The sequence below is a fragment of the Delphinapterus leucas genome, chromosome 10 (assembly GCF_059928025.1).
Source record: "Delphinapterus leucas isolate spDelLeu-1000000601 "Yukka" chromosome 10, BTC_Dleu_Yukka2, whole genome shotgun sequence".
NCBI lineage: Eukaryota > Metazoa > Chordata > Mammalia > Artiodactyla > Monodontidae > Delphinapterus > Delphinapterus leucas.
Genome location: NC_143138.1, coordinates 64773280 through 65051391, shown reverse-complemented (window position 1 = coordinate 65051391; position 278112 = coordinate 64773280). Strand labels below are relative to the sequence as shown.

The 278112-nt window shown below is 41.9% G+C and overlaps 3 protein-coding genes, 1 long non-coding RNA gene and 1 other non-coding gene across 30 annotated transcripts; 3 read left to right on the top strand and 2 right to left on the bottom strand.

Moving 5' to 3' along the window:
- Nucleotides 1-1016: 1016 nt before the first annotated feature.
- DHX30 (DExH-box helicase 30) lies at nt 1017-31986 on the bottom strand. Of its 20 annotated transcripts, none has more exons than XM_089919203.1 (25): nt 31488-31986; nt 29909-29981; nt 29519-29700; nt 28736-28842; nt 27616-27670; nt 22700-22795; nt 21560-21588; nt 15526-15656; nt 14781-14891; nt 8953-9254; nt 8365-8485; nt 7470-7619; nt 5336-5488; nt 4193-5029; nt 3872-3947; nt 3682-3786; nt 3122-3420; nt 2841-3047; nt 2676-2757; nt 2412-2605; nt 2131-2290; nt 1861-2018; nt 1665-1768; nt 1449-1588; nt 1017-1343 (listed from the first exon to the last, which is right to left on the bottom strand). In XM_089919203.1, exons 4-25 carry the CDS (start codon nt 28758-28760, stop codon nt 1090-1092), a joined length of 3789 nt encoding a protein of 1262 aa, XP_089775329.1. In that variant the 5' UTR covers nt 28761-28842; nt 29519-29700; nt 29909-29981; nt 31488-31986; the 3' UTR covers nt 1017-1089. The 20 variants fall into 20 exon arrangements, with proteins under 20 accessions (XP_089775329.1, XP_089775330.1, XP_089775328.1 ...); XM_089919204.1 differs by having other exon boundaries at nt 29519-29613; XM_089919202.1 differs by lacking the exon at nt 29909-29981.
- A 28985-nt stretch (nt 31987-60971) lies between these two features.
- SMARCC1 (SWI/SNF related BAF chromatin remodeling complex subunit C1) lies at nt 60972-242226 on the top strand. 7 transcript variants are annotated; one of them, XM_022573288.2, is made up of 28 exons: nt 61169-61378; nt 69407-69526; nt 89939-90024; nt 98457-98538; nt 99664-99756; nt 102638-102707; nt 110137-110206; nt 113494-113569; nt 128710-128835; nt 130789-130910; nt 133814-133938; nt 137864-137923; nt 145986-146023; nt 148790-148911; nt 152332-152403; nt 154701-154814; nt 155386-155539; nt 156570-156683; nt 162752-162811; nt 172954-173212; nt 174421-174582; nt 197732-197787; nt 198498-198612; nt 199293-199447; nt 212328-212462; nt 222934-223195; nt 237071-237247; nt 239799-242226. In XM_022573288.2, the coding sequence occupies exons 1-28, from the start codon at nt 61184-61186 to the stop codon at nt 239894-239896; spliced, it is 3318 nt and encodes a 1105-aa protein (XP_022428996.1). In that variant the 5' UTR covers nt 61169-61183; the 3' UTR covers nt 239897-242226. The 7 variants fall into 7 exon arrangements, with proteins under 7 accessions (XP_089775345.1, XP_089775347.1, XP_089775346.1 ...); XM_089919219.1 differs by lacking the exon at nt 89939-90024 and having other exon boundaries at nt 60972-61378; XM_089919221.1 differs by lacking the exons at nt 89939-90024; nt 239799-242226 and adding an exon at nt 239227-239772 and having other exon boundaries at nt 60972-61378.
- LOC115803159 (U6 spliceosomal RNA) lies at nt 76392-76495 on the bottom strand. The gene has a single exon (XR_016394785.1). It is a non-coding gene; the product is annotated as a U6 spliceosomal RNA (small nuclear RNA).
- LOC149748268 (uncharacterized) lies at nt 174590-185742 on the top strand. Its single transcript, XR_016394720.1, has 2 exons — nt 174590-180751; nt 181058-185742. It is a non-coding gene; the product is annotated as an uncharacterized LOC149748268 (long non-coding RNA).
- Nucleotides 242227-248297: 6071 nt separating the features above from the next.
- Nucleotides 248298-263028, top strand: CSPG5 (chondroitin sulfate proteoglycan 5). Its single transcript, XM_022573290.2, has 5 exons — nt 248298-248602; nt 249293-250403; nt 253203-253391; nt 255250-255325; nt 261472-263028. The coding sequence occupies exons 1-5, from the start codon at nt 248506-248508 to the stop codon at nt 261631-261633; spliced, it is 1635 nt and encodes a 544-aa protein (XP_022428998.2). The 5' UTR covers nt 248298-248505; the 3' UTR covers nt 261634-263028.
- The last annotated feature ends 15084 nt before the right edge of the window (nt 263029-278112 follow it).

Genomic DNA, 278112 nt, shown 5'->3' with positions numbered 1-278112 from the left:
AAGCACATACCAAGAAATTGCAGGGGTCTTGTGGAAAAAGCACTCCCAGGGCCAGAGACTGTCCACACAGTGCTTCAACGGCGCCAGGGACATCAGGGCATCCGTGTTTTGTCTGCAAGAAAGGGTGAGATGAAACTGGGAGAACGCAGTGGGAGGTGGGGTGCCAGATGCAGCGGGGTGACAGTGCTGGGCCTAAAGGTACCTGCACCTGTGTTGATGCTGGGGTGGACAACAAGCTCTCGGTCCTTTTACTCTGTTGGCCAAAGGTAGGGGTGGGAGAGGTGACCCCGGTGGAGAGCACTCTAGGGGGCGCTGGAGTGGTCAGTGTTCTGAAAGGTGGTTTGGTCACAGCTCCCTTGAAGGGTCCCACAAGCCAGAGAAGCTGAGAAGGCCGCCCTGACAGGTGGGGCCAGAGGCCCTGTGTGCTGTGTTCTATCCTGCAGCTGTTGGGGCTGGAACGTTTCTGTACCTCCCCGTTTGCTTATGGCTCAGCCGTTAACCATGTTGATCTGTGATTGTTGTTATGATTTCCAGAAAAAATAAAGCTCGTATGTCCCACCACGCAGGCCCTGTCTTCTGTATACGTCCTGGTTGTCTACGTCTTCAGCATCCGAGGCCCCCACAGCCCCCAGCTTGTTCCCCTCGCATTGAGGGACTGGGGTGCAGCGTGCAGTCTTGACCTCAGCCCCTCGTCTGTGAATCTGTGGCTGTGACCAAAGGTTAAGGCTGCTTGTGGAACTTCTCCCTCCCCCGTCTGCCTGGGTTAGCAAGTGACAGCCAGCCAGAGAGGATCCAGGCTGCGGGCCCTGCCGCACGCGCAAGGACACTGCCTCCCACCGCGGCTGTGACAAAGACGACTAGACTGGGCCAAGCAGCACAAGCCAAGAACCCACATGAGTGGTTCCAGCTCCTGAGGGCTGGGTTCTAAGCCCCTTGCTCTCCTAAGACTTTGGGGCCCTCCCTTCTGAGCCTTCACTCTTCCTCTTGGTTTGGGGAGCCCCAGCGGATAGCGATGCTCACAAGGGATAAATAGAACTTTATTTTAAATAAACATTTGCACTCTGTACATGGCCCCAGCGGAGACGGGGCTTAGTCGTCAGCTGTCTTGCGCACGTCAAAGCTGCCACAGGGCCCGCGCAGCAGCTCCGCCAGCAGCGCAAGCAGCTGCCCGTGCTCCTCCTGCACGCAGGGCGGCAGTGCAGCCAACTCGCTGCGCAGGCTCCGCTCCACCATGCGGCCCAGGGCCCGGCGCAGCTCCCGCAGCAGCCGCACGGTGCGTGAGTCGCCCTCCAGCCGCAGCAGGTCACTGTCACTAAGGGAGATGGTGGCCCGGCGCCCATCATCTAGAGGAAGGGAGAGACGCGGGGAGCCCGGGTGAGTGAGGCCGGACCCCCGAGGAGGCAGAGCAGCCGGAGAAGCGGTGGGGCGGGAGGTGTGCAGGTACCCACCACGGATGTGGACGTCCCCGTCGGTCAGTAGCAGCACAGCTAGTGGGTGCACCTGGGAGGAGTCCCGGACAAAGACGCTGCCGTTGGACTTAACAGCCATGAAATACGTCAGCCATCGGCTCCGTAGCCGTGTGGCCTCCCTAGGGAACAAAGAGCTGGGTGAGGCCCCTTGCTGAACCTCCCGAGCTGCCCTGCCCCAGCCTGACAGTCCCCCACCTGTTAATGGTCGACTTGTGCAGCAAGATGTTGCCAGATTTGGTCCTATACGTGACACTGTTGGGCTTGAACTTGCCCTGCCGGGTCACCTTGCCCTGCCTCACCTGCAAGGATGAAGAAGAAGGTGGGTGGGTTGAGCAAGGAGCTGGGATGGAAGGAGAGGTCATGGCCTGGAGCCCCCTCCCCAGGGCAGCACCTGGATGAGGTTGGGGTAGAGACCCGCCATCAGCACACCCTTCACCAGCTCCTCCTCCTCACTGTACTCGTTGCACTGGGCAGAGGCCAGGGTGCAGTCCGAGGGCTTCCCCACCAGGAAAGCCTCATAAATGTTCTCTGAGAACTGCTTGATGAGTCCTAGGGAGGCAAAGTCAGGGTGAACCTAGGGCCCCTGGTTCACAGCTCACTGCACCGGCCCAGTGTGAGTGGGAAGGGTGGAGGGGCTCAGGGCAGCTCGGGACCCGCTGACCGTGGATGAAGCGCAGGCTGGGCGCATAGAGCAGGTTTTCCTCCAGGTAGTTCTCACGAGAGCTGCGGTCCTGCCAGCGCAGCACCTCCTCCCAGCCAGACACAGCCCGCACGAACGCCAGGTGGTCACTGCCACTGTCGTGGCTCAACAGTGCCTTCACCTGGGAGGGGAGGAGGGTGCCAGGGTCACAGGGCAGGGACCAGAGGAAGCCACCTCGGGACCGAAGGGAGCGGAGGGCCGGAAGGGAGAACAGAGGGCCACGCAAAGGCATTGGGTCTGACCTTGTCCACCTCCGCCCGGTTCTGCAGGCTGCTGCTGAAGGGGTCCCGGGTGAGGCAGGAAACGACCACTAGCAGCGGGTGCAGGCAACGGAAGATGGCAGCCAACACTATGGCCTTGGCCAGCCGTGGGTCAGTGGAGATGTGGGCCAGGCGCTGCCCCAGAGTGGTCAGGTACTCCCGCTGGTCCAGCACCCCTGCAAGCTCAGCCGTCAGTCCCGCCCCTGACAGCCATTCCACAGCCCGGCCCAGCCTTCCACCACTCACCGATCTCCTGGAGCAAGATCACGGCCTCGTCCACCGCCTTGATGTTTGGACTGTCCACGGCCTTGGAGAGGAACTCCACTGCCTACAGCACGAACGAGGCAGAGCCTGTTAGCCCTCACCCCACCTGCACGTTCCCAGGGCCCACCCCGCCCACCTCTGCCGCACCGTCTTCTCTGGCATGTGGATCTTGGCTTGCAGCACCAGGTTCTCAAGGGGCGTGCGCAGAATCTCCGGCACCTGGAAAGGGGCCATCTTCTCCAGCCGGCTCCGCGGGAACAGGTGGTAGGCAAAGCCTGACTGGCAGCGGCCCGCCCGGCCCCGGCGCTGGATCACGTTGGCTCGTGACACCCACACGGTCTCCAGGCAGGACACCTGGGGGAGGGGGCAGGTGAGCAGCCACAAAGACCACACGCCTTCCTCCATGCTCCCCTGCGCCTGGCCTTCACCTCACTCAGCTCCTCAACTGCCCCCCACAGCAGGGACAAGGAGATCCCACAGGTGTGGCCTTCTCCAGACACACAGGCCCAGGGTAGATCTGGGCTGGGGCAGGGCCAGGAGATGGGTGCCACCTTGGTCTTCAGGTCGTAGCGTTCCTCCTTGTGCAGACCGCTGTCCACCACGTGCACAATGTCATTGATTGTGATGGAGGTCTCAGCAATGTTGGTGGCCAAGACAATCTTGCGCACGCCAACAGGAGGCTGCTGGAATATGGCCTTCTGGTCCATCATGGGGATGTTGGAGTGCACTGGCGGGCAGCAAGAACACACTGGTCACGGGCACTGCTCCAGCCAAAACCTCCCCATATGAGGGCAGGCAGGGATTTTGACCCTATTTTGATGAAACTAAAGTCCAGATCAGTAATATGCCCAGTAGAGATCACAAAGCCAGCAAAAAAGTAGTGCAGCCTATTAAGAAACCCAAGGCCCTGAGCCCCAGGTGAGTCACTCCCCAGGACAGAGGGCAAGCCTGGTGTTAGGGGCCACCATCCTTGCACACATGCTCTCACCTGGCAGGATGAGGTACTTGCTCTCATGCATGCCCAGGGCCTCCTGGAGGCGTTGCTGCACTCCTTTGATCTCCTGCCACCCAGGCAGGAAGCAGAGGATCCCACCTGTAAAGGGCCCTGCAGGCATGAGCTAGTGGCTCCCGGCAGATGGAGAGCAGGGTGGGCACGGGGCAGAGAAGAAAGCACCCACCTGGTTCCCCGCGGGCATCAATGTGCAGAACCAGATCAGTCACGAGGTCCAAATCGAGAGCGCATTCATCCTCAGACTGGGGTGGGGGAAGAGAGGCCAGTCACAGCCCCAGGGCCAGCGGTCGTGCACAGGACACGGCCACCGCGACTCGGTGAGGTCAAGGCACGTGACACATCACCTCCAACCCTCACCACACCCTTGTCAAGAAGGCCTGATCATTCCCATTTCTAGCAAGGAAACCAAGGCTTGGGAAGGAGGAGGGGAATCCATGGAGAAAAGGCCAGGAGCCGTGGGCAGGACGGGGCGGGCGTATCCCCTCACCTCGTGGTGCCGATGCCGGTGTGGGTACTGGTGCTTGCCCAGCTTGGCCAGGATATCCTCCAGGTAGTGCTCCTTGACAGGGTACATGAAGCCGGGCACCTTGATGACAGGGCAGCCACCAAAGTAGCGGGAGAAGCGCTCGTTATCACCTGTGGCACTCATGAGCACCAGCCGCAGGGCCGGGTTGAGCCGCTGCAGGCCCTTGAGCAGAATCAGCAGGAAGTCCGTGTTCACGTCCCGCTCGTGCACCTCGTCCACGATGACATGGCTCACGCCCTCCAGGCTGGGGTTGCTCTGCAGCTTCCGTAGCAGGATGCCCACTGTACAGAAGAGCAGAGCCCCGCCTCGGGCTGGAGGCTTGCTTTCCAACCGCACCTGGAAGCCCACATTCCGGCGCAGGGAGGGGCCCAGTTCGTGGCTGACCCGCTGTGCCACGGACACAGCTGAGATGCGGCGCGGCTGAGTGATGATCACGTTGCAGCGAGCACCTCGGCCCTCGGTCACGTAGCGCTCCAGCAGCAGCTGGGGGATGCGCGTGGTCTTCCCACAGCCCGTGTCCCCGGCGATGACCACCACCGGGTGCTGCTCGATGGCACTGAGGATGGTGTCCCGATGAGGGTCCACAGGGAGCTGGGGGGCCTCCTGCCAGACCGGCCCTCGCCGCCGCCACAGCTCCAGCAGGCTCTGGCTCAGACGCAGCTCCTCTGTTTCTGACAGGGGCACGTAGGGCTTGCCTGTGATAGGGTCACCCAGCGGCCCCGAGTCCTTGCCCAAGGGCAAGATGTCATCACTCTGCAGCCGGAGCTCTGGGGAGATCCATGAACTGTCCATGGGGTACTGGAGGACGGGAGAGGCAAACAAAATGGTGAAGAGAAATAGCTTCTTCTCATTTACCCACAGCCAGCCAGCCCCTCCACACAATTCACCTTGGCCAGAGGCTATGGCCCACCCGCCGGGCAGGACTCAGTCCTCAACTGCCCTGGGACCCTCGTGGGCAAGACAGGACTGCTCAGGGCAAAGGTGTGCCCAGGCTCCATCCCCAGTGGGGAAAGCGGGGAGTCACTACCACCTGCTGCAGGTGAAAGCTTTTGGTCTGGGTAGATGAAGGCGGGCAGGTGAAGAGGAATGTGGGGATTCTCTTACGTGGTTCAGGAAGGTCTCTATTTTGCGGAGGATGGGTTCAGGCACCTGGATGGTACACGGCCGGCGCTGGGTCTCACCCAGCTCGCGCAAGGAGGCCAGGTTATACATGGCGTGGGTGAGTGGCTCGTTGTTCCGGTCCACCAGGCCCAGGCTCTGCAGAGGGAACACGGAAGGCTGGTCTATGCCTGTCTCCCCATAACTGGCCCAGACCTGCTCAGGAGCTTTAGAGAAGTCGTGCAGAGCAACCTCTTTCCTAAGACATTTTTGGGTTTGGGCCAATATGGTGCAGGAGGGAGAAATTAGGAACCAGGAAAATGTTAGGTCTCCACCAAAAAAAAAAAAATGTTAAAAATGATTCAAGCAAAACCAGACCTGGCGTGTCTGAGTGTTACAGCCCCCACCCGCCCAGACAGGCGCCACAGAGAATCCTCTCCCCGAGCAGCCGGAGTCCCCACAGCAGCCCAGGCTCACCTCCGTGAATCCCCACCTGAGACAGGCGGGCCAGGCCCTGAGCCACCCCGGAACCCAGTCGCAGACTCCTGTGCCTTCGCTGCCCGCCCACCCCTGCCACATTTCACGTCCAGCTGCCACACCTCCACCTGTCTCTGCATGACACCCAGTCCACCATACAAACGTACATGGAATTTCCCGGAAATACGTACTTACGCAACTTGATAAAATAAACCACTGGAAGGGAAACTCTCTGTTTTATTTCCCTATATGCCCAAAGCCACCCCACCACAAATAAGACAAAGCATTCCAACACACAGGGCAAATGTGGAAAACCAGTCATTTTCCCCTAGTCTGTCATGTCCGGATTTCCGCACACCCTCCAAAACCCAGAGCAAACACTCCCTCCTTTAAGAAGTCTACCTGCACAGGGACCAATCCCCTTCCCCAGCCTCCTCGTGCCAGAACAGAAGAGGTGCCAACAGGGCCACCTTGCTGCAGGGGAGGCCTCTGTCCTTTCCCAGGACTGTGAGAATTTACCTACAGCCTCTCTGACCGTGGGCAGTCAGCTGCTCTCAGAACACTGCTGCCACCTAGAAGCTTGCTCCTTCCTGAGACAGGCCTCTAACATGCTGAGGGTCTTCTTCTCATCACTTTTTTGTCTGTTTGTTTGTTTTTGTTTTTTGTCAATGCATTTATTTTTCAGTTTCAATCTGTAATGGTTGCTTAATAAAATCAGTCAACGAAAAGTGATTTTTGGGGGGACAAATGTGGATATTAGCAGACTGAACAATGACGACAGGTGCAATCTTATTCCAACGTTAGTTTTCACAAATTTGAATTAAATACTCCCAGGACAGTGGAAATACCCTCCTAAAACAAGAGTTCTCAAGTTCATCACTGTTTTTGTCTATCAAATTAAAATTCAGACTTCCTCGAAGTTCTCCCAGTTAGCCCTAGTTCTGTCCTCTTGAGCCACAGGTAATGACACATCCATTCCCTCTCACCACTTACCTGAGCCCATCCCTCTTCTGTTCTCCAGGATCTTGGTACCCCTCACTATCAGCTCTATCTAAAATTCAGTTCCCAGAGCCAAATGTACACCAAAGGTATATCCGAACATTCAGAGTAAAACAGGGCCTCCTTCCTCTCTTATTCTGCAAACCAGACCCCCATGGGTTCAGGTAACTCCCACAACTGGGCTACCAGCTGACCTCCAAAGCCGCTTCAAAATGATTGCTAGCTGTAAGCCCCACTGCCTTCACCTGGATGTTGATCCCTTCAATATTCATCCTAGATGAACGTCGCATGGTTTGTTTTGGCCACAAAGCCCAAGTTATCAAGATCTTTCTAGATACCAAGTCTGTCCCTCAACAAAGACATCATTTCTCCAGCTCCATACCATTCAGAATGATGAGCATGTCTCCTGGCTTCACCCAGGTTCCAGCCAACAGTGCTGAAACGGCTGAGCTCACGGGCAAAGCACCTCCACAGGGACTGTGGAGAAGCCCTGGAAACAGCACCCCACAGCCTGACAAGCAAGGCTGTGACACCAGATACTTATGTGCCCAGGCCAAAAGCCTGGCAGTGGTAGATTTCATTTCCTGGAAAAGTGGACCATTTGCCAAGGGTAGCAGGGAGCTCCAAGACATCTCATGCATCACACCAGGGACCTTGCACTCACCTTCAGTTTCTTACAAGCCAGGGCTGCCGCCTTATTCTCTGCCTCTGCTTTGCGACGCCCTTTGGCGACAAAGGTCATGGGACAGGGCCAGAGTAGGGTGAGGGTGGACAGCTTGGTCTTGGTGCCCACAGTATGGAACTGCATGAGGTTCTACACAAAGGGCAAGAGAGATGGTTACAAAAAGGTAGGGAATGAAAACATCCAGGAGTTCGCAGAATATCAAGGGACACAGAGATGGATTTAACCCCCATCTGAGCAGGTACCAAGCATCAGCCACAAAAGAAGTGCCACTGGACAGGCAGAAGCTAGCCCTGTGGGGCTGCAGCTCCCAGATCCTGGCCTTGCTTCTCCTGTGGTACCATGATTTCACAGCAGGAAATGGCATCTGGGCAATGCCACTACCTGCCCTCCTAGCCCACTGTCCTCTCAGCACTTTCAAAGCAAACAGGTATGATGGTAGCTGCAGGTTGAAGCTGTCAACACAAGCTAAAAACCAAGCACATCCTGGGGGATCAAAAAGGCCTTGCACCTGGAGAGAAGCTCTGCTTAACCAAAGCCCCTCAGCCTGACAACAAAGATGAAAACTCAGCAAGTCAGCCACCCCCTCCCCAAAGCCTCCTTTCCTGCCTGCAACCCTTGAACAGATATACGTCTTCCACTCCTACAGTCCCCAGCCCCCTCCCTGTGCTTCAGTGTTCTGACTTCCAATCTGTCCCTGCTGCTTCAACCTTCCAAGGACCCGGAGTTCCCCCAGCTGGCCCAGGCTGGGCTTGGAGAACGGGCATCTTTGGCCCTCCCGTACACCTGTAGTCTCCCTCCCACCTGGTCTGGAGGAAAACCAGACTTGACCAAGCCAGCTCCCCAGTCACACACACTTATAGGAGACCCAGCTCACCTTGGCTGTGGAGGACGATGTCGCTATCTGAATCACCTTGGCCAGAAGGTTCTTGGGAAGCGGAAACTGGGTCAGAGCCCTAATAGCACTGTCGTCATCTGTCATTTCAAAGGAACCCCCCCTGGGAGGACCGAAAGTTTAGGTGAAAAAGCACTCTCTTCCTGGGCCAATTTCACCTGCTCTGAGACCCAGGGGCTAGGATACTGCATAGTTGCAGGAGGCTGGGGCATTTCCACTTGGCCTGTGATCCTCTCACAGACACAAAGCACACCTGGCGCTCCCTCAGTTCCCCCAAACAGATAGGAGGGTAGGGGCAGTGGGCAGGCAGAGTAGTTACTGGGCCTCTGAAGGACCCAAGTGTGAGCCGGAGAGAGAGTCCGTGCTGCTGTTTCACAAAAGCCCAGCCATACAGTACATGGCCACAAATGGCTTTCCCCAAGAACAGGTAGATATACCAATGAATAACAGAGACGCGGACTGAGATGTGGGGCAGGGGCCCTCCCATCTCAGAGGAGTCCCCTGGGAACACGCCCCACCCCATGTCAAGGTGCAGCCAGCTTCCCCTGCATTCCCTGCCCCTGGCTGTACCTCGAATCCCTGAGTGGGGTGTGGGAGTCCTGCTGGGCCATAGACAGAAATTCAGTGACATCAATGGTCCCCTCTTCTAGCTCTTCCTCCTCATCCTCCTCTTCCTCCCGGCCCAAGGAGCGGGATAGGCCCCCAGGTCCCCCTGGCCGGATGCTCTCAGGATTCAGCTGCCGCCAGGAAGTAGGTGGCATGGTGGGTTCTGGGCGCCACCAGCTGTCAGCCGGAGAGCCAAAGCGATCGGCTAGCACGCGGTATTTGGCTGCATCAAACAGCTCATTCCGGGGACCCAGCAGACCCCAGCCCTGGGGAAAAAAGGGGTGTTGTGAGGGCCCATACCACCCTCACACCTCAGGCTGCTCAGAACCTGCCCAGTTACACCATAAGTCCCTCATGTGTGAGAGCCATGCTTTTTCACCTGTCTACTCACCTCAGGCCCTAGTCCAGAACTGGGCACAGAGAGAGCACTTAACATGTCTAGCTTCAACAGAGGAAAATGACAAGGTAAATTCTTATAGCTATTAAGACAAAAGACCAAAGAAACAAAGCAAAACAAAGAAAAACCCACAGGGCAACAAGAAGCAGATGCATTCACAAAGTGATCTAGAAAGCTTCAGTGAGTGTAGCAATTAGGAAATATGTTGTCTACACCATAAAACAGCTATACCTCTGACACAAGAATCCTATGCTGGGAACATACTCTAGAAATAACACCAAACGTTTTTAAAGCCAGTTATACAAAAATATTATTTTAAAATATATTACAGTTTCATTCTTTTCTAGAGAAAATCAAATAAGACATTTGCCGAGTCTCTAGCATGTACAAAGCAACATGCTTGCCACCCTGGGCACCATCAGGAGGGATGAGACCTGATCTCTGCCCTCAAGAAGCTCAAAATCTAAGAGGCAGAAGAAAAATGCAGAAAAACAGAGTCTAAAGAACAAAAAAATAAGAAGCTAGAAGAACAGGAGTAGCACGTGAATAGAGCACAAGGTCAAGAAATTCAAGTTGGGAGTGGTAAAGACAACACGGGTAAGCCAGGCGCATCAAGAGGGTTTCAGACATCACAGCCATGTGACAGTAGACGGCAGGTGCCAGAATCCAGGCACTGCTCCACAGCGTGGCTTCAGCCACACCTGACTCGTGACAAGCTGAGGAGTGACCACTCGCTTCTTAAAACTCTCCCCTCAGGGACTTCCCTGGTGGCTCAGTGGTTAAGAACCTGCCTGCCAATGCAGGGGACACGGGTTCGATCCCTGGTCTGGGAAGATCCTACATGCCGTGGAGCAAATAAGCCCACGAGCCACAACTACTGAGCCGGCGCTCTAGAGCCCAAGAGCCACAACTACTGAGCCCATGTGCTACAACTACTGAAGCCCGCACACCTAGAGCCCGTGCTCCACAACAAGAGAAGCCACCATAAGGAGAAGCCCATGCACTGCAACAAGGAGTAGCCCCCGCTCATCACAACTAGAGAAAGCCCGTGCGCAGCAACGAAGACCCAACACAGCCAAAAATAAATAAAATTAAATCTTTAAAAAACAACAACAACAACTCTCTCCTCAGATTTCTGAAAGAACCAACTGTAATTTAAAATGTAATCAGGTAGCTAGTGGGAAGCAGCCACATAGCACAGGGAGATCAGCTCGGTGCTTTGTGACCACCTAGAGGGGTGGGATAGGGAGGGTGGGAGGGAGACGCAAGAGGGAGGAGACATGGGGATATATGTATATGTATAGCTGATTCACTTTGTTATACAGCAGAAACTAACACAACATTGTAAAGCAATTATACTCCAATAAAGATGTTAAAAAAAAAAAAAAGTAATCAGGAAGGGACTTCCCTGGAGGTCCAGTGGTTAAGACTTCACCTTCCAATGCAGGCGGTGTGGGTTTGATCCCTGGTAGGGGAGCTAAGATCCCACATGCCTCGCAGCCAAAAAACCAAAACATAAAGCGAAGCAATATTGTAACAAATTCAATAAAGACTTTAAAAAAGGTCCACATCAAAAAAATCTAAAAAAAAAAAATAAAATGTAATCAGGACTATTCACAACAGCAACAATAACCATAGCCTACCTAAGATGAACTTAAAGAAATAGATTTACATATTTTTTAAAAGTATAAAACTTGGTAAAAGGACACAAAATATGGGAGTTCCTGATATGAAACTTTTTTGAGTAAAGAGACAAAAGCCTCCTAAGTTAACCCATGTAACATAACTCCAACCAAAGTCTGGATAGACTTTTTGGGCACTTAACAAATTGTCAAATCTGTGTGGAAGAACACTGCATAACAGTAGGATTCTGTGACAAAGAGTGTGAAAAGGGCACGCCACACACATCCACATGCATGAAAGCACAGCCACTCAGGGCAGGGCAGTACGGGTGCCTGGCCCAAGGCTCAGCCTCCATGCTTCTGCGTCACGTCACCGCCTGCTTACAAGGACGATCTGATTACACAGAAAACACATACAGCACCCTCCCCCTTGGCCTTCCCCAGAACGCCAGCATGCTTTACCTCCCTGCCTCCCACTCACACCCCCCCACACACAAGGCCATGAGGTGTTCCTGATGATGAACACCCACCCAACCCGCTTCCCTTCCAGGGCTCCCCGTGCTGGCTCATGCTTCCCCACCAACCCACTCTTCCTCCCTCCTCCATCTGACCAGTCACTGTCTTTTCCAGCTCGTTAATAACCCCAGAAGAAAGCTCCTGCACTGCTGCTACTGGCATTCTCACCTATCCTGTGCCCCCATCTCTGGTCTTGCCTGACCCCACTGCTTTTGGGGACTATTCCTAAAGGCAAACTCAGCTCTGTCATTCCACCAATTACCACCAGTCAGCAGACCTAGTATCCACAGGATCAATCAAGACTCCTACCTGAGACACCTAAGGGCTTGGTGTTCTGGCTCCTGCCCACTTGTTCGCACCATCGCCAAGCACTCAGACCCACGTTCACAATCCGCTAGTTGCTCGCGTGCACCCTGGTTCCATGTCTCTGTGCCCTCTATCTGGAGTGCCCTCTCCATCCCTGTCCCTGGAAAACTTCTACTCACTCTTTAAGAATAGCCTGCTTTATTCAGGAGGCTGAGGTGCACCTCTCCCCTCATGTGGGTGCTTCCTCTCTGGGCTGTGGCTGCCCCAAGAGCACCCTCAGTCACCTTTGTGCTGCCAGCACCTCACAACAAGCCTAAGGGCAATGCTTAAGAAACACATCTAGTTTGGGAGGAAAAAAGCTGAACAAATTTGAGTACAAATATTAAGGAATGAATGGGCTACACTCTCCAGAATATATAAAGAACTCCCATAATTCAACAATAAAACGATGTGACTAAAAAGTGGGCAAAGGACTTAAAAAGACATTTCTACAAAGAAGATACATAAATGGCCAATAAGCGCAAGAAAAGATGCTCAACGTCACTAATCATTAGGGAAATGCAAATCAGAATCACAATGAGATACCAACTCATACCGATTAGGATGACTACTATAAAATAAATAAATAAAATGAAAGAAAGTAACAAGTGTTAGTGAGGCTGTGGAGAAATTAGAACACTTGTGCACTGTTGGTGGGAATGTATAATAGTACACTATGGAAACAGTGTGGCAGTTCCTCAAAAAATTAAGAATAGAATTACCATAGGATCTAGCAATTCCAATCCTGGGGATTAAAAGCAGGGTCTTGAAGAGGTATTTGTTCACTGCAGCCTTATTTCACAATGGCCAAAAAGTGGACCCAAGAGTCCATCAATGGATGAATGGATAAACAAAATGTGATATATACATACAATTGAATATTACTGGCCTTTACAAAGAGAGAAACTCTGACACTTGCTACAACATGAATGAACCTTGAGGACATTATGCTAAGTGACATAAACCAGTCACAAAAGGACACTGTGTGATTTCACTTATGTGACGAGTAGTCAAATTCGCAGAAATAGAAAGTAGAATGGTGGCTGCCAGGGGCTGGGGGGAAGGCAGGATGGGGAGTTGTTTACTGGGTATAGAGATTCAGTTTTCCAGGATGAAGAAGTTCTAGAGACTGGGTGCTCAACAACGTGGCTGCACTTAATACTACTGAACTGTACACTTAAAAGTGGCTAAGCTGCTAAATTTTATATTTTGTGTATTTTACCACAATTAAACAAACATACAAACAAAAAAGGCCATGAGCATAGATAGAGAACAGAGAACGGGCTGGGGAGGAATGTGATCGCAACTTGCTGCACATGGTCTCGGTTTAAAGTGCCTTCTACATCCAGGCAGAAAAGCATCCTCACCCTCGGCACTATAGACATTTTGGACCAGGTAATTCTTTGTTGTGAGGGGCTGGCCTGTGCATTGTGGGACGTTTAGCAGCATCCCTGGCGTCATACCAGGTAGCACTCTTCTCCTTGTGGCTGCCAAAAATGTCTCTAGACGTTACCAAATGTCCCCTGGGGGGCAAAATCCCCCCGAAATTGAGAACCCCTGAGGTAGAGGTGCTCTAAGGGAGACGGAGATTTCCAAGACATTAAACACAGAAAGGCTGGTTGAATTTCTGAGAAAGAAGATTTCCCCAGGCAGAAGGAGTACAGAAAAAGATGTTTATAGAGAGTGGGAGAGGAAGAGGAGCCTGGAGTGACCCAGAGACAAGGAAAGCAGGTATAACCCAGGGGCTGAAGAAAAGATGCCCCGCAGTGCCAAAGCCACAGACCATTCAAGCAGAGCAAGGACTGAGGGGAGGCTGGTGAGCCTGGCAAAGCTGCCCCAGTCAGCCAACAATCACCAGGCGCTATGAGGATGTGAAGGGAACCAGCAACCATGGCATGGGCTATGATGCTGGAGTGGAAAGAATGCAAACCACAAGCACAGAGAGCTGTGTGCAGGGAAGCAGGGCCTGGGGAAGGGATTACAACGCTGAAGAATTTTTTTGGCTGTGCCGCGCCGCTTGCGGGATCCTAGTTCCCCCAACCAAGGATCGAACCTGTGCCCTCGGCAGTGAAAGTGTGGCATCCTAACCACTGGACTGCCAGGGAATTCCCAAACACTGAAGAATTTTTGACTCTTACAGAAAAGAATCAGATGAGGAAAGATCTGAAAATTAAATAAAAGCGTGGGAGACAAGATGGAGGAGACAGAGAGGACAGAGAAAAGAGAAGGGTCGTGTGGGAGCCCAGGACAGGAAAAGGGACCTTGCCTCCTCAGACCCAGGAGGAGCAGTGACAATGAAGGTCTGCAGACCATGAGCGGGAGAGAAGCTGAAGGAATACAGCTTTGTCCTTGTCAAGAGCAAAGACCTAGGAATGTGAGGAAGATTCAAGGTTGGCACAGCCATGAAGGGAGCCAATTAGGGATGGAAAGAAAGGCTGGGAGCAACAATGAAGGTCTAGGAAATGCTGTGCAATCAAAAACTGAAAGCAACCCACGTCCAACCACTGGGAAGTGAGAGAAGTGACTATTATTCTTCCATTGTAAGTAAGAGAAGACTATGTGACTACAAGGAAAAACCTAAATACATGAAATAACAGGGAAAGAAAAACAGAAACCGAAATAGAAGTCTCACCATGGTGCTATACAGAGGGAGTGTTCTCCATAAAGGGGTTCTTCTCTGTGGTTTTTGAAACCACAGAAAGTAGATAACTACAGTGGCAAGAAAACAATATTAATCTATTCCGTCACTGGCTGAAGCAAAAAAGGAACCACAAGGTGGGAAGGGCTTAGGACAGGTGAGTGGTTGAACACCCTGCCAACCTAAACCTAGGTTCAGCTGACACCAGGAAAACCGTCACTTCAAGCAGTTCTCAGGAGGGAGGTCTGCATGGTCTTCACTAGGGGAGGGTCACCTTGAACAGCTGGCAGGCCGCGGCCGCAGCCTGCCTCTCAGCGTCGATCTTCTTGCTGCCATAGCCTTCTACCTCCACACTCTTGGGCCACTTTATGTGGAGGGTGACTTTCTGAGGAAGAGAAGAGAGAATCAGGACCCTTGCCTCTCTAGACTACAAAGTTATAACAAACCACATGGGGAATCAACAGCAAAGCTGTAGACCTCACAGCAGCAGGCCTGAGTGCAAGACAGAACCCCAATCCCATCATTAACTCCTTGGAAGGCTCAGACTCCCCCGCCCTCAAGCCACTGTCCCACCTCAAGCTGTTTTGCTTCTTCAAAGTGCCATGTTCTAGCCAGAGGGCAAGGTGGGACCCATCTTTATCCTTAAAAATTTTCATTCATAATGGTTTGCCTACATGCTTCCTGTGGGTCCCAGGACCTACAAGACTCTGGGAGCAGGAATTATCATCAGCTCTAACCCTCTACAGTTCCAGTTAGTTGGAAGGGACCAAATCCAGGGCCCAGTAAGGAGGCCTATCTTACACAAGATGAGAACGTCTCACTTTACTTGCCCATGTTCCCCTTCCCTAAACCAGGCTCTTCTCCAGACTTAGCTTTGCTCTGAGATTCTCTGCTGACCATTCTCAATTCAGAAAACCCACTCTATGGCCTCCCTGACAAGAAATCTGAGAGAGAAAAGAGCAGCCAGTCTCCTTCCAGAGAATCAGACCAACATGTCTCCTTGCCACCAGCAGAGTTACCTTTTTCTTTGGTCCATTTGTGTGCACGTAGACCAATTTGTCTTTTGCATGTGAGATGCCAAGGGCTCTTCCAATCACACTGTTGAGAAGATTTTTGGGCTGTGGAAACTCTTTTAATAGGTCCCTAGAAGCTAAGAGAATAAGAACAAAAGCATTATAGTTGTGCTTTTTCTTCTAAAAACTCCATGGGGTGTGTATCAGGACAACCCTGGACTGGATACTGAGGATGTTGGCTCATGATCCCAAACCACCCAGGAGCATCTTAAAAAGGAGGGAGAATGACTTCAGGGTTTACAGAGGACAGTGGGGCTAGAGCCAATGCACGATCATCTCCTGAAAGAGAAGGGCCAACGCCCCCCACACCACAGAGGGGAACCAGCCAGGATCCTCTTCCCCACCCAAGCTCCCAACTTAACACATCAGCTACAGAAGCCTAACATGGCAACAACCCCCCCAATCTGATGTCTGAAAGAACGCACTAAACAAAAAACAAAATCGACCACACACACACAGTGGAGATCACGACAATGCAAGGCCCCTCCTAAAATAACAGACACAAAACAGGGAGGGTTGGCCGCGGAGTCTGAATACCAGGCCCCAGTTCTCAACTCTACCTCAACACCGTGCAAAAGGCCACCCCAGAGCCAGATTATGTGTAGGGACACTGATTAGAGACCTCCTTAGCTTAGACATGGGTATGAGCTATTCCTCCCGGGAGTTCACTGCAGTGAACCAAGTGGAGGCAGGATGCATCAAACACCGTGAGAGATTTATTGCACTTTGGATCAATCCCAGAGCACAAATGGGTGAGATGTCCACCTAGAAGCAGCTTGTGCCAAACACTGGACTTAGACCATGAAGAAGCCTGCTGAGAGTGGCTGAAAACTAAAGGAAGAGCCCCAAAGCACCAGAGTGGACCTTCAAGAGATGCAGAGTCAGAGACCAGCAGAAGGGATGGGAAGCCTTTTCATTCTCCACCCACAGTCTCTAGCATTATAATTCAGCTCCAAAAAGTAATTTTGTAGGGGGTACATATATGCACCTGTGCACCTGCATGCATCAATCATAAGTCACCTGGGGAGCTTCTTCGCAGCACTGCCCACCCTGATCCCCACAGGGCACCTGAGAATGGCAGTGATGTTAGGCAAGTCTGTATTTTGAAAAAGCTCCTCCAGGAGTTCTGCTGTAACTCTGCTGCCTGGGTTGAGGCTATTTCCTTGGAGCAGACTCCTGTGTCATCTGGCCAAGAGGGAGGATTCTGCCTGGCCCTGTCTCCCTCTAAATGTTAACTTGTAAAGCAACTGAGAATCGAGTAGTCGAGAAACAGTATGTAAGTAGACTCAAAGGGGTTCCATCCCACAGGAGGACCCAACTTTAAGTAGCCCACTAGACACACATATAACAGCAGACGTGCCCTGGTACCCCCTCCAGCTCTATAGGGCAGAGGCTGGCTCTCTCTGTCCATCCTTGATGGGCATGGATGCTCTTACCAGTTTCATTTCCTGCACCATTCAGGAAGCACCGCGCTGGGGTCCACTAGAGCAATCACTCTGTCTCTATTCGAGATTCTGAAGTCTCAGATGTATTTTGAGCTCTTTGCCTTTCTCACAACAGCGAGGATGTGCTTAACCTTGACGCTCTAACCCTTGACCACGGGCCTGGCAGGAACTGGACGTTTACCTGTTTTCCCCAACTCCCTTGTGGTACGCACCTATCACCTATTGTTGCCAGGTGCTAGCGCTCCAGTCCCAGAACCTCCGCGCTTGGGGACCATTTGGGCCTGAGCCGTGTGAGCTTTACAACAGCAGGGCTCCGGCCCGCCACTGAATGGCGGTCTCAGCCATACAAGAAAGGGCCCGACCCCAGCCCGCGCCCCTAGCTCTGTCATCCCCCGAAGTCAAGGGCGTCGCAGCCTGGCTGCCCCTGCCCTCACCGTTCACCATGCTTCCGTCGCCTTCCCCAGGCCCGTCGGGGGCCGCCCCCGCCTCAGCCTCAGCGGCCGCCTTCGTGCGGTCTGGGCGGATGCAGCCGGTCGAGAGGCCGCGCGGGCGTCCCTGTCGCCCGGGGGTGTAGGGAGCCAGCGGCCGCAGGCGCGGAGAGACGCCGGCGGCCAGCACCATGAGGCTCCTGGCGGCCGCCATCTCGCTCCCGCCCGCCCCCGCGACTCCGGAGCCCGGCAGGGACAGGGCAGAAGGACAGGAGCGAGCGGCCCGGGCGCCGCGCGCCCCCTGCCGGACGGGCGGACCCGGGACCGAGCCGACATGGCTACCGCCCCACGCAGCCCAGGGCCTCCAGCGCTGCACGCTCCAGTCAACCGGTGGGCCGACCAGACCAAGGCTGGAACCCTGCCGAAATCACTCCCCCAGTAAATCCAACCCACAGACTCGTCATCTGAAGCTGAGGCAGGAAGAGAGAGTGGGGCTTCTTGGGAAACAGTACAGGCCTCAGCTTAATGTCCATCCAAGGAAATGAACTTGAAGTTCCCTCTAGGTCCTACCCATTGCGGGTAAATACCTCCCACATGCCCTTGCAAATTGGCCTGCACTCCCGGCCAGCAGAGCGTAAGATCATTGCTAAGCTGGGGCACAGCCACCTCATTTAATGGCTTACAAAGTAAACCTGGTGAAGAATCTGGAGCCAGGACAGGGAAGACCTCTTGAACATAAGCAAACCAGGTTTACTCTCCAGAGCTGGAGTCAAAGATGTAAAGTACCCAACTTGGACACTATGCCCAAGAATTGAGCTGTTCCAGCAGTGAAAGTCTGAAGCTGCTGTTCTGTGCTTGTTTGAAAGCCAGATGGGATTCTGCTTCCAAACTACTACACCTGGGTTCTGGCCAGGCTCATTCCTCTTCCTCTTCCTCTTCTGGCACTGAGGAGCAGGGTTTGGGGTCAGGTGGGAATCAGACTGGATCTGCATGTTGGGGCAGCGGCGGTGACAGCAAGGGCCTCAAGGTCTCAATCTCTTGGAAGGAGGCCTTGGTCAGAGGTTGGCAGTGCACTTGGGGTGCAGCTGGCAGTGGGAGGCTGTTTGTTGTTTGTTTTATAATTCTAGATGTGATTCCGATGATCCCCTGAAGAGCTTGTTAAAACAGTACTGGGAGCCACCCTCCCAGAGTTTCTTAGTCATTAGGTCTGGAATAGGACCCAAGATCTGCATGTTTAACAAGTTTCCAGATAATACTGAGGTTGCTGGTCTGGGATCACACTCAGAACTGCTGGCCTATGGCAAGAACATGGGATTTGAGTCCTAACACTTGGGCTTAGCCCCAAGTCTACCACGTGTCAGCTGTGAACCTTGGGCCATTTTATCACTGGGGGAAATTAGGACAAACCTGCTCTACTCATTTGGTATGACTGTGGTTAATATAAAATGGGAATGTTTGGAAGGGGGCTTTGCAGAGTGCTCTGATAGACACGCCTCTGCCCTCTGAGATCTGAGACAACAGGGGACAGGTCCCTTAGAAGCAGAGCCAGAGCAAAATGGGGCAGCTTCAACTCCTGCTCCTCCATTCCCTCCTCAGTGGGTTTTTAACCAGGAAAGGGCAAAAAAGGGAAGGTGGCCCTGGCAGCAATGGTCTGACGTCACAAAGGGACATCACCATCCATGTCAAACACCCCTACCCAGATCATCCATATAGGGATGGCAAGACCCTTGGGGCAGAACATGATTTACAAAGGCTTTGAATTTGGCCAAGTGGCACTTTAATTTGCCAAAACCTAAGGCATCCACCCAGCTTCAGGAGTACTTTTCAAGGATTGTTAGCAGCCCAAGTTCCCTCAAAAGAATCCAGAAGCTTAGCAAGCCTGGGAGTGGCAGCAGTAGCTGAGGCCAAATTTTGAAAATTATGGTGTCTGAAAGCTGAAGGAGGCAACAGCCTAAGCCTCATCTGCAGAGCAGGGCCTGGGTCTATCTTGGTGTTTCAGGAAGCCCTCAGAATAGCACTCTGCTCTGACAGCCACTTAGGCTAAGGTTGAAATGCTATGATTTCATGGATTTGCTTCCAAAGGGGCCAAAGGGGAAAGATACACACAAAGTAAGATTGTCCATGAGCTGTTCACTGTTCAAGCCAGGTGATAGGTACATAGGGATTTACTATACTATTTTCTCTATTTTAGAAAACATATTTCAAACAGATATTTGAGATTTTATGTAGAAAAAAAGGTCAGGTGATGCCAACCAACTAGTTGGTTCTCTGAACGCTCTTTTCCTATTTCATTTACTTCATCTGGGTTCTAACAGCTGGTGTCACCTTGAGCATATATTTCACCTCCACAGACCTCATTGCCTTCTGTAAAATGAGGGCAACTCTTACACCAGCTCTTGGAACCATTCTGGTTCTGTGATCTCCCCATTGGTCTAGAGCAGGGGTGGCCAAAATGTAGCCTGAAGACCAAACCCACCCACCGCCTGTTTTTAAAAACAAAGTTTTATTGGAACATAGCCATACTCACTTGTTTCTGTATTATCTATTACTGCTTTCATGCTATAATGGCAGAGTTAAGTAGCTGCAAGGGAAACCATATGGCCTGCAAAGGCTGGAATGTGTACTCTCTGATCCTTAAAGAAAGTTTGCTGACTCCTGCTTTAGAGGACCTTGAAGAAAGTTAAAGAGGCTCAGGCATGCCCCTGGTTCCTTTCCACCAACATTAAGCTTTCTCTTCCACTCTCCATTCTTTGGGGAGAGAAAGTTGACTCCTCTGCCTGTGAAAAAGGAGGGAACTTCTGAAAAAAGGAAGGGTTTACTGGCTCAGAGATCTCGCCATCACTTCTGGATCAAGCACAATGTCTGGTACTCAAAGTGCTAAACAATGACATCTAGAAGCATGGAATTAAGGTTAAAGGATCTGCTGAATACACAGGAGGATGTTGTAGGATTCTAAACTTTGGAGGCCCCACGAAAAAGCAACAGGAGGAAGCCCAAGACAGTATGGACTTTGGGCAGACCAGAGAACTTGTGGAGGGAAAGTGAGAGCGACCACTGACAGCTGAAAAAACCAGACATCTCAGCCAAAATTCTGTCAACTTAATCACAGTTAGATATTTTATGGATGGTCAAAATGGCAAGAAATGGTCCACCTGGCTGGCAACAAGAAAGGTAAAGGGAACAAAAAAAAAGAAGAAAAAGAAAGGTAAGGGGACCTACAGGGGCTGGGTGGCCACCCTGACCACCCGACACATTCTCACGTCTCTCCCATCCATGTATGTATAGCCCCAAGGTCCCTTGAGGTAAACCACCACACCAAGAGGTGACACGTCTATATCAGGGAATGGATAGGACCAGTCCTGTGGTCCCCAGAATCCTGCCAGAAGGCGTGTTACTCCATGTTGCTTTCTAGTTGCTCTACATCTCAGATCTGCATGGGTGGGGAAGATTCGCAGGGGACGGTTGGGGGCAAGTTTCTTAATTTATTCACCCTTTACTTTGGAATGTGGCCTTGGTAAGAGGTTGGCCATAGAGGGAAGGGTAGATTGGGAAAGGAGGTGATATTTTTTTCCAATTCCAAATCTGACTCTGATGGGCACTGTAACCTATTTAAGTGGCCACTATTTTCTGAGCATTGTTTTCCTATTTGAACACCAGAGAGATTGTTTCTGCCCTGCACTTCCTTCTTCCGGACAGAGGTACCAGCAAAGCCTGCAGGGAATCAGAAAGCATGGCAGAAAGGTCCAAGAGTCACGTGGACTAAGAGATTGTTGCTTCTGTGATAAAGGAACAGAGGCAAGAAGGCTTTATAGCTTAAAAAAGACAGAGAAGGCAAAGATACATACACCCAGATACCTTCTGGAGGTGGAGCTGCGAGGAGACAGTCAGGCTGGGGGGGAGGGGGAGGGGGGTGTCTGTCTTCCTCTGGGGAAGACAGTGCAGGTCTGTTGGGCTGCCTCACAGGGAGCAGCTGCCCCTCCCAAGAGCAGCAGCCTTCTCCTCTGCATGTGCTCAAGGAGGCACTGCCTAGCCATGCTGCCTGGTTAATCCCAACTAACCGTCTTTAAGCTTAGCCAAAGCACATCTGACACTCTCAGAGCCACTCACCTGCCATGTTGGAAATGTTAACGTTCAGCCTTTTCGAGTTACAGGGCATTTTAAGAAAGAAAGAAAAAAGGGCAATCAACTCTTGTTTTGGCAACGGTAGGGGGTGGCATTTCTTTAATACCTAAGTCAAACGGTCACAGGGGCCAGAAGTACTTATTTCTATACTGCTGTCTACAGTCAGGGCCACTGCGGCAGGAGGGCAGTGCATGTAGAAACCACATGGGAACACGGCAGTGTGTGCTGCAGAAACTGAGGTGCTGTGTGTTCCCCGCACCCTTCCTGAGCTCTTGACCTTCAAAGCACTTTACAGACAGAGCCTAAAGTGGACATGCTGTCTCCAAATAAGGCAAAGACTCTATGAACTATAATAGTGTTCTTCCACTAAAAAACTGAGGGAGGCGTGTGAACAGGTGGCCCATGGAGTTGGGAAGAGCAGCTGTCAGGACAAGAGGCCATCAGGAGCACTGGTCTTAGCAGACCTGGAAAAGATCTAAGTCTGAGGGAAGAGAAGAGACACTCACGGGCAGAGATGCTTCCCTGGGTCCTATTACTGGCCCCATCCCTGGGTACCAGTGGGATCTGAGGTCAGCTGTCACCTGTCAAGGAGCTCTGACATTCTCCCCAATCAAAAGGACAGCCTACCTTGCCAATTGGACTGAGAGACAGATTCTAATGTCAGTAAAGTGCTTTGAGGTGCTGGGGGAGATAGGGAAGTGATTTGTCGGGCATCCCCAAAGCCTCCAAGATGGAGGGCACTAGGCCGAGTCAGGCTCTCTGTTCTGGCCCTGCTACAAGCGCCCTGAACTTTCTGAGGCACCTGAGCCAGAGACTGCCTAGAAGGTCCAAGCCCTCTGATTCTCCACACTGGTGCCAGACACCCAGACTGAGCCTAGGCTTTATTCCTGGTCACACCAGGAGGCCCGATGAGACTGTAGGGTCTAAGCCAAGCGGCCAGCATCATGAAATCACCCAGACCTTTCCAAATGATGTCTCCCTGAGGGCTCCAAGAGCTCTGCTAACCCCACTACTCCTCACCCACTTTCCAGAGGCCTATAGCCCTGGCACCCGGGGTCCTGCTGCCACCCGCCTCCCCACAGTCCCTGGACCAACCTGGTGCTGGAGGCATGGCTCCTCCCTTACCTCGAGAAATGGTCCCTCCAGGGGCAGGGTTGACACACATGGGTGGAAGACGGGGTGGGGGAAGTTTGCACTGACGCTGCCTGTGCTGGGCCCGATCTGGGGAAAGAGAAAGGGCATCAGGGTGACATGTTCTCACCCCTCACAGTTACAGACCCCTGGATTGACTCACCCCAGAGCACCCGTGAGGAGCTCTGGGCAGCAGAGCTGCTGGACCGTATCTGGAGCCAGTCACAGGTTCTGAGAAACAGTGCCACCAATGCCACACAGAAAGAAGGCATTGTCTTATTCAGACATGATACGTGACAGCCTCGTACAGATCCCTTCTTGGCTCTCAAAAAAGCCCTCAAACTCTCCCTGTTTTTTTAGCCACCCTCCATGAGTGTAACGCCCATCCCATGTGCTTCTCTACAGTCTCATGGTACCATGCACATCACTGGGGTTCTTCCACTTATCTGTCCTCCACTTACGTAAGCTACCCCTGTATCTGCTATGGGTCCCCCATATAAGTCACCAGATCTCAAGTTATTCTCTCCCTCTAAGAATTGGTGAAAGAGGGACTAATTAACTGCTGGTGTCCTCCCCAAGAGCCAATATCAGATCCACCCTTACCAGCCTTCTCCTTCTTTCTAAAAGTTAATGATTTACTATTCCAAATATTTCCATTCATTTGGAGACTAAATACTACCCATCAGTGGGTACATAAAGTATATTTTTAAGGAGTTCCAAAATTTTGATATACATGAACTAAAATTAAGACACTCACTGAGTGTTCCATGGGAAGGTGGAAATGTATGGCTAAGAAAGGTTTAAGATCTTTAAAAGCACCGAAATGGTGAAAACATCAGATAATCACTGGTCTGGGGGAAAAGATGCAAGAGCTCTCTGCTCTCTCTGCCCCACACGTTTTGGTATAATAAATGGGGCAGGAGAGGAGCAGGGAGAGACAGTCATACACACTCTACACACTTGAGCAACAGCCTGTAGTGCTAAAATGATGTCCCTTTCTATAATGCAAATTAGCTCATGTACAATTGGTAAATGGGGGAACGATATCAGTAAACATAAGAACACTTGGTTCAAATCTGATTTTTCTAAGGCAAGGGAACTAAAAAGCAGGAGTGGAATGAAAATGTTCTGCAGGAAAAGAAAAAGCCCCTTCAGCTGTATTTTTTAAAAATTAAAATCAAGTGCCTGTAGGGAATCGAGGTGGTAGATACATGGGTGGTCACTATACAACTTCTTCAACATTTCAGTATCTCTGAAATTTTTTCATAATAAAATGTTAGGGGAAAGCAGGTACTTGCACTCAGGTCCCTTCCTCCACATTCCCAGCGGCACACACTCGTTAATGGCTGCCCCACTGGCTCAGAGCTCCACCTCCACCTGCGCTGTCTCAGCAGCTGCCAGCTCCATTCTAATTAGAAGGCTCAATGTACATTTTAGCATCCCACTGAGCTGCCTGCTTTGGTGGTCCAAACCTCCTTCCCAGGTACCAATGACTTTTTTGTCATCTTCTGGTCATAAAGTTGCAGGTGTACAGCCTCAACTCTATTTTTCCCATAAGCCGTCTTAAAACATTGCAGGTGTGTGATTTTGCAGAAAATGTGTATACTGTTACAGAAGAAATGTTGTTACTTCTGGAAGAAAGTGCCTAAGATCAAGGTTATCTTGGAACTAATTCTAGCTCTGCCTTGAAGCTAAGGTTGTAAATGACCAACTCAACTTCTCCTTTCCTGTTTGAGGAAGGTCTTCATTCATATCCAAGGATGCTGGCTTGAAAAAAAAGAGAATAAATGATTTGATGATTATTTTATCTCATTAAGCATTTTCAGTAACTGGGGGAAGGTTGTTACAATTCCACAACAACATCACTGAGCCCGCTTCTGACCACTGGAGCTGGAGGAAAATTGCACATTCTTGTGGTTGATACAGTATTTTTCAAAGTTTTGTGCTGACTGTAAAAGACTCAGCTCGCTCTTTGTGGCCTGATTCTGATGACATTACAGCTGAGAGACAAGAAACCTGTGTTAAGATGCTGGCGAAGGCAATAACAGGTTACTTACCAGGCACACAAGTGTTCTAGTTGGGAGGCGTTGGCAACTCTGTTTAACTACATAATAGGAAAGATGGTAGCCCCAAGACCCAGTGGATCACCGTGCACAATGCTGCAGGGAATTGCTAGGGCCATTACCTTCAGAATCATCAAATGGCCCATTCCATTAAGATCGTAAAGCCCTGAGTGCCAGAAAGCATCTCTGAAACACAACTATCTCCACCCTAGTGGCTTGTACACAGCAGGTGCTCAATTTTGTAGCCACACAGCATACTGCATGTTGAGGCCAGGCTGTCACTCTCCAGAAAAACATGGGCTACAGGGCTGTACCCCAAATAGATCAACCTACTATCATTTATTAAAGGCCTGCCAACCCATGGCTAAGGGCTGGGGACAGACTACAGCCAAGTGCTTTTCCTATATCATCTCTAAACTTCACTATACCCCTGAAGATAGGGGCTGGGAAACAGGTAAGTTTACACCTTGTTAGTGTTAGTGGGGAACAGATTTGAACCCTAGCCTGTCTGAATCAAGCTTTATACCATGTTAAATTTTCTCTCAAGATTCACAATGCCCTAGGGAGCTCATAATTTCACCATGAGGAACAAAGAAATACATAAAAACTCCATAAGAGATAAAGAAGTCCTATACAACAATAAAGTGTCACAAGGCCACCCATGACCAATTGCCAAGGTCATGATGCAAACCACAAAAGAGACCAGCATTCATAAGACAGGAGAAGGCATTCAGCCTTACAGCCATGAAAAGACAGGTTTGCCTGAAGGAAAATATTCAAATCAGCAACTCTTTCTGATTAATGGTTTTCCCAGAGACCTTCAAGCATAAAACGGTTCTTGGTAGAAACACAAAACATTTACCTGTGTGGAAAACAAGGTCCCAAATCAGACTCTGTCCGATTATTATGTCCTGAAGCTACTTAATACCATGGATTTGTGAATTTACCAGGTGTCAGGCTCTGTTCTAAACTCTTTACACATAGTAACTCATCTGATCCTTGGAACAACCCTATGCCCACTTAAATAGTAAGGAAGGAGGCACAGCGAGGCTCGGTCACCACCCAAGCCTCCTTGGCCAGCGAGAGGCAGAAGTGAGATGTGAACCAGCCATCTGGGTCTGCATCTTTGGCTCAGGGAGGTACTGCTGCCTCCCACTAAGCTGAGTGCTGGCAGTGTCACCCCTGAAGGAAAACGTCTTGAAGAAATCAATTTCCAGCCTAGAAAGCAAAATCACAAATGCTAGAAAGGAATTTTGCCCCCAAAATTCTCTCATCTGATACCATTTCCCTGTCACAGGGAGGAGGAGGACTGTGATTTTATTGGGCTCTCCATCTCTTTATGAAATCAATACTGTTAATTCAGATGCTCCCACCAGGAGAGAACCTGTCTTCATCCTTTTACAACTGGGTGGACAACAAAGCCCACTGATGAGGAGATAAACACAAAGCAATTAAATGTACTTAATTTTCAGCTCAAAAAAAAAATGTGCTATCCACACTAAACTCAAGTTCAATGTTTCCCTTTCCAGACACAGTTAACCAACACAACGAGGATGACAGATTAATTTTTTCATGCAATATGTAAACAGATCGAGTGGCTGAAGACAAACAAGGAGACAGGAAGAGGCTGCTCTGAGACCTGGAACATCCAGCCTCCTTCTGGCGCCATTCAGTGGGTTACATAGGGCACCATCTGGCCAAGGTTTTCCAGGCCTCTACGAACATAAGTTGGAGAGGAGACACAACTGGGAGGGTCTTTTTCATCAGCAGTTATGGATGGCCTGTTATGGTTCTCATTTATTTGTAAAATGTGCCCAGCTTAGGAGGCTCACAGTCAGCTTCAATACAGGTGACAGAGGCCCTTTACTCTTTATTCCCTTAAAGAAGAAAAGTCCTGCTCCTATCTAAGATATACAACGCCCTTGGGATCTGGCCCCTTCAAGTCTTCACCACCTATATCTCTTCCTGTAAGCAGCCCTTGAATGCTACCCTCTTGCCCTGCCATGTCTCAATTCTGCTACTGCTTATGCAATCCTCTCACCTCAGCTGCTGGAGGGTACTGATTTCAAGACTTGCCACAATTTCTCTAACCACTAATATAAAACAATGACTCAATCCATTTCCACCAGCTTTTATTGAGGTCTGTCGTGTGCAAAATGCTATGCCAGGTACCATGGATAATAAAAGAGCACAACAGGCCCCGGCTGTGGGGAGCTTCTAATCTAGAGATGCAATGAGTAATTCAGATAGACTAAGCACGAGAAAGTACAGATGTGGTGCTGAGGAAATCAGAGAGAAGAGAAATTGTCTTTGGTTGACAGAATCAAGAATGGCTCATGGGGCTTCCCTGGTGGTGCAGTGGTTGAGAGTCCGCCTGCCAATGCAGGGGACACGGGTTCGTGCCCCGGTCCGGGAAGATCCCACATGCCGCGGAGCGGCTGGGCCCGTGAGCCATGGCCACTGAGCCTGCGCGTCCAGAACCCGTGCTCCGCAACGGGAGAGGCCACAACAGTGAGAGGCCCGCGTACCGCAAAAAAAAAAAAAAGAATGGCTCATGGAGGAAATGGTGTAAAACACTGGCCCAGAAAAATAGTAGGATTTCAATAAGCAGCGAATATGCAGGAGAGGGTATTCAGGGAGAGGGGTGGCAAATGTACACAAAGGCCTAGACAAGGGGTGGCAAGGATTATAAACACCATGCAAGAGGAAGGCTGAGAAAGGACTTTGGAAAGTCACCCAAAGAGGGGGGTCCAAGGACTACACACTGGTGAGGGACTTTCACAGCCTTCATAGCTGCCTGTCACAGGGAGGAAGGGCCTGAGGCCACAAGCACAATTACATTCTTACCTTTTCTGAATGAGTCCAGGCTGAACATTTCTGGCCAGGAGGGAAAGCTGGAATCCTAAGAAGAAGGAGGGCCAAGAGGCAATGGTTAATACTCATGGTCCAGGAACCCACAGAGAAGATTTCAATAACACAGACAGCACTGTCCAGAAGACAAGAAAAATGAAGCTCTTCACTAATGAGCCCCAACTGCTCCCAGTCTTAAGGATGGAAGGGCCATCTCCACTACAAAGTAATTACATGTCTTTGTTTCTAATTGAGAGCTTTCTTCTTTTCTCTGTCTAAACTCCCTGATCCCTGCTAAACAGAAAGGGATGCATTTCATCGTGAGAGACATATATTTCCACCTCATCACAATACTTGCAGTTATCCTGGGACGTGTAGGAAGAAATGAAATCCTACATGGACCCCTTTATTCATGTGGCGTCAGGAAATGGGACTGATGATTGCCTTATGGACAAACTGGTGTACTGGGCTTTCATAAAACCTAGTCAAGCCCCTAGGAATGGGACTTGACTGACAGTATCAAAGAGTAACTGTAGAGTGATTCAAAATAAAAAGCTTTTCATGGCGGAGTCTCTATGAAATAACAAATATTAAGTTAAGGTTCAACTGCTGGCCAAAAATTTTGCTGCATTTTGCTCATTAGTACATTTAACTGAGGAATATACCTCGAGACTTAAACACACACACACACACGCACACACACACACAAATAAATAACACCTCTGGTTTAACAATTTTGTTTTAAAAAACACTCCAACTCACACTTACAGATTTTTTTTGTTCGTTTGTTTGTTTTGTTTTGTTTTGGCTGCCCCATGCAGCATGCAGGATCTTAGTTACCCGACCAAGGATTGAACCCATGCTCGCTGCCGTGGAAGCACGGAGTCTTAACCACTGGACCACCAGGGAAGTCCCTACAGATATTTCTAATACTGTAGTACTCTTGGGTTGGTGCAGTAATCCTATGTGGCATTAGTTTAAAAACATCTACACAACATTTTAGCAAATCATGATGATGTCCAACATTACTAGGAATCTAACGGGGCCTACACTCCTGTTCCTGACTGCTATTCCCTCTCCTTCTCAAATCATGGGGAGGTGGGGGTGGAGGGCTGACCTGGGGACGAATCTTTCAGGTCCATAGCAGGTCTGCCCTGATGGCCTCCTCTCCCCCAGGGATGCCGGAAATTTCAGCCGATAGGATATGGTAGCTCAGAGAGAAAACTTCAATACAATATCAACAATAATACAATTTACTTTAATAAGTTACATTCTGTAGACTCCTTCTATCCAAATTAAAAGAAAAGGAGTGTAACTTGAGATTCTAATTTTAAAGAAACTCTGAATATTATAAAATCTAAAACATCTAAGCGATTATTATTTAAGAAACAATACTTTCTTGCTAAGAAGTTTTAAGTTCATTTGCTCGTAAACAGACTCTTGGTTTTGCTTTTTTAAAAAGCCCCTGATCCTTTCCACGCCAACCAAAGCTCATATAACACTATCTTTTCATGTATCAGTCTTAAAAAATATACTATGAGATTCAACATAGGATCTTTTAGAGATATTTTACAGAGCTCTAGAAAATTTCATAGAGATCTAAAAGAAAACCGCCTTCCTGGTTATACAGTATTATGTTAGAAACCTTTATGGTTTAGAGTTTCTCTAAAATAATCTAGAGATAAGTTAAATAATATTATGTCAAGATTTCTTGCATAATGAAACCTAACTCCAGACAGAATCACTATGAGATGATTCAAGGACAGAGAGAGGGTATAACTTAAAATGATGCCCTTCTTCCAAGACAGTCACAAATGGATTCAATACATGCCTTTTGCTTTACAGTGTGGCTGGGCATGAGACCCACCACTACTTTGTGTAAATGGATAGATCAACTTACCTTACAAGAGCAGTGACAGTCTCAGATTTTGTGGGCTTTTGAACTGGAGCTGAATTCTCTCTTTGCTATTCCTCATCACGAGGCTGGGCCTCCTCCTGGGAAGTACAATGCTGGGTCACTAAAGTGATGGCCCCCGCAGGGAAAGAAAGTTGCTCCGGACCACTGAAATTCATCTACTAACTCTGACAACAAGGACAAGTTATGTTAGTGACATGAAACACACACAGTACACTTTGGCCTCACTTCAGGACCTGCCATGACCCACTCTATACCCATCAAATTGTGAGCTGCCCTACATCCGCACCTGTAAGATACCAAGAAAGATATGTCATGGTAAAGAGCGATGTGTAGTCCCAAAAGCATTTTCTCCAAGCCCAGAGCAAAACTTACTTCAGTTTTGAGTTCTACTCCCATCTGACTATAAGATGAATCGATCTAAGGTAGATAAAGAAGCTCTTCCAGACTGGGAAAATAACAAAATTGAATGCTAAGTACCATTTTTGTAGTTTACAAAGTACTTCCACAGACTTTATCTCACTTAACCTATGCAACTACCCAGTGAGGTAGGAAATATCCTTCCCAGAGAAGGAAATTGAGGCAGATTTTCCCAGAGAAGTTTACACAACTTGCCCAAGATGCTATAACTGCCTCAGGGCAGAATGCAAACCTGCAGTTAAGGTACTGAGCTCCAAAGTTTTCCATGCTCATACCATACCACTTACTTCCATGATATCATGCTGTTTCCATGATATCATGCTGTTGCCTATTCATTCTTTGAAAGAATATTTTATACTGACATCTTCAAAGGTTGAAAGAGGAAAGAACTTTGATAAACTCTGGACCACGATTCCATAAATTAAAACACTTTGAGAGTAAGTATCTTTTGGGTAAAGGGACAACCTACATAGGAAGAAAATGCAGCAAAGGATGTACTTCCTGCACCTAAAACAGCTACATAAATAAAGACCACTATATAAATCCCAAATACTACACCAGGAAAAAAAATTCTCCCTCCTGGAAACTCCAAGACTCCAAGATTTAAGTGTAAATTATAAAATGTAGTCAAGACCCACAATGACGGCGGGATTACCGCCTTTAAAGAAACTGCAAGGGAAACCATCAAAGTCTCATTTCGCTCTGGCCAGTAAGTTGCAACCAAAAACAGGTTGAGAATCTGCAAGTGGCCATCTGCAGTCCACTTGCTACAGCGTATGACAAGCCCCTGTGGATGGGGGCTGCAAAGTGGACAACCTCTGCCTTGCAAAATCACAATTAAGGTGACCAGTGTTGCTACACGAGGACTAATTAGACAGCATGCTAACGCCATACTCCTGGCTCAGGGGCTCTGAGGACCCCTGGGACTCCAGTTCACTGCAAACAAAGGACCCAACATGCATTAGGTCTTCCCCTGCGAAATGGGGCAAGTCACCACCAGCAAACAAAGAACACCTCACCCCTTGGCCTCCCCCAGTGACAAGGTCGGTGCAAAAGGGGGCAAACCAGGGGGGCCAGAATGCATCAGGCCTCTTTGTGGACGAACAGTCCAGGCGGCACGGGGGCAGACAAAGGTCCCAGGGCACTCCGGGGGCTTCCTCCAGGCCCTGCCTCGGGAAACAGAGCATCCCCTGAGGCGGAGGCGTCGTTGCGCCAATGAAGCGGCCTCTCCCGCGGCCCCCGCGGTGCCCCTGGCTACGAGGCCCGCCCTGGCGGACTGGTCTGGCCCCCGCCCCCGCCCCCGCCCCGGCTCCATGGCAACAGCAGGCCGAGGCCTGGTTGCTCACGGCTCGGCCCGGCCGGCTTCCCGGGCAGGCCTTGGATGCCCGGCCTGCTCCTCCGGCCCGCCCGCTTCTCCGCCCCACTCTCCGCCAAGCCGGCGGTCGGACCCGGACCCCTCCTCGCGCTGACCACCCACGGCCGCGGGAAGCTCCTCAATGGGGCACGAAAAGGGAGAATCAAAAGCCCAATTCACCTGTTGTTACAGATGTGAAACAAGCCTCGGTGCACCGCGCATGAGCCGCGGGCCCCCCCCAACCACGGCCGGACTACAACTCCCACCAGCGGCGGCGCGTCCCCTTCCGGGTCCCGTGGCGGAAGTCCCGCCGGCCGGCGGCGCTCCCCGCCCTGCGCCCCCAGCGCCGCCTCCCGCGCTGGACCCCCCGTCTCTGCGGCTCTCGATGTGGTCCCTCGCCTGGGGCCCGCAGTGGCAGCCAAGGGCTCACGCCGCCGAGCAGCCAACCGGCGGTGAGACCCCGGCGCGGAGCCCAATGGGGGACGGCCGCGGCGGGCGAGGCGGGACTTCCGGCAGGGTCACGAAGGGGGCGGGCGCGCGGGGGCCCCTGGGGGCTGCTGAGGGAGCGAGTCTGAGTGTTTGGGCTCTCGCAGAGAGTTAGCATCTGGAGTGTGAGAGCGGCAGGGCGTTCGGGTCCTCTGCGCGCCTGGCCCGCTCCTCCCGCTGCGAGTGAGCAGGCCGGATCAGGGCTGAGCCAGGAACGAAATCCAGCTCGCGCTCCGGGCTTCCACCCGCCTTCCTCGCCGCGGCTCGTTGCCACGCCTCTTCTCTTCTCCATCTCTGATTTTGTTTCTTTAGGGAGATGAGAATTTCTGCCTCACGAGATTGTTACGAGGATGAAATCTACGTGATGGCGCGTTGTAAACGGTACAACGCTAGGGAAAGGACAAGGTGGCACTTGCAGCTCGGAGTGCTGTTGGGTGGGTCTGAAGGTCCCGCCCCCTCCCCCTCCGCCCTCACGTCTCAGAAGTGAGAAAGGGCCTTATCCACGTTATATGCAGCAGTCCTCCAGGTGAGGCTCCTGTGTGCGTTCAGTGGAATCCAATTTCAAAAGGAGAGATCTCGGTGGGGGATACCTCGGAAGCTGGGTCAGGATTTTACAGCTGGAAAGACCTAGAATATGCTTTTAAGATGTGGCCATATCCCTTCATTTTTGTCCAAACAATTAAATTCAACAAGTATTTGTTATTTACTTTCTCTCTGCGTTGGACAGGAGGGTGAGGGAGGGGAGCATGGACCATCATTCATTTAAATTATTCTCTATTTTGAGCAGGGCGTGGTGCTATGACGTGTGGGGATGATCCTTGCACGGTTATTGATATATAGCAGTTGATAGGCAGGTGTGGAGGATGCAGAGACCCTGCCCCCAAGGGTCTTAAGGCCTAGTAGAGAAGATGAAAACCTGCATAAAGCAAAAAGAAAGTTATAAATGCTGGGGAGGAAGTATAAAGTATTCCAGGGGCAGAGAGTACCATGTGAGCAAGGGCATCCAGGTGGAACAAAGGGCAAATCCTAGAACTATTCAATAGTTCAGTGTGAAGAGAGGGCTGGGTATGTGAATGTTCTTTAGAGGAGATAGAGCAGAAAAAGCAGAGTCAGGAATGCTACGCTAGGATTTTGACTTTATTTCTAATCAATTATTTTTTGTAACATTTTTATGGTTCTAAGGAGAGTAAAATACTGTATTTTAGGGACGTTATTCTGGAAGTGTGAGGGTAGAGTTGGCTGGGAAAATATTAGCTAGGATACTAATTAGATGAGTGTAATGAGGGGTTGAACTGTGCTCAGCGGTGAAAAAGACAAGAAAGATAAGGAGAGGGTGATTGTAGAGCTCCAGGCTGGTCCCTGGCCACAGGTGTGTGGAGACCTGACTTTGTACCAGAGTAACTGGAGGGATTATGCACTGTTAATATGATTAAGTTGGAGATAATAGATTCAGCTTCATTCAGATTGTGTTTGAAGTGCTGTTGTGAATGTTAAGTGATAAAGACGTGTCTCCGCTCCAAAGGAAATTCTAATCTGCAAGAGAGAATGAGAAAAGCATACAAATAAGTCTTAAATCAAAAGCTAGAGGCAGCACTGCAAGAGGCACAAGTAGAACATTCTAAACTTTTTCCTTCTTGCACATTTTATGTTTTTAGTTTTGTCCCTGAAGTTCTTTTCCTATTCTTGAACCTTGGACTCTTAATGAATGGCTGTATCTGGTGAGGCTGATAGAATGATCCATTTTATATCAAAGTGAGTGCCAGTTAGTGTCTATCTTTTCCCTTCCCTCCCATATATTTTATCTCTTATTTCCTAGGCATTACTGCCTTATTTTTCTCATCCCTGTCCAGTCCCTAGACTTCATTCTTTGCTAACATCTCTGTCTAGAAACTTCTCCACTTCTGATGTTTCCTACTCATTCTTCAAGGCTCTACTTTGAGCTTCTATTAGTTTATTCTTCTGTGTGTGGTAGCCTTATTGAGAATAGTGCTGCTGTGAACATTGGTGTACAAGTATTTGAATACCTGTTTGTTTTCAATTCTTTTGGTGTATACGGAGGAATAGAATTGCAACTTCGCTTTTTTTTCTTTTTGGCCGCACCTCTCAGGCTTGCAGGATCTCAGTTTCCTGACCGTGGACTGAACCCGGGCCATGGCAGTGAAAGCGCCAAATCCTAACCACTAGCCCACCAGGGAACTCCCAACTTTGCGGTTTTGTTTTTTTTTTTTGGCCACTCTGCGTGGCGTGTGGGATCATAGTTCCCCAAACAGGGATAGAACACGCTCCTGCACTGGAAGCGTGGAGTCTTAACCACCGAACCGCCAGGGAAGTCCCCCAACTTTGCTTATTTTTAAAAGACAATTAAAACCATGAAACACTCTTAGCATTCTTTCTTCAAGTATTGGTAAGATTTGTTTTCTGTCTCCATCTGGGTCTCTGCTCAGATGTTATCTCTGAGACAGCTTCCCAGACCGCCTTGTGGATTTATGTGTGTATTCTTACTTACCAACTGTTTTTCCCTAGAATACAGATCCTTGAGAGAAAGAACTTAATCCTTTGTTCACCACTGTATCCTAAGCACATTGCACAGTGCCTGGTCCTATTCAGAAATAAGTACTGAATAAGTGTTGTTGAATGAGTGAGCACTTTCACCTGGGAGGCTGGTTCCAGTTTAGGGAAACAAGCACTCCTATTGGGGGGACAGAAATTGGTAGTACTTTTTTAAAGGGTGGTTTGGCAGTATCAGATTTAAGATGTGCATTCCCTTTGACCCATTTCAGTTCTAAGAGTGTATCTAACCATCATCATGAATGTGTGAGAAAATCATTGGTGCCTTATACTTAATGTTAAAAAAAACCCTACACATCTCTTATTAGGAGACTAATTGAATGAAATAGAATATATCTGGGACTTCCCTGGCAGTCCAGTGGTTAAGACTCCACACTTCCAATGCAGGGGGCGCAGGTTCAGTCCCTGGTTGGGGAACTAAGATCCCACATGCTGTGCGGCACGGCCCAAAAAAAAAAAATTTCTGTATTAGTCTGCTTGGGCTGTCAGAGCAAAGTACCAAAGACTGGGTGACTTAAACAACAGAAATTTGTTTTCTCATAGTTCTGGAGGCTATGGGTCCAAGATCAATGTGCCATCAGAGTTGGTTTCTGGTGAGACCTCTACTCACAACCTGTAGACAGTGTCCTCACATGGCTTTTCTTCTGTGGTTGCTTGCAGAGAGAGAGGTCTCCGGTGTTGCTTCCTCATATAAGGACACCAGTCCTATCATATTAGGGCCCCAATCAGAGGACCTCATTTAACCTCAGTTACCTCCCTAAAGGCCCCATCTCCAAACACAGTCACATTGAAGGTTAGGTATTCAACATATAAATTTCAACATATGGATATAATTCAGTCCATAATAACATTAATTAAATGAAAGAGGAAGCAGCAGTTTAAAAGGATGAGTTAGATCTAGTGTACAGACATGGAAAATATACAGGAAATGTCGAGTAAAAAAAGCAACTGCTATAACCAGTACGTTTATGATTCCAAGTACTTTTTTTTTTGGCTGCGTTGGGTCTTTGTTGCTGTGCTTGGGCTTTCTCTAGTTGCGGTGAGTGAGGGCTGCTCTTCGATGCAGTGCTCGGGCTTCTCATCCCAGTGGCTTCTCTTGTAGCGGAGCATGGGCTCTAGGCGCACAGGCTCTAGAGCGTAGGCTCAGTAGTTGTGACGCATGGACTTAGTTGCTCCGCGGCATGTGGGATCTTCCCAGACCAGGGCTCGAACCCGTGTCTCCTGCATTGGCAGGTGGATTCTTTTTTTTTTTTTGTGGTACGTGGACCTCTCACTGTTGTGGCCTCTTCCGTTGCTGAGCACAGGCTCTGGACGCGCAGGCTCAGTGGCCATGGCTCATGGGCCCAGCTGCTCCGCGGCATGTGGGACCTTCCCGGACCGGGGCACGAACCCGTGTCCCCTGCATTGGCAGGCGGACTCTCAACCACTGCGCCACCAGGGAAGCCCGGCAGGTGGACTCTTAACGCTGCGCCACCAGGGAAGTCCTCAAGTGCATTTTTAATTTTTATCTTTTTATCAATTTTTATTGGAGTATAGTTGATTTACAATGCTGTGTCAGTTTCTGCTGTGCAGCACAGTGAATCAGCTATACACATACACATATCTACTCTTTTTTAGATTCTTTTCCCATTATAGGTCATTACAGAGTGTTGAGTTCCCTGTGCTGTACAGTAGGTTCTTATTAGTTATCTATTTTATATTATATAGTAGTTTGTATATGTCAATATACCAATTCATCCCTCCCCGCCACTTTCCCCCTTGGCAACCGTAAGTCTGCTCTCTACATCTGTGACTCTGTTTCCGTTTTGCAAATAAGTTGATTTGTACCATTTCTTTAGATTCCACCAAGTGGCATTTTTTTAAAAAAAAAAACATGTTTATACATATGCTTATGTAAGCACAGGACATTTCTGAAAGGATATATCAGAATTCTTAACTGTACAGCTAGGTCAGAGTCTCTCAGTTTTCAGTTAATACTCTTCTATGTGGTTTACTTTTGGGGAGCCAAAAGTATGCATTCCTTTCATGATAATAAAAAGTAGAAATGAAGTATTTGGAATATGTAGGGCTTCTGAGAAAGAAATATGGTTATAATGGTAGCTGTTAACACACCTATGCTGGCAGCTGTGCATACCTTTTCAAATATATTCAACTCAGATGTACATTTCTTTTTAAAATTTATTTTCTATTAGGAATAATTTCAAACATACACAAGTAAAGAGATAGTGTGTGTTAGGTGAGGCAATCTGCCATGGACCCTGAGCACCCCTGCAAGTTCTTGTTGGGTAAATCAAGAGTGCAAGGCCCTGACTGCTGTTTACCTGGGCTATTTCTCAGGATTGTGTTTTCAGCAAGCAACCCTGAGGGAAGAAGTATTATCTCCCCCATAACAAAGGACAGACTTAGCTTCCACTACTAAAAAAACTGAATCTACCAAGCTCAGTGTTCCTCTGTGGTAATGAAATCCATTATGTGAGCATACAAAGGTGGTCAGCCCTTTGTGTCGCACCCAGGAAATTTGGGGCAGGAGAACTGTTGCAAACAAATATGAATGTCTGGCAACTGCTTTTGCTGTGATTAACATCCTTTGTGTCTGACCGGGGGCTTGTGTCTTCTGCCATCATCAATGGAATAGTAATAGGGTAGCTACCAATTTAGCTTGCATAGGTTAAAATTCCAGACCTGCACCTGCATAGTTCCTGTCAATACAATGAACACCCATAGTCCCCATCTTTCCCACCTAGTTTTAACAATTATCAACTCAAAGCCAAAACTGCCTCATCTATAAATCCCCATCAGCCAATGTCCATCACCCCAGATTCTTTTAATCAGATTATACCATTTCATCTGTAAAAATTCCGGGGTGCATTTCTATAAGATTCCTTTTATTCAGCACAGTCACAAAACAAATATCATACTTTTAAAAAGCTGGTAAATCCTTAATATAATTTTTATAATTCTTAACTATAGATAAATCCTTTTGGGTAAATTTGAATCTTATCCCTGTCCTTTGCACCAATATTTTAAGTTTGGTATCATCGCAACATCAAAACATGAATATAGTTTATTTATCTGTTGACTTCCCGTGGGTTAATTTTTTGGACCTCAAAGTGCAAAGATAGGGGAATTTGGGTAATGAAGTATCACGTGTTTAGGTATGCAGTAAACACAGTTATAAAATCAATTACTTCTGACAGAAGCTCTAGTTAATGTCATTGGCCAAATTGTACAAGTCAGTTATCCCCAACCTTATAAAATATTTATTGGTAAAACTGGAAAGAGAATGTGTAGCTCCCAGGCTGCTTTTTAGCCATCACTGTTAACCATGGTACTGCCAAAGGACCAACATATAGGCTTTTTTAGAAAAGTGAATGAAACTGATTTCTGGTCAAGATAGTACACACTTTGATGCCACTCCCTTTGCTCAAAACACATGGTAGAATTAACAAGAAAAGATTGAAATTACATATCCATATTCAAAAACAAGATAAACTCTTTTGTTGACCAGGAACAAGGAGCTGTAATCTTGCTGAGCTATGGATCCAGAAACAGAGGCAGTCTGGAGTTTTTAACTTAAAAGGTAACAGATTGAAGGGGTGGGTAGAACCATGGAATGTGGCTAACTGGGGCCTGGATTGCTGCTTGCAATTAGGAATTTAGGTAGGGCTCCCTAAACTCAATAGAGATTGACAAAACTACATCCCATCTGTGCATGAAGACATAGTTTATATGAAGTTGAATACTTAGGAAGCAGACACAACATTGAATCCAGACCTAAGTCCAGCTACCCTTTCACTTAGTGCCTGGAACTCCTGTCTCCCAAATTTCATGGTGCGAACAGAGTCTCAAATTACTAATGTAAGACTTGTTTCTGGTTGGCGTTCCTGGAGAATTGGGTAGAGGGTACCACAAAACCATGAGGGAAGGAAAGATAACATGTATGGGGAAACTTTTTCCATTCATGAAAAGCTTAGAAGTTAAGCTTCCAAAACATACAAGAAAACCTAGCCAAAAGAAAGAAAACCAACAAAATCAGCATCAAGAGATGAATTCGCTGTAATTGAAATGAAAATAATGGAGCGAACTGATAATAACTTTAAAATAAATATGTTTAGGGACTTCCATGGCAGTCCAGTGGCTATGACTCTGCACTTCCAATGCAGGGGGTGCGGGTTCGATCACTGATCGGGGAACTAAGAACCCACATGCCTCGTGGTGTGGCCAAAAAATAAAAAAAACCCTAAAACAAATATGTTTAGAACACTCAAAGACATAAAGGAAGGATACCTTTTCTAGAAGAATAAGAAATTGTGAAATAAAAGTGGTCAGAAATGAAATGGTAATGGTAGATATTTAAAGAACCAGTTAGAAATCCTAGAAAATAAAAATGCAGTTACTGAATAAGCACATCATGAGCAAATGAACCAACGCTTAGGGCAATAATGCCCACCCCTGATTCAGAAGGAGGACTAAGGTCCTATTCAGGAGGAAGATAAGAAGGTGAATAACTTAGGATTTTGTTAGAAATTTTTATTTAGAGTATAAAAGGAATGTAAATATAACTACTAAAGAAATAGAAATATAGTTCTCCAAGCCACTCAAAGGGAAATAAAACTAATAATTGCACAGAAGGCAGGATATTAAGAGAAGCAAAGAAAAAGCATGGTAAACCGAAAAAATACATATATATGAGATGATAACAGTACATCAAAACATAGCAATGATCACAATGAATGTAAAAGATTTAAACTTTGCTCCTTTTTGCCCTCACACCGGGGAAATCAGTGACCAGCTAGTCAGAGGTTTTTTGGTGCCAGACCTCTGTCTTTTGGGTCTTTTGAGTGGGACATGTAATTCTTCTATTCAGCACTAGAGGTCAGCAGCGTTCACTACTGTATTTCTTTCCCCTAGGACTCTCTATAGTACTTCGGTCAGATTCTCACGAAGCAGGAATGCGTTTCTTTTACACCTGACTTATCTTTCATCTAAGACTCATTCCCAAATTAAAAAAAAAAAAAAAAAAGTATGGTCCTTAGAATTTCAGCTGCTCAAAATAGTTGCCAAGGATGTATCTAACGGCCTGGTAGATCTAGGGAGCCAGATTTTTTACAGATCGTACTTCATTGATGGGCATTGGTTAGATGTTCTGTGAGTATGGCTGCTATAGCTACAGAATGAGGCTTCGAGCAGGATATACGTAGCTAGAGAGCCTTTTTTGGATCTTAGGACAAATAGATTTATACAAGATATTGTCTTTACTGTTGTTGAAGACTGTTATGAATCTTTCTGGCTAACAGTTAACCTTGAAAAATCATATGGTTTGTTCACTCTCTTGGTGGTGTACTACCAGATAGGTTTCTTTTTCTGACTTTTGCCTTTATATTTGCTCAAAAGTTTATGGGCGGGCTTCCCTGGCGGGCTTCCCAGCCTGCCGATGCAGGGGACGTGGGTTCGTGCCCCGGTCCGGGAGGATCCCACATGCCGCGGAGCGGCTGGGACCGTGAGCCATGGCCGCTGAGCCTGCGCGTCCGGAGCCTGTGCTCCGCGGCGGGAGAAGCCGCAGCAGTGAGAGGCTCGCGTACCGCCAAAAAAAAAAAAAAAGTTTATGGGGCTTTGTCTTAACCCTTCCTAGGAGAAGCAGAGAACCAGGAGGGATTCATATGTGGGAACACCCTTCTGCTGTGATCAGTTGTCCAATTTTGCCATTTTCATCTTACCTAGGTTAATTAGTGGTAGTGGCTGTTAGTCAAGAGTCACTGACTGCAAATAATACTTGGTTACTTAGGCTGAGTTTGAAACCAGTAGTTATGTTTAACTTGTGTTTAAGTAGGCAATGGCTCATTTTAACTTCATTTAGCTGATGTCACGTGGGAACAGAATAATTTCCTTATGCTACTAAGACCTTAGTATATTACTATGGCCCATTGTAGATGTCTAATAACTTTATGGAATGAGCATGAATTGGCTAATGGAGTCTTTTCTTTCCAGAGTGACTGCCAAGGGAAAGAACTTTTAAAGTTGAGCTGTGAAATTCATCCTTGTTAAATGGCTTTTGCAGAACTGAACTATGCCATTGTTAAAGCTTTAAAAGACATAGTGAATGTTCAGAATTTCTACCTTGGGTGTGAAGGTACATATTTGTATGCAGAAAAGCAAAAGGAAATTGAATTTTAAAAGTAAAATTTAATGCTTAAACCCCTGAGCAGTTGAAAGTATTATTAGAACTGGTAAAATGAATCTCTGGTGCAGTAAGTCAGAGAATCTCTGGGAAGCAGTAATGATTGGAGAAGGTGTGGAGAGGAGCTTCTGGCTGTCTCCAGTTCATAAGCTGGGTGGTGGTTACACAGGGCGCCCTCTTTGGCATAATCTGGCAAGCTCTACACTTATAATTTATATGCATTTCTGTAAGTACATCACCCTCCAGTAAATTTTTTTTAAACTGATATTTACTGAATTCTACTTTAATCCAGACTGCATCCTAAAGTTCCTCAGGTGAAGGAAACTTTTCCAGGTCCCTGGTCTTTAGCCTGTCTTGTCAAGACTTTGGTTCCTTCGGGTTCCAGGAGGCCTACTGAGCAGTGAGTCTTCCCCAGTTTCTTCCAGCTATTTGGTTGGCCAAAAAGTTCATTTGATGTTTTCCATAAGATGGCTCTAGTGGCGCTTAGTTGTCTTTAACTTCATTTGAAACAGTTTTGTTAGACTGTATTGTGACAACTGTCATATCAGCATGCATTTAGAAAAAAACTTATCAAAATTGGTGAATTTTTGTGTAGCCATTTTAATATTGAAGATGGAAGAAAAAAGCAACATTTTTGGCATATTATGCTTTATTATTTCAAGAAAGGTAAAAGTGCAACTGGAACACAAAAAGATTTATACAGTGTATGGAGAAGGTGCTATGACTGATCAAACGTGTCAAAACTAGTTTGTGAAGTTTTGTGCTGGAGATTTCTCACTGCATGATGCTCCACGGTCAGGTAGACCAGTTGAAGTTGATAACAATCAAATCGGGACATTAATTGAGAACAATCAACGTTATACACACAGGAGATAGCCGACATATTCAAAATATCCAAATCAAGCATTGAAAATCATTTGCACCAGCCTGGTTATGTGAATTGCTTTGATGTTTGGGTTCCGCATAAGTTAAGCAAAGAAAACCTTCTTGACCATATTTCCGCACGTGATACTCTACTTAAGTGTAACGAAAACATTCCATTTTTAAAACAAATTGTGAAGGGCGATGAAAAGTGGATACTGTACGGTAATGTGGAATGGAAGAGATTGTGGGGCAAGTGAAATGAACCACCCCCAACCACACCAAAAGCCGGTCTTCATCCAAAGAAGATGATGTTGTGTATATGGTGGGATTGGAAGGCAGTCCTCTATTATGAGCTCCTTCTGGAAAACCAAATGATTAATTCCAACAAGTACTGCTCCCAATTAGACCAAATGAAAGCAGCACTTGACGAAAAGCATCTAGAATTAGTCAACAGAAAACGCATAATCTTCCATCAGGATAATGCAAGACTGCATGTTTCTATGATGATCAGGCAAAAACTGTTACAGCTTGGCTGGGAAATTCTGATTCATCCGCCGTATTCACCAGACCTTGTACCTTTGGATTTCCATTTACTTCGGTCTTTACAAAATTCTCTTAATGGAAAAAATTTCAATTCCCTGGAAGACTGTAAAAGACACCTGGAACGGTTCTTTGCTCAAAAAGATAAAAAGTTTGGGGAAGATGGAATTATGAAGTTGCCTGGAAAATGGCAGAAGGTAGTGGAACAAAAAGGTGAATACGTTATTCAATAAAGTTCTTGGTGAAAATGAAAAAATGTGTCTTTTATTTTTACTTAGAAACCTAAGTCACGTTTTGGCCAACCCAATAAGACTCACCAGGGATCCAGAGGTAACGTCACCACTATCCTTCTGAATGTATTGTAGTGTATGTTTCAATGCCACTGTCCTCTCTACTTTTATTAGAGAATGACTGGAAATGACCTTGGAGCCATAACTCTGGTCAGCACATATTAACAAATTATTAAACCTGGTTTAATCTTTATCCCTACTGTTATATAAAAAAAATTGTCATAAGGCTTCGACTGTAGTGTGAACTATATCTAAGTATGTTTTTTAAATTGTTGAAATAATTTCACTAACAGAAAAGTATAAAGAAGAGTGCAGGGCTTCCCTGGCGGTGCAGTGGTTAAGAATCCACCTGCCAATGCAGGGGACACGGGTTTGAGCCCTGGTCCGGGAAGATCCCACATGCTGCAGAACAACTAAGCCCGATTGCCACAACTACTGAGCCTGCACTCTAGAGCCCATGAGCCACAACTACTGAGCCTGCGTGTGTAGAGCCTGTGCTCCACAACAAGAGAAGCCACCGCAATGAGAAATCCATGAACCGCAATGAAGAGTAGCCCCTGCTTGCCGCAACTAGAGGAAGCCTGTGTCCAGCCACGAAGACCCAACGCAGCCAAAAATAAATAATAAATAAATAATATTTTTTAAAAAAGAGTGCAAAGAATTCACGTATATCATTTACCAATTTCCCCTCTTGTTGATACTTTATCACATTTACTTTGTATTTTCTTTCTCTTCTAAAAGTTGGCAGACGTGATGCCCAATTACCCCTAAATCTTTAGTATGTATTTCCTAAAAATAAGGAAGATCTCCTCCACATAACCATCAAAATGAAGAATTTTGATTTCACATTGATGTAATACTATCATCTAATCCACAAACGTTATTCAAATTCTGCCAGTTGTCTCAATAATGTACAGGATCATGTGTTACGTATGTTTGCCATGTCTCTTTAGTCTCCTTCAATCTGGAACAGTTCCTAAGTCTTTCCTTATCTGTCACAACCTGAATAGGTTTTAAAAGCACAGGTCAGTGACTGTAGACTGCTTCTCAGCTTGGATTTGTCTGATGTTTCCATGCGATCAGATTTAAGTCAAGCATTTTGGCAGGAATGTCACAGAAGTGAACTATCCTCATCGTGTGGCATGCCATGCTGATTTATCCCATAACTGGCGTTGTTGCCCTTTTAAAAAAATATTTATTTATTTATTTTTGGCTGCATTGGGTCTTTGTTGCTGTGCACGGGCTTTCTCTAGTTGTAGTGAGGGGGGGCTACTCTTCATTGCAGTGCACGGGCTTCTCATTGCGGTGGCTTCTCTTCTTGTGGAGCATGGGCTCTAGGCACGTGGGCTTCGTAGTTGTGGCTCTCAGGCTCTAGAGCACAGGCTCAGTAGTTGTGGTGCACGGACTCCGTAGTTGTGGTGCACGGGCTTAGTTGCTCCACAGCATGTAGGATCTTTCCGGACCAGGGCTCAAACCTGTGTCCCCTGCATTAGCAGTCGGATTCTTAACCACTGTACCACCAGGGAAGCCCCAAGGCGTTGTTGCCTTTGATCACTTGGTTAAGGTGGTGTCTGCATGTCTCCTTCACTATGAAGTTATTACTATTTCTTTTGTAATTAGTAGGTATCTAATGGGAAGGTGCTTTGAAACCAGGTGGATATCTCAGTTCTCTAAAAAACTCCTCTGCTATTTTTAGCATCTATTGATGATTCTTGTCTGAATCAATTGTTACTACGGTGGTTGTCAAATGGTGATTTTTCTGATCCCATCACTCTCTCCACATTTATAGTTGACATAGAGAAGCGCTTTCTCTTCTCTCCACTTTCCCATTAATTCATTTATTTATATCATTATGCGTCCATGGATTCCTATTTTGTTCGATGGGTTATGATCCATTACCATGATTATTTATTTGATGCTGTTTGTCCCAGATTTGCCCAGTGGTACCCCCTCTAGACAGGGTTCTCTGTCCTTTTGACATGTTCCCATCATTCTTTGAGTATTTCCTTACTTTGTAACATAACAAGATGTACCATTCTCATCTTGTACTTTCCATGCCCCAGCCCTGGAACCAGCCATTTCTCCAAGGAGCTCTGCTTCCTTTTAGTGGGGTTTGGTGTTTAGAAACCAAGATCTGGACACTATGTGTATTCACTGCTAATGAGCTATCACTATATACTCACACACAAATATAAATGCACACACAACTATATATTTCTATTTTTTTTAATCTATTGAAAGCCATGTGTTCACATCAATACCTTCAATTCCTGTCAAACACCACAAGGTTTCCCTTTTTATATTTGTAACTTCCTTCTCTAACAGTGAGAAACCTGGCTTATATTACCCTCAAAATATTTACTTACTTGCTCGATTCCCCTGTAAGTAACCAATCTTTGGGCATGCTGACTACCTCCTTGAACTTGACTGTGCTAGCTACCTCCTCACTTGGCCATGATGCTGCTGGCTGACTGCAATAAATATTGGGAAAAGAGTCATCTAAGGTTTATTGATTTTTTTAACAAGGTCAGTAATCGGTAAACTGTTGAAGATACTCTTGAGAGTTTATATCATAAAAATGTAGTTATAGTTAATCGTAGATAATTTGTCTCATGAATATGAATAATTTCTTAGCTAAATAGAATTCTAGGTAAATATAAACAAAAAATATATACTAGATTTGAGGAGAAATTTGGTGAGTGATAAAAACTTACATTTGAATAAAAATAATACAGTTCACATTTCTGAGCTCTTACTATGGGTCTGTCACTAAGTACTGTAGGTTTGTTATGTCATTTATCTCCTCAGTAATTCTAGTTGTATCCATTATCAGTGTCTCTGTTTTACAAATGGGGAAACTGAGGCTCAGAGCAGGGTTAAGTAATTTGCTGAAGGCTGCTGATATTTTTAGTTGTGGAGCCTTTGAATTGAGTCAGTCCATCCCCAGAATTTGTACTGTTAACCAATAGACAGTTTGCTATTGGACCTGGTTGGTTTTGTGTGGTTGTTTGTTTGAAATTTAAAATAGAGCTGACTTAGACCATTTCATGAATCTTAAAATCCTGGGAGAGAAGTATATGTTTCTTCTACTTCCTTTGTAGCTGTCTCTTTTTTTTTTCCTTTTTTGAAAATATGGTGTTTATATGTACAGAGTTTAAAATCCTTACATAAAATAAGAAAGATACTGAAATGAAGAATAAGAGATTATGCATGAGTACAAATATTTTTTTCTTAGATATCATAGTATATTATACTCTAGTTACCTAAAGTTGTATGAATCAGTTCAAGTTCACTAATATGTATACCCAAATGGAATAAAGGAAAACAGCTGCAGTGGAATGAAAATTGGTCTATCAATTGTACATCTTTGGTTTTCCTGTTTTTTTTAACCTTCCCTTCTACTCTTTGGTTAGGCCAGAAGCCTGCATAACATAGAGATACTGTTGGCAATCAGAGACAGTATTAACTAATTTAACAATGATTTATTATGTATAGGTTAAGTGCCAGGTATTGTGTTTTACATTTTGAGGATATGGGACATGTACACCATCCTCAAGGAATGTTCAGTTAGCAGGGGAGGACTGGTATGTTTGTTCATCCATCCCATCATTCCTTCAGCTTTTCATTTATTCAACAGATGCTTATTGAGCCAGGCAACATGCTAGGTGCTAGAGTACAACGGTGACCAAGACAGAAAAGCCCCTGTCCTCAAGGAACTTGTATTCCTTGAGAAAGAGACAAGATAATGACAGGCAAATATGTATATGTATATATACACTGTATACTTGAATATAAATATGCATATGTATATATGTAAACTGAAAGTCATGATATGTGTCATAAAAGAAGCAGATACAGGTCAGAGAGAGCACCAGCTGCAGGCAGGGAGTGGGGAAAACATAATCTCCTTTGAATTGAGTGGTTAGGGAGAGTGGGTCAGTAGGAGCTTTTTCACCAAAGATGGTGTAAGCAGGGAAGACATTCATTAACTCACCTAAAAGAAGTCTGGACATAGGTGGTAGCAGGGTTGGATCATTTAATTAACTATGAGGATGTTGGAACCTTGGTTGGCTTCTCTGCAATTCCCATGGTTTTCTACATGGCTGCTACAACTCCAGACATCTGAAACTAACTCAACCACATGGAGGTCTTCTCCCTGCTGCTCCTTTTTATCAGGGAGAATTATTTTCCCCAGAAATCCCAGCATACTTCCCCAACTTCTCACTCACCAGAACTTGGCCACATAACCACCCCTTACCCAATCCCAAGGGATGACCATGACAGTCTTAAAACAACGAAGGTTCATCCGCTGGGACTGGGGAATAGGAAGAACTTCTGGAGCTGTGCTCACAAAATGCGTGTCAACAGAGTCATCAGGCAAGAAGCAGAGAATGGCTGTTGGGAGACAAATGTCTGACAAGGAAACCTCTCTAAACTGGTAACACTTGAACTGAGACCTAAAGGAGACGGAATTAGCATGCAATGCAATGGTGCACTGGGGAGAAACATCCCAGGCAGAGAGAAAAAAAATGTGCAAAGGTTCTAAAGCACTAAAGAGCTTTATGTGTTAGAGGAAATAAAATAACATAATCTCTCTCTCTCTCTCTCTCTGTCCCTCTCTCTCTCTCACACACACACACACACACGCAGTTAAGTATTAAAGATGTATTGATAGAAGCTTCAATAAAGTTTTGTTTTAATTAACTTTTTTATTGAAAAAGTAAGATATGCAGATGTTTAAAATATTTGAATAGCATAAAGGTGTAAGGTACAAATTGTTTCTTTCCTGCCCATGACCTACCCTTCCATCCAGTTTTCTAATACCCACTCCACACGTCACAATTAATTGTTTCCAGGGATTTTAAAATTGAGATTGATAGACACTTAATGGGGCCATGAATAGGCTTCTGAAGTCCATGAAACCCCAGTGAAATTCTATGTGAAATTATGGATATGCACACACACAGACATTTTGAGGGGAAGAAGATTCATAGTTTTCATCAGATTAACTAATCATATTTTATTTTCACTAAACCACCATAATTGCCCTTCTCAAGGTCACCAGTGCCCTCCATTGTTGCTAAATCCAATGGCCATTTCTCAGTTCTCATTTTATTTGACTGCTCTTAGTATGTAATACATATCATAACTTTCTTTTTTGTTTGTTTGTTTGTTTTACGGTACGCGGGCCTCTCACTGTTGTGGCTTCTCCCCTTGCGGAGCACAGGCTCCGGAGGCGCAGGCTCAGCGGCCATGGCTCATGGGCCCAGCCGCTCCGCGGCATGTGGGATCCTCCCGAACGGGGGCCCACGCATCGGCAGGCGGACTCTCAACCACGGTGCCACCAGGGAGGCCCCTCTTTTTTTTTTTAAATTAATTTATTTATTTTTGGCTGCATTGGGTCTTCGTTGTTGGGTCTTTGTTGCTGTGTGCAGGCTTTCTCCAGTTGCGGCGAGCGGGGGCTACTCTTCGTTGCAGTGCGCGGGCTTCTCATTGCAGTGGCTTCTCTTGCTGTGGAGCATGGGCTCTAGACACACAGGCTTCAGTAGTTGTGGCATGCAGCCTTCTGTAGTTGTGGCTTGTGGGCTCTAGAGCTCAGGCTCAGTAGTTGTGGTGCACGGGCTTAGTTGCTCCGCGGCATGTGGGATCTTCCCAGACCAGGTCTCGAACCCATGTTTCCTGTATTGGCAGGCAGATTCTCAACCACTGCACCACCAGGGAAGTCCCCTCATAACTTTCTTTTCCTTGAAATTTTCTTATCTCTGCTTCCACAACACCATATTAATCTATCTTCCTGATTTTTCCCTGGCCACTCCTCTTTTTTTTTTTAAAAAAAGTTTTAATTAACTTTTTTTCATCTTTATGACCATGAAATATTGGAAAGCCCTATGGACTTAATTTCTTTTCTATCTGCATTCAGTCATAGAATCTCATGGCTATAAATATCTTCTCATCAAGCAACAAGTATCCTTTGCTATCCAAAAATGAGTGTCCTTTGATAGCCAAATCGCTTAAATTTCGAATTTGAACAGTGAAATTTCAGATAGTGAGGGGTGCCATTATTATCCAACATCATTTTGATTTCTGGGTCTTGAAAAATAAGTGGGAATCTCTTCAGTTCCTGTGTTTGGCTTTCAAGAGTTGGGATGGTGAGGACACCCAGATACATTCATGATTACCACATTTTTATATCAAGCCCGGACCTCTCTTTAACTCTAGACTCATCTATCTAACTAACTGACATTTACACTTGGATGCTTAATAGACATCTCAGGCTTACATGGCCAATGTCAAGCTCCCGCTATTCTCCCCTCACCAGCGACTTCACCAATCTTCCCTCTTCCAACTTCTCAAGGCAAAAATGCTGGTGTCATAAGTAGCTCACCCTTTTACAACCCACGGCCAACTTGTTAGGAACTCTGTCAGCAACACCTACCATTTCCTGAATTTGATAATTTCTCAACCAATCTTCCCAACCTACCACTATCTTGGTCCAATCAACTCTCCAAAAAGGTACTCCTGCTGGGGCCCCCTGAAGTCTGTTCTCAGTTCAGCAGTCAATCAGCCCATGATACTCCAACACTCTGGTGGCTTACCACCCTACACAGAATGAACAGCCTAGTCCCTACCACGACCTACCAGTTCTCGTAAACTGGGTCCTATCACTTCCGTGTCCTCATCTCCTTCCACTGCCCCTCTCATGCATGCTGCTCCAGCACATTGGCCTCTACTCTGTTTCTTGAACATTTTGGATGTGTTCTCCTCTCACTGCCTGTGCACGGGCTTCAGTAGTTGTGGCTCACGGGCTCTAGAGCACAGGCTCAGTAGTTGTGGCACACGGGCTTAGTTGCTCCGCGTCATGTGGGATCTTCCTGGGCCAGGGATGGAACCTGTGTCCCTGGCATTGGCAGGCGGATTCTTTTTTTTGTGTGTGTGGTACGCGGGCCTCTCACTGTTGTGGCCTCTCCCGTTGTGGAGCACAGGCTCCGGACGTGCAGGCCCAGCGGCCATGGCCCACGGGCCCAGCCGCTCCGCGGCACGTGGGGTCCCCGGACTGGGGCACGAACCCGCGTCCCCTGCATCGGCAGGCGGACCCTCAACCACTGTGCCACCAGGGAAGCCCCCTCCATAGATTTTAGATATTCTTCTGTTATTAATTTATTACAGGAGAAGAAAGTCCGACTTACTATGGCTAATCCATAAAGCAGACAGTTGAAACTACAGTTGAGAGTGATGAGCAGCTTTGAACTCAGTATCTTCAACACTTGTCATCAGTGCACGTTATTTCCTCTTCGTCCATCTATGTCGAGCAGAGCACTTTTCAAAAAGCCATGTAGGGGGATGTCCCTGGAGGTCCAGTGGTTAGGACTCCATGTGTCTATTGCAGGGCACGTGGGTTTGATCCCTGGTTAGGGAACTAAGATCCTGCAAGCTGTACAGTGCGGCCAGAAAAAAAAAAAAAAAAGCCATGTAGGAATGGCAACCTCAGGATACTTGTAAGGGTCACTTCCTGCACTTATTGGAGGAATGAACTTCATAAGTGTGCAGTAGGATATATCATGAATGTCATGCCTCTTTAGTGCATTGCCAAAAGTCCTGGTTGTTGGCAGGAAGGTTGGAGGGTGATCATTTCCATGTGGATTACAGTTCCTAAACATTTTGTGTATAGAAGATAATGTCATGGAATCACCTCAGAAGAAATGGAGTGACCTATGGTTTCACTATGATGTGTTTAGGTATGGCTTTTTTTTTTTCCTTGTTGGGGTACTTGGTCTCCTTGATTCTGAGGATTATTGTTGGAAATAAAGCAAAAATTATCAGGCATTATTTCTTCATATATTACTTCTGCTACATTCTCTTTCTTCTCTCCTTCTGGAAATCTAATTAAATACATGTTGGACCTTTACAGCCTCTATGTGCCTTACCCTGTACTCTTTATCTTTTCTTTTCTTCTTATTTCTCCATGCTTCTTTCTAGATATTTCTTTTGATTTTCCAGTTTACCCAGCTGTGTCTAATTTGCTATTAAAACTACCCATCAACTTATCAATTTCAATTACCCGTAATGTGTTTTTCTTTTTCTTTGTATTTTATTTATTTATTTTTTAAACATCTTTATTGGAGTATAATTGCTTTACAAGGTTGTGTTAGTTTCTGCTTTATAACAAAGTGAATCAGTCATACATATACATATGTCCCCATATCTCTTCCCTCTTGCGTCTCCCTCCCACCGTCCCTATCCCACCCCTCTAGGTGGACACAAAGCACCAAACTGATCTCCCTGTGCTATGCAGTTGCTTGCCACTAGCTACCTATTTTACATTTGGTAGTGTATATATGTCCATGCTACTCTCTCACTTTGTCCCAGCTTACCCTTCCCCCTCCCCGTGTCTTCAAGTCCATTCTCTACGTCTGTGTCTTTATTCCTGTTCTGCCCCTAGGTTCTTCAGAACCATTTTTTCTTTTTCTTAGATTCTGTATATATGTGTTAGCATACGGTATTTGTTTTTTGCTTTCTGACTTACTTCACTCTGTATGACAGTCTCTAGGTCCATCCACCTCACTACAAATAACTCAATTTCATTTCTTTTTATGGCTGAGTAATATTCCATTGTATATATGTGCCACATCTTCTTTGTCCACTCATCTGTCGATGGACACTTAGGTTGCTTCCATGTCCTGGCTATTGTAAATAGAGCTGTGATGAACATTGTGGTACATGTGTTTTTCAGTTTTAGAATTTCTATGTGCTTCTTTTCAAATCTGTTATGCTCTTTTTTGCTTAATAGTTTCTAGTTCTTCCCTGAAATTTTATTTTATTTTTATTTATTTTTTTTGCCATGCCACATGGCATGCAGGATCTTAGTTCCCCAACCAGGGATGTAACCTGTGCCCCCTGCAGTGGAAGCATGGAGTCTTAACCACTGGACCGCCAGGGAAGTCCCTCTTTCCTGAAATTTTTTTTTTTTTTTTTTTTTTTTGCGGTACGCGGGCCTCTCACTGCCGTGGCCTCTCCCGTCGTGGAGCACAGGCTCCAGACGCGCAGGCTCAGGGGCCATGGCTCACGGGCCCAGCCGCTCTGCGGCATGCGGGGTCCTCCCAGACCGGGTCACGAACCCGCGTCCCCTGCATCGGCAGGCGGACTCTCAACCACTGCGCCACCAGGGAAGCCCATTTCCTGAAATTTTAAACCTTGTCTCTCATGTCTTTAAATGAGTTAGATAGTTAATTTTAGGCTATATTTGATATCACATTATCTACAGCCCCTGAAGGTCTGTTAAAAAACACCTCATGGGCTTCCCTGATGGCGCAGTGGTTAAGAATACTCCTGCCAATGCAGGGGACACAGGTTCAAGCCCTGGTCTGGGAAGATCCCACATGCTGTGGCGCAACTAAGCCCGTGTGCCACAACTACTGAGCCTGTGCTCTAGAGCCCATGAGCCACAACTACCGAGCCCATGTGCCACAACTACTGAAGCCAGCACGCCTAGAGCCCGTGCTCCGCAACAAGGGAAGCCACCTCAATGAGAAGCCCGCGCACCGTAATGAAGAGTAGCCCCTGCTCGCCGCAACCAGAGAAAAGCCTGCACGCAGCAATGAAGACCCAACGCAGCCAAAAATTAAAAAATGAATGACATAAAATAAATAAATTTATTTAAAAAAAGAAAAGAAAAAAATCCCTCAGGCTCTGACACCTCATGCCAGGCTGCTGTCTCCGCGGAGAGGCTTTCCTCACCTGTCTCAGGCTCTGATCAAACATGCCAGGCAGCTCTCCCATGTGAAATCCCTTCTCACTCCACCTAGGCTCTGATACCTCATGCCACGTTGCTCCTCTGTGTCCTGAGCACTCTCCTTACCACATTTGGGACCTGACAGCCTGTGCTGGGTTGCCGCCACATGGATGCCCTCCTAACTATTCTTGGATTGCGACATCTCAGAAGGGACAGCCCCTCAATCACCGTGTGGATGCCCTTCTCACCAGGCTCAGACTGTGACACCCCAATCTGGGCTGCCATAGCCTCCTTCCCTGTGCAAACAGATGCTCACCTAATAGCCTTTGGAATAAATTGTTCAGGATAGGAAGGGAAGAGGAGGGAGAGAAAGAGAAATATTTAGTTTTAAAAAATCCAATCTGAAATTTTTGCATTTTAAGTGAAGCCTTTTTTTTTTTTTTTAAGTGAAGCCTTTTGGTTCTAAGAATTTTAATGCAATTACTGATAAATTTTGGGCGGGAGCTACCATTCCATTTTCTATTTTTCATTTGTCCCTATACTCAATTCCACTATTTTATTGCCTATTATTTTCTAACTCTACTATTATGGATGACATACAAGTCTCTACTCTTCTACTGGTTCAATAGAAATTAAACGTGCATCATTAATTTTCAAATATTAATGTTAATCAGTATCTTTACCTTCCTTCTTAGAATACTACCATTTCTCCACTCACAACTTACGTACTATTTTTGTTAAATATTTAAATTCTACATTTTAAAACCCCACAAGACACACTTTGTTTTATGCAGTAAATATTGAGTTACCCACTGTTTACCACTTCCTTTGCCCTTCATTCCTTTTTGCAAATCAGGAATCATTTTTCTTCTGATGTACATCTTTTAGAATTTCTGTGGTTTTACTAAAATGAATCTAATAGAGAATCTCTTTTTATTTATCATGCTTGGGATTTGTTAGGCTTCTTGAATCTATGAATATCTGTAGCCATTTTTAGGTAACTCTCAATCATTATTTGGTTATTGCCTCTACTCTCTCTCTCATCCTCTGTGACTCCAGTTCCCTGTATATTAGAACTTCTCACTGTATCTTCTTTCTTACCCTGTCCCTCTTGCCCCCTGCCTCCCATTTTTTGGTCTTTCTGAACTTCAAGACTTATTTCATCTGACTTATCTCCTTAGTTCGCTGATTCTTTTTCTATGTCCAATCTACTGCTCAATATGTCCAGTGAGCTTATAATTTCATTTATTATATTTTCTCATTGACTCTTTTTCAAACCTATCACTTCTAACAATTTTCAAATTTTTGGATGAAAGTTTCAAACTTATATTTTATTTCTTAAAAATAAGCATAGTGGGCTTCCCTGGTGGCGCAGTGGTTGAGAGTCCGCCTGCCGATGCAGGAGACACGGGTTCGTGCCCTGGTCCGGGAAGATCCCACATGCCGTGGAGCAGCTGGACCCGTGAGCCATGGCCGCTGAGCCTGCGCGTCCGGAGCCTGTGCTCCGCAACGGGAGAGGCCACAGCAGTGAGAGTCCCGCGTACCACACACACACAAAAAAAAGCATAGTACACCTTAAATTAATATATTTTATACGTCAATTATATCTCAATAAAGCTGAGAGAAAAAAGAGAAAAAAACCATAGTGGTTTTATGGATTATATCTAATAAATTCAATATTTGAAGTCCCTGTTGGTCTCTTATCTCTTTTTTTTCCAAATTTTTAATTGTGGTAAAATACACAAAATTTACCATGTTAACCATTTTTAAAAATTTTAATTGAGATATAATTGACATATAACATATTAATTTCAGGTGTACAACTTGATTCAATATTTGTATACACTGCAAAATGATCACCACAATAAGTCCAATTAATACCCATCAACTTACATAGTTACAAAAATTTTTTTCTTGTTATGAGAAATTTTAAGGTCTACTCTCTTAGCAACTTTCAAATATGCAATACTGTATTATTAACTATATCACCATGCTGTACAGTACATCCCCATGACTTATTTATTTTATAACTCAAAGTTTGTGCCTTTTGACCCTCTCCACCCATTTCTCCAACCCCTCACCCTCCACCTCTAGCAACCACCAATCTCTGTCCTCTGTATCTGTGAGCTTGTATTTGTTTTTGTTTTTAGACTCTGCATGTAAGGGCGATCCTGTGGTATTTGTCTTTCTCTGACTTATTTCACTTCACTATCTTAATCATTTTTTAAAATTTTTAAAATATTTAATTTATTTATTTTTGGCTGTGTTGGGTCTTCGTTGCTGTGCATGGGCTTTCTCTAGTTGCAGCAAGCGGGGGCTACTCTTCGTTGCAGTGCATAGGCTTCTCACTGCAGTGGCTTCTCTTGTTGTGGAGCATAGGCTCCAGGAGCGCAGACTTCAGTTGTTGTGGTGCATGGGCCCAGTAGTTGTGGCTCGTGGGCTCTAGACTGCAGGCTCAGTAGTTGTGGCACACGGGCTTAGTTGCTCCGTGGCATGTGGGATCTTCCCAGACGAGGGCCCGAACCCGTGTCCCGTGAATTGGCGGGCAGATTCTTTTTTTTGTTTGTCTGTTTGTTTTGCGGTACGTGGGCCTCTCACTGTTGCGGCCTCTCCCGTTGCGGAGCACAGGCTCCGGACGCGCAGGCTCAGCAGCCATGGCTCACGGGCCCAGCCGCTCTGCGGCATGTGGGATCTTCTCGGACCAGGGCACGAACCCATGTCCCCTGCATCGGCGGACTCTCAACCACTGCGCCACCAGGGAAGCCCCAGGCAGATTCTTAATCACTGCACCGCCAGGGAAGTCCCATCTTAATCACTTTTAAGTGTACAGTTCAGTGATATTAAATACATTCATCATGTTGTACAACCATTACCCCATCCATCTTCATATCTCTTTTCATCTTGTAAAATTGAAACTCTATACTCATTAAGCAATAACTCCTCATTTTCTCCTCTCCCTAGTCACTGGCAATCACCATTCTACTGTCTGTGTTTAAAATTTGACTACTCGGGCTTCCCTGGTGGCGCAGTGGTTGACAGTCTGCCTGCCGATGCAGGCGACGCAGGTTCGTGCCCCGGTCCACGAAGATCCCACATGCCGCGGAGCGGCTGGGCCCGTGAGCCATGGCCGCTGAGCCTGCGCGTCCGGAGCCTGTGTTCCGCAATGGGAGAGGCCACAACAGTGAGAGGCCCGCGTACAAAAAAAGAAAGATTTGACTACTCTAAGTGCCTCACATAAGTGGAATCGTACACTATTTGTCTTTTTGTTACTGTCATTTTATTTAGTATAATATCTTCAAAGTTTATCCATGTTGTAGCATATGTCAGAATCACTTTCCTTTTTAAAGCTGAATAATATTCCATTGTATGTATCATATTTTGCTTATCCATCCATCTGTGGATGGATACTTGGCTTTTGGCTACTGTGAATAACGCTATTATGAACGTGGTTGTACAAATATTTCTTCAAGACCCTGCTTTTATTTTATTTTAATTTTTTTAAGACCCTGCTTTTAATTTTTTGGGTATGTATCAAGAAGTAAAATTGCTGGATCACATGGTAATTCTATTCTTAATTTTCTGAGGAATCATCCACAGTGAGTGTAATATTTTACATTCTCACCAACAGTGCACAAGCATTCCAATTTCTCCACATCCTTGTCCATACTTATGATTTTCTGGGGTTTTTTAATAGTGGCCATCTTAATGGATGTAAGGTGGTACATCATTATACTTTTGATTTGCATTTCTCTGATGACTAAAGATGTTGAGCACTTTTTCATGTGCTTATTGTCCATTTGCATATCTTCCTTGGAGAACTGTCTAATCAAATCCTTTGCCAATTTTTGAATTTTTTTTGTTCTTGCTGAGTTTTAGGAGTGCACAATGTATTCTGGATATAAATCCTTCATTATAAGATTTGCAAATATTTCTCCCTCTCTCTGGGTTGCCTTTTTACTCTGTTGATATTCTTTTCTTAAAAAATATTTATTTATTTACTTATTTATTTATTTGGGTGCACTGTGTCTTTAGTTGTGGCACGTGGGATCTTTGGTTGGGGCATGAGGGATCTCTTAGTTGTAGCATGCGGGCTCTTAGGTGCAGCATGCGAGATCTAGTTCCCCGACCAGGGATTGAACCCAGGCCTCCTGCACTGGGAGCCCAGAGTCTTAACCTCTGGACCACCAGGGAAGTCCCTGTTGATCTTCTTTTGATGCAAAATTTTAAAATTTTTCATTAAGTCCAATTTGTCTACTGTTTCTTTTGTTGCCTGCACCTCTGATATCACATCCAATAAATCATTGTCTTTGGTGTCATATCCAAGAAATAATTGTCAAATCCAATGTCATGAAGCTTTTGCCCTATGTTTTCTCCTAAGAATTTTATAGTTTCATCTCTTATATTGAGGTTTTTGATCCATTGTGAATTAATTTTTGTATACAGTGTGAGGTAAGGGTCCAACTTCATTCTTTTGCATGTAGTTATCTAGTTTAACCAGCACCAGTTGTTGAAAAGATTGTCCTTTCCCCATTGCACAGTCTTGGCATCCTTGTCAAAAAAATTGTTTGACCATACACACAAAAGTTTGTTCCTGGGCTCTCTATCCTTTCCATTGATCTATGTGTCTGTCTTTATGCCAGTACCACACTGTTTTGATGAGTTTTGAAGTCAGGAAGTTGAGTTCTCCAAAATTATTCTTTTTTTTAAACTTTTGTTTTGTTTTGTTTGTTTATTTTAGATTCTACATGAAGTTTAGGATGGGTTTTTCTATTTCTGCAAAAGACATCCCTGGGATTTTGATAGAGTTTGCATTGAATCTGTAGATTTCTTTTCATATTGTAGACATTTTAAAGTTATTAGGTTTTCCATCCATGAACAGGGATATGTTTCCATTCATTTATGTCTTGTTTAATTTCTTTCATTGATGTTCTATAGTTTTCATTGTACAATTATTTTACCTCCTTGGTTACTTCCTAAGTGTTTTATTGTTTTTGATGCTATTGTAAATGAAATTGTTGTAATTTCCTTTTCAGATTGCTCATTATTAATATGTAGAAATGCAACTGGTTTTTGTGTGTTGGCTTTACATCCTGCTACTTTGCTGAAATCATGTATTAGTCATACAAGTTTTGTTGTAGAATTTTTAGGGCTTTCTATGTATAAGATCATATCATCTGCAAACAGATATCTTACTTCTTCCTTCAATTTGGATGCTTTTTATTTTTTGTCCTTGCCTAATTGTTCTGGCTAGAACTTCCAGTACTATGTTGAACAGAAGTGGTGAAAGCAGGCATCTCTGCCTTGCTCTTGATCTTAGAGGAAAACTTTGTCATTCACCATTGAGTATGATGTTCATTGTGGGTTTTTCTGTTATTATAGTGAGATAGTTTCCTTCTATTCCTAGTTTTGAGGTTTTTTTTGGATCATGGAAATGTGTTCAATTATGTCAAATTATTCTTCTGCATCAATTGAGATGATCATGTGTTTTTTCCCTTTATTTTCTTAATGTAGTGTACTACACTGATTTCTGTATGCTGAACCACCTTGCATTCCAGGAATAAATCTCTTTTGGTGTAAAATCCTTGTAATATACTGCTGAATTTGGTTTGCTAGTATTTTGTTGAGGATTTTTTATCAGTATTCATAAGTGATATTTCTTGTAGTGACTTTGTCTGGTTTCGGGATCAGGGTAATGCTGGATTCATGGAAAGAGTCTAGAGGTGTTCCCTCCCTTCAGTTTTTTGGGAAAAGTTTGAGAAGGGTTGATGTTAGTTCTTCTTTAAATATTTGGTAGAATTCACCATTGAAGCCATCAAGTCTAGGCTTTTCTTTGTTTGGAAGTTTGTTTTTGGTTTTTTTTGAATTTTATTTTATTTATTTTTTTATACAGTGGGTTCTTATTAGTTATCTATTTTATACATATTAGTGTATATATATCAATCCCAATCTCTGTTGGGAGGTTTTTGATAACTGATTTAATAAGTGTATTACCTTGTTTTTTATAATTTATAAAAATGGATACATTGTTTTAGATCTAAATCATTTCAATCTTGACCAGACTGCTTTTAATAATCGTCTAATAAAATGTTATGGAATCTATTCCTCAGCAGCTTTGATATTATTCCTTGACTTAAATATTAACACTTTTATATGAATTGAAAAATGAAGTAAGACTTTTTCTGACAAAAACAATTTTTTTGCTGATTTGACAATAATGACTGGCTTTGTCAATTAGGTTATATGACAGACATTTTCCATAAATTGAATAAGCTAAATGTTTGGCTCTAAGGTCTAGCTGAAAATAAACCTAATCCTTGTGATAAAAGTATTTTACCAAAAATATTGTAAAAGTTCAATGAAATAAGCAATATTGTGATTTTCTCAAGCAGATCTGAGTAAATTGATTTAAACAAGATGCTTCTAAGTTAAAGGTAATAGGTATAACAGTCTTTGTCAGGAGTCAACAAACTATGGCACAGGCCCAATCTGGCCTGCCACATATGCTTTTTTTTGTGTGGTAAAAAATATATAATAATATTTACCATTTTAACCACTTTTAAGTGCACAATTCAGTGACATTAAGTACAGTCACAATCTTGTGCAATCATTACTACTATCCATCTCTTAAACATTTTCATCATCCCAAACAGAAACTGTCTACCTCCTGTTTTTTTTGGCTGTGTTGGATCTTCATTGCTGAGCGGGGGCTACTCTTCGTTGCAGTGCGCAGGATTCTCATTGCACTGACTTCTCTTGTTGCGGAGCATGGGCTCTAGGTGTGTGCGCTTCAGTAGTTGTGGCGCATGGGCTCAGTTGTGGCTCGTGGGCTCTACACTGCAGGCTCAGTAGTTGTGGCACACGGGCTTAGTTGCTCCGCGGCATGTGGGATCTTCCCCGACCAGGGCTCGAACCCGTGTCCCCTGCATTGGCAGGCGGATTCTTAACCACTGTGCTACCGGGAAGCCCCTGCTACCTGTTTTTGCAAATAAAATTTTACTGGGAACACAGCCATGCTCACTCATTTATGTATTGTTTAGAGCTGCTTTTGCGCTACAATGGTAGGGCTGAGCAGTTGTGACATAGAACATATGGCCTAAAAGCCTAAAACATTTGCTATCTGACACTTTATAGAAAATATTTGCTAAACCCTAGTCTTCGATACATTTTAGAGAAGCCTTTTGGTATCCTTCCCAGAAACCGAGAAAGCTAATGACTGTAACAACTGGCATCAATCATACAGTTTCCAATTCTTTTCTTTGCCTCAAAATTGAAGAAACCTAATCAACTCTTCACCTGTTGAGCAATAAAAATGCTTTTTGATAGATTGCTATGTGAATTTAGCTTGCAGTTTGGAGAACTGTGTGAAAGGTACAGTTCACCGCTAAACACTTTAGCATGCATATTTTGAATAAGAGTTCAGTATTTGTTTACTGTTCTTTTCTTTTGAGGGGAAATTTATAGTAAAATGCATAAATTTTCTTTACTATTCCATAATTGGTATACATCTGTGTAATGCAAATCTATTTCTAAGTACAACTTATTATCACCCCAGGAAACACCCTCATGTCCCTCCTTCCCCTCCACTCCCCAGAGGGAACCATACTTCGGAGTTTAGCCTGTTCTGTAACTTCATATATATTGAATCGTACTATGTATATCCCTTTGGGTAAGATTTATTTCCCTCAGTATAATATCTGTGAGATTCATCCATAATGTTGCTGTACCAAGTTTACTCCATTTGGTTATTAGTTAATTTGTCAAATGGCTTCTTGCTCTTTTCATTATTGAGTTGTAGGAGTTCTTTCTATATTCTGGATATGTCTCTTATCAGGTATATAATTTGCAAATATTTTCTCTCTTTCAGTGGGTTTTTTTTTTCTTTCAGTGGGTTTTTTCATTTTCTTGTCGGTATACTTTGAAGCACAAAAGATTTTAACTTTGATGAAGTCCAATTTATTTTTTCTTTTGTTGTCCGTGCATTTTTCTCCAGCCTTTCTTCCTCTACTCCATCATCCACACTGCTGCAGTAGCTACTTCCTAATCGATAATTCTGGTCATGTCATTCTCTCTGTTCAAGCTGGTTTTCTAATGCTTACAGGATATTCCAAATTCACTGCCACCCCAAATAACATCTCTGCTTCAACTCCATGGGCTTAAGGAATTTCACCAAGTATGCTCTCACACTTTAAAGACTTTGTTCCAGTTTTTTCACGCGTTTGAAATCTCCTTTCCTCCCTGATCACAGTGTCTTCATTCTTAAAAACTCACAAGCAGTTAGTCATTTGCTGTTCAGGGGTTAGATAGCATTAAGTTCAAAACCCCATAATGGCCAATCATATTTCGTTAATAATTTAAAATTATTTGCCTTCTGCCTCCCTGTAGGTCATTCACTCATTCATCAAATATTTATTGAACATCTGTTAGATAACCGGTACTGTTCTCAGCACCGAGGGTACACCTGCGAACAAGTCAAGACTAGGCTCTCATGCAATTTATGTGGAAAGTATTCAATAAGAAAAATACCAGGTCATGGTGAGTGTTACGCCAACAATGTCGAGTGAGTATGATTGTTCAAGATTGCATGGTCAGGGATCACTTTTCTGAAGTACATTTAAGCTATGATTCGAAAGCGCCTGAGTGACAGAGGGGATCAGCTGTTGCAAGGGGTGGTGGTCCCAAATGGTTGTTTACAAAGTACGACAGGGTCACTAGGTCTGAGGGCAAGCGGGGCAGGCGCAGATTCCCACCCGGCGTGTGGGTTCCTCCGCCAGCAGGCGACACCCTAAACGGGTTCTCCTCTCGGAACATCTCACGCCAGCCCTTTTCTCCCCGGCGGTGGCAGACGATAACACAGAACCTCCGTGCAGTAGGAGATTGCATAACGATTCGACGCAGGTACCCGGGAAACAGCCACACACTAACAAGCCGAAACTGGGGGGCGGAGACTGTGAACTGTCCTACAGCCTGGCGGAAGAGGCGGGGGGATGAGCTCGTCCTAGGCCCGCCCAGAGAGAGTGTTGCGCATGCGTATGCGCGTGCTCTCGTCTCTTAGGCGCCGGTCCCGAGAAGGGGCGGGGCCGGCTCTCCGCGCCGGAAGGGGGCTGACTGGGCGGGGCCGGGAGGCGGAGGTGGCGGCTGCGCGCGCGCGTGCGAACGAGGAACGCCGCGAGGGCCGGGGCGGGGCGGGCGGGCAGGGCTGTGGGGACGACGTACGACGACGATGGCCGCGGCGGCGGGCAGCGGCGGGCTGGGGGCGACGGCGGGCGCTGCGGGTCTGGGAGGCGCGGCGGGGGCCGCGGGCCTGGCAGTTTATCGGCGGAAGGACGGGGGCCCGACCAGCAAGTTTTGGGAGAGCCCGGAGACGGTGTCCCAGCTGGATTCGGTGCGGGTCTGGCTGGGCAAGCACTACAAGAAGGTGGGTTCGCGCGCTCGTAGGGGCCGGAAGGCCACGAGACGGGGGCCGGGGGCGGCGACTGGCCTCGCGGGCTTCTGGCCGCCCCTCCCCCCACGCGCCACGAGGGACAACAAAGGCAGGCGCAGGGCCCGCCACGCCCCCGCGGTGAGCTCTCAGTGTCCGCGCGCAGGGGACTCCACTGGTTCTCCGAGCTTCGCTCTTGGGAGCCCACGCACCCCGGGCAAAAGCCGCTGCTTGCTCCTGCAGGAGCAGGTCGAGCTCAGCGACCCGGAGGGTGTGAATCTTCCTCTTTTGTTGGCTGCTTTAGGTGTGTGAGCTATGATTGTTAAAACTGTCGGAGCCAGAGGTGTAAAAGCGGCAAGTTTTGTTTAGAGACTAGTCTTCAAAGTCAAGTGAGGTGACTAAGGTTTTACTATCTGCTGTTGATATGCTAAAGACGGACTATGGACGATTGTACTCGGACGTTGGTTACAGCAGGTTAAATATAATGAATTACAGTATTCATGAGAACTAATATTACAAAATGACGGCTTTGGGCTTCCCTGGTGGCGCAGTGGTTGAGAGTCCGCCTGCCGAGGCAGGGGACACGGGTTCGTGCCCCGGTCCGGGAAGATCCCACGTGCCGCGGAGCGGCTAGGCCCGTGAGCCATGGCCGCTGAGCCTGCGCGTCTGGAGCCTGTGCTCCGCAACGGGAGAGGCCACAGCAGTGAGAGGCCCGCGTACCGCAAAAAAAAAAAAAAAAATGACGGCTTTTACTTCACTACTTCTGGTTATGTATAGTGGGAGTGCAAGAGTTAATGTTCACTTGTGGCTAATGTGAGGCCTTCCCTGAGAACCCCATTCATGTTAGATCACCCCGCTTCATATCACCTTTGTTTTCATACCACTTTTTTTTTTTTTTTTTTTTTTTTTTTGCGGTACGCGGGCCTCTCACTGCTGTGGCCTCTCCGTTGCGGAGCACAGGCTCCGGACGCGCAGGCTCAGCGGCCATGGCTCACGGGTCCAGCCGCTCCGCGGCATGTGGGATCTTCCCGGACCGGGGCACGAACCCGTGTCCCCTGCCTCGGCAGGCGGACTCTCAACCACTGCGCCACCAGGGAAGCCCCATACCACTTTTTGCGATTATTTTTATTTACCTGTTTGCTCTACCTTTGGAATGTAAGTTCCACTGAGTCAGTGATATTAAAAGTTGTAAGTTAGCCTCTTGTTTATAACAAATGTTTTTTTAGGTTCCCCTTTATGTAACTATTTAGGAATGACTCCCTTAGAAGGTGTAAGGACGCAGACTGCCAAAAATACTCTTTGCCCCCAAATTTCAGGAACACCCTTTCAGTTCTCCACTTCCCCCGTTGTGGACCATAACCATGGGGCAAGGACCTTGTTAGGCCTGTTCACTACAACGTGTCCCGGAACATGTTTGATCCTCATTGCCTTGCCCTTAGTAGTTGCTTAGTAAATATTTGTTGGAATGAATGAAAAGATAGTCTAGGAACCTACTCATTTGGGGTGTACAGCGCAGTGGAGCCTATCAGCTTTTGGAAGTTGTTAGGCATGGGCAGGGATCTTGGGTACTTTTGCGTTCCATTGTGGTACTCTCAGAAATGACCATTCCTTATCTGAGGTTTTAGGAAGTGAGAAGCGATATGTATTTTTATTTACAATATATTCTTTGATTCTTTGACTTTCCCCCCCCCCCGAAATTTTGCAGTCACATTTGGGATTGTAGCTTTTTCTCATTTACATGTAGGTAGACAAGAATATTGTTTTCCCTTGTACAGTGGTAAATTGGTCACTTTTTTGGTGTTGGCAGTAGAGCTTCTCGTAGTAGCTAAGGGAGTTGAATATATTTATATTATTAAAGTATTGTTTATCATGTGCCCTTCAGCCAGTACTTTGGGTCTTAAATTAATATACCTTAATGTATTTTTCCCCCCAGTCTGGATTTTATACCCCAGTTTTATTGAGATATAATTGACATATAATATTGTTTGACTTTATCAGTGTAGCTTTAACAAAGAGAAATAGGAGGAATATTCCTTTGGATAGCAAGGAAGGGAAAAGAAAAAGGGAAATACAGTAATAGTAATTTCTACCTCTCCAAACTCTGTGCATCTATTTGCGCCCAATTTTAAGAGGGCAGCTTTAGGCTTGGATAATCTTTAAGAGGTTTGTTTGGGTGGGTGAGGAAGTGGCTGTGAGGCTGATTGCAGGATTTGTCCCAAAGTGTTGAAGACAGTAGGCTAATGTTGGCTCAGTGTGCCTGAGGCCTTAAAGACAAAGTTAGATTTGACCTCTCAGAGTTTCATAAAGCTAGAGTGTGTTTCTTGGGCCTACTCAGGTAAGAATTGTATATCCTTTGGGCCTGACAGTCAGAATCGTATCAGCCTCTGAGAGTGGTGTTGGTGTGGTGAAAATATTTACCAGAAGGTTCTTTGCTTCCTCTGTACAGGATATATCTCTACCTGGTATACACATTGATAAGATTTAACTAAACTTTTCTGTTGCATTTAATAGTGTGTTTTCAAATTCATAAATCTTAGCAAATAAATGAAATAAACATGACATTGATAGTAGCATTTTTATTGATGGGTTTATGTATGCACTCAGTGAACAACTGAACATCCACCTTACCCAGGCATTTAAAACATAAGTCACTTAAATCCTCACAGCAGTCCTGAATGATAGATATTATTTACTTCATTTTCCACATGAGAGACACCTGAGGGTGGAGATTTAAGTAACTTCTCTAAGAATTAGTTAGGAGTGGCAAATTTGGAATTCAAAGGTCTGCCTGGCTCCAACCCCCCCTCTGCCTTTTTTTTTTTTTGGCTGCACATAATCCCTCTCTTTAAGGAACTCACAGTGTTGTGGAAAAGATAGACATAGGCACCTACTTATAAAACCCAGGTGATTTCAAATTAAAAATGAACTTCCTTGTATTGTTTTTGTCTTCTGAATGCCTATAGGAGGTGCTCAGTAAATATTTGTTCCATGAATGAATAGATTAGTATAGAAACCTGTTTTTTTAGGCTTTGTTGATCGATTTGGCTTAGCAGTACAGAAAGGAGAGTGAATACTTTTTGACTGGGATGAGCTTCAGCTAGCCAAAGGAGTCCAGAGGAGGTGACCACTTTAGGTACGTGGAAGCTGAAGCACAGAGAGATTAACTGTTTGCCTGAGGTTGTGTTTTCAGTCCACTAGCAGTGTGGAAGCTTGTTTATCTACCTAAGCTGCCTGCTTTGTATTACTGGGTGCATATCTTTCATCCTAACTTTGAAAGATATATTTCTATCCATAGTTCAGAGTGATTTTCAGATGATAAAACCTTGTGAAGGTGAAGTATATCTATAAGCCATTGAGTTCCCAGGTAAGTTTCTTCCCGAAGTTTGGCCTACCCCTGAAATAAGATTTAAGATTTTAGGATGATTTAAATAAAGATGCTTTGGATTTAACGAAGATTACTAAAATAGAGTAGATTGCCCAAGGAAGGCATTTCATTGCCTTTTATATAAAGTATTTAACAGTTTAAGACTTTTCTTTTTTCCAGATGGGACATCTGCTACAATAGCATTGTTTACGGATAAGTTAAACTTTTGATACTATATTAATGTCACAGGGAATATAAAGCAGATTTATTGATAACAACTTTCCAAACATATCCTCCTAACTTTCTTAATCAAAATACTTTGAGACTAAAAAAATTTTTGTTGTCTTAAGTAAAACATTCTGTTGAACTTTTTTTTGATCAAAAGATAAAATTTTTATGACTGAAGTAGTCTATATAATTATTAAATTTTTTTCCCTTTAATCAGGATTCATTATTTTGAAAGCTATTAAGAACTTTTTATGTTTAGGTGAGATTTTTGGAAGCAGTTGAAATGAATTTATGTCTGTATGGGATAGTGGAATGAGCTTACGTTAGTTTGGAAGACGTTAGTTCAGTACTCTTGGCTGCTAATTGGTGTCATTGAGCAGATGACTTGATTTCCATGTTTTAATTTTTCATTTGTAAGTTGGGAGTAAGACTGTGACTCCCACAGACAGTTGTTCGAATCAAATGAGATAGTCCTTGAAGGTAGGATTATATAAATTTGAGGTGGTAGTGATACTTTTGCCATGTATCATTGGTCCCCCTGCTTCATTCTTATTGGTTAAATAGAATGTTACTCTTAGAAATTTTTAGAAGTCGATTTAAAATCTTATAGTCGTACATTGACTGCCTTTTGAGAGGGTATGAATCTGACATTAATTTATTAATGTCAGATTCAATTTATTAGTTAAAAATGTCATCTCTTGCATACATTTTAATGTTTGATCATTTTTGTGGGTGATTTGGAGAAAGTAAATGGAGTTAAAAATGTTCTGTAGTTTAAAAATTGGATCTTAAAATACCTAAGATAATCATTTTGATTGGGCTTTGAACCTGGCCATCTTTATTCTGAAACTGTAGGGTTGTCCACATGAAATCTTTCTCATTCTTAATGACAATAAATGAAGCGTGTAGATAGTAGTGAAGTTTAGAATATATACAAAGCTATGTATATAAGTCATTAAAAATTACTTTTTGCTTGGAAGGTTGGTTTGTTTTTTGCTGAACAACCTTCCTCCAAATGGTGTCTTTCAGGTTTAGGATTTGGCGCTGTTCAGTTGTCTGCAGGTATATGAAAAATAAAAAGTTACGGTTATTAATTTTTCACGTTGCTTTACCATGTGTGGAAAAACTTGCAGTACTTTATGTGATTCCTTGGAGAAGCTTGCACTTATTAAAGATTATAAAGTTATCTTGTGGGTATGTATAACATACTGTGCCAGTTCTGTGGGTTAGACTTGAAGAGTTTATTCTTTATTAAAGGTTATACTATGTTGAGTATCACTGATTACTTTCAAAATTGAGTATTACTTATTAAAGATTTACTATGTTGAGTAAATTGGAAAAAAAATCTGATGTTAAATTTTCACTTGAAAGTTCATAGTCCTCAGAGAAGTAAACTTGGTTTTTATGGGAATTGGCATTGTAGGAAAGGGGAACTGTGAGAAGTTTTTAACATTTAAAAATTGCTTACCTGGGGGCTTCCCTGGTGGCGCAGTGGTTGAGAGTCCGCCTGCCAATGCAGGGGACGTGGGTTTGTGCCCCGGTCCTGGAAGATCCCACATGCCGCGGAGCGGCTGGGCCCCGTGAGCCATGGCCGCTGAGCCTGCGCGTCTGGAGCCTGTGCTCCGCAACGGGAGAGGCTACAACAGTGAGAGGCCCGCATACCGCAAAAAAAAAAAAAAAAGAAAAAATTGCTTACCTGGTTTTTAACTTCTAAATTATAATAAAATGTGTTCTTTAACTGAGATATATGATAATATTTAAAGTGGATTTTTTTTTTTAAAGTCCAATGGTTCTTAAAGTGTAGTTCCCAGTCACATAGTGTCACGTGGGAACTTGTTAGAAATGCAGATTCTTGGGCCTGACTTATTGAATTAAGAGAACCCTTATTTTAGACTAACAGAATTGACATCTTAGGTGCTTAATTGTATGAAACTTGTCTCCAGTTTTTGGCTCATGTCTGACATATTTGTTTCACTTTTTGGCCTTAAGGAAATGTGTTTTTACAGGACACCTTTAAATTGAATAAAAGGAAGCTATCTGTAAGGATAAAAAGGAGCAGTGTACAACAGGGATAGACAGACTTTTTCTATAAAGGTCAAGAGTAAATATTGAGGCTTTGCGGGCCATGCAGTCTCAGCTGCAACTGCTCAACTCTGCTCTTGCAGGAAAGCAGCCATAGACAATGTGCAAATGAATGAGTGTGCTGTGTTGATAAAACTTTATTTATGGACACTGACATTTGAATTTTATATTATATTCATGTGTCATGAAATATTATTTTTCTTTTAATTTTTTCCCAGCCATTTAAAAAATGTAAAAACCATTCTTAGCTTGTGGGCCACACAGAAACAGGCAGTAGACTGGATTTTACCAACCTTTGCTCTCGGGGATTTCATGTAAAATAAAGCATTCCGGACTTCCCTGGTGGTGCAGTGGTTAAGAATCCGCCTGCCAGTGCAGGGGACACGGGTTTGAGCCCTGGTCCGGGAAGATCCCACATGCCGCAGAGCAACTAAGTCTGTGTGCCGCAACTACTGAGCCTGTGCTCTAGAGCCCGCCAGCCACAATTGCTGAGCCCGCGTGCTGCAACTGCTGAGCCCGCATGCAGCAACTGCTGAGCCCGCATGCAGCAACTACTGAAGCCCGTGTGCCTAGAGCCTATGCTCCGCAACAAGAGAAACCTCGACAATGAGAAGCCCCACTCACCCCAACTAGAGAAAGCCTGGACACAGCAACGAAGACCCAGTGCAGCCAAAAATAAATAAAATTAAAAAAAATAAAAATAAAGCATTCCAACAAAATACCATTCTTCAGCAAAGTTAACTGCATGCTGGCTGCTCTATTTAGAGTGGAAAGCTAACATACCTGAACAAATAAAAATTTGTGAGGATACTAAGCTTTAAGAAGAATTGCCCTTTTATATTATGCTCTGTCTTTGATTGACAGTAGCACATCTTGAGAGCCAGTCAACTTAAGGCATAGTAATTAATGGTGGACTGTGTAGCTGATATTTTGCTGTATGTGTATCACTGAGACATTATTTATTGCAAGAGAAACATTATCTTGAAATGTTGGGTGGTACTGGGAAAGAGGTTCTTTCCAGGAAGAAAACTTTAGTTTTTTTATGGAAGGAAGTATAGATGTTTTTTCCTGATCAAAATTGGAGGTTAAAAAAAAAAAAATTAATGATGGCTTTTCAAAGTGATAGTGAATGCTTAATACTAAGTTAAATTTTTACATTTAATTGAACTCAGTAATTTATGCTTTCCCTGTCATGTACCCTTTATCTTTCCTTGCTGTAATGCTCGCTTGCTGTCTGTCTACCACAAATTTGGCCTTCTTGACATTATTCACATTAGCATGGATAACTTTTCGTGTACATTTGTTTTAAAAAAATTTTATTGTGGTAAAAATCTTATAAAATTTACCATCCTAACCATTTTTAAGTGCCCACACATGTATTTTTTTTAATGCATAAAAACAGTCATGTTATTATGCTTAGAGTTCCTGTGTGTCTGGAATTTGGATGGGCACAGTAGGGCCAATTATCTCTGCTCAGTGGTGTCTGGGGCCTTGACTGGGGATGTTTGATGATTGGTGGTGACCTGACAGCTGGGGGCCACAATCACCTGGAATCATCTTTACTCATGTGTCTGGTGGTTGTGCTGTCAGTCTTCTGAACAGCAGCTGGGGACTCTCCATGTGGCCTCTCAGTGTAGCCTGGGCTTCCTCAGTATGGTGATGTCAGGGTGGTTGGACTTCATTGTTGTTCAGGACTCCAGAGGTGGGTGTCCCAAAAGAACTACATGGAAGCTGCATGATCTTTTTTGATTTATCTTCAGAAGTCACACAGCATCACTTCTGTTGCATTCTAATGGTTTTAAGTGAGTCACTGAGGATGGTCCTGATTCAACAGAGGAGGGCCATAGATCCCCACCTCTTGTTGAGAGGAGTATCAAAGAATTTGTGGACTTGTTTGAAAAACTGTAACACAGTTGGCTCTCTGGCCACATGTGAAATATAGTGGCCAGTATGTCTCATTCCATTGTATTAGGTTGGCCAGAAATTTCGTTCGGGTTTTTCTGTTACATCTTATGGAAAAACCCGAACAAACTTTTAGGCCAATTCAGTAGCATCAGGCTCAAGTTTGAGGTCCAGGATCTCACCATTTAATTTAGGTCCGGGTGCAGATGAGATGACACTTGGGTTTGGTTTCTTGGGCATAGTATTTCTCATTCTTAAGATCTGTTAACTGAAAGGACATGTTATCTATCCCTCCCCACGGCTCCCAGTATTTGTTTATGTAAGTGTCTCAGACACTTAAAAATCTGCCACCAGGCCAGTACTTAGGTACTGGGAAGTAAGCGAACATTGTCTTCCATTGTCTTCTGCACAGTTGCCCCAGTTTTTGAGTCTCTGTCTTTATCTTGCAGTATGTTCATGCGGATGCTCCTACCAATAAAACACTGGCTGGGCTGGTGGTACAGCTTCTCCAGTTCCAGGAAGATGCCTTTGGGAAACATGTCACCAACCCGGCCTTCACCAAACTCCCTGTAAGTACATCAGCTTATCAGTTTCTGTACTCTTGGGTGCAGCCTACAGCTCTTTATTTTGCTGCTGCTATCCTATAGAATAGGAAAAAGGAGGAATCGCTACAGAATTTTAGCTATAGAACACTTGCTTTTGAACTGTAGGAAGCATCTCTTTCAGGAGTCATTTAAAATTTGCATTAAACATCACAATTATTGCCTAGACTTAACTGTTAACATTTTACTATGTTGTAGTTTCCTTATTGTCTTTACTGTACTAAGTCTTTTCCATTTTTTTCTCCTGTTTCAGTTCTTGTGGCTAGAATGTTGTTTCTTGGAATCTTATTATATTTTGTAGGTGGGATTCTTCTGAGCTTATGTGAGAATATGATTCTGTTCTCCTTGCAGTTGGTATTTTGACTGAAAGTTTGGCTTGGTATAGAAATATTGGGTTATGCCTTATTTCCACATTTGATTTTGTACAGAAAAATCTGATGTTACTTGTTGATATCCCCCTTTTTTTTTAATTTTTGAAATATATTTATTTATTTATTTATGGCTGCGTTGGGTCTTTGTTGCTATGCGTGGGCTTTCTCTAGTTGCGGCGAGTGGGGGCCACTCTTCATCGTGATGCGCAGGCTTCTCGTTACAGTGGCTTCTCGTTGCGGAGCATGGGCTCTAGGTGTGCGGACCTCAGTAGTCGTGGCATGCAGGCTCAGTAGTTATGGCTCGCCAGCTCTAGAGCGCAGGCTCAGTAGTTGTGGCGCATGGGCTTAGGTGCTCTGCGACATGTGGAATCTTCCCGGACTGGGGCTCGAACCCATGTCCCCTGCACTGGCAGGCGGATTCTTAACCACTGCGCCACCAGGGAAGTCCTTGATTTCCCCCTTTTTAATACTGATCTTTAAAATTCATAAATAAGTCTAGTTATCATAAGTCATGATCTGAAGACTCAGTTATGTTTCTTTAGCTCAGGGAACATTCAGTCTGTTAGTCTTCTCTGCCATCCTGTATTTCTTTATATTTTTGAACTCTGATTGTACAAATACTAGATTTCCGGGAACTATCTGTCCTATATTTTCCCATAATTTTTGTCTTCCATTTCTCTGATTCGGGTTTTTGTAGTTTCCAGTCTGCTGTTTGTTGCCTCTACTGAATTTATTATTGGTAGACCTTTTTATAAATCTCAAAAGGTTCCGATTTGTGTGTTCTCATTTCATCACTAAACTTTTTGTTTTAATAACTCACTGATTTCTCAGATATAATTGAGAATAAAAAATATTGTTTTACTGATATTGCAGTAAATCTGTTCATTTCACTACGGTATTTTTGCTATCCAGACATTTATCTTCATTAAGTCAAATATATGGATGTGTTTTTTTGAATGACTTTGGGAAGTTTTCTCCACTTGTAGGTGATAAAGGATTTCAGCCATGTGTTCTTCTAGTATTTGTAGAAGAACAAATTTCTACACCATTTGTAGGTGTCATTTTTTACATGTAACTCTGTTATCCATTTAGAATTTATCTTGGTATTTATTGTGAGCAGTGGATCCAGTGCTCACACACACACAAAAAAAAGCAGTTTTATCTTTTTTCCATATGATCATCTGGTTAACCCAACAACATTTATTAAAGGGTGCTGCTTTTCTGCATGATTTTTTTTTTAAGATTTTTTTTGATGTGGATCTTTTTTTGTTAAATTTATTTTATTTTTGGCTGTATTGGGTCTTCGTTGCTGTGTGTGAGCTTTTCTCTAGTTGGGGTGAGCAGGGGCTACTCTTCGTTGCGGAGCATGGGCTCTAGGCGTGTGGGCTTCAGTAGTTGTGGCACGGGCTCAGTATTTATGGTGTGTGGGCTTAGTTGCTCCGTGGCATGTGGGATCTTCCCAGACCAGGGCTCGAACCTGTGTCGCCTGCATTGGCAGGCAGATTCTTAACCACTTTGCCACCAGGGAAGCCCTGATGTGGACCATTTTTAAAGTCTTTGTTGAATTTGTTACAATATTACTTCTGTTTTATATTTTGTTTTTTTTTGGCCATGAGGCATGTGGGATCTTAGCTCCCTGACCAGGGATTGAACTCACACCCTCTGCATTGGAACGTGAAGGTTTTTTTTTTTTTTTTTAAATAATGTTTGTTTTTATACTGCTTTTATTTTATTTTATTTTTTAAAATATTTATTTATTTATTTATTTTTGACTTAGTTGCAGCACGCGGGCTCTTCCTTGCAGTGCGGGGTCTTCTCTCTAGTTGTGGCATGTGGGCTCAGTAGTTGCAGCACACGGGCTTGGTTGCCCTGTGGCATGTGGGATCTTAGCTCCCCAACCAGGGGTCGAACCCACGTCCCCTGCATTGGAAGGTGGATTCTTAACCACTGGACTGCCAGGGAAGTCCCTTCCTCACTGATTTGAGTTCAGCAAATATTTAGCATTTGATTATGTGCCAAGTTCTGAGAATTCAAGGAGTAATGCAGTGTATTGTTTGTCTTCAGGGAGCTTACTTACCCTCTAGTGACCTATATGAATAGAGCCTTTGACTTTCTTCATCTCAGGAAATGTTTTCCAAGGGAAAGGACATTTGAACGGAGTCCTGAAAGTAGAGTATGGGTTCTTTAGGGACATGCTGGAAGATTGGATTTTCAGGCAGTGATAGCAACATATAAAAGCCTAAAGGCTTTTAATGTAGTTGCAAATAGTTCAACAGGGCTAGAACTGAGGGACAGTAGGCAGAAATATGGGCCAGAATCAGTCATAAAATGACAGGTTTACTGTGTTAGAAGTGTGGCTTTTATCTTGAAAGTGATTAGGAAGCACAGCAAGGGGGTAGAACTTTGTGATTTTTTTTTGTGTGTGTGTGGGGAGGGTGGGTTGTGGGGCTGAAATAAGAAAGAATTGACTGAGATGACTCCACTGAGCAGATTGCTTTCTCACTAAGGTGGAAGCCAGAGTATAAAAGCAGGTTTCTGGAGAAAGGTACTCAGTTTAGCCTGTGTTGAGGTTGGCTCTCCTGTAGGTACCTCAGGTTTAGAAATCCTATAGGTAGTTGGAAATGAGATCTGGAGTTCAAGAGAACAGATTGAATTAGAGGAAGAGATTTGGGAATTACTGGGTACTGGTTGAATTCACATTTGCAGAGCAAGATCATTCCTTTTATTTTAATTATTTTTTAGCTAATGCTTTCAAAATACCTATTTCTTAATATGTGATTTAAGTTATATATATTTGTAGTATATTGGTATTATAGTAAGTACATGCATATAATTTATAAATACATTGTTAGATATTGGAGGTACTTGCTCATTTTTTAATAAATGGGAACTACCCTACTGGATAATCAGCATATTTCATTTTCTGAATTATGTGACCATTTGAGGTTTTTGGGTAACTTAAAATTAATTGAAAGTAAAAATTTGCAAGAATAGTATAAAGAACTTTCACTTTCATTTAGAATCCCCAATTTTTAGCATTTAACCGCATTTGCTTTATCATTGTCTTTTTCTCTACATGTTTGGGCATATTATTCTGAATCATTTGAAAGCTCCATGTTCCTTTACCTCCAAATACTTGAGTGTTTATTTCCTGTTCTCTTATATTATCAACTGGATTAGAGTTATCAAATCAGGAACTGGTTGAAGTTTTCATCATTTAAAACACTGTAATATAATACAGATTATATTTTATCAAGTATAAAATCATTTAGAATAAAATTTACATGTAGCTTTATATGAAGTATTGTATGTAAGGTGATTCACATTGTGTTTTTGGTATTTCTAATTAGGATTGTATGAGTGTCTTAAAAAATAGTATTTACAAGGGACTTTATTTGTGGGATATTTAACTCCAGGGAAGTAAACCATTATTGTTTTTCCAGATTTTAAAGATTAGAGAAGAATATTTTTAGGAATAAACCAGAATTAAAAATAAGTCATGACTTAGTGCCAGTGGGACCAGATGTACTTCTTTTTCTCTCAGAATAGTGTTTAGCTTTTTTCAAAATGAAAGGGATTGATATAATGTGTAATGGTGTAAAACAAAAATGGAGGAGAGAGACAATAAAGCAGAGAATGTTTTAGTGAAACATGTAAGCTATTTACCTTAAAAAGCTTTTTTTCCTGAATAAACTGGACTGGTGTAGGAGTTCACTGTTTGGGCTGTTTGTTTTTTGATTTTTTAAAAATCAAAATGGAACTTTATGTACTAACTTCCTAAGTCATATTGGATATTAAACAGCTGACTCAACATAGGGTAGGTTCTATCTAGTGCTAATTGAGAAGTTAGAAAGATTTAGGGGAAAAAAGTACTTTGTAAGGCTAAAAATATATTGCATAGGCAAACATAATATGAATTGAAATATTTTTTACCTCCACAAGTAAAAATTGTTGTCATTCCATAATCCCTTGAAGGCTTAGTACATTTGCATGCATGACACAAACATAATTGTAACTACAGGCATATAGACTATAGACAATTTTGTATTCTACTTTTTAATTTATATTTTATTTATTTATTAAAAAAATTTTATTATGGTGTAGTTGATTTACAATGTTGTGTTAGTTTCAGTTGTACAGCATAGTGATTCAGTTATATATATGTGTGTATATACATATATATATATATTCATTCTTTTTCAGATTCTTTTCCCATGTAGGTTATTATAGAAAATTGAGTGGAGTTCCCTCTGCTATACAGTAGGTCCTTGTTGGTTATCTATTTTAAGTTCATTTATATCAGTTTTAAATTTTATTTTATTTTATTTATTTATTTATTCATTTTGGTTGCCCCAGGTCTTAGCTGCGGCACGCAGGATCTTCATTGCGGCATGTGCGATCTTTAGTTGTGGCATGCGGACTTCTTAGTTGCAGCATGAGAACTCTTAGTTGTGGCATGCATGTGGGATCTTGTTCCCTAGCCAGGTATCGAACCTGGGCCCCCTGCACTGGGAGTGCAGGGTCTTAGTCACTGGACCACCAGGGAAGTCCCTATATCATTTTTTTTTTTTGCGGTACACGGGCCTCTCACTGTTGTGGCCTCTCCCGTTGCGGAGCACAGGCTCCAGACGCGCAGGCTCAGCAGCCATGGCTCACGGGCCCAGCCGCTCCGCGGCATGTGGGATCTTCTCGGACTGGGGCACGAACCCGTGTCCCCTGCATCGGCAGGTGGACTCTGAACCACTGCACCACCAGGGAAGCCCCCTATATCATTTTTTTAAATTAGATTGCACATATGAGTGATATCATATGATATTTGTCTTTCTCTGTCTGACTTCACTTAGCATGAAAATCTCTAGGTCCATCCACATTGCTGCAAATGGCATGATTTCGTTCTTTTTTTTATAGGTAAGTAATATTCCGTTGTATATATATACCATATTTTATTTATCCATCCACCTGTCAATGGATATTAAGTTGCTTCCATGTCTTGGTTATTGTAAATAGTGCTGCAGTGAACATTGGAGTTCATATATCTTTTTTTTTTTTTAATAAATTTATTTATTTATTTTTGGCTGTGTTGGGTCTTCGTTTCTGTGCGAGGGCTTTCTCCAGTTGCGGCGAGCGGGGGCTACTCTTCATCGCGGTGCGCGGGCCTCTCACTTTTGCGGCCTCTCCCATTGCGGAGCACAGGCTCCAGATGTGCAGGCTCAGTAGTTGTGGTTCACGGGCTTAGTTGCTCCGCGGCATGTGGGATCTTCCCAGACCAGGGCTCGAACCTGTGTCCTCTGCATTGGCAGGCAGATTCCCAACCACTGTACCACCAGGGAAGCCCCATATATCTTTTTGAATTATGGTTTTCTTCGGATATATACACAGGAGTGGGATTGCTGTATCATGTGGTAGTTCTAATTTTAGTTTTTTAAGGAACCTCCATGCTGTTCTCTGTAGTGGCTGTACCAATTTACATTCCCACCAACAGTGTAGGAGGGCTCTGTTTTCTGTTTTCTCCACATCCTCTCCGGTATTTATTGTTTGTAGACTTTTTTTTTTTGCCGTACGCAGGCCTCTCACTGTTGTGGCCTCTCCCGTTGCGGAGCACAGGCTCTGGACGCACAGGCCCAGCGGCCGTGGCTCACGGGCCTAGCCGCTCCACGGCATGTGGGATCCTCCCGGACCAGGGCACGAACCCATGTCCCCTGCATCGGCAGGTGGACTCTCAACCACTGCGCCACCAGGGAAGCCCTGTTTGTAGACTTTTTGATGATGGCCGTTCTGACTGGGGTTAGGTAATACGTCATTGCAGTTTTGATCTGCATATCTCTGATAATTAGTGTGTATCCTTGCCTGTTTCGTCATGTCTTAATTGACCATAGGTGCATGGGTTGTATTCTGCCTTTTAAAATAGATCATAAGGGGACTTCACTGGTGGCGCAGTGGTTAAGTGTCCGCCTGCCAATGCAGGGGACACGGGTTTGCGCCCTGGTCCAGGAGGATCCTAAATGCCGTGGAGCAACTAAGCCTGTGCACCACAAGTACTGAGCCCGCGTGCTACAACTACTGAAGCCTGCGTGCCTAGAGCCTGTGCTCCACAACAAGAGAAGCCACTGCAATGAGAAGCCTGCGCATCGCAACAAAGAGTAGCCCCCGCTCACCGCAACTAGAGAAAGCCTGTGCGCAGCAACAAAGACCCAGCACAGCCAAAATAAATACTTTAAGAAAAAGAATAAAATTTCATTTTACTTTATTTTTTTATTGAGGTATAGTTGATTTACAATTTGTTAATTACTGTTGTACAACAAAGTGATTCAGTTATGCACACATATATTCTTTTTTTATATTCTTTTCTGTTATGACTTATCCTGGGATATTGAATATAGTTCTCTGTGCTACTGAATATAGTTCTCTGACCTTGTTGTTTATCCATTCTATATATAAAAGCTTACATCTGCTAACCCTCCCAAAATATGGAACACTTCACAAATTGTGAGTCATCCTTGTGCAGGGGCCATGCTAATCTTCTCTGTATTGTTCCGATTTTAGTATGTGCTGCCGCAGCAAGCACTCCTGTAACTTTATTTTTAAGCATTATTTTAGGTTTTGGAGATCAGCACTAAAATATGGTTGTCTTTAATACGACTTCAGTCAGAAGTCTTGATAGACTTTAAAACCAGTTGATTTTGCCGAAAATAAAGCTCATTCATTTCTTTTTTTTAAAATTAACTACTTATTTTTTGGGCTGTGCAGGGTCTTAGTTGCGGCATGTGGGATGTCTCCTTGAGGCGCGGGTTCAATAGTTGTGGCGCACGGGCTTAGTTGCCCTGTGGCATATGGGATCTTAGTTCCCTGAACAGGGATTTAACCTGCGTCCCCTGCATTGGAAGGTGGATATTTAACTCCTGGACCACCAGGGAGGTCCCTCATTCATTTTTTTTAAAAATTTAATTTTATTTATTTATTTTTGGTTGCATTGGTTCTTTGTTGCTGCATGTGGGCTTTCTCTAGTTGTGGCGAGTGGGGGCTACTCTTCATTGCGGTGCGCGGGCTTCTCATTGCGGTGGCTTCTCTTTGTTGCAGAGCATGGGCTCTAGGTGCGTGGGCTTCAGTAGTTGTGGCGTGTGGGCTCAGTAGTTGTGGCTTGTGGGCTCTAGAGTGCACATTTAATAGTTGTGGTGCACGGGCTGAGTTGCTCCGCGGCATGTGGGATCTTCCCGGACCAGGACTCAAACCTGCGTCCCCTGCATAGGCAGGTGGATTCTTAACCACTGTGCCACCACGGAAGCCCCCTTATTCATTTCTTTTCTTTTTTTTTTTTAATAAATGTATTTATTTTATTTGTCTTTAGCTATGTTGGGTCTTCATTGCTGCGCATGGGCTTTCTCTAGTTGCGGCAAGCAGGGGCTACTCTTCGTTGAGACGCTCAAGCTTCTCATTGTGGTGGCTTCTCTTGTTGCGGAGCACAGGCTCTAGGATTGTGGACTTCAGTATTTGTGGCACATGGGCTCAGTAGTTGTGGCTTGCGGGCTCTAGAGTGCAGGCTCAGTAGTTGTGGCACGTGGGCTTAGTTGCTCCATGGCATGTGGGATCTTCCCAGACCATGGATTGAACCTGTGTCCCCTGCATTGGCAGGCGGATTCTTAACCACTGCACCACCAGGGAAGCCCTCATTCATTTCTTAAATTGAAATAATGTAAGATACCGAATCTCCACCAAATAGTTTCTTGAGCCAGGTGTTATGGGAAGAGCCCTGAGCTTAGGAATTAAATAGCCATATCCTACCACTCTGCAACCTTGTGTGAAGGCACTTCGACCTGTAGTACCATTTCTGGGAACGTGTTCCTTGCCCTACTGATCCCATGGCATAGTTGTTAGAATCACATGATGTGTGATAATAAAAGCTCTTTGAGAAATTAGAAGTAGTATGTAGTACTTTAAGACATAAAAAGTAGTTTGCTGACTTGTATAGCAAAAGTGGTTTTGGTAAAAGTAAAAATGTACATGTAAGGCATACATATTATTTAAACATTTATTATACTTCTTTGCGGTGCGCGGGCCTCTCACTGCTGTGGCCTCTCCCGTTGCGGAGCACAGGCTCCAGACGCACAGGCTCAGCGGCCATGGCTCACGGACCCACCCGCTCCGCGGCATGTGGGATTCTCCTGGACCGGGGCACGAGCCCGTGTCCCCTGCATCAGCAGGCAGACTCTCAACCACTGCACCACCAGGGAAGCCCTCAAATCCAGTTCTTAAGGAAGGTCCCAAAGAGCCATGTCCTCTTGTTTCTCTTCAACTTATGTTCCAGACATAGTGTATTTTGTGTAAATGAGCTGTGAACCTGAGAACTAACAGAATGCTGTAGTGCCCTTTGAATTAAAGCCAGAGTTTTCAGTTGAACATTGATAACACTTGCTTTACCTTCTTACTCACTGCAAGTGTTTAGTATATATTTATTGGTTGATGTACCTTTGCTGTGATGTTAGTAACTGTCTCAAAGACAGTGAGAGTGGAAGGCTCTTTAAAAAAAATAAGCTAGAGAACCGAACCGTATTTACTTTCTGAAATTAAGCTTTTCTTAAAATATCTACAAAAATGTAAAGCGCAGTACTGACTGATTTTAAAGCAACTATCAGAACTCAGTGAAATGATTATTACTCTTCAAAAGGAAATATGTTGTGGAGATTGATACAAATAGTTTCAAGGGACTATCATTAAAATTTTTGGAATTGATTTTCAAAATGTCATAGGAACGTATATAGGGTTTTTATATCTATCTTTGGTGGAATGTAATGAATACTTCAGGGTAAAATTTGTTGTCAAAGCCAGTTCTAATAATAAGGTCATGTGATTGAACTGGGTAGTACAATTTTGGGACATTTTAAACAAGTCACAGTCTGTAGGCTATCTCTCACTGATACTTTGGAATTTCTACCCATTAAGCGTGACTGACTTCATGGCAGGAATTCTCATGAACTTGGTCAGTCTGGTGTAGAGGAAAGGATGGGAGTTTGAGGACTGTCACTTCAATGATCTGTTTCCTTTATTTGAGTCAATAAACCATGCTTTGTGCTAAATAAATTTTAGGGAAAAGAAAGTTAATAAGAAAGGGCTTAGAGTTGTCAGAAAAAGGAGTTGGATCTGATCCTTGGTTTTATAATTGTTCCCTTCAGAGTACCTGAGTGGCAGGAATAAATGGGCAGGTCTAAGAGGAATCTGTTGTCTTCAAATTTTTCACTTTGAACAGTTTTTCCTGATAGACTTCTTTTTGAGCTTTCTACTCCTGAAAGTGTTCTGTGGCAAAGAAGCATTAGAAAACTATGAATCAGTGAACATTATGGTCCCTACAGGTTTAAGTATTTTATTATCTGTATCTGAGAATGGTATTGTTTTGCCAAGATCATGCTAAATTCTAGGACTTTCTGCAAAGGGGGAGGAAAAGACCAAGATTAGCATGTAAGTCTGAGAAGCAAGAACAAAAGTACTTCTGGAGACAAATCACTCATCTTAGTCACCACAGGAGTGATACTACACTCTTGGAGTGACTGGAGAAGTTCCTGATGTCCATGGGGTCCAATCTAGCAGGGAGGGCAAAACTGTAGAGACTTCAGACTGCAGCCTGGATCTCCTTAGAACAAGGACATTGTCTTACAAATACAGTTATCAAATTTAGGAAGTTTAACATTGACACAATACCATTATCTACTATATAATCTGTCTTCACATTTCACTAATTATCTCAGAAATGTATCTTATAAGATCTAAACCAAGATCCCACATTTTAGTTATATCTCTTTAGTCTTGATTAATTTGAAATAGTTCAGCCTGTCTTTGTCATTCATGACTTAAATTTTTAACCACTGGACTGCCTGTTCTTCATGACTTAAATTTTTGAAGCATATAGACAAATGTTAGATTTGTAAAATTGTTCCATGTTATTACTTGTAGTTGCAGTTTGTTCATTCTGGTTACTGTTTAAGGGTTTGGCAAATTTTTTCTTAAAGGGACAGATGGTAAATATTTTAGGCTTGCAGGTATATGGACTCTGTCACAACTACCCAACTCTGTTGTAGCATAAAAAGCAGCCAAAGACAATTACCTACATGAGTAGGTGTGACTGTGTTCAAATGAAAATTTAAAAAATGGGCAGCTTGGTCATAATTTAGTATCCCTTGCTGCATAGTATTTCACTATGGGCATATTGCACAGTTTATTTATCCATTCTACCATTGATGGGTTTTTGGGGTTATTTCCAGTTTAGGGCTATTGCAAATAGTGCTGCTGTGAATATTTTTGCATATATCTTCTGGTAAACATAGGTATTTATGTCAGTTACACTCCCACATGTGGAATTGCTGGGTCACAGGGGGTGCATGTTCAGCTTTAGCAGATATGGCCAGTTTTCCAGAACGCTTGTGCCAATTTATACTCCCACATGCAGTGTACAGTGTACAAGGGTTCTAATACTCTACTTTCTCACCAATGCTTGTAAGTTGTCTGTCTTTTTAATTTTAGTTTTTTGGTGGATTTGTGGTGATACGCATTGTTTTGTAGTTGCTGATAACTAATGAAGTTGAGCACCCTTTTATATTTTGCACCATTGGGCTGTTCTTTTCTGTTTTTTACCAATTTTTTAAAAAAATTAATTATTTTTGGCTGCGTTGGGTGTTCATTGCTGTGCGCGGGCTTTCTCTAGTTGCGGCGAGCAGGGCCTACTCTTCGTCGTAGTGCGCGGGCTTCTCATTGCAGCGGCTTCTCTTGCGGAGCACGGGCTCTAGGTACATGGGCTCCAGTAGTTGTGGCATGCAGGCTCGGTAGTTGTGGCTCGTGGGCTCTAGAATGCAGGCTCAGTAGTTGTGGTGCACGGGCTTAGTTGCTTCGCGGGATCTTCTCGGATCAGGGCTTGAACCTGTGTCCACTGCATTGACAAGCGGATTCTTAACTACTGCACCACCAGGGAAGCCCCTGATGTGTTTCTCGAAGCTGAGGATTTATATCCTTTAAAATTTCTAAGAAACTTTAGCTTTTATTCTTCTGTGTCTAGTTGTCTAATTTTCTGTCAGCTGTGCTTTTACTTTCATTGGATGTTATTTGTTCTACGGGTTACATATATATATTTCTCAAGTCTTTCTCTCTTTTTAGTGTCCTTAATCACTTTATGTATTCTAATTTTACAAGCCCTGTCATGTTGTTTCTATTATCTGAAAATGTTAGGATTCTAATCTTGCTGTTAGCTTTGTCTGTTGATTTGAAAACACTTAATTATGTTTGAATTGTGGCCTTTCACTTCTCTTGCAGTGGAAGTTTATTTGGGAATCCTGTTGACCTGGGTTGAGAATTTGCTCAGTAAGGCACTTCAGAGGACCCGCCAACTTTAGGACCAATTCTTTTTTTTTTTTTTTTTTATCTGCACCGTTCAGTATGCGGGATCTTAGTTCCCTGATCAGGGATGCAACCTGTGCCCCCTGCATTGGGAGTGTGCAGCCTTAACCACTGGACGACCAGAGAAGTCCCTAGGACCAATTCTTATGTTAATTTGGCATGGGGTTCCTAGACTAAGTATTGATAGTGTACGTCTCCAACTCAAATTATCTTGAGGCGGAAGCTTGTTTTCCTCCTTAGTTTTTAGCTGGCAGATATTTTTTCTAGCTTATCCTTTCCCTAATGGTGTAACCTGTTTATACCCCTGGTGTTATGTGTCTATGTGTGTGGTAGGTGATTGTCTTAGTTCTAATGTCCTTACTTGCATAGGTCTGTAGTCTTACTTCCTGACCCTGTAGAGAAACTCAAACCCTAGCATTTAGGTTATCAAGGTTGATATTACTTACCTATTTAATCCCATTATCCCCAGCCTCCTGTCACCCTAGAATTTTAGTTTTTAATGCAACAAAATTGCCACTTTGACTTTTTTTTTTTTTTTTTTTTGCGGTACGCGGGCCTCTCACTGTTGTGGCCTCCCCCTTTGCGGAGCACAGGCTCTGGACGCGCAGGCTCCACGGCCATGGCTCACGGGCCAGCTGCTCCGCGGCATGTGGGATCTTCCCGGACCGGGGCACGAACCCGTGTCTGCTGCATCGGCAGGCGGACTCTCAACCACTGCGCCACCAGGGAAGCCCCACTTTGACTTTGAATTTTTTTTTTTCTTATTTTTGTCCCTGGGGATTTGTTCTCCTTCTAATTCAGCTACACATTTAAAATAATGTCTTTATTTTTTATCCAACATATATTTTTGGTGGTAGGGTTTTCTGGTTATTTAGTCTGCCATATTGCTAGAGCCATCAACACCTTTTCATCTGTAAAATGGGGTGAAGACAGTGAACTTGTGAGGAGTAAATGAGGTAATATATATAAAGTGCCTCTTGGTAAATTCTCAGTAACTGGTAGTAATTATAATACTTTTTGTTCTCCTCAAGAATAAGAATACTACACCAGTGATTACCTATGATTACAGGTGATAATTGTAACACTATTATCATTTCTTTTATTAATAAACTTGGGAAATGTTTCTAGAAAGCATTATTTTAACTCAAAGCAGTTAAAATACATAAAGAAACTTATGGAATGTTTAGTGTCATTGTACTTTGTGAGGTAAAATGATTCTGGACTCTAAGTGATAGGTTTTTTCCCCCGTAACTGTTTTCAATTTATGAAGATGACTGTGATTTTCTGTGAACATTCTTGGTTTCTGGCTCATGTTCAGTTTCTGCTCCTTTATTCACTTCCTCACATCCGCTTTCTGGCACAGTCATTCATTGATTAATAGACCCAAACATGGCATTATAAATGTGTATATTCTCCTCACACAAATGTATACGATTGTTGTCCTTTTTACTGCACGTTGGCACTACCTTGTCTTTAATGAATAAGTCAAAAAATAAAGAAATAAGGACACTGTGGCACAAGTTTAAAGCACTTTTAAGTATTGCAGTTAGGTTTATCTTTTTTAAGGTTTACTCAGCTCAGCAGAATTTTAAGTGGGCTGTATAAATAGGTAGGATGAGACCACTTTGTATACATCCAGAATAAGGTTAGATTAAATTTCCAATTTAGTCAGAGACGTAGCAGCTTATCAAAAGCAGTGTGGTCACACAACTGGGAATAGAAGCAGCCTGTTAGAGCTGTCCCTGACCCCCACAGTCTCTAATTGGGGTAAGCAGCTGCTTAGATAACTCACCAAAGGCAGGCTGCCTTTGCTGGCTCTGGAAGGCTCAAGTTTCGGTACCCTATTATTATTCTTTAGGTTTTTCAGTACTAATGAAGAGGAATTTACTCTTAACAATCTGGCTTCTTTAGAGAATGTTTAAGAACTTGAGCTCTAATATTTGAACCACATCCAGCGGCAGCTTGAGCAGGCCCTCTTCAGGGTGAATGTAGTTGGGATGAGGATTGAATGAGGAAGTACACTCAGGGGCCAGTGGGTGTCCCTGAGAGGTCTCTTGTCTCTGCCTCCAGCTTTCCATCCCCTGACTCTGGTCTACTACACTTTTATGTGGGTGATACTGATACTGAGCTTTTCAGGAGGACTAGAATCCCAAATCCATTTCCATGAAAGCTCTAAGAATCCTTGATGTATGACGAAGTCCCTATTTGTTCTTTTGTTTCTTCTGCCACATCTTTAAGAATGTTTTTCTTATTGCACTTTATTACTGGAACTAGTACTCTTGACAGGTTTGTGAGTCTCCTCCCTCTTCCTGTTTATTCAGATCTTACCATTAGAAAATTGAAGGTCTGTTTTCTACCTCTTCATTCATCACTTGTCCCTATAGTTTTTGATAGAAGTTATTTTGTCTGTCTTGAGCATATATCTGATAATATTTTAATTTCTCAAATTAATCTGTCTAGAAATTGACTATAACCTTAAATTACGTGTAGAGATGTTTTATTGTGATCTGCTCAGCATATATTTTTCAGTAGCTTGGATCTGAATTTTTAAATGATTTTAGTACAGTAGAACTGTTGAGAAAATTTATATGGATTACCTACATTGTCAGGTACTCCGCTGAATATTGATGTTAAAGATTTGAATAAGACACTATTCCTGTCCTCAAGGAGTTTGAATAACAGATAAATCTATAAACCAGTTATTTCTGTATTACGCTGCGAGTGTTGTGCATGTGTGCAATAGTGATATGCCCATGTGGTTGGCGAGAACATTTTATCTCAATCTCTGGGCAGTTCAGAGAAGGATTAGTAGGAGAACTAAGTCTCATTCTACTCTAGTAGGTACCTTAGCACATTATTCTAGTTCAAGTGCCAACACTACAAAATTGTAACGTCTTATACATTTTCTCAGATAAATAAGTTGTCAGTGATAAGACTTGCACCCAGATGCTTTTGTTTAGAATATGTAATGCAGCTTTTGAGATGTACCAGGAATAGTGTTGGGCAAAAAATTAGGAACTCAGAAACCCATGTAATGTTTAAAAAGCAACGAGATAGGGGGCTTCCCTGGTGGCGCAGTGGTTGAGAGTCCGCCCGCCGATGCAGGGGACACGGGTTCGTGCCCCTGTCCGGGAAGATCTCACATGCCGCGGAGCGGCTGGGCCCGTGAGCCGTGGCCGCTGAGCCTGCGCGTCTGCAGCCTGTGCTCCGCAACGGGAGAGGCCACAGCAGTGAGAGGCCCACGTACCACAAAAAAAAAAAAAAAAAAAAAAAGCAACGAGATAACCAAACTGATCTGTGAGGCTTACTTGTCTGTTTAATTTGGAAGAGCTCATCTTAGTGATTCTTAATATTTCTTATTTTAAAACATGCTATTTATTTATTTTTAACTGTAGTAAAATAAACATAACAAAATTTACCATTTTAGTCATTTTTAAGTGTATAGTTCAGTGGCATTAAGTACATTTACGTTGTCGTGTAACTGTTACTACTATCCATCACCAGAACTTTGTCATTTTTGTAAATTGAAAACTCTGTACCTGTGAAACAATAACTTCCATTCCTGTCTCTCTCCAGACCCTACCAACCACCATTCTGTTTTTGTCTCTCTTAATATTTGATATCATATGTTTTTTTGCATTATATTATTTTGTAATAATAGTTTTCAAAGGAAAAAATGAATGATATATATATATATATATATATATATATTTTTTTTTTTTTTTTTTTGCCGTACGCGGGCCTCTCACTGTTGTGGCCTCTCCCGTTGCGGAGCACAGGCTCCGGACGTGCAGGCTCAGTGGCCATGGCTCACGGGCCTAGCCACTCCGCGGCATGTGGGATCTTCCTGGACCGGGGCACGAACCCGTGTCCCCTGCATCGGCAGGTGGACTCTCAACCACTGCGCCACCAGGGAAGCCCTGAATGGTATATTTTTAACACTTCACTTTTTTTTTTTTTAAACTGTTTTATATTTATTTTATTTATTTTCTTCATCTTTTTGGCTGTCAGGTCTTAGTTGCGGCATGCGGGGTCTTCGTTGCAGCATGCAGGATCTTTCATTGCGGCGCGGGCTCTTTGTGGCGTGTGGGCTTCTCTCTAGTTGTGGCGCGTGGTTTCTAGAGTGCGTGGGCTCTGTAGTTTGTGGCACGTGGGCTCTCTCGTTGAGGCACATGTGCTCAGTAGTTGTGGCATGTGGGCTTAGTTGCCCCATGGCACGTGGGATCTTAGTTCCCCGACGAGGGATTGAACCCACGCCCCCTGCATTGGAAAGTGGATTCTTAACCACTGGACCACCAGGGAAGTCCCTAACACTTTATCTTATTAGCCTATTTGATGATCACATTTATATTAAATTTTTACTTCCAAAATATGGAAGTCATTCAGCATTTGATTTATTTGAGCTCTGCTTTTATAATCCATAAAGTGCAAATCTTTTTTAAATTGTTGCACAGATTTTAGCTATAACTTAAATGCATAGTTAAATATAGTTATACCCTGTTTCAGTGGTCATTAAAATATTATAAAGTTCAGTTATAATTTTTCTAAAATTTAATGTCAAGAACCTAAATTGGAAAAAAACCCTAATGTATACTAATATTTCTTATTCAGCAGGAGAACCATATTGGAAATTGTGTGTTACTGGAATTTTCCACATGTTAAAAACCAAATTTTAAATTTACCAGTAGAGTTTTGTAGTATATCAATATTTTGTCCATTAGAGTTTTTTCTTTTTTTTCTTTTGTTCAAGTATAGTTGATTACAGTGTTTCAGGTGTACAGCGAAGTGATTCAGTTATACATATATATTTTTTTTCAGATTCTTTTCCATTACAGGTTATTACAAGGTATTGAATATGATTCCCTGTGCTATACAGTAGGTCCTTGTTGTTTACCTATTTTACACATCATACTGTGTAGCTGTTAATCCCAAATTTTCAATTCATCCTTCCCCCCTCCCCCTTTGGTAACCATGTTTATTTTCTATGTCTGTGAGTCTGTTTCTGTTTTGTGAATAAGTTCATTTGTATCGTTTTTAAAAATGCTTTTTATTTTTATTTTTAAAATATTTTTCTTTAATTTTTTGGCTGCACCACGTGGCACGCAGGATTTTAATTCCCCGACCAGGGATTGAACCCATGCCCCCTGCAGTGGAAGCGCAGAGTCCTAACCACTGGACCACTAGGGAATTCCCCATTTGTATCATTTTTAAGATTCCACCTATGTGATATCATACGACATTTGTCTTTCTCAGTGTGACTTACTTCACTTAGTATGATATAAGTCCATCCATGTAGCTCCAAAAGGCATTATTTGATTCTTCTTTCTGGCTGAGTATTACCCAGTTTTGTGTGTGTTTGTGTGTGTATACACCACATCTTTATCCATTCAACTGTTGATGGACATTTAGGTTGCTTGCATGTCTTGGCTATTGTAAATAGTGCCGCTGTGAACATTGGGATGCATGTATCTTTTCAAATTAGAGTTTTCTCTGGCTATATGCCCAGTAGTGGGATTGTTAGATCATATGGTAGTTCTATTTTTAATTTTTTAAGGAACCTGCTTACTATTCTCAATAGTGGCTGCCCCGATTTATATTCCCACGAACAGCATAGGAAGGTTCCCTTTTCTCCACACCCTCTCCAGCATTTATTGTTTGTAGACTTCTTTTTTCTTTTCTTTTTAAAATAAATTTATTTATTTATTATTTATTTTTGGCTGCATTGGGTGTTTGTTGCTGCGCATGGGCTTTCTCTAGTTGTGGCGAACCGGGAGCTACTCTTCGTTGTGGTGTGTGGGCTTCTCATTGCAGTGGCTTCTCTTCACAGGCTCTAGGTACACGGGCTTCAGTATTTGCAGCAGGCGGGCTCAGTACTTGTGGCTCGCGGGCTCTGGAGCACAGACAGGCTCAGTAATTGTGGCGCATGGGCTTAGTTGCTCCGTGGCATGTAGGATCTTCCCGGACCAGGGATTGAACCTGTGTCCCCTGCGTTGGCAGGCTGATTCTTAACCACCGCACCACCAGGGAAGTCCCTCTTTGTAGACTTTTTGATGATGGCCATTCAGACTGGTGTGAGGTGATAGCCCATTTTAGTTTTGATTTGCATTTCTCGAATAATTTGTGATGTTGAGCATCTTTTCATATGCCTGTTGGCCATGTGTATGTCTTCAAAGAAATATCTATTGAGATTCTCTACCCATTTTTTGATTGGGTTGTTTGAGCTGCATAAGCTGTTTTATATTCTGGAAATTAATCCCTTGGTTGAGTCACATTGTTTGCAAATATTTTCTCCCATTCCATAGGTTGTCTTTTCATTTTGTTTATGGTTTCCTTTGCTGTGCAGAAGCTTTTAAGTTTAATTAGGTCCCATTTGTTTATTTTTGCTTTTGTTTCCATTACTCTAGGAGATGGATCCAAAAAAATATTGTTGTGATTTAAGTCAAAGAGTGTTCTGCCTATGTTTTCCTTTAGGCATTGTATAGCATCCGGTGTTACATTTAGGTCTTTAATCCATTTTGAGTTTATTTTTGTATGTGGTGTTATACAATGTTCTAATTTCATTCTTTTACATGTAGCTATCCAGTTTTCCCAGCACCACTTATTGAAGAGACTGTCTTTTCTCCATTGTATATTCTTGCCTCCTTTGTCATAGATTAATTGACCATAAGTGCGTGAGTTTATTTCTGGGCTTTCTGTCCTGTTCCATTGATCTGTGTGTCTGTTTTTGTGTCAGTACCATACTGTTTTGATTATTGTAGCATTGTAGTATAATCTGAAGCCAGGAAGCGTGATTCTTCCAGCTCCATTCTTCTTTCTCAAGATTGTTTTGGCTATTTAGGGTCTTTTGTGTTTCCATGCAAATAAAGTTTTTTGTTTCAGTTCTGTGAAAAATGTCATTGGTAATTTGATAGGGATTGCATTGAAACTGTAGATTGCCTTGTGTGGTCATTTTGACAATATTGATTTTTCCAATCTAGGAACATGGTATATCTTTCCATCTGCTTGTGTCATCTTCAGTTTCTTTCATTACCCTCTTACAATTTTCAGAGTACGGGTCTTTTGCCTCTTTAGGTAGGTTTATTCTTAGGTATTTTACTGTTTTTGATGCGATACTAAATAGGGTTGTTCCCTTAATTTCTCTTTCTGATCTTTTGTTGTTAATATATAGAAATGCAACAGATTTCTGTATATTAATTTTGTATTCTGCAACTTTACCGAAGTCATTGATTAACTCTAATAGTTTTCTGGTAGTGTCTTTAGGATTTCTTATGTATAGTATTATGTCATTGGCAAACAGTGACAGTTTTACTTCTTCCTTTCCAGTTTGGATTCCTTTTATTTCTTTTACTTCTCTGATTGCTGTGTCTAGGACTTCCAAAACTATGTTGCAGAAAAGTGGTGAGAGTGGGTATCCTTGTCTCGTTCCTGATCTTAGAGGGAATGCTTTCAGCTTTTCACCATTGAGTATGATGTTAGCTATGGGTCTGTCATATATGGCCTTTGTTATGTTGAGATATATTACCTCTATGCCCACTTTCTGGAGGGTTTTTATCAGAAATGGATGTTGAATTTAATCAAAAGCTTTTTCTTCATCTGTTGTGATCATATGGTCTTTGTCCTTCAGTTTGTTATTGTGTATCACGTTGATTGATTTGCAGATATTGAAAAATCCTTGTGTTTCTGGGATAAATCCCACTTGATCATGGCGTATGATCCTTTTAATGTACTGTTGGATTTGGTTTGCTAGTATTTTGTTGAGGATTTTTACATCTATGTTCATCAGTTATGTTGGCCTAATTTTTTTTTTAATTTATTTATTTTATTTTTGGCTGTGTTGGGTCCCTGTTACTGTGCGCAGGCCTTCTCTAGTTGCGGCAAACGGGGGGCTACTCTTCGTTGCAGTGTGCAGGCTTCTCATTGCAGTGGCTTCTCTTGTTGAAGGGCATGGGCTCTAGGCTCGTGGGCTTGGTGGTTGTGGCTTGCGGGCTTAGTTGCTCCGTGGCATGTGGGATCTTCCCAGACCAGGGCTCAAACCCATGTCACCTTCATTGGCAGGCAGATTCTTAACCACTGCGCCACCAGGGAAGCCCGGACTAATATTTCTTATTGTACATTTTAAAAGTCAGATCTTAAATTTACCAGTGGAGTTGGTGGTATATCACTATTTTGTCCATTTAATGTTTTCTGCTGAAACAGTTTGGTGTATATTTTGTAAATCTTGTTTTTCATAGACTGTTTACTTAAAGAAAATTTTCTAAAGAAAATTAGAAAAATTCCTTTGTACCTCAGTTTGTTTCAGAAGTATTTAAGGAGGTTATCAAATTAGAAGTTGTGGGCTTCCCTGGTGGCGCAGTGGTTGAGAGTCCGCCCGTGTTCGTGCCCCGGTCCGGGAAGATCCCACATGCCGCGGAGCGGCTGGGCCCGTGAGCCATGGCTGCTGAGCCTGCGCGTCTGGAGCCTGTGCTCCACAGTGGGAGAGGCCACAACAGTGAGAGGTCCGCATACTGCAAAAAAAAAAAAAAAAAAATTAGAAGTTGTTTATAACTTTGAGTTTATTAAGCTTAGAATTCAGACATGAGTAATTTTGTCAGAACTTTGATTTTTCTCATGTGTAACTTGTATCATTTTTTAGGCAAAATGTTTCATGGATTTCAAAGCTGGAGGCACCTTGTGTCACATTCTTGGGGCTGCTTACAAATATAAAAATGAACAGGGATGGTAAGTTTTTGTATTTATTTGCATGTTTTGCTGTGATATTGAAGTTTTTCAGTGTTAAACCTGTTCCTCCTTTGTATGGTGTTAGAGAATTCTATAAGCACGTTGTGATTAATATCCAAAGTATGTTGTCTTTTATCCAAAGTATGTTGTCTTTTATCCAAAGTATGTTGTCTTTTATCTAGAGCCCTAATTTACTTTTTGCCTACATCCAAGAAAAATATCAAACGAATGTTGCAGTTATTATGCAAGTTATTTTTCATATATGGTTGTATGTGGATAATAGATGATGTGCATTATTAGCAAATTGGAAGGTAGGCTCACTGTGAAATACATAAATGTGTATTATAATGTGCTGAAAGACATTATATATTGTTTTATTGATTAAACGAGCATGAGAGTTTGTTGTTATCAGAGGGTAGCCTTCTGTTTTTCAGTTCTGTTTTCAACTCTGCTGTTGCAGCTCTTGCCAGAGTATTCTCTGATCTAGGATTGACAGCATGTCTGGGTACTCATATATGGTTTGTACCCTCGCTCTTGTTTCCCAGTTGGAACCCTTTACTGGTTTTCTTGTTCAGCTTGTATCTCTTCCAAGTCCGACCTGGACTCTTGAGGACAGAGTGTCAAAGTGAAATGTCTTTTCCTAAGTCATTGTGTAACTCGCTTTGTGTGCCAGTACAGTGAAATATTTTTATCTGAAAAGATTTAAGGTGGTTTAGAAAGATATGTAAAATAAATCGTCTTTAAATTAAAAATGGGGCCAAAAAAGAAGTAAAGGATAGAGTTAAAGACTTTAAGAGGAACGAGGAGTAAAAGTTTTCTTCTCGGATTGTACCAGAATTATCCTCTTTCCAGTATAATTATAAACCAATTGCAGTACACAGCTTCCCCCATCTCCTATGACTTACACACTTGCAGTGAGTGGATCACTTATGTTCCAACAGTGCATGTTTTAGTAACTGCCCACCCATTTGGACATCTGAACAGTGGGCTATCATCTTGATACTGCTTCTGACTTGCCCCACGCCCAACATACAGTTCTGAACCTTTGTTCTCCAGTCGAACCTCACAGTGTAGCTCCAAAGTTTGTTGGTTTCCTCATTATGGCCATTCTCTTTTCCTGTTGTTTCTTTTTGTTTCTGCTTTCTTTCTTACTTCCTGCTTCCTTTTACGTTCCAGTGATGTCAGGATGGAGTGTCATGTATATGAGGTTGAGTGGGAACACCTGGTAATTATTGGTATATTTGTGAATAGACTGTACAGATTAAGAGTCCAGAATTAGAGGGACTCCCCTGGTGGCACAGTGCCAGTGCAGGGGACACAGGTTCAAGTCCTGGCCCGGGAAGGTCCCACATGCCGTGGAGCAACCAAACCCATGTGCTGCAACTACTGAGCCTGCGCTCTAGAGACCGCGAGCCACAAGTACTGAGCCCACATGCCACAGTTACTGAAGCCTGCACGCCTAGAGCCCGTACGCTGCAACAAGAGAAGCCACTGTAGTGAGAAGTCCGTGTACTGCAACGAAGAGTAGCCCCCTCTTGCCATGATGAGAGAAAGCCCCGGTGCAGGAACAAAGACCCAATGCAGCCAAAAGTAAATAAATAAAATAAATAAATTTATTAAAAAAAAAAGATTCCAGAATTAGTGTGTTTGAGTTTGATCTTTCTGGATGTTTCTAAATAGTGTTTAAAAAAAAAAAAAAGGCTTCCCTGGTGGCACAGTGGTTGAGAGTCCGCCTGCTGATGCAGGGGACACGGGTTCGTGCCCTGGTCCGGGAGGATCCCACATGCCGCAGAGCGGCTGGGCCCGTGAGCCGTGGCCGCTGAGCCTGCGCGTCCGGAGCCTGTGCTCTGCAACGGGAGAGGCCACAACAGTGAGAGCCCCGTGTACCGCAAAAAAACAAAAACAAACAAACAAAAAAGGAACAACTTATTTGTAGTGTTTTTTTCTTTTTTAACAAATTTATTTATTTATTTATTTTTGGCTGTGTCGGGTCTTCGTTGTTGCCCGCACGCTTTTCTCTAGTTGAGGTGAGTGGGGGCTACTCTTCGTTGCGGTGTGCAGGCTTCTCATTTGGGTGGCTTCTCTTGTTGCAGAGCACGGGCTCTAGGCGCGCGGGCTTCAGTAGTTGTGGCTCACGGGCTCTAGAGTGCAGGCTCAGTAGTCGTGGCGCACCGGCTTAGTTGCTCTGTGGCATGTGGGATCTTCCCAAATCAGAGCTCGAGCCCGTGTCCACTGCATTGGCAGGTGGATTCTTAACCACTGCGTCACCAGGGAAGCTCTTATTTGTAGTTTTTCAAGTGTAGTTATATATAACTGAGGGACACCAAGAAGGATGGTTTTGACATACTGTGGAAATCCAAAAACATTTCCTGAAGGAGAGATTAAATGCAACCAGGTTCAACCCAGTAACAGAAAAGTAAATGTCAGTGCCCTCTTGTAGAGTGATTAGGACCTTGTTTATTTTCTTACAGTTCTAAACAGGTTGCTATATGCTGTAATCATAGTTAATGCCTTTCAAAGAGATTATTGAATGAAAATATTTTGTATTTTATTAGTTTTGCTTGGCAGTGGTAAACTAGGTTCAATGAACATAAAGTTTAGGATTAGTCTTTTTAAAAAAATACTTATTTATTTTGGCTGCGCTGGGTCTTAGTTGTGGCATGTGGGATCTTCGTTGTGGTATGTGGGATCTTTAGTTGTGACATGCGGACTTCTTAGTTGCAGCACGTGGCCTTCATAGTTGCGGCATGCATGTGGGATCTAGTTACCTGACCAGGGATCGAACCCAGGCCCCCTGCATTGGGAGCATGGAGTCTTACCCACTGGACCACCAGGGAAGTTCCTAGGATTTGTCTTAATATGAGAAGTAACCTTTTATTTTTCCCTATGACATTATTTGCTACTGACATTTATTTCTTACAGACAAGGTCAGACCTTTTTGTTTAAGTTAGAATGATAATACTTTACTTTCTACCTTAAGACTTGATTGTTCAACTTTTATTTCCTTCTTCAAAGTCTCCTTCAGATTAAAATATTTTGTTTTAGTTTTTTTTTTTTTGCGGTACGCGGGCCTCTCACTGTTGTGGCCTCTCCCGTTGTGGAGCACAGGACCCGGACGCGCAGGCCCAGCGGCCATGGCTCACGGGCCTAGCCGCTCCGCGGCATGTGGGATCTTCCTGGACCGGGGCACGAACCCGTGTCCCCTGCATTGGCAGGCAGACTCTCAACCACTGTGCCACCAGGGAAGCCCTTTGTTTCAGTTTTTACCACAGAAAGTCTGTGGCAGTGGCTTTCAACTTTTAGGCATCACTTGGAGTCCTTGTTAAAAATATAAATTACTGGGCTTTATGAACATAGAGTGTCATCTACTAAGCTTGGCATGAAAACAGAATCTGCATTTTCAACAAGCACTGTAGATGATCCTAAGACCACACACTGTTGGTTAGTTAGGTTGTCATTTAAATGAAAATGGTTTAGATCTTTTAACTTGTGAAGAATTACCCATTTTGATAGCATAGTTTAAAACACTGTTTTCTGTTCGTCATCTAGCTTTTTAATTAAAAAATAATATATATATTTACACACACACACACACACACACATATATATATAGAGAGAGAGAGAGAGCGCTCCGCGCAAGGGTTCAAACCAATTTCCTTATCCTCAAAGTCACATACCTAGTGGGATATAATTTTTTAGTCTACTTTTGTATAGTAGACCTCCCTCTTCTTCCCATATGGGACTACTTATTTCCAGTGTCTTATATCTAGGCTGTGTGCCATTCTTTTGGGATGCTGCATACTGGACCTCTTGCTGGTGATGGTCTTCAGACTTTTATAGCTTAGCCTCATTAAACAAAGCCCCTTACATTCGAGGCTAACTTTGGTCACCTCCCATACAACTGTTTGCTGTACTGTTGCTATTTGCCTTGCCCCCAGCTCAGTGCATTTTTGTTTTGCCTTTTAGAAGTTTGCTTCTGAGGCCCTTTACACCGCTTTCCCGGGTGTTAAACTCATTGGCTAGGATTCATTATTGATTAGTTTTTTGTTGTTGTTGTGGTTTTTTTTTTTTTTTTTTTTTTGCGGTACGTGGGCCTCTCACTGCTGTGGCCTCTCCCGTTGCGGAGCACACGCTCTGGACGTGCAGGCTCAGCGGCCATGGGTCACGGGCCCAGCCGCTCCGCGGCATGTGGGATCCTCCCAGACCGGGGCACAAACCCGTGTCCCCTGCATCGGCAGGCGGACTATTGATTAGTTTTATTCAGACTTTTTTATGCATGTCTGAGGATGAGGAGAGAACATCTCTAACTCTATTAGCAAGAGGTATCGAATTTAGAGCAATACAGCTAATAAGGCCTTTTTGACAGACAGTAGGTATTGTCTTAGATTGAAAGGCTGCTGCAAGACATTGCCCAGCAGATTACCAGAGGAAAATAAAGCAGAAGACTTATTAATTAATTAATAAACCCTCAATGGAGAGCTTATATTTACAGCCTAGATGGCCCAAAGTTTTAAGTCAGAAAGAAAGAAAATGTGTTCATATGTAGTCTCTCTATATAGGTCTTAGGGTAATAATATCTCTTTCAATTTTTTTCCCCCTTTTCTAGAGCCCTCCTATGAGGCCTGCCCAGTGCTAGCTTCACTCTGAAATTGTCAGGTGGAATCATAATTGTATTATTTCTTGTTATTTCAACTCAAGTTGAAATAACAAGAAACATAATACGATTGCCAAATCATCTTCAAACAGAACTGTACTAATTTATTGTCCTACCAAAATGTATCGAGAGTGTACTTTTTCCCTGGCCAATAGTTGTATTTATTTGTATTACCTCACCTTTTGATCTTGGCAGTCTGTGATAGAGTCAAAAAAAAAGGTTTTACAGTTTTAGTTTAATTTGCATTTCCCTTTTGGGCAGGTTTGAGCATCTTTCTGTATTATAAAAAGTAAAGTTTATTCGAATACCCTTGGTAATTTCAGAATAAGTCAAATAAAATCTTTGAACTAAAGGTTATACTGTATTTACCTGATTTCTTTATTTCAAGTTTTCTTAATATTCATATATGTACTTTTGCTTACCTAGCATACTGCAGATTGAGGAAAACTTCAATGTGTCATGTTATCAAATCATTGTTTGGGAAACCATTTCAGTTTATTATTATGGAAAATATAAACTATACATAAAAGAAGAGAGAATAATATAATGAGCTGCCATGTCTAATCATGCATCTTCAGGTTTATAGAATTTCATCTGTAAATACTTCTCTGTGTATTTATTTCTAAAATTAGATTTTAAAAAAGCATAATAACAGTACCATTATCATAACCAAGAAAATTATCAATAAGTTTTCAATGTTATTAAATATCTACTGTGTTCAAGTTTCCCTGATTATCTCATGAACATTTTTTATATTTTGTTTGAATCAGTATCCAAACAAGATTCATACGTTGCAGTTGGTTCATATGACTCTTAAATCTCTGTTTAAAAATTTCTGATTTTCCTTCTCACTCTTTGTTTTCCTCAAAAATAATAATTATTATTTTTTACAAAAACAGGTTGTCTTGTAGAATTGTATTATGTCCTAGATTTTGCTGATACATCCCCAAGAAGGTCACTTACCATAGTCTTCTTAATTTCTAGTAAAGTGGTAATTAGATCTGGAGGTGTGGTCTGATTCAGTTTCATTTTTTTTAGCAACAATACTTCATAGACAGTGTTGTGTTTCTCCATCTGGAGGCATATAATGTCTGGTTGTTTCTCTTTTTGTAATGGACAGTTGATGTTCAATGCCTAGAGTCATCTTATCTTTAAAATTGTAAAACTTACCAGGTGGCAGTATTCTAATTTTGAAAAAGATTAGAATGTAGATATTCTAATGTGAAGGTATAGATCCTTACTGTTATTCACATTATTCCTTGTTAGAGACTGTTTTTCTGTCATTCCTTCTTTTTTATTAGCTGGAATACTTTTCTAAAGAGAAACTTTACTCTTCAGCAATTGGAAAGGCAGAATGAATTCTTGATTCTTTCTCTGTTAACAGATTCATTTAGTTTTTAATCTCCATTTGCAGACAAATCCACGCAGCCCTATTTTAATTTGTTTAATGGTTGCTTTCAAACTATTTCTCAGATTTCTAATAGAGATAATTCTCTTCAGCTCCAGTATCTGAATCATTTGTTAAGGAAGCAGTTTCTCTGTGAATAATAAGTAAACTCTTTAAGTAAGCAGTTCTGTAAGTGATGCATTCCTGGATCTAGTCCTGTATTATCAGAAGCCCATGAAAGAGCGACCCCTTCTTTAGAAAGGGGAGACACTTAAATGTCTCTACTTTTATTGTGCTGAAAGAACCAATGGAAGGCTGTCAGCTGTAATAGTGTTGTCCTGGTTAGTTGATTGCTAATCTGTTGTCTTGCCAGTTAATGCAGATTGCTTGGAATTTCTGACCTACCCCTTCCTCAAAAGAGGTTAGGGAAGGAGGATACTCAACATAAAAAAAAAAAAGGGGGGGGTGAGATTTAAGGAAAAGTTCTGTGTACCAAGAATAAATCAAGATACAGTTATCAGGCTTCCCTGGTGGCACAGTGGTTGAGAGTCCGCCTGCTGATGCAGGGGACACGGGTTCGTGCCCCGGTCCGGGAAGATCCCACATACCGTGCAGCGGCTGGGCCCGTGAGCCATGGCTGCTGAGCCTGTGCATCCGGAGCTTGTGCTCCGCAACGGGAGAGGCCACAACAGTGAGAGGCCCGCGTATCGCAAAAAAAAAGAAGATAGTTATCTGGGATGGAGGTCCCTCTTATCTATAAATGTTATTTTAAAATCTAACTAGTTCTATTCTGAATTACCTATATCTGTGCTTTAGTGGACACTTTGCTTAATTTCTTAATTGGCATTACTTTAGGAAATGTTTCAGTCTTAGCACAGTAATGAAAAAGTCATAATAAATAAATATTAGACCATGGTCAGAATAAAGCCACACATTCCATTATCCACAGGGCTGTATAGGTCAGAAAACCTGGTCCTTGTCCTCAAGGCATCTAATGCAATGTCTTACCAGCAAAATGACTGGGTGCTGTAACAGCAGGTGCACATGATGTATTAGTAACATGAAGGAAGACAGCAATAGCTTCATAGAGGAAGAGACTCGAGGATTGATTCTGGAAGTGATAGTATCAAGCCCTTGAGTGGGTGGTGACATTCTAGAAAGGCTGCAGAGTTAGAAATGTTGGAGGTGTGGGGAGCATCTGCAGGATAAAACAGGATGACCTGAGGATTAAGAGCATGAGCTCTGGACTCAAACTGCTTAATCCTAGTTAGTGCATGGTAGTAATGATTTAAAAAAAAATTATAACCATGATTAACATTTATTGATCACTTGCTAACAGATTAAGCATAAGCACTCTGCTAAGCTCTTAACATATATACTTCATGTAACCTTCACAAAAACCCTTAGGGCCCATTGTATTCATGAAGAAATTGATCCTTGTATCAGTAAATCACTCAAGACTACATGAAGATGGGATCAGAATTAGAACCCATAGCAGTTTGACTTCACAGCCAACACTCTCACTCACTAAGCTATACTCCTCTCCCTGGAATTAAAATGGAACAAAAGCAAAGTAAATGTTGAATAAAAAATAATGAGGAAAGAAGCATTCAGATTTGTAAAGATTTAACCCTATGGAAATGACTAAGAATAGGCAAAGACAACACCCCCATGTTATGCTTGGGTACTTAGATAAAGAGACATTGGGGAAGGGTTTCAAATAAAGGTAAATAGGCGAATTTTACCACATTTGGGACAATAGTAGGCTCTAAGAGAATTACAGGCATTGTTGAATTTGAACAGATGACTTTTAAGCATATGTAAAGTAGATAGACTTTCCATATACTTGAAGAGTGGTATAGTAGTTCACTGTCTTTGGATCTGTGGACTACTGTATGATGTAAAATATCTTAGGTTTAAGGAAAACAGGGGATACTTCTTGGAATTGGTAGATCATTTTGACTGGAGTAGATCTTAATGTCATAAAATTTAATGTTTTATGAAGGTGTTGATACTGTGATTTCTTATACTGCTGAGAATATCATACTTTTTTTTTTTTTTTTTTTAACGGTACGCGGGCCTCTCACCGCTGCGGCATCTCCCGCCGCGGGGCACAGACTCGGGACGCGCAGGCTCAGTGGCCATGGCTCAAGGGCCCAGCCGCTCCGCGGCACGCGGAATCCTCCCGGAACGGGGCACGAACCCGTGTCCCCTGCATCGGCAGGTGGACTCTCAACCACTGTGCCACCAGGGAAGCCCTATCATACATTTTGTAGAGTGCTATTTTAATTTCCAGATCTTTCCAACTCATTTGCATTGGATACTAAAACCAAGTTTTCACTTTTGTTTAAGGTGGGAGACAAATTACCTGATGATTTTCTTCTCTTACAGGCGGAGGTTTGATCTACAGAATCCATCCCGAATGGATCGTAATGTTGAAATGTTTATGAACATTGAAAAAACATTGGTGCAGGTAACTCAAAGTTAGATTATTAAAATTTTTTTCCGTTAGTATACTTTCATTTCTAAGATTGGCTTTATTAGATTGCCAAAAGATCAAAGGAAGAAAAGTTTTCTGAAATCTATTATATTATTTTTACGGGTTTTTGGGGATTAGAGCTACAAAGAATGACTAAAACTTGTCATTTATAGAATATTTTTTCTTAAACTTTTGGTAAAATAATCTATGATATTTTTCTTTATTAACTTCATCTAATCCATTATTTGAATCTTTCATATTTAATATAAGTATTCTCTCATCCTACTAGTCCCTTGTGTATACAGTCATTTTCTTTGTTTTGTTTTGGATTTGTTTCATGGTTGTACCATAAATATAAATCTTATTTCCCCAACTAGATTATAACATGGAGAAGAGAACACTTAATTTTCTTCTTTTCTTTCTTAGTGTTTTTATTGATAGGTAATTTTTAGTGATCACTGAATAACCTTCCTGGGGAGAGGCAGCTGGCAATTCTGCTAGGTATTATCATTAACTTAATGCCTGAAACTTGTCTCACAGACTATTAACTTGGAGAAATAACTGAGTGGTTTTTGTTTTTTGGTGATAGTTTGGGGAGTTAATATGCATGTTTTAATCATTGCTATTTATAAGATTAGAAATGGGGGAAAAGAGCTATAATCCACAGTTTTGATATTTTAAGTAACTTAGATGATGAGCCAAAATGGGCATCCCTCCCCACGTATTCTCCCCCAACCTCCACCTCCCAGGTTAGGTGAAAATGCTACATTAGACTTAGACTGTTAAGGTAAGTTCAGGTAAATTGACTACGAGGATTAATTTATCAGGATGGTACCTTAATGAAAAAGATAATGAATTTCTCTAGGTCACGAGTCTCAGCAGTGTTTTGTGCACGTGTACCTAGCTGCAGAGAAGGGATCTGGGAATGGCATTAAGTGGCCTGCTGAACACCTAGGTTTTATATTGAAATAAGACTTGTACATTCTCTACCAAAGTACGTCTTCCTATTTTAAGCAGTATGGCTTTGAGTGCCAACTTTTGCCATTAGGGTAAATGCATAAATAATGTGACATTATTTCAAAACCGAAAGAATTTCAAGATCTGTTCTTTTATCCTCAGAGCAATTGTCTGACCAGACCCAACATCTACCTCATTCCAGACATTGATCTGAAGTTGGCTAATAAATTGAAAGATATAATCAAACGACATCAGGTAATATACACAATCACTTCAGAAGCATTGTGTAGTGTAAAATTCTTGTGAATCTCAGCTATAATACCTTTTGATATCTGTATATATATGCATTAAGTGAAAGTTTTCTCTCTTTTGGTTCTTACAGTACCAAGTTTTCTTCTCTCTCCACTCACCTCCAGTTCTTAGCCTAGAATAGCATTTTCCCGCTAGCATTATTGAGATATAATTGACATATAACACTGTGTAAATTTAAGGTGTAGAGTGTGATGATTTGATACATGTATGTATCCTAGAGTAGCATTTAATAAAGTCATTGGTATGGATTCATCATAGTCTTACTATGAAATATGTTTATGTAGAGTTAAAGAGACCAGCATACTGTGCATCACCATAATTATAAAGTCAAACAGAGTGAGAGCTGGTGACACAGTTGTTGGTAGGAGGAGATCAAATATTACCTCAAGTAAACCTGCCTCCCCCCATTATATGTATTGTATTTATATTTGTAACTTTGAAAAACTGACTGGAAAATTCTGTTTTCCCCATAAGCTTACCTTGTCTTGGTTTACATGTACCAGTGCTATATCCTGTCATCTTCACCTCCTTTCTCTAACTTCATTTTAGGCGAAGACCTTGCATATTTATGCATGTGTAGGTCTGTGACTACGTATGTGGCTAAACTGTAAGCAGACTTTTGTCATGGTAAAGTAGCTGAGGATACTCAGAAGATAATTCTTTGAAATATCATTTGAATGACAGTTTTACCAATTCTTAGAATTAGTTGAGAAGCCTCATGAAATATCTGTCTTTTTTCTGCTGCAAGAGAAATTGCTGGTTGAATTATGTTTTAGCATTTAGTAAAATATCTTCCAAGTTCTCAAAGCAAATATTTCTAATATTGGGTTGGCCAATAAGTTCATTCGGGTTTTTGGTAAGATGGTATGGAAAAACCCGAACGAACTTTTTGGCCAACCCAGTACTTCTTAAAATTGGAGATTTAGTACAGTCTTTTTCCTACGTATAACATCTGTACCAAAGAGAAGGGTAATAGGATTGTGCCTTCAGTTCAAGCAATCTGAAGTCTACTTCCTTTTTTTTTTTTACTAGCATATGACTTTGAACAAATCACTTAACCTTTTCTCTTTTAGACTATCTCTTTATTGGAGTGACTGTCAAGTATAGCTTAATTACAGGTGGAATGTTAGAGGGCATAAGTGGAACAGGTTAACCAGCTGGTTGTTGATTTCAAGCTGAAATTATATACTGTTATTGCTACCAAATCATCCTGGGAAAAGTTTATGTATTTTCCTACAATTTATACTGAACATTTATTGCTGTCATATTTCTTAAGAAATCTGACTTAGTGATTACTTTTTTCTAGGGATAACCTCCAGTGAGATATAAAGATCTTCCCAGTTTCATAGAATGTTAGGGAAGAGATCCTAAAAGCTAATAATAATACCATTATTGAATACTGATGATCAGGTGTTTGCTCAAGCATTTAAAATGCATTAATAACTCCATTGATTGAGCACTTACAGTGTGCCTGTCACTGTTGTTAGCTCATTGTGTCTATTAACTTAGTCCTAACAAAATTCTTGTGAAATAGGTTTTATTGTTACCAGTCTATTTTACAGAAGACACTGAAGCACAAAAAAATTAGATACTTGCCCATGTCATGTTAAGTAGTATATGGTGGAGCTAAGGTGCAAACCCAGGCCTCTCTGATGGACTCCAGAGGCCAAAGTCCTCAACAGTGTGCTCTTCTGACTGTTGCCTCGCACATTAGATGTTGACATTCCCTTTTTAGCCTCTCCTCTGACTGTTGAAAGTGTGCTCAAACACTTCTAGTGATTAAAAATTCCTTTCCTTATTCGGTAGCTACTTCATCTTTATTTATTTATTTTCTTAATCTTTAGATAGCCCTAAATATAAGAAGCTTAGAGTTTTCCTGCAGCTGAAAATAGCATTATTATGTTTTTCTAATTGTAGTATTTAGTAAATATTCATTGTCAAAAACAAAAATTAGGTAATATGTTAATGTGCTACTTACACCTGATTTTAAGACTTCTCATCATTCTTATGGTCTCTAGAATGAGCACTTTTGTGTCTGAATAACTTCCAAGTCATGTTCTAGACTGTATGTAGTATTATAGCTGTGGCCTAGCTAGAACTTGACTTTAGCATTCTAACATTGACTTAAAACAATGGACACATACATGCTAGAGTGAAGTCAAATGTCCATCCTGTATGTATGTAGCCATAGGTTATGTCTCATGGCTATAAACTTGCATAGATTTACTTCAAGTAATATTGATAATTTGTGATGACTTTGGAGTAACTTTCAGAATTAGTTGGAGGTATTCACATTACTGATAAGGTTAGCCAGAGAAAGAGAGGTACAAAGAGAATTAGCTGGGGACTTCCCTGGCGGTCCAGTGGTTGAGACCTTGCCTTCTGTGCAGGGGGTATGGGTTCGATGACTTGTTCCGGGAGCTAAGATCCCACATGCCTCGTGGCCAAAAAACCAAAACATAAAAAACAGAAGCAATATTGTAAAAAATTCAATAAAGATTAAAAAAAAAATGGTCCACATCAAAAAAAGTCTTTAAAAAAAAGCAACAAAGAAAATTAGCAAAGAGGTATTTATATTATTTTCCTATTCAACGATGTAAACTGTGTCTATGGATAATTTATTTTTGTTTTTTCTTGTTAATCACCATCTCTTTCCTTGACTAAAATAATGAAAATATTATAGTTTTAAAATACTGCTCTCAAAAAAATATAAAAAGTAGAATAATGCCTTTATAATTCTTAGGCAGTTTGCATCTGGCAAGACGTCTCATAGTTTGTTTGCCATATGTTTTATTTTTACATTACTCCTTCATTTGCTTTCCAGGGGACATTTACTGATGAGAAGTCAAAAGCTTCCCACCACATTTATCCATATCCTTCCTCACAAGAGGATGGTAAGTTAGTTTTTGGCTATGAACTGATAAACTGATACTGTACTAGATTTTAAATTATATTAGCAGAGTTTTAAATAATATAACCAGCTTTAAAAAAATAAGAGACTTTCAAATATTAAATAAATATCATAGATGATTTAAATTTATAGTTTTTTATTTTTTTGCTGAGTTAGGCTTAGCAAACTAATTCTGTGATGTCCAGTTTTCTGATCATTAGACTTATTTCTTTGTTGGTAATCATTATCTGGGTGTTAAGTCTAGGCAAGCTAACTTATGCATTATATGTTAACTATGTTTATGTTTGCCATATCTCCTGTGTTCTGAAAATTAAGAGAAATTGCAAGACAGAAGAACATCTCTTGGGAAGATTGGCTTACTGACTGTCTAAACAGGGCCCCTCAGCAATATTTTTTTAATTAATTAATTAATATTTATTTTTTATTGGTCTCAGGCAACCAGCTCTTGGTTTCATTGAATTTCTCTAATGCTTTGCTCTTTTCTATTTGATTGATTGCCACTCTGATCTTTTATTTCCTTTCTGCTGCCTACTTTGGATTGAATTGTTGTTCGTTTTTTTTTTTAATTAATTAATTTATTTTTGGCTGTGTTGGGTCTTCGTTGCTGTACGTGGGCTTTCTCTAGTTGCGGGGAGGGGGAGCTACTCTTCGTTGAGGTGTGTGGGCTTCTCATTGCGGTGGCTACTCTTGTTGCGGAGCACAGGCTCTAGATGCGTGGGCTTCAGTAGTTGTGGCTCGTGGGCTCTAGAGCACAGGCTTAGCAGTTGTGGTGCATGGGCTTAGTTGCTCTGTGGCATGTGGGATCTTCCCGGACCAGGGTTTGAGCCCATGTCCACTGCATTGGCAGGCAGATTCCTTTTTTTTTTTTCTGTATGCGGGCTTCTCACTGTTGTGGCCTCTCCCGTTGCGGAGCACAGGCTCCGGACGCGCAGGCTCAGCGGCCATGGCTCACGGGCCCAGCTGCTCCGCGGCATGTGGGATCTTCCCGGACCAGGACACGAACCCGCGTCCCCTGCATCGGCAGGCGGACTCTCAACCACTGTGCCACCAGGGAAGCCGGGCAGGCGGGTTCTTAACCACTGCGCCACTAGGGAAGCCCTCAGCAATATTTTAGTTTGGTGAATTTATAATGGTTCAGATTCTGATCTCCAACTGTGCTATCATAAAAGTTGATTTTGTCATTGGCCAGAGTTCATTAGATCTATGGAAACTGATTTGTGCTAACCGTTCTTTCAAGGGTTGGAAAGTTGGGAAACAAACTATGAATTAACTAACAAGGTTAATTAATTTAGATTGAGAAATAGATCTCTTAGGGATCAAGTCTTCTTGTAAACACCACATATCCGTGTAGGACATCTATATAAGAAGCCAAATTATATCAGATTTGAATGGCTAATTACCTGACGCTGAGTGTTTTTCCTGACCAGTGCAGTTTTGCTAGAAGTCAGTAACAAAAAGATTACGAGTTAATCCCTGATGCTTGAAAATTAAGAAATATATTGCCATATAATCCTTGGGTCAAAGAAGAAATTACAATAGAAATAGAATATCTTTGGAGCTCAATAATTATGAAGTGAATAATAAAGTGCGAGAACATTAAATTTCGTAGGATGCAGCTGAAGCTGTGCCCAGAGGGAAATTTATATCTTTAAATGCATATATTAGGAAAAAAGAAAGACTGAAAAATCAATGGTCCATAAGAAATTTATCTCAATAAATTAGAAAACAACAGCAAGTTAAACCTAAAGGAAGAAGGAAATAAATAGTAAAGATAAGTGCAAAAGTTTATGGAGTAGAAAATATACAATAGCAAGGTGATCAGCAATCTCAGAAATGGTTCTTAGAAAAAACTAATAAGGCTGTTAAAGTCGTGCTGCAAATAAATGAGAAAAAGAGAAAGAATAATGTCAGGAATGGAAAGGGGACATCACTACAGATCCAACAGATATTACAAACAGTTGTAAGAGGTTAGATTAGTTGGTTGCTTGCTTGCTTGCTTGTGTGTTTGGTGTCAAACCTAAGAAACTATTGGCTAATCCAGTGTCATAAAGTTTTATAACTGTCTTTTCTTCTAAGAGTTGTATAGTTTTATCTGTGACATTTAAGTCTTTTCATCATCAGTTTTGATGCTGAAAGCTTGATTTTATTTGTAACAGTCATAATTTTAGCTCTATGACTATGATGCTTTTATAAAGTGTGAAACTTCACTCTGCCTTCAGTGTTTAATTGATGGTTTCTCAGATTTTTTCCTGTTAGGTAATAGCAATCGGTTTCCACTAGATGGAGGTGGTGAATAGCTGTTTATGATAGCCTTCTGTTGCTGGCTGACTCTTTTTCACTAATAAGGCTGGTATAAAACATGTAGGTTGTGAACTTTTTGGGAAAAAAAATTGCCTTTTAACAAAAGATGTGAACTGTAATTGTTACATCTAGATACTTAATGATTCCTTATTCATGCTGGTTTTGTTTTTCTCCTTTGTTTAGTACAGCCTCGATTACTATATACTAATGCTTGCTTGGTATTGCTATCAGTAGTAGAGTTATTAGGAGATAGCATTTAAATTTTAATTTTAATATATTGGAAGTTATTTTTTAATGTAAAATGTGATTCTTCACACTATAGGATTTACCTTAGAATAACTGGCTGTCAGGTAAATGTTGGCTCTCAGTGAAGCTCTCTGTTGGGCTCCGTACAGGTACTGTTTTAGATAAGTGTGCAGATGATAACAATACCAGCCACAACACATTACAAACCATGTTGTAAAACCCTTGCAAATGCGGTATACCTTTTATGAAGATTAGTTAAGTTTAAAATAAAAGGTGACATTTAAAATATTCGTAATATTTTGAGTATGGCATGCTAGAAGGGGGTACAAATTAAGCAAGAGCATAGAGGCAATAAATTATGAAATTTGAGGAAAAGCAAATGGCAAAGTTTGGCTGTGTGTCTTAGATAGTGGGAAATAAGTGGGTAGGTGAGAGGACCTGTGTCTGGTTTAAAGAGGCTTGTTTTTATTTGGTGAATGAGGGAGAGGGTAGACAAATTTTGATGATTTTGGTGAAGAGAAGCTTGCAACTATGGCTGTAGTAGGAAAATTTTCCTGGGAGCTGATTTCTGGGATATCAGATACGTGGAGACTGGTTAGAGAACAGGACCCATTGGGAAGCTCTGAATTAAATTGCTGAGTGAGGGGGTATGTTAATCATTGGATGGGATAAATTCATATATCAGGAGAGTAAAGGAGATAGGTGGCAAACCAGGATGGTCCATATCTTAACAGTCAAGGGAAAATAAGGAAAGGAAAGCATTTCCGAACAAATGAGGTGGGCAGTGGAATTTTTCTACAAAGAAATCAAAGTGAAGCCTAAGACAGGGCATTTGGTCAGTCAGGAAATAATTTGGGAATGAAATTTCAGTAACTTGGAAATGAGAGCAAGTTGTAGAGTTGGTGGAATATCGCTGGTTTCCCAGGATTTGTGGTAGGGAAAAGAAAGCGGAGGATGGCACCCACCAGACGGTTTGGGTTTTGTCTTTCAGTGGTGGCTTTACAGTGTATTTCTGGGCAGAGCAAAAGTAAATTGAAGCACATAGTTGAGTTGAGACCTGGTAGGGATAAAGGGCTTGGTTTAAGAACATAGGTTGAATTACTGGTTTTAGCAGAAGGAATATGTAGTTCCTCAGAGAAGAAAATAAATGAAGAGAATTCTTAAAAATTGACATACTGTTTAGAAGAGGAAAACAGACTAAATCTTGTTCAAAATAAATTATTTAGATGGACAGATAAGTCCCTTTGGTTTTCTTATCTGTTCACAATTCTTTTTTCTTGTTCATCTGACTTGATAGTTTTAAATGGCCAGGTTTTTTAAATTTTTTATTTTATATTGGAGTATAGGTGATTAACAATGTTGCGTTAGTTTCAGGTATACAGAAAAGTGATAAAGTTATACATATACATGTATCTTCAAATGACCAGTGTTTGAGTTTGCTGTTTATTTCTTCTGGTTGGCCAGGTCTGATGTTGAACCCCTCTAGAGAATTTTTCAGTTTTGTTATTATATTCTTCAACTCCAGAATTTCTGTTTGGTTCTTTTTTATAGTTTCAGTCTCTTTGTTGATGTTCTTAATATTGTTCATATATTGTTTTCCTAATTTTGTTTAGTTGTTTAACTGTGTTCTCTTTTAGTACCTTGAGCCTCTTTAAAACGGTTATTTTGAATTTGTCAGGTAATCCATAGATCTTTGTTTTTTTAGGGTTGGCTTTTGAGATTCATTTTATTCCTTGGATTGGGCCATTTTCCCTTTCTCTTTCTGTGTCTTGTTATTTTCTGCTGTGTTTTTTTATTTATTTGTTTGTTGGCTGCATTGGGTCTTCGTTGCGGTGCATGGGCTTCTCGTTGTGGTGGCTTCTCTTGTTGCGGAGCATGGCTGTAGGTGCACGAGCTTCAGTGTTTTTGGCACGCGGGCTCAGTAGTTGTGGCTCGAGGGCTCTAGAGCGCAGCCTCAATAGTTGTAGCACATGGGCTTAGCTGCTCCATGGCATGTGGGATCTTCCCGGACCAGGGCTCGAACCCATGTTCCCTGCATTGGCAGGCGGATTCTTAACCACTGCACCACCATGGAAGTCCCTTCTGCTTTGTTTGTTTTGTGCGTTTGAAAAAACAGGCACATCTCCCAGTCTTTATGGTCTGGCTTTGTACAGGGGAAGACCTTCACCAGTCAGCTCAACCTGAGATCCTGGCATCCCTCAAACAGTTTCTGGGCTTGAGTATGTAATTTCTCAGTTAGAGAGGTTTGCTGGCTCCTCTTTCAGGAATTTATAATCTCTTGCTCTCTCTAGTGTCTGTCTGCTGTACCACAAGTTTGCTGTTGCTGCAGCAAGCCACTGAGTGAACCCTCTTTGATCTCTGGGGTGCCCAGGCTTCCAGAGTATGCTGGTTCCCCATCAGCACTCTGAGTTAGTTAAGACAGAAACCTGTCCCTTGGGCAGCCCACCTAAAAGCCAGAACACTGGATGTTTATTCCCTCTAATTTTTCCCTGCCAAGGAAGAAGTTGGGTTCTGTGTGCTTTCTCCTCATCACAGCAAGCTGAGCCAGCCATCTGTGGCACTGTGTTTCTCTGGTGCTACAGTAAACCTGTGAGCTCTTTTTTCTTCTCTGTGACCACCGCACATCCAAAATATGCCAATTCCATTAGTGTTCCAAGGCAGGTGAGACAAACTAGTCCCTTGGCAGCCCCCTGAAAAGTAGGAACGTTGAACACACATCCGTTCTTCTTTTCAGCCCAAGGGAGAAGCTGAGAGCTGAGCTTTTCCTCGTGATCCTGCTGAGCTCTGCTGGCTTGGGGGAATTGTAATTGTGGTTGATATGAAATGACTTTTCTTACTGTTTCAGTGCAGCTGTTCTCGACTTCGAGCTTCCCTGGGGTAGTGCGACTTCTTAATTGGTTTCCGGGCTTTCTGGATAGTATATTGTTAAGTCGTCTCTGGTGGAACAAAGTCTGAGCCTTCCTGTTTGCCACTTTGCTGACGTCACTTCCTGTGTGTTATTTCCTTTTATGGTCAAATAACATTCCATTGTATGAATATACTACCTTTTGTTTAGCCAATGGAAAGTTGATGGACATTTATTTATAATAATAATGACATTATGTTTATGTACAAGTTATTGTGTGGACTTATGTTTCCAATTCTCTTATGTTTATACCTAGACAATGAATTGCTGAGTCATACTGGCAACTCTATGTTAAACATTTTGAGATACTGCCAACCTGTTTCCCAAAGTGGTTGTACCATTTTACAGTCCCATCAGCATTGTATGAAGATACCAATTTTGCTACATCCTCATCAACACTTTTTATTTCCTGGTTTTTAATATTAGCCTTTCTAGTGAGTGTCAGTATCTCTTTGTGATTTTGATTTGCATTTCTCTAATTGTTAATGAATTCCAAGTATCTTTGCATGTGCTTTTTGGACATTTGTGTATCTTCTTTGGAGAAATGTTTATTCAGGCCCTTTGCCTATTTTTTGTTGGATTATTTGTCTTTTTATTGTTAGTTGCAAGAGCTGTTTATATATTCTGAGTTTGGACTAAATTGTACTTGTAAAATTAAGTTTTTTTATACTGATTCTGTGTAACTTATTGTCATTTCCGGGAATAGTGTGAATTCACATCTCTAACTTTTAGTTATTTCTGCTACTGAGAAAATTTTCAAAGACAGTCAGTGTCACAATCTTTATAAAAGTCAGCTGTAGAAAGGATAGATATCCTTTTTTTTTTACCTCCTAAAGCTGCACAACCTTTGAGATAGATTTTGTATTCTATGTAAAAGACAGCTCTTACTAGAGAGTCTCAGTATATTTTATTTATACAGAGCGAGTTCTGAAAGGCCCACTGGCCTTTTCACTTTTTCCTTGGCCATCTTGGGATATCAGGTTAAGGAACAGGGCCTGATTTCTTTCACGATAGTAAGGTGAGCAGTTGGATACTTAAAAAAGGGCATAGGCATGTGGCCTTCATGGCTTTAGTCAGTGAATGTGGGGCTATTTCATGTTGAAATTGGCAATGAGAAGCCAGTTTTACTTGGCTGATTTCACTTAGTTTTTCTATTTTGCTATTATGTGAGGTTCAAGGGGCTTACCTCATCATTTCCCTTTTAGTACTAGAATCAAGTTTTCTAAGCTAAATTTAGACTACCAAAGGAATCATCCCAAGTACTGAAATGGAGATGTGATTCAACTGTGATTAAATCAACAAGAATCATGTGATTATATAAATTTGCACCTATCTTTGGTAAGGAAACTTGAAATCAAAATATCTACATTATGTGATCATATTGTTTACACTCTTGTTGGGAGGACTATATTAACAGATAGGAAGTCATTAAAGAATAATAAAAATAGTATTACTGTTAAAACCTTTGAGGTAGCACTATAAAGTGCTATAGGACACCAGAGAAAGTGGATCTGGAGGAAAAAGAATAGTTGGTAAAACTTTCATCAAGGAGATGAAGCATGACTTACACCTTGAACGATGTGTAGTAATTGCAGAACTTCACAGAAAAAGGGAGGAGAGGTTCTATATGGGAAATGAGGCAGTAAAGAATATAGTGATACTGATTTGGATGGATCTGGAGACAAATAGGCAGGTGGATGGGAGGGGAGAATATTTTAAATACTAAAGTAGACAGTTGGTTTTGTCAAGAGCGGTGGATAATAGGCCTAGAATCTAGTAAGTCTGAATACACAGCTGAAAAACTTCCCCTTAGTATGGCAGATAACATTCAATTAGGAGGAAGGATTTTGGGGAGGAGCTTACTAGCAAACCAAAAACTCTAGGTAAAAGTTAAGTCTAAGTAATAGTTTATTCATTTGTTTTGTCAGATTGACTAAAGTTTTTTCTTTTTCCCTTTCAGAAGAGTGGTTGAGACCTGTGATGAGAAAAGACAAACAGGTGTTAGTGCATTGGGGGTTTTACCCAGACAGGTAATATTGATATGTCCTTACATCTGGTATAAAGAGTTTTGTCAGTGCAAGCCAGAGTTATTTATATATAGTATTGCTTTCTGAATAGCGAAAATTTTGTTGATTTGTTTCAGTCATTGAACTCACTTCTTTTGAGTATTCTCTTACTGACTTCCTTATTTATTAAGTTATGGAGTTCAGTGAAGTCACAGGCTTTATTTATCTTAAACTGATATGTTTGCTGTGTTTGCCAAAACAGTCCTTCAGTATGGTATTAGACTGCTAATTTAGATTTGTTTCCTTTAAGAAATGAATTTTTCTTCTGGGTATTTTATGACTGGTTAGTTTTATTTTATTTATTTATTTTAAAATACCTATGCCATTCTATTACAGATGAAGTTATTTTATGTCTAAAATGAAGTATATATCATAACTCATACAGTGTTTCAGTATCTAAATGTGCATAAAGAATATTATAAACAAGAACAAATGTCAGTGAGAATGGTGGTTATTGTTTAATTAAAATTATGCCTGCATAGGGGGCATTTAGGAATAAGGATAACCTTTCATGTACTTCATCTTCTTAAACCTACGGTAGAGCTGTTTAAGTGTTCATTTCACTATTTTCAAGTGGAGAGACTCTCCGTTGTGGGTTTTTCATGTCAGACCAGTCTTCTTTCCTCTGTATCCACATCCACTTCTAGCCTTACCATATTATTGGAAGCAAATCCCAAACATATCATTTCAATATTTCAATAATAAATATTTCAGTATGTATTTCTGAAAGATAAGGACTCATTAAAAAAAAATAAGCACAATACCACTGTCAAACCTAAAAAAATTAACAGAATTCCTTAATGTCAAATATCAAGTCATTGTTGTCATATGATATATTTGATTGATTGATAAGATTGGTATTTGTTGGAATTAGAATTTAAACACATCTTGTGATTAGTTGATATGTTTCTTAAGTATTTTTCAGTTTATAGGTTCTCCCTGTGGGGAAGCCCACCCCGCCTTACAGTGTATTACTTAAGAAACCAGGTTGTTTGTCCTGCAGAGTTTACCACAGTGTGGAATTTTTTATGGCATCACTGTGATGTATTTGAACATGTTTCTCCATTCTCTGGAGTTGATCAGAATCTATTTCAGTTTAGGGAAGGAACAAGACTTGCATAGGTGTGTGTTCTTCATCAGGAGACATATAATGTCTGGTTATGTGTTGTTTTGAAGTTAATCTATTTGAGTGACTTTATTTTACTTATAAATATATTTTTTGAGGAAGAAATATGTCTTTAGATATCTTCAAATTTTTAAGAATATATTCACAGTTATCATACAAGTTGACTTAATTAGAACCAAATCAAGTCAGCTTGCTTATCAACCTTTTTTGAACCATAATTGACCACTTTACATGAACTAACATTTTTTTTTAATTAGTAATATTTAAGTAAATACTTTCTAGAGAACATTTCTTATTTCGAGGCTTTAGGTATTCATGGCACTATTAAAACAAACTTTTCAGTATCATAGGAACTATTACAGGAACTCAGCTTGCCTTTGAAACACTTCAGTGGAAACTCAAATATATGACAAACTACATAAAGTATAGGATTGAAATGAATTTTATAGTAACACGTTATAAGACATGTTAGCTTGTTTGCTAGCCTTTTGTTTATGTATCAAATAAACTATAATGGCTGGCTCATGTCCTGCCTTCTCAAGGGGCCTTGTTAGTTCACTTTCTTAACTATAGTTTGTGCCCTCACTTCTTATTGTAACATTTTCTTGTCAAGACTTAAAGAATATAAGGTTTTTAATTTTTTTTACTCACCATTGCAGTCTTTACCTGGAATAGTTAATTAATTGGCAAAGGAACTTTTTTTCTCCAACTCATGTTTAAATGTTCCTAGAAAACTTACCAGAGCGCTGTTAATAGGTCTGTTGAGCTGTACTTGTTCCAAATGCTTTTCAGCTGACTTCTGAGAAGTGGCTAAAGGAAGCCAATGCTTGTTACTATACTTATATTTCATTTAGATATCACTTAGCTTTATAATAATTTATAGGAGCACTGATAAAGTTTTAATTTGGTAGGTAATTTTATGCTTATTTCAAAATTGTGGAGTAGGGGGAGTGATTTATATCAGTGAGCTGGGTTTCTCTGATAAGAGAACCATTGAGCAAAGACATGTGAAGATAGGAGGGAGTGGGCTAGATGGATATATGGGTAATGAGGAGCATATGTAAAGGGCATGATGTGGCCACCGTCTGATAGTCAAAGCGTACCACTAAAGCCCAGGTGGGTCGAATAAAACATGAGTGAGGGGAGAGTACTAGGAGATGAGGTCATAGGAGCAGATCATGAAGCCTTGGCAAACCACTGTACGGATTTTGACTTTTAACTCCGAGTTCGGTGGGAGCTGGAAGGTTTTGAACAGTTGGACTTAGTTTTTTAAAGGATTGCTCTGGTTGCTATGTGAAAAATGGACTCCCAGGGCCTTTGGGTCAACATGGAAGTTATATAGATCCTAAACATATTTTGAAGGTGGAAGTGGTAGAAGTTGTTGATAGTTTGATTATAGGATGTAATTGAGAGTGAAGTCAAGGATATCTTGCAAGTATTTTGGCCAGAACAACTGGAAAAGTGGAATTGGCATTTCCTGAGAGGAGGATGATTGGCTAGATCATATTGTTGGGATGGCATTATATGTTGAATTTTGAGTGTATCAGTATTGGGTTTGAAAGCTTTATTAGACATGTAATGAGAGATGTGGAATTGGCAGTTGAATTTATGAGTGCAGAATTCAGAGAATAGGGCAGGTATGAGATTTCAAGTCATCAGTATATGTTAGAAGGCATAGAACTGCATGAGATGATCATCAAGAGGATGAATAGGTCAGAGGATTGTTCCAAAAACTGAAACTTGGGGCCTTCCAGTGTTGAAGAGGTTTGGGAGGAGAGGAGAAACTGGCAGTGGAGACTGAAGAGAGAGGCTTGTGACTAGAAGGAATGCCAGATGATAGTACTGTCTTAGAGGACAAATAAGGGAAGTGCTTTGAGGAGTGATCAACATGTTGAAATTCTGTGGACTGAGGCTTTTAAACTTTGGGTTTTACGACGTGAAGGTTACTGTAGACCTCTGCAGAAGAGATTTCTTGTCAGAGTGTTAGAGACAAAAGTATGTGATAATTTGTTATTACTGGATCCTAATAGCATTTTTAAAATGTATTTTTACCTCTTGATCAAAGTCTTTTCCGTGAATGAATTTGGGTTCTAATTTGTTTTTCCTTTTTTCATTTTCTTTACAGCTATGATACTTGGGTCCATAGTAATGATGTTGATGTGGAAATTGAAGATCCACCAATTCCAGAAAAGCCATGGAAGGTGAAAGATCCTTTTTAAAACAAAATTTATTCTTACATAACTTAATAGCCCTTCTTAGCTGTTCTCAACAGCAATGTTTTAAAGAGATACAGAACGATGATTCTTCCTTTCTTGTCATACTATTAAGAGATACCTATGGTCATGAAGACCTCATTATCCAGGTCTTAGATCAGGTATCTGCAGTGATGTTTGAGGAGACCCCAAAGGAAAGTTCGATTGTGGTTTGAGAAAGTTGAGAGTGTTCGGAGTGGAGTTGAACATCGTTGATGATGTCATTTAGGAAGGCTGGAAGCAGTGCCTTCGTGGCTTTTATTATGATACAGACTTCTCTTACGAATCATTTCTATTATAATGGTTTCAACTTTTAACGTGGAAATAATTTTGAAAGTGTAGGAATAATACAAAACAAAGTACTGTTTTATACTCTTATTCCAGATTCCCGTTGTTATTATCTTTAAAAAATATTTATATATTCATGTTTATTTGGTTGCACCAGGTCTTAGTTGTGGCTCGTGGGCTCCTTAGTTGCAGCACTCGGGGTCCTTAGTTGCAGCAGGTGGGCTCCTCAGTTGTGGCCTGTGGGCTCCTTAGTTGCGGCATGTGAGCTTCTTAGTTGTGGAATGCAAACTCTTAGTTAGCGGCATGCGTGTGGGATCTAGTTCCCTGACCAGGCATTGAAACTGGGCCCCCTGCATTGGGAGTGCAGAGTCTTAACCACTGCACCACCAGAGAAGTCCCCCCTGTTGTTAATTATTTAAATAATTTATTACCTGGTACAGGGCCCATATTACATCTTCACCAGTTGTCCCACTGATATAATAAGCTTTATACTTAGTTTTTCCCTTGATCCAGGATCCAGTTCAGGATCACACACTGCATTTAGTTGTCACATCTCTTTAGTCTACTTCAATCTGGAACTTTCAGCCCTTCTTTTTTCTTCTATGACACTGGCATTTTAGAAGTATATAGGCCGGTTGTTGTTGTTTTAGAATGTCCCTGAATTTTAGTTCATGTATTTCCTTATATTCAGGCTATGTATTTTTGGCTGCAGTACTCCATAACTAATATTGTGTCCTTCTCAGTGCATCATATTGGCAGCCTCATATTATCCATTTTTCCCATTATGGCTCATACTTTGATCATTTGTGAAGGTACTGTCTGCCTGGTTTTCCCACTGTAACATTACCATTTTTCTCATTGACATTTAAAATATTTTATAGGGAAATACTTTGAGACTACACAAATATACTTTTCTTCATTGAATTTGTGTCTGAAGGTTTGCTCATCCATTAATAATTTCTGTGACTGAATTAAGTTATTACTGGTGCTTTTCTAATTCTATCCATTCCGTCTGTGCTTGCAGTTGGCATTTTGCAGCAGGGACAAGCTTTCCCTTCTTCCTTTATGTGTGTCTGTGGTCTATGCATTCACACAGCAGTGACATTACTACCATTCTTCATTTTGATGAATTGTCTAAATTTGGCCAGTGGGAACGCCTTTAAGCCACCTCCTGTGACCTTTTGGCATTATTTGATGCATTTTTGCATATCTCCTACTTCCTGACACAAAAAGATGTTCCAACCTCCTTTTTTTTTTTTAATTTATTTATTTAATTTTTGTTTATATTTGGCTGCGTTGGGTCTTCGTTGCTGCGCGCGGGCTTTCTCTAGTTGCGGTGAGTGGGGGCTACTTTTTGTTGCAGTGTGTGGGCTTCTCGGGCTCCAGGTGCACAGGCTTCAGCAGTTGTGGCTCGCAGGCTCTAGAGCGCAGGCTCAGTAGTTGTGTTGCACAGGCTTAGTTGCTCCACGGCATGTGGGATCTTCCCAGACCACGGCTTGAACCCGTGTCCCCTGCATTGGTAGAAAGATTCTTAACCACTGCGCCACCAGGGAAGCCCCCCAAACTCCTTTGTAATTTTCCCATCCCAGTCCCGGAATCAGTATTTTTATAGGGAGCTCTGCTCCTTTCCATGGGTGATTTTACATGATCTTTATTGACTTCTATATCATGTAAGGAGCACTTAAATTGGATCAAAATGTTAGATTTTAGACCTGGTTCAACCTATTTCTAATTTGTGTGACTTTCAGAAAGACAGCCTTTGAGCTTTAGATTCCATATGAGGAAAATGGGATTAACCAAAATTAGTCTTTTTTTAATTTTAAACACTTTATTTGGAAATAACTTCAAACTTACAGAAAAGTTGCAAGAAAAAGAATAGTACATGGCATACCTGTATACCCTTTATCTAGATTTGCCTGTTACCATTTCACTCCCATTTTGATTTATCATTTATAGTCTATATCTGTTTATAAATATGTTTTTTCTGAATCATTTGAGATAAAGATGCATATATAATGGGCCTTTACTCCAGTAAGTGTGTGTTCACTAGGAATAAGAAATTCTCATACATAAGCACAGTAATCAAGTTCAGTAAATTTAACATTGACACAATATTTTAGTCTACTATCCATATTCCAGTGTTGCCACTTGACCCAGTAATTTTTTTAAAATTAATTTTTATTGGAGTATTGTTGATTTACAATATTGTGTTAGTTTCTGCTGTACAGCAAAGTGAATCAGTTATACATAGACATATATCTACTCTTTTTAGACTCTGTTCCCGTATAGGTCATTACAGAGTATTGAGTAAAGTTCCCTGTGCTATACAGTAGGTTCTTATTAGTTTTCTGTTTTATATATAGTAGTGTGTATATGTCAATAGCAATCTCCCAATTTATCCCCCCACTTTCCCCTTGGTAACCATAAGTTTGTTTTCTGTATCTGTGACTCTATTTCTGAATAGGTTCATTTGTACCATTTTTTTTAGATTCCACATATAAGTGATATCATATGACATGTTTGTCTTTCTCACTGACTTACTTCACTCAGTATGAAAATCTCTAGATCCATCCATGTTGCTGCGAATGGCATTATTTCATTCTTTTTTATGGCTGAGTAGTATTCCATTGTATGTATGTACCACATCTTCTTTATCCATTTCTCCGTCAATGAACATTTCATTGCTTCCATGTCCTGGCTGTTGTGAATAGTGCTGCAATGAATATTGGGGTACATATATCTTTTCGAATTATGGTTTTCTCTGGATATATGCCCAGGAGTGGGATTGCTAGATCATATGGTAGTTCTATTTCTGGTTTTTTTAAGGAACCTCCATACTGTTCTGTACTGTGGCTGTACCAATTTACATTCCTACCCACCATGTAGGAGGGTTCCCTTTTCTCCACATCCTCTCCAGCATTTATTGTTTGTAGATTTTTTTTTTTTGCAGTATGTGGGCCTCCCACTGCTGTGGCCTCTCCCGTTGCGGAGCACAGGCTCCGGACGCCCAGGCCCAGCGGCCAAGGCTCACGGGCCCAGCCGCTCCACGGCATGTGGGATCCTCCCGGACCGGGGCATGAACCCGTGTCCCTTGCATCAGCAGGTGGACTCCCAACCACTGCGCCACCAGGGAAGCCCTGTTTGTAGATTTTTTGATGATGGCCTTTCTGACTCGTGTGAGGTGATACCTCATTATAGTTTTGATTTGCATTTCTCTGATAATTAGTGATGCTGAACATCTTTTCATGTGCTTTTTGTCCATGCGAATGTCTTCTTTGGAGAAATGTCTATTTAGATCTTCTGCCCATTTTTTGGGCTTTTTTTTTTTTGACATAGAGCTACATGAGCTGTTTGTATATTTTGGAGATTAATCCCTTGTCGGTCACTTCACTTGCGGATTTTTTTCTCCCATTCTGTGGGTTGTCTTTTCATTTTGCTTATGGTTTCCTTTACTATGCAAAATCTTTGAAGTTTAATTAGGTCCCATTTGTTTAATTTTAGTTCTGTTTTCATTACTCAAGGAGGTGGATCCAAAAAGATCTTGCTGCAATTTATATTGGAGAGTTTTTCTGCCTGTGTTTTCCTCTAAGAGTTTTATAGTACCCAGTCTTACATTTAATCCATTTTGATTAAAATGTTTTTTATAACATTTTTTGGGGAATTCCTTGGCAGTCCAGTGGTTAGGACTTGGCGCTTTCAATGCTGGGGCCAGGTTCAATCCCTGATTGGGGAACTGAGATCCCACGTGCTGTGCAGCCAAAACAAAACAAAAAAACCCATTTTTTTCCTGTTACATAATTCTGTCTAATACCAGCTACTGAATTCCTCTGTCATGTCACTTTAGTTTCCTTTAATCTGTAACATTACCACAGTGTTTCCTTGCCTTTTACGATGTTTTTGAATTTCAAAAGAATACTTCTCATTTGGAATTTCTGATCTTTCCTTGTGGTTGATTCAGTTTCTGCAGTCTACTTAGAATGCTGCATGAGTGATGTGTCCTTCTCAGGGCATCATATTGGCAGGCATGCTGTGTCCATCTGCTCCTCACTGGTGATCTTTTTTTTTTTTTGCGGTACGCGGGCCTCTCACTGCTGTGGCCTCTCCTGTTGCGGAGCACAGGCTCCGAACGCGCAGGCTCAGCGGCCATGGCTCACGGGCCCTGCCGCTCCGCAGCATGTGGGATCTTCCCGGACCGGGGCACGAACCCGTGTCCCCTGCATCGGCAGGCGGACTCTCAACCACTGCGCCACCAGGGAAGCCCGTGATCTTTTTTTAAAAAAAAAAAAAAAATTTATTTGTTTGGCTGTGCCAGGCCTTAGTTGCAGCACGTGGGATCTTCGTTGTGTCATGTGGGATCTTTAGTTGTGGCATGTGAACTCTTAGTTGTGGCATGTGGGATTTAGTTCCCTGACCAGGGATCGAACCCAGGCCCTGTACATTGGGAGCATGGAGTCTTAACCACTGGACCACCAGGGAAGTCCCTCCTCACTGGTGATCTTAATCACCCAGTTAAGGTGTTCTGTGATGGCTCCACTGTATGGTTACTTTTCCCCTCCATTTGCAACTTATAAACAATTTGTGAAAGATTCTTTAGACCATGAAGATATCCTCCTTCTCATCAAAATCCTCCCTCTGTCACCCAGGTTTAGCATCCACTTAGAATTCTTGCCTGAACCAGTCTTTTCTTTGATGATTACACAGCAATACTTTTCCACTCCAGCCCTTCCCTCCACAATTACCAGTTGGCTTTCAGAGTTCTGTAAGCAAGAGCCCTTCCTTTTCCCTCTTTTACTTATTTATTTATCTGTCTGTTGTCAGTGTGAATTCATGGAATTGTAATTTTTCAGTGCTCAATAATTCATTACTTCAGTATTTTGTGCTGAAGTTGTTTCATATTTGGCCACTGGGAGCCCCTTCAGGCTGGCTTGTCATCCTTGTTGGTTTTTTTTTTTAAGATTTTTTTGATGTGGACCATTTTTAAAGTCTTTATTGAATTTGTTACAGTATTGCTTCTGTTTTATGTTTTGGTTTTTTTGGCCATGAGGCATGTGGGATCTTAGCTCCCCGACCAGGGATCGAACCCGCACCCCCTGCATTGTAAGGCGAAGTTTTAACCGCTTGACCACCAGGGAAGTCCTTGGCTTGTGACAAGCACTTGTCATTTTTGAGCACCCCCTTTAGGGCATAGTAGGATGTTCCAGGTTCATTTAGTACCTTCCATTCCTCATGCCTAGAATCAGGTGTTTCTCTGAGGCGCTCTCATTTCTTTCAGTAGGAAAAGGTATTAGAGACCAAGATCTGGGTACAGGTATGCTCAGTGCTACTGAAGTATCTTTGCTTCTAGGTCCTTTCTATTCAGAGCTATTATGTATCTGTAAACTCAAATGCAGACAGTAGTTGAGTATACATATACGTGCATATACACATAATATATATATTTTAGAAATAATGAGGCCATAATGATACCTCCAGTTCTAATCTGTCCCCACAGTGTTCCTTTTTGCCCTCCTCTACTCCATATTTATATGTCTCTTCTTCTGAGAGTAGGAATCTTGGCTCCCAGCATCAACACATTTACCTGGTTCATGAATATGTTCAAATTAGTTTCAGAATTGCTTTGCCCCTGCCACTATCATAAACAAAAGTACTAAAAGAGTTCAAGATATGTTTGTGGTTCTCCTGCTCCCCTAGCCCTGACCAAGACTGAGGGTGTATTATATATTGGCAAATAGTGTGTTCGTGAGTTACCTGGATGAACGTTTTTTCCCCTCCCTTCAGTGTGGTTGTTACTTATTTGAAGTATTGTTAAAGGTTTATTTCTTTCAGTTTGTTTTCAGTTTTGGTGTTTCCTCTCCCTCTGCCCATCCAAGCTGATTTAATCTTATATATATTTATTTTTTAAGATTTATTTATTATTTATTTGCCTGAGTCAGATCTTAGTTGCCACACACACGGTCACCATTGCGGAGTGCAGGCTCTTCGTCGTGGTGTGCAGGCTTCTCTCTAGTGGCGTGTGGGTTTTCTCTTCTCTAGTTGTGGCACACAGGCTCCAGGGCACGTGGGCCCTGTAGTTGTGGCGTGTGGGTTCCAGAGCGCATGGACTCTGTAATTTGTGGCACGCGGGCTCTAGTTGAGGCGCATGAGCTCAGTAGTTGTGGCATACAGGCTTCGTTGCCCCGTGACATGTGGGATCTTAGTTTCCTGACCAGTGATCAAACCCGTGTCACCTGCATTGTAAGTCAGATTCTTTACCACTGGACCACCAGGGATCTCCCCAGTTTTATATTTTGAATATGTAGAATTCTAATGTGCTTTCAAAAAATGTATGCTTCCAAAAAATGTATACTTCCTCATGAGTTCATTCTATTCCCATCTCCCCATTCCTTATAGAATAAACTTACTGTTTTCTGGCTTATCCTTCCTGTGTTTCTTTTTGCCAAAACATGTAGGTGTTTGCATATTTTTTTATTTCCCTCTTTTATACTTTGCCTTTTCTGCTTAATCTTTCCTGGAAACTCTTGGTGGTCATACCTTCACAGTGCTCCATTATACTTGGAAATGTGAATAGTTGCCATTATTTTAGAATTACAGACAAAGCTGCGATAAATAACCTTGTGCCGTATGTATTGTCTTATTTCTTTAAGGTGTATGCTAAAGGTAAATTTCTAAAATTAGAGTTGCTGTGTTGAGGAGTAAATTAAAATACATAGTTTTGTTAGATTCGTGCCTCTACCATGGGAGTCTGCACGATTTTGAATTCTTGTAAACAGTGAAGCCAGAGTGCCTCTTCCCTCATGGCCTCACCAAGAGAGTGGCGTCAGGCGTTTGAATTTTTGCAAATCCTGATATGTGAGAAATGGTATCCATGTTAATTTTAATTTGGTATCTCTTTTTGTGAGTGAAGTTGAACATCTTTTTATATTTTCAAGGGTCTTTTTAATGGTTTTTAAAAATTTTTTTTTCTCATTTTTCAGTTAGTTTTTTCTGTTGTCTCCTAGAGTAATAAAAGTTCTTTAAATGTTTAGAGTATATTGCAGATATTTAGTTGTATTTTTTACTTTAGTTATGGTGGGGTTTTTTTGTAGTTTTGAATTGAAGTATAGTTGATTTACAGTGTTGTGCCAATCTCTACTGTACAGCAAAGGGACCCAGTTATACACGTAGAGACATTGCTTTCTTTCTTTTATAATTAATTAATTTTTTTTGGCTATGTTGGGTTTCCATTGCTGCATGCGGGCTTTCTTTAGTTGAGGCGAGCAGGGGCTACTCTTCATTGCGGTACGCAGGCTTCTCATTGAGATGGCTTCTCTTGTTGCAGAGCATGGGCTCTAGGCACACAGGCTCAGTATTTGTGGCTTGCAGGCTCAGTAGTTGTGGCACGCGGGCTCAGTAGTTGCAGCACGCAGGCTGTAGAGCACGGGCTCAGTAGTTGTGGCGCACAGGCTTAGTTGCTCCGCGGCATGTGGGATCTTCCCAGACCAGGGCTCGAACCCGTGTCCCCTGCATTGGCAGGTGGGTTGTTAACCGCCATGCCACCGGGGAAGTCCGGAAAATGTTAACTTTTAAAATCCGGCCTTTCTTTGTTAGAAATAAACTTTTTTACTTGACGTGTAGCCTACAGAAAAATTTTTAACCATTCTTTTTGTGTCTCCATGTATGGGTTACAAATAAGCACTGAATCCTCATTTAGAGTGCCAGTGCAACAATTGTTCCCTTGTGTGATGTTTCTGTGATTTTCACACCCACTTTCCCCCTGATTCCTGGGTATAGTTTATTGGAATGACAAATTTTTGTAAGGAATGAGGCAACTGGTAGCATTTCTTTGTCTTGTTTTTAGGAAAATAGAATGACTTTTTAAAAAAAATTATTTATTTATTTGGCTGCCTTGGGTCTTTGTTGCTGCGTGCGGGCTTTCTCTAGTTGAGGCAAGCGGAGGCCACTCTTTGTTGCAGCGTGCATGCTTCTCATTGCAGTGGCTTCTCTTGTTGCGGAGCACGGGCTCCAGGCAAGCAGGCTTCAGTAGTTGTGGCACATGGGCTCAGTAGTTGTGGCTCGTGGGCTCTAGGGCACAGGCTCAGTAGTTGTGGTGCACGGGCTTAGCTGCTCCGCGGCATGTGGGATCTTCCCAGGCCAGGGCTAGAACCCATGTCCCCTGCATTGGCAGGCGGATTCTTAACCATGCGTCACCAGGGAAGTCCCTAGAATGAAAATACATTAGCTAAAGAATGCCCACCCTGCAATAAAGGCAATTACAAATACTTTAAATCAGTGGTTTTCAAACTTTGTTGATCATGTATGTCCAAGAAAGCAAAATTAGGAACTATTTACTTTTAAAAACAATATATTTATCTTATTTTTGGCTGTGTCGGGTCTTAGTTGTGGCATGTGACATCTGTATTGCAACATGTGGGATCTTTTGTTGCAACATGTGGGCTTCTCTCTAGTTGTGGCTCGCAAGCTCCAGAGCGCATGGGTTCTGTAGTTGCAGCCTGCTGGCTATCTAGTTGTGGCTCACGTGCTCAGTAGTTGCAGTGCATGGGGTTAGTTGCCCCGCAGCATGTAGGATCTTAGTCCCCTGACCAGGGATTGAACCCACGTTCCCTGCATTGGAAGGTGGATTTTTAACCACTGGACCACCAGGGAAGTCCCCTACTTCCTTTTATGTTTAGTTAACATATAAAATTTTTCACTAGAAATTTAAATAGTTACTATGTGGAATCTTTCATGTTTGTTTATTTTTTTGCTTTTATGTTTGTATTTACAAACTAAATAAAAAAATTTTTTTAAACTTTTTAGTTTATATTGGAGTATAGCCGATTAACAATGTTGTGATAGTTTCAGGTGCACAGCAAAGAGACTTAACCATACGTATATACATGTATCCATTCTCCCCCAGACTCCCCTCCCATCCAGGCTGCCACATAATATTGAGCAGAGTTCCCTGTGCTATACAGTAGGTCCTTGTTGGTTATCTTTTTAAAATTAATTTATCATATTTAAATACTTTTTCTTAATGTATCCTATGAAATCTAAATTGCAATTTGTGCTCACTGTTATCCATTTTAAGAATATATGCATATGCTTTTTGTTAAAAGTAAGTGTGTTATATACTTTATTTTTCTTCTTGAACTTGCATTTTTATTTTACCTTCAAGAGAATATAATCCTAGTATAATACTTTTTAATGCTTGACGATCTTATCCCTGAAACCTAGAGAAAAGGAGCTAACTAAACATGTCTTTAGTCAGAAAATTTGAACTGGAATTTTAGTTTCTCTATTATTGTATAAAACAATGCTTATGTATTGTTTTGTTGTTCTAGAGGAAATGTGATTGCTATGAGAAAGTTAGCACTTAATTTTAAATGTTAAATTGTGGATATTAACATTTATTAAATATGAATAATAAAAACGGATCACAGTTTTAAAAAACACCTGTGTACTTGCCACTCTCAAAAAAGAACATTACCATTACCATTGAAGCATTCCATGTTCATCCTTTGGCCTGCCCACTCAGAGCTAACCGTTATTCTAAATGTTTGGCTTGTCTTTTTTATGCAGTTTTACCACACACGCACACACACACACAAAACTACACAAATCCTGTTTTAGTTTTTACATTTAAAAAGCTTTAATATCAGTGTAATCATATTGTATTTTTTCGTGACTTGCCTTTTTGTTCAGCATCGTTCATCTATAGTATATAGCAGTACAGGTAATCTCATGTATGCATATGTCACAATATATCCATTGTAATGTGGGTGGGTGTGGTAGTTTCTACTTTAAGGTACTATGAAAAATGCTACTATGAACTTTCCTGAACATACATATTTTGTGTTTGTTCATAATGGAATTACTGGATCTTAGGGAATGCAAACATTCACTTTTTCTAAACAATGCCGTATTGTTTCCAGATGGTTGTAAAAATTTATTTTGCTAAAGGTGTATAAGTTTTCTGGATGCTCTGTATCATGGCCAGTGCTTGGTATATTCTTTTTTTTTTTTTTTTTTTCAATTTATTTTATTTATTTATTTTTGGCTGTGTTGGGTCTTCGTTGCTGCGTGCGGGCTTTCTCTAGTTGCAGCGAGCGGGGGCTACTCTTCATTGCAGTGCACAGGCTTCTCATTGCGGTGGCTTCTCTCGTTGTGGAGCATGGGCTCTAGCCATGCGGGCTTCAGTAGTTGTGGCACACAGGCTCAGTAGTTGTGGCACACAGGCTCAGTAGTTGTGGCTCATGAGCTCTAGAGCACAGGCTCAGTAGTTGTGGTGCACGGGCTTAGTTGCTCCACAGCATGTGGGATCTTCCCAGACCAGGGATCGAACCTGTGTCCCCTGCACTGGCAGGTGGATTCTCAACCACTGCGCCACCAGGGAAGGCCTGCTTGGTGTATTCTGACTTAGTGATATTTACCTATCTACTGGATGCGAAGTGGTGTTTCTTTAGGGTTTTAACTTGTATTTCTCTTACTACCAAATAGCTTTGCCATCTTTTCATGAATTCTTTGACCTTTGGTGTTTCTTCCTCTATGAAGTGCTCGTTTCCACCTTTTGCTTTTTTTTTTTCCATTGCGTTCTTTTTCTTTGTGGGTGTTCTTTAGATATTCTGCGTACTAACACGCGTGGTTACATCATCAGTTACCTGTGTTAAAAATACGTTTTCTGGGCTTCCCTGGTGGTGCAGTGGTTAAGAATCCGCCTGCCAGTGGAGGGGACACAGGTTCGAGCCCTGGTCTGGGAAGATCCCACATACTGCGGAGCAACTAAGCCCGTGCACCACAACTACTGAGCCTGTGCTCTAGAGCTCATGAGCCACAACTACTGAGCCTGTGTGCCACAACTACTGAAGCCCGCATGCCTAGAGCCCATGCTCCACTACAAGGGAAGCCACCTCAATGAGAAACCAGCGCACCGCAACTAAGAGTAGCCCCCGCTTGTCGCTACTAGAGAAAGCCCCCACGTGCAGCAACGAAGACCCAACGCAGCCAAAAATAAAATCAAATAAATAAATTTATTACAAAATAAAAATTAAAAACATAGTTTTCCTAGTAGCTTATCTTTTTGTTTTCTATCCCAAGGTCATCACGACATTTTCTTAAATCATCTTTAAAAATTCTTTAGTTTTGCCTTTAATATATAAAGATCTTTAATCTACCTGGAATTAATTTTTAAACATGTTATGATGTAGGGGAAAAAAAATTTCCCCATATGGTGTTAGATCAGCTATAGTTTCAAGGTGGAAAAATATTAAAGCTGGATTTCTCTCCCCACTGATCCAAGCCATTTCTGTTAAAAGTAAATTTTTATGTATGTCGTGATTTGTTTCTTGACTCTATTATAAGGTTTTATTAGTTATTTGTTTTGACTTGAGTACTCCCACTTTTTTCTTCAGGAGTCTTTTGGGTCTTTGCTGTTTTGTGTAAAGTTTAGAATCAGCTTGTTAAGGTCCATATTAAACAAACTCATTGGGATTTTGATTCGAATTAAATTTAATCTGTAGAACAACTTGGAGAAAACTGACATCTTTACAATACTGAGCCTCTCAATTTGTGGAGGCAATTTAACTACCAATTTATTTAGGTCTTTTATATCTTTCAGTTAAGTTGTATAATTTTCTTCACATTTCATTGATTTTCTCAGAATGATCATGTAGTAACTAATGTATATTTTTGGAAAATTTTTTCTCTATTAAACCTCATATATGGAGTGTCAGTGGATAAAACTACTTTTCCTTTTACAAGGGTTGGCAAATTATAGCCACCTGTTTTTGTATATAAAATTGTATTAGATCACCACCAAACCCATTCATTTATGTATTTTCTGTGGCTGATTGCACACTATAGCAGCAGAGTTGAGTAGAGACAGAGAACATATGGCTTGCAAGCCTAAAATATTTAGTATCTGACCCCCCCCAAAAAAAGCATACCAATTCCTGCTATATTTGTGTTGTCCCATTATCTTCAGGGAAGATGATTTTTTTTTTTAACATCTTTATTGGGGTATAATTGCTTTACAATGGTGTGTTAGTTTCTGCTTTATAACAAAGTGAATCAGTTATACATATACATATGTTCCCATATCAGGGAAGATGATTTTAAACAACAACAAAAACTACCTTTAAATGTAATCTGAGAGGTTATAACCAAACTGTTCTCATTGAAAACTTGAAAAAAATGTGAACTGTGCTCTCTGATGTTAGAACTACTGAGCCTCCACCATTGTCTAGCAGTTTCAAACATATATCTCTGTAGTCAAATCTAGACATATGTCTAGTCAAACAGTTAAGTTGTTACTTGGAAAAAAATGTTGATTAAAGGGATAAACTATATGACTTGTGAGCCATATAACATTGTAAAGTATTACGAAAGGATTTTTAGAAACATACTATGTTGAAGATTATAGTTGTCAGAAGTTTAGGACTGGGCTTGATAGCAGAGTTTACCATCGTATCATTTCATAGGTAAGGAAACTGGGTTACAGAAGTTAGATAATTTTGCTGAAGGTTGCACAACCTATTATATTATTCTGACCCTAAGGTGTTTTTGTGAGACAGGTAATAGAGCATAGTGGCATAAGAGCTTAGGCAGAACTCCGTGCAAATCTTTGCCTCTTGGTAGGTAAGTAACTGGGCAGCTTGCTGACACTCTGTGCCCCAGTTTGCTGATTTGGAAAACTGGAGAGACTAATCTGCCTTGCTTAGCGGGATTAAACAAGATCATATTGTATGTAAGGTGTTCAGCAGAGTGCCTGGCACAAATGATTATTAGTTGTCCATACTGTCCTAACATACTTTCTCAAGAGAATTCTCTCAAGGTCTTCTGGATAGTAAAGAATGTACAATGTGAATATTCAGCTCTACTTTTAAAATATATACATACTTATGAATAATTTGGAAAAGACTATTATGTTTTCAAATGCTGTGACATAAATTTTTCTGAATTAATTACTGAATTAAATTTTTCTGCAATTAATTACATCACTGAATTAATTTACCCTTTTCTTGAACATAGTCATGCCTTTAAATAGATTTTTTTCTCTAATTAGCTTAAGGTTTCTCGTGCTCTATTTATATATCCCATTCTCATAATTTATACATATAGGAGTCTTTTCGAGTTACATTATTTAAGGTCTTGTATTCTCCTTGACGGGTATTAATTTTGTGTTTGTTACTGTGTAGCTCTAGTTTTGGGAGGACAAGAGGCATGTAGTCAGGTTGATGTCATTCTTAAAGCAGTATATCATTCAGGCAATATCCTTAACAACCAATGTAGTAATGTTTCCTTTTTTTTTTAAAATACAAGGGGGGAGCAGTGGGGAGCTTAGATTGACAAAATATTTTTATTGGCAAGTCCATATAGTCTCAGTGATTGCTATGTTGTAGGTTTTTAGTTCCTGAAGGCTTCATAGCTGTAGTTGCTGCTCTCTTTTTCTCTCTTTGCTCTCATGTTAGTATTTTAATGATTCTTGACTGGGCATGTTAATTGCAACACACACACACACACACACACACACACACACACACACACACACACACACACACACACACACACACACACACACACACACACACACACACACACACACACACACGACTGAACAGCAGTCCCACACAGGAAAGAAGTCTAGTCCCCAATTCCAATTGTGCTCACTTTGAGAAATACTGTTGAATAAATAGAAGTATTATAGAGGCTAGGGCTGTGGTTTAAATATCTGTATATATCCGTATCTACATGTGTATCTATATAACATCCAGAGAACCCTTCATTTTATTCTTAGAAACATTAACAAAAACAAAAGAAGTGGCCATGTAAAGGACTGGGAAGAACCCCAAATCTGACTCTCACTTCTCCACCCTGTCCCAACCTTGGTTGTCCCTGAAAGGCCTCTTTAGAGCACCATGTGTACTTGACAGGGCTGGGCAAATGTCAGTAAATGTCCTCTTTCATCATTTCTTAGAATGTTATCGAATGTATAAACCTAGAGACATTCTTTATGCCTAAAGCAATGATTCACTGTGGCCTTTTGCCTTTGAATGTTTCTGTCACTGATTTTTGTGAAGATGAAGATGCCACGATTAGTGAAATAAGCCAGATAGAGAAATACAAGTACTGCATGGTGTCACTTATATGTGGAATCTTTAAAGAAAAAAAAAAAAAGTCAAACTCCTAGAAACTGTAGAAAAGTGGTTGCCAGGGATTGGGGGGTAGGAGAAATAGGAAACGGTTGGTAAAAGGGTACCAGTTTTCAGCTATAAGATAAATTAGGTCTGAGGAGCTAATGTCAAATGTGACAAAAGTTGATAACACTGTACTGTAAAGTTGAAATTTGCTAAGAGTAGACCTAAGTGTTCTCGTGTGCACGCGCGTGCACACGCACACAAGATAAATATGTGAGGGGATGGATGTATTAACTTGCTGGGGGGGGTGAATCCTTTCACAGTGTGTATGTATATCAAATCACAACGTACACCTTAAATATCTTACAGTTTTATTTTTCACTTAAACCTAAATAAAACTGAAATAAAGAAAAAAGATGACATGATTATCCAATTGCAGGGTCTTGGTTATCAAAGCCTCAGTCTACACAAAACCAGTCATGCTTTTTTACTGTTTACTCAGTAAAAGACATGGAATGAAAATTGAAGTGGTTAAGTTGCCACTCATATGTCACTAATAGTCGTATTTTTAAACTGTTCTATGCAGTTGAGGCTTTGAGTGTAATAAATCAGCTTCTTTCATTTTGAATACTTTAAAAACTGTAGTGATTTATTATTTATGTAGATATTCATGCTTTGATGTGATTTTAGGTTCATGCAAAATGGATTTTGGACACTGATGTTTTCAATGAATGGATGAATGAGGAGGATTATGAGGTGGATGAGAACAGGAAGCCCGTGAGTTTTCGTCAGCGAATTTCAACAAAGAATGAAGAGGTATTTGGTTTGGCACCATTTTTCTCACTTGGTGTTTTCTTCTTTCTTCGCCTGAATGTTATCAAATCTTCATTAATAAACTTTCAGCCATCAAGTATATATAAAAGTTACTAAATGGCCATAACAACCATCTCAGGAGCTGGCATCCCCCAAAAAGGGGCATGAGAATCTCAGAGGGTCATTAAGATTTAAAGTGGCCCATGCAGTGTGCAAGGTAGTACAACTGATTTTGTTCTCTAGATCTGAGTATTAATTTTGTGAACCAAATGTCATCACAGGGTAATTTAACTTAGCTCTTCATTTTCCAAGGGAAAACTGATTTAGTTTTAATATTTTTTAATAGCTTTGTTAAGGAACATATAGTAGTTAGCATAAAGTATAGGCCTTAAATGTCTCATAGTTACAGTTCAGTCCTTTTTTCAGGTAGGGGGACTTGACATTTAATACTCTTTAATCCTTTAAGAAGCCCAACCATTTAAATATTTATCCATGTTTTGTTATAAGTCACAAGTTGGGAGGTAGGTGTGTCGCTAGAGGAAGACTTGAGACTGAGACGAAGGCTTAGATGTGTTAGTGTTGGGTTATGACAGCTTCAGGTAGATACCTGTGATTCCGGAAGTCTTTTTTCATTGGGGACACTTAACATTTTTGCTTTTGGTTTTGTTTTTTAGTTTTTTGAAAAAAATCTTTGAGGCATATACTTTTAACCAATAATTTAGAAAGTGTAGTTCTTTCATACCTATTTTCAGCCCCAAGACTTTCTTACTAAAAGTCTGTCACACACCATATATTCTTTATCTTTAAGAAAAATATTTAAAAACTGAGTCTTTTTCATATCTTTTTATTTTTAGTTCGTCCCTATTTGCTTTGGATATTTTTTTTTTTTGCCTGCGTTGGGTCTTCGTTGCTGCGTGTGGGCTTTCTCTCATTGCGGCGAGTGGGGGCTATGCTTCGTTGCGGCACACAGGTTCTCATTGTGGTGGCTTCTCTTGTTGTGGAGCACAGGCTCTAGGTGCGCTGGCTTCAGTAGTTGGAGCACACGGGCTCAGTAGTTGTGGCACACGGGCTTAGTTGTTCCGCGGCATGTGGGATCTTCCTGGACCAGAGCTCGAACCCGTGTTCCCTGCATTGGCAGGTGGATTCTTAACCACGGCGCCACCAGAGAAGTCCCAATCATTAATGTCTAATTGATGTTTTAATCTCTGATTCGTTTTTCAACCTCAGATGCAATACTGTGGATCATTTTAGGTGTATTTTCTTTATTATGGTCTGTTTTATTAAATTGGTATTAAATTTATCATCTACAGGCTGACTTTTGTATATTGATGTATGGCCTGCAACTATGCTGAGCTCGTTTATTAGCTCTAATAGTTTTTTTGTGGATTCCTTGGGGTTATCCATATATAAGATCATGTCATCTGCAGATAGGGATAGTTTTACACCTGTGGGTTGACTTTTAAATCATAAGTTGCAGTCTTGTAAAATTTTACCTCTTTTGAGTCATTTTCTCTTATATTCCTTTTAATGATGAACTAGGAGTAGTTTCTGGTACATTTTCACAAGATCATTCAGCCAGTCTTTGTATTTCATTAATTTAATAGCATGTGTTTCATATTTTTCCAGTGGTTATTGAAAATGCTTTTCCCACCTGGGAACACAGAATTTGAGCAGGAAGTTTTTAGTTGTGAGGGGTTTGGGCATGTCTGTTTTGTAGCATAGTTTGAACACCTGTGGAATGGTTCTAATATATCCATTGATGGTGCATCACCTGGAAGGTCAGGGAAAGCCTCCTGACTGCTTATGGTCGAGGATGCTTAATGTTGTGCCTTTCATTTCCTCTGCGCACTTGTGTTTGGTATTATCTTTGTGAAAACTCACCTTTGAACAAGCGTTTGTAGAAACTGAGGAGTCAGCAAAGCTAGCCGATATTTACTTCCATTTACTTCTTCCTAGCCAGTCAGAAGTCCAGAGAGAAGAGATAGAAAAGCATCAGCTAATGCTCGAAAGAGGAAACATTCACCTTCCCCTCCACCTCCCACACCCACAGAACCCCGGAAGAAGAGCGGGAAGAAAGGGTAAGAACTGCAGCATGATTCAGAAGGCACTGAAATAGACTAAAGAACTTTGCAGATTTTTACATTTACATTGGACGTTTGTCTTACTTTGACTTGGTTGGAAGTCTTTGCTTTGATAGCTCGTCTTGTTATGGGATGTTATCTTATGGGCATCTTATGTCAATTTTATACATTTCTATCTCTGAATAGAACTTTTTTCTGTATCAATGTTTGTATTGAGAAGTGTGGCTGGTAAGGAATTTAAGAAATTATATTCACAAGAGTTACTGTCTTTCTCCAGTTTTACCACCTGTCCCATACATGATCCAAATGACTTATAGAGGAGTTGAACCTCTGTCTGCTCCATATTCTGCAAATTGCAGCAGTGTAGTGCCTTATTCAGTAAGTCACGTTTGTACTTAGTGAATCTTGCTTGAGTAGAGATTTTGGTTTCTATTGAATAGGTTGTTGTGAGGATTAAGTGAGACTTTAAAGACCTTGCACAGTGCCTGGCCTGAAGTAGATGCCTATAAATGGTAGACAGTAAATAATAATTTTATGATTATGTACTAAGTAGATAGTTAATAATTTCAGGGTTGTCTAGCTCAAAACATATTTTAGACTTTTTTTTTGATGTGGACCATTTTTAAAGTCTTTATTGAATGTGTTACAATATTGCTTCTGTTTTATGTCTTTGGTTTTTTTGGTGGGGAGGCACGTGGGATCCTAGCTCCCCTACTAAGGATCGAACCCACACCCCCTGCATTGGAAGGCGAAATCTTAACCACTGGGCCACCAGGGAAGTCCCTCAAAATATATTTTGAGCATTTTTTCAGAGATTATAGTTTAGTTTTAGAAAATGACACTTTGCAAAATTTATTCTTTTCATGTGGTAGTAAATTTGTCGACTTCCTGGCTGTTGTCAAGTAGATCTTTACAGTGCAGTCATCTTCTCTCCATCAGCTTCCTTTTGTGACATTCTTCTCTAGCCAAATTTGCCTTTTGTTGCCCAGAACATGCCTTGAATCACGTTATTTCTTGAAGGGTAAGGTTACTTGAAGCATTCTTAACCATGCGTAGAAGCTTTTAGGGAAGTTAAGAAACTCTTATTTAGTTTTATAAATAATATTAATGAGTCAGTTACAGATATAAAAAGATTTTTGTTTTTTTATCAAGTCACATGTACTGTGACATAAAAATTAAAAGAACAAAATAGGTTTTTCTTGGGGATTATTGAGGGTAACCTTATCTCTTAAACTTGCATTCTGAAACTTACTGTTGATGTTTAGAGATTTCAGAGCTACCTGAGATCCTTGTAAAGAATATCATAACAACTTTTCCAAATGTTTCCCGGCCTGAAATCGATGTGCTACTCTCCCCTTTATGGGCTAAGATGGGCTGCCAGGATATGAGTGGTCACAGAATCAAAATGTGATGTCTGGGATGCTCACAGTGGTGGCATTTAGCTTCTACTCTGAGTATAATACCCACCAAATTTAGTTTCCCAAAATAAATGTACGCGCATCCTTTAATTGAATGCATCTGCCTTCTAATGAGCAGGACTTTGCTCATTTAAGTCTCCCCTTAGAATAGTCTATTTAACTAAAACATCTTGAAACCTGTTTTCCTAACATTTGTTTTATTCATCTTCCCTGCATCTTTTTTTCATTTTGAAGTATTTTACCTCCTCGCCACCTTTAGTTTCATAGGCTTAAAAAAAAATTGTCGTGTAATTTTTATTAAACAAATTTTTTTACTCTGTATACCTTATTCTAACCTATGCCAACATGTTATCCCTCTAAAAAGAGAACTTGGAGCGTTCTCTCAGCAGTGTGAGGACTCAGCAAGCTCTTTCTCCATTCTGCCTCCCTTGTCGGTGTATTCTAGATTACTACCCCAAAACGGGAAATTTTTTTCTTAAGCTTTTATGCTTTTACTCATCATCCTGAAACATTGCCAACTTTTTAGTAAATTGTTACAGTTCTCTTTGTCTGAGTTGTATTTTTGTGGTCCTTGTATTCATTTCTTTGTATTGGTACACATCACATTATATGAGGTAGTTAATGATTTCTGTCCTGAATTCCCTGTAATTCCTCAAGGTAAGGAATCATTCCATTCTTGTTTGAACTTTAATATGCTTTCTGGCATGTGTTAGTTTTTTTTTTGGTTTTGGTTTTGTTTTTTGCGGTACGCGGGCCTCTCACCGTTGTGGCCTCTCCCGTTGTGGAGCACAGGCTCCGGACGCGCAGGCTCAGTGGCCATGGCTGACGGGCCTAGCCGCTCCGCGGCATGTGGGATCTTCCCGGACCGGGGCACAAACCCGTGTCCCCTGCATTGGCAGGTGGACTCTCAACCACTGCGCCACCAGGGAAGCCCTGGCATGTGTTAGTTTTAAAAATAAATGTTGATTTGATTGAATTCAGGTGGTGAAAGAACAATGGCAATTTTTACAAAATACAAAAGTTAGTACTGTCCTAAGTGATTTTACTTTGCAGTTCCTGATGTTTGAATGATACAAAGAGCCAGGAAAATACAGAAAACCAAAGAAATCCAAAAAGCAGTTATTTGTATATATCTTTGAGAAAATTTCTTATGTAAGTGATTCTTTATGATCTGAGATAAAATATGTGCTGTATTTCTGTAGCAGATGTTTTTTTTATTACACTAAGCACCTTTTAGGGTACTGTCTGCAAACTTGTATTGCAGAATTTCTGTGGTCATTTCTTGTGCCTTAAAAGTTTTCTTTTCCTTTTGACTGGTTAGATGTAATTTGGGGAATGTATCTAATTTTTTTGATTTCTGTTTGCCTTTTAAAGTGATTCTGAACGTAGATTCTCTAACAGTGTAGTTAAAGCCTCTGAAATTGTTTGCTGTAACTAGCTATCGTCAGTCTTGTTTGTGATTTTGTATCTATTATGTTGTAGCCAAGCTAGTCTTTATGGGAAGCGGAGAAGTCAGAAAGAGGAAGATGAGCAAGAAGATCTTACCAAGGACATGGAAGACCCAACACCTGTACCCAACATAGAGGAGGTGGTTCTTCCAAAAAATGGTTTGTATCCTTTTGCCTAGACTATGAGAGTGTTAGACGTGATTTAATTATTCTCAGCAGTGCCATGGGATGATTCACTTATTGCTCTGTGTCTCCAGTTCTTAACTTTCAAATATTAATAGATTACCCCTTGAAGGTTAACGTATGTGAAATTCTCTGTTTTCCTGTCTTTTGGTATACTTTTGCTATTTATCGGGAAAACACACTGTGATCAAAAAGTTCTCAAAATTTAGTAATGCTTTAAAGTTAATGGTTTTAAAATCCCAACAGAATCAATATACGTATGGAAAAATGGAGTATGTATCTATGCACAATTCAACCTATTTAAATCAGTTATTGGGAGGCAGATGTTAGACCTTTTTAACTGTGATTGTGGATTTGTCTGTTTGTCCCTTTATTCCTGTTAAATTTTTTTCTTCCTGTATTTTCTTGTACTTTGAAGCTCTGCTGTTTAAGGGCATATACATCTAGATCATCGTTGTTCTTCTGATGAATTGAGGCTTGTATCATGTCTCTAGGTGCCATGTTAGTGCTTGTCTTGAAATCTAAGTTCTCTGATGATAATAAAGCCTCATCTCACCACATCCTTTTCATTAAATTTCTATGTTTTATTAGTCCCCACTGAACTTAAGACTTCAGCAGTCCTATACATTTTTTCTTACATTTTATGTTTTCAATTTGTACCTCTCTGGCATTCTTTTACTTTCACTCTAATTATGTAAAGCATTGCTTTTAAACATCAATTTGTGGAGACTTAGTTCTTTCCCCCGATATACACATTTTCTGTTTTTAATTGGAGTATGTAGTCCACTTAAATGTAACATAATTATCTATATGGTTGGGTTTAAGTCTACAGTCATACTGTTTTTTTCCCATTTGTCTCTCTCATTTCCTCTTTAGCTTTTAGTGTTCTATTCTAGCCCCTCGCTATTTTCTTTTCTTTTCGAACTTACATGGTTTCTTTTATATATAGCCTGGTTTTGGTTTTTTGTGGTTTTTTTGGCCATGCAGCGCGGCATGTGGGATCCCAGTTTCCCAACCAGGGATCGAACCCATGCCCCCTGCATTGGAAGAGCAGTCTTAACCACTGGACCACCAGGGAAGTCCCTATATATAGCATAGTTTTAAAGTTCACAGAGCATAAAAGTCACCGTTTTAAAGTGTATTTTAATCACTCCAGTGGTTTTTAGTAAACTCACTATGTTGTGCAGTCATCACCACTGTCTTAATTCCAGATGTTTTCATCTCTATGAAAAGAAACCCTGTACTTATTAGGAGTTAGTCCAAATTATTCCCTTTCCCCATGTGTTGGCAACCACTATACTACTTCCTGTCTATGGATTTTCTTGTTCTCTATTTGCTTTTTAGCTATATTTTTCTTAGTGGTTGCTCTAGGGATTACAATATATAATATATCCTTAATTTATCAAATCGATTTAGAATCATTGTTGTCTAGTTGAGATAAAAATGTATGAAATTTACCATAATATAATCTAACCTATGCCCTCTCCTGTCTTGTAATGTTTTCATGTATTTTACTTTGATGTGTGTTGTAATCCCTACATTTTTCTTTTTTGTTCTTTTTTAAGTAGTCATTTGTATTTTTAAGAAATGAAAAATATAGTCATCTATAATGTTATATGAGTTTCTAAAAATCACTGTGTTATACAAAATTGGGCAGTAAAAACCACACAAATATATTTTAAAGGTCATATAGAAGAGAACATTCACAAAGGCAGTCAAAAGAATAATTTTAAATAAAAACTATGAAGGTGGTGATAGTCCTAAGAGATAACCATCTAAAACTGGGAAGCTATAATAATTAATGTAGTATGGTTTAGACGCAAGAATGGCTGCATTCATCAGTGGAATAGAATGGCCAGTTCAGGGACTTCTCTGGTCGTCCAGTGGTAAAGAATCCGCCTTCCAATGCGGGGACACGGGTTCTATCCCTGGTTGGGGAACTAAGGTCCCACGTGCTGTGGGGCAACTGAGCCCGTGCAGCTCAACTAGAGAGCCCCAGTGCTGCAAACTACAGAGCCCATGCATCCTGGAGCTCAAGCACAACTACAGAGCCCACGCACCCTGGAGCTGGCACGCCACAACTAGAGAGAAGCCCTCGTGCTGCAACGAAGAGCCTTTGCGCCCTCAATGAAAGATCCTGCATGCTGCAACAAAGACCCAACGCAGCCAAAAAAAGAAAAAATAGAATGGGAAATTCAAATGTAGATCTATATTTGTGAATAAATTTAAATTATTATGAATTTAGCAACACAAATAAATGGGAAAAGATCAGACTGTTCCACAAGTCCTGTAAATTTTAGTATTTTTCTTTGTATCGTATATAAGAATTTAAACTTCAGGTGGATTAAAGTGCTCAATTTAAGAACAAAACTGTAGGGACTTCCCTGGTTGTGCAGTGGTTAAGAATCCGCCTGCCAATGCAGGCGACACGGGTTCAAGCCCTGGGCCAGGAAGATCCCACATGCCGCGGAGCAGCTAAGCCCACGTGCCACAACTACTGAGCCTGCACTCTAGAGCCTGCGAGCCACAACTACTGAGCGCGTGTACCACAACTACTGAAGCCTGCGTGCCTAGAGCCCGTGCTCCGCAACAAGAGAAGCCACCGCAGTGAGAAGCCCGCACACTGCAACGAAGAGTAGCCCCCACTCACCGCAACTAGAGAAAGCCCACGCGCAGCAACGAAGACCCAGTGTGGCCCCCGACACAGCCAAAAAATAAATTAATTAATTAGTTTAAAAAAATAAAAACAAAACTATAAAAGTAAATTTCCAAATACTAAGGTACTTTAAACAAGTGTTAGTCTTAGAGAAAATATTCATTACCCATTTAACAAACAAAGAATTAAAACCCTAAATATGTGTAAAGATTCTTAAACTTTATGGAATAAAGGACAAAGTATTATGTACTAGTAATTTTGTTATAAATCCTGGGATCAATAAATGTATGAAAAGATGCTTAATCTCACATAACCAAGGATATGTAAATCATTAAAGTAACTTTTCATCCATGTGATTTCCAAAACTTAGAAAGTAGATGATCCCCAAAGTACAACTGTTCTGAGGAAGTGAGTACTCTCAGATGCTATTGATGGAAGCATAAATTGATGAAGGCACTTAACACAATTTGGCTATATCTATTAAATTTAAAAAACTGTACAATAACAGTTTTAATTTCATAATCCATATTAATTACATGCATGCATAAATATAAGTATAAAAGAATGTTGATTACACAGTAATGAAAAATTGAAAATAAATAAAGTTTCCATTGATACAGGGCTAGTTACCTCATGATCCACTCATGGACACAGAGTGTCTATTAAAAATGAAAGAGATGTAACTAAAAATACATGGAAAGATCACACAGGTGCACTGTTACAAAAGTAGAAACCTAAGTACAAAAGTAGAGTACTAAGGAAATAAGCACAGTATGATAACTTTATATCTGTAAGATTTAAAAACCCTCAGAATGTTTTGAAGTCTACATAGATGTATAAAAGGTATTGGTTCTCCCTCAATTTGTCTGTCTTAATGAATGGCACAGAAATGGGAATCCACAAGTGCACAAAAAAACACAAAAAATACTTTTGGTAAAGTGGTTGAAAGGTTCTTTTCAGGGTTTTCTCTCTATTGTTATTTCTGTATTGTTTGCTTTTATGATGAAAAAGATTGCTGCTTGTTTAATTAATTACAGAATATTGTCTGTTACATTAAGTGTTAATGTTTCTCAGCTGGGCTTGCGGTTTTTACATGAAGGTGAGTAGGTTTTACACAAGGGTAAGTACTGAATGATGGTGGAGATGCAGTGAGAGTCGTGTATTTTTTAATCTTCTATTCTGTTTTCTTGAAAACAAGTTGAACTTTCCCCCTAAAACATAATTCTTTTTTTTTTTTCTTTCTAGTAAACCCAAAGAAAGATAGTGAAAATACACCTGTTAAAGGAGGAACTGTAGCAGATCTAGGTAAAAATCAGAAAATCTACACAGTTCTGTCTCTTGAATATGTCAGCTCCCTTGATAATCCTTTCTTTACTGAGAGATTTCAGTTGCTATGCTTTCTAGCACAGATATTATCTATGGCTGTGTTAGTACCATTGTTATTTAGTTTGCTACCATATTAGGAAATTTAATTTCTTTTTTTTTTTTTTTTAATAAATTTATTTATTTTTGGCGGTGTTGGGTCTTCGTTTCTGTGCGAGGGCTTTCTCTAGTTGTGGCAAGTGGGGGCCACTCTTCATCGCGGTGCGCAGGCCTCTCACTGTCGCGGCCTCTCTTGTTGCGGAGCACAGGCTCCAGACACGCAGACTCAGTAGTTGTGGCTCATGGGCCCAGTTGCTCCGCGGCATGTGGGATATTCCCAGACCAGAGCTCGAACCCGTGTCCCCTGCATTGGCAGGCAGATTCTCAACCACTGTGCCCCCAGGGAAGCCCAGGAAATTTAATTTCTTATGATCCACTCTCTCCATTCTTACTGGTCTGCCTCTCTCAGAGCGTAATGTTTTCCTGCAAACTAGCAAAGGTGGTAATATTATATCTAAATCAGAATATCTGAGTTTTATTAAAGAAACAGTTATAATTAGAGCACTTTTAATAATCTGCCTGAAGTATTTGTTTCACAACATGTGCAAATTGATTTTGTGTCTTCAGAACAAGAATCTGTTGACTGTTAATACTTTGTAAGCCAACAGAAACTTTCCTTGGGCCTTCCCTGATGGTCCAGTGGTTAAGACTCCTCTGTGCTCCCAATGCAGGAGGCCTGGGTTTGATTCCTGGTCAGGGAACTAGTTCCCACATGCATGCCACAACTAAGAGTTCGCATGCTGCAGCTAAGAGCCCGCATGCCGCAACTAAGACCCGGTGCAGCCAAATAAGTAAATATTTTAAAAAAGAGAAAATTTCCTTAACAGGATAAAATGAGAGTCACATCATCCTTTTACTGTATTGTCCAGTTATAGAGTACACTTTCACAAGTAAGGTCTAATTCTTGGATGTGCTTTGAGGGTAGTCACTTGTTCCAGTTTTTAAAAGTAAGGATAGTTTTAAACATCTTTGTTCCTGAAAGTTATATATATAATGATCTCACTTACTTTCTTCATTTGTAAAAATCAAAGGGGATCCTCGTGTTTTCAGTATATATTAAATTTATGAATTGATGGGATTTTAGACCTAATAGGGATTTTCAAGATCTCCTTATGTGGAAAATGAGACTTGTATTTCACTGTGTCCTAGTCAAGTGAATTCTGTATTTCAAATAAACTGCTGTGATTCTTGATGGCAGATATGAGTGGGTGTTTGGGAGAGTTTTTCTACTTCATTTCACTAAATACATCTTGCTTTTTCTGGCATAAAGCCTGTCATTGTACATCAGTGGATGATTCTATTTTTGGTTAAGTTGAAAGTAAAGCAGAAAATTGTCTTGATGACAGTTTATATAAAGGTGGTGTTAGGTCAACAAAATAAACAAAAAAAAGAGATACTGTCAAAATCCTTCTATCGTAATTGTTTTTAACATTATTAATAAAATATGGACCTTTAGTAACTAGTAGTAATTTTCATTTTCCATAAGTTTATGTCACCTATTCTACAGCCATCACTTATCCACTGAATCAAAGGCCAAGAAAGCAAAAACTAACTATAAACAGTCTTTTGTTTTATATTCTTAATAATGTGAAAGGGTAAAATATTGTTAAGACTTGAATACTCTTCACTGGGACAATTTGTTAAATAGAATGATAGTTTATATTTTTAAAGTTATATCCCGAAAAAGAATAATTCTGTAGTTTTAAGGGAGTGGACAATTGTCTTTTTAAAAGTGATGTGACTATTAGAGTATTTTTGTCATAGATTTTATCAGAGGAGTCAAATTGAAGCCAATTGTAGGAAAAGGATGGGGTTCCAACTGGATTAAAAGTTTTAGTGCTGGGTATAGGAGATCTTCCCATTGTATTTGTGAACAAATTTAGGTCTTAATCAGGAGTGCTGTGACTGTGGATGCTGCTGACCATAGCTGGAGAGTTTGGCTCTTTGGAATTTGAAATTGTTGTCCTGGCCTTTCATCCAGGGACCAACAGGCTTCCCATGTATCATTTAAGCATCTGACTTTCTGCCTTGGCTATAACCTGAACCATGCCAAGGGTGACTTGATCCATCAACTGAGAATTATTGTTCAGAGTTGTTTGTTTTTTAACTGATCTGTATTTTGCCTTATATGCCACTGAGCCAAGTATACCCAGTCATTTCTTTCTTTTGTGAAATCTCTGGAAGGTCAAGATTCAGGGGCTGAGGTGAGAGTGTATTTGCCCACATCTAGAAGGAGGAAGAGAACATTTATTGAGTATTACCATCTAGGAGTCAGAATGAAGGGTGCTCCTCCTACTTTTGTATTATCAGAAGTCTGTTTCCATTGGGTACCAAACTCCTTCAGGGATGAAAATCTGTTAAACTAAAATGAAATAGTATAAGTTGACCAGAGAGAGTGCAATCATTGTATTGTACTACCCCCATTTAGTGAGAAGTTGATTATCCTTTGGTTTACTAAGACCCGAAGGACAAAAAGTTCATTTTTGACGGCCTTACCCAGAATTCTTTGTTAGTCACTTCCTAAGAAAAAAATAGTCCCTCTGCAGAGTTGGATGACTCAGTGTTGGTAGTGCTGTAACTTAACCTCACGTCTGCTTTTAGCGGATGTTTGTCTCTAATTTACAAATCAAGGAACAGGGTCCATCTTTATGTTACGTGAGTACCTGTCAGGTGTCATGCTACGTATGTTTGCGTTTCTCCATAAAACCATGTTAGCCCCGATTCACTGATTAGGAAATAGAGACTGGAGGGGTTCAGTAACGTTCCTAAGTGTACAGCTGTTAAGTGGGAGAGCACAGATTCAGATCCAGGACTGTCTATCTGTGGTGCTAGTGCTTTGTATCATTGCACTCTGCTCTTGTGTCCCGCGCATTTTTCTCAGCTTCTATTCATGCTCACAGTTTTGTGAAGTCATGGGGTACATCCGTGCCTGAGGTTCTTTGATTTGGCTTCTTCCTCTCTGTGGAATGCTTGCTTTATCCTTCTCTCAGGTTGCAACTTAAATGTCACCTTCTCAGAGAAGATTTTCCTCTATATTTGCTCTGAAGGATCCGCCCACCCAATTCCTCTCTAGAATGTATTATTTTGTTTTTAGTCTCTGTATAGCAGTTTTCTTTTTTTAACATCATTATTGAAGTATAATTGCTTTACAGTGGTGTGTTAGCTTCTGCCTTGTGACAAAGTGAATCAGCTATACATACACACACATCCCCATATCTCTTCCCTCTTGCCTCTCCCACCTTCCCCATCCCACCACTCTAGGCGGTCACAAAGCACCGAGCTGATCTTCCTGTGCCATGCGGCTGCCCCCCACCAGCTATCTGTTTTACATTTGGTAGTGTATATATGTCCACGCCACTCTCCCACCTCGTCCAAGCTGACTCCTCCCCTTCCCCATATCCCCAAGTCCACTCTCTAGTACATCTGCATCTCCATTCCCGTCCTGCCCCCAGGCTCTTCATGACCACCGTTTTTCCCTTTCTTAGATTTCATACATATGTGTTAGCACACACCATTTGTTTTTCTCTCTCTGACTTACTTCACTCTGTATGACAGACTCCAGGCCCATCCATCTCACCACAAACAACTCAATTTTGTTTCTTTTTATGGCCGAGCAGTACTCTACTGTATATATGTGCTACATCCCCTCCATCCATTCATCTATCGATGGACACCTAGGTTGCCTCCATGTCCTGGCTACCGTAAATAGAGCTGCAGTGAACACTGTGGTACACGACTCCCTTCGAACCGTGGTTTTCTCAGGGTATATGCCCAGTAGTGGGATCGCTGGGTCGTATGGTAGCTTTATTTTTAGTTTTTTAAGGAACCTCCATACTGTTCTCCATAGTGGCTGCATCAGTTTACATTCCCACCAACAGTGCAAGAGGGTTCCCTTTTCTCCACACCCTCTCCAGCATTCATTGTTTGTAGATTTTTTGATGATAGCCACTGACAGGTGTGAGATGGTATCTCATTGTAGTTTTGGTTTGCATTTCTCTAATGATTAATGATGTTGAGCATTCTTTCATGTGTTTGTTGGCAATCTGCATATCTTCTTTGGAGAAATGTCTACCCAGGTCTTCTGCCCATTTTTGGATTGGGTTGTTTGCCTTTTGATATTGAGCTGCATGAGCTGCTTTTAAATTTCAGAGATTAATCCTTTGTCAGTTGCTTCATTTGCAAATATTTTCTCCCGTTCTGAGGGTTGTCTTTTTGTCCTGTCTATGGTTTCCTTTGCTGTGTAAAAGCTTCTAAGCTTCATTAGGTCCCATTTGTTTATTTTTGTTTTTATTTCCGTCTCTCTAGGAGGTGGGTCAAAAAGGATCCTGCTGTGATCCATGTCACGGAGTGTTCCGCCTATGCCTTCCTTTAAGTGTTTAACAGTGTCTGGCCTTACATTTAGGTCTTCAATCCATTCTGAGTTTATTTTTGTGTATGGTGTTAGGGAGTGTTCCAATTTCATTCCTCCATGTGTAGCTGTCCAGTTTTCCCAGCACCACTCACCGAAGAGGCTGTCTTTTCTCCACTGTACACTCCCACCTCCTTTATCAAAGATAAGGTGGCCATATGTGCGTGGCTTTACCTCTGGGCCCTCCATCCTGCTCCACCGATCTACACCTCTGTTTTTGTGCCACCACCACACTGCCTTGACCACCATAGCTCTGCAGCACAGTCTGAAGTCAGGGAACCCGACTCCCCCAGCTCTGCCTTTCTTTCTCAAGATTGCTTTGGCTATTTGGGGTCTCCTGTGCCTCCATACAAACCATGAGATCTGTGAAAAGTGCCAGTGGTAGTTTGATAGGGACTGCACCGTATCTGTAGATTGCCCTGGGCAGTATATTCACCCTCACAATGTTGATTCTTCCAATCCAAGAACATGGCATACCTCTCCATCTACCTGCATCATCTCCAGTTTCTCTCATCAGTGTCCCATAATTTTCTGCATACAGGTCCTTCGTCTCCCAAGGTAGGCTTACTGCCAGATATTTCATTCTTTTTGTTGCAATAGTAAATGGGAGTGTTTTCTCAATATCACCTTCAGATTCCCCATTATTAGTGTATAGGAATGCAAGAGACTTTTGTGCAACAATTCTGCATCCTGCTACTTTACCAGATTCACCAATCAGCTCCAGTAGTCTTCTGGTAGCATCTCCAGGATTCTCTATGTATAGTATCATGTCATCTGTAAACAGCGACAGCTTCACTTCTTCTTTTCCAATTTGGATTCCTTTTATTTCTTTTTCTTCTCTGATTGCTGTGGCTAAAACCTCCAAAACTATGTTGAATAATAGTGGTGAGAGTGGGCAACCTTGTCTTGTTCCTGATCTTAGTGGAAGTGGTTTCAGTTTTTCACCATTGAGGACGTTGTTGGCTGTGGGTTTGTCACACATGGCCTTTATTATGTTGAGATAAGTTCCCTCTATGCCTACTTTCTGGAGGGTTTTTATCATAAATGGGTGTTGAATTTTGTTGAAAGCTTTCTCTGCATCTATTGAGATGATCATGTGTTTTTTCTCCTTCAATTTGTTAATATGGTGTATCACGTTGATTGATTTGTGTATATTGAAGAATCCTTGCATTCCTGGGATAAACCCCACCTAATCATGGTGTATGATCCTTCTAATGTGCTGTTGGATTCTGTTTGCCAGTATTTTGTGGAGGATTCTTGCATCTATGTTCATCAGAGATATTGGCCTGTAGTTTTCTTTCTTTGTGACATCCTTGTATGGTTTTGGTATCAGGGTGATGGTGGCCTCATAGAATGAGCTCAGGAGTGTTCCTCCCTCTGTGTATAGCAGTTTTCAACATTTGATATCTTATTGTTTGATTATTTTCTCTTCCATCTCATGCCACTCTTAACTGGAATATAAACTCCATAAAGACAGGGACTTTTTCTTGTTCATCATTGTGTCTTTAGCATTTTTTTAAAAAATTAATTTATTTATTTGTTTATTTTATTTTATTTATTTTTGGCTGCACTGGGTCTTCGTTGCTGCATGTGGGCTTTTCTCTAGTTGCAGCGAGTAGGGCCTGCACTTTGTTGTGGTGTGTGGGCTTATTGCTGTGGCTTCTCTTGTTGCGGAGCATGGGCTACAGTTGCATGGGCTTCAGTAGTCGTGGCACGCGGGCTCAGTAGTTGTGGCTCACAGGCTGTAGAGCGCAGGCTCAGTAGTTGTGACGCACGGGCTTAGTTGGTCCGCGACATGTGGGATCTTCCTGGACCAGGGCTCAAACCCATGTCTCCTGCATTGGCAGGCAGATGCTTAACCACTGGGCCACCAGGGAAGCCCGTGTCCTTAGCACTTGGACGGTGGCTGGTGCATAAAATTTAGTTAAGTGTTTGAAGGCTGGTTCTTTATAACCTGTTAAAATACTACTCATCTTCTTATATCCTCTAAAGTAGGGGTTGGCAAACTTTTCTAAAAAGGACCACATAGTAAATATTTTAGGCATTTTGGGCTATAAGGTCTAAGTTACAACTAGTCAGCTTTGCCATTGTAATGCAAATACAGCCATTCATAATATATAAACAAATGATCATGGCTTATTCCAATAAAACTTTTATTTATAGACACCAAAATTTGAATTTCAGTTAATTTTTGGTATGTCATGATATATTTATTCTTCTATTGATTTTCTCTTTAACCATGTAAAAGTAAAAAAAATCATTCTTCACTTGCAGGTATGATAGGAATCCCCAAGACCATCCCCAGGTTTGGAGATTCTCTAGAAGGACTGATGGAACTCAGCATATAGTTGTACTCACGGCTGACATATATCACAGCAACATAGGAAGCATGAACAGATCATAAGGGGAAATAACACAGGCAGAGTCTGGGTGCAGGCTTCCTTACGCTCTCTTCCTTACGTGAGGGATTGCACAGAGTGCGCTCTTCCCACAGCAACACACATGCAGTGTTTCCATCTAGGGAAGCTTGTTTGAGAGTCTAAGATCAGTGTTTATACTGGCAATGTAGGGTACCCTCTGCCTAACACATACCAGAATTTCAGGCTGCAGAAGTTTATCATAAGCTGCGTTGTGCATAGTCTAGGCACAGCGAACCACCCTTCTTTTCAGTTAACTATTGACTAGGAACACACTGAGAGTCAATTTCCCAGATTCCATACAAAAACAGGCAGTGGGCCTGATTTAGCTTGTAGGCTATAGATCCTGACCCCTGTCTAAGCCGTTTATTTAATGCTTTTCAAATAGCAGATTCTTGGAAATATTTGTTTGAAGGAATAATGAAAAAAAATGGCTTCCTTGTGTTCTCTTTAAACTTTACAGTGCCTTAGTCACTGCCAAGGGTCATAATAATTATATAAAAAATAAAATGTTATAGAAACTTAATCATGTAATTATTTGTGCGGTAACCTCTTACCTTTTCCACCATGGCACTTTTACTTTTCACTGTGGAAATCAGCTGCTTAGTTTAAATTATACATGGATTTGCCTTTGTTCTTTTGCAACACTAGCACTTAGGTCCTGTAGTCCCCTATCCTCAGAAGGTATTAACACTCTTGCCAGGACTTTGTCTGTAGGGATTGATTATCACCTCCTTCTCTACTCCTCATTCTTTACTCATTTCCTCTGGGATCCGAAATGTCATTACTTTGTTTCACTAAACCTCTGGAGGCAAGAGCCCAAACCAAGTTCCTTACCTATTATTAAGTAAGATCATGACTAAGATTGTAGCCCAAGTAGTATTTAATGTTAAGTTCCCTATTGTTGGAGAATTTTAATGATTTGTGCTTTGAATTTTTACTCACCTCTATGCTTCTGTGTACAATTCTAATTTACTGAATTATTCAAGGTAAATTAGCTTTAATAATGCTCTGTTTCTTTCCTTTTCTCTGGCGAGTATCAGTTCCTTAAATCTTAAGGTTTCCAGGTAATCGAGAAAGCATTTACCTGTTAAATGAATTACGTGTTTTGATTTTGCAGATGAGCAGGATGAAGAAACAGTCACAACAGGAGGAAAGGTAATGATTTAGTTAGGCCTGGTGCAACAGAATAACTGTAGGGGTTCTGTGTATCGAGCAGTAGAAACACTGATTTGGAAGTTTCCTTAGAAATATTCTGTTTTGAGGTCCTTCTGATTTTTTAATTTCTTTTTAACACACGCCCAAAATAGTCTGTCTTTCTTGACCCACCCCCCAAATTTTATCAAGAGGAATTTGCCATTTTCCCAGGTAGTATTCCTCATATGCTATAGTTTCTGGTTCCATTTCTCTCCTGGTTGCAAGTTAATAATCAGAGCTGCACAATATTCCAGGTGAGCAGGGACCGTGCCTTGCTTTGATTTTCTCACTCCTGTTTCTATTAGTGCAGCCCCAGTCCACAACTGATGTAGCCTTTGATCATACTCTTTACCCTTTTTGAGCCTAAAAGTCAGCTACTTCCTGTTTCATCAATTTTGCTGTGGAGACATGTCAATAATTAGGCTGTAGGATGGTGTTGGATTTTAGGCAAGGTTTTATTTCTCTTTTTAAATAAATGGCACCTTGTTTATTCAGGTTGTCATCTCTAACTGTGTTAAGATGTGTAACTAATTCTTAATCTCCTTGAAATAACTTCCTTAATGCTGAAAATGGTTAGTTCTTTTTTTTTCTTTTTCAGTGAGTCAGAGAACTTCCCCCATAGTGACACTTGTTGTTTTGTACACAGTCATGAAATGAAAATATTCATGACAGGATTTCAAGGAAAAGTATTTCAAGAAACTCTACTACAGATGGCTCTTTAGCTGAACTGTTCTTATGATCTTTTTCTTTAAAATCAAACTTCTTTATTCAAAGAGCTACTCATAAACATTTATGAATATTACATTTGTAAAAAGACATCATCTTTTAGAGTAGAAAGTATTGGGTGGCAATAAAGGAGACCAAAATAGAAAACGAAAGAATTACCCCCCCCTTTTTTTATGCCAAGGGTGGGAGTACTTTTGAAACTATGGACAAGTCTGTTATGTAACTTAAACCTAAGATGGTTAGAGGTGGTTACTCTAACACCAGCCCCATGATATCATCCTGCTTCTTTCCTCACGGAGATGATTAAACTGTAGACTGTCAGCCTTTATTCATTTCAATACCAGCCTCTCCCTAGTTTTCCTGAATAAAGAAAATTTTCTGAATTGAATCACATTGAATTTGTAGAACCTATGCCACAAAAACAAATTAACGATGAGCATAGATTTTGCTAGCTTCACTGGTTTGGGAAATAAAATTCCTTACCTTTGTCATCAATATTAACACATTTGTTTCAACATCATTTAAGTAACAACCAGAGTTTCCTTGATGATTTCATACATTAAAATTTTTTTTTTGATATTCATTGATCTTAAGGAAACTACTGTCTTAAGTTTCTAGCAGTAGCTAGATCCTCACCTAAAGTAATATAACACAGGAAATTTAGGTTGATTTAAGTTAAAGGTAGAAATTAAACTATGGAACCTTTGTAAAAGAATATGATGCAAAATTTGACTGGTTTCTTAACAGAAAAGAATTTTATAAGATTAAAAACAGTAAAAACACCACAGATAAAAGGTTGATAGATAGAACTCTACACAATTTGAAAATATCTGAATGTTAATAAGCTTATTTCCTGTAGTATTCTTTGTGAAAATGTTTAATCTGAAGTTAATTATGAAGAATCATTGTGATAAATAGAGATTGGTAGATGCTTTACAAGCTGCCTGGTCTGGATTCTTCAAGAATTTTAATGTCATAAAATCTCCCCCCAAAAGGAGGCAGGGGTTAAAGGAGACTAAGGAGACATGAATATCATATATAATATGGAGTCCTTGATCAGGTTCTGTATTGAGGAGAAAAATCTGTAAAGGACATTTATGGGACACTTGGATCCCCTTGAATATAAAACGTATGTTAGATAATATTATTTGAAAGTAATTATTACTGGGGGAATTCCCTGGTGGTCCAGTGGTTCGGACTCCGTGCTTTCACTGCTGTGGGCCTCGGTCGGGGAACTAATATCCCACATGCAGCCAAAAAAAAAAAAAAGTAATTATTACTGTTTACTGGTAGCATAAAAAATGTTCTTGTGTTTTGACCTAAAGCAGTGCTTTTTGAAATTATTGTATTAGCAAAACCAGGTTTTTAGGTGGAATCGTTTGCAAAACCTACATAAATGTGATAAAAGTCAGAACTAATTTTCAGCAGTAAGAGTGGTTAAGAGTGTAGGCCCTCTAGCTGCACTTTCTGGAGTTTTATCCTGTTTATGTCTTGTTAGCTCTGTGCATCATTTTCTCATCCACAAAAGAGATGATAAACAGTACCTGCTGTTATTGTGAGGAATAAGTGAGATATTGCACATATCGCTGTTGGCAGATACTTAGTACTCAATCTTTGGGATTGGGGAAACCTTATCATTATGTCTCAGTGTCCTTGTATTACCTCCTTATAAATTGAGAACTAGTAATTTAGATTTGTGATTCGAGGATTAGGTAAAACTAGACAAATAAGTAGCAGGCTATTGTGGAAAAAGTTTTGGGCTATCTATGAGTTGATTCCCTCATCTGTAAAAAGCAGGAAAAAAATATGCTATCTCATCTGGACATCTTGTGAAGGTACCTTAAAAACTGTGAAAGGCTATTTTTACTTGAAATTTGTTTTCCTGGTCCTTGAAATTGGATCAGCTAGCTGCATTTTCTGTAACCTGCTATTAGAAATTTGAAAGCTATTCCATATCTCTCTGTAGTTCTCTTTCTCTGAACTTTGGCTTCTTTTCTACAGGAAGATGAAGATCCTGGCAAAGGTGATCAGAGTCGGTCAGTTGACCCTGGTGAAGATAATGTGACAGAGCAGACCAATCACATTATTATTCCTAGCTATGCATCGTGGTTTGATTATAACTGGTGAGTAGGTTGCTTACATCTGTGAACATGGTAATTAGGAGTGGGAAAACTTTCCTTGAAATTATATTGTGCTCAGGACTTCCCTGGTGGTGCAGTGGTTAAGAATCCACCTGCCAATGCAGGGGACACGGGTTCGAGCCCTGGTCTGGGAAGATCCCACATGCCGTGGAGCAGCTAAGCCCGTGCACCACAACTACTGAGCCTGTGCTCTAGAGCCCACGAGCCACAACTACTGAGCCCACGCGTTGCAACTGCTGAAGCCCGCGTGCTTAGAGCCTGTGCTCCGCAACAAGAGAAGCCACCTCATTGAGAAGCCCGCGCACCGCAATGAAGAGTAGCCCCCACTCGCCACAACTAGAGAAAGCCTGTGCGCAGCAACGAAGACCCAACACAGCCAAAAATAAATAAATAAATGTATTTTAAAAATAGTGCTCTTCTGCCCAGGTCCCCTCATCAGTAATCACTGTCACACTGGATGAAGGGGGATGGAAAGTTATTTTATTTTAACTTTGGAATGTGTTCTTTTGGTTGTTTTACTTGGGGATAGAAACTATTATGTTGTAATTTAGGATTATAAAATTTTATAAACTTGAACCTGACTCATTTGGAGTCAGTTTTAGTTCAGACAGGCAAATGCTTGAGTATTTAATAATTATAAAATATTGATGTTCATTATATGATTTTTAAACATTATGGAAATTTTTAAAGAAAAATTCATCTTAGTACCCAATAATGGCTTCATGTTAATTGGAAACAGGAGCCCTTTCTTGTATAAACCCTGGCATGTAAAAGAGTTCAGGAAAACAACCTCTTCAGCACCCTCCCTGTCATTTACCACAGCCACTGTGGCACCCTTGGAACATGGCTGGAAATACATGGAGATGTACATATCTTACTAATTGATTACTTATGAAATGTAGCTCTTTCACATCAGGCTGATTTTTGTTGGACAGTTTTTTATTTTTAAATGTATGAACCAGAACTCCAAATAGATGTTAGTGTCTTTAAGGTACTTTCATTGGAAGGCTGTATATTTAGTCTAGTGATGCTGCCCTTACAATCTCGTGGTCCTGTGCTTTTATATATATATATATATCTTTTAAAACCAACTTAAAAGAATAGGGTGGATGGTCCATTTGAGTCATAGCTTATTTTTGTCTAAAACCACAAGGTATGGCCTCTACTATTGAGACTTTTCAGCATACTTTTTTTTTTTTTTTTGCGGTACGAGGGCCTCTCACTGTTGTGGCCTCTCCCGTTGCGGAGCACTCCGGACGCGCAGGCTCAGCTGCCATGGCTCATGGGCCCAGCCGCTCTGCAGCCTGTGGGATCTTCCCAGACCGAGGCACGAACCCGTGTCCCCTGCATCGGCAGGCGTACTCTCAACCACTGCGCCACCAGGGAAGCCCCCAGCATACTTTTTTTTTTTTTTTAATAAATTTATTTATTTTTGCTGTGTTGGGTCTTCGTTTCTGTGCGAGGGCTTTCTCTAGTTATGGCAAGCGGGAGCCACTCTTCATCGCGGTGCGCGGGCCCCTCACTATCGCGGCCTCTCTTGTTGCGGAGCACAGGCTCCAGACGTGCAAGCTCAGTAGGTGTGGCTCACGGGCCTAGTTGCTCCGTGGCATGTGAGATCCTCCCAGACCAGGGCTCGAACCCGCATCCCCTGCGTTAGAAAGGCAGATTCTCAACCACTGCGCCACCAGGGAGGCCCCCCAGCATACTTTTTAAAACTAACTCTGAATGCTGTTCCTCCTTGTTTTGAATAAGTAGAAGCTGAAACAGAATAAGTATATTGCTTTTCTTTGAAGGTCAGTCTTCATTACATTGATTATTATGTTAAATTACTTTGAAATTTGGAAGTTTCATTATTGTTATTTGTAGTTGCAGAGTAAGATTCAGAATGGCTTGAGAAACTAGCATTTTCCCCTCAAAAAAGGGGAATGTCATAACAGTACATAGTGTTTTAGGTTTTTATAGTTTACAGAAACACTTCATTTGCATGGTGATCTTTGCATGTCACAAAGTGTGCTGTTAGATGGACGTAGAGGTATTAGTTATATCCCTATTTTATAGATAACTACAGCCTCAGTTGAAGTGGTGCAAAGTTGCAGAGTTGCTAATTGGAAGAACTCAGGTTTTCTGATTCCGAATATCCCACTCCTTCTACTACTTGACTCATTCTCAGAACCTAAGGAATCAGCTGCCAGTACTTCAAACATAGATTTTTGAAAAAGAAAGTGGTTGTGATTAAACATTCTTGTGTGTTTTGTTCTTGGTGAAATTGTCTCTGTGGCCTCTTCCTAACCTGTAACATAACAATGAGAGGTATATTAGGACCAGTTTATTAATTGCTTACAGTTATTATCCTTATAATAAAACTTGGAAATTCATTATACATGTATCTATGGAACATAAATTCATCTTAGAAATCATCTTCCTGTAAGTTTCCAGGGGATTCATTTTATTTATAGTATTTGGTAGTATCCAATTCAAACAATTTAAATGTTACTGAATAATGAAAGAGTGAATGCTTTTATTTGTATTCACAGACTATTGATTTGCTCTTTCCTATGTAATCTCTGTACATGTTGCATATCTGAAAAGGCACTGAGAAACTAAAATGTGTCATCAGGAAAAATACTGATTAGCATTAATGTCAAAACCTTTGTGCTAAATGTACAGTTGGTTTCATTTGTAGAGTGTTTTAGGCCTGATCATTTCACATGGTCTCTATAGTGCTTATCACCTGTAACATTTTATAAAATTATCAGTGATTTTTATCTGAATGTTAAAAATTAGTTCTGTGATCTTTTTTAAAAGCAGTAAATCACTGAACTATTTTAAAAAATTCAGTTCACCACAAAGTTTCTGAGGGCTGGATGAAAAAGTGCATCAATGTTGAGCCTGAGAAACCGATTACAGTCAATTTCGTTGTCTTTTGGTCGATCATTCATTTCACCAATTTGTTGCCATGCCAAGTACTGTGATTTTTGTCAGCCAATTTCCAAAGAACTTTTCCTAATTTGTGGCTCATCATCTAGTTACAGTGTATTATGACAAGAACATAAAATCTGAAGCCTTCAGTGTGTTTTTTGTTGTTGTTGTTTTTCTTCAGTGTTTATGTTTATAGAGTTTGGTTATGGGAATAGAAAAACTACAGTAAGTATTGGGGGTGAGAAAGGGAAAGTTTTCTTTAGCTCTATATATTATATATAAGTTTATAAATATATATTATGTACTTTAATTTTATTATTACATACTGTTAATACATAGGAACTTGTGTAAGCCAGTTAAATTTTGCAAGTAGTGCTCAGTTTTTGGTTTTATCAGTTTCACTTTGAAAGTTAAACAAGCTTAGCTCAAATTTCAAGATTTTATTTTTCTAAGAGGATTCCTAATTGTCTTTTTCCCCTTCAGTATTCATGTGATTGAACGGCGTGCTCTTCCTGAGTTTTTCAATGGAAAAAACAAATCCAAGACTCCGGAGATGTGAGTGAAATGTAAAGATGTAATCCTGATACTGTTACATATTTTAGTGGGACCAGTATTAAGAAAAATTAATATTTGGATGTGTTTGGCAGGGGATTCTTAAAGCACCCTTCTGAGTTAATATTTGCTATTGTCTGAAAGTTTACAAATATCTTACTCTGTTCAGAACAGTGTTCATATCTCAGCTACACAGTACTCCTTGCTTCAAAGGAAATTGTTTCAAATTTTTTCTTCCGCAATCTTGAACTATTGATACATACACATCAGCTTTTGCAGCTAAAGATTGAATTCAGTAACAGACACTCACTAAACCGACTCCAGTTTTCTCCCTAACTCACCTTGTGAGTACCTGTTTGTTATTGATTATATGTATTATATGTAATCTAGGAGAAAGTGAACCTTTATCTTATTTTCCTTATGAATGACTTTTAGTTAAAAGAATGCCAAGGGCTTCCATGACAGTCCAGTGGTTAAGACTCTGTGCTTCTATGCAGAGGGCACGGGTTTGATCCCTACTCGGGGAACTAAGATCCCACATGCCATGGGCTGCAGCCAAAAAAAATTAAAATAAATAAGAGAATGCCAAGTATGATGATAATAGCTGCATATAAATTGATCTTAATTACATAAAGCATTGTTGTGCTTTGTATTGGAAGCAGAAAAACTTTTATTAGAAGGAAGAAGTTCATTAGGAAGTATTTTTATCTTTGCCTAGTGACCCTTAATTATAGACTTCCAGAAATCCTTGCCCCCTAAAATAAATCCGTATCTATCACACTATAATTACCTTTCCGTGTCTTATCTTCATAGTGTTAATCTGTTGTCTGTTATACACATGTGACTGTGCAAATAGATGTCTCTTGTTTAAATTGTTTAGGGAAGGATGCTTTTACACACAAAGCACATGGGTGTAATACAGAAAATCAACTAATAAATATTTTCTCGTGGTAAATTATCCATGATAGTTTGAGATTCTACGTTTAGGTGTCACAGCAAATTTCAGCTTTTCATAACAAAGCTGTAAGGAGTCTTTTAAAACCAAAATCAAAGATTTGGCATAAGAAGCCCAGTCAGGTTTTTTCACCTATTTAGACATGGTATATTCTTCTGGCTAATTTGCCTATTGCCACCAAATTGCAAATTGCCAGTATTTATAAATACTTACAGTTCTTGGCAGTCTGCTATTTAAAAGCACAACTTAGCCCATTTAAACGTAAATTCGCCTTTCAATCTTTGTTTATCCAGCTGTGCTTATACCAGACTCTTTGAATAGTATACCTTTTTTACTCTGATGTAGCTAACTTCAAGCTGCTAGTCTTTTGCTTTACTTTTGTGGTAAGAAGTTTTGCTCGGTCTCTACCTTCTTTACACACTTGTTTTAAGTATTTTATGGCAGAAATGCTTGGGTACACTGTGGATGTGGAATCTGCTATGACTCAGAACCTCAGTTTGTCTCTCCTTTTTTATATGGCTTGTCTACCTCTGAGTTTGGCTTCATAGGCTCTAGTTGTTGCATAGCTGGGATCTCTAAAAAACTGATAGTCAGGAAGTATATAACCATTGTCAGAGCCAGAGCCACCACACTTTGCCGAATTCTAGCTCCACCACTTAACCAGCCTTGTGGTCTGGGACAAATTCTAGTTGTGTGCGTGTGTGTGTGTGTTTTGTTTGTAATTTTCTTGGCCACTGTGCCTCATGAGATGTGGGATCTTAGCTCCCTGACCAGGGATCAAACCTGCGCCGCTTGTGTTGGAAGTACAGAGTCTTAACCACTCGACCGACCGGGAAGTCCCATAGGACAAATTCTTTAACCCTCATCTATAAATAGAATAATAATAGATCCTACCTTATACAGAGATTGTGAGGATTAAATGCATTACCACACAGAAAGTGCTTAGACCTATGGCTGGCACACAGTAAATGCTAGGTATATAGTAGTGTAGTTAGGGAGACAGCCTGTGTAACCAAGTGTTACTTGCAAATTTTGCAGGCAACTAAGGATTATTGATTGACCTCTGTGACCAAGGTTGTACTTATTTTACTTCACACTGTCTTCATCAGATTACTCTGTTGTGCTTATTATATGTTAGTAGACAGTTGTTTTGCATTTTAGGGATTCTTACTCTGAGTTACACTTATGACTGTAAATACTCAGTACATTATCACTATTGTTTATTGGACTGTTGTCTTAACTTTTTGTTGTATTTGGTTGAGGAATATGGAACTATTTGGCTCTGTGAGTTACTGTTTTTGAGAGGATGTGTGTTCACCTTATGAATTTTGCCATTACTTTTTAGATACTTGGCATATCGAAATTTTATGATCGACACATACCGCCTAAATCCCCAGGAATATTTAACCAGCACTGCTTGTCGGAGGAACTTGACTGGAGATGTATGTGCTGTGATGAGGTAAGGATGTCTTGACTTTTTCTCAGATATTTCACTGCAGGTGGTTACTGATACATTGCTAATGTTAGGTTGACTAAACTGGATGTTTTCTTGGTTAATAAAATACCTAAAGCATCTTTTTTTTTTTTTAATTTTTACATTTTACATCTTTTATTGTATGGTCTAATCATAAACTGACCGTAGATGGAGAGTGGGTTAGGGTGGGGAATGGATAAGCTCTGTGCCCTAAATCTGTGTAAAGAAAAAAACAAAATGTAGGTCTCCTCCTGTGAGTTTGGTTTATGTGTGAGCTCTTTCACCATGGACCTACATGAGCATTTGTTCCCTCGTTTCTGTGATTGAAATGATTAGGCTTTATACTAGGTTTGGGGGTGCTATGTTCAACATTATTTTGAGTTTGTAGAAATTGTCCCTCAAACCAAAATTGTCAGTTACTTTGTGATGGTTCATAGCCTACAAGAGAACATGTTTACTTAGGGGGTTTTTTCGTTTTTTAATGAAATGTAATGATGCTTATGAAGATGATGAGGTACATTCTCTAGATTTTAACTTTAAGAGCTTTATTCTTCAGGGTTCATGCCTTTTTAGAGCAGTGGGGGCTTGTTAATTACCAAGTGGATCCAGAAAGTCGACCCATGGCAATGGGACCTCCTCCGACTCCTCATTTCAATGTATTAGCTGATACCCCCTCTGGGCTTGTACCTCTACATCTTCGATCACCTCAGGTAAATTAGTGCAGCCTTTTTTTCAGGTCTGGGTGGTAATAGACAACCACTTCTTGCATTTATATTCAGGAATTACTATTATAGTCATATAATAGTGCTGTTTCTTAGCTGATAGGTTATGTTTGTTCGTTTTTGTATGTTGTAAATGTTTGAGTCCATAAGAATATTTAGTTGTTTAAGATAATGCTCTCCCGTTAATGCCAAGAGTCTATGCTTTATCCTCTTAGAGATTTGCTTTCATAACTCATGGCTCCTTTATCACTTCTGCCATCGAAGACACTAATAAAGAAGCAGACTGTATAAATGTGTTAAATTGTTTAGAACTTCCCCTTCCTAACATTTGGAAAGTGGACATCTATGCACACGTTCTTTTTTTTTCTTTTAATCTCTTCTATATAATTTTTTTTAAATTTATTTACTTTATTTATTTTTGGCCGCGTTGGGTCTTTTTTGCTGTGCTCTGGCTTTCTCTAGTTGCAGTGAGCAGGGGCTACTCTTTGTTGCGGTGCGTTGGCTTCTCTTGTTGTGCAGCACAGGCTCTAGGCACGCGGGCTTCAGTAGTTGTGGCTAACGGGCTCTAGAGCACAGGCTCAGTAGTTGTGGTGCACGGGCTTAGTTGCTCCGCAGCATGTGAGATCTTCCCAGACCAGAGCTCTAACCCGTGTCCTCTGCATTGGCAGGTGGATTCTTAACCAGTGCGCCACCAGGGAAGTCCCTTGAAAAGATTACTATGTCAATCGGATTATGTATACCATTCAGTTGGAATAACACGAATCTAACCTATAAATTGCCCTCCACTATGAAATATTAAAGAAGACTTGTCTATTTTCTCTGTGACTTAGAGAGGCAAAAAAAAAAAAAGTTTCTTACATGTTGAATTTTTGTTAGAAGTGTAGTGTAAGGTGTAGGTATTTATTTTTTTGTAGAATCTGTAGTGGTTTAAGTGCCGATATTAAACATCCTTAAAAGCCTCTGTCCCTTTTACTTTGTAGAGGTTAATACAGCCATTTATCATTTATTTGACTCATAGGTTCCTGCTGCTCAGCAGATGTTAAATTTTCCTGAGAAGAACAAGGAAAAACCAATTGATTTGCAGAACTTTGGTCTTCGTACTGACGTTTACTCCAAGAAAACCTTAGCAAAGGTAAGGATTTTTCTATAGGGACATATGGACTACAAGCTAGCATGTGCTCTTTGTCCTTCTTCCTTCTAAGAAGCATCATTTTCCGTAAGAAACTTGCTTTACTTTCTGTAAGGTAAGGAGGTGCTTTCTACTTAAATCTGATGACATTTTATAAAAGTCACTTATCTTACCTTTTCTTAGTATGGTTAGAAGATAGGTATTTAAAAATAACTATGATTAACGTGTTAAAATGAGGGGGAAAATGGAGAATTTCAACAGAGAATGGGAATATATAAAAAGAATCAAATACCTATTGAACAATTGAAAATATACTGAAATTAACCCATTGGATAGGTTTAACAGCAGGCTGGACACAGCAGAAGACAGGATTAGTGAACTCAGGTTAATAGATACATTGGAACTGAAACAGCAAGAGGAAAAGAAATTGGTTGAAGTTCAGGGGACAGGACAAAGAGAAAAGAGTACAGAGACACATGAGATACAGTCAAAAGAATTAATATTTATCATTAGAGACCTATGAGAAGAGAAAGAATGGTACAGAAGCAATACTTGAAGATGTAAGGCCTAAAAATTTTCCATAACTGATGAAAAGTTATCAACTCACAGAATAAGAGAGACTGAACATATCCAAGTTTGGATATAGAGAAAACCATACTCAGGCAAATAGTGCTTAACCTCTTTTTTTAAAATTTATTTTTGGGTGCGTTGGGTCTTCATTGCTGCGGGCAGGCTTTCTCTAGTTGACGTGAGCGGGGGCTACTTTTTGCTGCGGTGCATGGGCTTCTCATTGTGGTAGCTTCTCTTGTTGCGGAGCACGGGCTGTAGGCACATGGGCTTCAGTAGTTGTGGCACATGGGCTCAGTAGTTGTGGCTCGCGGCTCTAGAGCAGAGGCTCAGTAGTTGTGGCACACAGACTTAGTTGCTCCGCGGCATGTGGGATCTTCCCGGACCAGGGCTCAAACCCGTGTCCCCTGCATTGGCAGGCGGATTCTTAACCACTGCACCACCAGGGAAGTCCCGGTGCTTAAACTCTTAAAGCTAACATCTTAAATCAGCCAAGGAGCAGGGGGGTTGGGGAAGGACACATTAAATTCAGAGGCACAATGATAAACCTGATGTCTGACTTTTCAACAGAAATGATACAAACCAGAGGACAGTTTAATAATATTTTTAAATGCTGAAAGGAAAATTGTCACTCTGAAATTCTGTATCTAGTAGAAATACCTTTCAAAATAGAAAGTGCAATAAAGGCGTTCACAGACATTCAAAAGGTAGAGCAGTTATCACTAGTTCACAATGTAAGGACACTAAAGGAAGTTCTTCAGGATGAAGGGTAATGATTCCAAATGGAAGCACGTGATGCTAGAGAAGGAATAAAGAGCATGGAGAAGTGTAAATAAGTAGTTAAATATAAAGGAATGTAGACTTTTTAAAACAACTAACATTTTGGGAGGTTTGTAACATGTAGAAATGACAAAAATAGCAGAAAGGCAGAAGAAGAATAAATTGAGTTAAACTGTTGTAAAGTTCTGAAATTGTTGAGAAGGATTGATTATACGGTAAACTAATAATTTGATAAAGCATTTTGGGAGGGGACTGGATCTACATGGAAGAATAAAGGGTGCCAGAAGAGGTCAACATATGGGTCAGTATTAAAGACATTTCCCTTTTATTTTTAATTGTTTAAAAGGATAATACTGTTTAAACCAAAAATAACTATGTATTTAGGTTCACAGCATATTGATGTTGAAGACCAAACATCACTAAAAGGACAGGAAAAGGAATTGGAAGTATACTATATTAAAGTTCTTACACTATATGTGACAGTGCTAAAATATTATTTGAGAGTACACTGTGACAGTTTAGAGATGGATATTGTAAATCTTAGATTAACTATTTAAAGATGCATAACTAATAAGCCAATAATGGAATAAAAACAATAATACTTCACAAAAATGTTACTCCACAAGAGGGAAGGAAACAAGAAAACAAGGAACAGATGGGAAGAATAGAAAATAGCAAGATGGAAGATTTACATCTGACCGTAGGGATAGTAGTATAGAATTGAACATTAATAGTTTTAATATTCCAATTCAGCAGCAGAGATTGTCAAATTGGTTTAAAAAAATCAAGGACAAACATGTATTGTCTACAAGAAACCCACTTTAAATACAAAGACACAGACTAAAAGAAAATGAGTGGGAAAAGACATACCTTCTAAACAAAAGGAAGCCAGAATCACCATATTAATATTTATAAAAGTAGTAGACATCAGAACAACTTATTTTACCAGAAGTAGAGGTGTTTCATAATGATAAGGGGATTGATTAATCAAGAGGACACAATCATCCTAAATACATATGTACCTAATTAAAGACCTTCAAAGTACATATAAAGCAAAAACTGACAGAACAGAAAGGAGTAATAGGCAGACACTCAAGTATAGTTGGAGATTTCAACGATCCTTTCTCGGTAATTGATAGAACAAATAGAAAGTCAGCAAGAGTATAAAAGACCTACAACACCACTATCAACCAATAAGGTCTATTGGTATTTATAGAAGATTCTGCAAAATAGCAGAAACACATTGTTTTAAAGTTCTTGGGGGGACTTCCCTGGCGGTTCAGTGGTTAAGACTCCACCCTTCCACTGGAGGGGGCGTGGGTTCGATCCCTGGTCAGGGAACTAAGATCCCACGTGCCACGCAGTGCAGCCAAAAAGTAAAATAATAATAATAATAATAATAAAATTCACGGGGAATACTCAACAAAATGTACACAATTCTGAGCAATAAAATTAGTATCATAAGTTTTAAATGATTGAAATTATACAGTGTGGTTGTATGATTTTATACATATGGAATGAATGTGGTTGATTCACCACAGCAAAATTAAACTAGAAACCAAAAATAGGAAAACAATAGAGAAGATTAATAAAATAAGAAGATGGTTATTTGAAGAGATCGATAAATTTGATAAACCTCTAGCCAAGAGTGATCAAGAAGAAAAGAGAAAACACAAATCCCTGATCAGGAATGAAAGAGTACATCGCTGTTGATTCTACTTATATATAAAGGCAATAAAGAATATGCTTAACAACTTCGTGGTAATATATTTGACACTTCGATGAAATGAGCAAATCCCTTGAAAGCAACAAAATATAAAAGTCGGGACTTCCCTGGTGGTGCAGTGGTTAAGACTCTGTGTTCCCAATGCAGGGGGCCCACCTTCAATCCCTAGTCAGGGAACTAGATCACACATGCATGCTGCAGCCAAGAGTTTGCATGCCACAACTAAGGAGCCTGTGTGCTGCAACTAAGGAGCCCACCTGCCACAACTAAGACCCAGTGCAACCAAATAAATAAATATATTTTTTTGAAAAACGAAGATATAAAAGTCTTCCCAGGATAGAGATAACTTGACATATTAGGTTAAAAATAATGTCCTCCAAAGAAATCAGGTCCTCATATCTGTAACTTGTAAATATTACCTTATATGGAAAAAGATCCTTTGCAGATGTGATTAAGTTAAAGATTTTTAAGATGAGATAATCCCGTATTATTCTGATGGGCTCTGAGTATCATCACATTTGTCCTTATAAGAGAAAAGTATAGAGATCTTACATACAGGAGGAGGCTGTAAAATCTATGTGATCTTGGATGCAGATACTGGAATGAGGTGGCTACAAACCAAAGGATTCTGGGGCAGCCACCAGAAGAAGGAAAGACAAAGAATTTATTCTCCCCTAGAGCTTCCAGAGGGAGCATTGCCCTGCTAACACCTTGATTTTGGTTCAGTCATAATGATTTTGAACTTCTAGCCTCCTGAGCTGTGAGAGGATAAATTTTTGTTATTTTAAGCCACCAAGTTTGTGATAATCTTTTAGAGCAGCCACTAGAAATTATATACTTGAACCACCTTATTCAAGTGTATAATTTATACACTGTTATACAATATCTATATGTAGTTAAACGTCTTCCTAAAAACAAAACTCTATGCCCAGATGATTCTGCTGATGAATTTGTACCAGGCACATAAGGAAGAAATAATACCAATCTACATAAGTTCTTCCAGAAAGTAAAAGTTTAGAGAACACGATTATAGCTAAACATATATGTACCCAATTATCCAACTTCTGGCTATATAGACCAGATAAATGGGTTTATAAAAGAATGTGCGAGAACATCCATAGCAGCCTTATCCAAGATAGTCAAAAACTGTAAATAATATAGTGGGTAAATTGTGGTTTATTCAAACAATGTAATGCTATACAGAGATGAAATGTTTCACTTCTTCATATAACAATGAGGTTGAATCTGCTTACCATAATATTGGACAAGAAGCCAGACCCATAAACTACATACTGAATGGTTTTGTTATTATAAAATTCAGATCCGCAGAAACTAGCCTACGATTGTAGAATTCAGAATAGTGTGTATCAATACTTTGGTGGTTTGTTAACAACTGGAGGTTAAGGGGGGGGGTGCTTTTCAGTATTGATTTGAGTGTTGTTACATGGGTATTATAAGTAGAATTGTAGTCACACTGTACACATAAGATTTGTGTATTTTGTTGTACATATATTTTACCTCAATAAATACAAAAGAAAGAAATTCTAAAATCATGTAGAAACCCTGGCCCTGATGAAGTTACTCAAGTTGTAATCAAGAGGAGAAACATTAACTGACTTAAGCCAGTAGGAATGGGGAAAATCCTTTCTATGCTTTGTGGATGAGAAGTGGGGAAATGGTTGCTGTGGACCTACCCAGTAAATGCCATTTGTGTCTAGGTTATACAGATCTGCCCTATATTTGGGTCTTCTTTTTCAGAATTTAGATGAAATATTGATGAATGTTGTTCCACTCAGGGCTCCATATCTGATTGATGGTCACTTCTGATGTTCATTAAGAGTAGCCTTTGGGGGAATTCCCTGGCAGTCCAGTGGTTAGCTCTCACTGCCAAGGGCCTGGGTTCCTGGTCAGGGAACTAAGACCCACATGCTGCCAAAAACAAAATAAAAAAGAGTAGCCTTTGGTTCTCTTAAAGTAATCCTCAAGGGGTCTGAGCAGTGTATTGGGAGTTAAAGCTACATACATCTTTTCTTCCTCACAAAGGCATACTTTAGGCTTTTAATCCTGCAATTCTTAGATTCCTCTTCTTACTCTGTATTTAAAGACTAGTTATTTTATTTATTTATTTATTTATTTATTTTTTTTGCGGTACGCGGGCCTCTCACTGTTGTGGCCTCTCCCGTTGCGGAGCACAGGCTTTGGACGCGCAGGCTCAGCGGCCATGGCTTACAGGCCCAGCTGCTCCGCAGCATGTGGGATCTTCCCAGACCGGGGCACGAACCCGTGTCCCCTGCATCGGCAGGCGGACTCTCAACCACTGCACCACCAGGGAAGCCCAAGACTAGTTATTTTTAGTACATTTTTTGCAAATGAACAAATATTTCGTAATGATATGGATTGAATATTATGGAGACCTAATAAATCATAATTTTTACCTGCAGTGTACAGCACAGTTGTGCAGAAAGGTTGAGTCAAATGAATTGAGAAACTTTATTGACACAAAGGAATCATGGACTATAGAAGTTTTCATTTCTTAAATTGTAATCTTCCAAAGTAGAATTTTCAGAGAAGGGATAATATGTTAGAATGTGTATTTTGAATTAGTAATATATGCTGCTAAAGAATAATATCAAGTATACTACACAGCCAGTCCTCTTCATGAATGGAGTAGAATCTGCAAATCAAGAAGTATGAATCAATTGATTTGGTTTTACACAACACAGACTTGGTTTTCTTATAAATAATAGAAATAAGTGGTCTAAGTAATCCATGTCTAATGTCTAAGTAGTCCATGACTCCTTGGTAGGTAGCAAGAAATCTTTGAAATAAGCCAGCCTTTCTGTTGGGAGTTTTGGTTCCTTATGTGTTTTATTCTTGTTACTCAGGGACTTACTTTGGTGGATTGCAGAAAACAGTCTGCAGAACTTAGAAGGGAATCCTGATGAGCTCCATTCAACCTTTAGGAATGAGTAAATAATTTCTGAATTTTTTTCTTTAGAGTAAAGGTGCTAGTGCTGGAAGAGAATGGACTGAACAGGAGACACTTCTACTGCTGGAGGTAAGCAGATTAGTGATGGAGCCCCTTTATTCATATGAGATGGGTGCTAACTTTCTGTGACTAGCATTTTAAATATACCTTTGGAATTTATCCTGAAAATTTTCAGTCCATGTAATGAGTTTTAATAGCATTTTCTTGGGCTGTTGGCAGTTTAAATATCACACTGGAGTTGATGTGCTAGCTGTCAGTAGGGGAGATCAAGCCTGGATATGTGTTATTTTGGCTCAGGTTGGGTTCTTTTTGTTTTAAATCTGTTGCCAACAATTAAATATTGCAGATTTTCCAAAGCAATCTAGACATCTAACTCTTCCTCCAAAATTAGAAGATCTGGCAACTCTGGGCCCTTATTCTCAGATAGCAATAATTAGCTGGCTGGCCTTGGGTAGCAGATGTTCCTTTGAAATGGGGCATTTCTTCATAGTCCAAATTTTCTTAACTTAGCCCTCCTCAGTCATTGTAGATTAGTTCCCTAGTGCTTGTATGCAATTGAGTGTACAACCTCCGTATTTTCCAAAAGGATTTCTGAAAAGTGGATGAAGATACCTGCCATTGAAAAAATTATCTTGATTATGAAAGCAGAAGACTGTGATAAGCCCATGATTACGCATCGTGTCTCTGTCAGTCAGCATATTGAATGCTTTTTAAATTTCATTGTCTTTAGAGATTCTTGCAAATTCTTACAGAACTAGATCTCAGAATTATTTCTACTCAGAAGGGTAGGAAAAAGAGAGTATTTGGTTTCATATTTATCAACCAGTTCCGAAGAAGGACTATTTGTCTTTAGTTGTAGAACAACAATTGTTGGGGTAAAATGGAGACTTCATGATACTACTTAGTATTTGTGGATAGTATGTGTGGGAGCTGAATTAGGACCAAATGAGGAAGTTTATTGTTAAATATGTTAGGAATGCTTTTGCCTACATGGAACAGAAAATCTGACGAGCAATACATTAAACCAAAAGAACTTTGGTTTTTTGTTCAACTAGATTTCTTCAGATTGGCAATTCCAAGATTCTTTCCACTGTTCAATTATATCATCAGGTCCCTAGTTTTTCTGTTGTTTTGTTCTGCCTTCCGTAGCTGTCCACATTCTGTCTCTTTGTGTTCTGGTCACAGGAAGGCTGGTAGTTCCAGACTTCTCATCCCTATTTAAAACAGAAAGAGAATTGGAAAAGGTACCTGGGGACTTCTCTTCCTGGGCTCTTGTGAGGAAAAGCTTTCCCAGAAGCCCCTCACCAGTGTTTCCTTTCTATCTCACTGATCAAATGGGTCTCATAAACACCTAGTACTGCGTGTGATCCTGGGAAAACAAATACATGGCTTTCTAGTTTCAATAGTGGGGTCAACCTGGAAGAAGTTGATGATTGCTCCTGGTAATTACTGGCAGCATCTACAACAATTATAACTGTAACATTAGATCAGTGAATTTATGGAGGAAGAGAGCTCCCTTTCACTGGAGTACTGCATCTGATTGAAACTTGTATATCGTATAAAATATGCAATTCAGAAATCAAGTATCAAATAAAAGATTAGGCTAGGTCAGCAGTTCTCAAACTTTCTGGGCTCAAGAAGCACTTGTACTCTCAAAATTTTTATTGAGGACTCCAGAGAGTTTTAATTTATGTGACTTTATCAGTATATATATATTTTTAATCAGTATTTTTTAAACTAAAAATTAAAACTGAGAAAAATATTTAATTCACTTAAAATAACAATGAACCCCTTTTGAGTTAACATAATTAACATTTTTATGAAAAATACCTTTTGAAAAAAGATATTAGTGAGAAGTGTAGCATTTATATATTTTAGCAAATCTATAATGTTTGGCTTACTAAAATACAGCTGGATTTTCATATTTGCTTCTCTACCAGATATGTTGTTTTAGTTTAAGTATATTAGGAAAGTCTGGTATCACCTGGATATGTAGTTGGAAGCAGGAGAAGTATCTTAATGGCCTTTTCAGGTAATTATGAATATTCTTCTGTGATACAGACATGTCCCTCCTTTTTTTTTTTAAACAAATTGAAGGTTTGTGGAAACCCTGCATTAAGCAAGTCAGTTGGTGCCATTTTTCCAACAGTATTTGCTCACCTTGTGTCTCTGTGTCACATTTTGGTAATCCTCACAATATTTCAAACTTTCTTATTGTTATTATATTTGTTACAGTGATCTGTGATCAGTGGTCTTGAATGTTACTCTTGCAAAAAGATTACACATTGAAGGCTCAGGTGATGGTTAGCATTTTTTAGCAACAAAGTATTTTAAAATTAAGGTACAGTGTTCTTTTTTTTTTTTTTCGTTTGCGGTACGTGGGCCTCTCACTGTTGTGGCCTCTCCCGTTGCTGAGCACAGGCTCCGGACGCGCAGGCTCAGCGGCCATGGCTCACGGGCCCAGCCGCTCTGCGGCATGTGGCATCCTCCTGGACCGGGGCACGAACCCGCGTCCCCTGCATCGGCAGGCGTACTCTCAACCACTGTGCCACCAGGGAAGCCCCCAGTGTTCTTTTTAAGATATATAATACTATTGCACACTTAGTAGACAACAGTATAGTGTAAACATAACTTTTATATGTGCTGGAAAACCAAAATATCCATGTGACTTGCTTTATTGCAGTATTCGCTTTATCTCAGTGGTCCAGAACTGAACCCGCAGTATCTCTGAGGTATGCTTGTGTTACATTAATACTTGACCACTGATAGTTTCTTAAAGCTTAGTTGCAGCATGGAATCCATTGGTCTCTCTTGCCCTAGTAATGGATCTTTTATCCATGTATGATTGCATAATGCCTTTCATTGATAAATTGGAAAATATTGGTTTATTGAATTATGCAGATCTTCCAAATGTTGATGCAGTTCATGATACAATATGAAAAAATCTAATTTGATAATACTGTGACCAATCTCATTAGAAAAGTCTTTTAAAAAGTAGAACAAGCGGGACTTCCCTAGTGGCGCAGTGGTTAAGAATCTGCCTGCCAATGCAGGGGACACGGGTTCGAGCCCTGGTCTGGGAAGATCCCACATGCCGTGGAGCAGCTAAGCCCGTGCGCCACAACTACTGAGCCTGCGCTCTAGAGCCCATGAGGCACAACTACTGAAGCCTGCGTGCCTAGAGCCTGTGTTCCACGACAAGAGAAGCCACCGCAATGAGAAGCTGCGCACCGCAACGAAGAGCAGCCCCTGCTCGCCACAACCAGAGAAAAGCCCGCGTGCAGCAATGAAGACTCAACGCAGCCATAAATTAAAAAATATTAAAAAAAGAACAAGCTTTCATGGCGGATAAGTATTTTTCACAATTGTAATTTTCATTTAATCATTGGCAACAAACACCATCAGTTTTCCTTGGAGTGACTTTTTTTTTTTTTTTAAGTCTTTATTGAATTTGTTACAACACTGCCTTTGTTTTATGTTTTGGTTTTTTGGCTGCGAGACATGTGGGATCTTAGCTTCCCGACCAGGGATCAAACCCATGCCCCCTGCATTGGAAGGCAAAGTCTTACCAACTGGACTGCCAGGGAAGGGAAGTCCCTGGAGTGACATTTTTGAGAATCATTGTTTATTTTTGAGAAAACGTCTGCCAGATATCTGTGTCTGTAAAACCATGGTGTGTTAGCAATTCGTTCTAGTGATGATGTTCAGTGAAAAGAGTGGCTACTTGAACTTGAAACTCAATCACAAGTGCTTTTCTTTTAGACAGCCATCATGCTTTGAAAGTTGATATTTAGTCCTCTTGTGTACCTCCCATTTCATAACACTGAAGATTAAAAACACATGGGCTAAGATATTTAGATTCAATAAAATTAATTTTTACTGTTTCATCAAGGAAAAGTTTAAGTAAAGTTGGCTTATTTTGCTTCTGCAAGTGTGCGGCACTGAAGAATAAAATGACAAGACAGTATGGTGCCACTGCCTTGATTCATACTAAGGGGTCATACTAATTGCTTTTGCACCATTGAGCAAATGTCAATGTAATGAACAGACAGTAAGGTCCTAGTATTATTCTGAAAATGATTTTGTTCTTTCAGTTCCTGTGAAAGGGTCTGGTGCTCCATGAGTATCCAGACTACACATTAGGATACTTTGGGCCTGGTGATGGCTCATGTTTCTGCATTGCTTTAATTTGATTTTGAGTTGTTCCAACAGTTGTGGTTCATTAAGAAGTTTTAGTGGTGTATTAACTTTCCTTTTCTTTTTTACACCCCTCTTCTACTTTTCCTTATTCTCTTAGTCTCTCTCTCTCTGTGTCTCTCTGGATCAAAATTCAAAAATATTTGTTCTTTTTTTTTTTTTGGTGGTACGCGGGCCTCTCACTGTTGTGGCCTCTCCCATTGTGGAGCACAGGCTCTGGACGCGCAGGCTCAGCAGCCATGGCTCACGGGCCCAGACGCTCTGCGGCATGTGGGATCTTCCCGGACCGGGGCACAAACCCACATCCCCTGCATCGGCAGGCGGACTCTCAACCACTGCGCCACCAGGGAAGCCCTCTTTTTGAGTTTTTACCACTATTTTAATTTATTCTTATCTGTCCATTGAGTATCAGTGATATGCAAAGAGCTTCTTTTCTGAGCTCCTTTTTATTTATTTCAACGCTGTCTAGCCATATGTGCTATGGATGTTAATTTTAAAGTTCTCAGTATTTGTGGGGGAATGTATGGGATATGCATTTGTATTGCTTGTTTAGAATCTATGGGCTCTAGGGAGAAATTAAATTGGGCAACACTACCTGAAACAACAGGCTCCTGTCAGTCAGCTCTTTTCCTTGCTGCACATTGATAGTCAAAATTTTCTCCTCTGCTACATTAAGATTCGTGGATAGTAAATACAGAGTGAGGTCAGAATGGTGAAGCTACTGTTTAACCTGAGCCTATTCAAGAAAACCACAGTATCCCCACACAATAGTGCATTTTCTCTCCTGTAGGTGGAACCTGTGCAGTGGTTGATTTTTCTTTTAAACATGCTGTTGAATCAACAGATGTTGTCTGCGCTTACACAAAGAGAAATAAAAGGCTTCCCAACAGCATTGTTTACCATTAACACCTTCTGTTTTTATAGTTTATTGGTAATTAATAGCTTAAAAATATGAAGTCAGAAGAAAAATTTTTAATCGATTTATAACCAAAAACATGGTCAATTTCTCCCTGATAAATCTGGAAGATTCATTAGGGTTTATTGTTGTCTGCCTACCCCGGCCCTCGCCAAAATCATACCATTTTATCGGACAAGGATATCACACAGGCAGCTTCCCAAATATTTAGGATTATTCTCTTTTTTTTTGCTGTACGCGGGCCTCTCACTGTTGTGGCCTCTCCCGTTGTGGAGCACAGGCTCCAGGGCTCCAGACGCGCAGGCTCAGCAGCCATGGCTCATGGGCCCAGCCGCTCCGCGGCGTGTGGGATCTTCCCGGACCGGGGCACGATCCCATGTCCCCTGCATCGGCAGGCGGACTCTCAACCACTGCGCCACCAGGGAAGCCCCTAGGATTATTCTTGAGACCACCACTTTTTTTATTTTTAACCTATCCCATGCTTCGCTTTTTTTTTTTTTAAACTTCTTTTTTGGAGTAGAATTGCTTTACAATGGTGTGTTAGTTTCTGCTTTATAACAAAGTGAATCACTTATACATATACATATGTCCCCATACCTCTTGCATCTCCCTCCCTCCCACCCTCCCTATCCCACCCCTGTAGGTGGACACAAAGCACTGAGCTGATCTCCCTGTGCTATGCGGCTACTTCCCACTAGCTATCTATTTCACATTTGGTAGTGTATATATGTCCATGCCACTCTCTCACTTTGTCCCAGCTTACCCTTCCCCTCCCCATATCTTCAAGTCCATTCTCTAGTAGGTCTGCGTCTTTATTCCCATCTTGCCCCTAGGTTCTTCATGACCTTTTTTTTTTTTTTTAGATTCCATATATATGTGTTAGCATACGGTATTTGTTTTTCTCTTTCTGACTTACTTCACTCTGTATGACAGACTCTAGGTCCATCCATCTCACTACAAATAACTCAATTTCGTTTCTTTTTCTGGCTGAGTAATATTCCATTGTATATTTGTGCCACACCTTTCTTTTTATGGCTGAGTAATATTCCATTGTATATATGTGCCACATCTTCTTTATCCTTTCATCTGTTGATGGACACTTAGGTTGCTTCCATGTCCTGGCTGTTGTAAATAGAGCTGCAGTGAACATTTTAGTACATGACTCTTTGAATTATGGTTTTCTCAGGGTATATGCCCAGTAGTGGGATTGTTGGGTTGTATGGTAGTTCTATTTTTAGTTTTTTAAGGAACTTCCATACTGTTCTCCATAGTGGCTGTATCAATTTACATTCCCACCAACAGTACAACAGTTCACTTTTATTTAAAAATACTTTATTTGATATGGTTTCTTATCAAAGCACAGTTATTGTATGGAATGCTGCAGGTTATTGTTTTTGGTTGTGTTCAGTTTATTGTGTTCCTACAAATATTGGGGGCATAATTTCAATTTTGCAAATAACTAAAGTGGAATCTATTCATTGGACAAATGAATGCAGTTTGAAAAAGATCTTTAATTGGTAGACATGCATAAGATCAAGAAGATGGAGTCATGTTTGAGTAAGATTTCATTTGTAAAATGTGTGAGGAATTTCAGGTGTTTCACCTGAAAATGCATCATCAGTATAAGAAGTCCTTACAGCAGTTTGAAATGGCATTGATAGAATCAGGGTGCCAGAAAGAAGAAATTAGCACCATTCTATTCCATAGTGACTAAGGGGATTTTTAACAAGAGGCTTTCACGATTTCTTTTAAGTCCATAACTGATTACAGTATTCTTCCTGGTCATTTATCATTGTCCCTGGCTTTGAAATTGAGAAAAGTTGAATCTGTGAGCTTGTTGGTTCTACCTGGTTAACTTGTCTTTCTCATGCCTGCTTTGCTTTCTCATGCTTTGTATTAAATAATTAATGGCCATAAAATCTTGCACCTACAAAGAAAATCCATGATACGTATTAATATTTGTTTATCCGTAGATGGGTTTCTCATTTTATACTGGCCAGATTATAGAAACAATAGCATTAGAAGGTATTCAGTAAGCAGCCTCAAAGATTTTTCTCACAGTGTGCATGCACTTGACCTACTTTGCCTTGATATGCAACCCAAGAAATATTTTTTCCTGTGTAATTTTATTTATTTTTTATTGAAATACAGCTTATTTACAATATTGTATTAGTTTCAGGTATACAGCAAAGTGATTCAGTTACATATATAATTTTTCAGATTATTTTTATTACAAGACATTAAATATAGTTCCCTATTCTATACAGTAAATCTTTGTTGCTTATCTTCCTGTGTAATTTTGAATTACACTTTAGATGAGTATGTCTTCCAGTAAAAAAAAAAAATTGTCTTGAGGAAAGCCTTTTTTTAAAATACAGGGGGGTTTTGTTTGGTTGGTTGGTTTTTTGGCCGCGCCGCTTGGCTTGCAGGATCTTAGTTCCCTGATCAGGGATTGAACCTGGGTCCCTGGCAGTGGAAGTGAAGAGTCCTAACCACTGGAGCACCAGGGAATTCCCCAGGTTGTTTTTTTTGATGCTTGGAGCCATGCAAAAGTCAGATTCCTTTCCTGCTTTAGTCCAGTTACCTGTGGTTAAATTGAGCACATTTTATTGGGTACTATGTTTCAGGCACTGTGGCAGATGCTGTAGATTGAGATGGCTAGGCCATAGTCTCTAGAGTTAAGGAATTCATAGTCTAGTCTGTGACAGAAAGCGATTAAAACGCAATTAGAGATATGACTGGAGCATGAGAGGTACAGAGGAGTGGCTGTGCATCTGGGCTGGGTGGATGAGATATAATGGACAGCTCCCTGGAGTGGGGTGCTGGTGTTGGTTCTAGTACATGATATTTCCAATGCAGAACAAACTGTACATAAGCACAGTACTTAGGAACAGTGTTGTGAGATCTGGGTATTTTTGGAGCATTAAAGAGTACAGAGGTGAGGTGGAAGAAGTAGCTGAGCCCTGGTCATGTTTGGCCTTAATTCCGTAAGATAATGATGAACACTGAAATAGTTTCAGGCAGGAGAGAGACGGTGTCCTGTGTCAAACATACTTCACTCTAGCAACAGGAAGAAGGATGAATTTAAGGGTAGAGAGACAGGCAATTCTAAGAATCCAAGTAAGCAGTGGTGAAGACCCCAGTGATGACAGGAGGAATGTGTTTTGTAGAGTAAAATGTCTCCTAATAACTTTTCTCTATATGTCACCCTTCTCCTTCCTGGCCAGTTGGTCACCATGTCGTTTTGAAAACATCTCTTCAGTCTGCCCCTCTTATGTAATGCCAGTGCCCAGCCTCAGAACTTGACTGTTGCTCAGCCTTGTGCTCTGGCTTGAATTTTGCATGACAGTTCCTTAGCTTTATTCTGGAAAAAAACCTTCCTGAACTTCCTTTTTTTCTCTGGCTGAAGGAAAATGAATAAAGAAAGAAACTTTTAAAAATAAGTTTGTTTGAAAAGGTTACGCTACAACATGTCAAGAAAATCTCTACCCATAATCAGAAACTTACGAGTCTCAGTTATATGTTTCGGGCCCCAGGGACCCTGATGAGATAGATTGATATTTGTTTTTTGTTACAATCTGTGTCTTTTTTCTAAAGTAATTCCTTTTAGAACTACCCAAAGCCACAGACTGTCCAGAGGATATCCAGAATTAGCCTTGTTTTTCAAGGGATTTAATGAGTAAGGTGATTTGTTGGCTTGGGTTTTTGAGGAGTCCTGTACCACTCCAGTGAGAAAGCAAGCCTGGAGCAGCAGTTGGAGTCCAGATTTAAGAATTCACTGAGGTGGGACTTCCCTGGCAGTCCAGTTGTTAAGACTCCATACTTCCAGTGCAGGGGGTGTGGATTCGATCCCTGTTCAAGGAACCAAGATCCCGCATGCCTCATGGCATGGCCAAAAAATAAAATTAAAGTAAAAAATTAAAAAAGAATTCACTGAGGCAGTAAGCACGGAGAGAACCATCATCATGGTGAACTCATCTTAACACAGTATTAGCAAATCAGGCTCTACAATAGGGTTTTTAGCCACGCTACTATTAACATTTTGGACCAGATAGCTTTTTTGTTGTGGGGTCTCTTATGTGCACTGTAGAATTTTTAACAGCATCCACGGCCTCTACCCACTAGGTGCCAGTAGCACCTCTCCAATTATGTCAACCCAGAATGTCTCCAGCCACTGCCAATTGTCCCTAAGGAGACACAGTTGCCCCTGGTGGAGAGTCATGGCTGTAGATAGAACCATGTGAGAGTAGTAACTTTGGTAGCTACAGTAGCTCCCCAAGAGATTCTTTTACCCAATTCATTCCTTGAATTTCTCAGCACCACCTATTTGTGGCTTCCTTCATACTGTTCTATCTCCCTCCACCTTGGAGACTGCTTTTCTTTTTTTGTTGGAGTTTTTCAGCATTTTCTCTGAAAAGTTAAAAATTTTTAAACTAGAAATGTGTGTACTCTATGAATTTTAGCATCAGTTTCGTAATTTTTAACAAAAAAGTTTGAATGGGATTGCGTTGAATCCGTAGTTCAATTTGGAGAGAATTGACATCTTAACAATATTGAGACTTCTAATGAATGAACACAGCATATCTCTTCATTTATTTAGGTCTTTGATTTCTCAGCATGTTTTATTTTTTCCGGCATATTGGTCTTACACATTCTTCATTATATTTTTTCCTAAGTATTTCATTTTTGTGCTATTTTAAATACTTTTTTCCAATTAAAAAATTTTCACTGCTAGTATATATGGAAATATAATTGAGTTTTTCTATTATCCTTTTAACTGATGACCTTGCTAAACTTTTTAGTTTAATACCTTTTTTTGTAGATTCTGTAGGATTTCCTATATAAGCAATCATGTGTGTATTAATAAAAACCAGTTGTTCTTCCTTTGTAATATGCATGCCTTTTATTTATTTTTCTTGACTGATTGAGAATTTAATATAATAATGAAAGCAATAATAGCTACCTATTTTCTTATGAACAGTATAACCATTTTCATTACTGTTTTTAAAGTCTGTCTAAAGAACAGTCACAGGCTTCTGATGTCATTAAATACTTCCTTGTTACCTGATATTAAAGCTCCTGTTTTTTTCCATTATAGGCTCTGGAGATGTATAAGGATGACTGGAACAAAGTGTCGGAACACGTTGGAAGTCGCACACAGGATGAATGCATCCTCCACTTTTTGAGGCTTCCCATTGAGGACCCATACCTTGAGAATTCTGATGCTTCCCTGGGGCCCCTGGCCTACCAGCCTGTCCCCTTCAGTCAGTCAGGAAACCCAGTCATGAGCACTGTTGCTTTTTTGGCATCTGTGGTGGATCCTCGTGTGGCATCTGCCGCAGCCAGAGCGGCTTTGGGTATGAACTTGCTTAAGCCATCTCACCAGAGTAACAATTTCAGATAATGGTTTAATACTTCCTTTCATGCTAATTTTATCTCAGATTTAAGTGTTATCAGCTGTTATATTCATTTCAGTTATGTAAATAACAAAAAAAAAATCGGATATTACCCCTTGAAGATACCATGTTGTATTTGAAGTATTATAACATTTTAAACTAAAACACTTAAAATATAATAATTTTCAAACTAAGAGCATGTATTAAGAATTCAGGGGTTCCCTGGTGGCGCAGTGATTGAGAATCTGCCTGCTAATGCAGGGGACACGGATTCGAGCCCTGGTCTGGGAGGATCCCACATGCCATGGAGCAACTAGGCCCGTGAGCCACAACTACTGAGCCTGCGCGTCTGGAGCCTGTGCTCCGCAACAAGAGAGGCCGCGATAGTGAGAGGCCCACGCACTGTGATGAAGAGTGGCCCCTGCTTGCCGCAACTAGAGAAAGCCCTCGCACAGAAACAAAGACCCAACACAGCAAAAATAAATTAATTAATAAACTCCTACTCCCAACATCTTCTAAAAAAAGAATTTAGAGGGACAAAACAGGTTTTTAATGGTATGTTTTGTGATTCATTCAGAATTTTATATAATTGGCAAAAAGGAGTCATTTAACATTCTTGGATTACAATAATTCTTATTAGAATTTTTTCATACCATAGAACTCTTTCTTGATTTTCTGGTTGTTTTATCCTTATTGTTATCTTGATTAAAATCTAGCCAGCAGAGTTAGATGAAATTTGGGCAGCAATTTTTTATTTTTTTTTAAATATTTATTTAGTTTTGGCTGCACCTTGTGGCATGCGGGATCTTAGTTCCTCGACCAGGGATCGAACCAAGGCCCCCTGCAGTGGAAGCGTGGAGTCTTAACTGCTGGACCACCAGGGAAGTCCCTGGATAGCAGTTTTGATTGTTACTAATAGAAATTTAAAGATCTCCTGTTTATATAGTAAGACACTGTGACATGTAAGGTAAAACATAGAGTCATAGAATTTCGTTACTGTACATGTTTATCTCCTTTGGCCCTCTTGATTTGCTGGGGTAGATCAGATCGAGTCTCCAGAAAGGTCACTAGGTTACACACGATACACTAATGTGTCATATTACCTAGTTTACATTGAAGCAAATATTTATGCAAAGCCAGATCACTGTTCCATTTTTCTTCTTAAACAGAAGAGTTTTCTCGAGTTCGGGAGGAGGTACCACTGGAATTGGTGGAAGCTCACGTCAAAAAAGTACAAGAAGCAGCACGAGCCTCTGGGAAAGTGGATCCCTCCTATGGTTTGGAGAGCAGCTGCATTGCAGGCACAGGGCCAGATGAGCCAGACAAGCTTGGTGAGTCACTGCTGCCCCCAAGAACAGGGATAATAGGTGTTGTATTTTCCTATCAGCTTGCTAGAATAATTGGGTCTTCTTGCACTTAAGAGTGAGTACAATGATCAAAAGAAACTTGCATCATAAAAAATTAAGGTATGTTTTTTTATCTCTTCCTTTTATGATAGAATTTTTAAAATTGTCTGATAACCGTTTTTGTTTTTGTTTTATTTTTGTTTTATTTTTGGTTTTTGTTTTATTTTGGCTTGGTGTTGGGTCTTCGTTGCTGCGTGCAGGCTTTCTCTCGTTGCGGCGAGTGGAGGCTACTCTTCATTGTGGCATGCGGGCTTCTCATTGCGGTGGCTTCTCTCGTTGCGGAGCATGGGCTCTAGGTGCGCGGGCTTCAGTAGTTGCAGCACGCGGGCCCTAGAGCATGCGGGCCTCAGTAGTTGTGGTGCGTGGGCTCAGTAGTTGCGCCTTGCGGGCTCTAGAATGCAGGCTCAGTAGTTGTGGTGCACGGGCTTAGTTGCTTCACGACATGTGACCTTTTCCTGGACCAGGGATCGAACCCATGTCCCCTGCATTGGCAGACGGATTCTTAACCACTGTGCCACCAGGGAAGTCCCCTCATAACTGTTAATAATATCACAGTTGTGAGGTATCTGATGCCTGTTTTTAGATATAGGTTTTGAGCATATAGACATAAGAATTCAGAAAGAGGACTTTTGTGGTTATTTTAATTTATATGTTGCTGAGTAGGTTTAAGTTTATTGTTGTTTTGGGTGATTTTTAAATTGAAATAAAATTCATATAAAATTCTTCATTTTAATCACTTAAATGTATATAATCCAGTGGCTTCTAGTAAATTCACAGTATTGTTCATTCATCACCACTATCTAATTCCAGAACATTTTTGTCACCCCAAAAGAAAAACCCCATACCAATTAAGCAGTCACTTCCCATTTTTTCTCTCCTTAGCTCTGTTGACCATTACTCTGCTTTCTGTCTCTATGGATTTGCCTATTCTGGATACTTCCTATAAATGAAAATCATACTATGTGTGGCCTTTTGTGTCTGACTTCTTTCAGGTAGCATAGTGTTTTCAAAGTTCATCCATGGTATAGTGTAATTCAGTACTATGCTGAATAATATACTTGGGTGGATATACCACATTTTACTAATCTATTAATCAGTTCATGGATATTTGTATTGTTTCCACTTTTTCATACTTTTGAATAATGCTGTTATGAACATTCATGTACAGGTTACTTGGTGATTTTCTGCTTCTTGGGTATGTAGCAGTGGAACTACTGGATCATGTGGTAATTCTTTATTTAACTTTTTGAGGAACTATCCAGCTGTTTTCACAGTGGTTTTACCATTTTGTTTCCACTAGGAATGTATGAAGGTTCCGATTTCTCCACATCCTTGCCAACACTTGTTTTCCCCTTCCCTTTTTAAAAAAAATACCCAGCCTGTGTGTGTGTGAAGTGGTATCTTATTGTGATTTTTATTTGCATTCAGTTTGGGGAGTATTGCTATCTCAACAGTGTTAAGTCTTTCAAGCAATGAACATCAGATGTCATTCCATTTATTTTAGGTCTTTAATTTCTTTAAGCAATGTTTTGAAGTTTTTAGTCTTGTATTTCCTTTGTTAAATCTTTTCCTTTGTATTTTATTCTTTTGAATGTTGTAAATGAAATTGTTTTTCTGATCTTAGGGAGAAAGCTTTTAGCATTTTATCATTAGTATGATGTTATATGTTCGATTTTCATAGATGCCTTTTATCAACTTTCGAAAATTCCCTTCTGTTTCTATTTTGTTGAGTGTTTTTTGTTTTTTTTTTTTTGCGGTTCGCGGGCCTCTCACTGTTGTGGCCTCTCCCATTGCGGAGCAGAGGCTCCGGACGTGCAGGCTCAGCGGCCATGGTTCACAGGCCTAGCCGCTCCGTGGCATGTGGGCTCTTCCCGGACCAGGGCACGAACCCGTGTCCCCTGCATCGGCAGGTGGACTCTCAACCACTGCGCCACCAGGGAAGCCCCTTGTTGAGTGTTTTTATCATGAAAGGATGTTGGATTTCATCAGCTGCTGGGGTTTTTTTGTTTGTTTTGTTTTGTTTGTTTTGTTTTTGCTGCATGCACGGTATGCGGGATCTTAGTTCCCTGACCAGGGATGGAACCCGTGCCCCTTGCAGTGGAAGCGCAGAGTCTTAACCAGTGAACCACCAGGGAAGTTCTCATCAGCAGTTTTTAATGTATCAATTGAGATGATTGTGTGGTATTTTTACTTTATTCCATAAGTAAATATTTATGTGTTACATATTAATTGAGTCTCACCTGTTGAACCACCTTTGCATTTCTGCGATAAATCCCACTTGATCAATGTAACTAATCCATTTAATATTCTATTAGATTAGGTTTGCTAGTATTATATTAAAGATTTTTGCATCTATAGTCATAAGGGATATTGGTTAGTACTTTTTATTTCTTGTGATATCTTTGTCTGGTTTTGGTATCAGGGTAATACTAACTTCTAAGAATGCTTTAGAAATTGTTCTAACTTTTGGAAGAGTTAAAGAAGTATTGGTGTTTGTTCTTTAAATGTTTGATAGAACTTGTATGTGAATCCTTCAAGCCCTATGCTCTTTTTTAATGTTTTTTTTAATTGAAGTATAGTTGGTTTACAATGTTGTGTTATTTTCTGCTGTACAGCAAAGTGATTCCATTATACATATATTATTTTTTTAATATTCTTTTCCATTATGGTGTATCACAGGATATTGAATGTAGTTCTCTGTGCTATACAGTAGGACCCTGTTGTTTATCCATTCTGTATATAATAACTTACACCTGCTAACCCCAACCTCCCACCCCATCCCTCCCCCAATTCCCTCCCCCTTGGCAACCACAGGTGTGTTCCCTGTGTCCATGAATCTGTTGGTTTCATAGATAAAGTTCATTTGTTCATATTTTAGATTCCACATTATAAGTGATATCATATGGTATTTGTCTTTTTCTGACTTACTTCACTTAGTGTGATTCTCTAGGTCCATCCATGTTGTTGCAAACGGCATTACTTCTTTTTTTTTTTTTTACAGCTGAGTAGTATTTCATTGTATATATGTATCATATCTTCTTTATCCACTCAGCTGTCAGTGGACATTTAAGTTGTTTTCATGTCTTGGCTATTGTAAATAGTGATGCAATGAACGTTGGGGTGCACGTGTCTTTTCGAATTACGGTTTTCTCTGGATATATGCCCAGGAGTGAGATTGCTGGATCATATGGTAATTCTGTTTTTAGTTTTCTGAGGAACCGCCATACTGTTTAGTGGCTGTATTTAAAATGTTTTTTGACTACTGATAGAAAATCTGTTTACTTGCTATAGACAGTCTATTCTTTTTCTTTTTTTTTTTTTTTGCGGTACGTGGGCCTGTCACTGCTGTGGCCTCTCCTGTTGCGGACCACACGCTCAGCGGCCATGGCTCACGGGCCTAGCCACTCCGCGGCATGTGGGATCCTCCCAGACCGGGGCACGAACCCGTGTCCCCTGCATCGGCAGGCGGACTCTCAACCACTGCGCCACCAGGGAAGCCCTATTCTTTTTCTTCTTGAAACAGTTTTGGTAGTTTGTGTTTTTCTAGGAATTTGTAGATTATCAAATTTGTTCACCACACACACAAAAATAAATCATAAAACCCTAAGTAGAAACAACTCAGATATCCATCAACTGTATGGATAAGCAAAATGTGGTATACAATGGAATATTATTTGACCATAAAATGGAATGAAGTGTTAACATATGCCACATCATGGAGGAACCTTGTAAACATTATGATAGGTGAAAGAAGCCAGTAAAAAGGACAATATAGTATGTAATTCCAATTATATCAAATGTCCTGAATAGGTAAATCTATAGAGACAGAAAGTATATTAATGATTGCTTAGGGTTGGGAGGAACAGGGGTAAAGGGGGATGATAGCTAAAGGGTATAGGTTTCTCTTTGAGGTGATGAAAATGTTCTGAAATTTACTGTGGTGATTGTTGTACATAACTTGAAAGATACTAAAATTCATTGAATTGTACTCATTTTGATGGGTTGATCATATGGTGAATTATATCTTGGTAAAGCTGTTTTTTTAAAAGTTCATAATGTTCTTTTATATTCCTTTAAAAAATTATTTATTTTTGGTTGTGTTGGGTTTTCGTTGCAGCACGTGGGCTTTCTCTAGTTGTGGTGAGCGGGGGCTACTTTCCGTTGCAGTGCACGGGCTTCTCATTGCGGTGGCTTCTCTTGTTACAGAGCACGGGCTCTAGGCATGCAGGCTTCAGTAGTTGTGGTGTGCGGGCTCAGTAGTTGTGGCTCGCAGGCTCTAGAGCACAGGCTCAGTAGTTGTGGCTCACAGGCTTAGTTGCTCTGCGGCATGTGGGATCTTCCTGAACCAGGGCTCAAACCAGTGTCCCCTGCATTGGCGGGTGGATTCTTAATCACTGCGCTACCAGGGAAGGCCCTATATTCCTTTTTATTTCTGTGAGGTTGGTAGTGTTTCCATTTTCATTCCTGATAATAGTAATTTGGTCCAGTTTTTTTTTTCCTTCATCAGTCTAGAAAAAGGCTTGTCAATTTAATCTTTTCAGAGAACGCACTTTTGATTTCAGTGGTTCTCTGTATTGTTTTTCTATTCTCTTAATTTATCATCACTCTGATCTTTATTATTTCCTTCCTTCTCTTGCTTTTGGTTAAGTTTGCTCTTCTTTTAATAGTGCCTTAAGTTGGAAATTGGGATATTGATTTGAGATCTTTCGTCCTTATTAATGTAGATAACGTAGACTTTCATAGCTGTATAAATATCCCTCTTTTTGCTGCATTCCGTAAGTCTTCATATGTTTTGTTTTTGTTTTCGTTCTTCTCAAAGTATTTTGCAGTTTCCCTGGTGATTTCTTCTTTGACCCATTGGTTGTTTAAGAGTATGTTTTTTAAACCACTCAGTGGTCTTGAGCTATTCTTCCACAAACTCTTAAAATGGAAAGAGGTTGATAGAAAATAGTTTCTTAAAAAAATAAAACAGCATGTTGTTTACTTGTACCAATTTGTGAATTTTTTAGATTTCCTTCTGTTATTAATTTCTAGTTTTATTCCATTTTATTCACAGAAGATAATTTGTGTGATTTCTATTTTTTAAATTTTATTAAGACTTGTTTTGTTGCTTAACATATTGTCTGTCCTGATGAAAATACTCATTTTGTATTTTGCTATCATTGAATGGTGTCTTCTGTGTATGATTGGTGTGGCTGGTTTATAGTGTTGTTCAAGTTGTCTGCTTCTTTATCTTTTTTCCTAGTTGTTCCATCCTTTTTGAAATGTCTTGAAATCTCCAACTATTGTGGGTGGACTGTATTCCTTTCTTCAATTCTGTCTGGTTTTGCTTCATATATTTTGAGACTCTGTTGTTCGTTGCATGTATGTTTATAATTGTTATATCTTTTTAATGGGTTGACCTTTCATCATTATGTAATACCTTTTTCTCTTGTAACATTTTTTGTTTAAAAGTCTGTTTTATCTGATGTCAACATACCACTCCAGCTGTCTTTTGGTTGCTGTGTTTTCATGGAAAAGCTCTGAGTTCATTACCTCTGAGTTTTCTCATCTGTAATAAGAGATGGTTAGATACTCTCTATAATGTGTCATTTAGCTATGCCAGTCTGTGATATTGGACAAATGATATTTTTCTTAATAAGGACTTCTATCTGTTTTTGTTTAATTTTGAAGAGGAGTAGAATTTTAATAAAGTAGCTTCATAAACAGTACTTGACTTCTCAAACGGGAAGTGTTCCTATATAAGAGGGTAATTTTCACACTAAAATACAGTAAAAATACTGTTTTATATATAATTATCAGTAGTGTATTTCCAACATTTCTTACGTTGTTCATTAATTTTTTTCATTCATCATGAAACAATTTCTGAAGAATAATTCAAGCTAAAGATTTATTGCTGTCATCTTGCCTAATAGTTATGACTTTGTATCAGTTGTATGAAATTTATACAACCTATGCTTCAGCTGCAGTGATTTTGTCTTTTTCATTTATTCTTATAGGATAAAGATAATATGAAGTAAAAATTTAAATTGTCAGCCATTATGCCACAGATGATACCATCTGAACTCCTGGTGCTCTGTTCTAGGTGGTTTGAGTAGGTACCAGTAAGATCTCTTCTAGCCTAAAATCTTAGAGTTTCCATGAGTTTGCATAGGGCCTATCCCTGTTGTTTTCTCTACTTTCTTGAAAGTGTCAATCTAGCAGTTTCATTTTGCAGATAATGGAAACAGATTTTCAGATTAATCAAAGTTCTCACTCTAGTCTTCAGAACAAATTATTGACCTAACTGTTCTTGATATTGGTTACTAACCCAGAGTACCAAGGCTTTGAGTTAAAAAGTAATTTACAGTATCCACAGTACTTCTCAGTTTGAAAACTCACTTATTTTCCTTTCTCTTAGATGGAGACTGAAATTAGCAAACCAAGCCACATCTCTGTTGCTCTTTGTTGATTCTGCACCATGAGGCAGTGCCCAGCTCACGCCAGGAAAACCTGGGCCTATTGAATGCCTGGGAAAGGTCTTACTTTCCTCAACTTTTTTTGTGTGTTTTTGGTTCATTTGTAGGGTCTTTTGGTTCCCTGTGGTCATGGAATTGAAAAGGGTTGGCAAAGCCTTCTTATTTCATTCAAAGAAGTTTCTGTACTCTGCAAAATCCGGGACATGGTTTTACATGTAAATCTGTTTTAAAATTTTGGTAGATGATACCATAAAGGATTAGTGGTTAAGAAACAGGTTGCGAAGTTGGCCATTTCTAGTTTAGTGGGATTTAAAAGAGGACCAAAAAAAAAAAATCTAGCAACCTTAGTCCTGTGGGGCTAGATTTTCCTGATTCATTAGTGAATGTATGATTTGTAAAGCTTGGATCAGACTGCTGCAGGAAGCACTGGAGACTACAAAGGGTGATTCTTTGAATGGCATGAACAGTAAACTTCATTCGTAGGACCTGGAGGTGGCCTATCAGGTAACCTTTCTGAAGTGCAGTGTATACTCACTAGTTGCAGCAATAGAATTTGGATCCTTTTACCATTTAATACGGGTTAAGGAAAATACCAGGCTAATATGAATATTTCTAAATGAGTTGTAGACAGAATTCTATAACTAATGCTGGCCTATTACAGTTAAAGTGATTTATATTGGGCTGTGACTAATAGAATAAATTAGGAAACAACAAATGGTGCTCCCTGTAGAACTGGCTCAGCAAAGTTGTAGTGGGGAGTCAATAGTATATCTCTTATCTTTCTGAACCACATTACAAGTTCAGAGTTCAAAGAAAGGAAGTATCAGATTTACATTTAAACTTACACTTTATATAACAAAATAGTGCCTTATTACATAGCACACAGATTTGAGATAGAATGATGTAGGTTTCCTTATCAAGGTAATATTCTGCCTGGGTGGTAGATTAATCATACTTTTTATTGTGATAATTTACAGTTACACTAGTAACTTTTATGTATTAATGATGGTAAAATGATAATATGGGAAAAAATAAATAAGTTTCCTTACAAAATACAAGACTGGATTTCTCTCATTAGCCTACCTAACTTTTTATTGTGGATTTGGGGGGAAGTATTTGGTGAAATAAAAGTTAGTTAAGATAGGTGAACACTAGGTCTGAAACACCTTATTTTTCATTTATTAGGAGACTTCTCATGGGAATTATTTAGGGAAGTAAGTGTTATCAAAAGGAGTTTCTTTTTTTTTTTAATGAATTGTTTTCTAATGCTGGTGCTGCTTTTTTTTTTTTTAATTTTTGGCTGCATTGGGTCTTCATTGCTGCGCATGCGCTTTCTCTAGTTGCGGCAAGCCGGGGCTACTCTTCGTTGCGGTGTGTGGGCTTCTCATTGCAGTGGCTTCTTTTGTTGTGGAGCATGGGCTCTAGGTGCGCGGGCTTCAGTAGTTGCAACGTGTGGGCTCAGTAGTTGTGGCTCACAGGCTCTGGAGTGCAGGCTCCATAGTTAATGGTGCTCAGCTTAGTTGCTCCACGGCATGTGGGATCTTCCCGGACCAGGGCTCGAACCCATGTCCCCTGCATTGGCAGGCACATTCTTAACCACTGCACCACCAGGGAAGTCCCAGGAGTTTTAGTTTAAGCGTCTTTTAACACTGTAATCATTGATTAGTATCTCCTGATTTCTCTAAGTTTGTATTGTTTTTTTGTTTGACCAGAGACCATTCTAGGAATAGAAAAAATAATACTGCTATTTGAGACCTTTTTTGTTTAACCTAAAAATATTATGAGATTTTATTTGCTTTCAGTTATAGGGGAAGGTGAGAGAAGTTAAGACCAAAGAAATGAAGAGAAATTTTAAACATTGCTTAGAAGTCATCGGAAACCAACATTTCTTTCTCAATCCCCATGTTTGTCACACATTATATAGGGGTTTTCTGCTTCGTCATTTAAGGTTCTTTTCAGGACAGCCCTTTGGAGAAAGTGGCATTGTTATTAAGTAGAAGCAAGGAAACTAAGGTGTTGGCAGGTTACATTGGCATGCTTGTTAAGAATGGGGTAAAATTTGAACCTAAATGTCTCTGACCCCAAAGCTCAACCTCTCTTCCCTGTGGCATGCTGACAGAAGTAAAATATGTAGGAATGTTTGTGTATTTTTCATTCATTGAACAAGGATCATTAAAGGTCTAATAGCTCCATGGTATGTATTACGTTATATACTATGACAAATGCAATAGGAAAAGACCCGGCCCTCCTGAAAACCTAGGCTCTGCGTAAAGAGACAGGTAGGAGTGACTGTGGATGTTTCATCTATACAAGATTAAGTGCTGAGAAACTCACAGCAAAATTCAGTGTATGAGCCCATACCACATAACCATTCTTAGACGGGATATCAGTTGTTTTTTGTTTTTTGTTTTTTTTTGCGGTACGCGGGCCTCTCACTGTTGTGGCCTCTCCCGTTGCGGAGCACAGGCTCCGGACGCGCAGGCTCAGCGGCCATGGCTCTTGGGCCTAGCCTCTCCACGGCATGTCGGCATGTGGGATCTTCCCGGACCGGGGCACGAACCCATGGGATATCAGTTTTAAGCTAAACTTTTTTCCCCTTTTAACTGAGAGATAAATAAGACTGTAAATATATTGTGTTATCATGGTGTCTCATTGTGTTCTAGGTGCTAGGGTACTGGTAAACAAAGCCAACCAAAATTCCTGCCCTGTGGACTTTATATTTTATAGGTGGAAGATGGACAGGCGTCTAATATGTAAAACTTAGAATGTATAAATTAAATGTAAATATGTAGAAAGAGTGTGTTGGCTGGTAAGTGGCATGGTGAAAATAGAGCAGGGACCTGTCAATAAGAGTGAAGTGTGGGGAATTGCAATTTTAAATGGTCAGGGAATGCATGTCTCACCAAGAAAGTGGCATTTGAGCAAAGATGTAAGTGGAAGGCAAGGAAGGGGGAACTGCGTAGACATCTAAGGTCAGAGGGTTCCAAGCATTGGGAGCAGCCAGTATACAGGCCGCTGGACAGGAGCTGCCTGGCATAGTTGAGGAATAGCAAGGAGAATCATGGGCAGGTAGCTGAATTGCAGGGTAGAGGAGGCCAAGGGAGATTATGAGGGGCCTTGTGGGCCACTGTAACATTTTAATGTTTACTCTGAGGTGGAGCCAAATGAGGGGTTTGAGCAGAAGAGTGTCAGGGTCTGACCTATGTTTTTAAGTTTCATTCTACTAGGTTGAGAATAGACCCCATCTAGGAACTGTTAAATTTGATTTATTTTTCAAATAACGTACGTAATATATTTGAATATTAAAGATTTTTAAAAATTTTATCACTAAGCCTTTTATTAAAGAGCTTCATTAGTTTTTTTTTTTTTTAATTTGACCTGGAGACTAAACAAAATAGCCTTTCTGATAACCTGTTTACTTGTAGCCAAACATACTGAAATCAACATAGGATAGCACAGTGAAATCTTGTATGCCTACCAGTTAGGTTCAATTTTGCCATTTTTACCTATCTAGGAATCTAATAAATAATTTTTATTTTATTATTATTTTGGTGAATTATTTCAAAGTAAGTTGTAGACATCATGATTCTTTGTACCCCCTAAATAATTCAGCATGTGTCTCCTAAGAATAAGAACATTTTCCTAAATAAATATCATAACAGAATGACTCTCAGCCCCTTTTAGGTCATCAGCCCTTCCCCCAGAGAGTTGGAATGTATATGTATATTTAAGAACCTGTCAAGAGTCTGTCAGATACTTATTATTGTACCCTCCATTTGTATTTCCTAGCCTCAAGTATTGGTTTTATTTATTTATTTTTGCTACTGAGTAGATTTACTGTCTGTATCTTAATTCTGGTTTAGAGGAATTTGAAAGATTAAGTTCATTGATGCTTTTTCCTTATAATTGACTATGCTTTTAGGGAAATTGAATCACAAATAGAACGTTCAGAGAAGATTCTTCTATATCAGTGAGTGGATTAACACCTTATGGAATACAGGACTCCAAGGAGTGTATCTTGAATAATTTGTCACAGCTCTGTGTAGAAGAACCCAACTCATTACTCCTAGTTTTCAAGAAGGTTAAGAACTAGTCTGGAGTCCATCAGGAGATTAAGAAGAGCATCCTGATAATAATAATGTTGAAAAGGTCACTTTCTAGGAACATAAAGCCCAGAAGTGACTGTTACAATTCTTGCCTCAGATACTATTCACAGCATATAAATAGGCTCATTCTTCTCACCCTGAGGATTCCCATAACATCTTTAAAATCAGGCAGTTCTAAAACACCATGTGTGAAAACATGCTAGGCTAGTGAACCTCAGGAAGAAGTGGATCAGTATTTGATCTTTGACTACGTCATGTGGAGTGGGCTTCTCTCTTCTCTTTGTCACTGTTTTATTTGAAGGGCTCTTTCAGATCTATTTCAAGAAGCATTGAAATAGAAATTAAGACTTCTGAGCAGCTCACAATAGGACATTTAACCTCTAAGGACTAGCTAGGATTGAAGTGACTTGCCTAATGAATCATATTTATTAGATGGTAGGATAAGAATTTTTAGGAAGAAATTGGCTTCCCTTATGTAATACAATTGTCTGCCTTTGGTGACTTTTTTTTTTTTGGTCAAATCAGGTATAACTATATCAGTTGCTTGATGTAGCTCTCTTGCTGTGGGGCAGTTATGTAAGACACACGAAATACCCTCTAATAATTGGGGCTATTTTTTGTGATGAGTTACATATACATGGAAAAATAATTCAGTGTTGGAGGATTGGAGATAGAATGAAGTATATAGTATTAATTGTTCAAGGAGGACTGTAGATAGGAAGTGCTGTAAGAATGAACACAATGGGACTTGTAATTTTAGGCTAAAGAAGACTTCACAAAGAAAGTAGGATTTGAGCTGAATGTTGAAAAAAGAGGTTTAGAATGTCACTGATTGGAACAAGTACAGTATTCAATTCTGTAGAACGATGTGAACAAAGGCACAGAGATGGAAATGGAAGGTTGTTCAAATGGCAGGAAGTTAACCAGGTTGGCCACAATACATAGTTCAAATAAGGATGTAGAAAGAGAGCAGCTTACAGAGGTAGGTTGGAGCTGGGTTATAGAGAGTTTGATACAAGGCTCACGAGCCTGGTTAGACTGTATATTGCCAGCTTTATGGAACATTTGAACTTTAATACAGTGAATGACATGATTAGTCTCCCAGAAGTGTTGAATGACATTCCCTCCTTCCCTAGGAAGACAAAAATTATTGGACTCACATTTCTAAAATGTTTTGGTCTCAGGACTTCTTTGACTTTTTAAAAATATCAAGGAACCCAAAATGCTTCTTCAGTTTATTTGGATTATATCTGTTGACATTTACTATATTAAAAATTGATAATGGGAGGGCTTCCCAGGTGGCACACTGGTTAAGAATCTGCCTGCCAGTGCAGGGCACATGGGTTCCATCCCTGGCCCGGGAAGATCCCACATGCCGCGAAGGAGCCAAGCCTGTGTGCCACAACTACTGAGGCTGCGCTCTAGAGCCTGTGATCCACAGCTACTGAAGCCCGCGCGTCTAGAACCCGTGCTCCGCAACAGGAGAAGCCACCGCAGTGAGAAGCATGCGCACTGCAACGAAGAGTAGCCCCCGCTCACTGCAACTAGGGAAAGCCTGTGTGCACAGCAACGAAGACCTAACACAGCCAAATATAAAAAAACCAAACAAATAAATAAATAAATTTATTTTTTTAAAAAAAGTTAAAAAATTGGTACTGGGAAACTTTTAAAAAATAATACATAGGTGCATGTTTCTATAGCTGACTTCATCATGCAGCCTCTGGAAAGCCATATGCCACACTTGTGTGAGATGAGAGTGAAAAGGCAAGTATCTTTGTGTTGCTATGAAAATAGTTTTGACCTTGGGAACCCTCAGGGTACCCAGACCACACTTTGTGAATCACTGAATTAAATAATCACCCTGTCCTTGAAGAATATTTATGGTGGGGGAGGGGATATCATTATAAAAAAGAAATACAGCTATAGGTAGAGGCATATGTGGAGGAAACACGATTATTTATGCTTGGGTCAGTTAGGGAAGGCTGCACCAAGGACATGACCTTTTAAGCAATAATGAAAAAGGAAGAAGGAATGAACATAGGTGGCATATTCTGAAAATAGTACAAAGAAGTCTGTGGGGAGCAGGTACTGTGGCCAAGGGCAGCTTTGTAGGTTTGCGGCTGATTTTGAAGGGCTTTTACCTTGTAGACTTCGAGAAGATTCCAGAGAGTAGAAGTAACGTGGTTCTGTCTGTTTTAGGAAGTAACTGCTGGCAGTTTACAGATGATGTGTAGAAAATGGAGAGTATTCTCACCAAATAATCATAATTCTTTCTAAAAAGCATCATTACTTATTCATAACATACTTTATTAAAGGCAGGTATTTTGCAAGCATTTAATTCTCTCCTCAAAGCTAACTTTTCCAGTTCCCTCAACTCTTTAGGGAATGGTTTCTCTCTCTCTCTCCTCATTTTGGTTTTGCTAACCGTATTATTACTAGACTGAAAAGCGCACTGCATTGCAGAAGCTAGGAGAAAGGGGTGGTGACTAGAAACCAACCAGTCTGGTGGATGAGACCATTTTCTATTTGTAGTCTCTGAAGACATTGTTATCATGGATGCTAGATAATTTGCTTCTCACCCTTGGTTGAGGTTCATTCAAAAGTTTAGGAGGTATAGTAGTTATCTATTGCTGCATAACAAATTACCACAAAATTAGTGGCTTAAAACAAGATATATTTATTATCTCATAGTTTCTGTGAGTCAGAAGTCTATGCACAGCCTAACTTGTCCTCTGCTTAGGATCTCAAAAGGCTACAATCAAGGTGGCTGGACTACATTCTCATCTGTTGAAGAATCCACCTCCAAGGTCACTCCTGTTCTCAGAATTCATTTACTTCCAGTTGTAGAACGGAAAGCCTCAATTTCTTGCTGGCTGTCAGCTGGAAGCTTCCCTCAGCTCCTAGGGCCACCCAGGGTTCTTTGCCATTTAGGCTTCCCCAGCATGGCAGCTTACTTCATCAAGCCAGCAAGAAGAGTCTCCAGAGCAAGTAACAGCACAGGGTCTTATATAAACTAACATCCTGTCACCTTTGCTGTATTCTGTTGCGGCTAGAAACAAATCACAGATGCTACTCACACTCAAGAGAAGGGGTTCATACAAGGACATGAAAACCTTGAGGCAGGGATTGTATGAGGCCACCTTCGCGTCTCACCACCAGTGTCCCTCAATTTCCAACATTAAAGTTGAGACCTTGAGAGTCCGACAGTATCTCCAGAGTATCTTTGTTCATAAGCAGGACTATCATATTAGCATGAATTTTCTATCACAGAGGTTAGCAAACTTTTCCTATAAATGGCCAAATGGTAAAAACTTTAGGCTTTTGCAGACCACACGGTCTCTGTCGCAACTACTCAGTTCTGCCTTTGTGGTGCAAAAGCATCCATAGACAATACTTAAATGAGCTCGGCTGTGTTGTGATAAAATTTTATTTACAAAAGCAGCCATCTTTTGCTGACCCCTTGTCGATCAGATTGGTCAGGTATCGCTGACCCATTAGTAACATTTTAAGAGAATGGGACATGGGCAGGTCATTTTATAAAACTAACTGGTCCTTTACAGAAAAGATCACATAGGGAGGGTAAGTCAGATAACAAACCAGATTGGGAAGGATATTTGACAGTCCAGGGAAGAATGAGAGCCCTTTGTTTTCCCTGAAGCAGTGCCAAAGGCCACGGAAAGGGCTCATGTTAATAGAGAGATAGGGCCTGGGTCCAGCCAACTGAACTTTCTGATAATATTAATAATTGTCATTGAGCACTCACTATGAGCCAGACAGTTATTGCATTTTACATGAAATAATTAATTTAATCCTTAGCACTACCCTTGTGAAGGAAATAATAATTATTCTCCTTTTGTACATAAGCAGACTGAAGCCGCTGTCAACTAAGGAGCTTGCCCAGGGTCACTTGAGCTGGTAAATTGTGGGGACAGGATTCGTACTTAGTCTGTATCCAGAACTCATCCTATTTTTCTAGAGCAGGGGTTAGCAAATTTTGGTTCTTGGTCCAAATCCAAGTTGCCGACTATTTTTATTTAGCCCACAATATATGAGAATGGATTTTACATTTTTAAATGTTTGGATAAAACCAAAAGAATAGTATTTTGTGAAATGCAAAAATATATGACATTTAGATTTCAGTGTCCATGAAGTTTTATTGGAACACAGCCACTCCCATTCATTTCCAAGCGGCTTTTGTGGCTGATTTTGTGCTACTGTGGCAGAGTTGAGTAGATGCAACTAGGACTGTGGGGCCTGCAAAGCTGAAAAGAGTTACTATCTCACCCTTTACAGAAAATGTTTACCAACCCGTTCTACAGCATAAAGAGCTAATTGTAAACTGTGATGTTGGTATTTTCCCCTGGCTGACAAGGCATTAATTACCTGGCAAGAGGATTTTTTTTTTTTTTTTTGCTTTCTCTTTCTTTTTGTCTTTGGCATGTGGCTCACTAGTTTTATGTTATGTGTTTCTTATTTAAGTTGTGAATTTCATTTTATTCATTCTAGTATCTTCTTTCATTAACTCTGCAGACATGGGTCAGGCCATATATTTGTAGGGAAAGATTCTCAACCTTCTAATTTATTGGCACCAACAAGGTGACATTAAGGGAGGGGACTTCTCTGGTGGCACAGTGGTTAAGACTCCACGCTCCCATTGCAGGGGTCCCGGGTTCGATCCATGGTCAGGGAACTAGATGCCGTATGCCACAGTTAAGGAGCCCACCTGCCGCAACTAAGACCCGGTGCAACCATATAAATAATAAATAAATATTTAAGAAATATGACATTAAGGGATATGTGAGCGGCTGCAACCTCTTCAGGGTTTACAGTTCTAATCAGAATTCACACCAAAGACAAGCACGCGTGCGCGCACCCTCTCTCCTTCCCTCCCTCTCTTTCTCTCTCTGTCTCTCCCCAAGAATATGTCTGATAGCAGCTTTAAAAAAATGTTGATAGAAGACACTTTACATACTCTTCCATGTAGCATCTTGAGAAATACACAACTCATAATTAAACTGTTAATAGACATCTCCTTAAAAGTCTTGAGATTTTCCCCCTTACAGAGGGTCTGTCTCTAACTGCACCATCATTATATGAATAGATATTAATATTATGTAACTCTTCATCTTGGAATCATAGCTAATTAAAGAGTTGATATCAAATTTGGCTTGCCTTACAATAGAGAGTGTTATCTTTTTAGAATGCAGAGCTGTAGATTGTGGTTATTTCAAATGTAGATTATTTTTATTAAAAAAAATACTGCATTTCTCCCACATAATACTTATTCAGTGTGTAATTGTTGACTCAGCAAAGGTGGCCTAATGCACATTCAATTAAGAGTAACTTGTGAGGGGAGATCAGCTCAGTGCTTTGTGACCACTTAGAGGGGTGGGATAGGGAGGGTGGGAGGGAGACGCCAGAGGGAGGAGATACGGGGATATATGTATATGTATAGCTGATTCACTTTGTTATAAAGCAGAAACTAACACACCATTGTAAAGCAATGATTTATGATTGCTGTATGATTCTCAAGAAAAAAGAGTAACTTGTGAGGTTTGGGGGCTTAAAAAAACTCCATCTGCATTTGGGGTTTTTGTTCAAGTCATTTTATTGTTATATTTTAATGTGTCTTAAGGCGTGTTACATATTTCATCTGAACTAATTAGAATATTACCAGTAATTTCTCTCTGTTTCCCTCTTACCTCATCTTTTTACCTTCCCACTCCCAGCCCTAAGAATCCTGAATTTTTAAATATTGTTCAACTACGTTTTAAGCAATTTTTAAAAAATATTTATTTAATTTTTTGGCTGTGTTGGGTCTTCGTTGCTGCGTGCGGGCTTTCTCTAGTTGCTGCGAGCAGGGGCTACTCTTCGTTGCAGTGCGTGGGCTTCTCATTGCGGTGGCTTCTCTTGTTGCGGAGCACGGGCTCTAGGCACATGAGCTCAGTAGTTGTGGCACGTGGGCTCAGTAGTTGTGGCTCACGGGCTCAGTAGTTGTGGTTCGTGGGCTCAGTAGTTGTGGCTCGCAGGCTTTAGAACGCAGGCTAAGTAGCTGTGGTGCGTGGGCTTAGTTGCTCTGCGGCATGTGGGATCTTCCTGGACCAGGGCTCGAACCCGTGTCCCCTGCATTGGCAGGTGGATTCTTAACCACTGTGCCACCAGGGAAGCCCATAAGCAATTTTTAATCACAAAGATGTACTTAATATATGTTGGTTATAATTTTGTTTGTTTTTAAGCTTTAGAAAGTGTGATAGATTTATACTTCTAAGACTTTTATTTTTAACTCAGTATTATATTTTCAGTATTTTTTCGTGAAGTTGCATTATCCATGTAACCATAGTTAATTTATTTCCACTGCTGTAAGATATTCTGGTATGTGATTATAACTCATTTTAATTATCCCTTCTCTTATTGTTGAACAGACAGTTTGGGTTGTTTCCTGTTTTTCTATTTCAAACATGCATGTACATACAATCTTGTACATGCCTCACAGTGTACACATATAGGGTTTTGCTTAGATGCAGTGCTACTTGAAGTGTGGACCAGTTGCCACACTGAGTTAAGAAATATGCATCACTAAGCTCTCTTTAATTCAGTTGTCAATTTTTCATGAAGTAAATTTATTAATAAAGGAAAGGAGAAAAGAGCATTGAACACTTTGGAACATTGAACCTTGAACATGAGCAGCACTGTTTTAGGAAACTCCAAGTTTTTTCCCGAAGTTGACCAGTAACACTTGATCCAACACCTTCCTAGTGTTAGACTCTGCTGATGTAGCAGGTGTAAAATGATGTTCTTTTATAGTTTTAAATTACATTTCTCTGACAACTAATTGGAGTATCTTAAATTTACTGGTCATATGTCATTCTGTAAAATAACTGTTCTTGTCTTTTACTTACTTTTCTATAGTATTTATGTTTTTCTTTATAAATCTGATGTACTAGTCTTCTAGTTGCTGTGCTGCATGTGTTTTCTCTTATTACTTGTTCTTTTTGTCATCTCAATGAAAAGAAGTCCTTGATTTTAATAGAGTTTTGTCTTCTGTTTTATGGTTGGCACTTTTTGTGTTGTGATTAGGAGATGATTCAAGTTTTTTTTTTAATGTGTCTTTATCTAGAATTGATTTTTGTTAGCGTATCGAAACGCAGTTGATTTTGCATGTTAATTTTATAGGTAACTGCCTTGTAACGCTGTCATTATTTCTAATAACTTTTCTGCAGATTCTTCTAGGTATATAGTTTTATTCTCTGCAAATCATAAGTATTTTCTTCTTTCCTTTCCAGTCCTCTTTTAATTTCTTTTTCTTTATTGACTACCTAGACCAAGACTTCTATGGCAGTATCAAAGGAAAGTAGTAATACTGGTATCCATGTCTTGCTCTTGATTTTAAAGGGGATACTACAGGCATCTCTCCATGAAGAATGACATTTATTGTAGGATTATCAGTAACAATCTTTGGAGGGCACAGGAACTTTCCTTTTAGCCCTTGTCATGAAAGCTAGCTTGTCATGAAAGATACTGAGTTTTATTACTTTTTATGTGTGTGAGCAAATAAGTTGATAGACATATTAATGTTATATCACTCTTCTGTTACTGTCATATTATTTTGTCATAATGTATTGCCTTTTTTATATACTACTGTTTTCTGTCTTTAGATATTTTGTTTAGGAGTTTTTCATTTGTGATTATGAATGAGATTTAGTCTAGTGTCCTCTAATATTCCTTATCTGTTGTCCATATCTGATTTGTGAATCAAGGTTATACTGGCCTCATAGAATGAGTTAGAAGGTATTCCCTTTTCTCTGTTCTCTGGAAAAGTTTATGAAGATTATAATCATCTTTTCCCTAAAAGTTTGGTAGAGGGCTTCCCTGGTGGCACAGTGGTTAAGAACTTGCCTGCCAACGCAGGGAACATGGGTTTGAGCCCTGATCCAGGAAGATCCCACATGCCGCGGCGTAACTAAGCCCGTGAGCCACAACTACTGAGCCTGTGCTCTAGAGCCTGTGAGCCACAACTGCTGAAGCCCGCACGCCTAGAGCCCATGCACCGCAACGAAGAGTAGCCCCTGTTCACTGCAACTAGAGAAAGCTGCGCACAGCAGCGAAGACCCAATGCAGCCAAAAATAAATAACTAAATTTATTTTTTTTAAAAAAACAGAATTCCCCAGTAAAAACATCTGAACCTGTGGTGTTTTTGTTTTTTTAAAACTATTTCAGTTTTTCTGTTAGTATACTTCTTTTTCTTCCCAAATCTGTTTAGTAAATAAATTTTCTAATAATTTGTTCATTAATCTAATTTTTCTGTTTTATTTGGCCTAAAGTTTTTCAGAACAGTTTGTCACTTACACTTTTTTATTATAGTTGATTTACAATATTATATTAGTTTCAGATGTACAACATAGTGATTCAATATTTTTATAGCTTATACTACATTTATTATAAAATATTGGCTGTATTCCCTGTACTATAAAATATGTCCTTGTTGCTTATTTATTTTATACCTAATAGTTTGTACCTCTTAATCCCCTAGCCCTGTCTTGCGGCTCTCCCCTTCCCTCTCCTCACTGGTAACCACTAATTTATTCTCTATATCTGTGAGTCTTTCTGTTTTGTTATGTTAGTTTGTTTTATTTTTTATATTCCTCATATAAGTGATAACATAGAGTAGTTGTCTTTCTCTGTCTGATTTATTTCACTAAGCATAGTACCCTCCAATTCCATCCATGTTGTTGCATGTGGCAAAATTTCATTGTTTTTTATGGCTGAGTAATATTCCTCTGTGTGTGTGTGTGTGTGTGTGTGTGTGTGTGTATTCCACATCTTCTTTATCCATTCATCCTTTGGTGTATACTTAGGTTGTATCCATATCTTGGCCACTGTTAAGTAACTGCTACTACAAACATTGGGTTGTTTATATCTTTTTTAATTAGTGTCTTCATTTCTTCGAATATATACCCAGGAGTGGAATTGCTAGATCATATGGAAGTTTTATTTTTAGTTTTTTGAGGAACCTCCATACTGTTTTTCCATAATGGCTGCACCGATTTACATTCCCGCCAACTGTGTACTACAGTTCTCTTTTCTCCACATCCTTGCCAGCATGTGTTGTTTGTGGTCTTTTTGTTGAGAGCCATTTTGAAAGGTGTGAGGTGATACCTCATTAGGGTTTTGATTTGCATTTCTGTGATGATTAGCAACTTTGAGCATCTTTTCGTGTGCCTATTGGACATCTGTATGTCTTCTTTGGAAAATGTTTATTCAGGTTTTCTGCCCATTTTCTAACTGGATTTTTTTTTATATTGAGTAGTATGAGCTGTTTATATATTTTGGATATTAACCCTTTATCAGTCATATTATTTGCAAATATTTTCGCCTCTTCAGTAGGTTGTTGTCAACTTCCTTTTTGACCTTTGCTTTTTTATCAATAGTTATGGCCTTTCTTCCATTCCTAATATTATTAATTTGTGCCTTTCATCTCTTTTCTTGATCTGTCACGGAAGAGATATAGGATTCTGTTATATATTTAAACTCTATTTTTTAAATTTCTTTAATTTTTTTTTTTACTCTTGTAATTTTTTTCTCCCTACCCTCCTATATTCTGTTTTTCTTTTCTATTTTCTTAAAAAGGATGTACAGCTTGTAGACTTTGAACCTTTATTTCTTTTCTCATGTAAAAATAAGAAGGCTTATTTCACATTTACATTTCCTCCTAAGTGCTATTTTTACTGATTCTCAAAATTATATTTCCAAGCACAGAGAAATTTTTTTTTTTTTTTTTTTTTTTTCGGTACGCGGGCCTCTCACTGCTGTGGCCTCTCCCGTTGCGGAGCACAGGCTCCGGATGTGCAGGCTCAGCGGCTGTGGCTCATGGGCCCAGCCGCTCCGCGGCATGTGGGATCTTCCCAGACCGGGGCGCGAACCCGCGTCCCCTGCATCGGCAGGTGGACTCTCAACCACTGCGCCACCAGGGAAGCCCGAGAAATTTATATTTTAAACTTCTAATTTCATTGCATTGTGGTGAGAGAACTTAATTTGTATACCATTGACTTTTTGATATTTGTGAAAACTAGCTTTATGGCTTAATATGTGATCAGTTTTTTTTTTTTTAGAATGGATTAAACTTTTTATTGATTTGTGTGTGTGTGTGTGCGTGCTGGAAGATGTGATCAGTATTTTTTAATGTTCCATGTAAGCTTGAAATTAATATGTATATATTCTCTAATTGTTAGGTGTAGAATTCTACATGTATATGTTAGAACCATCCACTGTATGTCTTAAATTGAGACAAGTCTGTTCACATTCCCTACTATGATGTACATTTTCATTTTCTTTTTGCCATTCGGTCAGTTTTTGCTTTATATAGTTTGACACTCTTATTAGGTTCCTAAAAGTATAAAAAATTAACAATTTTTTGGTGAATTAAACCTTTTTCATCATTATGTTTTACCGTCTACTTCTAATAATACTCTATTCTTAATGCCTATATTGACTTACAGTACCACAAAAAGGCTACCGCCATTCTTGGATTCGGTTTTGCCTGGCATATCTTTTTCCATGTTTCCATATTCCCCATTGATATGGATCATTTCTTTAGATATGTTTTACAGTTTTGTAATTCTCTCTTCACCTGGTTTAATCTGTTTACCCTGACTTCATTTCTAGGAAATATTTTTATCTTTTGGGTTTTTGTTTTTTTTTAATTTCTGATCATCTGTAATACTCTCATGTTGATGGGAGATCTTTATGATTCTCTACATATTACATCCATGGCTACACTAGTTTGAGGGTCTGACAGATCTCATATTGGCAGTCCTCAGGTTCTGAATCTGTTGATTAATGTTTCTGTTCAGTCTTAGTGGCATTCTTTCTTGATGTTTGCTCTTTGTTGAGCTTATTACTCTGATGTCTTTTTGGCTAAAATTGGAATTGGAAAAACTGTCTGCAGAGGATGCTTCTGCTGCTTTTTCAGGTAGCCAGGGGTTGCCACTGGCTTGAGATCACATTGGCCATCCTTGTGGCTGGCTCTCTGTGCAGGAATCCTAAGCTTCCTTTCCTGCCCTGCAGCTGGCTAGTCCATGGGCTCAACTTCCTGATGGTGAGGTATTAGAAGCAAATATGTCTAGGCAACCATTCCCTTTCAAATTCCCAAATAATCAGAACCTGATCCCACTACTTCCACACTCTGGTCCCACTTCTGGTTCTGTAGGCCTTGGGCATTTTGGGGAAGGTGGTGATCTTTAAAAGCTCTTCTACCTGATATGAGATTCATGATGTCTTAAAATATCATGTCCTTTGGAGCTCCTATTCAGCCGTAATTCTGGAAGCAAGAAGATCCTATTATATTCTTAAGAATTGGAAGAATAGAGATTTTCCTATTTAGTAACTTTAACACTGTTAGTTTTAAACATCATTGTTTAATATGTTTAAATATTCTCATTGAGTATAAATGCTATTAGCCTTATAATTTATGAGGACAATATAAAAATTTAAGCTATAGGGTATTTGAATGTTTTTTTAAAACCACAGCAAACCCTCATTATGTTTGAAACATTTGTTTATGTATAAAGTTCTAAAACCAAAAGTATTTATCTGATTGTATCATGTTTTTGTTTTTAAGTCTTTGTTAACTTTTTATCTACAGGATGTATTTAAGGCCTCCTTAGCACAACATTCAGTTCTCTTCATTATACAGCCCCTATCGGCATTATCTCCCTCTTTTTGATCTCTGTCTCTTTTCTAGTCTCACCACAACTTAAATTTCCCCTACTCCCTTGAGTTTTTTGCCTCCTTTCCTTGAAATGTCCTTCTCTATACAAGTACTACCACTGCCCCCGCCCCCCACCCCCCAGCCATGTCTGCCTCAAAAATCCTCACGCAATTATTATCCTTCCCTGACTGAGGTAGCCATACCCTCTGTGCTTCCCACAGCGTCTCATCTGTACGCAAACACAGTGGGCTTGTTGGCTTATGTCCTCCCCAGCCAGAGTGTGATGCTCTTGAGGTTCAGTGGATCTCTAGCTCTGCACTGTTTCTCTAGTATCTGACTGACTCAAAATATATAACTTGTTAAGTATCTTTAAAAATAAATTATTTTTATTTTTGCCTTTTTTTACTTAAAAGGTGTTTTTGAACTTTAATTTTTATGCATACAGAAAAATGAAAACCCTCAGTGGGCAGTTCAGTGCATTTTCACAAATTAAACACAGTCATGTAAGCGGCCCCAAGATCAAGAAACAGATCATTACCAGCACCCAAAGCCACTCTTGAACCCACCCCTTTCCTGGTTAACCACTGTCCTGATTTCTAACACCGCGGATTACATTCATCTATTTTTGAACTTTAAATTAGTACAATCATAAAGTATGTGTTATTTTACGTCAACCTTATGGTTGTGAGATTTGTCCATATTACTGTGTGTAGTGGTATTTCAGACACTTTCACAACTTTATAATAGCTTTTACTTTTCCCCCACATTGTACTACTACTTGTTTTTATTGCTTTGCTTGTAGAAGGAGCTGAAGAGGAAAAAATGGAAACAGATACTGATGGTCAGCAGCCTGAAAAGGTAAAAAATCAGTCTGTCTGAATTCTCTCACAACAGGCAAGCCAGAGAGCACTACCTTTCTCAGCATAACAGTTTGGGTTTATTTTGATCTTTTGGGTCCCTCTCAGAGGACTATAAGTGATTCTATCAGCCATTTGGGCTTTGCTGGTTTAAGTTTTTGCTGAATATAGTTCTTTGTTCTTTTCTGAATATAGTTCTATAGTTTCTATAGTTCTATAGTTTCTATATAGTTTTGTATAGTTCTATATAGTTTTCTATAGTTTCTGTAGTTCTTTGCTGAATATAGTTCTCTGTGCTATACAGTAGGACCTTGTTTAAACAGTACTGTGCATTTTAAATGCTCTTAGTCCTTCTAGCCGGCTAACCATTTATGTATTTGTTTAGTTATCTAGTATTTAACCAGTAAATAATGAAAATGAGTCCCACTGACATTCCTTTGGACACTGTATCCCTAGCCTTATAGCAGAGAGCGTGGGGAATTTGTGCTTTGGAGACTTAAAGTCTCGTGAGCACTCAGGAGTTGAGAGTAGTGAAAGGTATTTCTCTGAATTTATTTACTTCTTTTCCAGTTTTTCTCTCCAAGACCTTTCTGAACCTAGTCCATTTCTTACCAAAAATAGTGGAACCTTTTGTTATTCTAAGATAATATCACTTGTAAAAGGATAATTTTTTTTCTCATTCTCTGTCCTCTTCTTTTGTAACCCTTTCAGGCAGAAAACAAAGGGGAGAATGAAATGGATGAAGGTGATAAAGCTCAAGATGGAGAAAATGAAAAAAATAGTGAGAAAGAACAGGATAGTGAAGTTAGTGAAGATACCAAATCAGGTAATTTGAGGAAACTCTTTAGACTTTATTATGTAAACCAGTAAAAGCATTGGAGAAATGTAGGCAGTTAAATTGTGTAGAAATATTCCCTCATTTATTATGTGTTTCTTAACATAACAGTAAATATGCATTTGAGTTTTATTTTGCACTTAGGTACCAGTGCTGATGCTAGTGGCTACATTGTTTTCAATGATATATAGACAAACAAGTTGTTCAGCTGTGACTGAAATCACCACACAGACCTGCCATTTTATTTCCAGTCCATTGCTGGTGTGTCCCATCCTGCCTGACTTGAAAGACTTGCAGAAGTACTCTGGTCTCAGCTTCTGATTTTCTCCAGACCCTCGGGTTTCCCAGAGCATTTCATTGACTGATGAGCAAACATATTGGTCTTAGGGCTTAGTTCCCCTGAATTTTCCTTTATATTCAAGGGAACTACACAGAGAGCTTAGAGAAATAAAGAGAAGACAAAGTGTACTATTTAGAACATCCATCTCAAATAGAAGCAGACTTACATGCATGGAATGGTTTAGTAGAAATCTTAAGAAGCAAAAGGCACTGAGATCTCTTTGTAGCATCAGTCTTAGTTCATCATGTGGCAGAGGTGAGAGGTAAGATGGCCTATTGAGACTGGGCACACTGGTAATAAAGCTTTCTGGTTTGGTTTGTTTTCCCCCCAGAAGAAAAGGAGACTGAAGAGAACAAGGAACTCACTGATACTTGTAAAGAAAGAGAAAGTGATATTGGGAAGAAGAAAGTAGAACATGAAATTTCTGAAGGAAATGTAGCCACAGCCGCAGCAGCTGCTCTTGCCTCAGCTGCAACCAAAGCCAAGGTTTGCCCCTGACAGCTCTTTTCCTAGTGCTCTCTTAAGCCGTGAATGGCTGTATTGTTTTGAGGTTCTTGGGAACATTTAGTATAAAGAGCCTTGCACCCCATAGGAGATGACTATTTGCTTGAGTGACATTTCTCGGTTAGGAATTCCACAGGCAGGAGAATGGTGGAAATAGCAGACTTGATCCTAAAAGGTGGCTGCCTTCAATTTATTCATTGTGTCCTTCAGTCTTGTGAAGACCGCAGTGATTGAAGGCAGAATTTAAAGTCCCTCCAATGTGCCTGCAGAACGTGTCTTGGACTATAGTTCCAATAATTTCTGCCAGATTGAAGTATTTGTAATTTTTAAGACAAAAATCTGTTTCCCTGTATAAATACTTTACCCTCCTCTTACAGACTGAAAGAGAGGGAACCTAAATAGCTCTTTTTCTTCTTGAATTTGCCAGCTTTCCTGGGGGTGGTTTTCTCTATTTATAACATGGTATTGGCTTCCCAACATATTTAAGAAGAAAAGAGAATGTCATTTTCCCTGCTTTGTTTTAATTTAGCACTTGAAAGCATTCCAGGCATGAATATGTCAAGTTTTTAAAAATCTATTTACCCCTTTTCTATTTTACCCTCAAAAGTAGTTTCCTGTCATTATAGGTCACCACATTTCAAGCAGTGGTTACTAGAATATAGCTAATCGTTTTATCTTGAGCTGTTCTTGATCCATTGGTAAAGATGTTTCTCATGGTCTTTAATTCCCCCAGACTGTTTAGCTGCTGTGAACTACTTCTCCAGGAGTTTAATCTGCGTAGCATGATTTATAACAGAGCCATAGATGACCCAGTTCAAACCATAAGACTACTGTTTTGAGAGCCTACCCATCTGACGTAGGTGCAGACAGTGTGGGGGAGGGTGTTTACAGGTCACAGTCTTGCTGAGTCAGTTCAGACAGATACCCCAGCTGAATGTTACTTCACAGTAGATCGAGGTTCTGCGTATTCATACTAGCCAGTCTTTTCCAAAGATGCCTCCTGATCTTCATGGTTCTTAAGTACAATTTTAGGTATTCTGTATCTTCTACCACCCCCAACCTCTAGGAATTTATGAGATGTACTCTTGTTTAAATGAATACTGATGTAGACACCAGTTTGACTGTTGTTTCACATTTGTTTGGTTTTGTTCTTCCTTCATTGGAAGCATTTTTTTTAGTCTCTGTCTTCTGCCAGGTTGGACTCCTGGCTATCTCATTGTCTCTAAGCTATCCAAGTTCTTACTGTTCATACTGTCATCAAGGATCTCAGAGACCTTAAGGATTGTCTTGGGTATGTTTTCTCATTTTATAAATGAGGAGCTGGAAGCCAGGAGGGCTTCCTTCCTGTATGCCTTTTATCAGGGCATAGCACAGCCATCCACCCAGTCTTCACTCAAGTCACTTTTGACTCCTCTTATTCTTTCATTTTCCATAGCTGTTCAGCCACCAGATGCTTCCTGGTGCTCTAGTTCATCCGATAATGCCCAGGCCCTCCCACCCCACCCGCCATCATATATTGCCTGTTTCCTTCATCCCATTCTCTGTCCATCAGCCAGAGTAATCTTTTTTGTTATTCAGTTGTTCATTGAAGTATAACTTATATACAAATAAGTAGATATATATGTCTACAACTAGTGAATGTTTTCACAGGCTGAACCCACCTGTAGACTCACAAACAGCGCCCATATCAAGCAACATAACCTTACCAGCTCACCAGAAGCTTCCTCACGTCCCTTCCAGTTACTGTGATTCCCTTCAGGAGTAGATGCTAGCCTGTCTCCTAACACCATGACTTCATATGAAAGGAATCATATGCAGAAGAATCTTTAAACAAACAAATATGAGCATGATACTTTCTTAAATAACCTCCCTGTCTCTCTCAGGCTCGAACTCCTTAGGGAATTTGGGAGTTTTTCATGATCGAGACCCTTCTCACTTCTCAAGTGTCATTTCTTGCCTGTCTGTCCTGAACTGTTTCTTGCAGTTCTACCAGACAAACTGCCCCCTTCTCCCATCTCCAGCTGGGCTTTTTTGGATACCCTCCCCTCTCACAGAGCGCGCCTCTCTCACTGTTCCTTCCCATTATTTCTCCTCTCTGTATTACTATGTGTGCTTCACTGTAAGTTGCCAAAGGAGGAACTAAAATGGGTAGATTACCATAAAAAGTTTTACGAATGCTTCATGATGTTTTCATAGCTGTTAATATGTGCAGCTTTGGGCACAAAAGTTTGTATACTGTGTACCACTGACCACTTTGCCACAGCTGTTTGACTCCTTCACTGCAGAGAAACTGCTTTTATGGATCAATTGCCCTGGCCCTTGGATAGTCCATACAAGGTTTAGAAGAGTGTCCACAGAACATTTTCTTTCCAGGTCACTGAATTTATACTCCCTCATCATCACTCACTCTTACTTCTAATAACTGGGAAGGAACTTGGGTCTTCGTTCTCAGAACACCTATGTCTTCCACTGATTTGTGAAAGGGTTCACATGCTCATGCTACATGACTTGGCACACATGAATTGTTCAGTGCCACTTAGAGCTGTATCTGATACATTTCACAGCACACATAATCATTTTTGTACTACATGGTAATTAAGGGGTAAGGAATTCACTTAAATTACTGTAATTAGTACAACTTATCTAGCCTATCCAAGTTATCTCTTATTCTCTTTTTATTCTTCTCAGTCTATAAACAGCTTTGTTATTAAGAGTTTTCCTTGATACATTTTAATTGTTTGTCACACTCTGACATGGAGTAGTAATTAGAGGTTCTAGATCTAGCTCCAAAACAGATAGGGTGGGCATGCTTTCTGGCTTTCCCCACCCTTGCCATATGAGGAGCTCTTGGGTATCACATCCACTTTTTCATTCCAGCTACTGACAAGCTATGGACTAACCCACCTGAAGAGAGGTATGTGGGTGTGAAAAGGAGCACTGTTGGCTGGGTGCTCTCCATCCCTTCCATCTAGGTTTAGCTGGAAGTAAGAATACAGAACTACTGCTGGAATAAACTTAGAAACTCCAGAAAGTAGAGTAGGTCCTCTTTTATCAGCAGCAGTAGGATTCAATTCTTTTAAAATAGCAGAAATCACATTTTTTTAAGAACACACAGACATTTCCTTCAGATTTTTTCTACTACCACCCCATGCCCACATACTTTAAAAATGAGGTTTGTCTTTATGGTAACTGGGTGTTAGTTCTGGAGCAACAGGAAGATTTTTTTCTTAACTCTCAGAAATACCTCATAACTTGCTCCCTTATGCCTAAACTTCTTTCTTGAGATAGGAAGATTTTCATTGTACATTTTAGTCACAACGGTTTACCAGATAAACATTGATTGAATTGATTTGCATTATACGCATTGATCATTGATGCCATCTCTCTTTATTTGATGATACTGCGGAGAGGAGACAGAAGGAAAAATTGACCTATTTGATCATTTTGCCTGCAGTTAGCCCTGTTCACTTCCATCCTTACATGACTAAATAGAAACTACTTCTGTTCTACCAGCTAGAAGCCGTGATTTTTTATGTAAAGTTCACATAGCTGTCCCGATCGAGTTACTTTTTACCATTAATCGTTTTTAAGGTTGTTTCTCCCACATTCCATACGTCATCTGTGTCACACTCCCAGACCATCTTATTCTTCTTAGGTTCTATAAAGCCATTATGAGAAAAGTTGGGGCTCTCTCTGTAGCCCTGTTTTTGGAAGGCCTTGGTCATCACTGTTGCCAGATCTGTTAAGAATCCATAGCATGAGCATTAGCAGTATTCCTGCTCCAGTTATCCATTGCTGTGTAACTACCATGAAGCTTAGTGGCTTAAAATCATAATCATTTTATGATTTCACATGATTTTTATGAGTGAGAAATTCTGGTAGACTCAGCTAGAAAAATTCTGCTCTGTGTGGCGTTGGCTAGTTTACTGGGTATTCATCTCATGCCTGGGCTATTATGGAGAGCCTGAGATGGCTTCACTCACACGCCTGATGCCTAGGCTGGGGTGGCTGTATCACCTGGAGGCTGGCTGGCATCACTGTCTACACACAGCCTCTCTAAGAACTTATCCTGGGCTTCTTCATACTAGGGTGGTATCAAAGTGTTGGACTTTTTTATGTGGCAGCTTGAAACTTTAAGAGAAAAGTGTCCCAGATGATAAGAAGGGAAACCTGCCAGTGTCTTGTGGCTTGGGCCCATACCTGACACTGTGTAACTTCTACCCAGGTCTACCGGTCAGACATTCTGTCCACATTCAGGGTGATGAGGGGATATAGAGGCCAACATAGAAAACAAGTTTACAACAAACATTTCAGGGCACTGGTATCAACCAGGCAGACAACAAAAGGAGAATCAGTTGTTCTTGAGAAGTGGTAGAGCTTCAGCTCAGAAACTGCAGAAAAAGTCAGGTGTTCCAACATACATGTAACGAGAGTCCCAGAAGGAAATGAAAAAGACGCAGGGAATTTAAAAAAAAGAAAGAAAAGAAATTGTGGCTGATTGAAAACTTGTCAAATTTGATGGAAGACATTAACTTATAGATCCAAGAAGCTCAATGAAAAAATATAGGAGACCTGCTGTTAAAGATACTTAGAGGCCCTCCTGTCTAGCAGAGGCATACCCTTAGGATTCTTAGAAACCCTGCTATGCACTCCCTTCAAAAGGTCTAACAGCCAGGCACACCTGGAGGTATTTACTCTGAGTTCAAATTTTACTGTAGTGCTCTGGATTTGATCTTTGTCCTAAAGCCATTTCTAAGTTTCAAATTCTTGCTGGGAGTAACCAGTGATGAGAAGCAGTTTTATTTTCAAACCCTGCTCTGTTTCGTCTAAATTGTACCTGAAAACTGAATTCTTCCTTCTTTGGTTCCTCTCTTTTCTTATATAAAATACGAAAAGAATGTTTACATTTTGCCTGGAAATCACTCCAGCCAGATCCACAAATTTATTACCCTATTTTCCACATCACTAGTGTGACAATGTTTCCAAACTTTGTGCTTCTGTATAGCAAAGATCTACTTCTGTCCAATCTACAGTAATATTTCCCTCTCTTTTAAGCTCTCACCAGTGGTTTTCTTGAGAATGCACTCACCACATGATCCCACAGCCAAAGTCACACTTTAGGGTTTTGTTCAAATAGCGCCCTATTTCCAGGTACCACATTTTTTTTCCAATAGCAAAACTTATTGGTTTAAAAGGCAAACCATTTTATTATATCTCATGATTTTGTGAAATTTGAGCACCGAACAGCTGGGTGATTCTGCTCCATGCTTTATCTGTTGAGTCATTTAGTGGTATTCACCTTACAGGTATGTTCATCTGGAAAGGTCCAAGGTAGCTTCCTTAAGTCCTAGTCCTTGGCAGGGGTAGCTGGGTCCAGTTTCCTCTCCGTGTAGTCTCTAGGTCTCTCCCTGTAGTCGCTTCAACAGAATGATCATATACTTCTCACATGGAAGCTTGGGACTCCCAGAAAGAACATTGCAAGAGACAAGACATGGGAGTTTCCAAGCTGGGACCCAGAAAATATCACCACTATTTTCTGTAGGGCAAGGCAGTTAGAGAGGAGGGGTCGTAGTCCCTCTGTCTCCAGTGGAAGAAAGGCCGATGAGCTTACGGCCGTCTTTAACCTACCACAAGTCCCTTCTAAGAATTCCGCAGGAAAGTAGCCACTAAAATATCAATTGTTAATTGTTAATAATAGACATTGGGTGATAACTAAAATCCTTCGGATTTAGAATTTAAAATTTTAGTTCGAGCTTTGCCGTTTACTAATCTCTTGGGCAGCTAACATAACTTTTCTGAACCTACATCATTTTTTTTTTAATCAGAGGTCCCTTCTGATCTGCCTTTCTGACCAGATTATCGATGAGAATCAGTCAAATTTATGTATAAAAAAGCATTCTGGGGAATTCCCTGGCGGTCCAATGGTTAGGACTCTGCACTTCCACTGCAGGGGGCCCGGGTTCGATCCCTGTTCAGGGAACTAAGATCCTGCTACGAGCCATATGGCACTGGTGTGGCTCCCCAAAAAAAGCATTCTGTAAGATGGAAAGTGCCATACTTTGATTATTCAGTATTTGAGTGCCCATTATGTGCCAAACACTGTACTACAATACTAGGTTTATTTTGATGCCTAAAATAGATACGAATAGTCCCTGCCTCTTAGGAGCTTAAAATCAGTCATTAACCTTGAACTTCACAGTCATTTGAGTGGAGACATTAGACTAGACATTTTAGTGTGAAGGATAAGAAAAAAAACTAAAGAATAAAATGTTGGAAATGTAACCTTGAGGAGTGACTCTATTAGGTGAAATCTAATTAGGGATTATATACTATTCAAAATTTCTTGGAATGGGGCTTCCCTGGTGGCACAGTGGTTGAGGGTCCGCCTGCCGATGCAGGGGACACGGGTTCGTGCCCTGGTCCGGGAGGATCCCACATGCCGCGGAGTGGCTGGGCCCGTGAGCCATGGCCGCTGAGCCTGCGCGTCCGGAGCCTGTGCTCCGCAACGGGGGGGGGGGCCACAGCAGTGAGAGGCCCGCGTACCGCAAAAAAAAAAAAAAAAAGAAAAGAAGAAAAAAAAATTTCTTGGAATGAAACTCTTTTTCTCTCTCACACATAGACACAACACATAAATTTATTCTACTTTTGCACAATGATTTTCACACAGGTTTTGTTTATAAATGGATTACTGTCTGATAGATACTTATAAGCCCTAACAACGAATGTTTCATGTGTGTTATCACACAATGATTTTAGAATTTATTGAACTTTTTCATCTCATTGATGTAGAAACAGATCCATAGAAATGAATGATAGGGGCTTCCCTGGTGGCGCAGTGGTTAGGAATCCGCTTGCCAACGCTGGGGACACGGGTTCAAGCCCTGGTCCGGGAAGATCCCACATGCCGCGGAGCAGCTAAGCCTGTGCACCACAACTACTGAAGCCCGTGCTCCACAACAAGACAAGCCACCGCAATGAGAAGCCTGCGCACCGCAATGAAGAGTAGCCCCCGCTTGCCACAGCTAGAGAAAGCCTGCGTGCAGCAACGAAGACCCAGTGCAGCCAAAAATAAATAAATAAAATAAATAATTCTTTTAAGTGAATGATGGGCCTAAAATTATGTAACTAGTGTAACTAGTTATGGACCGAACTAGTACCAAAACCCAGATCTCCAGACTTAGAGTCTTGTGATTCCAACCAACCCAGAAACGTAATCTGATAAAAATTCTTCATTCCAAGGAAAATGTTTTCAAACATTTTACAACTAAAAACCCAACAGCTAGCTTAAAAAAGTGTCCATCTTTTTTTTTCTTTGTTTAGCACCTCTGCTATACTAATTATGATTTGAGTTCTAATTTTTAGGGACTCCACCCCCAAAAAACCAGGGAAAGATGGAAACATTTATACAGTACTGTTAGTTCCTCCCTGTCTCTCTGTGTCACCTTTCTTACTGCCCCGCTTTGCTTCTAGGCTCTCATCAGAACTGAATTCAATTCCCAGTGGATTTAACTGCAACCTTTAGCAAGATATTTAACTTCTCTAAGCTTCAGTTTCATTCTATATAAAATGGAGATAACATGTTTCTTGGTAGGTTATTATTAGAAGTAGCGTGAAAATACCTACCAGGGTGTGTAGTATGACATATTTCACCCTACTCCCATAATGCATTCCAACGGTTAACTCTCACTTTTACCATCTTTTTTTCTTCTTAAAGCAGACAGAAGTGGTATTTGGATCCGATCTGTTAGCAGCTTTGGTCCAGTGCTTAATAACATTTGTCTAATCACTTCAAGCCCCTGTGAAGTCTTTTTAATTCCCTTCAGAATCTACTTCTTAAGCCTTTCTGACTTCTGCTGACTTCATATATATCACCAAATCCATAAATTAGCAGAATTTCTTAGAATCTTTAATAGCAGGAAGCATGCTGTTTCATGAAGGAAATTTCTTGTCTTCTTCCAGATCAGAATCTCTTACCAGTAAAAATATGAATAGTCATGGAGGTTAAATCAACAAAAAGAATCTAGTAATGTAGGTGATCTAGAAATGTAGGAGATAGAGAAATGGCACGTTAGTAAGTTCATTAGGGTTCAGTCAGTAAAATTCAGATAGTGAGACTACATAGGAACAGGCCAGTTCTTTCAGAGAAATCTGTTGTATCTCTCCTCTTATAAATAGGGGTTGCAAGATGGAAGAAGTTGAGAAGATGCAGTGATTTGTTTTAAATAATTCTATACAGAAAATCAGGGTTTATATTAATTTTTATTTTATTTATCTTTTGGCTGTGTTGGCTCTTTGTTGCTGCACACGGGCTTTCTCTAGTTGCAGCCAGTGAGCTTCTCATTGCAGTGGCTTCAGTTGTTGTGGAGCATGGGCTCTAGGCGCGTGGACTTAAGTAGTTATGGCTTACGGGCTCTAGAGCACAGGCTCAAGTAGTTGTGGCACGTGGGCTTAGTCGCTCCGTGGCATGTGGGATCTTCCCAGACCAGGGATCGAACCCATGTCCTCTGCATTGGCAGGCAGATTCTTATCCACTGTGCCACCAGGGAAGCCCTATATTAATATTTAAATAAATGTTATTAAGACTTGAAATATGAAAACGCCAAATTTAGTGTGCAACATTAGTTCTTCTGTTTTCACTCAAAACCCAGATGTGATTAACCACGCCGATGAATAGTTCTTACATTTGAGGTGGGTTAATTTTGATACATATTAAAGTTTTGTTTTTTTTTTGCGGTACACGGGCCTCTCACTGTTGTGGCTTCTCCCGTTGCGGAGCACAGGCTCTGGACGCGCAGGCTCAGCGGCCATGGCTCACGGGCCCAGCCACTCCACAGCATGTGGGATCTTCCCGGACCGGGGCACAAACCCGTGTCCCCTGCATCGGCAGGCGGATTCCCAACCACCACGCCACCAGGGAAGCCCTAAAAAATTTTTTTAAACTAGAAATCAGACTGAATAATCCTATAAGTCTTTAGTAATGCAACTGCCATAGAGTTTACAGATTCAAGTTTTGATTTGTTTTTTCTTTTCTTGAGTTTTTTACTCAAATTTGTTTCTTTAGATTGAAGGCCATGCTTTGCTGGTTATATTCTCATCCTGCATTCAAAGTGCCCAGGTTTACTTCTAGAGATTTCTAGTGTTTTTTTAACCTTAGTCACAGGTGAATTCTAGGCTTTGGATAAAGGCTGCCTCTTCTCCGTGTCCTCTCTACTACCCACCTCATCTCCTTATTTCTTGCATCGCTAAAATTGCCAAGCAGTCATACATATGGGGCTTCCTCGGGCCTTGACCCTGGGGAGTAAAAGTCAAGTGAATAGATAAAATACAGTGCAGTAAGAATCGTCATGGAGGCTGTGGGAGCCGTGATGTAAGGGAGCTACCCAGAGGAAGTGATGCCTAAGGCCAAGTCTTAAAAGACATGTTAGAAGCGGTCCAGTGCAGGCAGAGGAGGGTCTTCCAACAAAATGGGCTTTTAGGGTACAGCTCGCAGGTATCAGGTGCCTACCATGTTCCAGGCACTGTTCTAAGTACATCCATCCATGAATTAAATGTATTATAATTCATGGACCAGAATGGCAAGAAACTCTTAGCATAAAAGGAGACAAGGTGAGTACATATAAAGCAAAGAACATTTTGAAATGTCTGGGGACTTCCCTGGCAGTGCAGTGGTTGGCACTTCACGCTCCCAATGCATGGGGCCCAGGTTTGATCCCTGGTCAGGGAACTAGATCCCACATGCCGCAACTAAAGATCTCACACGCGGCGGCAACAAAGCCCCACACAGCCAAATGAAGGGAGGGAGGGAGGGAGGAAGGCAGGCAGGCTAAAGCTGGTCCAGTTTAAATTCTCAGCATAATCAAACCACCCTTAATGCACGAGGCAGTAAAATTATCATTTGCCTAGACAGCTACTTATTCAATATCTCTTCTACATCACACCTTATATATCATGTTTTATAGTCTTCAAACCAGGATTTTAACCCCTTTCCCCCCACATGATAGTTATGTAGCCTTAGGCCTTTTTTTTTTTCCTTTTCACTGTTTAGATTCATAGAAGTTGCAAAAATATTTTAGAGCAATTTTGTGTGCTGTTCATCAGTTTCCTCCGATTGTAACATCTTATTTTTAATTCAATAATTTTTATTCTAGTATTTTTTTTCCAGTGACCTTGTTCATTACATACACTTTTGTTCTTTTAGTGTTTTTCCTAATGACTACACAATTCATTCTCGAGTTATTGCAATTTAATCCAAATTATTTTTATAACTTCTTCAATAATGCTAGAACCTAAGTTCAGTTTTCCCTGTCCGGTGCTTCTCAGTTCCTATCTCCATTTCAATTTTTTCTTTTAATGGAAGAGGTTTTTTCCTTCTGTTCAAAGAACTCTCTAGAATTTCTTTTTTTTTTTTTTAATATAAATTTATTTATTTATTTGTTTTTGGCTGCGTTGGGTCTTTGTTGCTGCGCGCGGGCTTTCTCTAGTTGTGGCGAGCAGGGGCTACTCGTCATTGTGGTGTGCGGGCTTCTCATTGTGGTGGCTTCTCTTGTAGTGGAGCGCGGGCTCTAGAGCGCAGGCTCAGTAGCTGTGGCACACTGGTGTAGTTGCTCCGTGGCATGTGGGATCTTCCTGGACCAGAGCTCGAACCCATGTCCCCTGCATTGGCAGCTGCATTCTTAACCACTGCGCTACCTCTTCTAAGAATGTTTTAGTGTTAGCTCTTACATATAGATCTATGATCTACTGAGTTAATTTTTGTGTATTATGTGAGGTAGGGGTCCAAATTTATCATTTTGTTTCTGGATATCCAGTTGTCCCAGCACCGTCTGTTGACCCACCTTCTGCCCTTTTTAAAAATTTATTATGCAACTATTGGAATATATACAGAAGTAGACAAAATAGTGTAATGACTCTGTACCCCTCACCCAGCTTTGGTTATCATTATATTGCCAGTCTTCTTTCATTTGTCCCTATTTGCTTTTGGCCTGTTTGTGCCACCCTGTTAACTTAGGACTTCTTTCTTAGGTTGAGTCTGTGATGTCCGGATCTCATGTCTTTTATCTTTTTCTCAGTTTACACGAAGTTAAGTGGAGCACGTCCTTCAAAAGCATGTGTAGGATTTTGAGTCCTTGATTTTGGAAATTTGTCTTTATTCTGCACCTAATTGGTTTAAGTTGTTGTACTTGAAATTCTAGACTGAAATTTATTAGCCCTCACAATTTGGAAGGCACTTTTACCTTTGTTTTCAAAAACCTAGTTTTTGCTTTTGAGAAGTCTGCGACAGTCTGAATTTTTTTTTGTAACCTGTTTTTTTATATCTCATTAGAAATATAAAATTGCATAACACGATCAGTGATAACAGGCTTAGAATCATGTAATCTTTATTTAAACTTTTGGTGTTATTGATGCAGCTTAACGTAGTTAGGGAGGCAAACATGACCATTAATAGCTGTAGATTCTTTCATAAAATCTTTTGCTTACACTTCTGAATCTTCCTGCAGATGGGTCTCTGTAGGTATAAAACTATATTTTTCTTTATCAACTGTAAAAGAGTGAAAAATAAGGCTCTTATTTAAGTGTTCTCTACCAGTTTAGTTCCCAAAAGCCTATATTAAACTCCTGTATGTTCACTCCTTCTAGATTCTATAAGAAACACAGATCAATAAGTCAGCCACTCCGTGTTACTTCTCAAAACCTTGTGTAGAAGCAAAATAAGCACATAAATTCAGTAGATGTAATAGTGCAAAACAGTGTTGGGAGTTTGTTGGTATAAGCTCTTGGATGGTGTCTGGAGAAGGTGGTATTCATCCTTTGCACGTAGTCAGGACGTTGGCCAAATGTGGGATCCTCATCCTCTCTGAGTAATGTGGCATCTTCCTCTGTGTGCTGCTGATTTGACAGGAAGCATGAGTGGGACTCATCAGTCCTGTACAGGGGAGTGAGTGGTACATTCTTCCAGAATAACCTCCTGTCTTATACCCTATCCCCAAACTAGGGGTGGAATATTGTTCACCCCCTCCTCTCTGTTCATAGTAGACACTCAGTAGGGGCTTTGCATCTGAGGGTTGATTGCTGAGGGAGAGCACTGCTTGCCTGCTCCTGGACAGTTCGTAAGGAGGGAAAAACAGAGTTACAGAGTGAGGGTGGGAGGTGAGTGGGTGGTAGATGGGGAAGTGCCTTCCAGGCCATGGTGTCCTCCTTTGCCTTTCAAGGCCCTGATTCAACCTTTTCTCCTTAGTGGGCTCTTTGAAGAGAGTAGATTAGCATGGAAGAAGTTTCCTTTTAATCCTTATTTTCTGGTATTTATAGATTCATATCTATATATAGATTTATATTTGTAAGTACCAGAAATTCAGGCATGGATAGTTGTTTTATTTTTTGTTTTTTTTTTTTAATTAATTAATTTATTTGTTTATTTTTGGCTGCGTCGGGTCTTCGTTGCTGTGCATGGGCTTTCTCTAGTTGCGGTGAGCGGGGGCTACTCTTTGTTGCGGTATGTGGGCTTCTCATTGCGGGGCTCGTCTTTGTTGCAGAGCACGGGCTCTGGGTGCAAGGGCTTCTGTAGTTGTGGCATGCGGGCTCAGTTATGGCGCATGGGCTTAGTTGCTCCATAGCACGTGGGATCTTCCCAGACTAGGAATCGAACCCTTGTCCCTGCATTGGCAGGTGGATTCTTAAACGCTGTGCCACCAGGGAAGTCCCTGCTATTTTAAGTTGAAATAAATAGTAGAAACATGCAAAGGGGGCATCCAGGGCACCATTCTTAATTCCATAATTCCCACTTATAATAGTAATTTCAGCATTTTCTTACTGTTTATTAAGCAAACATTTACCTAAATACTTTGAATGATTTTTTTGCCCTTAGCACTTGGCTGCCGTGGAAGAGAGAAAGATCAAGTCTCTGGTAGCTCTCCTGGTTGAGACACAAATGAAGAAACTGGAGATCAAACTTAGACATTTTGAGGAACTGGAAACCATCATGGACAGAGAGAAAGAAGCTGTAAGTAAGGGGAATTTTATAGTGGCTTTTTCACAATTAAACTCTGACCACCTTTCATGAAATACGAGAAATAGAAATAGAGAAAATACAGTAACGTAATTTGTTGGTCTCCGTGGCTATCGTCTAACCTTTTTTCTAACCTTTTGCCCTTTCAAAGGGATTATCAGCCAGTGATGATAAATAAAAGGAACTCTGAAAATAATTATCTAAACCTCAGCTTCTTATACCTCTTGGCTTTCCAGATACATGATGGTATCAAATTCTCCCTTCTATAATAGTCGGATCTTAGACTTACTTTATTACCTATTTGTTACCTTCCCTCTCCTGTATAGGGAAGGGCAGGTGGAACCAGGCCTAGCAGAGTACTGGTAAGCAGCATTTTCTCTGGCATACACTTGATATAAGGACGTGGCCCAAACAGGACAAAAAGAATTATGAAAAAGGCCAAGAATGAGGAAGGAAGCCACAAAAAGTAAGAAATATACAATCAGGGGAACATTTGGTTATTTCAGGGGATTTTTTGGAGGGACAGAGATGAAGTTCTCTTGAGAAATTTTTTGGTTTTGTTTGTTTTGAGAAATTTGTTTTTTAATGAGTTGACCAGGAAAGGAATTAATGCCTTTCTAAACAGTGGGCTAAATTTGAGGATTTAGTTAGGACTTTTTCTGATTTTCTGATTGTTTTGACTTTTTTATCAGCATACCAGATACTGGTATCTCTAAATGGGAGAACCTTAAGTTTAACCATTCCAGAAGAATTTTAATTTTAAGGATCCATTTGCATTTGTTAAGCTCTTTCTTAGTGGTTAATCCAAGCAAGTCCTCTGGCAGATTCTTCATGATGAGTAGCTCAGTAACTATCACAATAGCCCGTTTTCATTTTGTCCTAAGACCTGTTCTTCCACTTACATTTTGGCCCCATGAGGAAGAGGCTGCTTCAGTAACTATCCTACCCACACCCTATGCTACCTCATCCCCACTTCCCTAATCCTGTAAGTATCTCTCACATCACCAGCCCTCTCCTGTCCCAGGAGCAACAGGCCACCCCAGTCTCATCTCCATTGCTCTCTGTGCACCAGTCATGTCATAGCACGCCACATACAGGCTTCCCTCATAGCCGTGTGTGTTCTCTGCCACCTGAGTGCATCCTGCTCTTCCACCAGCAAGGCCTTTTTTCCTACTCTTTGCCAACCTCCTGCGTCCCTCAGCCCTGAACCTGTGAGTGACATGCCCTCCCCATTTACTTCTGTAGCAGCCTAACAGAGCACTTAATATATTGTAAATGCTAGTTCATAAGTCCGCCTCCCATACCAGAGTGTATTCTCTTTGAGGGCAGAGTTTGTTAAGTGTCTTTGTTCACACACAGCTGGCACATCATAGGCCCTTGTTAATGTGTCTGTTGAATGGATGTATGCCAGCATCAGTGTCAGAAGCTGGGAAAGTGGAAAGGAAAGTTTACGCTAGGGGACCTTACTTTAGTTTAACAGGGAAGACAGTCAAGAAGACAAATGACAGTATCGTGTGTTCAGTTCTTAAGGGAACATACATGGAAGATGCGGAGAAGGAGAGGGTATTAGAGAAAACTTCCTAGAGGTGAGCTGAAGCTTTGAAGAGTGAGTGTTTGTGTTTATCTTACCCTAATAAGCTGCCCTTTTGTCATTTGATAGCCTTTTTTAGGGTACTTGGGATAACAGGGGGCTACATAATGGATTATTGGCACATGCAGAATTCAAGTGATCATTGCGTAGTTCCCACTGGCAACCAGACGCCTTGCTGTCATTCATGAAGCAGAACTGATGTTGTTAGCCTGGAAGATTGGCATGACCCTCTCTGGGCACTTAATGCAACTATGTCTAGATTGTCAAGGGGCTCTTTTCTCAGCTCTAAATTGCTTTATCTTCGGAGGGTGAACTTGTGGATTCCTCACTCTTTTAAACCCCCCTAGTGGAACTGTCCCCTGGAATAGCAGAGTCCTCAGGCCCTTCCCAGTTCTCTCCACTGATTCTCAGACATCCTTGTGCTCTGGATTTCTCATAGTTTTTTATCTCAAATTAATCTGAGTCCACTGGGTTTTTCTTACTTGAATCTATTTTTTTAATCTTAAATTCTAATTGAGCACATAAAACATTTTACAGAATAGTCTCTGAATAAAACAGCAGAACCGAAAATGTGGGAAAACATTCTACTGAATCTTTTTCACCACGCAAGGTTGATATTCTCAAGTCCTTTGGTGGCCGGCCTGTTTTTTCTTAATCAGCATTTGGGCCAGTAAAATTCATTATATAAGACAGTCCCTAGCCCTAGCCACTGAATGTCAGTAGCATACCTGTATTAGTTATTGCTATGTAAAAAATTAACCCAAAGCAGTGACTGAAAACAGTATCTCACACATTTCCTGAGGGTTAGGAATCTGAGAGCAGCTTTCCTGAGTGGATCAGGCTCAGGGTCTCTGGTTAGGATGCAGTCTTCATAAGGTTCAGCTGGGGCTGGAGGATACCCCTCGAAGCTTATTCATGTGGCTATTGGCAGGAGGCTTCAGTTCCTTGCCACGTGGGCCTTTCCATAGTACTCCTCATGAAGTGGCTTCCCCCAGAGCAAGTGACTGAAAAGAGCAAGAACGTGAAAGAGCACCCAAAGTGGAAGCCACAGTATCTTTTATAACCTAAACTTGGCAGGCACATTCCTGCGCTCCTGCTATATTCTCTCAGTCCCACAGCCCAACCTTGATTCTGGGGTTGGGTGGGGCTGTGGGCTGGCAGGGCTCAGTGGAGAAGGCCTAAATGTTAGGAAGCGGGATCACTGGGGGCAACCTTGGAGGCTCACTATCACAACGACCAAAAAATCCTACAAACTTTAAAATGGCTTCCATTCATTTCATGCACAGTAAGACATAATCTATTTTTCTCCTTCCCAGCACTAGTTATCCTGTCCTTCCCTGTGAGCGAGCAAAGCTGTGGCTATTTTCCTACTGATGATTTCCTCTCCTCACAGGACTGTTGTGGGGATTAAATGAGAGAACTATGGCATGTGCCTGGCACACTGCCTAGAACACAGAGTAAGTGTTCAGTAAATATTTCTATGCCTCCCTTTATGCAAACCAATAATCAATTATATATTAAATTCTTAATATTTATAAGTCTTTGTTGGCTTTATGAACATTTAGAATCCAGCAGTGATGCTGGGTGGGAACATGAGGCCATTTCTTTGTTAACCATTCTCGTAGATGAAGAGTCTAGAGCTTAAACAAGGTACACTTCATGTATCTCAGATCACACAGTTCATAAATAACAGAGCTGGGTCTCAAACCTGTGTTTGTTCAGCTCTGCGTTTTTATCTAGTACTTCAAAATTTATAAAGAAATGAGCCATTCTTACCGCATTTTAACCTAGAGACTCTGAGATATGCAGGGTTTTGATACCCTTTGTTATATGACTCATGAAAGTTGAAATTGTGGAAAGGGGTCAGGTCAGCCAGGAGCGGCGCGTTCTAAACCACTGCCTAGTGCTTTGCCTACCACACTCCTCAGTTCACTATAGGTGAGGTCCTGCTCATCTTCACCTAGTAACCAGTAGCTTCAGGACATGCTTTTTTGAATTAAACATTTGGTTTTGTTTGTATAGCAACAGATTTCAAGAATCTTTTCATACACTTTCAGAATCAGATATGAAGTTTCTTTCTCTCTCTAATGACGTAAAATCAGATGTTCTCTTGAGTCTTAATTATTTAGAAATTAAGAATAAGGATATAACAGTTTAATATCTTTTATAGATATTATGTATACAGCTATAATTAGAGCTAAGTAGCTTTTGTTACAGTCCTCTCATAAAGTACTAATATTGGAGGAAGTCAGTTATGGAGTATACAGAGTCTGTCCAGGAATTGACATGATAAAGACTTTTTTTTTAATTTATTTATTTTAATTTATTTATTTTTGGCTGCCTTGGGTCTTTGTTGCTGCGCTCAGGCTTTCTCTAGTTGCGGTGAGCGGGGGCTGCTCTTTGTTGTGGTGCGCGGGCTTCTCATTGGGGTGGCTTCTCTTGTTGTGGAGCACGGGCTCTAGGCGTGCGGGCTTCAGTAGTTGTAGCACGTGGGTTCAGTAGTTGTGGCTCGCGGGCTCTAGAGTGCAGGCTCAGTAATTGTGGCACACAGACTTAGTTGCTCCGTGGCATGTGGGATCTTCCCGGACCAGGGCTCAAACCCATGTTCCCTGCGTTGGCAGGCAGATTCTTAACCACTGTGCCACCAGGGAAGCCCGATGAAGACTACTGACCCCAGTTTAGGTGAGGATGCTGAGCTGGCCCTGGGTTCGAAACTGAGAGGGTCTGCCCAAGTGTGCAGCCTTCCGTGCCAAGCAGATAGCAGACATCACTCAAGAGAACAGGTGTCAGACATGGGCTGTGTTGGGGACTGAAGAGAACTGGAGGGCCTGGGTCCTACCTAAAGCGTTCTTATTTGGATTAAAGGGGGGGGGGGAAGATACTTTGAGACCAGTGAGAATCTCTGTGTTGATCACATTTATAGCTTCTGTACTTAATGCTCTCGTTTGACTAGGTATAGAAATTGTATACCTTTGAAAAGAGAGACATTGTAGGAAACTCAAAGCTGTGAGAAACCTGGACCCTGTCCTTAAGGAGGTGAGAGGGTAGATGAGAAACTGACACAAAGATACCACGAGGCAGTGAGGCTATGGAAAGTCAGAGGAGAGGCTCAGATTATCAAGGAAAGCTTGATTGGCTCAGATTATCAAGGAAAGCTTCCTGGTAGAGGAAGGACTGATGTGAGTTGTAGAAAAGGTCCAAATCCAAAACTGTGAAGAGAAAGGTATGATTGCTGAGGAGACTGAAGAGTCAGCTTGCCCAGAGCTGATGGCTTTCACATCATAGATGATGGATTAAGTTCATTTTTTCATTTGGCAAATGTTTATTGAGCACCTACTTTGTTCTAGGTGTATTAAGTACTGGAGATAACACTGGTGAATAGAATCCAACAAAACTCTTTGCCTTGGTAGAGCTTAAATAATTAATGGAGGATGTTAGATGTTATGTGCTTTGTATGTATATGCATGCATATATACTGTGTATGTATACATACCTGTATGTTTCAGGCTGTGTAAGTGAGATTGGGCGGGGCAAGGGAAAGATTTCAGTTCTAAGTGGTGTCATCGGTGTAAGCCCTGTTGAGAAACTGACAGTTGGGCGAATGTCTCTAAGCCCTAGAAACAGCCAGCATTAGAGAGAGACTCTGAGGCAAGAGCGTGACTGACATGTTTGGGAACTAAGGAGTAGATGGGGTGGGCTGGGGCATGAGTGAGTAGGGAGAGGTAAGATGGTGAAGGCAGAGATGATGGTGCCCTAATCACAGAAGTCCCTGTAAACCATCCAGAGGCCTTTCATTTTACTGTGATTAAAATGTGGAATAATTGCAGGGCCTATTTTATTTATTCCATAAAAATGTGGAATACATGCAGAAAACTGGCGTCATCTTCCTTACAGTTAAGTGGCGATCAGTCTCTCCACTGTCTAGAGAATATAAAGTGACAAGTTTAGAAAAGGGGAGACTGGTGAGGAGGCTGTTGGGAAGTCCACGTGAGGTGGTGGTGGGCCGTGGAAGTGAGGAGAAACAGTCAAGTTCTGGATGGATTTAAAGTTATTACTAATGGGACGTCCTCACACACAGGGTGTAGGGTTAGAAAAGTTTGTGGTACTCTGTGATAAATTAAGGAGAAAAGAACAAAAAGTTAATTTTATACTGCCCCAGGAGAATTGTATTTAACTTTGTTTTCTACATATTTGTAGTAATTCATCTCTGTACTGCCTGTCATATAATTGAAACTGTTACTAGACATGCACCGTGACATTATGGATAGTTTTATTTGAGATTAAGAAAGCTGTACTTAGGACTGAGCAGGTTTACTTCTGATTCAAAAAAAGACGTAGGGCCTCAGACAGCAAGCACTTTACAAGGACAGAATGATAGTCACAACAGTGGTGCCGTGTCCCCCTTTGGATTTCTGCCTCCAGTGGAGCAGAAAGATGCAGTTGTGTTGTTTTGTTTTGCCAGAGGTGTAAGAAGGAATGAGTATGTCTGGTTTTTCTCTTAAGTGGATGTCCGGTTACTGATACCAAACCTTTCAAAGGAAGGTGTGTTTACTTCAGTTCTGAGGCCAAGTAGTCAGAGGCTTCAAGTCTCTGGTATTTCGACCCTTAGCAGTGTAGATGGATTTTTGAGGCCCCCACCTTCTTTTACTCTTTCCCACCCCGCCTCCCTGTTCTATGCAAATGAAGTTGGGAGAAGAGCTCTGTGTGAACTTCAGCTGCACTTGCAGCTGTGTGTGTGTTTGGGGTCTTGGTGTAGAAAAGTGCTCTGTTATGTTCCGGTTCCGCTTGGATTCGGCTGCTTTATACATACACAGTGTAGGAATGAAGGGGGAGAGGAAGGCAGGGTTTGAATGCAGTGGGGGTGGGGATGTCTTCAGATCAGGGCCACAGGCATCTTTGTATGAAACTGGGTTCCCTAGAGCCAGATCGGAGTCTTGAAAGAAAGTGAACAGATTCATTAGCGCCCTATTTACGTGAGTAATTTACACTATCTGGTTTAGCTGTTGGGGCTTTATCTATAGTCCTTGGAAATAGAAAAGGGAGAGAAGAAAATCGAGTTATCTGAAGCATATAACTTGGGTAATTTTAGTATTTTGTTTTGTGATTACAAAAATAGGTGTGATGAAAATTTTTCAAATAATAAAGAAATGGATAAATTAAAAAGTGTCTTCTACCCTCAGTTTCATTCCTAGGAATAATCACTGTTAATAGTTTAGTGTCTTCAGAACATTTTCAGTGTATATATAATGTTTATACATGGGCACAAAGGTTTTTTTTTTTTTAAATATAATAGACATAAATATTGTTGTTGCAACTTGCTTTTTTTTTTACTCAGTGCATCTCAGACATAAATGTACATCAAAAATAGTACTTTAATGACTGGCCTTATACAAATATACATACAGTTTTCTAGGACAGATTTCCAGATGTGGAATCACTGGGTCATTGGTTATGTGAATTTAAAATTTGCTCAGTACTGTCAAACTCTCCTCAAAGATTCCCACATTTCATTGCCACAGAAGTGAATGCAGTCTTCAGTTGGATTCGGTAACAGTAAGATATCTATAACAAGAGAGGTATTTCTTTTGGATGGTGGGGCCAGTATGTGTCCATAAGCTCTGTTGCATGTGCCCTAGAACAGAGGTGGCCCTCTGGAGCCAACTGGTAGCCTGCTGTCTGGACGTTGCTCTCACTTCAGAGGACCTGTTCATTCCGCATTGGATCTAAAGCTTAAACTGGGTTCTTTTCAGGGATGTGTGTGTTTAATCACGTCCTTTTAAATTCTTCTCATTACCTTTTAATTACCTTTTATGTTTTGAAATGACAGATGAAGCTCAGGAAAAAATAGTGTAATTGACGTTAGTTCATTTGTAAACTAGGAAGATTGGGCAAATTTTTCTTTCCAAGATTAATACTTCGATACTAAGGTCAGTTCCCAAAGAAAGGCTGGTTCAGTTAAAAAAAAAAAAAAACCCACTGAGATAGGTAAGGCAGAGACTAAAATTTCCCTTCAGAGACACAAAGTCTTCCTCCAGTAACAGTTCAGGTTTTTATAAAGCAGATCTTGACCTATATTCTGGAGTTCTTACGTAACTGCTGGACTTCAGCTGACCTGTCCAGACCAATAGTGGCTGAACAAAAACATAGGTTGAGGTCCTTTTCTGACAACCTCTTAAGTCTAACCTCAGCAAAGTGCTAAATTTCCTGGAAAGAATGGTTAGAAGAAAGCAAAACCTTTCTGACCATAGCACTTACGGTCAGAATCTTTAAATTCTGTTTTTTCAGTCTGCCTTTTACTTACATTATCTCACTGATTAGTCATCTTGCAGAGCTGGACTTCCAGAGGATTCTCTTGCTGTTTACACCTTGCAACTCCCTTCTGATTACGAAAAGAAGGATATGTTAAACTGAGCCAGGGTTTAGCCTCTTCGGGTCACCCTTAGAAAATGAAGAGCCCGCACCAGCCTGTTAGACCATGGTAACACCATGTTTCCTCCCTCCTGTGATAACCCTCAACCACTTGCAAAATCGTTCATTTCAGATCTTCTCCCAAGGGAGACTCTGCAAGCCAGCTAACCAACACCGGGGATATAAGCGTTACCATCTGTTCTTTCCTTTTCTTCTCCTCATCTGGCCGTGCCGCTTGGCTTCATGCTGTGTCCACGGCCTGTCTTCCAGCACCCCATCTGTCTGTGGACGTTCCCTGCTTGCTACTCCTGATAGCCAGTGAGGCTTCTCACTAGGTTCCACGGGGACTTCTCCCCAAGCTGCTCTCTGCTAAGAGCCCAGATTCATAAGCTAATTCTCATGGGTATTCCACTTAGATTTTGCTAATGATAGTATGTAGTATTTATCTATAAAACTGACTATTCCTGAAAGCTAAAATGTTACATTTCCTTAACTTACCAAATGCCTTGGAGTAGTGCTCTCCAACAGAAATACATGAGCCATATATGTAATTAAAAATTTTCTAGTAGCCACGTTAAAAAAAAATTATAATTTTTTTTGTTTGTTTTGTTTTTTGGCTGCGTTGGGTCTTCGTTGCTGTGCGCGGGCTTTTCTCTAGTTGTATCGAGCGGGGGCTACTCTTCGCTGCGCTGCACAGGCTTCTCATTGAAGTGGCTTTTCTTGTTGCAGAGCACGGGCTCTACGCGTGGGGGCTTCAGTAGTTGTGGCACTCGGGCTCAGTAGCGGTGGTTCGCGAGCTCCAGAGCGCAGGCTCAGTAGTTGTGGTGCACGGGCCTAGTTGCTCTGCGGCATGTGGGATCTTCCCAGACCAGGGCTCGAACCCGTAAATCCTGCATTGGCAGGTGGATTCTCAACCACTGCACCACCAAGGAAGTCCCTATAATGATGTTTTATTTAATCCAGTATATGTATATAATGGTATTTTAACATGTAATCAATATGAAAATTTTATTTTTTTCATTCTGAGTCTTCAAAATTCAGTGACTATTTTACATTTATAGTACATCTCATTTCAGATTAGCCACATCTCAAGTGCCCAAGAGCTGTTGTGGCTGCTGTAGAAATGCCTCCCAGTGAATAAAATCTTGCTGTCAACAATGGTGAGATAGAACATTATAGAAAAGCAGTAGTGCTATTAACCCTCCATATGATCTTTATACTACTAGAAATCTGGATTTTTATTTCCATTCCTGTTAAAGGTGATTTTCTCTGGGTTAAGTTAGTTTTCATAGCTTTTAAGGTGGGCTCCGTTTTCTGCGCTAGTGTCAGGCATATGGCTTCTGAATTTCCTAACTTCTCTGTATTTTAATTTGGGTCCCAGAAAGATTATCTTTTTTTTTAAATAAATTTATTTGTTTTTATTTATTTATTTTTGGCTCTGTTGGGTCTTCGTTGCTGCGCGCAGGCTTTCTCTAGTTGCAGCGCACGGGCTTCTCACTGCAGTGGCTTCTCTTGTTGCGGAGCACGGGCTCTAGGCACGCGGACTTCAGTAGTTGTGGCACTTGGGCTCAGTAGTTGTAGCTCACGGGCTCTAGAGTGCAGGCTCAGTAGATGTGGCACACGGGCTCAGTAGTTGTGGCTCGCAGGCTCTAGAGCACAGGCTCAGTAGTTGTGGCACACAGGCTTAGCTGCTCCGCAGCATGTGGGATCTTCCCGGGCCAGGGATAGAACCCGCATCTCCTTCATCGGCAGGCGTTTTCTTAACCACTGGGCCACCAGGGAAGCCCCCAGAAAGATTATCTTGAGTATTGAAATGCTTATATTCTTCAAAGCACGATTCATGTAAATTTTTATTTAAGCTTCTAAAATATGCTGTGAAAGTGTCACCCAGTATAATTTTGGGTACTTGGAAGCTAAGATTTACAATGGTACCGCCAAAGTTCCATATAGAAAATGTGTATCTTTGCAGCTAAGGCCACATCGACTCATCCAGAGGATTTAACTCTGGTGTCACATTCTAAAATAGTAACCAAAAGGATCACATGCAGAAGAGAGCACCTGGAAATGTTGGTTTGACTTGAAATACTAGTATCTAAGGAACTATTAAGAGGACAGGAGAGGCTTGTTTCACCTGGGGAAGAGTAAGGCAGTCATGGAAACAGTTTTTTAAATATCTGAAGGCCCGCCAAACAGAGGGAATTACAAGTGTCCTGAGTATAATAGCCCCCCACCGGGTGAAGGTTCCAAGGAAAGGCAGGCCTTATACTTAACACAGAGAAGAACTTGACTTCATTCTACTCAGGAAATAATGCCTTTTCTCTCACTGTGGTGGTTTCAGGAGAGGAGGTGACTATGTAACTGTGATGAGCTCTGGGGAACTTGGACATCATGTAGATATCCTGTGTTGGCATCCAATCGTGAAAGACTCGCCTGATTTCATTTTTCTTCCCCTTCCTTTCTTAATAGTTAGAACAACAGAGGCAGCAGTTGCTTACTGAACGCCAGAACTTCCACATGGAACAGCTGAAATACGCTGAGTTGCGAGCCCGACAGCAAATGGAACAGCAGCAGCATGGGCAGAACCCTCAACAGGCACACCAGCACTCAGGAGGACCTGGCCTGGCACCACTGGGAGCAGCAGGGCACCCTGGCATGATGCCTCATCAGCAGCCCCCTCCCTACCCTCTGATGCACCACCAGATGCCGCCGCCTCATCCACCTCAGCCAGGTGAGAGGAATGCTCTGCTCACCACTCAGTCTGGGGTCATCCCTGTGGCACAGAGCATCAGAGGGGGCGAACCACACTGTTGGTGATTTCTGACTAAAACTGTTCAGAATGTCCATTGTCACCTAGGATATTACACACAAGTGAATCTGCTTTTATAGCCATCACCACATAATGCCTGCCATGTTCTCTTTCCAGGGTCCTCTTGGCATTATGCCTTTTTCTTGGGTGGGTCGACAATATATCCCAGAGATCCTTAAAAATTCATCCTTGGATTGTCTACATTTTTTTTTTTTAATTTATAGACATTCTCGAAGATAGACACACACAAAAAGAATAGCACAATGAACTCTTATGATAACGATCATCACCTTTCTGGCATTCTTAATTTTTTGTTATAGAAATCTTCTACTATAGACAGTAGTAGAGAGAATAGCGTAATAATCCCCCAAATACCTATTGCACAGCTTCAGAATTATCAACATTTTATCTCTTCCTCCTCGCTTTGGTGTGGGAGACTTCAAAACGTATCTCTAACCAATGGAAATCTTATTCTTTAACATAACCTACTATATTACACCCAACAAAAGTAACCATAATTCCTAATAACATTAATTAAATATCTTTGAATGCTTCATTTGTTTGAATTCGCTAATAGTTCTCTTAAATCTATTTTAACGTGTTAACAATTCACCCTCCCTTTTTTTCTTCTTTTTTAAAATGCCATTCATGTGTTTGGCTGTACCCGATCATGCACTCAAAGTGCATGGTGTCATTTCACATATCCTTCCCCCTCCTTTCCTCCTTCCCACACGTCTCCCATAAATAAACCACAGGATGGCGCTGGATATTTTAGTAGGTTCAGGTTCACTTTGGCGATGCAGGCATTTTTCCTGTGATGTTGGTTCTTTCTTGGTGGCGTTCAGATTGGTCAGTGGTTCTGGTGTTCCATAGTTCCCCATTAGACTCACTTAAGATTTTACCTGCCATTGAGAGTTGCTTCCTAGATCATTTATTTTACCAAGTGTTACAAAATGGTAAGATTTCTAAATTTATTATTCCGTCTGCATTTATTTATTTATGCATTTATTTATGTAAATAAACGTATGTTTATTATATATTTATTTATGCATTTTATTATTTATTTATGTAAATAAATGTATATTTATTAGATATATTTACATTTATTAGCAGTGATTCTTTTATTTAAAAAACTTTTCTTCACCAATCATTTAGTTACCCTGAAAATCAATCCTTACAGGAAAGGCTGGATAAATGCTTCATCCTTTCCCTTTATTTATCAGGGATAAATAAATTCCCTTTATTTATTTCCTTTTATTTATTTATTATTTAATAATGAGTTCAACCCCTCTGCCAAGTCACCCACACACACACAGTCTCCAAAGGTTACCAATAAGGTTTTTTTTCTGTTGTGTGTGTATGTTTTTAGTATTGTGAATTTATATTTTTATGTGTTTCAATCTATTATGGACCTTACTCATTTTCATGCTCAAATTGTCCCATCTTTTAGCTCACGGGTTCCCCTTCAGGTTGGCAACTATTCACCACATTTTAACAACCTTGAAAGTCAAGCTCACGATTCTTTCAAACTTAACTACTGACATCATTAAACCTAAAATATACCTTTAATTTCAGCATTCCCCCCACCCCCCGCAATATTCCTTCCCTTCCTAGAGGGTAATATGTATGGCTGTGTGCTGTGTATTATATTGCTTTAGTAACAGTCTTCCTGTAAGATTTTTTTTTTTTTTTTTTTTTTTTCCCCGGTACGCAGGCCTCTAACTGTTGTGGCCTCTCCCGTTGCGGAGCACAGGCTCCGGACGCACAGGCTCAGCGGCCATGGCTCACGGGCCCAGCCGCTCCACGGCGTGTGGGATCTTCCCGGACCGAGGCACGAACCCGTGTCCCCCTGCATCGGCAGGCGGACTCTCAACCACTGCGCCACCAGGGAAGCCCCCTGTACGATTTTTATAGGTACTTTATAATCATGTGTCACGTGCCTGCCAGAGCCAAAATTTGTGCTTTCTGGGGAGGTATGCATGTTCTCTGGCCGGGCGTGTAGAGGTGAGCTGAAATAAAAATAGAAAGACCCTTGGAGGCCTGAGAAGATTCCCGATATGACTAATGTCAGTTGCCCTGACTTCCTCAAATGACAGAATTTCTAAATCTCGTGGAAATAACCAGGCATGTTTGCCTGAGGAAGCCATGACGGAAAAAACTATGATCTGACAACTTGTGTTACCAACATGAATTTTTAATTTACAACCGCAAACATGTTTAGATATTAGTTCTTATTGCCTTGACCCAAAAATGGGGCTAGGTTCACTTTGGGAAGCATTCATTTTCATACGCATGCGTGCGCGCACACACACACACACACACACACACTCACACACACTATTAAATTGCAGTTGTGGAATTTGCTACCATCATCCCACTTGCCACTTGATCTAAATGACATTTGTGGAGATAGTTTTAGAAGTCTGCCAGGCTCATGACACAGGATACTTTATTTCTCAGTTTTCCTGTCTGTCTGCTTGAGTGGATTTTAAAACCTCTCTGTGAGATCTAATTTTCTTCCAAGTTAAAAGCTATGAATGCATAACAGAGTGATGATCACAAAGTGATTTTTCAAAAACAGTTATTTAAAATTTTTAATTCCTAAAACTCTTGGGATAAATGTTTAGGAGGGGGTTCTCTGTGGCTCCTTGGTATTTGGTTCTTAATGGTGCTAAAGCATCATCATCCACAGTAACTGTTCAGGAGCTCCACCATCTGCATTTAGAAAAGATACCCTTCTCCCTTTTTTTTCTAAATTACATCCTGGTGAGAACAGGTGTTTGTATGCCAGGCCCTTCACCCCCAGTATTTTTGCTTACTTATCATTGTCCTGCCTTTACAGTTGAAGAGCTGGTGCATGCCAAGGCCATGTCACCTTGCTGCATGGTGGAGCCAGGATTCATACTGGGCTCCTTCTATTCCAAAATGATGTCACGATGCCACCTTCCGTGATGGAGAACCAAGAGGTTTTAGAGCAGACTCAGATACATCTCTTCTTTTAGGGAGACAGTGGTAGAAAACTAGGGTTCATAAAATAGCCTTTAGAATAAAAATAGGTTATGTTTCCCTTTTTACTTTCTCACAGAAATAGGCTTTTCTTAAGTGAATTTTAAAGAAAATCATCATTGTGTGTATGATGAGAGTGTTTTTTAAAATTTATTTTAAAAAACTATTCTTCCTTCCTCCCTCCCTCCCTCCCTTCCTCCTTCCCTCCCTCCCTTTTTTTTTGGCCACGCCATGCTGTGTGTGGGATTTTAGTCCCCCCAACCAGGGATCGAACCCGCGCCCCCTGCAGTGGAAGCGTGGAGTCTTAATCACTGGACCTCCAGAGAAGTCCCTCTTTTCTTAAACATTTTTTATTGAAATGTAGTGTACATATGGAAAAATACACAAGCCATAAGTATTTTGCTTGATGATTTTTAACAAAGAGAATATACCTGTGTAACCGGTACCCAGAAGCCCCCTCATACCCATCTCAGTCTCCTCCCTGCCCTTGGGTAACAACTGTCCCGATGTCTAGTTGGGCTGGGTTCTTTTGGGGGTTTCTTGGGGGGGTGCTGCATTGGGTCTTCGTTGCTGCGTGTGGGCTTTCTCTAGTTGCGGCAAGTGGGAACTACTCTTCATTGCAGTGCGCGGGCTTCTCATTGCAGTGGCTTCCCTTGTTGCAGAGCACAGGTTCTAGGTGCGTGGGCTTCAGTAGTCATGGCTTGTGGGCTCAGTAGTTGCGGTGCGCGGGCTGTAGGGCGTGAGGGCTTCAGTAGTTGTGGCACGCAGGGTCTAGAGTGCAGGCTCAGTAGTTGTGGTGCACGGGCTTAGTTGCTCCTCAGCATGTGGGATCTTCCTGGACCAGGGATCGAACCCGTGTCCCCTGCATTGGCAGGCAGATTCTTAACCACTGCACCACCAGGGAAGTCCCTGGGCTGGTTTTGAATGTTACCTGGATGGAATCACATACTGATTTTTGTTTGTTTGCCTTTCACTCTTGCTGTACGTCTTTCGCTCTTGCTGTTCTTTCTTCTTGTTGTACCTGTCTACTCTGGGGCTCTACCATGATTTATTAATCCATTCTCCTGTTGATGGACATTTGATTCATTTCCATTTTAGTTATTACGAATAGTAACTCCTGCTGTGAACATGCATGTGCACATATCTTTTGGAGACATAGGTATACATTTCTGTTGTGTGTGCCCCTAAGTGGTGGAATTTGTTATGTCCCTAGAGTGGGTCTTAGGATATCCATGTATTCACATTAGTTGATGCTGCCAAAATTTTGCCAAAATGATAATGCCAGTTTATGTTCTCTCTAGCAGTGTATGAGAGTTCCAGCAGCTCAAGGTAATCATTTTTCATAGTTGCCCCTTTCGTGAGATTGTTTTGGAGTTTGAATGTAAAAATCAGGTGTGTTGGAAAGTAAAATGAAGAAAAATAAATTGAACCCAATAATTAAAAGCTTTCTTAATATTGACAGTTCAGAAAAGGCTGATTGTATTGTAACAGCTGAGTCTCGTACACCATATTCTAGAAATTGGCTAAAGAGGCCTTATATATCAAAGCAAGTGAGGGAGTCTGTAGTGTTTTAGGTGGAGAAGAGCTTTAGTCTCTTATTTGCCACAGGTGTAAGTTAATAAATGGGAGCATGGTCCTTCCAACTAATATTTCCTAGGTTCTAGAAAAGTTAGCGGGCCACGACGTTTATGTTAGGAGCTGAGGGTAATTATCCAGGTCAGTTTGCTAGGTTTTGGTGTTTGGTCGGAATTTATGGTGTGTGAAGGAAGGAGAAAAATCAGCCTCTGAAAGCAAGGTTGGGGAAGTGGTGAGAAGAAAGTCAAGACAAATATATTACTGAGTGGTGAATTTGTCCAGCTCTCTGACTTCTTAGAATTTAAATAATTTTGTAGATAAATCACATGTAATCTTTCTCCACTTAACTGGCCATCAGTTAGTGGTAGAGCCCATTAAAATATGGCTCACTGTTGTGAATCTGCCGGACTGTCAAACACGTATGGTCCCAGGCACCAGCGGGGCTAGTATAAACTGACACCTGTACATATTCCATTTAGTTTGTACCTCTGCAGTCCTCTCCTCCACCCCTTTAATTCATTCAAATGCTTAGAATTTTTGTATAGAGAGTACCATCTGTATGCTGCTGTCTCTCTTCCTTGGCTTTTATTATTTGGTCCTACTCCTAACTCACCTGGGAGCTCCAGCTTTTTGTAGGTTTTGTTCTTATCTGTGATAAAGTGTCCCAAGTTGATTTGTTTCCACCAAACAGATAGTCAAAGGAAGAATCTATAGTATAAAGTTGGCAAATGGAAACTGGAGGTAGCCATAGCCATCCTTATACCACCCTTAGGTTTTGTTGCTCATCATAAAATACACAGCACTACATGTCGTCTTTTCATTTAAATTGAAAAACAGTGATTTCATGAAGTGGTTCCTAAATTAAAGGCTTACTGGTTCTTCCTGTAAGACCGCCATTCTAAATGGCACAAGGTGAATAGTCATGACAGCCATCAGTTCTTGAGCACATGCATGGTATCCCTTGCCCACACCCTGGACCATTGTATTCATGACAGCACATGGGGAACCAAGGAGAGTGGCCTGGGTAGTGGCTGCTGTTTCCTGAGGTGTTCTTGATTGTGAGCAAGGAGGACACTTCTGACTGCAGGGCGTACCCTCCAGGGGCCTTGGCACCTACAGTCATCCCTCAGTATCCACCAGGGATTGGTTCCAGGAGCCCCAATGGGGGATGCATGAGTATCCATGGGTTCTCAAGTCTCTTACATAAAATGACACTGTACAGTGAATTCAGTCGTCCCTCTATATCCATGGATGCAGATCCCATGGATACGGAGGAACAGAGGGCCAGGTGTATTTACAGGAAGATTACCTAAAAATCTAGCATGTAAGTGCAGTGTAAGCTCTGCCCTCCCCTTGGGCTTTTGAACCTAGTTGCAGGGCAGGAATAAAGAGGTAGATAAAGAGAATGGACTTGATGACGTGGGGTGGAAGGGCGAAGCTGGGGCGAAGTGAGAGTAGCATCGACATATATACACTACCGAATGTACAATAGTTGGCTGGTGGGAAGCAACAGCGTAGCACAGTGAGATCAGCTTGGTGCTTTGCGATGACCTAGAGCGGTGGTTGAGGGAGGCTCAAGAGGGAGGGGGTATGGGGACACGTGTATGCATATGGCTGATTCGCTTTGTTGTACAACAGAAACTAACACAGTATTGTGAAGCAATTATACTCCAATAAAGTTCCATTAAAAATAAATAGTAAATGAGGCACTCTTGAGTATTAGTGCCTCATGGATCTGGAGCGAGCCACCTGCATTGGGGTAGCCTTTGTTATATGTCTCTGTGTGTGAAAAGCAGAGAGAAAAGGACGTGTTGGTTTAAATATCTTTATGGTTTCCTCATTAATAACATAAGAATTTTTAGAAGTGCCTAAGAAAAATCAGAGTAGGAATTGATCTGGTTTGATGAGAACTCAGGGATGTTAGACATGTTTTAATAATAAAACTAGAATATTTTGCATCAGTTAGTAAAATATTGGTTGTTCAAGGAAATTTCAAGCCAGGCATTAGGCACTTGACTTTAAGCCCCCAAGTTAGACCCACTTACAGAACCCTCCCCGTGGGAAATACTACTTAGGAAAAGATTACAACTACTCATCACTTCCCAGCCTCCCCTCTCCACCCAACTCGGAGCCCCACACTGAAGAGGGAAAAGGACTAGCTCGTCACATCAGCCAAGTCTTTATTATCTGCGGTGCCTTTGGTCCTGCTTGCATGATGTGATAACAAGGCTGCTGTGCCACTTTCCGGAGTAGCAGGTTATCCTTACAGAGAGAACAGTGAGGGCACAGTCTTCAACAAAGAGCGTCTGTGCCCCCCCGGAAGCTGCTGCAGGAGGAGCAATCTCCGAGGATCCTGGGCTTCCCCCTCGCTTGGCCCCGATTGTTATTTCTGTTCTCTGGGATACTCAGCCAGAGAGTGTGCCATGGATGGTTAGAAACAGCAATGAAATATGCTTAAGCTTGGAAATTCATAGGTTCCCTCTCCTAGTTTTGTGTTCCTTACCCACCTGCCTCTCCCATCCCAAAGAATAAAAATAAAATCCTTAATATTCTTTTAGGCATGGTGGCCGTTAACGCTTTAGTATAAGATCTAATAAACCTGAGAGTGTGAGGGATTTTTCCACTAGGCAAAGCCTAATTTTAGCAAACCTTTCCATTTTTCAGGCTTCAGATGCCTGCTGTTTTAAAAAAAAAAAAAAAAAAAAGCTTGTATGTAGGTCAGACTCCCACCAGTATATGCTTTGATACTGCTGTTCTGAAGCCACATCTCTCTTATCTCTCACCTTCCTCTCTACTGGAAAAGGAAACACCTGAATTTTTTTTTAATGGAAACTACATATACACACCCTTTATTTTGTTTGGTAAGGCCTGCTGCGCTTCATTTTAGGTATCTGTAGGTCAGACTTCTTCATGTTTATTAAGAGTTAATGGAAATGCCTTCAGACATTGTCATCCATTTAAAAGTGGTGAGGGGCTTCCCTGGTGGTACGGTGGTTAAGAATCTGCCTGCCAATGCCGGGGACATGGGTTCAAGCCCTGGTCCAGGAAGATCCCACATGCCGCGGAGCAACTAAGCACGTGCGCCACAACTACTGAGCCCACGTGCCACAACTGTTGAAGCCCGCGCGCCTAGAGCCCGTGCTCCTCAACAAGAGAAGCCACCCCAATGAGAAGCCCGCGCACCGCAATGAAGAGTAGCCCCCGCTTGCCGCAACTAGAGGAAGCCTGCGTGCAGCAACAAAGACCCAACACAGCCAAAAATAAAGAAATAAAAATAAATTAATTTAAAAAAGAAAGTGGTGAGACCTATATCAGAAACCAGAAAACCCAAGGACATTTAGATTTCAAAAGGACAGGGGTTGGGTTTCCCTGGTGGCGCAGTGGTTAAGAATCCACCTGCCAGTGCAGGGGACACGGGTTCTAGCCCTGGTCCAGGAAGATCCCACATGCCGTGGAGCAACTGAGCCCATGCAGCACAACTGCTGAGCCTGCACTCTAGAGCCCGCGAGCCACAACTACTGAGCCCGTGCACAGCAACAAGAGAAGCCACCACAATGAGAAGCCCAAGCACCACAACAAAGAGTAGCCCCCGCTCGCCACAACTAGAGGAAGCCTATGCACAGCAACAAAGACCCAACACAGTCAAAAACTAAATAAATAAATTTATTTTTAAAAAAAAGAGAAATTGGCTTTCCCACGGAAAGAAATACCCTTTTAAGGCAGGGTGGTGTAAAGGAAAGGAGAATGAGCCTCAGGGTCAGACAGCTCAGCCTCTTGTTCCTTGTGACTTTCAAACAAATTCCATAGCCTCTCTGAGATTTCATTTCCTTATCTTGAAACTGGGCCCTTACTTCAGCCTTCCTAACAACCTGAATTCCATGAGACAGCTGTCTTTGCCTGGGAAGTGACAGGCCCCAGCTCAGAGCAACATTCTGTCCCCTCCTTGTCCTCTAAATCCACTGCCACAGGCACACCAGCACCTCTGGATGGCACAGGGGCATTGCCTCACTCTTGGTGCTTCTTGCTTTCCTGAGAAATGTTTGTCTGTGCAAGGTCCCACAGTGGAAGTAAACGGTTTTTCTTCTAGTTCTTCCTTTTTGCTGCCACCTTTCCCAAGGAGCCATTGTCCTCTCATACCTTAAATACCTATATTCCAGTGGCTTTATGGCTCTGTTTGTGACAGGAGGATAGAAGAACTTTGTTTTACAGAAAGCTTCAGGATTTACAGCAAGAGAAAGGAAAGGTATTTTCCAGCTGTTAGGCAAATAGCCTTGGAAAACCCTAAAGCTATTCTATCCCAGCTTGTTGCCATAAAGATATAGGGAAATAGGTAAATGGGCCACTGCCGCTAAGCAGGTAGCTTTGGAAACAGCACCGATGGGCCTGACAGCCAAGCCTGCAAGGCTTATCCCAGTGTGTTCTGGTAGTTATCACCTTGTGTCCATGTGCCACTGATTCCTCTTTGCCAGATTGTTTCTGGAGCTAGGTGTGGGTTGAATACCTGACCCATCACTTTATTGGCAGCAGGGTTTGTATCACATAGTCTGCTGGAAGACAGATGGGCCCCCTTCCTCCAGACCTTCATCCTCAGAGTGCACTGTATTGCAAACACCAGATCTGAAGCCAGAGTACCCAGGTCAGAGCTGGGCTCCCCTATTGATACACTTTATGACATTGGGTGAGCTACTCAGTCTTTGTTTTCCCCTTTCATAAACGTGGTAACTTACAACAACAGAAATGTAGGTCTCACAATTCTGGGAGCTGCTAGAGCAAGGTCATGTTCCCTCCAGGGGCTCTAGGGGAGAGTCTGTTCATTGCATCTTCCAGCTTCTGGTGTCTGGTAGCATTCCTTGGCTTGTGGCCACATCTCTCTTTACTCCATCTTTACCTTCCTTCTCCTCTGTGTCTTTTCCTCCATGTGTCCCATATAAGAACACTTGTCATTGGATATAGGGCCCACCAGAATAATCTAGGATGATCTTAAGGTCCTTAACTTAAATCTGCAAAGATGCTTTTTCCAAATATGGTTACATTTACAGGTTCCAGGTATTAGAACGTGTGCATTATCTGTTTGGGGGCCACCATCCAACCCACTGCAAGGTGCTGGAAAGTATATTTGATAAAATTATGTATTGCAGGAAGCAGAGCAGTTTCCTTATTATTGATGTAGTGAAGAAGAAAACATGGTGTTTGGAATTAAAGTTTACATCTCAGATTTTTTTTTTTTAATGCTGACTGTTAATATTAAGTCCTTTCACAGGAACTGTTTCATTTGAGCACAGAATAGTGTGGTAGAAGGAGAATTGGATTTAGAATCAGAAGACTTGGATCTCGTTCCTCTTACAAGTTCTGTGACCGTAGAGAAGTCTTTTAACTTTTCTGAGCTTCTGTTTACTGTCTATAAAATGAGAATATTTGCCCTGCCTCTCATAAGGCAGAGCCAGTGACATAATAAGGCACCATAAGAAATAAACAGTTTCCCTGATCATACAGAGAGAGTACAGCAGATATTTAGCATCACTCTTTATAATAATCTCAGGAAACTGAGGCTCCGGGCATCCTAAATGACTTGTCCAAGACCACTCATCTGGGTTGGCGTGAAGTGGAAGTGAGATCGCACTGTTCAGCTTCCAGGCACGTTCATCTTCACTTTCCCTGTCGAGAATGGTATTGGGTGGCTCTCTGACTGGGATGCTCACTGGTCAGCCAGGAGTTTGGACAACCCACACCTTGCTCTAGACATCAAAGTATAAAAACTCTGTCAGACTGTTGTGGACGACATTGGTTAGGACTGAACAGTTGTGTGTCTTATCACTTAGCACACACCTGGTCTATGCTCTTCCTTCTTTCTTTCTTTCTCCCTTACTCAGTACTCTTTCTGGCCTTTTTGTAAAGGCATTCTTCAGTGTTCTGCTGTTGGTTTTCTGGAGAGAGAGACCTGAGATGGGCTGGCAAAATGTTCTTCCTGACTTGCTCAAGGCCTCTTGTCCAGGTTGAACTGGGTAGAAGGAGGGAATCTGCACCCATTGGTAAACACGGGCCGTATTATCTGTTCTAGTGAATGGCTTCCATTCATCACAGCAAGTCCATTGAAAGTGTTCTTTCATCTCCAGGTTGGGATTCTGTAGGTCTGGACTTCATACTAGGCCTCCTGCCCCCAACAACAGCAAAAGTACCTCCTCTTGCCCTGTCTCACCACCTGGAATACCATCAAAAAATCATTAGTAGAGACTCAGAGAGTGGGGGAAAAAAAGCATTGTGTTTAGTAACGGCCTCACAGGTGTTTGGTAGGAAGGAAACTGGGAGAGTTACAGAGGACAGACCCTGATTCTTAGAATAATAAGGCTCTGTGTGTGCTACTTATTGCCCATTGGAAACTTTTGAGAGTTCTGTATCTTCCCTTCACCCCATCTCTGTGTTCTACTGGAATGACAGCCAATTCCACACCTCCTGTTCCCAAAGCAAAAGTCCTTCCCCATTCTCTACACTTCACATGCCAGTTAGGTGCCAAACCCGAATTCTTTCTCCTTCTCAGCTTCATACTCACCCCTCCTCCTCGTTCTCTTACCCATCCCCAGGAAGCCTGTAGGGTGCTGCTCTCAACTCTTACCTACTTATCCTGCCCTCATGCAACCCCTACTTCTCTGCAAAAGCTCTCTTCCTCTGCTGTAGGCTCAGACTCCTCTGCATCCCTTCTTAAAGCTTTCCATCACACAGAAAATCAGGCCCATGTTCCTCATTTCTCCAGAACCTTTCACCCAGTCCCCTGTAGCCTTACCGGGCCAAGTCCCTCACCCCATTCTGTGTGTGTGACTCATCCGGTCCCCTTTGCTTTGATTCATGTCAGACAAACCAACCGTGGACAACTTGGCTCTGTAGCCTGGGCACTTTTTCTAATAACCTTTTGAGCTTGTTACTCCTCGGTGAAATGCAAGTGATAGATAATAAGGTGATGCAGTTACCTCAGAGGGGATGGCGAGTATGAAGATGCTACGTATAAATGGAACAATATTCATATTATGTTCTGATTGTGTAACTCAGGCTAGGCCTTGTGCTTAGGATAGTCTGCTGTTATCCTGTTCCTAATTCCCCTCCTTCACTTTATATACACATTATCCAAAGTCCCAAGTCATTCACAAGTTGCTCTTGGTTAACCAGAAGGTATTATTTTCTTTTACTTGCTTCTTCCATAGTTTTCCCTTGATTTGCCTGCCACACCTTCATGTGTACTCATCCTTTGTATGGCTTGTAATATACTTGGCATTTGTTTTTTTATCTCTTGTGTCATTTCCTACATGGATAGACTCTTCAGCACAGCCTAAATCTGTCCTAGCACTGTGGCACAGGCACCCAGCTTTAATTACTGAAGTTCAGTGGTGTAGTAGTAGTGGTAGTCTCAGCCCAGCACCTGCTCTTGCTTTCTCTGAGGTGATTTGATCAAGTTGTCCTCCAGCAGATGGGCCTCTGGGGCTCCTCTGCTGCACTTTTGCATGATTGCATTATAGAGCACAGGAAGGTGGGCCAGAGGACCCAAAATTTGCTGTTCTTTTCATTCTGAGGCATAAGGTTGATGCCTCCCTATGCTTTTAAAAAATAGTCCCCCAAAGACAGTGGACCACTTCTTTTCCTGACTCTTGTATCTCACTGGGGTTCTCTTCATTGACACCCCGTAGTGAAAAGCTCCACTCTTTGAGTCCTGGCTCATGGAACAGACACTGGAAATGGATGGTGTGAGGCTTGAAGCTTTGTGTGTCTTTCTTAAGAGAGGCCTTTTTCTAAGCACTGACAGAGAATTCTTCACTTGAGTTATCTCCAGTACTCTATATATTTTAGTTGCCAGTTAGCTGTCTGGTAGTCCCATCTTCCAGGCTTGAACCTCAAGCGTTCTTATTTCCAGCTGTCTCAGGACTATGCCTAGAAGCCTGTGTTCAGTTTCATATAGTTGACCTTACATAGGCGTGCTAACGTCCCTAGATTAAAAAAAGAAAGAAAGAAAAAACTACAATAGATTCTCTTTCCTTATTCTGTAGAGATTATAATTTGTCCTTATATATAGCTTCAGCCTTGGTTTGTGCCCATTAAACAATTCTCCTTGGTTTGTGGCTCTTTAAAGCCAAGCCCAGGAGCCAGACCGCTAAGTTGAAGAATTAATACATATCCACCACCATATCTAAGGGAGGTTTGGCTAACTGCAACCAAATCTGGCCTATCTCCTGTTTTTGTAGGGGCCATAGGCTAAGAATGGTTTTTACAGTTTACGTGGTTGGGGAAAACTTGAAAGAATGTTTATGTCACATGAAAATTATGTGAAATTCACATTTCAGAGTCCATAAACAAAGATGTTTCGGTAACCTATTTGTTACACATTGCCTGACTGCCTTCATACTACAGTAGCAAAGTTAAATAGTTGTGACAGAGGCCATATGGCCTGCCAAATCCAAATACTTACTGTCTGGCTCTACAGAAAAAGTTTGCTGAAAGTTCTAAAGACTCAGTGTGAAACTGAATGCAGGAGGTGTTTCATGGTCCTTATGTCTAGCGTCTCCCATTGTGCACATCAAAGCAAGAGGAAGAGGTGAAGGAGTTGCCTGTTTCCCGTATGTCTCCCCCACCATGGTTCTCCAGAGCCAGTGCTTCCTGGTTGGGGAGAGAGGGAGAGATTTTTTTGTGAACAGGACTTGAGGATTCCAATTAGAATCCCTTTTTAATTGTGATTTCACAGTATTGATCAATATACCCTTTCAGGCATACACATTCCCACATAGCCTGTGCATGAAGCTCAATCTGGACTGAGCTTCAGTCCTTGGACTGTGCGCTGACTTGCTGTTAAAGTCCTTCTTTCCACTCCCTGTGGTCTTTGCTTGGCATTTTGTGTCCTCAGGAAGATATTGGACAATCCATTGTTCACCCAAACTAACCAGAATTAATGCTTTCTTTTAAGGATGTTGGGTAACTGTTTCTTACAGCTACTGTCTACCTATAGCAGGGTTTGGGGTAATCATTCACTTCACAGATCTGCCCCATTATCCCTCTGTCCCCCCACCCCACCCCAAATTAAAAGCTGGACAGAGAGATTATTACAGATTATTGCTCTGTTGATCTTTCTAATTGTCTTGGAGGGTTAGGTATTTGTCTGTATTTAGCAGTCTCGGGCAATGAGTTGATTCCTTTTTTTCCTGGTACATTTACCTCAGTACTTTAAATCTCCCTCCACAGGTCAGATACCAGGTCCAGGTTCCATGATGCCTGGGCAGCCCATGCCAGGCCGCATGATGTCCACCGTTGCAGCCAACATCCACCCCCCTGGGAGTGGCCCTACCCCTCCTGGTATGCCTCCAATCCCAGGAAACATCTTAGGACCCCGGGTACCCCTCACGGCACCTAACGGCATGTGTAAGTAGCAAGGTGGGAGATGTATTACCCCCGGGTCTTTTAGGGAGGGCTGTACACAGGGAGGCAGGCTTTTTGTTCTCTCTGGGGTTTGACAGGTCCATGGACAGTATGACCTGTGAGAGTGGATTCCAAAAGACTGTGTTTTTAGTCATTGCTCTTCAGTACCCCTGGTGGACAGGTACCCAGGTGATGAGTGCAAAGTGCTCCCAGTTAGTCGGGCTCTTATGCCATACATAGCCTTTGTGACATGCACTCATGACTCCAGGGAGGCCAGGGGCATGCCTTGCCCACTCCTGATTAAGCCTGTGTAATTTGAATCTTGGAAGACATACAGAGCTACTGGTAGCTGTTTTCCCTATAGGAGCCTTTTATGGATTCAGGGTTTAAAAGTGGTAGGTGTAAAGAAAAGAATAGGGGCTTTCCTGGTGGCACAGTGGTTGAGAGTCCGCCTGCCGGTGCAGGGGACATGGGTTCGTGCCCCGGTCCAGGAAGATCCCACATGCCGTGGAGCGGCTAGGCCCCTGAGCCATGGCCGCTGAGCCTGCACGTCCGGAGCCTGTGCTCCGCAACGGGAGAGGCCACAACAGTGAGAGGCCCGTGTACCGCAAAAAAAAAAAAAAAAAAAAAAAAAAGAATAGGATCTGGTTTAGGGCAGGAATAACAAGTAAGTTTCTTGTAGCCATTTTGATGTATTTGTAGTGGCTGCTTAGACTAAGGAAGGAGTATTCAGGGCTGTGTTGAGAAGGAATTTGAGGTCTTAGCAGGCTCCATGGAGAAGGCACAGATGCTGCTGAACGATGTCTGCCTGGTGGTATGTGCAAAGCCAGCTAGCTCATTTCTGCCATGGGGCCCTTGTTCTGCTCCAACCCTGGCCTCCAGAGGACTGCATCAGAGCCTGGCCTGCTCTTTACTCCTGTAGAGCAGGAGTAATGATCCGAAAATGCAGCCAATAGTGGCCATGTTCCCAGCCACATCTGTGATCCCAGGTCCATTTAGAAGTCACGTATGTGAGGAGGAGTTAGCTTCTGTTCACAATACAGAGCTAGGACGCATAGGAATTCCTGGCCTCCAGGAGCTTTAGTTGGGAAAATATGAAATGAACAAGTGGATAGTAGTATAGCGTTTACCATAAGTTACGCGAGGCTATGAAGTGACTTGAGTTCACTGTAGTTCTCTGGGAGACTTCCTAGGGCCAGGAGGCAGGGACTATCGACAGAGGTACATCTCCTTTCTCATTGGACCCACAGGGTCCAAGGACAAAGTAGCTGCCCAGAAGAAAGACAACAATTGAGCTGGGTCAGTATAGGATCACAACAGTAGAAAAAGGTATCTCTGAGTCAGTGATCAGAGGCCGTAGCCTAGTGGGTACCTCTTTTCCTTGGCAAGAAAATCCTTGCCTTGCCGCCTTACAGGCAGTATACAAATGTACTGGCTGATAAGGAGGTTTGACCAGTTTGCCCATCCCCTTTGCAGAGATAATGTCATTGGTCTTTACCATGGTCATGTCCTGCTGGTAACCCACGATTTGTGTACAGGATTCCATCCTAAAGGGCCCTCAGTGGAGCACCTTGAGAATGTGGAAGGTTTGCTCCCGATCACTTCCTGCCACAAGTGAATTTCAGGGATTCTGAACCGCTGACTTGGCTCCAGGGCACTGGGCAGGCCTCATCAGGCGAGTCGCTTCCCGTCTCCAGGCCCTGGTTTCCTCCACTGCAAGATAACACAAGGGATTAGATCAGTGGGCTTCAAAATGCTTTGAAGAGCCTTAGCAGTTTGGTGGAAATCTCCTAGGGGGAAAGTTGGGTGAATTGACTGGTAAGGAAGGCTGCAGTTTAATTATTTGTTTCATATGTTTTCATTTCCGGCAAAATCTAGTTAAAAAAATCCCTGGATTAAATTATATCCAGGGTTCCTTTGAAAAGCAGCTAAAATTGAAACAGGAAAGAGCCCCAGACACTCATACTAATTGTTCCCTTCAGGACCTGACCTAGTTTTGGCCAAAAATCCAAGGACTGCAGTTCAGGAGCTGTGGGGCCTCCCAGGACTGTCCAACTTGTCAGCAGCTGTCTCAAGTGAAGCTGTCTGGCCCTGCTGGAGATAGTTAATATCAGCAAGAAGTTTCTGATAATCTATTTTGTGCCCAGCTAGGCTAGGCACTATGAGAAAGAAAAGAAGACACAGAACTTGCCCAGGAAGGAGCTTATCATTTAACTGAAGAAATAAAATTAGCAGTGAGAACCATTAAAATACAATAAAATCAAAATATAATTAAGTTCTGAAAAGGTCTGGAGTGATTCTTGGAAGGGGTGGGCCTTGAAGGAGATTGGGGCAGGTTCAGACACCTCCCCACTCCCCCAACCTCATGGGTCAGGGGAAGCAACATGAGCAGTGACCTGGAGGTCCAGATGGACCTGCGCCATGTAGATCGCAGCGGCAGCAGTGCCTCACAGGCGATAAAGAAACCTTCTTAGGTCATTTTTCTCTAAATGGGCTCTTCCCTGAGCCCCTGTGTTTCCAGCAATGATGAGTTAACTTCTGGATGTGTTTGCAGATCCCCCTCCGCCGCAGCAGCAGCCACCTCCTCCACCACCTACAGATGGAGTCCCTCCGCCTCCCGCTCCAGGCCCACCAGCCTCGGCTGCGCCCTAGCCTGGAAGATGCAGGGGACGTCCACGCCCAGCGCCACCAGCTGGAGTGGGGATGACAGGACTTGTGTTACTCAGCTTCCTTGGGTTTCTTTCAGGATTTTTATTCTTGCAGCCCCAAGCACACATCCCTTATTTCCCCATTTCTCTTGCCACCCCTGTCCGTGCTCTGACATGTCTTGTGTTAGGCCCTCCTCCAACACTCAGGGGGAAGCCTGTGGTGACAGTGTGCCCTGGTCATCCTAAAAATACCCAGTGTCTCCCTGTCCTGGTATGGGGTATGCGGACAGTTTATCTGCAGGTCCTGTCAACAGTAGTGTTTCTATGTCTGTCATTTTTGCTCTCCTGCAGTTTTTTTGCTTTGTCTTATGCTTTTATGGATAATGCTTTATAATCATTATCTTTTTCTTTTTTTTGGGGGGGATGGGTCATTATTGCTTTAAAGGAGAGCATCCTAAGTTAATAGGAACCAAAAAATAATGATGGGCAGAGGGGATAGCCAGAAGGGATAAACCTTAAGGCATTATAAGTGACCTTATTTCTGCTTATCTGAGCTAAGAATGGTGCTGATGGTGAAGGTTCATGAGACTTTTGCCACACATGGACGCACCAGAATTAAAAGAGATGGGGAAAGGGATCCCACTGACTTCATCCCTAGTGAGGACTGTGAGAGCCTCCAGCCTGCCTGGCAGAACATCCCCCTTTAGTCCCTGGTAGGGGAGAGCACAAGCATTAGAACAGATCCACTTCTTCCCCAGGCCCACTGGTTCTGGTTTTCTATGCAGATGGTTTGTTAGATTCCGGGGGAGGGGTGGGGGGCTTGTTCTTCTGAGGGCAGTGTGTGAGCTTCGAGGGCTGCATTTGGGAGGCATTCCTTAGTTTCCTAGACTAGCCAGGAAAGTTTTGGGTGTCTAGGGCAACGGCCACCCAATGAATGTAGCCCACTATTCACTGCTTTGTATGCATTCTTTTTTTCTCCCTCTTTAAAAAAAAAAAAAAAACTTAAAAAAAAAAAAGTAAGTAGATAGTGCTGATAAACATTTTAGCTCATGGAACTTGGTTAGGTTGGCTGGGGGTACAAGTCCCCAAACTACCTCTTGCAGTAGGCAGGGTGAAGGATTTAGTGAAGCGGTACTTTAGGTTTGGGGTGGGATTGGAGAAGTGGGGCAGGATCAACAGCCTCTCATCCCTTCTCCCTTCCCTGTCTGAGATCTCACATTCCATCTATCACAGGGTTGTCAAGGAGATGCTGTGGGTACCAAGGAACTCACTTGGCAATCAGAGCATCATGCTTTGAGGGTGAGGTTCTCGGGCTAGGAGAGTGGAATACCATTCCAGAGGAAGAGCCACAAAAATGCCTTAATATGAGCCCATTTCTACCCCTGCTGATGAGTGACTTAAAGAGTTCTTGGTGTTCTCTTCCTGTCCTTCTTCCCTCCCCTCTGTCTTTCCATGGGTGGGGAAAGGGTGTTTTGAGTAGAGCTTGATTTCCAAAGCACCTGGCCTCTTCACAGTTGCAAGTGGCAGTTTCATTTAGAATGCAAAGTGGAACATCTTTTGGATACCTTTTCTATATATTCTATAAAGCTTTACATATGTGAGGGTGTGGGAAGGTGTTTATAAAACACCCTAGAACTTTCTTCCTTAATGTCAGAAAGCAAAAAAAAAAGGAAAAAATTAAACCACAGTTAAGATTTGCCTTTCAAACCCTCAGGTGTTACCTCTAACCAGGTGGCCCTGGTCACCATCAGAGTACTGGAACAAAGGAGACCTTGTTCCTTTTTTGAGTTTATTCTGGACTCTTGGAGTGGAAATGAGCTTGTTCCTACTGGAGTTTATTCCATTGCTTTTGACTTCAGAAATACCCCCGTGCCTTTTGACAATGGCCAGGGTTTTATTTTCACACCAGTCTTTCCCAAAGGAAATTCATTCCAAATACTTACCTTTTCCACTGAGGTCTTAGAAAGAAAATGGAATTCTGGTTCATACTGTGGTCTCTTGTAACCTCAGGTCTTTAATGTGATCACTTTCAAATTTAAAAGATCCAGGTGGAAGTATTTTTACTATGCTGGTAATCTACAGAATACCTGAATTCTTACACTGTTATGTTTCAGTATAAGTGGTGACTTTTTATGTCTGATCTGGTTTCATTTCTGTAATACAGCCACCCGATTTTGTGAGGGGGGGAATAATATGTGGTTTTTGTACAAACATGTTTCTCAATGTGTTATTTTGGAAAAGGGAAGAGAGGGAGTTTTGGGAGATTGGAAGAAGTTCATCGGGAAGGCTTAATCTCCCTCTTCTTCAGTGAATAAATGGAACATCATTTCTGGATTCTAGTCCCATTCTCTGCGTTCATGTACCAGTTTCTTCATGTGTCCCAAGAAGAGTCTAAATACTCAGCCTCACCTGGTCTTGGTCATCAATTAATGTTCAGTGGTGCGGGTTTCCTGACTGACTGACCACCTTCTCACCTTCATGAGGCTTAAGGAACATATGGTTGATGTGCCTTGCCCACTTTTTATTTCCATGGTCTAAGTGGAGAAAGATGAGTGGAAGTTCTTCAGGAAGGGTGGCCAACATCCTGGCACCTCCAAGAGAGGAGTAGTTCTGCTTGGTGCAGTAGAGAATGTTTGTCAGGTTGCAGTTTAGACAGCCTCAAGTTGGAGGCTGGCATTGAGGGCAGATGATTCTGTGAACCTTGATACGCTCTCATGGACAGCCTTTGAGCACCCACAGGTGCACGCCCTGTGCAGAATACGGAAACCAGTGCTTTCAATATGCTTGTGAACCCAGTGGAGCAAAAGAAGTGGATTCTGTGTCTGCCAGGAGGTGAACACTTGGCTCTGCACGGAAGTGTGTCACCTGATTGTGCTGTGCTTTCTGACCTGTTCGACTCTTCCCTCTAGAAGAAAGTGCTAGAGCCAGCTGGGTCTCACAGGACTCCTACATTTCCCGCAGGGTTGAGGAAAGTTAATCCTTGATTCAGTTTGAAGACTGGTTTATAAACCTGAGTGTGAATTCTTTTTAGAGCAAACCAAGACGTGTACAATTAACCAGGTTTCCACAGGTTCCTCAGATCCTTCCTATGGAATGATTCCCCCAAATGCGATTAAGAACAGCAGTTTTCCAACTTCAGTGCAGGTCAGGATCACCTGCGAGTTTAACATACAGCTTCTGGGCCCTATCCTCAAAGCTTCTGATTCAGCAGGTTTGGGGTATGTTCTGAAATTTTGCCTTTTTAACAGATTCCCAGGAGATCCTGATGCAGCTAGTCATGGGACCACTCTTTGAGAACTACTGGTTAATAAGATTGTATGGTAGAGCAAGCTCTCTGCAGTTCCTGACAGTCATTCTGTGAGCCCGTTAGTCTAGTAAACATTTGAGAGCCTACTGTGTGGCAGGCACTAAAACTTGGATGCAGTCATTATTATGAATAAGGTAAGGCAAGGCCCCTGTACTCGAGGCCGCTTACATTTTTGTAGGAAAATGGGGGATAAGGTGTATGGTCTGGAGGATACCAGACCATAAATAGTTTAGATAGTGCCAAGTGTTCATGAAGTAAAAGGAACAGTCTAATCAGTTGTTTTCTGGGGGAGAGTGTATATTAGTCTGTGAATTGGATGTTCTTCCATGATTTCTGTCCTACGAGGTTTGGTAACCTGAGGGTTGACTTTCATTCCTGAAAACCTCCATCTGAATAATCAGAGAACTCTTTCATCTGGATACCCAATGTATCCAGTGCCAACTAACCCCTGTTCTTTCTGCAAACCTCTGCCTGTGATTTTTATTATAAAGCTCCTGCTTTCTACAGTTCCAAGAGCATAGCTGTTATTCAGTTGCTCCACTATTGTTGAAGGGGGACTTCTTCCTGGGAACAATGTGAAAGCACATTGATCCCCTGTTAATGGATTATCTCCACTGAAGTCATCTTTCAGAAGGAGATGGAAAGATACATTCTTGAAGGAGATGCTGCCTGCCTTCAAGCCCAGGATGCTTGACGTTGGACCTCCTTGTGAACAGCTCCCCTGAACTTCATTTCCCTGTGGCTCGCTTTAGCCCTGCCACTACTCTTGTCATTAGGAAACATCTTTGATCCTGAACTCCTTAATACAGAGCTGAGACAGGACTGCCATACGCAAAGGGTGACTAAAAGGGTAGAAGGAGAGAGTTCTATAAATCAACCTAGACAAAGTTTCCAAAATTAATTATAGCTACTTCTCTCTTGGACCACCCATCCCTATTCCAGCTCTCATGGGACCCCAGCAGAAGAGAGCCTTGTCTTGTCCCCTGTCTTCTTGCTCCTGGCCTGCCCTGTAGAACTGGAGCCATCTTTACTCCTTACTGCCCCCAGAGGCCTTTCCAGGCCCCTCCAAATGCATGGGGAGCAGCCAGGTGACTGATTTTTGGCAGCCACCTTACACCACCACCTACCCCTAGGGTACAGCCTTTGCAGGCCTCAGCAAAATCACCATGCCTGAAGACATTACAGCCACCACTACTGTCAAACAGCTGTGACACGAAGGAAAACACCTCCCACTCTGGTTCTGTGGCTGTCTTCCCTCACTACCAGGTGGTCCTGAAGGGTTTAGGAAGTGGGCGGGGCTCTTGATTTCTTTGGCTGGTTTGGCCCTGACACTAATGGATTTCCCACAGCCATCCAAATTGACTGTGGCATTCCTTGTTCCAGTCTGCATATTGTGTGTTAGCTGTGGGGTTCCCGAGAAGCACTTAGGTTGCCTGCTGAGGCAGCAGGACTTTTCTGCAAGAAGACAAGCCTGGTTGCTCCATGTCTGAGGCTGTGTGGCTTTCTCCCAGCTGACTTGGCTTTGGGGTAATGAAGTTCAGGGGACTTGCCAATTTTGTAGCAGACCCACTCCCCAAACAAGATGACCGCCTCCAGGTTGTAATGTCTTTTTCTAAGATGAGAGCACTTGTGCAAGTTGAGAATCCAGAACTTCCAGAGAGAGGAGGTGGTGGTCAGCACAAAGAACTCAGGCCCCCACCCCTTGGCTCTTCCCTCCTTCTGGTAAAGGTGCAAGAAGGACCATTCCCAGCAGCCCATCACCAAAAATGTCGCAGAGCTGACTGCCCTGCAGCCCAGAACCAGGTATCTATGCAGCACACTGGCAGGAGAGAAGCCATGCTAGATGTCCCTTTCTGACTGATACAGGACGTAAGTGTGGACTGCTGTGTTGTACTCTGTTAAGAGAACACAGCATTAACTTTTAAACACCCAGGTGGAAGTGGGCAGGGCGAGAGGCTGGGCTTCCATTCAGCCAAGTGAGGCCCTACCTCTGCATCCTGATTCCTCTTCTGAAATCAAGAAGCAAGAATGAAAAGCCTCCATATTAAAATGAAAAGATTTGAAATTAAGATCTTAGTTCAAATCCTAGCCTTACCACTTCATTAGCATGATCTCAGCGTCCATTTGCAAGTGTGTAAAATGACCAGTAAAACATTAATAGTATGGTTGTGCAGAATAAGACAAATTAGAGCACTAAGAAAACTAAAAACTCAGGCAAATGGGCCTTCCCTGGTGGCGCAGTGGTTGAGAGCTCGCCTGCCGATGCAGGGGACACGGGTTCGTGCCCCGGTCCGGGAAGATCCCACATGCCATGGAGCGGCTGGGCCCGTGAGCCATTGGCTGCTGAGCCAGTGCGTCCGCAATGGGAGAGGCCACAACAGTGAGAGGCCCGCATACCCCCCAAAAAAAAGAAAACAGGAAAATGGTAGTGGTTACTACTGAGGACTTAAAGCCAGGAACTGTGCTACTTCCTGTTCAGACTGAAGTATGCCCCCAGCGACGGCAACAGGAGCAGCTATGCCCTGGACAGCAGCCCCCTGGCAAAGTCAGTGGCTTTCTATGCACAGGGCGGCAGGCTGTAGCCATGGCAATGGGCCTTGTGCCTTCCTTGGTACTGCCAAACCCAGTGGGAACTTCAGAGGCATGCAGAAGCCATTGCCTCAAAGCATCCCTGATGCCCAAATGCATGAGACTTGAATGTGGGGACATGGGTGTAAGCTCTAGAGAGAGGTCAATTTCCCTTTCACTCCAGTTTCTATGCCTACCCTCGTAGCCCTTGTGCCCAGAAAAAAAAAAAAATCACATTCATTTGACACTGTATGGTTATTACCACTTTCACACATGAGACAGGATACTGACTCTCCCAATGTCACACAGATCTGATGTGGAATCCTGCTGTTGCAGTCACACTCCACTGCCTTGATGAGCTTGTGCTATCTGTCTTGTGGAGGTGTCACCTAACCAGGTGTGCTGTGCTCGGTTCTGAAACTGCTGGTGAGATCTGCTAGGGAGGATCAGAATGAAACTGAATGGCAACAGTTGAGTTTAAAATCCCCAAATGAAGAAAGTAGTAACAGAATCTGTCTCCAGGGAAGGGAAGATGGTCATTGAGGAAGGAGATAGTTCATATTTTAACTTTATTTTATACCATGTGCTTGTTTTACTTAATTCAAAAATTGAATTTAAAAGGATATACTTAAATATTTCACAAAGTATATTAAAATGAGCTAATAAACTGGGGTTAGTAGAGCTTTAACAGAGGGATGGGAAAAGGGCCCCCATCCAGACCTTTCTTGTGAAAAACACAGGAGTGGTTGTCATGCTCTAGGCACCAAAGGACCCATCTGTGAGGCTTCCTTCCCACAAAGACTGGCCTCAGGAAGGAGGAGGTAGGCATGTACACCAAGATCCTCCACTCTGACAGCCATCACCCAAGAGTCAAGGAGACACAGAGAAGAGCAACACAGAGAATTGTACATAAGGCCAAAAAAAAAAGAAAAGCTACAGGAAAGCAGAGATGGTGTTGGAGGGTGCATTAGTGCCTCTGGCAACAGGCAAGTGCAAAGTCCTGCCTGGCCCTCTGCTCAGAAAAGGTATTTCAAACTGGTATTTACTCTCCCAGTGGCAACATGAAGCCATGGAAAGAGCCTCAGCAAGTCAGCCACTTTGCAGGAAGCTCCAGACCCACGGTTCTGGGGTGGGAGTATGATGGTAGTCATTCATTCATTTATGCCTCCTCCCCACCTTAGGGAGCCTCCCTTTGCACGAGGAGCTGTACACTCAAGTGTCTTGTGGTCCAATAGAGAATTGCTGTAGACAATGACATCAGGGCCAACGTGTCTAACTACTTGGGTTAGGCTAAGAAGGCTTCAGGGATGGAAAGGTGATAGGAACTGAGCTTTCTGGGTTGAGTTTGCCAGGCAGACCTGGAGAGGAGGGAACAACCAGGACAAGCAAGTAGACTGCAGCAGATCTAGTTCCAGTGAGAGAAACGAACTTTGAATCAAGGCAACCCCATCCAGAGACATGTACTAGAAAGAGATTAGGAGAATCTCTATCTTGGTCACTTAAGTGATTCCCTAGTGAGAGAAATGAGAGTTTCTCAAATACCAGAGTTGCCGCATCTCGAGCAGTAACCGCAGATATCATTTGGGTTACTAGATCAAGAGGCAGACAGTCGGTTTGGTGGACAAATTAGGTGACTAGGCCGTGACTCCCCAGCAAGCAGGGATCCAGAGATGAGTGGTTTTGGACGGCAGAGTGAGCTTTGGACAGGGCACACAGACGGTGGCCTGGCGTCCGCGTGTCCCCAGGCTGTGATCTAGGCCGCTAGCGACTACCCACCAACCGGAGCTTTGGTGGCCCGGGACACATGGGCGGGTTGGGCGGGGGGGTGTATCCTGGAGAGGGAGGAAGGAACCGGCATTAAAGGCCGCTCCCCAGGCTGCCCTGAGGAGGCGAGAGGGAAGGCAATGTAGCCACAGTTACAGAAAGGTCTTGCCCCCTGCCCCCGGGATGCGTTCCGGCCAGCCTGGCTGTGCAAGGTCGGGGGCTTTGGCTGCAGACGGATTAGGTCTGATCCGATTAGGACCTGGGAGGTCCACTTCGCCCCCTTGCCTGGCGCTGTCAGCGACCGTCCCGCCCTCGTGGGGACTCGGAGACCTCCCGGAGACCCTTCTCCGCCCCGAACACAGGGTTGGCGCAGAAATCCGAGAGGCTCCGTGCCCCCCGGGTTTGGCTCACTGCCACACCGCGGGCTCGGGCTTCCGCCCCCTGCGGCCCTTCCGAGCCCCGCCCGGAGCCTGCGGGTGTCTGCGCCCCCGCCTCCTTGCTTGTCGCTTGGCGGGTGGGTTCCTCGCGGGTGGGGGCCCCGTGCCAGCCCTCCACTGGGAGGGCGGGGCCACGGCCCCGCCCCGCAGGTCTCCCGCCAGTGCACCTGGCAGCTAACGCCACCCGCGGCGCTGTGCGCCTGCACCCGCGCTACCCAACGTCCGTTTGTCTCCGCATCCGGAGCCGGGGGTCTGTCTGTCCCCCTGGCAGGCGGACTGAGCAGGGCAGGCGTCAGAGCTACGTGCGGCGGGGCGGGCGGGGTGGGGGCGGCGCAGAGCGCGGCAGCCGCGGCGAGGGAGGCGGGGAGGCGAGGCGCGCCGGGGACAGCGGCGGACGGCGGCGGCGGCGGCATGCGGCTTCTCCCGTTGCCCATCGTGGGCTGATACGCCCGCAGCACCGGCGGGAGGCGCGGCGGCCGGCGAGCCGAGGGCGCAGCCAGCCGGGCAGACCGCGGACAGCGGTCGGGACGCCGCGCCATGGGTCGAGCCGAGGGCGGGGTCCCGGGTCGGGGGCCGCCGCCGCTGCTGCTGCTTCTGGGGGCCACGCTGGTCCTCGCCACTGGGGCCGCACCGGGTAGGTACCGACAGCGACCGGGACCCCAGCAGCTCTCGCGCCCCACCCTGAGTCAGGGTCCCACTGGCTTCGGGTACAGGCGGAGTCCGCGAGCTGTGGCAAGGGGGCGGGGCAGCGCCTTGCCTGCAGCCCAGGCGGGGGAAGGGGCGCACGAGGAGATGGGAGACTTGGGGGAGGCCGAGTGGTGGGTGGCGGCCCCTACTCTGGTGTGCGGACCCAGGTGTTGGCTGCGGGGGGGGCGTCTGGTGGGCGGAGCCTGAGGGTGAGACTTCGGGGCGGGACCTGGAGGTGATGGGGGGGCGAGAGGATGAGAGTTCGGGGCGGGGCCCTAAGGGTGCGACTCCTGGGCGGGGCCTGGAGGTGGAGGTGGAATGGAGCCCCGAGGGTAAGATTTATGCCAGGAGCTGGAGTCGGGGGCCTCCCTGGTTAGACTGCGGGTGGTGTAGGGGGCGGGGCCTTACGCTTGGGGGTGGGGCCTGAGCGAGGAAACGTTTGGCTGGGTGTGTTCCCTGGCTTATGGGGCGGGCTCGGGGCGGGACTTAACGATGGGGCGTGGCCTTGGGAAATCTTGAAGCTGAGGCTTAGGGCTGGCGGGGTTCTGGGAGAGCAGCCTCGGCGGGGCGGGGCGCAGCCCAAGGCCCTACCACGCCCGCTGCCCTGACGCCAGGCCCCTTTCCCTCCCGCCCACAGTGCGTGAGGCGGGCAGAGCCGTCGAGGCAGACAGGCAGGTGAAGAGAGTCCTGGCATGGGAGCCGCGTGCTAACGACACGCGGGAGAAGGCCGGCCCACCAGCAGCTGGGGAAGATGAGACACCTCGGACTGCGCCCGGCGGCGAGCAGGCGGTGGTGGGCCCTGAGGTCGGGCCAGAGGAGGCTCTGGAGGCATCGGCGGCGGTGACAGACACAACCTGGCTGGAGGCGGACAGCCCAGGCCTGGGCGGAGTGACGGCAGAGGCGGGCAGCGGCGACACCCAGGCCCTTCCAGCCACGCTCCCGGTTCCCGACGAGGCCCTCGGGCAGTCATCGACGCCCCCCGCCACCCCCGAGGCTACAGAGGCCAGCGGGCCACTCTCCCCCACTCCTGGCGACAAGCTGAGCCCAGACCCTGAACTCCCCAAGGAGAGCCCCTTGGAGGTTTGGCTGAACCTGGGAGGCAGCACACCTGACCCTCATGGGCCAGAGCCCACGTACCCCTTTCAGGGCACACTAGAGCCCCACACGGCGTCAGATATAATTGACATCGACTACTTCGAAGGATTGGATGGTGAGGGCCGTGGCGCCGACCTGGGGAGCTTCCCTGGGTCTCCAGGTACCTCAGAGCACCACCCTGATCCTGGGGAAGAGACCCCTTCCTGGAGCCTGCTTGACTTATACGATGACTTCACCCCCTTTGATGAATCTGATTTCTACCCTACCACATCCTTCTATGATGACTTGGATGAAGAAGAGGAGGATGACAAGGATGCAGCAGGAGGCAGAGACCTGGAAGATGAAAATGAAAATGACCTTCTAGTGCCCACTGAGAAACCTGGTCTGGGGCCCGGGACAGGCCAGCCCACCGGTCGGTGGCATGCTGTCCCTCCACAGCATACTCTGGGGATGGTCCCCGGCAGCAGCATCGCCCTCAGGCCCCGCCCAAGAGAGCCAGGCAGGGACCTGGCCCCAAGCGAGAATGTCACTGAGTGCCGCAGTGGCTTTGTGCGACATAACAGCTCCTGCCGGTCAGTGTGCGACCTCTTCCCAAGTTACTGTCACAATGGCGGCCAGTGCTACCTGGTGGAGAACATAGGGGCCTTCTGCAGGTAAGAGTGTGGCAGGCAGGTTCCCGGGGGCTTGTCAGAGAACTCCTGGAGAGGGCATGGGAGGCTGTCTCAGCAGAGAGGGGAATGTGACAGGCACAGCTTCCCAGAGGTTGTGCATTCACAGAAGTCCCAGGTCAAGGGATAGTCACAGCAAATATTCTATAGAATTACATCTTATGTGCACTTCCTGTGATCTCATCACTAGGAGAGTTTCCTCAGAAATAAGATTGTGTATTTCCTCTAAGTGTTGTGTCCTTTACCAAACCAGTAAACTATAGAGGCAAAACGAAGGGACTTGGCTAAAGATTTTGGAAAAGGCCTTTGCTGGCTTGAGGGCAAGTTCTTGTTGGCGAGTTCTGACTAAACTAGTAGAAGGAGTAGGCCCATAAACGTACTGAGAGGAGAGAGAACTGCTGACCACTCCCTCTGAGCCATATGTGTGGCAGGAGGAAGGCCCTGTGACCCTGTGGGGCACATGCCTGGGGTGGCACATACAGTCACAGTGAAGACCTTCTCGCTGGGAGCAGACCCAGAGAGCAGCCATTCGAACAGGTCAAGTCAAGCAGAGTGTCTTTCCTGGTATAGCAGTTGTGGTGGGGTTTCTTGACTTTGGGTCGTGGCTTTGCCCCTCCTACCTTGATTGTTGTCTTCCTGGGGATACCCAATCCAGCGTATTTTAAAGACCCAGAGAGTTTAGTGTCAGAGTAAGGATATTGTCTGCAACCACCATCCCATGCCTCATCAGTAATTACCCCATACACCTGCCGTCACGGCAAGGTAGTTAACCTGCTGGAGAGCTCACTGGCTTATTCTGGAAGAAGCACAAGTCCGGGGTGACCTGGGTGGTTTGCTTGTCTCCATCCTTTACAGGCCCTAGAAGTGGCATGGAGGCCTCAGATTCTTCCTGGGACTTGTTTCCACTGGTCCTAGGAGGAGCAAATCTGGGTGTCTCTTTTTAAAGTGTCATTCCTGATGTTTCTTTTTCTTGGTCTCTTTGGAGGTATGTGAAGAATTCAAATTTCTGTAGGTCTTAATGTTCTGGTAGAATAATAACATACAGAATGCATGAATGCTGCGCCTTTGGCATTAAAGCTTAAGTTCCAGTTCCTTCCCATGAAGTTCTTCTTCCCTGTAAATGATCATGACGTTAGCGTCACTCATACAGGATGTGTCCACACGGTTCTGATTGGAGTTGTCCAGCCATTGCCAAAAAGAGGAACTGTGATCAAGAAATTATGGCAACGAGACCTTGCTGCTTGGTTAAGGGCTACCAGAAATGAGGAAACCCTGTGATTTTGCTCCTCAGCCTCTAGTTGGGGGGACTACAGTAATGATTTTAGCCTGGGAACTATGGAATCTGCAAAATTGTAATCTTTCAACCTACTGGGGGCCTGAGTTTTCACCTTCAAAGTAAGCTCCCCATCAGAGTATGAAATTTGGAGCCCTTGCTGCCTCTGGAGAGCTAGACAGTTCCCAGAACCTCCTGGAGCTATCAGAGGACTCCCAAATGGAAGAGTAAGCGTGTCCTCACTGAGCAGCATGCCTGTACTGACCATGGATCCTCCAGTGGCTCCTGCCTCAGAAGGGCTTCACACAAGTCCACTCCAGCTCTCCTTGCACAGCTTCCATCCCAGGGTCACACTGGGCCTCCCTACCAGAGATTCCTCCTCTGGTGGGTACACCCAGGCCCAGCCCTGGCTTGGAAACTGTTTTGCATTCCACTCACAGGAGGCTGCTGAGCCCTTGGTTGCATACTGCAGCATGTCTTTGTCTCTGTCACACCGACCACTGCAGAGAAATGAGCAGAGCTATGGCTGAACTTCTCTAGAATGGTCGGTTAGAGGGATCTTCTTTCCCCGCCATCCTCCAACAGCCCCCCACGACTGCAAAGCAGCAGTTGGAAAAGAGAATTCCCTGCTAGCCTCGTATCCCTGCCCTATTCTAGGTGTGGAGTACCTAATTCTTCCATGCAAAATTTCCCCATTTCTGGACCCCTTTCTCTTGTCTGTCATTCACCCTGAGGTTCATGTCCTCCCTCCTTTGCCTGCCTCTGTATCCTTCCACATTTTTCCTCTTTGAAGCAGCCTGGTTCCCATGGAAACAGCAATGTCACTGGAAGAGTTGGAGCCTGGGAATGTCCCAAGGGCAAGAGAAAGTCACTCAACGAAAGGACTGAAACCCACCCAGAGGGTTGATTCTCACTCTGCTTTCATGACAGTTCTCATGGTAATAGGACTGGAAGCTTTAGGGGCAGCACTTTGGGGGCTGCAGAGATAAGGGAGAATATACATCTGTCTTTGTGCTTGTTCTTGTCTGTCGCTTCCTTATTTTTCAGTGTCTGGTTAGCCACGTGAACTAGATGGGACTGCAATGCCACAAGATAGGTTTTTCACGTTGTGTAGGGTGGATCCTACTACTTTGTAGCTGTAGCTCCTGTTGGTCTTGTTTTCCATCTTTCTTTTTTCACCAGAGCCCGGGGGGTTGGGGCGGTCTGGGGGGATCTGGGAGAATCCTGTGATTATTCTCACGGAGGTGGAAAACGAGGGTTCCCTTCCCTCCTGGAAACTGAGTTTGCTCAGTTTCTCAGCTCCCCGGTTACCTCATTTGTGTCATGAACCTCTTCATGGAATGGTTGTAAGGACAAGGCAACAATAGCAACCATAAGGTCTGCACAGATGGGGGCCCCAAAGTCCCACTAGGAGCAGGCGGTTGAGGGAAGTCCTGGGGTCAGGGGCCAGGCCCTCACTGCGGCCACGGCTGCCAGCCTGTCGCCTCAGTCTCACCCTGTCACCGCTGCAGGTGCAACACGCAGGACTACATCTGGCACAAGGGGATGCGCTGCGAGTCCATCATCACTGACTTCCAGGTGATGTGTGTGGCCGTAGGCTCGGCCGCCCTTGTGCTGCTCCTGCTCTTCATGATGACGGTGTTCTTCGCCAAGAAGCTCTATCTGCTCAAGACAGAGAACACCAAGCTGCGCAGGACCAAGTGAGTCTGTGACAGCCAACCCCACCCAATCTGACCCAGGGATGTAGTCCTGAGGGTTTCTGGCACGTGCTCTCCATCCCTGGTTGTACTTTTCATACCAAAAATTCACCCAAGCGTAACCATTCCTACACAGAATATGCTGGGATTGCAGCCGAGGTTAAGCCCCTGTGGCACACTGCAGCTGCCCAGCACCATTCCTCACACACACACACACACACACACACACACACACCCCGCCGTATAGAAGGTGCTTAGAAAAGGTAACCTGAGTATAGCAGCTCCCAACTCTGGTCAAGTACGTTACTGTGCTCGGTCCCCCACCCCCACCTGACTGCACCTGCTTCCTGGGTCTCTGACAGCCAGTGGCCAGTGTGAGGATTTTGCTCACAAATCAGCATGAAGTGACTCCAGCTCCCTCAGATCTGCTGTCACTCAATACCAGCTCCTCCTCAGTGAGAGGGTCTAGCACTGCAGTGCGTTGCTTTCCAAACTTGTCAATCCTTGGTCCAGGCAGAAGGGCAGAGGACTCAAGGAAGCCCTCCTAAGTAGAATGTGGGGGGTGGTGAGACCCCGGCCCTCACTTTCTCCACTGTGGATTCTAAGGGCTGTGTGGGGATATGGAGTCTCATTTCAGCTCTTAGCAGAGGAGTGACTACTGTGCACATGTGAGAATCAGCATGCATTTACCCTTTAAGTCCATGCTTGAACACTCGAATGTGACCTTACACACTATGAGAGAATCACTGTGGTCACTAAGCAAAGTAAAGAACCTTCTGAAATGTCACAGGAGTCACAGAAGGAGGAGACTGGAGTTCAGCTTCCTCTGGACCCAAGAGACAATTTATGCAGACCTGCCGCCCACCCCCCATTTCAACCTGTTGTCCAAGTAATCCCCTCCCCCTGACCCGAGACTCCCTCCAGAGAACGTGACCAAAGGACTTGCCCTGGGTCCTGGGAAAAGGACAAAACGCCATCTGTTGCTCCTTTGCTGGGTGAACTTGTGAGATGTGCAGATGCCAGCAGCTCTCTGCAGCCTTTCAGCTAACCGTTGTGGGCCTGCAAGGGCCTCTGCATTGTGCCTGTGCATTGAGGCAGGGCTGCATCTGTGCCTGTGATCACAAGCCAAGACCCTTGGCTCCTCACGCTGACACCAGAGGGTTGGAGTGGCGGGGAGGGTCAGGGTGGGGATGGGACCACCGATCAGGGCTGCTGCTGATAGGAGAGAAGAAGCAGCTGCCAGGCGAGGGGAGAAGCAAGAGCTGAGGCCCAGGGAAGGGCCTCCTAGGTCATCCTACTGTAGTTGCTTATGCGTTTTGTGCAAAACATGGCTTCCGCAGCCCTTCAGCTCAAATGCCGCCTCCCTTTTTTCCTTCTGCATACCTTCTTTCTTTCCCAAGCCTGGTTACTGCTCTGAAAATGCTATATGTACCCAGTGCACTACAGATACTGCTGCAGCTTATTGATTCTAAGATACACTTTTTTTTCACATATTAACATCTCTGAAACTGGATGTGTCTTACAGTCGCTGGCGTCCTATAACCACTGTTGGCCTGATGGCAGTCATGATGTAGTTGTAATTGTCTGGCATGCACAAACGTGGTCATAGCTGTTCATATCATTGTCAGTTCTTTATCTAAAGTCTAAATGAGCTCCTTAAAGTGTGTAATAAAAACTCTAGGTGATAAGAAAGCATTGGATCATGGTTTAAAATGGTAGAAGATTTTTCTTAGTGGTACATCAAATAGTGGTGCATCTGTGGCATTTGATGAAATACAGTCCCTGACCCATGAAGCTTCTATCAGATTTCGCTGTGATCGTTTCACTTACATTTTTCCCTTCTCTCTTCTGTCCTAACCAGCAAATTCCGGACCCCATCTGAGCTCCACAACGATAACTTCTCCCTCTCCACCATTGCTGAGGGCTCTCACCCAAACGTAAGGAAACTTTGCAACGCTCCCCATACCTGCTCCCCCCCATGCCTGTGCCTTGGCTCTCTATGATAATGTTATCTGTCAGGTAACTTGTCTTCTTCACATCTGTCCTTGTGCAGGCTCCAGCCCCTGGCCACATCTCTGGTCCACTTCAGAGTGTGGAGCCACTCTTCAGAGCTCTGAGGATCAGGATAGGGCAGGCAGTTGGGGCCGTGAAAGTGAGAATAAGGGCGTGATGGTGTACCACTTCCCAGACAAACAAAGTTATACAAAGTACAGAAGATCTGTTTCTAGGATGACACATGATTTTTAGCTTCATCTAGGCTTTAGAAGTCTGATTTTTGTCTTTCTATTTTCTATATCAAGGAGAAAGGCTCCGCTTTCATTGCTAGGGAATTCCCTGCTGGTCATTGAAGCAAATGATGGTTGCTCTTTAGGATGAGTGGGAAAACCTCTGGGATGGCTGGAAAAACAGTGTCTTTGACACTGTTTTGAGGACCCTAAAAATGAGCAGGCTTATATACATTGGTTACGGCTGAGGTAAGCACAAAACACTTATGGTAGGGTGGAAGCATAAGTCTAGGGGTGAATCTGTCCTTAGGAGTATAGGCTCATAAATATAAGTTGAAACCCAATAAAAGGTCCCAATAGACCATTTTCTAAAGACACTGGCCCAGTGTGTTATCTGGACCAGACTAACCAGTCAAATACTGGGTACTGTCAGAATTTCAGAAATAAAGCAGAAACCATCCAAGCCCTAAATCATATCAGATCCAAACGCAAGAATTCTGCACATGACACAGGCTCCATACCTCCAGGTAAATGCATCATTACACAGATAACGGAGTGAAACTAAGACTTTTCAGATGGAAACAGTGGAACTTAAGAGGAAATTTTGAAGAAGTTCTTTGAAATAATGGGCCATAGAGTATAAGAGCTCACAGGGGCCTTCACAGTCTAGGCCAGTGCTGTCCAGAGGGACTTTCTGTGAGATAGAAAAGTTGTGTGTCTGTACTGTCCACTACAGCAGCCATCAGCTACCTGTGGCTTCAGAACTCTCGGAATGTGGCTAGTGCCACCATATTGGACAGCACAGATCTAGACCATTGTCTTCTTTTTATAGGTGGGGAAAGTGTAGCCCCAGAAGGAGAAAGAGAGAATAATAGTACATGAGACCTTGATCACCAGATCCCAGAAAAGAAAAGCTTGGCCTGGTGGAGGAGGAGCAAAGGGGTCTATTTAAAATAAGAAATGAAAGAGGCCAATTTAGGATAATTTTTTAAAGTCTTTGATATAAAGGGTAGAGAAAGAACATGCTTGTTTTGCACCAAGATATTAATAAGTTCAAGATGGACATGATAACCAGGAGAACAACATGTCCTGTAATCGCTGGGATTGGTAACCACTTTAATCAACCCACAAGGATATAGGATGAGCCTTATCTTGGGACACCCTATCCCTACCTTACCAGGCCTCTTGCAGTGATGTGCATTTAGTTGTCATTTATGGACTACTAGTGAATGATGGCCTGCCATGGGGTCTCTCAGGTCCACTGTCTGATCTGCCATCTCGTACATGTGGGACAGCAGGCCTGACCCATACAGTGGTGCCTGCAGTCAGGGTGTCTATTGTCCATGGAGTGTGAGGGTTCTTAGTAAAGTTTCTGACTCATGCATTTCGGGCACCCTTGTTATGTCCACCTTTCCTCTTCACCAAGATGGAGGGGAAAGAAATAGCTCCTCTTGGAGGCCTTGGTTGCATGAGCCAATACAAAGGTTTCCAGTTCTTCTTGGCCTGAGCCAACTTTGTGAAAGCAAGGCATTTGTCCATGAAAGCTGCCACTGACCTTGAGTTCAGAATATGGCAAAACAGAGGGGCTTTCCTGGTGGCGCAGTGGTTAAGAACCAGCCTGCCAACGCAGGAGACACGGGTTCGAGCCCTGATCCGGGAAGATCCCCCATGCCATGAAGCAACTAAGCCCATGCGCCACAACTACTGAGCCTGCACTCTAGAGCCCACGAGCCACAGCTACTAGCCCGTGTGCCACAGCTACTGAAGCCAGCCTGCCTAGAGCCCGTGCTCCCAACAAAAGAATCCACCACAATGAGAAGCCCAGGCACCGCACAAAGAGTAGCCCCCACGCACCGCAACTAGAGAAAAAAGCACATACGAAGACCCAATGCAGCCAAAAATAAATAGATAAATGAATAAATTAAAAAAAAAAAGAATATGGCAAAACAAAAATGGAATGGAGCAGGGTGGTCAGCCATGGTAGACTCTGCCTGAGAAGGGCCATGGGGTTGTCTGGGCAGCACCCGGGGCATCCCTCAGCGAAGTTGTGCTCTCTAGCTCCTCTTGGATCTTGAGGGCCATTTCCACCTGGCATCCTTCCCTCAGCTTGTGTCCCAGGACACATCCTGTCCTTTCTGCCAAAACTCTGAGCATGTGAGGGGGTGACTCTCCTGTCCAGCGGGTGGATTTTCTACAAACTTCATCTCTAATTCCCTCCACCCAGCCCGGAAGTCAGACTCGGTCATAGTCAAGATCTTGTGGGCATTGACAGTTAAGACAGTTGCCGCTTTATGATGAAGTGGAGCCCTAGCCCTTGCTTCAGCCACCACAGTGATTGCTTACAAGTGATGCTAGCAGCAGGATGAAAGTGAGAAAACCTCCAGGTGAGCTAGGAGCTGAAACGAGGGCACCTGAGTCAAGCCTGCTCATTTAGTCTCCCCATCCCTCTCCCTTCACCCCTCAAATTTCCTTGTTGGTTTTGGCATCTCCTAAAATTTTGGAGAGTTTTATTTATCTTAGTAGAGGGGTTCTTTCTTTTACATAAGTCAAGGAGATTGAATGGGTCATTTTCCTACCCAGTTTCAGTGATCTCTATAAGCCACACTCTGAAAAGATTTCAAACAAACAAAAAAAACCATGCTGCTTTGGGTCTGGTGGGGGAAGGGTCCGTGGCTGGTGTCTGTGTAGAGGGCACGTCCCTTTCCTTTGCTACACGCATCGCTCTGTGCTGCTCCTCGCCTGGGCCCTCTGGACTGACCTGGGGCCCTGTGGCTGGTGAGCCAGCGGCCGAGTGCGTGTGAGTCTTGTGGAGCTGAGCAGCCAGCCTAGGAAAGGAACTTCGGGAGGAAAAGGAAAAGCCCAAAGCTCCTCAGCCCCTGCTGTGGAGGTTTGCCGTTTTCCAGGAGGAATGGCGAGTGTGTAGGAAGCCGGGCGCTCTCCAGCTGCACAGCATGAGTGAAGTCACCTGAACTCCATGGGCAAACTGCCCAAGCGCTGAGAACCACCCTGTTGGTTCTCACAGCTCTGCTGTTAGAGCAAGGCATGGCTGTAACTTGGTCCTCCTGCGATTTGACAGACCTTCCAAGATGTCCCTTAGTGTTTCCCACCGCCATCCCACCCCCCAATTTAAACCTTTCTTACTTCCCAGTCTCTGTTTCTTCCATGTATTTGGTAAAACACTGACTGCCCACCCCATTCTGATAGAGGCTTGTGTCTGGACAAGCAGGCGTCCAGGCCTGAACCCCTGGCTGAAGGATGCCCATGCCGCTGGGGCAGAATGCCAGAAATAGTTCCCAGGACTTAGCCCAGAGGGAAGTCCAGTTCCCTCTTAATGAGGGACTCCCACCAAATCAAAGGCGCATAATCCTTCTGCTGAGGGATTCAGCAACTCTAGGCTTAAGAGGATGGAGCTCTGAGGGAAACACTTGGACTAGGATAGCTCCATCTTGGTCTAGACACACCCTCACCCGTTCTACATGTTGAAGGTACTTAGCTCATCTCATAGCATTGTCTGGATACCTGTGTTCCTTATTTTTAGGATCTACTATTTCCTCCTATTGACCCAGAAGGCAGCTTTCTCATCTGTCCAAATCCCATAAGCCCTCACGGTGCCAGTTTTAATTTGGGTCCCCACCCTCATGGCATCACAGTTTTGATGCCCAGGTCTATAAGACTCACCAAATACACTTTTTTCACATTATGAGAATATCCCTGTGCCCCTGCATCCCCCCAAGGTGTGTGTGATGGGGCGGGACTGGGGGCAGTTATCTTGAAAAACATGAAAGTGATTTCCACGCTTGTAAGAGGAGAGGTGAGTACAGGCCATCTTGTTTTGCTTCAAGTTTTGCTGTGATCCAAAGTCCATTCTACTCAGGGTCTCAAGCGATCATGCCCAGCGTCTTCCCACACACAATACAGAAGTTCTGCCTCATTCTGCTTCCCTCTCTATAAAAAACCTGTGTGTGTGTGTGTGTGTGTGTGTGTGTGTGTACAAAATACACTTAATATATCAGGGCAATCTTTCCATCTCAGCACATATACATTTATGCCATTGAACAGTTTTTTCTAAACCTCTGCAAGCAGTGGTAGAAAATATCAAGTGCCTATGCGTGCTGTGCGCAGCTGCCTTGCGTGAAGCCTGCCTCAGCACAGAATGAAGTTCATTTCCTCTTGTGCTTGTCTCACTGGAAATGGGGAACATGTGTTCCGCTGTTGTCTGTAAATTACTCCTGAGGTCTTTGAAACTCTATCAAATTGTTCTGTTCAAGCTGGTCTTCTGGGAAAGTGCTAAGTGAGGCTGGAGCAAGGGGCAGGTAACAGTGATTTCTACATGCACAGTATGTTTAAACACCCGTAGCAACCGATGTAGGCCTGGAGCCTTTCCCTACTTTCCAACTAGTCACTTGCCTGACCTAGTGCCATTATGGGTCAAATTCAGTAGCAGGGAGCATGGACAAGAGCTCACAGTTTTTTGTGTTTTTTTTAATTTATTTGTTTATTTTTGGCTGCATCGGGTCTTCGTTGCTATGCGCGGGCTTTCTCTAGTTGCGGTGAGCAGGGGCTTGTCTTTGTTGCGGTGTGCGGGCTTCTCATTGTGGTGGCTTCTCTTGTTGCAGAGCCCGGGCTCTGGGTGCACGGGCTCAGTAGTTGTCGCTCGTGGGCTCTAGAGCGCAGGCTCAGTAGTTGTGGCGCACGGGCTTAGTTGCTCCGCGGCATGTGGGATCTTCCCAGACCAGGGCTCGAACCCTTGTACCCTGCATTGGCAGGCAGATTCTTAACCACTGCGCCACCAGGGAAACCCAAGCTCACAGTTTTGTGGAGAATGCCTTGGTCCTTAAGCATGATGAGTACCTTGAATTTTGGTTAAAGCAAGAAAGGTCTGAGCTAGCTGATCGGATAGGGACGTTACCCTTCTTCCCATCCATGAACCTGCCTGGGTAGCTACACGACCTCTTTGATCAGCACAGTTCCAAGCACTTGAGAAAGAACTGAGGCCCATTGAGTTGCACAGGGTAAAATCCCCTCAGGCGGTCCTAAAGGAAAAGAGTAGTGGGAAGGCAGGCATTGCTGTAAGAGTTCTCTGAATGCAGAGCCGGAGCACTGTGTACTGGTGTGGGTTTCCTGAAAACCTTTAACAAATTCAGTTCAGGTTCAGGAGCTTGTCACAGGGCTGCAGGCAGCACACGTGGATAGGCAGGAGGGCACGAGTACCAGTCAGAGATGGGTCATGAACCAGCAGCACAGAGCTTGGATTGAGGAAACACCTTGTAAGTTAGCATCTTTTGGTAGATAAATTCTGATAGGAAGAGGCTCACACATCTCCAGCCTCTAGTCAGAGAACATATATTTGCTGTGGGGAGAGAGGCCCTAATTTTGCCAGGAACAGCTCTGCACCTGACCACAGTCCAGTTTGTGCCCCACTGAATACACCGACAAGTCATGTTCCTGATCAAGACCTTTCTGTGAGAGCAGAACTCAACAAGATGGAGGGCCGTGTGAAGAGGGGCCAGGCAGAGCTCACCAACAGGTGAGGCTTTAGAGGGGCCAGGCCAAGTATTAAAAGGGACTGTTTCTCCCCAGTCTCTGCCAAAGAGAAAACCTCACACTGGCCTAAGTTAAAGGTATTTGTAATGCAATTACCTGTCAAGTTTTCATCTATATCTGGCCAGTGTTTTTGAGGATGATGTTCCTAAAAAGTAGCTGCTAATGAGTCTCTTTGGTTCAGTCACGTCTCAGAGCTTTCTTCCTTTTTTCAGTTATGATTCTTTCAGCCAAATTGAAAAGTCTGAGATGTTATTTGATCCCTCTACCCACTGTCTCCTTCCCACCCCTCCCTCACCTTTTTTTTCCTCTTTCAGGATGATTCTAGTGCTCCCCATAAAATCCAGGAAGCTCTCAAGTCCTGCCTGAAAGAGGAGGAGCCATTTAACATTCAGAACTCCATGTCGCCCAAACTCGAGGGTGGCAAAGGTGACCAGGCCGACTTGGAGGTGAATTGTCTTCAGAACAACTTAACCTAAAGCAGAGCAAAAAGAGAGGAAATGGGGGTGGGGGGGTGGGGAGGGGAGAAGAATATCCTCCTCTTGTACAGAGTATTTCTTGTAACCATTTGTTAAACTCCTTTCTTTTTTCTGATCTCATGGCATGCTTTGGTGTATTTTGTACAGGAGGGAAAAAACACAAAATATGCAAAGAACCTAAAGAGAATTGCATACACTGGATTGTTTTGTCTGTGCTGTCTGTACATTGCTTCTGCTGCTGTGATTTCTAAACCTATGCTGTTATTCAACTGACTTTTTTTTTGTACTTTGACCCACCTTTTTTTGAAATACCAGTAAAAAACAAAGTTCTTGAAATAAAACTTTTTAAAAAGCCATTTTCCTGATGTAATTTTTTCTACTCCCTACCCCTTCTTGTCAGTTTGAGTTGAATTCTTCCCTTCATTAAAGATGTGTATTTATACATGTTTGAAATCCCAGAAATTGTCTATGTATTAGTCTGCTTGAGCCGCCATAACAAAATACTACAGACTGGGAGTCTTAAACAACAGACATTTATTTTCTGAGAGTTCTGGAGACTGGAAGTCCAAGATAAAAGTGCCAACAGAGTTGGTTTCTGGTGAGGCCTCTCTTTCTGGCTTGCAAACAGCCACCTTCTTGCTGTGTCCACACATGGCCTTTTCTCTGTGTGCATATGGAGAGAGAGAGAGCTCTCTAGTGTCTGTTCCTCTTTTTATAAGGACACCAGTCCTATTGGATTAGGGCCCTACTCTGATGACCTCATTTAACCTTAATTACCTTATCTCCAAATACAGTCACATTAGGGGTTAGGGCTTCAACATGTGATATTTGGGGGACACAATTCAGTCCATAACAGTCTGTAGCACCTGTTAAGAATACTCTTCCCTTCATTTTTTTTTTTTTAATTTTTAAAAAATTATTTATTTTATTTTTGGCTGCGTTGGTCTTCATTGCTGTGCACAGGCTTTCTCTAGTTGTAGTGAGTGCGGGCTACTCTTCGTTGCTGTGCGCAGGCTTCTCACTGGTGGCTTCTCTTGTTGCGGAGCACGGGTTTTAGGCACGTGGGCTTCAGTAATTGTGGCACGCAGGCTCAGTAGTTGTGGCTTGTGGGCTCTAGAGCGCAGGCTCAGTAGTTGTGGTGCATGGGCTTAGCTGCCCCGCGGCATGTGGAATCTTCCTGGACCAGGGCTCGAACCTGTGAACCCTGCATTGGCAGGTGGATTCTTAACCACTGCACCACCAGGGAAGCCCTATCTTTCCTTCTTTCATAAATATTTATTCAGCACATACTCAGCCAGGTGGTATGCTAGATGCCAGGAGCTCTAGATGAATAAGATAGATCCTAACCTCAAGAAGTTAACGGTGTACTTGAGAAACAGTCTTATAAACAAATAATTATAATACAGTGTGTCAGTTCTTAATAGAGGTATATACAGAGCTGTGAGAGTTGGAGTTATGAATTCAGAAAGGCTTCAAGGAGAGAGGTTTAAATTGGACTTTGAAGGATGAGGGGGCATTTTTCAAGAAGATGCAGGAGAAGACATTCAAGGCAGAGGGAGAATACTCACAGGAAAGTCGTGCTATGTGACTAGAGGTTGTGAGAGACAGAGAGGTCCTATGTGATGAGGTTGGAAAGGGCAATTTAGGACAGGTTGCCAAGGTAGACGATGGTAAAGGCAGAGAGAATGGGGATTGTAGCAATCCAGGCAACAAATGAGGATGGATTAGAGAGAGTGTTAAGAGTTCAAATATCCAGAATTAATACTGGTGGTGAGAGTTTTCTAGAACTTTGCCTGTGTTCAAACTGTGAGAATTCCAATAACTGGAATCCCCATGAGTATGTTTCTTTTGCCTAATTTCTGCTGATTCCCCCTGATTTGTCTCCTCTTGTGCCTCATTATTTTTTATTTTGTGCTGGACATTGTATTTGAAAAATTGTTTATTGAGATTTTCAGATCTAGGATGACTCTTCCTTTAGAGGGGGTTTTTGTTTGCTTCTGTCACATGGCCGGGGCACTAGAATTCTGAGATCACATTATTCCAGATTCAAAGTTGGAGATTTCCTGGCCACTGAAGGCAGACTGCGGACCTATCAGATTGTGCAAGGGCTGGTTTGCTTTCAGTTCATCCTTACCCCTTAGGGCACAATCATCTGGGGTCTCAGCCCCAAACAGGCAGTGGTTTATCAGTGTCCCACCTTTGGTGGACCCTGAACTCCAACACCCCCCGACCCCCAACCTTGCAAGACTTCCAGAAATACACAGCTCATTCTCTTAGTCACCTCTTCCAAATGGGCAAGTGCCTCCAGGGAAAAGTGGCCCTGAATGCTGGGCCTACCTGTCTGGATTCCTGTCCTCTCTGGGATGTCAGCCTAACAATTCTTTAGAATCTTGTTTGCTTGTTGATGCTTTTAAGATGTTTGTACAGCCTTTTGATTGTCCTTAGTGGAAGGGTTGGTCCAGTTCACCTAGTCTCCCATTTACTGACAACAGAAGTCCTCTGTTTTCATCTCGGGACTCTTGCCCAGATGGCATTCCACTGGTGCCATGAGCTCAGTCTGCTCCTTGCTATTGGATAAGGCTGCATATTGGGATTGTTGGCCTGTGTGTATTATGGTTTCCTAACCTGACCCATGTCCACTTTGGGAGGTTGGCATGGTTCTGCTTAGGACTTCCTGTAATCTCTGATTTAGGGGACAGACCTGTGTTTCATGGATAAGCACCTCTGGATTGTTCACAAGGAGGCCCAATCAAGAGGGATTGTATGTGAAAGCACTTTGTAAATTCTAAATCCCATCCAGACACAAAGGTTTATTAGTATTGTGTTTGTTTTGTTTTTCCCACAAGAATATTATGAAATGCAGATGAAAGCCCCTGGCCCTATCCTACCTTCATAGCACATGCAGGAGGGATAGGAAAACCCAGATCAGAAGGCAACAGGAGATAGTGCAGGCCTAATGAATAGACTTACCTCGTGTTGCCAAGAGTCTTTGACCCAAAGGAGGGGCTGATGTGTTGGAGTAGGATATATTGATGTGTATCTGTGCCGACCCTCTTTCCTGCCTTGTGCTTGTGCTTCTCGGTGCTTACGCTCCATGGGGCTGGCCAGCATCCTCTCTGGGGACCTCCATCTCTGCTGTTCCCTCCCTCATCTGCGCCCACAGTAATTGCCTAGCACTGAGACAGCATCCCCCTTGGTGCTTTTTTTTTTAGAGGATAGTCCCTGGAGACCTTCTTTGTGCTTTTTCCACTCCACTGCACAGCTTGTCCTGTGTCCTTCTCGCTAAAGAAAGGACAAACTGAAAATGTGGGTAACTTAGGCAGCAAGGAAGGAAAATCATTAGTCTGGGGAGCCTTTCAGCACCGATGGGTCGTTTCACTTGGGAGAAGTGTACGTGCGATGCTGAACCATCCGTTGATATAAGGCGTATCCTTACACACATGGCACACCTGTGTTAGTTTCCTGGGGCTGCCATAACAAATTACCACAAACTGAATGGCTTCAAACAGCAGAAACGTATTATTCTCTCACTGTTCTGAAGGCTAGAAGTCTGAAATCAAGGTGTCAGCAGGACTGTGCTCCCTCAGCTCCAGGGAAGAATCCTTCGTTCCCTCTTCCTAGCTTCTGGTGGTTGCCAGTAATCCTTGGCATTCTTTGGCCTGTAGTTACTCCAGTTTCTGCCTCTGCCTTCACGTGGTTGTCTTCCCTCTGTGTGTGCCCTTGTCTCTGTGTCTTCACAAGGCCTTCTTATAAGGACACAAGTCATTGGATTTAAGGTCCACCCTAATCCAGTATGACCTTGTCTTCACTTGATTACAACTGCAGAGTCCCTATTTCCAAATAAGGTTACACTCACAGGTACTGGGAGTTAGACCTTCAACATACCTTTTTGTGGGGGACACAGTTCAACCCACAAATACACCTTACTAGGTACAGCACACTTTCAGATTCATGTTCTCATCACATCCTCACCAGAGCCTGGAGACCAGGCCTTAGGACCGGAAAGCAGCAGTGACAGTATTAGACACCAGACCTTGAACTTTTTCAGTGTCCTTTCCTCTGTATGACATCACACTGTAGACACTATATTTACAGTTCCTTGTCCTTTCTCATATCATTTATAGAAATAAAAAAGTTATCCTGTACTCCAAAAAGCAACACTACACACCAAACTCAGGGCTAGAAAGTCTCTCCATTTAGGAGTCAAGTGACATCTCTGAGCCTCAGGTCCTTCACCTGTAAAATTCCTATCTTTTAACAGGACTACCTGTGCATCAGGGATAGAGCAATGACCAAAACGGACAAAAAGCCCCGCCTGGTGGAGCTTACTTCCCATGTCACGGGGTCATACGAGGTAAAGTACGTGGAGGGATTCTGAGACACAGAAGGGGCTATACAAAACCACCTTCAGGCCCAAGGGAAAGGGTGAGTCCCTGCAGGGGGATGAAGGCGGCTTTACTGAGATGTGTAAGCACCGCCACTGCTGAGAACGGCAGCAGAGGCTCTTGCCTCAGCACAGGTACCGGAGAGGCTTGGGGGAAGAATGTGGGGCTCCGCTAAAGCAAACTTGGAAGTAATTTTGTCTCCTGAGTGTGTTACAATGAGATTCTGCAAAGTACATGGGAGCAAAGATATGCATAGGTACGTGAAGAGATCAGATGGCCAGCCAGACTCTGCAGTACTCTGGCCGAAGGTTTATCAAAGCCAAGGAGGAATGTGTCCATCAGAGGACTTAGCCTCCTGGTACACGTGTCCTGCAATTCTGAGGTGTATACCTAGGAGCAGAATTGCTAGAATGGAATTTAGCCTGTCTTTACCTTTACAAGATAATGTCGAAAGTGCTTGTTATCAACTAATAACTCCCACCAACAGTGGAGGAGAGTTGCTTTGCTCCACATCCTTTGCTCCACAGCCAAAACTTGATATTGTCACACATTTTCAACTTTAGCCATTTTTATAGGCTCCCTCATGGTGTGTAATTGTGATTTTAATTTGCATTCCCTAATTATTAATGAAATGGCACCCCTTTTCATATGTTTATTCATCAACTATATTTCTGCTTTTGTGAAGCACCTGTTTAACTCTTTAGCCAGTTTATCTATTAGATTATCTTTTCCTTACTGATTCCCGGGTATTCTTTTTTCTTAATTTTATTGAAGTATAGATGATTTACAATGTTGTGTTAATGTCTTCTGTACAGCAACATGACTCAGTTATACATAAACATTCTTTTTCATATTCTTTTCCATTATGGTTTGTCACATGATATCGAATACAGTTCCCTGTGCTATACAGTAGGACCTTATATCCATTCTATATATAACAGTTTGACAGGCATTCTTTATATATCCCATTTATGAGCTTTTTATTGGTCCTATGTGTTGCAAATATCTTTTCCCACTCTGTGTCTTGCAGTTTCATACTCTTCATGTTAACTAAGTTAATATTAAAGTTAATTTTTTTTTTTTTTTGACCATGCTGCATGGCTGGCAGGATCTTAGTTCCCCAACCAGGGATTGAACCCATGACCCCTGCAGTGGAAGTGCAGAGTCCTAACCATTGGACCACCAGGCAATTCCCTTAAAGTTAATTTTTATGAAGTCAAATTTACCAATCATCCTTTCTGGTTACAAAATCATTCATAAAGAGTTGCTTCCACCTAGGATACTGAAAGTCACATGAGAACATCACTCACACCCTAACAGCAAGAAAAAGTCAGATAACCTACAGTCACAACTTCGTGAGCCCAATCAGAGAGCTAAGGTCACAAAGCAGCTAGATAATTTGAATTACAAAGGGTGATAAACCCCTTCAAAGAGACACAGAGCACATGTACTTCATCCATGGCAGAGCCCAGGAGGAAGAGGTAGTACCACAAAAGTAGGAAAGAAGACAGCTAAAATGTCAATGAATTCATAAAAGCAGAGTGTGAGCTAGCCTGACAGTTCAGAATCCCAGCTCCAGAGCTCCAGACATAAGGGTTGTCTACAGCCATTCACAAGCTCTTTTCCACAAACCTCAATTGGGTGCTCACAAGACAAACAGGAGGGAAGTGGCAGAAGACCTGAGAGCACCCTAGTTACTGGTGCACAGGAACAAAACACCACCCGCTTCCTAGACATCTATCAATCAAAGCAAAAGCCTTAAGCTGCTAGAAATCTTCATGTTCCCATGACCAGGAAAAATGAAAGGGGTAAAAACAAAGCTGTCTGCCTCTGAGAAGGGACAGGAAGCCTCTCTCCCCACTATAAGCCTTGCTTCAAAAACTCTCCAGGGGACTTCCCTGGTGGCCTGGTGGTAAAGAATCACCTTCCAGTGCAGGGGATGCGGGTTTGATCCCCGGTCAGGGAACTAAGATCCCACATGCTGCAGGGCAACTAAACCCGTGTGCCACAACTACTGAGCTCACGCGCCTCAACTAAAGAGCCTGCGTACTGCAAACTACAGAGCCCATGCGCCCTGGAGCCTGCGCACTGCAACAAAAGATCCCACATGCCTCAATGATGATCCCATGTGCTGCAACTAAGACCTAACGCAGCCAATAAATAAATAAAATTTTTAAGAAATTTTAAACTCTCGGGTGTGGGAGAGAGCAAGAATCCTTCTGCCATCAGTTCCAAGCAAAAGTACGGGGGAGGGTAAAAGTATACCCATACACCCCTGGGGGAGAGGTGGGGCCTCTCACTGATGCAAAGGTCTGCTACCACTGCAGGAGGATCTGAAATCTTGCTCCCACCTAAGACTCCTCTCAGATACAAATCTGTTTGGCTGACAAGGAAGGGAAGGGCAAGAAAGTTAAAAAACCCCACCTTGAGACTCAGGTGCACAAGGCCTACCTCAGACTGAAGCTAGACCAGGAAAGCTGATAAAAGCTGCCCTCGCCACAGACCCCCCAGTTTACTGCTGGGGAGTGGAAAAAGCATGAAGAAATTTCCTTCTCTGAGGTTCAAGAATACAGGGCCTGCTGAAACTGGAATGCAGAAACAGAAAAACACTCCAGCGTCCCAGGCCTCCCATTAATCCAAAGGCAGCAGTAACCCACCATTGGAGGAATTCCAGCAACAAAAAACTCACACTCAACCCTACTACCAACTTGACTGACTCAATCTCTATACTGAGAACCTAACAGAAAAAGAGGCATGCCCAACTCTGGACATAAATACTATTTACCTGTCTCTACTGTTCTTTTACACACAACATTTAGCATTCATGAAAAACTCAGAGACAAACAAAAAAGAAAAGAAAAACAAACCACTGTCAAATGATAAAATGGTCAAAACAACCAGACCCAGAGATGACCCAGATAATGAACCTATCAGACAGAGACTGATCAGTATGTTAAAGGATCTAGTAGAAAAAATAACAGCATGCATAAACAGATGGGGAATTTGAGTAGAAACATGGAAATTACAAGAAAAGTAATGAAAATGCCAGAAATAACACCAAAAAGATCAACACAAAATGGGAAATTAAAAAATCCTTCAACTACATTAATAACATACAAAAGACTTCAAAACAAGGAACATTACAGGGATAAAGAGGATTATTACATAATGGTAAACAAGTTCATCAAGAATACATGATAATTCTAAAAATGCGTATACCTAATGACAGCTTCAAAATATATATATTGAAAATTATATCCTTTTATTGAAATAAAAGGATAAATAGCTAAACTACACTTATAGTTGGTGTTTTCAACACTCCTCCCTCAGTATATGGAAACCAAAAACCATTAAAGACATGGAAGACGTGAATAACACTATCATCCACCATAATCTAATTGACCTTTCTAGAACATTCCTCCCTACAACAGCAAAATACAAACTCTTTTCAAGTGCACATAGAACTTTTGTCAAGATAGAGGATATTCTGGACCATAAAATAAATCTCAAAATTTTAAATGTATTGAAATCATACAAAGCATGTTCTCCAATTACAATATAATTAAATTAGAAATCAATAAAAAGATATCTAGAAACCCCCACCTCCAAGCATTTGGCAATTAAACAACACATTTTTGACCCATGGTTCAAAGACTAAATCACAAGAGAAATAAGAAAATATTTTGAGCTGACTGAAAATGAATGCACATCAAAATTTGGGGAATACAGCTAGAGCAGTGCTTGGATAGAGATTTATAGCATTAAATGCTCTTATTAGAAAAGAAGATTTCAAATAAATGATTTAAGATTCCACCTTAATAAACTAGAAAAGAATGAACCCAAAGCAAGCAGAATGAAGGAAATAATAAAGATCAGTGCTGACATCAATGATACACAAAACCAGAAAACAACAGAGAACATAAATGAAACAAAAACTAAATCTTTGAAACAATAAAATTTATGATCTCTAGCCAGGACTGATCAAGAAAAACAAAGAGAGAAGACACCAAGTACATAATAATCAAGAATGAAGAATGGAAAAAAAAAAAAAGGAATGAAGAAAGGGTCATGCAGCACTACAAGTCCTACAAACATTAAAATAATAACGAAGGAACTCTGTGAACAATTTAATTGCCAATACCTTTGTTAATCTCAATTAAAGAGACAAATTCCAAGAGATATGGGAACGTGTGTATATATGGCTGATTCACTTTGTTATAAAGCAGAAAATAGCACACCACTGTAAAGCAATTATACTCCAATAAAGATGTAAAAAAAAAAAAAAAGAGACAAATTCCTTCAAAGACAAATAGTACTAAAGCTCAATCAAAAAAAAATACATAGCCATAATAACCCTATATTTATTAAGGTAATTTGTAGTTAAATTGATAAAATTTTTATAGCATTTTTAATTTTGATAAAAATTGAGAATTTCTGTCCTTAAAACATTGTTAAGAAAATGAAATGAAAAGAAAAAGAAGATGAGCCAGAGAGGGGAGAAAATATTTGCAAAACACATATCTGATAAAGGACTTGTACTCAAAATATATAAAGAATTCTTACAGTTCACTTATAAGAAGACAACTCAATATTTTAAATGAGCAAGGATTTGCACAGACATGTCAGCATAAAAGATGTGGATGGAGAGAATTGATTGCAAAGGTGCATAAGGAAATTTGTAGTGATGGAAATGTTCTATAACTTGCTTGCGATGATGGCTACACAAATATACATATTTGTCAAAATTCATGAAACTGTACGCTTTAAAAAGATGAATTTTATTTTTTTTTTAAATAGAGGTTGCCCATTCTTTTTTTTTTTAATTAATGAATTAATTTATTTATTTTTGGCTGTTGGGTCTTCGTTTCTGTGCGTGGCCTTTCTCTAGTTGCGGCGAGCGGGGGCCACTCTTCATCGCGGTGCGCGGGCCTCTCACTATCGCGGCCTCTCTTGTTACGGAGCACAGGCTCCAGACGCGCAGGCTCAGTAGTTGTGGCGCACAGGTTCTAGTTGCTCCGCGGCATGTGGGATCCTCCCAGACCAGGGCTCGAACCCGTATCTCCTGCATTGGCAGGCAGATTCTCAACCACTGTGCCACCAGGGAAGCCCAAAAAGATGAATTTTATACCTTGTGTCAGGACTCCCCAAGATCATTCCCAGCTTTAATGATTCACTAGTAGGATTTATACAACTGGGCATGTGCCCAGACTCACAGCTAAGATTTATTATAGTGAAAGGATACAAAGCAAAATCAGCAAATCTAAAAGGCACACAGGGAAAAGTCCAGAGAAAGCCAGGAGCTTCCGGCAGATTCAACACAGCATACACTTAATTCCTCCAGCAATGAATTGTGACAACACATTTGAAATGGTCTCTATCAGGGAAGCTCGTAGGAGACTCAGAGTTTTTACTGGGGAGTGGTTATGTAGGCACCCACTGCTTAGCATGTACCAAAATTCCAGTCTCCCAGAAAGAAGGCGAGTGTTCAGCATAAACTGCATTGTTTGCAGAACAGTTTAGGCACAATGGATGGTGTCTAAACTCTTACCACTTAGGGAACAGTGAGAACCCTTCCAATATCTTAAGTTCCCAGATGCTAGCCAAGGGCCAATCTTGTAAGCAGGTCTTTCTAAGGACAGAATGCTCAGGCCTGCTATGTTAAGTCTTTTCTCCATATACCTCAAGAAACCTACGCATAAAAGGAAGGAAATGGTTCCCTATCTTGGGATCATGAAAGTATTTTCCTAAATAATCTTTTTTTCATAATAAACTTTCAAAAATTGAAGAATAATTCCATATTAAAAAAAAAAACTTTGCCTTTCACATTCAGGTCTAAAATCAGTGGTGCATTAGAGGTGACTCATACTGGCTCATGAGAAAGTTGTTAACTTTTCATGCATTTTGTGAGCCAGTTGTTAAACATAGCAATTATTAAAAATTAACCTGTATAAACTTACAATAAACAAAAATATTAAAAACAAAGGTAAGGGGAGACTTACGTGGTGGTCCAGTGGGTAAGACTCCACACTCCCAAAGCAGGGAGCTCGGGTTTGATCCCTGGTCAGGGAACTAGGTCCCACGTGCTGCAGCTAAGACCAGGCGCAGCCAATAAATAAATATTAAAAAACAAAACAACAACAACAAAAAAACAAAGGTAAGGGAATTCCCTAGTGGTCCAAGGGTTAGGACTCTGCGCTTCCACTGCAGGGGGCATGGGTTGTATCCCTGGTCAGGGAACTAGGATCCCACAAGCAGCGGGGCACAAACAAAAACAAACAAACAAACCCAAAGGTAATAAATAGTCAAAATTCATCACTTCCTTCTCTTCATGCCAGTTGAATGTGTATGTTGAAAATACCATCTATGTAGTGCTTCTGTGGATTTTTCCCCTACTCTGCTTTCTATGACCTTACGCTGGTTACTTGGAATTAGCCATGGTAGGAGTATTTATAATGTGGAACTCAGTAAACACTGAAAGTCAGGGATTGTTTCCTTTGGGGAATTAGTGGTTAAACATTCATCAGCACACTGCTGTCTATAACCCACCTGCAATTGATTTTTATAAATGATATTAGGTAAGGATCCCATTTCTTTCTTTCTTTTTTTTCTTTTGCAAGTAGATATCCTGTTGGCCCAGCATCATTTATTGAAAAGCCTACCATTTCTCATTTTCCCACTTCTCTGAAGTGCCACTTTTGCATTATTCAAATGTGTGCATATGAATGGGTCTGTCTCTGAGTTCTTTACTTTATTCCTTTGGTCTACTTATCTACCTCTGCACCACAAGCACACTGTGTTTCTAGGTTCATAGTAAGCCTTGATATCCAGTAGTCCAAGTCCTCCCACTTTCTTTTTCAACGTGTCTTGGCAATGTTGAGTCCTTTGCATTTCTACATACATTTTAGTACCAGCTTGTCAGTTTCCACCAAAACAAACAAAAACATAGATAAAAATCTTTGACATTTTAATTGGAACTGGATAGAATCTATAGGCCAATCTGGAGAGAATGGATCTTTACAATATTGTTGTCCAATCAATGAACATGGTCTATCTCTCCATTTATTTGGGTCTTCTAGAATTTCTCTAAAGATTGTTCTATGGTTTTCTGCATGAAACATGTCTGCTGGATTTCTTTCTAGGTACTTTTTTTTTATGGTATTGTAAGTGATGTCTTTTCAGAGTTTTTCATTTTCTGGTTTCTATTATATTTTATACAGAAACAATTATTTTTAACATTGATTTGATATTCAGCAACCTTGATAAACACTCTTATAAGAATTTATATGTAGATTCTTTTAGATTTTCTATGTATGTGTATAATCATATAATTTGCAAAGAAAAATAGTTCTAATTCTTCCTTTACAATTCTTACACATTTTAATTCTCTTTTTTGGTTTATTGCACTAGCTAGGACATGTCAGTACATTACGAATAGATAGGGTGAGATCAGGCATCCTTGTGTCATTGCCAGTCTCAAAAGGAAAGCCTTCAAACTTTTATCATTAAAAATAATGTTTGCTGTAGGTTTTTTTGCAGATACCATTCATCAAATTAGTTTCCTTCTATTCATAATTTGCTAAATGTTTTTACTTTGAATAGATGTTAAATTCTATCAAAAGCTTTTTTGCATCTATTGAGATAATCATGTAATTTTCCTCTTTTATCCTCTTAATACATAAAATTACATTGATTTTTCAAATGTTAAACCAATCTTGCAATTTTGGAATAAATGTAACTTGGTTGGATGCATTAACCTTTCACTTTATTGCTATGCTAAATTAGATAGCATGTATTTTTAGAAATTTTGCATAGACATTCCTGAGTGATGTTGGCCTGTAACTTTCCTTTCTTGTTAGGTGTTTGGTATCAAGGTTATGATAACCTTATAAAATGTATTGGGTAGTATACTCTTTTTTTTATACTCTCTGGAAGAGTGCCTAATATTGGCACCATTTCTTCCGGTGAAGCCATCTGGGCCTGGAGTTTTCTTTGTGGAATGTTTTCTTAGCAGTGGATTTAACTTCCTAAACAGTTACAAGATTGTCAAAATTTTCTACTTTTGTGTCGCTTTAAAAAAATATATTTGTTTACTTACTTATTTATTTGGCTGCGCCGGGTCTTAGTTGAGGCGTGCAGGATCTTGGCTGCCGTGTGCGAGATCTTCGTTGCGGGATGTGGGATCTTTTTTTAGTTGCGACATGCGGGCTCTTAGTTGCGGCGTGCATGTGGGATCTAGTTCCCTGACCAGGGAGGGATCGAACCCGGACCCCCTGCATTGGTAGTGCGGAGTCTTAACCGCTGGAGCACGAGGGAAGTCCCTTGTGCACATTTGATGACATATTTTTCTAGAAATGTGTCCATTTCATCTAGAATGTCGAAAGTTTTTAGCATAATATCCTCTTGTAATTTTTTTTTTTTTCTCCGTACGCGGGCCTCTCACTGTTGTGGCCTCTCCCGTTGCGGAGCACAGGCTCCGGACGCACAGGCTCAGCGACCATGGCTCACAGGCCCAGCCGCTCCGTGGCATGTGGGATCTTCCTGGACCGGGGCATGAACCCATGTCCCCTGCATCGGCAGGCGGACTCTCAACCACTGTGCCACCAGGGAAGCCCCCTCCTCTTGTAATTTTAATGTCTGCAGGATCTATAGTTGTGTCCCATCTATATTCCAGATATTGGTTATCTGTGCCTTCTCTCTTTCTTGATTAGACACAGGAGGCTTATCTGTTGTGTCCTTTCAAAAAACCAGCTTCTTGGGTTTTTGTTGTTCATCTCTGTTGTACATTTGTTTTCTATTTCCATATTTCCTGATTTTATTTTTATTATTGCCATTCTTTAACTTTCTTTGAGTTTATTTTGCTGTTCTTTTTCTAACCTCTTTATGGATGCTTGGCTCATTATTTTTCAGTCCTTCTTCTAGTATACCCATATTAAGACTATGAATTTTACTCTAAGTTTTGCTTTACTCAGTAGTCTTTTTTTTTAAGACTATTTTTTAAAGAGAAGTTTTAGGTTTACAACAAAATTTAGAGGAAGGTACAGAGATTTCACATATACCCACTGCCCCGACACATACACAGCCTCCCTAATTATCAGCATCACTCACCAGAATGGTACATTTCTTTACCAGGACACGTTGGTAACCTACACTGACACATCGGAATCACCCAAAGTCTATAATTTACATTAGGGCTCACTCTTGGTATTGTACAGTCTATGGGTTTGGACAAATATATAATGACCATTATAATATCATACAGAGTAGTTTCACTGCCCTAAAAATCCTGTGTTCTGCCTATTTATCTCTCCCCTCCAAAAAAACCACTGATCTTTTTATTGTCTCCAAGATTTTGCTTTTTCCAGAATGTCACATAGTTGCAGCCTTTTCAGTATGTAGCCTTTTCAAGTTGGTTTCCTCTCAGTGAGTAACATGCAGTTAAGTTTCCTCCATGTCTTTTCTTATTTATTTATTTATCTATTTGTTTATTTATTTATGGCTGCGCTGGGTCTTTTCGTTGCACGCTTCCCGGACCAGGGCTCAAACCCGTGTCTCCTGCATCGGCAGGCAGATTCTTAACCACCGCACCACCAGGGAAGTCCCTCCATGTCTTTTCTATGGCTCGATAGCTCATTTCTTTTTAGTGTTGAGCAATTTTCCAGTGAGCATCCAGTGTTGTCTGGATGGGCAGCTTATTTATTGATTCACCTGTTGAAAAACATCGTGGTTGCTTCCAAGTTTTGGCAATTATGAATAAAGCTGCTATGAACATCCTTGTGCAGATTTTTGTGTGCGTATATTCTTCGACTCCTTTGGGTAAATATCAAGGAGCATGATTGCTGGGTCATATGGTAAGAGTATGTTTAGTCTGGTAAGAAACCGTCAAACTATCTTCAAAGTGACTGTGCTATTTTACGTTCCCACCATCCCACCAGCAATGTATCAGATTTCTTGTTGCTCCACATCCTTGTCAGCATGTGGGGTTGTCAGTGCTCTGGATTTTGGCCATTCTAACAGATGTGTAGTGGTATCTTATAGCTGTTTTAATTTGCATTTCCCTGATGACGTGTTATGGACTGTCTTTTCATATGCTTATTTGTCTTTGGTGAGGTCTCTGTTAAGGTTTTTGGCTTATTTTTTAATCAGGTTGGTTTTTTTAATTGTTGAGTTTTTAAGAGTTCCTTGTATATTTTGGATAATAGTCCTTTATCAGATGTGTCTTTTGCAAATAATTTCTCCAAGTCTGTGGCTTGTCTCCTAATTCTCTTGATATTGTCTACTGTAGAGCAAAAGTTTTCATTGTAGTGAAACCCAGCTTATCAATTATTTCTTTCATAGATAGTGTTTTTAGTATTGTATCTAAATGGGCATCACCATAGCCAAGGCCATCTAAGTTTTCACTTATGTTCTCCTCTAGGAGTTTTATAGTTTTGCGTTTTACATTTACATCTATGATTCATTTTGAGTTAAATTTTGTGAAGCATGTAAGATCCATATCTAGATTCATTTTTTTGCATGTGGATGTCCAGTTGTTCCAGCACCATTTGTTAGAGAGATTATCTTTGCTCTCTTGTATTGTCTTTGCACCTTTGTCAAAGATCAGTTGACTATATTTATATGGGTCTATTTCTGGTTTTCTGTTCTGTTCCATTGATTTATTTATCTGTTCTTTTGTTTATAGTATTTCTTTATTATCTATTTAATTTCCATGGGATCTGTAGTGATGTCCTCACTTTAATTTCTGATTTTAGTAATTTATCTTCTTTTTGTCATAGTTAGCCTGACTAGAGGCTTATTGGTTTTATTGATCTTTTTAAAAAAAACAGCTTTTGGTTTCATTGATTTTCTCTATTGTTTTCCTGTTTCCAATTTCAATTATTTCTGCTTTAATTCCTATTTCTTTTCTTCTGCTTATTTTGGATTTAATTTGCATTTCTTTTTCTAGTTTCCCAAGGTAGAAACTTAGATGATTGATTTTACACCATTTATCATTTATGTTATCATTTTACACCACCTCCCCCTTGTTCAGTCCATTTTACAGCCACTTTGGACTTCCTTCTGTTCCTTGAAAAGCAAGCTCATAGTTGTATGGATGGCTCCTTCTCATCCCTGGTCAAATGGATATCCTTAATGAGGCCTTGCCTTACGCTCTGCTGCAGAATTTGTTAATTGCCTACACCACTACCATATGGTGTCCCAGTCCTGAGAACCTTGTTCTTGTTTCATTATTATGCCTCCTCTGAAAGACCCCATGTTCAAAGTAGATCCTGATTGGTAACCCAGTCAAGGTGATCCCTGCTACCTTGCCAGTGATTGGTTTTAATCTTGAGCATGTGATGCTGCTCTGGTACATGAGGTGGGAAGGAAAGTTTGCTAGAGGAATTCTGGGGAAATTTTCCTATCACAAGAAAGAGCCAGTCTCTTCAGTGAATATGTCATGCATGAATGCAATGCCTGGCACTTCAGCAGCCGTCTTGAGACTCTGAGGGGCGCTAGCCTGAGGGCAAGGCTAAGGAGAGCAAAACAGAGAGATAAAAAGTGACTGGTTCTTCAAAGATATTTAGCACCAGAACTGGCTAGTTCTGGAGCTGCCCAGCCTCCAGGTTTCTTGTTACTTGAAACCAAAAGCATTTCAACTTTCACCTTCTCTAATGTGCTCCCCCGCACCCAACACACACATCTTCCCCAGTAGGGTCCTCATAATATTTATTGTTACCTGACACTTTTTATTTTTTATTTGACAAATATTTACTGGTATTTACTATATGCCAGACACAGTTTGAAGTACTTTACAATTATTAACTCATTTAATCTTTATAACTACCCTGTGCGATGGATACTTTTATTATCCCCACTTTCCAGAGAAGGAAGCTGAGGCACAGAGGTTAAGTAGCTTCCTCCTGGTCAGAAGCTAGAGTTGGAGCTGGGATTTGAACCCAGGCCTTCTGACTCCAGAGTCAGTGTTCACAAGCACTCTGTTGCCTCTCTGGTTTTTCATTACTGGGTTATTGTTTTCTGTCTGACTTCCATATCGCTTATTGAGAGCGGAGATCCTGACTGTCTTGTTCACAACCATGGCCCCAGGGTTCGGTAGGTA

Bases quoted from the DNA above. Each gene is read 5' to 3' on its own strand.
- DHX30 (XM_089919199.1), bottom strand. From the start codon at position 27,711: ATGAGTATTAACCATTGCCTCTTGGCCCTCCTTCTTCTTAGGATTCCA. The intron at 8,486-8,952 runs GTACAGCCAGGG...CGGTCCTCCCAG, and splicing joins ACCCCACTCAGGGATTCGAG to GGGGGGTTCCTTTGAAATGA. The intron at 3,421-3,681 runs GTGAGAGCATGT...GCTGCCCGCCAG, and splicing joins CAAGTACCTCATCCTGCCAG to TGCACTCCAACATCCCCATG.
- SMARCC1 (XM_089919219.1), top strand. From the start codon at position 60,987: ATGCGTATGCGCGTGCTCTCGTCTCTTAGGCGCCGGTCCCGAGAAGGG. The intron at 69,527-98,456 runs GTAAGTACATCA...CTTCTCTTACAG, and splicing joins CGGCCTTCACCAAACTCCCT to GCGGAGGTTTGATCTACAGA. The intron at 156,684-162,751 runs GTAAGGATTTTT...TTTTTTCTTTAG, and splicing joins CCAAGAAAACCTTAGCAAAG to AGTAAAGGTGCTAGTGCTGG.
- CSPG5 (XM_022573290.2), top strand. From the start codon at position 248,506: ATGGGTCGAGCCGAGGGCGGGGTCCCGGGTCGGGGGCCGCCGCCGCTG. The intron at 248,603-249,292 runs GTAGGTACCGAC...TCCCGCCCACAG, and splicing joins CGCCACTGGGGCCGCACCGG to TGCGTGAGGCGGGCAGAGCC. The intron at 255,326-261,471 runs GTAAGGAAACTT...TTCCTCTTTCAG, and splicing joins CTGAGGGCTCTCACCCAAAC to GATGATTCTAGTGCTCCCCA.